Genomic DNA, 288,358 nt, shown 5'->3' with positions numbered 1-288,358 from the left:
CCAAATTGCTTTTCCTATTGTGCTTTTGGTTAGGATGGTTGTTTTTGGTTGGTTTCAACCTGGGATTCCTGTGTCCATATAATGAGCTCCCCATTCATGAGTCTACTCCCCTTTAATTTTGAGATGCAGAATATTGAATCTTGTGATCACTTTGGCATTTTGGGACTCGGAGCAATTGGATCTACATTATCTCATTCTGAGTGCTAATTGACACTACTGATTGGTTCCATTGCCCAGTGCCAATTGTCTTTCCCCAATCTCTGAATCATTTAAGCTTTTTACCTTGGGGTTTCCTGACTATATTCTGTTTTGTTTTGTTCTTTCTATCTTGTACCTGCAAATTCTGCCATATACTACCATCTACTGGTTACAAATATATGGTATGCTGAACCTTTAAGAAATGAAGCAGTTTAGAGCTGAAAAGGACACAAAAAGGTATTTTTGTACAAAGAAAGTGGTGTTGAAGGAAGATGTGCTCTTAACTGTCAAAGAATGCAAGATGTTATTACTGTTATAGATAAATATTTTGATATCTACAAAGAACAGGAAAATAACTTTTTTTTTAATCTTTTAATATATGGATAAAGAAATAGCTTTCAGTTAGCATTTGAGGAATTTTGGTCAGGAAATGAAGTGTGGTATAAATATAAAGGCACAAATCACTTAGTGAATGGTGTAAGTGATGAGGTCTAGAATTGGGGTACCTAAATGAAATTAGGGTTTAATTGAGGTCTAGTGGCAGGTTCGGGTACAGGAAGTCAAATAGAGCTCCCCTGCAACCCCTTTGAATTCAGCACTAGGAGAGGGAGTTAAATGAGGTCTAGTGGTGGCACAAGAGTTCCCTGTAAAGGAATTTAAAGACTGGAAAACTTGGATTGATAAAAGAGGTTTATTATGGGCTTTGGAAGTAAAGTTAAAGTCTAGTTAGTAACAGGTGTTAAGTAAAGAGACAAGGGCACCAGAAAGAGTGTTCCAGTGGGCAGAGATTCTGTGCCAGGCATGGGAATGGCATGTTTCGACCCTCTACAAAGAGAGGACTCCAGCTTGGCTCTTTTATAATGAGAGATTTAGCTAAAGGGGCCTGTGGGTGGAGTCCCAAGTTGACTCCTCCCTGGGTTTCCTCGCTAGAATTTGCTGGGTGGGGTTAGGAAATTTGAACAGATCATTAGAATGGAGGCTGGGAGAGCCTGGATCTCCTATTGAAATTCAAAGGGATGCTTTTGACCAGGATTTGTGAATGAAAGGTCTTGAATTGGTAATGCATCAGCTAGGAGGATTGGGAATCAGAAAGGAATAAATGAATCTGAAAGGACTAGTTTCTTAAAGGGACCACAACGCATCATAAGGTTATGCCTTTCTTTTGTATTAATATAGATAAAGAAAGAACTTTTTCTTTAAAAATTATCAAAAATCCTAGCATAAAGAAATAGTTTCATAGACATCAAATAAATGGGTGGACCATGTTAAAGATTTTAGGGTTACAAGGGACTGTGGTATCTCAGCTCATTTGTATTAACATTGTTTTCTGACTGAAGTAGATAAAACTAAAAAATGAAAACAAACATTTGGAAGTAGTTTGAAGTAGAATTTTTAGAATACTGTCAACCTGAAATTTGGGGAAATTTATGGAGTTATAACTTTTAGGTGAAAAGCAAGTCAGTGAGTGTCAGGAACCTTTCAATTAAAATATACAGGAAACTAATTTGGGAGACTAAGAAAAGAACTTGATCTAGAAATAGGGCTGACTTTGGCAATTCGAAGCAGTCAGCTGGTAGAAAGCTTCAGCTAAATAGTTAAGAAATTCAATAGCTGCTATTATCCATCAGCACCACCTAGAGATAGAAAGAAGAGAAGCAATTACTTTAATGACTACAGAACCATAGAGCCAAATGACTTAAGGGACCTTTAAAATAACAGAGACAACTTCCCTTTTGGTCTCTTATTTAACTCTCCTCTGTAATATTCTTCTGTAAAATGTAATCTTCTGTTGTTGGAGTTTTCTTGGGGTCTCTGGAGGCAGCCTTCCTTTCAGTTTAGTAATCCCCACAGGAGCAGCCAGGGTTTAAAATCCAAATCCTTTATTGTCTCTTTCCAAGTCTTGTCTCCTTTCCTGTAGCCTGGTTAGCTTTGTTATAGTCCAGATCCTTTATTATCTCCTTCCTGGGCAGCTTTCTGGAGAACCTTTCAATCTGGTCTTGGTTCTCAGAGCTTGAGTTCCCGCCTGCCTTCTCTGGCTTTTGAATCTCCCCAACTGAATCCTGGCTGAGGCTCCTAGCTTATATGCCCCACTCTGAGTACAAATCAATTATTATATTACTAGGAAACCATTATTTGTTGTAGGATTAAATCAATGCTAAACTAGATTTAACCATTGTCTCCTCAATTCCACTTGTTTCAAGTTCTGAACCATCTCCTTGTAGGATTAAATCAATCATACTGAATCTTGCTAAAATAGATAACTATTGTTTCTATTGATTGCCCTGATTTAGTACCTTGTAAGAATTCTTTTTAAGTCATCTTTGAAAATCTTCTCTGCAAATAATAGTATTTTTCCTATGTCTGATTTATAATCTCTAATAAGTAATATCTGCCCTTTTGAGGACATGATTCTACCTTTAGAAAACACTGGTAATGTGGTAAGTCACAACTTTTCTCAGTGCCCTAGACAACTTCCTATAGCTATTATTTGCAGAGAAGATTTTCAAAGATGAGTGTTTGCTAGAGAGGTCTCTAGCCCAACAAAATCACAGAAACAGTACCCATTCCTCTTTCTTTTCTTCCCCCTCAAAAATATCACTCAGGAAGTACAAAAGAATTTACTTCCATTTTAAATTTCCTATTTTGATATACAGTTGTATGCTTTGAATCTCTTTCAAGAGGAAAAGTTTGCAATGAAAAAGATGTGGCAAATTCTCAGTATGACACTTTCTTCCTGAACATTCTTCCAGAAGCCCACATGATAATGATAGTATACCAAAATCTGCTCATAAAAGGTATCTATACTCATTAAGTTGGTGAAACTCTCCAAATTCCTACACTTGTTGAGTAGATTGCATCTTGTCTATCAACTAAGTAGATACTTGAGCAAATAATAAAAATTTAGAAAAGATGTCAGCATTCTTGATCTGACTCCATGTAACTTTGCAGAATTCCCACACATCTAATTCTCAACAGTGCTAAGTAAACATTCTTCTTTAATTGTTTCATTTAAACCATAAATAGCATCTTATACTTAAATGTGAAGGTATGTTGGAGAAAAAGAGTGAGGGAAAGAGGGCAAAGGAGATATTGTCATTTCTTTGCCTTTTATCTCAGTTCTTTCATCACTATAAGATAGATAAAGGGTATGCCCTTGAGGAGGAAATGAACTATATAGGCTAAGGCCCCTTTGCGGTTTTATACTGAATATGCAGCCCATAACCCAAGGTCCACTAAGGACTTTTTATTGCTGTGTACCAGGCTCAATCCTGGGGTATTACCACTAAGAAGGCAATTTTCTTCCTTTGACACTTGGATACCACATTGAGTTACTCTAGGAAAACTCACAATATGCTTATATAGGTCCTATATTGGTTTTCCTCAAAGATGAATAAAATAATCCCCAACATTCATAAAAGATTTAAAGTAGTAAATACCGCTAGGAAAGCCTTTATTTTTCCTTACAGAAAATGCAAATGTAAAGAATGGAAAAAGAGAGAGAGAGAAAGAGACTGAAAGACAAAGAGAGCCACAGAGACAGGGACACAGAGACAGAGAGATAGAGAGACAGAGACAAAGAGACAAAGACAGACACAGGCACAGACACAGCAACACAGAGAGACAGAGACAACAGACAGACAGGGATACATATACAAAGATAGACAGATACAGAGACAAAGATATAGACAGGGACAGAGATAGATTCAGAAAGTTTTGTTAACTGTCTTGTTAATTGTTAGTTGTTAAGTTACTGATTTGCTCATCTCCAACTGAACCAACACTTGCAAATGCAGCTAAAACTTGAACCTCTGTACCTATATCTGCCTAAATCCAGTCTGTAGTCTTTGGGGAAGTTAATTTTTAGATCTCCTAACTCAGACTCCCACTCAGTTGATGGCTGTGTATGTACTGCGTATGTAGTCTGCTTAGCCCGTTGTATCTGATGCAGTACTAGTCTAGTGCATGAGACTATGCTAACCAACATCTGGTCCTATACTCAGACCATTTTATCATTACTTCTTCCACACCCTTTCCTCCTCCCAAGAACAAAACATTCCTCTCACATCACTATTTGCCTACATGTGTTATCTTTCCCTATTAAAATGTAAACTCTTTAAGGAAAAGGATCCATTTTAGGGGGACAAGAGATTAATATTTGCATTCTCAGAGCTTAGCAAAGTGTTTATTGTTTGGTTGCTATTCTTTGTTCTTGAAGAGGAACCAAAATGATATCACTATGTGAGAGTGAAGGTACAGTGTGTCCGATTATGACTGATTAGACCAATATAAACTTGGAATACTGTACCACAGGTCAGGTAGAAATAGTTCATATAAATATTTGGAGTAGAGATATCTTTAAATTTGTGCATTTTACATTTCTTTTGAGCTACTGCAATTTGCTTTTCTCCCAGAGTAAGTGCCTTTTTTGATATAGGCATATCATGCTGGGTAGTTCTTTGCTAATATCTCTCCTGTCACACAATCAATTCCAAAATTGTTCAGAAAGACATCGAGAATGTCCTTGTATTGCATCTTCTGACTAACATGTTAGTGCCTTCCTTATGTGAGTTCTCTGTAAACTCCAAATCTCTGAAAACTGTCTACTCCTTTTCTCTTCCACTGTTGCCAACTGTATACATGTTGCTCAGCTTTTCCTCCAAGTTAGCAACAAACTCTTTCCATTTAGAGAAGCACATCTGTTGAGGTGAAATCTTCTGGCAGTAGTATGCCTTGAAGCTGCTGCTTTTGGTTAATGTAAATATTTAGCTTGGAGACAATTAGTTTACGGTTAGTCCAACACTGGGTGCCATCTTCATCAGTCTCATATCTTGTCTATCTCTTCTCCTTACAATGATAGTCTATTAAATGCCAGTGTTTGCCACAAGGTACATCCATGAAGTTTTCTTGAGTTTAGATAAATAAACCAGAAGATCATTATACACTTCAACAATGATACTGTACGAGGATGTATGCTGATGGAAGTGGATTTCTTCAACATAGAGAAGAGCTAATCCAATTCCAATGGATTAATGATGGACAGAACCAGCTACATCCAGAAAAGGAACACTGGGAAATGAATGTAAATGGTTATTTTTACCTTCTGAATCCAATTCTTCCTGTGCAACAAAAAATTCGGTTCTACACACATATATTGTATCTAGAATATACTGTAATATATTTAACATATATAAGAGTGCTTGCCATCTGGGGGAGGGGGTTGGGGGAGGAAGGGAAAAAATCTGAATAGAAGTAAGTGCAAGGGATAATGTTGTAAAAAATTACCCATGCATATGTACTGTCAAAAAATGTTATAATTATAAAATAAAATAAAAATTTAAAAAAAAAAAGAGTTTAGATAAATAAAAGACAGATAATGAGAACATCATGAGATACACAAGTCTTCAGTAGTAAGCAACCATTGCTGTTGTTGTTTCTAACTCCATTCCCCACCTGAGAACTCCCTGCCATGTCTGGTAGTTTGTACCTATTCTTGTATTAATGTCACCCAGGATTATAAACTTGTCTTCTTTTGGCACATTGATGATGAGGGTCTCCAGATCTTCATAAAATTTTTCTTTGAGCTCATCAAGTTTGTCATGGTGGGAACATATACACTGTTGATGATGCTGTGATGCTTTCCTGCAAGTAGCAATCACATTGTAATTAGCTTTTTGGGATGCATACAAGCTTGTTAACTAGATTAGTTTTGATTGCAAAACCTAGGCCAATTTCACAGGAATCATTATAATCATCAGCGTTACTAAGTCTCAGGTGATTATATTTGACAGTATTGCTATTACTATGTAGATTCTTTTCATGGTTCTACTAACTTCATTTTTCAAAAATTTAAATAAATTTTCCCATGTTCTCCAAAACCATCTTTTTCTTAATTTTTACAGGATAATAGTTTTTCATCCCATTCATATACAATAACTTATTCAGCATTCCCCAATTTATAGGCATCCCCTTGGTTTGTAATTCTTTGTCTCCACAAAAAGAGTTGCTATAAATACATATATATGTATATAGATGTCATTTTCCTTTTTCTTTGAACTTATTATGTTATAGAACTAGTAGTGATATCACCGGGTCAAGAGATATGTGCAGTTTTATAGTTTGGCAAGAAGGGCACAATAGTTAAAAATTGTTCTCCAGAATGTTTGGAGTATTTCACTCTACTAACCCTACTAAAGTATTTACATATAAGTTAAAATGGTGGATTAAAATGTAGTCCATTTGGTACTTTTTAGAACTAGAATTTCATATATCTGGAAGTAATTTTCAAAGAGAATTAGCTGATTCCATGATGGATTAAAGAATAAAAAGGAACAGAGCCTGAGGTAGAAAAAAGATTACAAAATCTGCCCACTATAGGCCAGGGACATTTGATTTTAGAAGGAAATATAAGAAAATATGCATTTATCATAAAAATTTATATCAAAAATAGATCAAACCCAATTAATGTAATTTCTTTTTGTAACAAGATTATTGAGTTAATAATAGATGATGGAAAAAATATGATTATGGTCTTAGCCAACTAGATCTTAGCCAAGCTTTTCATAAAGTATCTCATATACTTGTGGAGAATATAGATATATGTACATCATATGATATATAATTGTATAATAGATATGATAACATAATATCTATGATGATAAAATTAGATAGAATAATATTTAGATTCAAAGAGTAGCTCTTATGATGTCCAAAGAGATCATACAAAAGGGAATAGGACATATGTATGTATATATATATATACATGCATATATATATATATAATATAATTTATATGTTTTTAAACTAGTCTTTTTTATTTTTGAATTATTTTCATTTTTAGCCTTTTATTTTCAAAATATATTCAGTTTTCAACATTCACCCATGTAAAACCTTGCATTCCAAATTTTTTCTCCCTTTCTTTCCCCTACCCCTTCCCTTAGACAGTAAATAATCCATTATATATTAATTATGTGCAATTCTTTTATACATATTTTCACAATTATTATGCTGCACAAAAAAAATCAGATCAAAAAGGGAAAAAAATGAAAGATAAAACAAAAAGCAAGCAAACAACAACAAAAAGATAAAAATACTAAATTGTAATCCATATTCATTCCCCACAATCCTTTTCCTGGTGACAGATGTCATTCTCTATCACAATTAGAATTGGACTGAATCACCTCATTGTTGAAAAGAGCTACATCCATCACAATTGATCATCAGATAATCTTGTTTTTGTTGTGTGCAATGTTCTCTTGGTTCTGCTCATTTCACTTAGCATCAATTCATGTAAGTCTCTTCAAACCTTTCTGAAGTCATCCCGCTGATCATTTCTTATAGAAGAATAATGTTCTATAATATTCATATACCATAATTTATTCACCCATTCTCCAACTGATGCACAGCTGCTCAGTTTCCAGTTCCTTGCCACTGCAAAAAGGGTTGTTACAAATATTTTTGCACATGTGAGTCATTTGAACAAAACTTATATTACAAAAATATTTATATTTGCTCTTTTTATAGTGGCAAAATGTTGGAAATTGACAGGTTGTCTATCATTTGGGAAATGGCTGAATATGTTGTGGTATATGAATATAACAGAATACTATAAGAAATGATGAGCAGGTAGATTTCAGAAACAACTGGAAAGATGTACATGAATAAAGTAGAATGAGCAGCAACAGAAGATCATTGTACACAGAAATGACAATACTGTGAAATAAGTATCTATGAATACACAGAAATAAAAAAAATTAAAACCATTTCTAAGCACAAAAAAATGCTCTAACCACTATTCATTAGAGAAATGCAAATTAAAACAACTCTAAGATATACTATACATCTCTCAGATTGGTTGAAATGACAGAAATGGATAATGATAAATGTTGTAGGGGATTGGGAAAACTGGGGACATTGTTGGTGGAGCTGTAAACTGATCAAATCATTCTGGAGAGTTATTTAGAACTATACTCAAAGAGCTATCAATTGTGCATTCCTTTTGATCCAGCAATGTCTATATTGGGTCTATATTACAAAGAAATTATAAAAAAGGGAAAAGGACTGGAACTTATATGAACTGATATTAAGTAAAGTAAGTAGACCCAAGGAACATTGTACACAGCGACAACAACAACAAAAACATTCACCCTTGCAAACATCTGTGTTCCAATTTTGTTGTTGTTGTTGTCTAGAGGATACAGTGGGGGAAGAGAGGGAGAAAAATTTGGAGTGTCGATAGCTATCTTTGCATATATTTTGAAAATTAAAGGCTATTATTTTTAAAAAGAGAAAAAAGAACTCTTGGACATATCTAATTGCTTGAAATCAGAGGGCTTGACCAAGTTATCAGAGTACTTTGTGGATCACTATCTATGTGCTACATCATTTTTATTTGCAGCAATAACAATAAAGATATTATCTAATGGCTTTGAGAAAGCCTTGGAAACATCATGTGTCAGCATAAATTTCTTATCTGAATCCAAGGATGATTTTTTTTAAAAGAACTGTGAGTTGTAAAGTTCTACTTAAAGAGACAGATGGACCCAGTGCTCTTGAAAGAAATATTTTTATTCACATTTTTCATTAAAATTATTTTTGTTTTCTGCCTGAATTAAGCTGTTTAAGCTCAGTTTTTAAAAAAATGCAACATTGAAATAACAAGAGTTTTTTGGTCCCTTATACTGCAAAGAAGGAAAAGTAAGGCAGCTTACTATGATACAAATACAAAAACAACATTCAAAAAGTAGCTGAAAAGCACTGGGAAATAGAAAATGTTGCCATCCAGAAAGTTAGAAGCAGAGCTATAGACAAATGATGGCTAATTGTCCTGGACTTTTCCCCAAAATGGCAGCCTCTTACACTAATATATTGTTAATTGAATTGTGAACAGGTCCAGCCATTCTGGAGAGTAATTTGGAACTATGCTCAAACTATGGAACTATGGAACTGTGCATACCCTTTGATCCAGCAGTGTTTCTACTGGGCTTATATCTCCAAGAAATCTTAAAGGAGGGAAAGGGACTCACATGTGCAAAAATGTTTGTGGCACTTCAGCAAGAAACTGGAAACTGAGTGGATGCCCATCAGTTGGAGAATGGCTGAATAAGTTATGATATATGAATGTTATGAAATATTATTGTTCTATAAGAAATAATCAGCAGGATGATTTTAGAGAGGCCTGGGGAGACTCACATGACCTGATACTAAGTGAAATGAGCAGAATCAGGAGATCATTATATATAGCAACAGCAATATTATATGATAATCAATTCTGATGGATGTGGCTCTTTCCAACAATGAGATGACTCAGATAAGTTCCAATAATCTTATGATCAAGAGAATCATCTATACCCAGAAAGAGGACTGTGGGAACTGAATGTGGACCACAACATAGCATTCTTACTTTTTCTGTTGTTGTTTGTTTGTATTTTGTTTTCTTTCTCAGTTTCTTTTTCCTTCTTGATCCGATTTTTCTTGTGCAGCAAGATAACTGTATAAATATGTATACATATATTGGATTTAACATATATTTTAACATATTTAACATGTATTGGATTACCTGCCATTTAGGGGAGGGGGAAGAGGAAGGAAGGGAAAATATAGAATGAAAGGTTTTGCAAGCATCAATATTGAAAAGTTACCCACGCATATATTTTGTAAATAATAAAAAAGAAGAAAACATAAAATTACTATAAAAAAATGGAAGCCTCTTAAAAAATTCACCAGGCAGAGAATGGGATCAATGTGGCAAGAGGATGTTCCAAGGTGAAGTGATTTCAGACTCTGAGGGAAGTTTCAAAATGATACCACAGCAGAAGCATAGTGCTGATATCCAAAAAATCAACCAGGAGAAGAATGAATATTGCTGAGTCTGAGCCCCTCTCCCTAATGGAGGTCCTAGGAGCAATTGACAGGAATGACTTATGTGATAATGACAGAAAAGGAAGATGTGATCGGCAAGTAGCAAGATCAAGGGTTGACAGATGAGTGGTCATTCAGCAATAGAAATCAAGGAGGGTTTCCTTGATTTACCACAACGAGGTGAATTTTTAGGAATATGTGGACTAGAGACACATAGAATTGGTATTCATGCATGTATTGAGATGTGTATCATCAGAAGGAATTCCCAAATCAGTATGATGCATTTGAATATATGGCAAAATACATTTAATATTATATTCATCTGATGTCAACAACCATTTATTTAGCATTTTCTGTATATAAGGCACTGTGGTAACAACCATTGAAAGGTAAAAAGAAAATTTTAATATACTGGGGTGGGGGAGGGGGGAGAAGTGAGTGGGAAAGGGGAATGAAACATATATATATATATATATATATATATATATATATATATATATATATATATACACATATATATATATATAAATAACAAAGAAAAGTGATTGTTATTGATATTATAAAAATGATAAAATATATTGGTGAAGTCAAATATATTGGTGAGGACACTGGATTTCAGCAAGATTTCCTGTTATAGTGATCATCTCTTCTAACTTTGTTCCAGGTATAAGACACTGCTAAGGTCTAAGTAGTTTATTGCTTACCATCAGAATCTGCCATATTACAGAGTTAGATTAGAAGGGAGCACTTATGTCTAGAGAGGCCATGAGAGAACTTGCTGTACACCATTCTATCCTACTTTGAAGCTTAACTCACTTCTCACTGATTTTCAATAAGACAAATGCTTCTTCAAGTAGATGCTGCTTTCTACGTCATTCCTTCACTAAGGTACTTATCAATCAATATCAATAAATCAATAAACATTTATTACATACCTACTATATGCCAGGTACTGTACTAAGCACTGGAGATATAAAAAGAAGAAAAGACATTTCCTGCCTTGTCCTAAGTTAACCTAAATTGACTTCACTTTATCTTTCCAAGTCTTAATTTCCTAATTTGTGATTTTCAGCAGGACAAATACTTCTTTAAGTATTTCTTTACTTTCTCTATCATTCTCTCACTAAGATGGTATCAATCAATATCAATCAAACAAACATTTATTAAATGCTTATTATATGGCAGATATTATATTAAGCACTGGGAATACAAAATGAGCAAAAAATATTCCCTTCCTGCTTACATGTCAATGGTAATCAGTTGATCTGGAGGTTGAACTTTCATACTTTGGATATTCAGGCTCTGGGTTTAATCCCTGATATTGCCAATTTCTAGAAAAGGAATATTATAATGAGAAGAACTTTGAACTGGATTTAGAATTGAGTTTCATTCACAGATTTGTCCTAATTAGATATTTGACTTATGGCAACTCACTTTATTTTTCTGAGCCTTAATTTCCTAATTTACAAAATGAGAGGCTTAATCAAAATTGGAATTCCTTCCTTTTTTTTTTTTTTTCCCCACTTCATTGTACTTCTCTGACAATTCAGATTCCTTCTGGACCAGGGACTCTATTGTAGAATGATGGGGTTTTTTGCTCATGTTCCACTAAATTTCAATGAGAGATTAATGAAAATAAAGGTGCTGTTTTTCCCCCTAGCTAAATGTATGGACATTATAAAATAAAGACCCTATGACAGTTTGTGGGCTCCAGGTGAAAAACTCCTGGGTTGGACAATCTCTAAAGTCCTTCTGGGTTTTAAAATTCTCACATAGTACTTTCCTTTGGAAGCTGTATTAAGTCTGATACCATTTAAAGTATTTCTGGCTTTAGTGTTCTCTCATTGTTGACTACGATATTTTATAGCCTGGAAGAATCTGGCAGATAATCTCAGAGAGAGAAACTTCCAAAGGTTTATAGAGCTAGTAACTCTTGGATTTGAACTCAGATTTCCAGATCTTAAAACCAGACCATTCTAATAGAGATAGCTCCCAGATAAGGAAATTCTCATTATCAAATAGGTTAGCCTATTTTCTGAAATGTATGGAAAGAGATAAAAATCCTAGAGAATTGCCTGAGAGATCAAGTAATTTGCTTGCATCTTATAACTAATGTGGGTTAGAGATGGGACTTGAATGCAGAGCTTTCTGATTTGAAGACCAACTCTTTGTCTACTTTATCATGTTGACTTCCAAGAACAAAAAAGAAGAAAAAGACAAAAATTCTTTGGGTTATATTTCTTTAATTTTTCTTATTTCATTTTTAATATATTTTGATATGAGCTATGTTGGGGAAGAAAAATAAGAACAAAAAAGAAAAACCACAAGAAAGAAAAAAAACAAAAATTCTGAAAATAGTATGCTTTGATCTGTATTCAGTTTCTCTCCAGTTCTCTCTCCAGATGCAGATGGCATTTTTTCATCCAAAGATATTGGAATTGCCTTAAATCACTGAATTACTAAAAGGAACTAAGATTATCATCATAGTTGATCATCACATAATCTTACTGTTAATGCATAAAATATTCTTCTGGTTCTGCTCAATTCACTAAGTATTAGTTCATGTGAATCTTTTCAAGTTTTACTGAAGTCAGCCTGCTCATTTATTATGGAACAATAATATTCCATTACATTTATATAATTATAACTTATTCCGCCATTTCCCAATTGATGGGCATTCACTCATTTTCTAATTCTTTGCCACCACAAAAAGAATTCCTACAAATATTTTTTGCTTATATAGGAATCTTTTAACTCTTTTATGAATTCTTTGGGGTACAGACTCAATAGAGACATGACTGGATCCAAGAGTATGCACAGTTTTGTTGCCTTCTGGGCATATTCCAAATTGCACTCCAGAGTTATTGGTTCAGTTCACAACTCTACCAACAATTCATTAATGTCTCAGTTTTCCCCACATCCCCTGCAACATTTATAATTTTTCTTTTTCTCTCATCTTAACTAACCCAGTAAGTATGAGTGATACCTCAAAGTTGTTTTAATGTGCATTTCTCTAATTGATAGTGATTTAGAGCATTTTTATATGACTATAGATGTCTTTAATTTTTTTATCTGAAAATTCATATCCTTTGACCATTTGTCATTTGGGGAATGACTTGTATTCTTTTAATTTTACTCAATTCTCCATATATTTTTAAAATGAGACCTTTATCAGAAACACTGGTTATAAAAATTGTTTCCCAACTTTCTGCTTCCCTTTTAGTCTTGGCCGCATTGGATTTGTTTGTACAAAACCTTTCTAATTTAATGTAATCAAAATTATCCATTTGTAATTCTTAATGTTCTCTATTTATTATTTGATCATAAATTCCTTCTTTTCCTAAGATTGGACAGGTAAAGTATCTCTTGCTCTTCTAATTTGTTTATAGTATCATCCTTTATGTCTAAATCATGTTGGTTAGATTTCTAAGAAGAAAAATAACAAGAGAAGAAATCAAATCACTTGACAGTAACTTCTTTCCTTCTTCCTTCCTTAATTATTCCTTTAAATATAATTGGCCTAGTATAATCTAGTGATTTATTTTCAGACAATTAATGAAAAGTCCACATTGAATAAGATAAGTTTCGTTAGCAAAAAATCTTCCATTAATAGTCCAAATTATTGTTTTACTGGAATTCTGTTGTGGTAATCATATCAGAGATTAGATTGAATATTTGGAATGTAATCAAGAGTTTGGAAAATATCTTTGTTATAAAGAACTGTTGTTATAATTGCACAATAATGTCTCAATGCATCAGAATGCTGAGAATTGTTATAATTTGTTTAGTTTTAAGATTAACAAAGTTCTCATTTGAAAACCCCACTCATTTTAAAATTCTTTATATAGTTTTTTAAAGCCTTATTCTTACTTAGTAAAACCAACATAATAATTCTGGAGATGATATCATGAAAGCAATTGAACTTTTCTTCATTGATTTGGAACTCTGTAAAGGAATCAGGCTCATAATTCCAAATATCCAAACATCACATATATAGTCACATAGACTATAGGTATATGACAGGCCTCTAGATTTTAAAAACTTTAAGGACTTTAAAAATAATGAAGACACAATTTAGGATGAATGTATACAGTCCCTAGGGCTCACATTTAACAATTTTTCTATATATAAACATATTCTTGAAAGTAGCTTAATCTGTCATTGGTATTTATCATATAAAAGAAAAAAAAGTTCTGGGGGGGCAGCTAAGGTGGCACAATGGATAGGACCCCCAGCCCTGAAGTCAAGAGGACCTGAGTTCAAATCTGACCTCAAACACTTCCTAGCTGTGTGACCCTGAACAAGTCACTTAACCCCAATTGCCTCAGCAAAAAATAAATAAATAAATAAATAAATAAAGACAAGAAAAGAAATTCTGATTGTTTAGTTTAAAATTTTTTATGTATTGAAAATGAAACATAAAAGTCTCCAGATATGGTATGAAGCATATAAAATTGTTACTTGCCTTGTAATGCTGGAGAAATTGAGGCAAGATAGAGATTAGAGAGAGTATTTAATAATTTATTTGAAAGGGAGAGATTTACTGGGACTAAATGGATTCATGGTTTGGTCCCAGGGCTGAATGAGACTATCATCTCCAAGAATCCAGCCAACAATGTGAGTTCTCAATGACATATATACACATGGCTCAGATTCAGGGGGTAGAGCCTGAGTGCAGAGAGCAGGAACAGGATTCTGACAAGATGGGGTGAGCCACCAGAGATGGGGGGAGGCATCTTGATAAGATAGTATCTGATATTCTGATAGCTTGGGATGGGGAGAGGCATTCTGATATTCTACAATATAAGATCTTTTATCTTTATCAAATATTTTGATAAAGAGGGAAGGGTAGTTTTGCAGGATTGAATAGAACAATTATAAACTGAGGCAGAACAATTAGGGAAACTGACTCAGGACAATAAAAGAGAACTGTGGCATAACAGACTAAGGTTTCATAATTAGTGAGTGTCAAAGACAGAATTTGAATACAATTTTTACCTATATCTTAGCACCACACAATTTCCATTTATACCATACTATTTCTCTTTTTGTACTACTAACAATGGAAATTGTTCTGAAAACAATAAGACCAACTTGTATCTAAAGAACAATACAATCTCTCCAGTTATGAATGGCATATTGAAAAATCTCTCACTCTTTTGTCTTGATGTTTATTGGTAAAGTTAGCAAATAATGATACTGTTTGGACTAACAACTAACTTCCTCTGGTCATGTAAGAACAAACAAATGAATCCAGTTAGAAGGCTAAAATCCAGTAATTTTCTATAAAATAATTTGTCTCCATTTCCTTTTGCTTCCTCCATAATTTGTGTTTTTCTCTGAGGGTCTGAAAAATTATTAATGTCATCATTCCTTATGGAACTATAGTACTGCATTGTATTACTGGGACAGTTTCTTTGACAATTAGGCATATTGGTTGTTTCCATATTTGGGCTCTTGTTATTATAGTTACAAACATTTCTATAAATGAAACTCCTTGAAGATCTTTGAGATCCTTTCCCCGTTATATCATTCAACATACATTGAATCCCATTATTAGAATGTGAGATCCTTGCCAGTAGGGAGTATCTTGCTTTTCTGTTTGTATCTCCAATGCTTGGTCAGAGAGTCAGGCAACAAGAATTTATTATGTGGTTACTATATTCCAGACACTCTGCCATGCATTTGGGACACACACACACACAACCTCCCCCCCTCCAACCACTCCTTTCATGGAGCTCACAGTGTACTGGGGAAGAAAACATATAAATAACTGTGTACATACAAGTTATGTACAAGATAAATTGGAGACCATCCAGAACTTTGGGACATTACAGGGAATTGGGAAAATTTTATTGTAGAAGGTAGGATTTTGGCTGGGATTTGAAGGAAAGGGAAGCCAGGACATAGTGATGAGAAAAGAGAATTCCAGGCATGGAAATGACTGGAGTCAGGAAATGGCATGTTTTGTGTAAAGAATAGCAAATAGGCCAATAATACTAGATTAACAATTGCACAGAAATTAAGCTTAATAAATGCTCTTTCTCCCCATAATCCATTAATGAAGTTTACATTAGATTATTGAAAGTCTATACCAATGGAAAATAAGTCCAATACACTGGAAAAGTAGTATGGATATGACAGTATATCAGTCTACAGAGAAATTGTACCACCATACCACCAAAGAGTAGTGAAAAATAATGAATTTATTTTAGTCTCAAAAATTGATGGGAGCCATTCATTAAAGTCTAGATAACTTAAAAATCCATGTGAGTGAAGTGAATTTCCATATTAATAAATTGTTTTCAGTCGTGTCTGACTCTTTATGATCCCATTTGGACTTTTCTTGGCAAAGAAACTGGAATAGTTTGCCATTTTCTTCTTCAGTTCATTTTACAGATGAGGAAATTGAGGTAAACAAGTGTTAAGTGTTAAGTGACTTGCCTAGATTTCACAGCTAGCAAGTGTCTGAAAGTATATTTTAACTCAGGAAGATGAGTCTTCCTGACTTCAGATCCAGTACTCTATCCACAATGCCACTTACCTGTCCCTAAATTTCTATATTAATGAATTAATAATGAATGAATTAATAGTCTACTGAAATAATTGCTTGTTTGCTTGTTTGAAAAATAGCGAGATAGGTGGTATAGCTAGGTGGTGCAGTGGATAGAGCACCAGCCCTGAAGTCAGGAAGACCCAAGTTCAAATCTGGTCTCAGACACTTAACACTTCCTAGCTGTGTAACTGGCAAGTTATTTAACCCAATTGTTTCAGCAAAAAAAAAAAAAAGTGAGGTTTTTGAGTCAATGATTATAGCTATTTTTGTGACTTAAAAAATACTTATATGTTGACAGTTAATAACTCAATCAACACTGAATCTTATTTTTATGAATTTACTGCTATCAATTAAACGAAAATCTCCCCTGAATTGTGGCACATGAATGCAATGAAATATTTTGTTGCAATAAGAAATGATGTGTGTGATGAATATAGAAAAGCAAGAAAAAATCTTTATGAAATTATCAGAGTGAAGTGAGTAGAACAAACAAAACAACATACACAGAAGACTACAATAATATAAATGGAAGAATAACAAAGTCAAAAAAAAGTAACAAAATTATGAAGATCAAGTGGGACTTGAGTGAAATATGAGATGCCTCCATCTCACCCCACAGATATTACACATTGTATAAGTTTTTAGATTTTTTTCAATATATGGATCAGTTAGTGGTGATTTTTTTTCCTCCCTAAAAAATACTATTTGTGATATCGGATGGCTCTCCCGGAGAGGGAGAGGGAGAGAAAGGGATACTTGGAATAATTTATAATAATATAATAAACAGAACACACCAATAAAAACTTATTTAAAAATAAATCTCCTGAAAAAAATTTAATGAGAAATGATTAAATCCATTTGTAAACACATTATGGTAGAAATGTTTCCAAATTACTTCACTTATGATTTTGCAACAAGTATTATCTGATAAAGGTCTTATTTTTCAAATATATAGAGAACTCAATCAAATTTATAAGAACACAAGCCATTCCCCAATTGATCAAAAGATATGAACATGTAGTTTTCATCCAAAGAAATCAAAGTAATCTATAATCATATGAAAAAATCTTCTAAATAATAATTGATGAGAAATACAGATTTAAACAACTCTGAATTCAAATCTATCAGATTGGCCAATATGATTTTTAAAAAGAGAAAAATGATAAATGTTGGAGGGGATGTGGGAAAACTGGGACATTAACACACTGTTGGTGTAATTATGAAATGATCTTTCCATTCTGGAAAGAAATTTGGAACTTTGCCCAAAAACCGTGCATCTCCTTTAATCTGGTAATACTGTTGCATTGATTCAAAGTGAAGTGAGCAAAACCAAGAGAAAAATATACCCAGTTAACAGCAATGTTGTGAGGATTTGGGGCAGAAGAGGGTCCTCCAGGTACAACCAGAGAAGATCTGAAGAATGACCCTAGGCCTGGGGATTAACCTCGTGAAGTTCAAACACCTCTGGGCAAGCTCCACAGAAACACCTAGTGGGGGGCCCTGGGTATGGTTGAGTCTCAGCAGGAACCACAGAAATTTTCACCTCCCAAACTGCTTGAGGATTTAGGCATTTGAGTCTTTGAAGACTGAGTGAACCTCAGATAATTAGGAATTCCAGGTCCAACTGTGTTGCAGAGATGTAGCCCTGGGTAGGATGGATTCTGCACCTGTAAATGAAGAGGCAGGGATACTGCTGGTAACAGGGCTTTGCTAGAAGATGGAGCTCTTGGTTTGGAGTTGCAGATCAGAGGTTCCAGATCAGCTGAAGTGAAGCTTGATGAGATACCATCCCTCCACCCCATAATTAGAAGTGCTTACACTTATACCTCTTACCAAAAAAAAAAAAAGAACCAGCAAAGAAGAAAGAACCCCACCATAGAAACAGGGAAAACTCTACAGGACTTAATCTGCAGACACAATTAAAGAATGTAGGTGCTTCTAATTTATAAGAAATCAAGCCATTCTCCAATTGATAAATGGTCAAAGGATATGAACAGATAATTTTCAGATGATGAAATTGAAATTATTTCCACTCATATGAAAGAGTGTTCCAAATCACTACTGATCAGAGAAATGCAAATTAAGACAACTCTGAAATACCACTACACACCTGTCAGATTGGCTAAGATGACAGGAAAAAAAAAATGATGAATATTGGAGGGGATGCGGGAAAAATGGGACACTAATACACTGTTGGTGGAGTTGTGAATGAATCCAATTTGTTCTGGAGAGCAATTTGGAATTATGCCCCAAAAGTTATCAGACTGTGCATACCCTTTGATCCAGCAGTGCTACTTCTGGGATTACATCTCAAAGAAATACTAAAGAAGGGAAAGGGACCTGTATTTGCCAAAATGTTTGTGGCAGTCCTTTTTATAGTGGCTAGAAACTGGAAAATGAATGGATGCACATCAATTGGAGAATGGTTGGGTAAATTATGGTATATGAATGTTATGGAATATTATTGTTCTGTAAGAAATGACCATCAGGATGAATACAGAGAGGCTTGGGAAGACTTACATGAACTAATGCTGAGTGAAATGAGCAGAACCAGCAGGTCATTATACACTTCAACAACAATACTGTATGAGGATATATTGTGATATCTTCAAAAAAGAGAAGATCTAATTCAGTTCCAACTGATCAATGATGGACAGAATCAGCTACACCCAGAGAAGGAACACTGGGAAATGAGTGTAAACTGTTTGCATTTTTGTTTTTCTTCCCAGGTTTTTTTTTATCTTCTGAATCCAATTCTTCCTGTGCAACAAGAGAACCATTTGGTTCTGCGCACATATATTGTATGTAGAATATACTATAACATAATTTAACATGTATGGGACTGCCTGCCATCTAGGGGAGGGAGTGGAGGGAGAGAAGAGAAAAATTGGAACAGAAGTGAGTGCAAGGGATAATGTTGTAAAAAATTACCCATGCAAATGTACTGTCAATAAAAAGTTATAATAAAAAAAAAAAGAAAAAAATGTAGATCCTGGAATCACATATACTGACAATCAAAAGAACTAGGCCTGCAGCCAAAAACATCATAACCAGCAAAATTATCTATAATATTGAATAAGAAAAAATGGATATTCAACAAACTTGCAGATTTTCAGAACTTTCTATCAACCAAACTGGAACTTAATAGAAAATTTTACACATAAGAGCCAATATCAAAGATCAGTTTCAATGAACTCAACATGGACAAACTGTTTTTGTTTTTTTTTTTAACATGGGAAATGTTCCAAATTCTCATCTTCCTGCCCCTTCACTGCCCCTTTAGAAGGCAAGCAATATGATATCAATTAGACATATGAAGTCATTTAAAATAAATTTCCATATAGGCATGGTGGAAACAGACACACAAAAACTCTCAAGGAAAATAAAGTGAAAAAAAATTATTCTTTAATCTTCACTCGGAGTTTCTTGTCCAGGACTTTCCACATTCTTCATAGAAGTTTTATTCAGTGTTCTGGAGATCTCTGATTTTTTTCATATTTTGTGACTATAATTCAGGCTGTTGCATGGTAATCCTCCTGTCTTGATGTATGACCAATTTACTTCCTTATCTAGTCATAGATGTTCATGATTATGCCCCTTATGCCACTTATGTGCAAATCATCATTGTTAATATTGCTAATGGTTGCTTATACCCATTCTATGTCTTTCCATCACCTGATTCTTATGAAAGAAGAAAGGGAGGGAGGGGAAAAAACCAATTAGTAAGCACTTACTATGTGTGCCAGCACTGTGGAAAGAGCTTTTTATTATCTCATTTTTTAAATATTGGAAATCATGGCATTCCTTGATTCACAGCATGTAGCAACCTTTACACAATATCCATTTTGTGGCACACTGGAAAAAAAACAGAATAAGTTAAAGTATGTATTGCTCAGATTCTTACAGACAGATTCTTACAAGTGAAAAAATGTATAGATGGTGCTAGAAATTCTTTGATATTTTATATGTGGGTTTCATAGATGAAACTCAATAATGATTCAGATCAGTGTCAACTCTACATGTTGTTTTTAAGAATGTTCTTTCTCTGCTGTCCATGGCCAGGTAGTTTCAGCAGACTATTTATAAACTGACTGAGAGTAGCTGTCAATACAAACTAAATGAAAGGAATATCTGAGAGCTGGCCCAATATATTTAATTGGTATGGATAGATAACTGTGAATGTGTATATTTCCAGAGCTTTTTTCTTTTGCAACTGAAATGTAGACCTTAAAGATCTGGGAAATCCATTTGAACTCTAAATGTGTGAAGCCATTCCTTATGCCTATTTGAAGTATTAATTTCTAAAAAAGATTCCTATATACACTTGACTATACAGAATTCATTGGGGATGTTATAGGAGCAAAATAAACAGCTAAAGGTAGCACTAGCCATATATATATTTAAACAAAAATATTTTCTCTTTTAACTTAAGAATTATACATTTGTCTGTGAAATTCAGTTTTAATCCTACCAAAGACACAGGAGAACAAGTGTGCTGAATATAGCAAGAAAAAATTGTTTAAAGATAAGCTGTCCTAAAAATGGACCTCTAAAGGATAAGAAAAAGTAAGAAAAATATTTCTTCTTTTTCCAAATAAAAGATAAAGATTGAGGATTTGAGGTTCTTATGCCTTTCTAAGGTAATAGGTGACCTTATGCCAGGTAGGATATTCTAGCTGAATATAGTAAAATGACAGGAATCAATTTTGGAAACTGAGTGACCAAAGTATTTGAAGCTTATCTGTTCCTTTCTTTCCTCATCTCCATCTCTTAGAATTCTAAAGTTTCCTTAAAAACTCAACCCAGATATCACTTCCTGATTACCTCACTGATAGTAACTTCCCACCAAAAGTATGCTTTATTTAATTTTTTATTTATTTATTTTAGGTATACACCTCTATATTTGTTTGTCTGAGTAGAAAGTAAACTCCTCAAGGCCAGAGACAGTTTGCTTTTGGTTCAATTATCGTATTCTAGAACTTTTCACGGTGTGTAGTATAAAGTAGTTACTAAATAAATTATTGATTGATTAACTGATTAATTGGTCAGGAGAACTAGGTTTATAGAGAAGCATAATGCTTCCTCTAAATAAGATGTTGCCTGGACCTTAGCCCTTTTCTACATAATTATATTCTTGTGGTGACAATTGGGAAGGGAATTCCTTTTCCCTTTTTTATTATTTCTTCGGGATACAGATCTAGTAGAGACATTGCTGGATCTAAGGGTAGGCACAATTTGATAGCCCTTTGGCCATAGTTCCAAATTGTTCTCCAGAATGACTGAATCAGATCATAACTCTATCAACAATGTGTTAGTGTCCCAGTTTTCCCACATCTCCTCCAACATTTATCATCTTTTCCTGTCATCTTAGCCAGCCTGAGAGGGGTGAAATATCTACCTCAGATCTTAAGTTTCAAAAGTATGTATGGGAGTGTGGATGTAGGAAAAGGGAATGGAAAAGAGAGAAGAAGAAGAGGTGATTGTGAGATGTCTGGAGAATAACAACATTGTGGGTCTGTGTCAGGCTAATTTGGCGAAGCTCAGGATGGGACTAGTCAAGTTTGAAGGTGGGAACTAGAGCACAAGAGCATATAGCATTAAAATGGCTCTTTCATGACTACTTATTTTTAAAGGGTTGCAAATTTTCCTAAGTGCTTAAATACATATGACCTTTGGTCTCTGCCTGACGGCAGCTGAGCTCCATGGCCTTAGTTTATTTTTTCTCTTACCTTCTATACTTATTAACTTCAGCTGACAACTATAGAGAACTTGAATCATCTCTGTTCCTGCTATTGTTGTTAGCTCCCATAATTTTACCCTAGTCTTCCTAATGCCTTTATTGACCCAAAGTCAATTTCACTGAAGTTCACCTCAGTATATATTGGACTCATGTGTTTGTCCCCACTGAGCTACCTTGGACCTTTGCATTGGACCAATGCAATTGCATTGGTTCCAATGCACAACAAACATAGTCAGGAAAAAAAACTGAATATGAGCTCTATTAAAGTTGTTTTATAATGTCTCATATTCTCATGAAATAACTTTCTTTCCTTTTTTATTTTATAATTGTAAAAAAATGCAAGGAAGGTGGTCTAATCATTACAGATCTCAGACTATTATGAAATGGTAATTATCAAAACAATCATATACTGGCTAAGAATTAGAGTGGTGGCTCAGTGGAATAGATTATGTGCACAATAAATTGTAATAAATTATCATTATAATATTTAATAAACACAAAGATCCAGGCTTTTGGAACAATAACTCATTATTTGACAAAAACTGGAAAACAACATGACAGAAACTAGACCAACTTCTCATACTGTATACCAAGATAATGGTCAAAATAAATGCATACCTTACACTTAAAAGGTGATACCATAAGCAAATTAGAAGAGCACGGGATAGTTTAGCTATAGATAAAGGAAGAATTTAGGATTAAACAAGATATAAAGAGCATTGCAAAAAGTAAAATATAACGTTGATTACATAAAAGCTTTTTCACAAACAAAATCAGTGTAACCAAAATTAGAAGGAAAGCAAAAACTGGGTGAGAGGGAATTGTAGCAAGTATCTCTGATAAAGTTCTCATTTCTTGGGGGAAGGGGTGGAATTCATATATATATATATATATATATATATATATATATATATATATATATAAGCACTGACCTCAAAATGACAAATTCAAAGTGTAACATTTTAAGAAATGAAATTTCTCTGCAAAAGTCTAATTCTAATGTTTCATCATGGCATGGATGTGATCCTGTGACCCTAAAGACCAAGCGAGGAGAGATTAACAGGACTTGGCTCTACCAAACCAAAGAACTTCTTTGGCAATAGGTCACATACACTGGCCCCCAAGGTGTCAGTATTTTCTGATTCTAGCAATTAAAGACCAGTAGTCAAGTGGTAAAAGTAATAATATATTCTCTTGTAAGAAGAACACACACCAACAAAAATTCTTCAAGTATTAAAGCATGATCTGAAATTTGTTACTCTGTGAAGACCAAAGGATCTTTAGACTCTTGGAAATTGTTAGCATCAAAGCATTAATGCTTAAAACTATTTATTTTATTCTGAACTTAAGCAATAAAAAGAGCATTTCCATAACATAGTAGAATAGAAAAAAAATGATGTGCATAAAACTGCAAATCTATTATATAATTTCCAAAAGAACTTCTATTCACTGTGCTTCCTGTTACCTCCATTTTTTTTTCTCTGCCTGAAAATAGATTCCACATGGCTTCCTATCTTATGAATTCTACCCCTTCCCCCAAGAAGTACATTTTTCAGTGACATTTTCCTTAGGAGAGAGAGTACTTCAGGATATTTTTCTATGTAGTAGTGACAAATTGTTACTTTTGTTACTCTCATTCTATTAAAATGTTTTAAAACAAGTTACATTGGAAAAACAGGTATTGATGATTAAATCAAGTAAATGTATATTTCTTTCTTAATCATTTCCCTCCATTTTTAAAGATCTGTAAAGTATTTATTCTATATATAAGTTACATTAGAACTAGAACTACATGATTTGAACATGTATATTAGATGAAATTTTCTATTTGCTTTTTAATAAGGCTTGAAGTTATATCTCACTGGGACATCTGTGATGACAAAGCATCATATGTTTTTGTGTGGCATAAGTCATTGAATGCTGCTGAGTTCTTCAAAGCATAAAACACATTCATATTAGTTATTATAAAACATGACTAATTTTCACTTCAAATCCAAATCAAATTCCATAGTTTCCAAAGAGTTTTAAATTACTTGTTATCCAAGATTATATATTATATATAATCACACAGATGATTAGTTGTAGAGTCAAGTATATAACTCACATCTCCTGATTTCAGGTTGAAATGGATGCTGTCCCTAACCTGCTTATGCACTCCTGAGACTGTGAGAACATTATGTTGATTTCAATTCTGTCTGCAGTCAGAACTATATTGCCAGCTCTTCACTCCCTGATGCAGGTGGTATTTTCTGTTTCCAATTGCAGGTACACACAGCCCCCAGATGTGCCACCTTAAGACCTTGACAACTTGACAAATATAAAAACTTAAAGAAATATTATCTCCTTGTTAACCCTTGCCACCTGTCTGGGAATGGAATTTTTAGTGTGATATCCTTTGCTGCCTGTCTGGGAATGGAATGTTTCAGAGCATTTTTTTTGCTGTGTTTTTTTCCTTTTTCCTTTAAATATGTGTCTCTGAAACTGCTCCAGGCTGACTTCCCTGTTCTGGTGGAATTCAGTTGCTAGCTAGCAATAAATGCTTTTAAATTTACATTATTTTGGCTGTCCTGTATTTTCTCTCACTTGGGTACTTCATTTGGAAGCCCCAGCGAGATAGCCTTTGGCCCTGTTTGATAGCCAGTACCTTTCCCTGGAGGGCGAAGGGGGTTAAGGTCTCTAGGGGGTGGCCACCAAGATGATGTTCCTCAGCCTTGGGCCTTGGTAATCCACTTTTGCAGACTGGGAGAATGAGACCTAAATTTGATTCAATTGGCTTTAAGCATTCTGGGAACCGGTTCAAATTCGGGTGAGTACTCTGGGATAGTAGGTAGCTAAGCTGGAGGAAGCATCAGTACCCCCTAGTGGCCTCCACAGGATGCCGTCAGAGTGCCCTGGTTGGACTGTCTGTCTTTTGTGTTCCAGAATTGTCTGTCTACTATCTCTTTGTGTTTAAATGTACTTGTGTCTATCTGGCACTGATTGTGCCAGTGGCACAACTCTGGTTCTGAGTGCCTTTTTGCACTATTTGGTTATATCTAGGCATTCTCTGTGAAAGCAGAGAAATGCCCCAAATAGGGGCTTGGAAGCCTAAAAAGCTTTGTTTGGATTCTGGGAGGGAAGACTCTTGAGCTCCAACAACTTATCTCAGGGCTATTCTAAGGTTTCCAGATAGCCCCTAGTTTCTATATGTTAAACATTTTGTTTAATGTTGTAATTGTGCCACCTATGTCTGTGTGATTTGTATTCTATGTTTATGACTTGTCAGGCAGATGGAAGAAAAACTTAAAAAAAACACCAAATTATTTGGTTGCTTCAGTTTGTTGCCTTCTGAAACATTGGGTAATTCGTTAACATTATAAGTTATGCTTTGCTGGACATGTGGGTTTTATGGAATTATTTAGCTATTCACTGTACTGTGAATTTTAAAACCTTTGAAAGGAAAAGGAAAGGAGAATGAGGGTGATTTATGAAAGATTAATTTGTAGGAGCAATTGTAGGGTTGAAAGGTTTTAGGAGTAAGGAAAAGAAGAAGTGGGGGAGGGAGAAATGGGAGAGGATCTTTTGTCTTCAAAGGTAAAGATTCAACTCACCCCCCCCCACACACACACTGCTTCTGCTACTTTATCAATGGAGCATGTAGTTGGAAGGGTTGTTAGAATTTCTTTTAAGTATGTAACTGAAGTAAAGAGAAGAGTTAAGTAGGAAGAGAAAAAGGAAAGTTTTTAATGGAAGGATTTCTGTCTGGAGAAACTTGAGTGGGGAACAGGAGGGAATCTTTTGTGCAAATTTAGCTTGCCTTCCCTTCCCTCTCCCCTCCCCCAGATAGGTGTGTTACAACCATTTTTTTTTTCTCAAATTTTAGCCTCTTGGTTCTTGGCTGAAAGGAGCAAACTGTAATTTTAAAGAGACAGGCCTATTTTAATTTGATTGACTGAAATATATATATATATATATATATATATATATATATATATATATATATATATATATATATATATATATATATATATATATTTGATACATAATGGTTTCATTGGTTAAGGAATATGGTCATAAATGTGATCTATAATTTTATAGAGTTATTTCTAAAATTTAATTATAAAGAGAGTAGTCAGAACTCCTTTTCAGTCCACTCAGCAAAATGAATTGTATGCAATCATGCTAGCTGTTACTCATTATCCAGGAGATGTAAATATAATATCTGTTTTGGCCTATTCAATAGATGTGGTACAAAGAATTGCCACAGCCCAAATAAAATTTTTAGCTTTTAATATATATCAGCTCTTTAAGGAACTTCAAGAACAAGTTAAAAAGCATCAAGGTAAGATTTATATCTTGCATATCCACTCTCATATTGGACTTCCAGGTCCTATTTTTTATGGAAATTTGAAGGCAGATTGCCTTCTAGCCATGTTAGCCAAATACTCCTTTATTTCAGGTAGCCCAAGAATCTCATTCTAAATATCATCAGGCTGCTAAAGCTTTACATTTGCAGTTTGGGATAATAAAAGAGGAAGCTAAGAGCATAGTAAAAAACTGTATACTTTGCCTTTCTTTCCATGCTCCTTTGCTCCCTCCAGGGAAGAACCCTCATGGTTTGAGACCAGTGACCATTTGGCACATGGATGTGACACATTATAAATCTTTTGGTCGTCTATCTTTTATCCATTTTGTGGTAGATACCTTTTTAGGATTTACTTTTGCAATACCAGCAGCAAAAGAGAAAGCCTGAGTGGTCACTGAATTCCTAATACAAGCATTTGCAATTGTGGGTGTGCCACAAGCAATAAAAACAGATAATGGACCTGCATATACTTCTAAACATTTTCACACTTTTGTGCACAGTATAAGATTTTACACATCACTGGCATATCCTTTAATCCTCAAGGATTAATAGTAGAGAAAAGAAACAGAGACATCAAGACACTCCTCCAAAAATAAAAGAAAGGGGGAGTCACAGGTAACCCAAGAGACCTTCTAAATTTAGCTCTTTATACAATTAACGTCTTGATTTTAGACAAAGATGCACTGGCTCTGGCAGATAGATTTTATAACCCACTGGAAGGCAGTGTCCAGTGCAGGCAGTCTACAATCTTTAGATAATCACCAGGTGATGTGGAGAGATCCAAAAAGTGGTGAATGGAAGAGGCCAGAGAGGTTAACTGCTTGGAGGAGAGGATTTGCTTGTATCTATACAGATAGAGAAGGAATCAGATGGGTGCCAATGGACCATATTTGCCCTGTCCATCAGAGAAGGATGGAGAAGATACTTGAAACAAAGGAAAAGACCCAAGAAACATTGCTTGGTTCCATTGCTGATTGTGCCCACCAATGAAAGAGCATGGTAGTTATGGCAATTGACTCATGAACATCAAAAATTGTCAATAAGATTGCTGCAGGACTTCAAAATCTGCAGGAATCATTGGATTCCATGACATATAAAGAAATGGACAATAGATTGGTTTTGGACTATCTTTTGGTTGCTGAAGGAAGTAAATGTGTGGTGGTTATTTATATACCCTCCTTTTAGGACTTATGGACATGTATAATTCCTCATGTTGATTCATGTTGTTTGTTACATCACTACTAACCTATATTATATTATTATGTGCTTATGTAATATCTCCGATGCTGATGAATTTATGTATACTTGTTTCAAGTAAGACCCTTCAGCCCAGAGGAAACTTGCTGACAATATCTGGTTTGACTCCCCATTTCCCTTTGGTGTTTTCATCTCCCTTATTGAGTGTAATATGCTTTCCTGGCAGTTACAATTACTAGCCTGTCCTAGGCCCAACAGAGTACCTTTGACCACTGACCTTTGCAGTATCAACTCTACCTGGCTCGCCTCCTCTGAGGACTTCAAAGGTCTCTGGCCACGATCTTTTGAATCTATAGTTTAATAACTGGTAGCGCACTCAAGAACAGCCACGTGTAATCTTAAAAGCCATCACATAATGCCCTGACTGATTCCCTGACTTGTTGGTTCCCTAGTGAACACCTGGTCAGAAGACCCACGTGTTCACAACCAAAATCCTTACCTCTCTGGGTTATCCATCCGCTTGGCTTAGGGAGCCACGTTAAAGAGTGCCAGGTTAAAGAGAGCTACTGCTGTCTGCAGTGGGCTTATAAAGGGCCTGTGAGGTCACACACACAGCCAATCAGGGAGAGAGTCACCCATTACGAAGCTATCTCAGTATGGCCAAGATCCCACCTACAAGGCAGTCCTAATATCCACAGAGATTACTTCCGGGCCTCAATCTCCCATTGCACTGTGTCCTCCCTTACAACTGAGAAGTCAGGGAAAGCAGGAGATGTAGAGGGCAGGAACTCTGGAAAAATATTCCTCAAAGACAGTAGAGTGCTTATAGTTAAGCACCTACTCAGAGTGATTAATGGGATAATGGTTCTCTAGTTAAACATAAACTTAAAGTGATGTAATGACATAATCCCTCTAGTTGGCATATACTTACTGTGATATGGTGGCAGTTGGCACATGCTCAGTTGCTGTAGTGATATAATCATACTGATTATTATTATTTAAGGGCTGAAAGGACTGGGATCTGAGAGTCTCAGACACAGACACAAGAGAAAAGACTTCAGACCCCAGACTGTGGACTCCATCTTTAATCAGCCTCATAGTGGCTCTCCTGTCTTCATCACTTCTCCACCTAAAGATCAAAGCCTGTCCAGAGAATCTCTAGAAAGTTAGCACAGACATTACAAAGGAATCCTACCAAAAAATTTTTATGACATAGATGTGATGCTGATACCTAAACCAGGTAGAGTGAAAAACAGAGAAAGAAAATTATAGACCAATTTCCTAATGAATATTGGATGCAAAAATCTTAAATAAAGTATTAGCAAAGGGATTACAGAAAATCATCCCCAGGATAACATACTATATTTCACTTTAAAAAAATTTTCAATTTCTTAAAATAAAAAGCAAAGTAAGAAAAGTAATAATAAACTATTTCTCCCATAAGCTAGAAGATATTCTTCCACAGATATATATAATCAGTGAGAAAAGTGATATACATAAATATCATTTCTGTTAATAACATATGAAGGACAAATACATAGGGACACATAGTCAGGCACACATATGAAGAGGCAAACATATAAGTAAATTCATGTAAATGGAGTGTATGTCTGTAGAAGCATGCACAGAAAGAGCCCTTTTAACCCAAAGATCCCAACTTTTGGAATAAGAATTCATTACTTTACAAAAACTGCTGGGAAAACTGGAAACTAGTATGGCAGAAATTAGGCATGGACCCACACTTAACACCACATACCAAGATAAGATCAAAATGGGTCCATGATTTAAGCAAAAAGAATGAGATCACAAATAAATTAGAGGAACAAAGGATAGTTTACCTCTCAGAGTTGTGGAGGAGGAAGGAATTTGTGACCAAAGGAGAACTAGAGGTCTTTATTGATCACAAAATAGAAAATTTTGATTACATCAAATTAAAAAGTTTTTGTACAAACAAAACTAATGCAAACAAGATTAGAAGGGAAGTAACACTTAAAGGTTCTGACAAAGGCCTCATTTCTAAAATAGAGAACTGACTCTAATTTATAAGAAATAAAACCATTCTCCAATTGATAAATGGTCAAGGGATATGAACAGACAATTTTCAGATGATGAAATTGAAACTATTTCCACTCATATGAAAGTGTTCCAAATCACTACGATCAGAGAAATGCAAATTAAGACAACTCTGAGATACCACTACACACCTGGCAGATTGGCTAAGATGACAGGAACAAATAATGATGAATGTTGGGGGGGATGTGGAAAAACTGGGACACTGATACATTGTTGGTGGAGTTGTGAAAGAATCCAGCCATTCTGGAGAGCAATTTGGAACTATGCTCAAAAAGTTATCAAACTGTGCATACCCTTTGATCCAGCAGTGCTACTACTGGGCTTACATCCCAAGGAAATACTAAAGAAGGGAAAGGGATCTGTATGTGCCAAAATGTTTGCGGCAGCCCTTTTTGTTGTAGCTAGAAACTGGAAAATGAATGGATGTCCATCAATTGGAGAATGGCTGAATAAGTTGTGGTATATGAATGTATGGAATATTATTGTTCTGTAAGAAATGACCAGCAGGATGAATATAGAAAGGCTTGGAGAGATTTACATGAACTGATGCTGAGTGAAATGAGGAGAATCAGAAGATCGCTGTACACTTCAACAACAATACTGTATGAAGATATATTCTGATTGGATATCTTCAACATAAAGAAGATCTAATTCACTTCCAGTTGATCAATGATGGACAGAAATAGCTACACCCAGAGAAGGAATACTGGGAATTGAATGTAAACTGTTAGCACTACTGTCTATCTACCCAGGTTACTTATACCTTCGGAATCCAATTCTTACCATGCAATAAGAAATTTGATTTTACACATATATATTGTATCTAGGTTATACTGTAACACATTTAATATATATGGGATTGCCTGTCATCTAGGGGAAGGAGAGGAAAATTTGGAAAAATGAATACAAGGGATAATGTTGTAAAAAGAAAAAAATTACTCATGCATATGTACTGTCAAAAAATTATAATTACAAAATCAATTTTAAAAATACTTAAAAAGTAAAATAAAAAAATTAGCCAATAGCAAATAACTTTGCTTATTTCTTATTTGTTTTGTGATCTGATATTACAAAGATCACTCTTTGTAATCTTTTACACTTAAAAGATTACTCTTCTACTCATTCTTACTTTTTTTTTTTTTTCATCATTATCTCATTTGAAGTTCTAGGCCTTTTTTTCCCCTCCAAATGAATTCTGTTACTATTTTATTGAGTTTTACAAAATCCTTTCCTTTGATAGTTTGATATCATAATAAATCAATAAATTAATTTAGATAGCATTATCATATTGGCTTGACTCACATATGAAAATAAGTATAGATATTGAAATTTTCCTTCATTTCTGTAAAGAGGGTTTTTTTTTTGTAAATTTTGCTATTATTTTGATGAGAATTTTTTTCAATATTTTTTTCTTAGGTTTTATTAGTAATATATTTTAAAAGAGATAATTTCTGTGCATTTTTTTATCCAGCTACTATACTGGAGTTATTATTTTGAATGATCCTTTATTGAATCTCTAGTGTGCACTAAACAAACAACTTCATTTTGTCTTATTTTTGTTTATTTATTTTTTACTTTTTAAAAATTTTATTTTTACTTTTAATTTATGGAATAAAACAGGGATTTCAATAACATAGTAAATATTTCATGCTTGCACATGTAACTGCAAGTCTGCCATGTAGTTTGCTATTCCTTTTAAATATATAATAAAATTATCATGTAAATTTCTTTTTTTCCTTTTTTCTTCCTCCTCCACCCTCACCCAACCTGTTAGATAAATATATATATATATATATATATATATATGTGACATTTTTCTATATATGCCTCTATTTATCTATTCTTTCTCTAGATGTAGATAGCACCTATCTTTATTTTTAATTTATATGTTTGTATATTCAGTATGACTTAATCACCCACGTAGAGTCATGTTATTGTATACAATGTTCTCTTGTGCTTCATTGTAATGTTCTTCTTTAAATTATAATCTTCTCTGAGAGCAGGTTTCTTGGGGGGCTTCTGAAGGCAGCCTTAGTTTCAGTTCAGTATAATTATCACCTCAAATGCAGCCAGGAGTGAAAGTCCAAATCCTTTATTTTCTCCTTCCTTGGGCCCAGTTAGCTTTCTTAGAGGCCTCTCTCCTTGGTTCTGAGAGTCTTGCCTAAGTTCTTTGTCTCTGCCAGCTTCTGCCTCTAGCTTCCTCCGAATGTCTCCATCCAGCACAAAGGTGGAAGTTGAAATGAATCTGGCTCCTCCCCTTGGAGTGGACTTGTGTCCTCTCTGACTTCTGAATGTCCCAGACTCAATCCTGGTTGAGGCTCCTCATATATGCTCTCTTAAAAGTGTGAATCTTGTAGAACTCTAATAAGTACTAAGTACATTACTGAACTGTTAAGTACCATGCTAAATGAGATAACTGACTTAGCACCTTGTAAGAATCCTAACATTTCATTCTTTTATACAAGTCTTTCAGTGCTTTCCTATGAACTCATTATTTTTTATAGCACAGTAATATTCCATCACAACTATACACCATAACTTGTCCCACTTTTCCATTTTCGGCCATTACACATGGGAGTTTTATAAGTAATGTGTTTGCATACAGACAATCCATCATTGGTTTTGATGAAGTTGATAAAGTTGGTATCAACCAAGATGTAGTAAAGGAATCTTAACTGTATATTACATTGGAAGAACAAATAAGATGGATGCTGAAGATCTTCTTTTTCTCTGAAAATACTGGGATCTTTCTTTTTTTGGTTTTAATTAATCTTTTTTCTTTTTATCTCTCATCTCATAAATTAAACATTCACTTTATGGTCACATATTCTTTCACTTTCTTTTGTTTCTTTATAACACTTTTATACTCTCTGACTTAGTTTTTTCAGATTTGGTACTGGAATCATTTTTATCTTATGTAATAAGTTTACAAAGATACCTTCTTTCTCACATTTGTAATCACCTGTAGCACTGCTCTTTTACATGCTTGATAATTGAAATATAATTGTTGATCAATTCCTCTTATATTTTTAATGTTGATGACATATAACACTTTAAAATAATTTTTACCTTTTTTATTGTAAATTCATCTCTAATTTTTTTGGGGAAATATAATTTGAGTGTTTTTTCAATTAAAAGTGTGTCTCTTTCATACAAAAAAATCAGCTGTTTCATTTATTGTTTCAGTGGTTTTGAATATATAGTTAGTTCTTCAACATAGTCTGAATACACTTAATAATGTATTCATACTATTAACATTAGTTATTAACTCCACATTTTCCCATATTTTATAGAAGTATAAGCTAATTTATCAAATACTTTGCTAAAATCAAGGGAAACTAGATATAACATTTCCTTAATTTATCAGCTTAACCATTCTCTAATTGATAAATGGTCAAAGGATATGAACAGACAATTTTCAGATGATGAAATTGAAACTATTTCTACCCATATGAAAAGGTGTTCCAAATCATTATTGATCAGAGAAATGCAAATTAAGACAACTCTGAGATACCACTACACACCTGTCAGATTGGCTAAGATGACAGGAAAAGATAATGATGAATATTGGAGGGGAAAGTGGGACCCTGATGCATTGTTGGTGGAGTTTTGAAAAGATCTAACCATTCTGGAGCCAATTTGGAATTATACTCAAAAAATTGTCAAACTTGCATACCCTTTGATCCAGCAGGGTTACTACTGGGCTTATATCCCAAAAAGATATTAAAGAAAGGAAAGGGACCTGTGTGTGCAAAAATGTTTGTGGCAGCCCTTTTTGTAGTGGTTAGAAACTGGAAATTGAATGGATGCCCATCATTTGGAGAATAGCTGAGTAAATTGAATGTTATGGAATATTATTGTTCTGTAAAAAATGACCAGCAAGATGAATACAGAGAGGCTTGGAGAGACTTACAAGAACTGAGGTTAAGTGAAATGAGCAGAACCAGAACACTTCAAAAACAATACTATATGAGGATCAATTCTGATGGAAATGGCTATCTTCAACAATGAGAGGATTCAAATCAGTTCCAATTGATCAGTAATGAACAAAATCATCTATACCCAGAGAGAGAACCATGGGAAATGAGTGTGGACCACAACATAGCATTTTTACTCTTCCTGTTATTGTTTGCTTGCATTTTTGTTTTTCTTCCCAGGTTATTTTTACCTTCTTTCTAAATCCGATTTTTCTTGTGTAGCAAGACAACTGTATAAATATGTATACATATATTGTATTTATCATGTTTAACATGTATGGGACTATCTGCCATCTAGGGGAGGGGTCGAGGGAAGGAGGGGAAAAGTTGGAACAGAAGGTTTTTGCAAGGGTCAATATTGAAAAATTACCCATGCATGTGTTTTGTCAATAAAAAGCTAAAGTAATAATAAAAACAAAACAAAACAAAATTTATCAGCTTAATAAATGCTGTCAAAAAAGACTTTGTGTCTTTAGCACTTAGCAAAATGCCTAGTACATAGTAGATCCTTAATAAATGATCAATAATTGGCTGACTGGAATTGAGCATGTTCAAAACTATGCATCATTTTCCATGTTGAATCTAACCCCTCTCTGTCAGGAAATGGGTCATAGGCTTTTTGTCTGTCTTCTGGAATCATGGCTGGTTACTGTACTGATTAGAGTTCTTAAGTCTCAAAGAACATATTTTTTAGAACAGAAGAGAAGCGAAAATGAAATACAAATTTAATAAAGTCTCTTTTCAAAGAATATAATTTTTTGAAAATCTCATTTATTTATTTGTTTTTTATAAACAAAGCCTATGACTACAAACAAAAATTAACTTCCAATATATTCTGTTTTAGGACACCCCCCACCTCCTACACTTTGTATTTCTGCTGAGGAAGCCCTTCCCTATATAGATCTTCTCCAAGTTTTGGTATCAGAAATTGATCTTACAGTCATCAGGACACATTACTTCTTTCTCTTAAATTTAATACACAGAATAAAGACATGGCATAGTAACTTCTCAGAAAGAGCACATAGTCAACACCCAACTCTTATAATTATTATATATTATATATATTATAAATATTATATATTATATAATAATAATTATTATAATTATTACCTGAATTAGAGTGTGGAATTTGGGTTCAGTACCTGGATTCAAATCCTGATCTTGTCACTTTATTACTTGTGTGATCTTGGACAAGTTACACTGCCTTTCTAGATCTCATCCTCATATGTCAAACAAAGGGATCGGTTTAGATGACTTTTGGGATCCTGTCCATCTCTAGGTTCATGTTTCCAGTTATTTCTTAAGTGTTCAATTCCATATTTATAAAATGAAAGGTTTGGATTGGATATCTTCTAAGACCTATTAAAGTTCTAAATTAATAATTCTATAATCCTGGGACAGCTAGGTGGCGCAGTAGACAGAGCACCAGCCTTGAATTCAGGAGGACCTGAGTTCAAATCTGGTCTCAGACACTTAACACTTCCTAGCTGTGTGATCCTGAGCAAGTCACTTAACCCCAGCCTCAGGGGAAAAAAAAAAATCCTATAATCCCTTCTGTAATGTTTGGGCTAGCTTTCTGGAGGTCCTCTGGACTGGCCTTAGTCTCAACAGGATAGTCACCACGAGAATGGACAGGAACAGAATGTAAAGTCTTTATTGTCTTCTTCACAGTCTGTATCTGTTACAGTCTGACCCAGTCTTGATCTTAGTGGAGGAGTGCAGGAGACAGGAGAGTCAAAGATGGAAAGTCTCATTTCCTGTCCTTTCAGCCCTTATATGCCCTACTACAATTACATCATTACAGCATACTGAATATGTGTGAACTAGAGAACTATTATATCACCATGCTAAGTACAAAGTATATGTATCCTAAAGAACTATCATCTCAACAATTCTACTGAGTTAATACCTTGTTGTAAGTATCCTTGTTTCAAGTATACTTCTCCAGAGTTCTGGCCCTCTACACCTGTCAGTAGCCAAAAATCTATCATTAAAACAATGAAAATATTTGACATTTAGAAAATACACATAGCCTTTGGTTTTTAAATGTTTCTTATTTTCAAATATTTCCGGCTTAAGAAATTCACATTTAATGAAATATAAGGTCATATTTTTTTTTATCTGGATAAAATTTTAGGAATATTTACTACATTTGACAATTTTTCCTTTCTAATTCATAGACATGAAACAGGAAGACATATGCATCCCAGAGATCACTAGTGCCACAAAGGATATTCTGTAATAAGTCCTAAGTAAAAGAGGTGCCTTTTTAATGAAAAAGTTTTTCAAATGCTCTTGGACATGCATGATGCCATGCTAATTGTACCAAGCCTAGGGAGACTATGAGGCCTCCTAAAGAACATCTACATTCACTCAAAATAGATTCAAATAGTCAACTATGTGGAAAAACAGATTATGACTGTAGTTGGATGGGCATATGCTGCCTTAGTTCAAATGTATGTATATCTTGGACAGACACTGCAGATGGATGATAAGGCCTAGAATTTAAGGGGAGGAAGAGATCCAGCTGGAATCTATTTGGATAGTTGTGTTGTACTTTCCATACTCCAATTATTGCTGCAAAAGCCTATTTTCTTAGTAACCCAATATTTTCCCTGTGATGCTGTATGCCTATGAGTCATGGAACATTGGAACCTCAGAAGCATCCAAATGAACATAAGTCAAAGAACAACAGAAAAATACTTTGTTGGAGAAAGTGCCAGCCCTAGGACCTGAATTCAAATCCAGCTTCAGACATTTATTATCTGTGTGACCCTGGGCATCCCTAGTTGCCTCAATTGTTCATCGCAAAAATGAGATGGAAAAGGAAATGCTAAACTACTACAAGTATCTTTGCCCAAAAAACCCCAAAATTCAAAAAATTTAAAACCCACTAACTGGGATAGAGTTAGTCATGACTAAAAATACTCAATAATGAGTGTCTACTATATAAAATTCATTGTGTTAGATATGAGGGAGATTTAAAAAGGAGGAAAAAAACAAGCAATAGGGTTTCTACACCCTAGGGGCTGTTAACTAGGCTTAGTAAAGGAAATAAAATTTGTTGTTTGTTCTTTGTTCTTGAAGAGGACTATGACATCAGAGAAGTGATACTATGACATGTAAGTGAATTGAATTTAACTAAAGAAAAACTCTACAAAGCCACCAGCTTCATTTTCTCCTCCATAGCCATGTCCAGTGGCAAAATAGATCTAGAAGACTGGAAATAGCCCTCATTAGTGTAATTTCTATCTCCTAGGCAACTAGGTGGCCTTCAGTAGATGGATTACAGAGCGACCATATTTAGGAAAACCTAAATTCAAATCCTTCCTCAAGTACTTATTAGTTGTATGATGCTAGACAAGTCACTTACCCCTTACTTGTAGTTTCTTCTTCTTACCTCCCAGGATTGTTACATGGCTAAAATGAGATCACATTTGTAAAGCATTTCACACACTATCTAGTACATAGCACTTTTTTGCCCTCCCTCTAGAAGCTTTCAGTCTAATAAGGAAAATGTATATAATGCATAATCACATAGTAAAATGGAATATCATGATTTGCACAAGAAAAATTCAAGGTATTATTTAAATTTGGAGGAAAATGTTAGCATTTCCAACTAAGGTAAGGTCTCTACAGACTTCTTGAAGGAGATTTAGGAGCTTGTCTTTGAAAGAGCCTTTTGTGCTCTCTCAACTAACCCTCTTCTGAACAATTTCTGTGAGACTGGTGACTATAGCAAGGGGTTAGCTTGTGGTCACAGAGTCAGACAAGGCTAATTGATCCAGATGACAGCACCCTAATTAGATAAAAGCAACTTACTCTTCATAATTCACAGCATTATTTAGAATAATTATAACATATGTAATTGTAAAACATATAAATGCATATTTATATTGAAAACAATCTTATACTGGTACCAGAATAGGAATTGAACAATTTAAAATAAAAAATAGTTAGAAGTAGAGCCATGATTGCAGAAAAAGAGGCAGGAATTTGCCTGAGTTCTCTTCAAAACCCCTCTGACCAACTTTAAATAATGCTTCAAAACAAATTCTTGAGTGGCAAAACCCATAAAAGGACAGAGTGAATTTTTCAGACCAAAACAACAATTTTGAAAGTTGTCAGGAAAGGTCGATTGCATCAGGATGAGAGTGGAGCATAGTCCAGATATGGCATGCAAATCAGCAATAAATTTTGGAAGTGACTGAATCAATGGCAGTATAATTGATAGACTCTTAGTCCACAAATGATAACAGGGTCAGAAGGACACCACAGGGACCCCCCCTTTGCTGATGCTGGGATCAGGACTCTGCTGCATTGCCTATGTTTGGATCTGGGTCAAGGGTCAGGAGGAGCATTAACACACTAGAACTTGTGGCTGCAGAGAAGCTGGGATCCTAGTAACAGTAAATTATCTGGCACGAAAAAGGCATGAAAGAGCTTTTACAGTGGAAGGAAAGATAGAGGAAGTTGCAGGGAGCATGTGAAACTTTTTCTCATTGAAGTTGGCTCAGAGAGAATTGTCTACCTCAAGCTGAATGGGTGGTTGAGAACAATTTGTTCTAATTACCATAAAGGTGGCTGAGGCAGGTACTGTGGAATACTTAGAGCTTGGTCAGACCCAAAACACCAAGGTCATTCAATGTATCCACTGTGTCCCTGACCATCTATTGTCATATTGACTTTTGTCTCACTTTGACTTTGGAAACTGGAAGAATGAGGATGACAACTTTGAGTAACTCTGCCCCACTTAAATATAATTCAGTCAAGAGTCAAGATTAGTAAAAACAAATGAACAACAATTAATTAGCAAAATTTTATGCTCATTGTCATGCTATGACAACCAATATTACATGTTATGACAAATAATATTACATTACAATATTCTAAGCATATATCAGAAAGGAGAAAAACTGTCTTACTAGATAAGAAATTTTCCTTGAGAGGAAAAGAAAATAGGAAGTAAAAGATTCTCAGTCAGAAATTTTATCAGCACAATGAAATAGATACTGATACAGACTTTCCTTTTTTTCCTATAGAAATTTAACTAATGTCAATAAATATAATACATAGTCCCAAATAGGCTAAAAACTGCTTCAGTCAACAAATACTTGATTTCTTTGCCAAAGATATAACAATTATATCCAATTTCAAATATGTACTAGTTTGCAAATTTTTATGAAAGAAGACTTTAAACTTTAATAATTAGTACTGGCATAAGAGAGTCAAAGACAAATTTGCAACAACAATAACAAAAAATGGTAAAAGATAATGACAAATCATTCCAGTAGCATTTAAGGATGAAACTGGAAGAATAATGACAATAATAACAACCTAACTAAAATTGGGAAAGATATATAAAAACTTTTACAACAAATGATTTGGTCCCTGAAGCAGATTGATGATACAGGATAGAGTGTGGGGTCTGAAGTCAGGAAGACATTTTCCTGAGTTCAAATTTGACCTCAGATACTTACTAGCTGTATGACACTGCATAGGTCATTTAATCCTGTTTGCCTCAATTTCCTTATCCCTAAATGAGATGGAAAAGAAAATGGCAAACCACTCTAGGTATCTCTGCCACGTGCATTCCAAATAGGGTCACAAAAAAAAAAAAAAAATCAGAGCCACCTGAGAAACAACTGAACAAGAGATAACAATTCTTTCCTTCAATGATGATGGAATTACTATATTTTGATGATCTAATAAAACAGACCTTGATATAATATGTGAAGAAATAGAACCTACATGTTTAATTGAAAAAAACACAATAACTTTTTGTTCTGATGATTTTTAAAATAATTTTTAAAAATTTTTACCCACTCTACATGCTAAAACAATATTTAAATATTTAAAAAAAAGTTTTGAATTTCAAATTCTAACCCTTCATGCTCCTTTCCTCCCCCCCTTTCAGAGATGGCAAGCAATCTCATTTTCTTCTCCAGCTCATTTAGGGATTAGGGTTTAGAATTGGGGTACCTAAATGAAATTAGGCTTATTTGAGGTCTAGTGGCAGATTTGGGTACAGGGAGTCAAATAGACCTCTCCTGCAACCCCTTTGGATCCAGAGCAATGATACAGAGTTAAATGAGGTCTAGTAGCGGCGCAAGAGTCCTCTGTAAAAGAATTTACAGACCTGAAAACCTAGATTGAAAAAAAAGGTTTATTATGGGGTTTGGAAGTAAAGTCTAGTTAGTACAGTTGAAGGTAGAGATAAAAGGGCACCAGAACCACGGTTCCAGTGGGAAGAGATCCTGGGCATGCCAAGAGTAAGGCTGCCATATTTGGGACCTCTGTAAAGAGAGGGCTCCAGCTTGGCTCTTTTATAATGAGAAAGGGGGCTGTGAATGAGTCCCAGGTTGGCTCCTGGCTAGGTTTCAGCCTGGGTTAGAATTTGAATTGAATTCAATGGGTTCCGGACTGAGCCAGATAACAAAGATGAAACTGTTTGTGCTTAGGGTGGAGTCCCCTCTCTGAGGCAGAGTCCAAGGAGGTTTTCTCCTTTAAGGATTTTTCAGAGTTTTGGGGTTTCCTCATCAATACATGTTCAGTTATATAAAACATTTCCATTATTAATCATTTTATACAAAAGGACTCAAAAAAAAAAAAAAAAAAAAAAGAGAGAGAGGAAGAGAATGATTAAATGTTAGAGACCAGCTCAAATGAATACCAAGAGTGTGAATGAATATCTGAGGCTGAAGGATCCCGGAAACTCTTAAAACTCCTTGAAGGAGAAAATCTTCAACTTAGCCTCAGTGAGGGATCCCGCCCAAGGGAAATAAGATAAACAGCTACATTCTCTTATCTAGGTGGGATTGGTTCAGTCCTGAACTAAAAGAATTCCAATCCTATTCAGTTAAAGACACTCATTCAATTTTACTTAAATTCCTGCTCAAACTGAAATCCAGATTGTAGATGAACCAACTTGGAACTCGACCACCTAGCCCCCTTCAGCTTGTAGCCAAAGCTCTTATTATAAAAGAGCCAATCTAAAATCCTCTCTTTGCAGAAGTTCCAAACATGCCATGCCATGCCAAGGAGGCCTCTCCACACTGGATAATAGTAGTCCCTGAATGAGATGAGGTGAGATCTTTCAAGACAGTTGTGAAAATCGAGTAAGGCTTCATCTACTTCAGAGTTGGAGTAGGCCTGAAGGACTCTGAAGTTGGAGCAAAGGGCATTGCCTTCCCCTCCTATGATATCATCTCCCTATTTCATCCAAATATGGGCAACTATGTACTTATTGGTCAAGTTCAATTTCATGGGTAGATCTCGCGTTTAGAATGTAAGACTCTCAGCCAATGAGGATGAGGGTCAGTAGTGGGAGGGGGCGTTTTGCATTAGGGATTAAAGGTGCTGTCCTGCCCACAGGAAGGGTGGGACTCCCTTCTCGCGAGAATGTACAATAAACTTTGCTTTTTTCTAGAGCTCTCTCCAGCTTTTTTATTAAATGGTGACCCCTCACCATTTCTGTACCACACATCCCTTTCCTGCTATCCTTCCATGACATCATTTTCTCCCTATTTTAGTCAAATATGGGCAACTATGTACTTATTGGTCAAGTTCAATTTCATGGGTAGATCTCGAGTTTAGAATGTAAGATCCTCAGCCAATGAGGATGAGGGTCAGTGCTGGGAGGGGGTATTTGCATTAGGGATTTGTCATCTCATCTCCAGTAGTTTACCCCACCTTGCCAGAGTCCTGTTCCCACTCTCAGTACCCTGACTCTGCCCTTGCCTCAATCTATTCCCTGCCTGTTCTGGAAGGGATTTAGAAGCCTCCTGATAAGGACTACTTAGAGGTCCTAGAGGAGCAGAAAGGAGTGAGTTTGATTTCCCTCTAGCAAATTTAAGCAACATCCTACAATACTATCTTAATTTAAGTTTTTTAGTTTTGAGATCTTTTAAGCCAAATTCATCTTTATTTTAAGAGACTCCCTTAGAGGTAGAGGCAAAATGTTCCGTTTTGCCACAAACCTTAGATTTTCCGAATCTAGAGTACCTTGTCCTTTTCTTAGGCATCCATAGAGAGGGAGAGATAACAACATACTCAGATTAAAAGGACTTTTTGTCAGAAAACATAGGAATTCCCATTTAGCCATCCCTGAGAGAATTCTTCTTGGGCATGGAGCTCCCACAACCCAAATTTTCCCTGGGAATTTTTGAATGTCCTAGAAAAATCTAGAAAAGATTTTACCTCAGCCAGTCTCTCTGGGATCCCCCTACCAGGCCACCAAATGATAAGGTGTGAGAATTGAGAGTAAGAGAATCCCTCTGGTTGATGTCACAGATTCCTTGTGAGAGGATTCACAAACCCCAATAAATAAATAGTCATCAGGTTCATGGCAAAAAAAGGGATTTATTTACACTAAGAAGACAACTTTCTTAGCAGGCAAACTCCTGATTAGGAATTTGGCAAAGGTAGGTTAATAAAACAGTAAGCTAAGAAGATAGCTTTTTTTATGGACAAATTCCTGACCAGGAATTTGGCAAGGGTGTGTTAACACCGAGAAGAAAATATCTTCATTAGTGAGCAAAATCCTGTTAGGACTTTGCAAAGATTTGAGGTTCAGAGTCACCTTAGCCTTCTGAGGCTTTATCAGGATTTGCTCAGTCCCCTGAGCTGGGAGCAGTTTTGGAGGTATATTAATCTCCAGTTCAATAGAGTGTGGTGATTATGTCCCTGGCCAAGACTTCAAATTAAATGAGATTACTTTCCCCCCCAAAGGGTAACACAGTTTACATCAGGGAGCACCCCAAAGGTTAAAGGGGACAAAATTTATATCAAAAGGATATGCACAGTTTTATAACCCATTGAACATAGTTCCAAATTGTTCTCCAAAATAGTTGGCGCAGCTAGTAACTTCATTAATGGTGTATTTGAATCTCAGTTTTCTGATATCCCTTTCAACATTTATCTTTTCCCTTTTTTTGTCATTTTAGCTAATCTGATAGGGTATGAGGTTTAGAGTTGTTTTGGATTTTTTTTTCTCAGTAGTATTTTACATGTATGCATGTAAAAATAGTTTTTAACATTCATTTGGACCCATTTTTTCTTTCTCCCTTATCTCCTCCTTTTTCTGTGGTTCAGAAATGGTGAGGGGGTCACCATTTCATAAAAAAGCTGGAGAGATCTCTAGAAGCAAAGCAAAGTTTATTATACATTCTCGAAAGAAGAGTGTCCCACTCTTATAGCAGACAATGGAAGGGAGGAAGCACCTTTTGAGGCAGGGTTAACACTTTTAATCCCTAACGCAAATACCCCCTCCCACCACTGACCCTCATCCTCATTGGCTGAGAGTCTTACATTCTAAACTCGGGAACTACCCAAGAAATTGAACTTGACCAATAAGTACACAGTTGCCCATATTTGACTGAAATAGGGAGAAAATGATGTCATGGGAGGATAGCAGGAAAGGGACTTAATTAAGTATGCCCTTGACTCAATCCTCAATACTTCAGGCCTACTCAAACTCTGAAGTAGATGAAGCCTTACTTGATTTTCACAACTGTCTTGAACGATCTCACCTCATCTGGTTCATTTCCAAGATAGCAAGTGATGTGATATAAGTTACAATGTATGATACTTTTAAAGGGAAAAAAAAAAAGCAAAGAAAAAAAACAGGTGAAAATAATATTCATATTCAGTCTCCATAATTCTCTCTCTGGATGTAGATGGCATTTTCCATCCAAAATCTATTGGAATTGGGGCAGCTAGGTGGCACGGTGGATAGAGCACCAGCCTTGAATTTAGGAGGACCGGAGTTCAAATTTGGTCTCAGACACTTAACACTTCCTAGCTATGTGACCCTGGGCAAGTCATTTAACCCCAGCCTCAGGGGGAAAAAAAATCTATTGGAATTGTATAGGATTGCTAAGAAGAACTAGTCTATCAGAGTTGATCATCACATCATCTTGCTATTAATATGTACAATATTCTCCTGATTCTGCTTACTTTACTCAGTATCAGTTCATGTAAGTCTAGGCTTTCCTGAAATCAGCCTGTTTATCATTTTATTTATTTATTTATTTATTATTTTTTATTATAGCTTTTTATTTATAAAACATATGCATGAGTTATATTCTTTCTGTTATTGTTTGCTTGCATTTTTGTTTTTCTTCCCAGGTTTTTTTTTAACCTTCTTTCTAGATCTGATTTTTCTTCTGTAGCAAGACAACTGTATAAATATGTATATTGTATGTAACATATACTTTAACATATTTAACATGTACGGGGCTACCTGCCATCTAGAGGAGAGGGTGAAGGAAAGGAGAGGAAAAGTTGGAAGAGAAGTTTTTTCAAGGGTCAATGTTAACAAATTATCCATGCATATGTTTTGTCAATAAAAAGCTATTAAAAAAAAAAAAAAGAAACAGTGACCCTTCAAAAAAACAAAACAAAAAAAATATATGCTAATGTTGTGGTCCACACTCATTTCTCATAGTCTTCTCTTTGGGTGTAGATGATTCTCTTCATTACTGAACAATTGAAACTGTTTTGAATCATTGTAATATTCTCCTCAAAATTGTGATGTTCTCTGGGAGCAGGTTTCTTGGGGGGCTCTGGAGGCAGCCTTCCTTTCAGTTCAGTAATCACCCCAAATGCAGCCAGGAGTTAAAGTCCAAATCCTTTATTGTCTCCTTCAAAGTCTTGTCTCTTTTCCTGGGGCCTGATTAGCTTTCTTAGAGGCCTATCTCTCTGCTTAGTTCCGAGAGCTCCTGTCGCAAGCCCTTTGCCTCTGCCAGCTTCTGCCTCTAGCTTCCTCCAAATGTCTCCAGATCCAGATACTTGAGCCTCCACCCACAACAAAGGTGGATGATGGAATGAATCTGTCTCAGCCTCAGAAAGCTTCTAGTGCATTTGTCTTTTCTGGCACTGAGAGCTCCTCCTTATATATCCCACACTGAGTATATACCAATCATTACATCACTAGGAAACCATTATTTATTGTAGGAGTAAATCAATGCTAAACTAGATTTAACCACTGTCTCCTCAATTCCACTTAGTACCTTGTTAGAGTCCTAACATCTCCCACTTTCTTTTGTTTTTAGAACATAGGTGGTCATGACCTCCCTGACTTTTCAAGGAGGTGAGAACCCCCCAAAAAGAGGTGATCACGCCCTCTCTGACTCCTCAAAAAAGGGAGTGAAAACACCAAAGGAAATGGGAAATCAAATCAGATTAGCAGGTTTCTGAAAGGGCTCACTCTTAAAATAGGTGTACATAAATCTATCAATATGGGAGGTATTACACATAATTATATAAATTACAAAAGTACTTAGCAATATAACATAGGCTAGTAGTGATGTAACAAATAACATAAATCAACATGAGGAATTATACATGTCCATAAGTCCTAGAAATAGTCCAAAAGGAATCAATTGTTGAAGAGAGCCATGTCCATCAGAATTGATCATCGTATAGCCTTGTTGCTATGTATAATGATCTCCTGGTTCTGCTCATTTCACTTAGCATTAGTTCATGTAAGTCTCTTCTGGTCTCTCTGAAATCATTCTGCTGGTCGTTTCTTACAGAACAATAATATTCCATAACATTCATATAAAATAATTTATTCATCCATTCTCCAATTGATGGCTCATTTTCCAGTTTCTGGCCACTACAAAGAGGGCTGCCACAAACATTCTTGCACATACAGGTCCCTTTCTCTCCTTTAAAATCTCTTTGGGCTATAAGCCCAGTAGTAAAGCTGCTGGGTCAAAGGGTATGCATAGTTTGGTAACTTTTTGAGCATAGTTCCGAATGGTTGAACTTGTTCACAACTCCACCAACAATGCATCAGTGCCCCAGTTGAGCTGAGAGAGATTAAGTGATTTTTTTAGATTCACACAGCTAGTGTTTGGGGTCAGATTTGAACTCAGGTCTTCACAATCTGAGACCAGTACTCTATGTATTATGTCATCTAGATGCTTTTTTACTTTCATATAAAATAAGGATTGTATTTCATTTGATTTCAAGGATTTTGATCTTTGCAGAACTTGTGAATCTCATTGAGAAAGAAGTAGAGTATAATGGAAAAAAGGACAGTGTGAACACCTAAAATACCTGAGGCATCATGAGGCATCAAATCCCGCCTCTGGCACATACTAGCTGAGTAACTTTTGATAAATACTTAACCTGTCTGTGCTCCAATCCCCAGGTAATCTTGAAAGACAAGAAGGTAGGAAGGAAGATAGACAGGCAAGAAGGCAGGAAGCAAGGAAGAAATACTTCAAGACAATATAAACAACAACAACAGCAACAACAATCCAGTAAAAGAGAAATGTAAAAGACAATGGAAACCCAATTAAATGAATGATATTATACATTTAATACATTTCTTAAAAACACAAATTCAAGACAACTTATTATAGTAAATGTAATAAAAGAAATAGATTGAACTCACAAATCACAACTAGGGAAATCCAAGCCAATTCTTTAAAAGAACTGATTATTTCATTGAAACTATATCCACTCATATGAAAGAGTGTTCCAAATCACTACTGATCAGAGAAATGCAAATTAAGACAACTCTGAGATACCAGTACATACCTGTCAGATTGGCTAAGATGACAGGAACAAATAATGATGAATGTTGGAGGGGATGTGGGAAAACTGGGACACTGATACATTGTTGGTGGAGTTGTGAAAGAATCCAGCCATTCTGGAGAGCAATATGGAACTATGCCCAAAAAGTTATCAAACTGTGCATACCCTTTGACCCAGCAGTGCTACTCCTGGGCTTATATCCCAAAGAAATACTAAAGAGCGGAAAGGGACCTGTATGTGCCAAAATGTTTGTGGCAGCTTTTTTTGTTGTAGCTAGAAACTGGAAGATGAATGGATGTTCATCAATTGGAGAATGGTTGGGTAAATTATGGTATATGAAGGTTATGGAATATTATTGCTCTGTAAGAAATGACCAGCAGGAGGAATACACAGAGAGGCTTGGAGAGACTTACATCAACTGATGCTGAGTGAAATGAGCAGAACCAGAAGATCACTGTACACTTCAACAACAATACTGTATGAGGATGTATTCTGATGGAAGTGGATATCTTCAACATAAAGAAGATCCAACTCACTTCCAGTTGATCAATGATGGACAGAGATAGCTACACCCAGAGAAGAAACACTGGGAAGTGAATGTAAATTGTTAGCACTACTATCTATCTACCCAGGTTACTTATACCTTCGGAATCTAATACTTAATGTGCAACAAGAAAATGGTATTTACACACATGTATTGTATCTAGGTTATATTGTAACACATGTAAAATGTATGGGATTGCCTGTCATGGGGGGAGGGAGTGGAAAGAGGGGGGGATAATTTGGAAAAATGAATACAAGGGATAATATCATAAAAAAAAAGAACTGATTATTTCAGAATATTAATGGCATGAGATGATGACAAGACTTGTCCCAAATTCTCTGTGTAATGGAATTTAAAATCACAATACTCTGATAACTTTCATGTGTATTATATGGAGGAAAAGTGTTAGGATTATTACTAGGTGCTAAGTCTATTGTCTGATACTTAACAATTCTCTAGTTCCGAGTTCACACCTTTAAAGGAAACAATACTTTTAAACATTTCCATATTTGTCCTGTTGTGCAAGAAAATCAAACGCAAAGGGTCAAAAATGAGGGGGAAAAAAAAAGCAAAGAAAAAAAAAAGGTGGTGTGAACTCTGAGCTAGAGAATTGTTAAGTATCAGACACCGACTTAACACCTATTAATAATCTTAACAGAAAAGAGCATCAAGTTTACTATTTCCCCCAATTATTCCTGCAGACAAGATAGAAAAGAAAGTTAGAAGTACATATTACCAAGAATTCTGAGGACATTATTTCAACTCCATTCAACAAACTCTCATTAAGCATTTTTGTAAAGTTATTTTTCCTTTTTTCAATATACAAAGACTTGATTTAGTGCTACAAATGAATTCAGGAACAAGAAAAAGCTAGAATACATTATAATTATCTTCCATTCTTTTCTTTGTACTAACTTCTAGCTTATAAATTGTTCTTTAAAGGAACTTAGTATAGAAGCAGGAGAAAAATAACTAAGGAAAAAGAAAAATGAAAATTAATCCTTTGCTGATTTTTTTTGTACTTTTTCCTGTATCCTAAGATCCCAAGAATGAATTTGCATTCAAATTCTTGAATGGTATCATTTCATTTTAATTAATTTAATTATGCAGGTGGCCCTGCATAGGTAGCTCCAATTGTCACTCACTCGACTTCCATCAATGAATCAGGACAACTATGGAAAAGTCTTGTTTAGCAGCCATAAGCTAACAGTACGTGTAGGGAATGCTGTTAGTGTTCCTCAACGTCTTCTATGTATTATCAGATTATCCAGAAGAAGAATAAAAATTTGATAAAAAAAATCACCTGTTTTCATTTTGGCTTCATTAATTTTCATTGCTCACTGAACCATGCTTGGGTGATTGAAGGAGTCATTTCTTTTACCTTGTTTTGGCGGATAGGGAGTGAAGGAAGGGTGTTATTTTGTACCCTTCCTTATTATGTTATTTTATTTTTTCTCTCTTCAGTGTTGATCATTCTTTACTACACCACCTACCTGACCCTGAGACTGGGAGATTTAATTTCTCATTCTGTCTGTATCACATCTAGCTGTATTGGCTTTGGGCTTTGGGCATATCCCTTTGCTTCTCTCATTTTCTTTCTCAGTAAAGTAAAAGGGTTGAACTCATTTTACCAATATGCATTAGTTACTGTGCTAGGTATAATGGAAAATGTGGAGTTTAGATGAACCTAGTTACTGTATGGAGTTTCAATCTAATAAAAAAGGGATAATTGTAAAAGGTGATAATATATAATAAGAATAATGTAAACAAGATACAAAACCAAGCATTGGGCTAGGTCCAAGGATATATACCTTATTATTAACAAGGGAGATCAAGGAAGATTTCTAGGAAGAGATGACATTTGAGTTGGACTTTAAAGGATGGTAAGAACTCAGTGGGTGGAGAGAGGGAGAAAGAACACTCCAGAATAGGAAAGAATGTGAAGTGCAGGGAATTGGGGTGGGGAAACGTAGGGTGTGTGTCAGGGAAAGATAATAGTCCAGTTCAAAGTAAGAAATAAAGATTAATAAAATAGATTGGATTATGGAGAGTCTTGAATGTCAGGTAAAGGAATTTGGACCTTATTGGTCGGGCAACCAGGAACTATTGAACAGGTAAAGGACATAACCAGACCTCAGGAGGATGGTGACTTGTCTGGTAGTGATATAAAATATGAATTGAACAGAAGAGAGGTTTGTTAAGTAGACATCTGGTAGGCAGCTAGGTGGCTCATTGCATTGGGCCTGGAGTCAGGAAGAATCAACTCTGGACTCAGATAAGTCACTGTGACCCTGGGAAAGAAAATGGCAAACCACTCCAATATCCCAAATCTCTATGGATAGCATTGACATGCTGTAGTCCATAGGATCAGAGTTGGACACAACTAAACAAGGCAGAAGGTACTGAGGTTCTGGATTAGGGTGGTGGCAATGGAAATCAGAATAGTATCAGAGATACAGTGGAAGTAGTGTGTTGAGACACTAGTGGTGTTGAGAGGAAAGGGGAAAGTAGATCTGGTGATCATGACAACATATATTTTTTACATATGAGGAAACTGGAAGTCAGAGAATTGTGTGATATGTCTAAAGTCACATAGCTAATAAGTGTCTGCATCTGGACCAGGATTTTGAATTTTATCTTATGATTATAGAATCTTACGATTCTATAAATGCAACATTCTTTCCATTGTCCCTATGACAACTTTCTGTAAGAGATCTTTTAAGATTTCTATCTTGTGATTCCTTTTAGCATTCAAGTAAAGCAAAGAATTTTTTGTCCCTTTCCTTTGCTTCTTTTTGTCTTTTTTCCCTTCCCCCATCCCACCACTCAGGGATCTAATCTTCCCCAATGAACTAATTTCTCATTGGTCCTATTTCAACAGATCTGAAATATGGTTACGTTAGTCAACCAATATTTATTAAAAGTGATTAATATGTGCGATTGTGGTGTTTACAAAAAAGACAAAAGCAGAATTCCAGCCCTCAAGAAACTTATAGTCTAAAGGATGGAGGGAAGACAACATTCAAGTAATTGAAAAAACAAGTTATAGACAAGATCAATTTTAGGGGAAAATTCAATAGATTTTAATAACACTTGAGTGAATGATTTCCAACATAACTTGCAGTTTCCTAGAATTGCAAAGGACCTCAGAGGCTGAACATTTTATAGGTGAGGAAACTTAGGTTTCATAGATAGTAAACATGGGATATTAGTTCTATTAGAACTGGGAGAAGAACTCAGAGGTCACCTAGTCCAACCCCACATTTAACAGATAAGGAAATGGAGACCCAAGGAAATTAAGTGACTTTTCCAAGATCACAAAAGTATCAGGCGTTGCATTCAGAGTTAATATTTTTTTTTCCAAATTATGACTGTCACCAGAATATAAGTGATTCCATGACATTAAATATATATATATTGTTTTGCTTTCAAAGTTTTGGAAAAAAAAGTGTTCTACTTTCTGAAATGCACATTCAAGAACATTTTACTCAGTAAAAAGCAAAATGGAAAATAATGGAATACTCTTGGAAGCAGAAGTTGAGTTTTTCTAAGGCATATTTTTTTTTTAACAGAAACACATTATTTCTCTTCTTCCTTCACTCACTCCTTCACCTCTCTCTCCTCCCTCTCTTTTTTCTCCTTCCCTCCTCTTTCTCTCTCTTTTCTCCTCTGATTTTTCTCAGTCTCCGTCTCTTCTCTCAGTCTCTTTGCTTCTTTTCCCTTCCTCCCTCCTTCTCCTCCCATTCCCGAACCAGCTGCTGACAGTCTCTTGGCAAGCAACTATCCCTCAGTTGCTGATAAGTCCAGCACGGCTTTAACTTTAACTCACTCCAGCAGGACTAGCAGTGGGAGGCATCCAGATTTGCTGTTTATGAGTAGTTTTTAACAATGCTTTTCGTTCTCAGACTTTGATGATTTCCTCCACCAGCTGAGTGGAGGATTTTTCTATCACTTTCTCCCTCGGTTTTTCAAAAGTCTTTCTAGGTGGATGTGTTTGCTTTAATGCGAATACTCATTAACTGAGTGGCCCATAGGAATGTGTGGGGAGAGGAAAATGGGCGGGCCAAAAAGGAGGTGGGGTAATAGAAAACGGAGACCGTCCGCCTAGAGTCGGTTTCCCAAATTGGGGGGGAGAAAAGGCAAGTGTGGCAAAGTCGCGAAATCTGGTATCTTTTTTCGTGGTTCATTCTTAACCTTGGAAACAAAAATGAGTCCTTTGGAATATGAGGATTCTAAGAGGTACTGTATAAGAACGAGGCATGTGGTCATTATCTGTGTTGCGGTGGTTGCTGTGGGATTAATAGTAGGACTTTCCGTGGGACTGACTTGCAAGACAGCTGAGGATTCTGGACTAGCTCCCACTAGCCCGGGCTCTTCAACGCCTCTCCCTCCACAAGAGGCCAGTCCTTGCCCTGCCAGTGCTGATGAAAGTGGTCAGTGGACAAATTTCCGACTGCCCGAATACATCAAACCTGTGCACTACGACCTGGAGGTGAAACCTGTGATGGAAGAGGATACTTACACAGGCACGGTCACCATCCATATCAATGTGACAGAACCCACCAAACACCTTTGGCTGCACATCCGGGAGACGTGGATCACCAACCCCTCTCCAGTGCTAAAGAAATCTTCAGGTGAGCAGGTCCCGGTGAAGCGGTGCTTTGAGTACAAGAAGCAAGAATATGTGGTGATTGAGGCTGAAGAAGAACTGCCTCCAAACGATGGAGGAAGCACCTATCTCCTGACCATGAACTTCAAAGGCTGGCTGAATGGCTCCCTTGTTGGGTTCTATCGGACCACCTACACAGAGAATGGAATAACCAAGTAAACATTCATTTTAATTAACTCTTCTACCCCACTCTAACTTACTTCTACTTTCCCTTCCCCCCCTCCTCTCCGTCTCTTTTCTGCTCTGTTTGCTATTGCTGATTTCTCACAATTGGTTTTAATTTTGCCCAATCATATGGAACACAAGAGCTCTCACACTGTCAGTACTAACAAAAACATTTCAGAGTACTGGGAGCACTGCAACAAGGGGGAAATGAGTGAGAATCTTTTATTGTATTTAGGGAAAACAACAGACAATATCTTGTCTTCAGTGTTATTCCAAACTGCCTTGGGTTTGGCAATTATTCTACATAATTTCCTAAGGTAGTAATAATGATGCTTTCTGGGGTGGATAAGAATGACTTAGATAAAATTTTCAAGTTTTTTTTTTTTTTTTTTTTTAAATAGGGTCTTGCTAAATTTGACAATACTTTGAGAAGTGTGGAGAAACAGATATAGAGAAGTTAAGTAATATCTAGGAAGGCTTATTGCCACTATCAATGTAACATCAGTGCCAGTGTCATAAATTGCTGAGAAGATGTTTTTTGGGTTAAGCCCAGGGCCCTGAATCTTTTCTTTCTATTTTTTGGTATACAAGAAATATTTATAGTACTATTATAATGAAGTCCAAAAAAGTACCCCACCTCCTTTCTTAGAGGGCAGAGCCAGATTATGTCTTGAGAAAAGAATAGAGTCAGGGTGTTATTATTATTTTCTTGCTGTTGTTGTTGTTTTTTGCTGCGTTGGAAACTCTTGGTTCAACCTTTCCCATCTCTTCTCCAATTCTCCCCGCCAACATATGACCTTTTAAAAGCAAAGCAGGGTTTGGAATTCCTTAGAACCACTATCATGGGTCTCCACTGTTCCGTTTCTTGATGGAGTTCTACAGTCACTTTCCAAACAGATTGTTTTTTCTTCTTTAGAATTAAGCTTAACTTTTTTTCTCCCAATAAAGAGAAATTTATTTCTCTTCCTCTCACATTTTCTCTCCATCAATGGAAAAAAAAGGAATAGCAAAACCCTTTTTAAAACTATGCTGTCAAGTAAAACAGATCCTACCTCACCCTTGTCTAAAAAAGTGTCTCATTTACACACTCATTTAGCATGATCTAATATTCACATATACTTAATCCTTTAGAACCCAGCTTCTTAAACTGTGGTTTGTGATCCCATATAGGGTCTCATAACAATGTGGGGGTCATGAAATTATGATTTATTATCAGTAAATGTTTAATTTGTATACTTATTTTCTGTACCTATAATAACTGGGGTCATGTAAAAATTTCTCAGACAAAAAGGGATCACAAGTGACAAAAGTTTAAGAAGCTCTGCTCTAGAAGAGTTATTGTGCTGGAACAGAGTTAAGAATTTTTAATTGATAAGGTCCTGGGGTCACTAGGAGGAGTAGGCTGAGAAAGCCCAAAATACTGATAAGATTACTCCCTGAGGGCAGCTGGGAAGGGCACTTATTTGGATCCGCTCCACCTTAAATTCTATCCCCTGTGGAGGTCTTGGATAATCCTATCTCTTTGCATCTAATCAGAACCCCTCTTTCCCCCAGGTTGTTTCCCTTGTTCTTGGTCTAGGCTATTTTTGCTAAATTCTTTTTGGGTTAGTTTGCTATGATAACTATGGTAGTGTTCTGTCTCTTACTTCTTTCCCCAAGCTCATAGATAACTAATTCTTTTAGGGTGCTAAATCCCTTTTAGAATTTAATCTGTATTCCCTTTCTTCTGATTAACTGAGAGTTCCAACCGAGAACTTGTCTTTTCCATTGTTAATTGTTAAAACCACTTTCCTTGCCAAATATATGCATTCACAAATCTATTTCATATTTACCACTACTGGTGCCTATTTTACCTCTTCATTTTGTTTATAAACTTCTTGTAAGTAAATTTACTTTTTGCCAAAGGAGAAAGGCCACTGTGAATTCGTCACAAGATGGAATCCCAACATTTGGTGTCTATATCAGACTCATCATTTGGTGCAAATTGCTCACCTCAATCTCATTAGAACATTTAAAACTGTTTGGTTTTAGCCTATTATTGTTATAGTATAAATTGTTCTTTTTCTGCTTATTTTTACTACATCAATTGATATGTCTTCTGAGACTTCACTGAAACCATTGTTTAGTGTGATCCTATTTTGTTAATTTATCATTTGTCATTGAAGAGGTAAGCAGTACCTTAGTAGCCAGTTCTTAGCTACTATAACAAGAGCTGCCAAACATTTGTGGTAAAGAAGCAATTTAGCCTGGGACCTCTTGTTGGACAATTTGAGTAAAGCTAGTAAAGCTGGGAACTAGAAACCCTCAAATGAAAGGCCAATGCAATGCTTTATGGAAGAAACCAGAAAGTGAAGAAGTACAGACTTCTTCATTGCTTCGTGATCTGGTTACCATACCTCTGGAGGAATGTCAACTGTAGAAGGTCAGAGTTGTAGAGTAAAAGATGATAAATGAAAGATGGTGGCCACTCCCATCCTAGCCTTTCTTAAGACTACTTTTGTGACAATTAGCTCTTCTGTAAAAAGTTTGCACATTCCTTGGCAAATATATCACTAACAGCTTAACAGCAGGGATTCTCAAAACCTTTTGGTCTTGGGACTCCTTCATATTCTTTAAAATTTCTTAAGGGCTCCAAAGAGTACTTATGTGTTTCTCATATGATGAATATCTATTTATTTCATCATATGAGAAACTGAAAGTGATAACAATTTAAATATTTACTAATTTAAAATGATACTTATTTTCCATAATAATAATAATAAAGTGAAGAGTAGTGTTGTTTATACATTTTCCCTAATCTCTTTGTTCTATTTAGTCATTTTTCAGTTGTATCTAACTCTTTATGACCCCATTTTGAGGTTTTCTTGTCAGAAATACTGGAGTGTTTTGCCATTTCTTTTTCCCGCTCATTTTACTGATGATTAAATCAAGGCCAATAAGGTTAAGTGACTTTTCTAGGATCACACAGCAAGGGAGTATCTGAAGCCAGATTTGAAGCCTAGAAATGAAGACTTTTAAACTCCATGTGGGACACTCTGTGCACTATGCTACCCAGCTGCCCCAGTTCTGTTTAATGTCTAGCTTAACAGAAGACAGCTGGATTCTCATATCTCTGTAGTCAAGATATTATGATACATTGGTTTGGTTTAATGAAAAGAAACAAATTTAGTCTCAGGCTAAAAAGTAGTTGGAAAAAAGAACAGAATTTTAATGATCAAATAATATCTTAGTATTATTATGAAAATAATTTTTGCCTTACCCCTCCCCCCTGCAAAAAAAAAAAAAGGGTCTTGGGGACTCTGAAGGGTCTACTGAACACAATTTGAGAACTGCCACAGAAGAATAAGTAAATAGTCACCATATTACATTGGACAAGGCTTTATTTAATTTTTTTCCTTTAATTTCTTATTTAAATATTAAATTTTGAGTCCCTAATTATTTTACCCTCCCAACCTTTTCCCACCTACAGAGGCAAGAAATATATTAATTATACATGTGAAATAATTCATAATAATTTTTATATTTGGTAATTTTTTTTTAATTGGAAAAGAAAGAAAATTATACTTCAATTTATACTTGGAGTTCATCAGTTTGTTCTCTGGAGGTGGATAACGGTTTTCATGATTTCTTTAGAATTTGTCTTGTATTGATCAGGTTATAAAGCCAGATCTTTCACAGTTCATTCTAACATTGATGTTACTGTGCACAATGATATCCCAATTCTTTTTAAGTCACTTAGCATCATTTCATAGCAGTCTTTCCATGGGCATGGCATTATTGATTGAAGGGAAGTAATAATCTGAAGAAACAATTCTTTTCTTTGTGTGTCATTTGGGATCTTCATTTTAATATCATAATTTCTGTGTGTCCATTATATGGAAACTCTATCTTAATATTACATTTAGAGGTGAAGACCTGATTCAAATCCCAGCTCTGTAACTCACTAATTGAGTGGTTTCAGTTTCAGTCATGAAATAGTCATTCTCAGTGACTCTATTTGGGACTTTTGGGGCAAAAATCCTGGAGTAGTTTGCCATTTCTTCCTCCAGGTCATTTTACAGAGGAGAACACTGAGGCAAGCAAAATTAGTGACTTGCCTGAAGTCACACAGCTAATAAGTGTCTGAGACCAAATTTGAACTCAGATTTTACTGATTCCAAGGCTGGTGCTGTATCCTTAACATTACCTAGCTACCCCTGCCCTCATTAGCATTAATCAAATCATTTCCTTTGTCTGAGACTTTTCTTAATCTGAAAAATGAGAATAATAATATTCACTTTGATCATCTCAGAGTTGTTTATAAGGATCAAATGAAATGATTCATGTAAAACATCCAATGAGTCATGAAGTTCTATCCCAATATCATCATCATCATCATCATCATCATCATCATCATCATCATCATCATCATCATCATCAAAATATTTCCATACTAAAGCATCTGTGTTTTCATCAATGAAGTACTCCCTTGAACATACATGAGAAGTCCTATTATTCCTTGAGAGATGGCCTTTTAAATTTGTAATGGCTAAAACAAATCATTTCAGAGACAACACTCTGAGGGGGAAAAACTTTTTCAAATTTGGCTAGACTGAACTTTCTATGACATAAATACCCAATTATGTAGTTCATGTTCAAAGCCATTCCAGCTTGGTGGTATCTTTCAGATCTTGTACTTCATTGACATTGATTTTGAGAACCTGACTTCAACTCCATAGCACAAGGAAAGAGAACACTTTAGAAAATTTAACAACAAAATAATATGTTTTGAAGAATTAGAGGAAACAATGTATAGACCTGAGCAGATTTTTTTGATAATCTTTTTTAAAATTTTCAATCATTTTTACATGTCTTTTCAGGGTGTGAAACCAATAAATATTTCATTGTGATGCAATCATTATGGCTCATTACAGAAAGAGTGTACTTCAGGAAGGGGAGTCAAAAATGGAACAAGGTCTATATCAGCTGTTGTTCAGAAATAGACTAAGACCTATATCATTAATTATAGTTATTTTAATTCCTTTTGCTGTGCTTGTTAAGAGTGACGTGATGCAGAAGAGTGCAAGAAGAGTAAAGAAGATGACCTAAGCTGTTAGGTTCCATTTTAAGACTGACAGATTCCAAAGTTTATCATGGGTCTAATTATTTATCAGGCAAGTGTTCTCATGTTACACAGTACAGTCTCAGTGCTTCCCTGGATATGTAGTTTTGAAAATCTGGAGCAAATTATAAAACCTGACTTGGACTGACCAGTCTTCTTTATTTTGTGGATTACAAGCCCTGAGAAACATCGAGGATTGATTTATAAGCTTCTGCACTTTCCAACTAGAGATTGGATTGCAGGGACAATAAAGGGGACAAAGTGTGTGGGTGGCCTATGAGGAAGTAATACATGAATGACTGCAATTAAAGCAGTATAATGATTTGATATAACAGCTGATTTCATAATTTATGGCATTCATTTAAAAGTTAAAGATCTTGTATCTTCAAATGTTCATCTTTATGATGCAATTTTAAAATAGAGTAGAAATTAACATGAATTTAGGATGAATTGATCTACAGGTTAGGATTGGACTTTGCTGTTAGGGTCACCAACCTGTTGATATTAGATCTGTTTGGCCAGTTGACATTCTCACTTTTCTCTCCTTTTCCCTCTTAACTCTACCTCCCTCTTTCCTTAGGATTGAAAACTCTTCTTTATTTATCCTTCTTTAGAGCTCTAAATCCTTCCTTCTCAATTTTGATTCTTCAATGCTTTATAGTAGCACTAGTAAAATATTGGCATTAAAAAGATTATTTCCATAAGAAAGCAGAAGTCAATAAAGGAACTTTGCAATTTCCCAAAAGGAATCCAGTCTGCTCTCTTCCAATTGTCCAATTTGCTGTCTATCTTCACTGTTTGTCACAGGTGTGTACATATTTATGGTTAAGGCTATCCATTCAAATGAATGTCTCAATCTGGGTAACAGACACTCTATCCACATAGTCTTTGCTGATCAGGTCAAATCCTTGTGAATGGTTACAAATCTCTTCCAGAGATTCTGTAATATTCTGCTATTATTCAGTTTTTTTCACTTGGGTATGACTCTTCATGATTCCATTTGGGTTTTAGAAAAAATACTGAAGTGGTTTGCCATTTCCTTCTCCAGATAATTTATTTTTTATTTTTTATTTTTTTATTTATACAAATGAGGAACTAAGGTAAAAAGTTAAATTTTGAGTTCAAGTCTGACTTCAGACACTTGTTAGCGATGAGACCTAGGGTAAGTCAATTAAATTTGTTTGCCTCTATCTCCTCATCTGTAAAATGAACTGGAGAAGGAAATGGCAAACCACTCCAGTATCTTTGGCAAGAAAACCCTGAATATGCATATGAAAAGTTGAATAGGATTGAAAGGACTCAATGATAACAACACTCTAGGAATTCATTTTGATCTTCCATGATCTTGGAACAAGTGGGATTCCATGAGTAAGATTTTGATAGTGGAGAAAGATAGAAAAGACTTTGTTATGAGAAAGTTATGAACAAAAACTGAGAGATTGAAGAAAAGTACATTTGTTTTAGGTATGGCAGATAAATCACTTTGAAGAGGGTTTGCACAAAGGAAGACTGAGACTATTGGGCTGGAAAAGAAAGATGAGAGTACACTGAAGGACTTTGAACACAGGCTATGGGGAGCCATTGAAGATTTTTACTCAAATATATGTCATGATAAAAGTGTTTTAGGAACATTAATCTGGAAGCATTATATAAAATGATTTGACATTGGGAGAAAATTAGAAATAAGGCAAATCAGAAAGCATTTGCAATAGAACAATTTTGAGATAGTAAGGGTCTGAGTAAGAGAGATGGCAATGAGAATTGGGAGAAAGGGATGGATTTCAAAAACAAAAGATTAACTGGAATTTATGTCTAATTGGATATGGGGACAAAGAGAACTGACTTTGAAGTTTCAGGTCTAACAGAATGTCATATTAGAAATAAGTAAGCTATTAGGAGGAGCTGGCTAATGAGGAGCAGGGAGAGAGTTTTAATTAAATTTAATTTAAGAAACGGTTGTACACAAAAATAGGCAGTCTGGTGTAATGAATAGAGAGAAGACCTTGGAGCCAGGAAGATATATATGTTTCCACCTTTGATACACTTTGACTATGAGACTCTAAAATGTCATTTAATTTCTCAACCTCCCAGGCAACTCTCATATGATGTTATAGAAAGATGTCAACTAGAGGAAGTTTTCTGCATCCTAAACTAGTAAAATCACAGGTGCAGTCCCTAGGACTGCTTTGTAAGCAAAATTCAGGCTAAATGTAGTGGCTAGAGTTGATCCCACACTAGTATAGTCTTCCTTTCTATGAGCAACTACAGAAGTTAAAAAAAAAAAATAGAATGTGAAGTTTACTGTCGGTTGTAATCATGTTATTTTTGGTTGGTATTGCTTAACTAACAATTTGGGGGGGGATATATTTTGTCAGTTTTTTTTTTTCTTCTTTTTCTGAGGCTGGGGTTAAGTGACTTGCCCAGGGTCACCCAGCTAGGAAGTAAGTGCTAAGTGTCTAAGATCAGATTTGAACTCGGGTCCTCCTGAATTCAAGACTGGTGCTCTATCCACTGTGCCACCTAGCTGCCCCTTATTTTGTCGGTTTATGAGATGCATGGATAAAGAAGTTTGGTTAAAACAGATATAAGTATATGAAAGTAATGTTAGAAAAAAATGATTTTTAAGATGATTGAAAAATGTCTATGTTCAATTGCAAAAGACTTATAATGGAAAAGACTACATAATTCAGAGAAAGAATTGATAGAGTATGAATGCAGATCCAAGCATACTGTTTTCACTTTCTTTATCTTTTTCATATATATATTTTTTCCTTTTGGAAATAATGTCTTCTCACAGCGTGATTAATAGGGAAATAAATCTTACATGATTGCTCATGTAGAACTCATTTAAACTTACTACCTTTTCAGGGTGAGAGGGAGAATAAGAGAGGGAAGGAAGAAATTTGGAACTCAATTCTTCAAATAGTTCTTTTTTTTTTTTTTTTTTTTTTTTTTTTTGAGGCTGGGGTTAAGTGACTTGCCCAGGGTCACACAGCTAGGAAGTGTTAAGTATCTGAGACCAAATTTGAACTCAGGTCCTCCTGAATTCAAGGCTGATGCTCTATCCACTGCGCCACCTAGCTGCCCCCTAGAACTCAATTCTTTTACATAAATCTTAAAAATTATCTTTGTATGGAATTGTTTGGCACCTGATCTCATAGATATAGCAGCCTAAAGACTCTTAAGAATCAATTAGATCTCCAGAGAGATAATGAAATGCAAAGCTCTTTGCATGTCAAAGGGTAGGCTCTTTGAGGTATAGAGGGAAAAGCCTGCTTCCAAATTTCCATTTAGTTGCATGCTCTCTATAGGACCTTGGATAAATTCAAATCCCTATACCTTGGCTTCCTCCAGTATAAAATGAGAACATCAGATTAATGATCTCTGAGATCCCTTAATTTTAAATAGTAATTTACTTTTCCAAATACATGTAGAGAGTTTTCAACATTCACCTTTACAAAATCTTGTGTTCCAAATTTTTCTCCTTCCCTCACCCTGCTCCTCAAGGCAGCAAGCAACCCAAACATGTGCAATCCTTCTAAACATATTTTCTGCACAAGAAAAATCAGATAAAAGGGGAAAAAACACAAAGGAAAAAAAAGAAAAAACCTAAGCAAATAACAAAAAAAGGTGAAAATACTAAGCTTTGATCCACATTCAGTCTCCATAGTTCTCTGTCTGAATGTGGATGACACTTTCCATCACAGGTCTATTGGAAGTACCTTAAATCATCTCATTGTTGAAAAGAGTCATGTCCAATACAGTTGCTCATCATATAGTCTTATAGCTGTGTACAATATTCTCTTTGGTTCTACTCACTTCACTCAGCATCAGTTCATGTAAGTCTTCCCAGGCTTTTCTGAAATGAACCTACTTATTATTTTTTATAGAACAATAATATTCTATTATATGAATATATCATAGTTTATTCAATCATTCCTCATCTGATGGGGATCTACTCAATTTCCAATTCCTTACCACTACAAAAATGGGCTGCTACAAGCATTTTTGCACATGTGGATCCTTTCCCTATTTTTATGATTTCTTTGGGATACAGACCCAATAGAGATACCGCTGAATCAAAGGGTATGCATAGTTCCAAATTGTTCTCCAGAATGGTTGGATTATTTCACAACTCCATGAACAATGCATTAGTGTTCCAATTTTCCCACATCTGCCTCAACATTTATTACTATATTTTTCTTAGCTAATCTAAGAGGTATGAAGTGGCATCTCAGAATTATCTTAATTTGTATTTTTCTAATCAATAGTGATTGTTCATATTCTGTGACCATTTTCTATGATTTTCTAGATGCAGAATCTGAATAAGTGTATGGAATTTAAGATTATGGCCAAAAAAAAAAAATAAATAAGCCTCCATATAAAACTAAAAGACAAGGTAAGGTTCCTCATGAAGCTCTCTTCAATCTTGAAGTATATAGATTGTGATTTTCACAACCGTGTTAAGGAGGTAGCTGAGTAGGTTAGAAAGATAGATATTATCCTCATTATATAGATGAAGTAATTTAACTTGAGAGAAATTAAATGAGATATTCATAGTCTCATAGAACCTAATTCTGAAATGAGATTAGCAACTTAGTCTTTTTTTTTTTTTTTTTTTTTTTAATTATAGCTTTTGATTTACCAGATATATACATGGGTAATTTTACAGCATTGACAATTGCCAAACCTTTTGTTCCAATTTTTTCCCCTCCTTCCCCCCACTCCCTCTCCCAGATGGCAGGTGGATCAATACATGTTAAATATGTTAAAGTAAAGACTAAATACAATATATGTATACATGTCCAAACAGTTATTTTGCTGTACAAAAAGATTTGGACTTTGAAATACTGTACAATTAGCCTGTGAAGGAAATCAAAAATGCAGGGGGACAAAATTAGAGGGATTGGGAATTCTATGTAGTGGTTCAAAGTCATCTCCCAGAGTTCTTTCTCTGGGTGTATCTGGCTCAGTTCATTACAGATCAATTGGAACTGTTTGGATCCTCTCATTGTTAAAGAGAGCCATGTCCATCAGAATTGATCTTCATGTAGTATTGTTGTTGAAGTATACAATGGTCTCCTGGTCCTGCTCATTTCACTCAGCATCAGTTCATGTCAGTCTCTCTAGGCCTTTCTGAAGTCATCCTGCTGGTCATTTCTTACAGAACAATAATATTCCATAATATTCATATACCACAATTTATTCAGCCATTCTCCAATTGATGGGCATCCACTCAGTTTCCAGTTTCTGGTCACTACAAAGAGGGCTGCCACAAACATTCTTGCACATACAGATTCCTTCCCCTTTAAAATCTCTTTGGGGTATAAACACAGTAGTAACACTGCTGGTTCAAAGGCCATGCACAGTTTGATAACTGTTTGAGCATAGTTCCTAATTGCTCTCCAGAATGGCAGGATGTATTCACAATTCCATCAACAATGTATCATTGTCCCTATTTTCCCACATCCCCTCCAACATTCTGCATTATCTTTCCCTGTCATTCTAGAGCAACTTAGTCTTTCTAACTTTCTGTGACTTTGGGGAAGTTGCTTTTCCTCTCTCTGCCTGAGTTTGCTCATCTCTGAAATGAAGGATTCAGACTCAGTGTTTTAAGGGATCTTCAAGCTTTATATTTGTGATTTTATGACTTCTGTTCACTAACTCACTATCCACTTCAGGACCCTAACTACTGAGATGAAATCAACAAAATTTGGCAAAGGATTAAAAATGAGATGCAGGAGGTAAGAGATAGGTTAAAAATCCAAAATGCTTCTGAGTCTCCAGATGAGGGAGACTGAAAGAGTTTTGGATTCAGTATATGAGGAAGTTGGAAGGAGAGGAAGATCAGGGAAGAGGAACAGAGGGATCAAGAGTTCAGTGGATTCCAATGGGATATCTCATGCTCCAAACTCAATGTATCTCTGTCTGTATACTATACTTATACTTACCCCAAGCATATCTATGTGTGTATGTGTATATGCATATATAGATGTACCACCACATTTTATATATATGCATGTGTATACATATTACCACATATACATATAATACATAATATATACAATTAAAAGTATACATATGTATGTATGTGTTTGTGTATGTATATGTATATATAGTGTGGATGATGAAAACAACCAATAAAGTGTTTTTAAAAGTTGCTTAATTAAATAAGGGTTATGCCATTTTATATACCCATGTATATGCATGTGTACAAATATTTATGTATTTATATCACATCCCAAGATAGCTCACTGGAACTCAAACTAAACAGATCTTCAACTGAACTTTTTTTTTTTAAATATAAAAAATGAACATTTATTTAACAGTAATGATGGTAAGCCTCTTTTTTTGCTGTTTGTTTATTCTTTTAGCCTACTTCTTGACTTGGGATTTTATGTTAGTGTTAAGCTTTTCTCATTTCTTTTTTTAAAATTTTTTTTTTTTTTTTTACAAAAATTTTATGCATAGGTAATTTTCCAGCATTGACAATTGCAAAACCTTTTGTTCCAACTTTCCCCTCCTTCCCCCCTCCCCTTCCCCCAGATAGCAGGTTGACCAATACATGTTAAATATGTGAAAGTGTAAATTAAATACAATATATTTATACATGTCCAAACAGTTATTTTGCTGTACAAAAAGAATTGGACTTTGAAACATTGTACAATTAGCCTGTGAAGGAAGTAAAAAATGTAGGCAGACAAAAATAGAGGGATTGGGAATTTTATGTAGTGGTTCATAGTCAACTCCCAGAGTGCTTTCGCTGGGTGTAGCTGGTTCATTCAATCCAACTTCCCCATTTTTGTTGCTCTTAGAACTGCTATATTTCATAGTCACATGCATAGACACGCACATACATACAAAAATACATATGTTAAGGACCATGCTTAAGTGAAGGGGCAGGTCAATTCTCAGAGAGCACAGCTGTGAATCAGGACACTTGAAGGAGTTGCAAAACAGCTACAAGGACACAAGTGTTCCTTGTGGATTGGGAATGAAATAAATTGGAGGCAAGAGGGAAGAGACGGGAGGAGAGAGGTCAGAGACCTGTTTAAGGGAGAGAGGGCTCATGATTTTTGTATGTGGGGTAGGTATCCATGTTAAGAAAATCACAAATTCCTTAATTATTGAAGCACATTATTTTGGGGGTTGGTGTTAAAACAGGAACTTTGAAAAAAAAATTTGAAAACTGAAAAGGAAAGGATTGTAAGTCAGAGTTACTTCCTTAAAGAAGTAGTACCCTACTGAGCTGCCCCAACTTAGATGGAAGATAATGTGATTCAGTTATTCAGTTATGACTCTGCTGTGTCTAGTCCTCAGTTTTTTAACCTAAAAAAATAAAGAATTGTGGACTAGAGCCTTTTCTGGCTTAAATCTTATAATTCTCTGATCTGATAAATCATCCAGGTTAGGGACTACCAAAGGAATCTTTCCATCTCCCGAAAAGTAGGTACAGGAAATGGGGAACTTGTTAAAAAGGTGAGGGAAGCATATTGTTGAATATATGGCCTCTGGTAAGAATAAGAATAATAAGTTACAAAGCATGCCTCTTTCTCCCTCCCACCTCTCGAAATTACATGAAGTAAATAGTATATGAATAAGGAAATTTAGGCTTAAAGAGATTAACTTTTGCTAGTCACATATGAAGATCTTGCAATGAACATTTTATGTTCAGAAAGGGGTTCTACAAATAGTCATGCTGACTTTGAACTGACAAGAACAGTGGGAAACAATTTGAAGAATCCAATTGGGAGAAAGGGGAAATCTGGAACCTGACCTGACCAAAAAAGCAGATATAGGAAGAGCTAAAAGTTTCTCTGACTACCAACTACCAAAGGACATGGCAGGAGATGGAAGGGGGTGGTCATAGCCATTACTCCAAAGCCAAGGAAGTCAACTTGGTATGTCCTAATGAAAACATTATCTGGACTTAAGACATGTCAAAAATAATTTGTTTTCATGTTCCCATGTAAAACAGTTTTTACATTTATAGTGGAGGCAGCGTGCTAAATAGATCCTAGTTGGATACAAAGATAATTTTTGATGGGACCAAAGGTGTAGAGTTGATTCTTACAATAATTCTGTGAGGTAGATGATATTATTACATTTTTACATAGTGTTGTAGCCAGCACAACACAAATGGGCCAGTGGTGGTTGCAAATAAAGAGATGGGGGTGCTGAGTGAATAATGTTAATGAGAGAAATCATGTTGCTTATATATCTTAAAACAATATATAACTATGAAAAACATTGTTCTGTAACCAACCCTGGATTCTGTTTTCTATGATTTAACTCTAAGAAGCATTTTTGTGATGTCTGGACTAGGTCTTTGAAGGATCCCGTTTATTCCACACTGCAGCATGCACTAACTATATTCTGAGCACGCAGGACCACATAAACAACTTGCTATTGTGTATAAATGTCTCTGCCACTTTATCATTCTGCTTTAATTGCAACACAAGTTGTCACCACTCCCTGATTTCTCAGGAAGGCCCAGAGCCCTTAGGGGGAGATGGGGAGCAGAACCAGACACTGTCAGCAGGTTTTTTTTTTTTTTTTTTTACTGGACTAAAGGGTCTTATACCTCGTCCAGTGTTCCCCATTATCTGTGACCCTCTACACATGTTGTTAGTTTCTAGGGATTCAATCTTATTTAAAGTTCACAATGCCTCAGTAATTGTGCCAGGACCTTATGTTTTCTCATGATTTTAAGCTTAAATGAACTCTTGATTAATCTTAGGAGGAGGGTAATACCCAAGTTACTGAAGTTTCTAGCTTTCTGGGAGTTCTCTACATCTCCCCCTTTTTTGTTTAATTAAGTGTTCTCAAATCTTGAAATCTGAGATCCTGTCTGCAGACATTCTCTGCAAACTTTTTAATTATGGTCAGAGAACAGCCTACCAGAGTAGGTCCACAGATACAGATACATATAAGCAAAATTACAGCAAATGCTATGAGTATAATTTCATGTCCAATGGCACTGAATGTTCCTTGTGCTCTCAATCCAATTAGCTATTGTTTGGGCAGTCTAGTCAGGTTCTAGACTTTCATGTGATTCTTTATCTAACAAATCAGTGATCTTTTGAAGATATTCAATATTCAATGTAACATTTGAATTTCCCCATAATCCATTAAGATGATTTCTAATTTTGTCCCATTATCCTATCTCTGACTCATATAATTCTTTATTAATCATTCAGAAACTAGCAAATTTGTAATCACACACCAATCTTTGTCTAATTCTCAAATATTCTACTTCTTGCCCTATTTCAAGGACATCCTCTCAATGCTTCATAAAACTCCTTATTAATTTTATTCTGTATAGCAAATCCTTTAGAGATGTTCAGAGTAAGTTCATGGAAATAATTAGCTTGAACCCCTTGATTTTGTACAGTGGTTACAGAGAGAGCAATCAAGACATCGGAAGCTAAAATAGAAATTAATGCAATTATACCAAAAATAACACACGAAATACACCTTTTTTTTTTTTTTTTTTTTTTTTCTGTTTTTGCTGTGTAAATGTTCTCTAAGGAATGGCTTGCTCAAGTGTGATACTAATTATCACTTTGTATAGGTAACATATTAAATGAAAGCTTCATAATAACAAGCACAATACTGGTATTAACCTTACTTCTTATGCATTCAGAAACCTTGCATTCCGTGAATGTAACATTATAAACACCTTCTACCTTTGTTATTGTCACTTGGCCAATTTCTCCCCACATGAAAGCATAATCATTCCCTAAACATGCCTGCACATGATACATTCTTATTTGTGTTCTGATAATATTCCTCTATAGGATGAACAGTAATGTAATTTTCCAAACCTGATCATTCCCTTTTTGATTAATTCTCCACCAATTCAGTTTGGGGTATCCCCCATGCAAATGGCAATTATGAGAGTCTTTATACCAAGACACAAGAGACAAAATCTCTGCTCTGTCCTGCAGTCCACAAAAGGAGGATCAGCTTCTTCAGAGTTCCACAGGTCCTGATCCAGATAGATCCAGATAGATATGCATTCTCCATCTGGGAGTTGTTGTTTCACAATTCTGTCACAATATACCCATAACAGTGGTTGTTATATTGAGGAAATGTATGTTTTGTGGCATTACAGACTTAAAGCCTTTTTTACGCATTTGGAGAATTGCAACTTTCCTACTAGCCAAAAGCTTGTGAAAAGAATCATCTATAATGAAAATGAATAGATTGTATTAGGCTACAGCTGTCAAAGCTAGCATTTGTAGTAACATGGGAAGGATCTTTATTAAGTCCAGTAAAATTTAATTATTGAACTATTTGACTCTCCTCCATGTTCATTAATACAAATTCCTTAATTAAATATTGAGATTCATTACCATACAATAGAATTTCAGGAATATATTCTTTCCATCCAACTATTCTCACCCAAGGTAGGCTTTGTATAACGCCCCAGAAGATTTTGGGTTTTCTTTTCCCAATTTAAGTTGTGCCAGCACTAGGGCCAGTCGCAGGAGCCATGTTGTTCAATTCCCCTGGCAGCATAGTAGGCCTCTGTGAGTCTTCTTTTCTTTTCATGCACTAGATCAATTTGGACAGCACAGCTACATCTTTCCAGGATCCATGTTTGTCCTTCATCTGCGGAAATACCAAGAAAACCTCAATCCCAAATTATTACCCTATCAAGGCCCCTCCATGTCCCACTGACATCCTTTCACATCACATACTATGATGGGAGGGCAGGATGGCAGAACTGACCCTTTGACCTTTTCTGTTCCTCTTTGTTTGAGGAAAAATGATGTAGTGAAGAAAAAAAAATAAGTCAGTTGGGGTGTGGGACATGTTATTCAATGTGAGATAATTAAATAGTATATAGTGCTTTAGAAGTCTGTTCTTGGAGGACTTCTCCCCTCTTTTTTGTTTATCAAGAGTGGTTTTCAAAGTGCTATTCTTATGCTCTACTATAGCCTGCCCTATAAGATTGTAAGAGATTCCGGTGACATGTGAAATACTCCAACAAGCACAGAATTTCTTAAACTGAGAAGAAATATAAGCAACTCCATTGTCACTTTTGACCTGTTGAGGGTTTTCTACTAAAAGGGTAAGACAAGATAATAAGTGGTCTATTACATGTTTTGTGGTTTCTCTTCCTAGAATAGAGTATAAATAAATCCTGAATATGTATCTACAATAACATGTACATATTTACATTTCCCAAACTCTAATATATGTGTAATATCCATTTGCCAAAGCTCATTAGGATAGCTTCTGGGTTTGGTCTAATTTAGGGGGGTGATAAATAACACACGTAGGACATCCTTTGACTATCAGGCCTGCCCTTTGGTAATTTGAAACATTTTTTTAGCATCCAAGCTTGATCTTCTATGTGATTTCCTTCAAATATAGGTTCTCCACTGTTAGTGTGGGAAGGATTATGATGAACCCTAACAATGTCTTGAAGATCTTGAAACTTACAAAATATCTTATTATTACTTCTTTTAATATTGGCTCTTTCTAGTCTAGATAATATTCCTATCGCATACTTAGAATCTGATCTAATATTAATAGGCTCTAGAAATATAACCAAGGCAATTATAATAGCTGCCAACTCATTTTTCTGAGTGGATAGAAAAGGTATTTTGATTTTAAGTAATCCATCCTCAGTGTGTCTATAGAGGCAGTAAACAGTAGCTTCGGTGAACAGCCTGAACTGGCTGTTCTGATATAACTTTCTGAAATATAAATTCATTTTCTGTTAAGAATTTAAAATTCCCTCTTGGATTTTCATATTTAATTGGCACAGCATAGATCTCAATTATAATCTGCCATCCAGCATTTTTTGGTATTAATTGTTGTATCTGATCCCCATTATAAGGGATATATATCACCTTGAGTTTGTTGCCACTTAATTGTATACACCTATTGATAAGTTCAGAAATTAATTTTGCTACTGTAACTGGGTATGTTTCTAAAGAAGTGGATGGCTGATGATTTTCTTGCCTTGTATGATTATGCCTGCAGTTATGTATCTCTAGGCCAGAATTGTAATCTGCAATCCTTTTTCTTTTATTCTATTAGTGTATCTTTCTGCAATAGCCTTTTCTATTATATTATTAGCCTTTTCTGCTTCTTTTGTTAATATCCTAGATGAATTTAATTTAAATTAAACTCTCTAAAGTTTGATACAATGGTGGCATTATTTCATTAGGAATCCCTAAACTTCTTCTAACCCAATTAATATCCCCAATTAGTTTTTGATTTTTCCATATCTTCTGTGCTTATATCACCTTCATTTACAAATTCTCTTCCCCTTTCCCTTTCCCAGAGTTATCTCTTGTAAAATAATTTTTTTTAACAATTTAATTTTACCCAAACTAACAATACATTAAACAAATCTAATATTGTTTATGCATGGTTCCATATTTATAATCCCTTGACTCTGCATATGTAGGAGATAGGTTCCTTTTTTTTTTTTTTTTCTTAAGATGTTTTCTTCAGGGTCAATTTAAGTTATAATAATAACACAACATTATCTTAATTTTGTTTTTTTCCACTTACATTTTTAGAGTCATTGGATGTACTATTTTCCTAGTTATGCTTTCTTTACCTCAGTTCCTCTGAGTTTCCTCTTGCTTATCTATATTTCTCATACTGAACATAACTTAGACATTTTATATCTCATTGCCTTTATATATACCTCAATTTATTTAGACATTCTGCAATCAATGAACATGCCCTTTGAATCAGATGATTTACTACTACCAAAAATGCTGCTTTAAATTTTTTTTGGTGTGTGTGTATATATATATAAAACTATTTATATAAACATACATATATATTACCTTTTTTTTTTTTTTTTTTTTCAATTTTTAGATTATTTGAGATATATTCTTAGCAGTGATATCTGTGTATCAGTGGATGTGTAGATATAGTTTCCCCTGGTTGAGGGGATGCAGATTACAAAGCTTGAATAAGTGTCAACTGTAATATGAAAGCATGTTTTTCCCATATGTGTAACATCCATTTGCCATATATAATTTGGCCTGTCACTTCTGGGCCTAATCCCCAGCTCTACCGGTCTTTGAGAATTATATGTTGATACTGAGAAAGCAGATTTATTCCTGTCCTCAGGGTGAAGTGGGATAGAGTAAAATCAATCCTTACTATTTATTTTCCATAAGGGCCATTCCCTGGGGATCACATTTGGGGATGGCAAACTTGCTTGTAAGGAATCCATGTCTTTCAAGATGGAGTTTACTTGTCTGAAATCTGTTAACAGTCTCCATTTACCAGATTTTTTTCTTCATAACAAATTCAGGGGAATTATATGGGCTATTTGTTTCTTCAATATGTCCTAATTCTAATTGTTCTTGTACTAATTGATGTAGAACGGCTGTTTTCTCTTTGGACAGGGTGCATTGCTCCATTCATCCTGGTGCGGTGGAAGCTTTAATAGCAATGACCCCTCCTAAAATTCTGTGGTAATATTTCATCCCTAAATTAATGTAATATATTCCTACCACGTAAGTTAATATGTAAGCCATCTATTATTATTATTATTTTATAGTTTTTATTTACCAGATATATGCATGGGTAAATTTTACAGCATTGACAGTTGCCAAACCTTTTGTTCTAATTTTTCCCCTCTTTCCCTGCCCCCTTCCCCCCCATGGCAGGTTGAACAATACATGTTAAATATGTTAAAGTATAAATTAACTACAATATATGTATACATGTCCAAGCAGTTGTTTTTCTGTATAAAAAGAATCGGACTTTGAAATAGTGTACAATTAGCCTGTGAAGGAAATAAAAAATGCAGGTGGACAAAATTAGAGTGATTGGGAATTATATGTAGTGATTCATAGTCATCTCCCAGAGTTTCACTGGGTGTAGCTGGTTCAATTCGATACTGCTCTATTGGAACTGATTTGGTTCATCTCATTGTTGAAGATAGCCACATCCATCAGAATTGATCATCGTAGAGTATTGTTGTTGAAGTATATAATGATCTCCTGGTCCTGCTCATTTCACTCAGCATCAGTTTATGTAAGTCTCTCCAGGCCTTTCTGAAATCATCCTGTTGGTCATTTCTTACAGAATAATATTCCATAATATTCATATACCACAATTTATTCAGCCATTCTCCAATTGATGGGCATCCACTTAGTTTCCAGTTTCTGGCCACTACAAAGAGGGCAGCCCACAAACATTCTTGCACACACTGGTCCCTTTCCCTCCTTTAAGATCTCTTTGGGATATAAGCCCAGTAATAACATTGCTGGGTTAAAGGGTATGCACAGTTTGATAAGTCATCTATTATTAAAGGAAAAATGGTTCCTGCCTTTCCATCTTTTTGCCAATTTACTGGTTCAGCAGACATCAAAGCCTCCTTATTGCCTCCTACCTCTGCCAAGGAGGCCATTGAGAAGCAGCCACCATAGTCCTGTCAGCTTCAGTGTCTATTAATCCTTCAAATGTTGGTTATTCAAAGTAAGGATTAGTATTAGCTGAATGAGTGTGATAGCCTTTGTAAAATATATTTGTACAATGGCCTTGAATTTGGATCCATCTGTGAGGCTAATTTGCAATTATTGTCTTCTGTTTTAATTATAAGTTCAGATGGAATGACTATTCCTTGTCCTTTGTTATGTTTCAATATTGTCAATGTTAATCATAGTTACAGATACAGGCACTTCCTCATATATTTGTATGATTGAGATAGCTAATGAATGCTGGGGTATTGGAGGATTTATAACAAGGATTTTTATTTGAAAACAAAGAGTAGGTTGATATGGTATAATATGTCCACAGTCTAATATATCTTCAGGAAAAAAGTGAACTGGAAACTTAAATTGAGACAGTTACCTGGAATTGAAACCATAACGACAAAAAAAACCAAAAATTGCTGTAGTTTTCTGATCTGGACAATTTAGATTGTTCAAATTTTCAGGATAATGAGTAGTTCTTCCCCCTTTTCCTGGTCCTGAGGCAGGAGTGCAAAGGTTGAGCAATCATGTGATGGAGCCCTCTGAGTATCTCTGTTCTAGTGCCAGTCTCGTCACTAATTATCAACCCTTTATCTCACAAAATTAGATAATAACAAAATTTCAGAGTTGGAAGTGAACATATAATTCATCCCATATCTGAAAAAAAAGAATCCTTAATATAATAATCATCCAGATTTTGCTTGAAGACTTCCAATGAAGGGAAATTCATCACCTTCAAAGGTAGCCCATTCTACTCTTGAATAAGTTTTCATTGATAGGAAAGATTCCCCACCTTTAGGTAAAACATAAATCTCTCTCTTACAATTTTCACTAGTTGCTCTTTGGTCCCCCTAGGGCCAAGTAGAAAAAAAATCAGAATCTTAAAGAATCAAGACACTCCAAGATGTCTACTACTTCTACAATTCTGTGTCATGTCCTGTGTTCTTTTCCATGGTTCTTAAAGCTATAGAGGAAGCTCTTTTTATAGCAACTTCCTGTTATTCAGCTGACCATATTGTTGATGTCTTTCTCTGGCTAACCACAGCATGAGGATCCTTCTTGCAGACAGTGTAAAGGATGACTTTTGAGATATGAAAGTTTCTTTTTTCTTTTTCTTTTTAACTAGCTCAGAATAAGTTATTCTGACTTGCTTCATTGGCATTCTCTCCTTTATAATTCTAAAATAAATGTTTTAATATATTTTAGAGCAGTTGGAAGGGGTATTTTCTTTCATTAACAAACTAATAAATTGCACAGCCTTGGTTAGAATCAATGGGTTGAGCAAATGATTTATTGCCATAGGGTAGGAGACTCTTCTGCTAGTCTGTCACCTCAGAAAATCTAGTGGCATCAGATTGCAGGCATACCAAGAAAACCACTTGAGCATATTGTGCTTTAAAAGGGATATTTTCCATGACTTTGCCTTACAGTGGATGTGAAAACATACTTTAAAATCGATTTTAAAACAAACAAAGCTCCTTAGAATTTGTTTTTCTGGGTGCTATTCATTTCATTTACCATGATGTCTAAGAGGTCCCTGGGCTTGTTTTCATAGAATTTGGAATCCTCTTTCCAGAAGCTACAGTAATAGCTTTGCTTTATGATCTTTAGAAAACTATATAGCTTCTCTGTGCCTCAGATTTTACCATCAAATACAAAGTTTCTGGTATTTGATATTTGGGGGTTATTGCATCAGTTTTCACATTGCATCAGTATTTCACAGTGGGTGATTGCCCTTAAGTAGCTTTTATACAACACTAAAATCTTTGAAGCTACATCTTTAACTCAACTTGTGATTTACTCTGATTTCTTAAAAGAGAGTGGTGGCCAACATGTTTTCAGTGTCTATATTTTTGGTAATGTCTATTTTATTACAATGAAATTTGATATTTAATGATTAATTTCAGAAAGGTTATGGATCTATTTACTATTTACTATCTATTTCTTAAAAGAAAATTAGACTTGTGAAATGGATTAAGCAGAATAAAAAGAATTAACAACTTTGGAATTCACTATCAAAATGTATTTTCAAAGAACAGATAGTGAACTTGCCTTCCAAATCTTAGAAGAGCAGTTTTAGATTATAGATACAGAAGGAGATAGGTCCAGTAGTTTTTTTTTTTTAAATTAATTATTGATATCTTTGATTTTTTTTTAAATGTGACCTTCATTTTTCAATATAGTCCTCTTTCCCCCTTCTATCCAGATGCAATCTCTTCTGATGAAGAAATTTTTTGAAAAAGAGAGAAGAGTTTAGCAAAAGAGCAATGGCATAAACTAATTCTGGCACTATATTCAGTATCCTACATCCATAGTTCCCATCTCTGCAAAGAAGAGAGAGACAGTTCCATTAAAATTTCTCTTCCTTGAGGCCAAGCTTGGGTTTTCAATTCCAAAACATTCTGTTTAAATTTGTTGTCTATTACTCTTTCTATTACATTGTGGTGAGAATTGTGCAGATTATTTCTTTCTGGTTTTGTTTTACTCTACTACAGTTATAAGACAGGTACCTCTCTATTCACTGTATAGTTTTTATTTCTTACATAACAGTGATTCTCCATCACATTCAGGTACCATAATCATGTACTCATAATGAACTTTTTATTAAGTATGAATAGTATAATTATTATTTAGTAATACATAAAATATATAAGTACAAATAAATCACAAATAGTATTAGTATAAATGTCACAAATAGTATTGTAATACATACAAATTATAAGTAATATAATAATGTGAATATTGGTAATATATAGAATATAAAACATGTAGGTATTAATAGATGTCACTCAAAGATTTATTATTGATAATATAAGTATTAATAATCTGTAATAAGTCTTAATAAAGTATTTATAAGTATTAGTAATATAATATTAATGATATGTTATATGAAATGTATAAGTTAATAAATCATGCATATATGTTTATTAATCGCTAGTAATATATGAATTAATAATACAAAAGTGTAACATAATAGATTCTACACATGTTTTAATAAATAAATCATTCATAAGTATTTGTTCAGTGTCTATTCTGTGCCAGGCTGAGAACAATAAATTTAGTGCTGGGGATGCAAAGAAAGACAAATGGAGAACTTCTTGGTCTAATGGGGGAGATAATATGCAAAAAACTTTGTATAAGTAAGATATATACAGGATGAATTGATCATCACAGAGGAAAAGCACTAAGGGCTGGAAAATGCTTCTTACAGTAGGAGAGAATTTGATTGAGATTGAAGGAAGTTAGGGAAGCCAGGAAATAAGGAGGAAGTAGAAGAGATTCAGGCATGGAGGACAAGGAACATTATATGTGAGGAGGCCAATCAGTAGGTATCCAATTCTTTAGAACCATAGACTGCCACTATGAATGCTTTGCTGTCTCCCTCCCTTCGAACCCCCCTCTCTTCCCTTACTCTTTCCTTCTTCCCTTCCTCCCTCTCTCCCTCCTTTTCTGCTTTCCTTTTTTTTTTTTTTGGTCTTTGCCCTCCTTGAGATACATGCCTAGCAATGGTTAATGTGTTGATGTGTTTTGTTTTATTGTACTTATTACTGAGGGGTGATGAGAGTAGTTTGGAAAGTTACAGAAATGTAAAACAAAAAAGGGACAACTAGATGAATAGTGCATTGGACTTGGAATTAGGTTAACTTTTTTTTTTTTCTTTCTATTAAAGCTTTTTATTTTCAAAACATATGCATGAATAACATTGACCCTTTTTTATCAACATTGATCCTTGCTTCAGTTTCCTCATCTGTTTGTTTTGTTGGAGGACCAATGACGTGAAAGATGAAAGTGATCATTTTGGTTTGGAACTGTGTCATTAGTGTTCTGGTGAGGAAACTCCCTCTACAAATGTATGTTGCTATCTGCTCTGCAATTTGTTCTCTTGAAAGGGTTGCCTGGGCCACTGAAATGTTCAGGGTTTTAACCAATGTCAAAGTATTGTGTTTTAAGGTGGTGACTTTATCTCAAGTTTTTCTGACTCTGAGGCCAGCTTATATATCTATACATATAACTAGCCTGGTTCTCCTCTTCCTCTTTCTCTTTCTCCTCCTCCTCCTTCTTTTAATGTTTATTTCTTTTTTTTTTTTATTAAAGCTTTTTATTTTCAAAACATGCATAGATAACTTTCAACATTCACCTCTACAAAACCCTGTGTTCCAGATTTTTCCCCTCTCTTTCTCCCACTCTTTCCGTTAGGTGTCAAATAATCCAATATATGCTAAACATGTACAATTCTTCTTGTACATATTTCCACAATTATTATAGAAAAATTATATCAAAAGGGAAAAAAATGACAAAGAAAAAAGTACTAGCAGATAACAACAAAAAGAAAAAATATTATGCTGTGATCAACATTCAGTCCCTACAGTCTTCTCTATGGGTATAGATAGCTCTGTTCATCATATGATCATAGGAACTGACCTGAATCATCTCATTGTTGAAAAGAACCAGGTCCATTAGAACTGATAATTATACAATCTTGCTGTTGCTGTGTATAATGATCTCCTGGTTCTGCTCAATTCTTGACTTTTAGTTTTTCCAAAAAACTTTTTTTTTTTTTCTAGCCCTATAAAATAATTTCTTGGGAGTTTGGTATGGCACTGAATAAATAGATTAACTTAGGTAGTATTGCCATTTTTATACATTAGCTTGTCCTACTTATGAGCTCTTGATATTTTTCCAATTTATTAGATCTGACTTTATTTGTGTGGAAAGTATTTTGTAATTGTGTTCATATAGTTCCTGCCTTTGCCTTGGTAGGTAGACTCCCAAATATATTCTCTACAGTTATTTTAAATGGAAGTTCTCTTTGTATGTCTTGCTCCTGGACTTTGTTGGTAATATAGAAAAATGCTGGTGATTTACGTGAATTTATTTTGTATACAACAATTTTGCTAAAATTGTTGATTGTTTCTAGTAGTTTTTTAGTTGATTCTCTAGGATTCTTTAAATATACTATCATATCATCTTCTGCAAAGAGTGATAATTTGGTTTCCTTATTAGCTATTCTAATTCCTTTAATTTCTTTTTCTTCTTATTGCGAAAGCTAACATTTCTAATACAATATCGAATAGTAATGGCAACCTTATGTCACCCCTGATCTTACTGGGAATGGTTCTAGTTTATCCCCATTACATATGATATTTTTCCAAATAGTTTGCATAGTGCTGGAATTAGCTTTAAATGTTTGATAGAATTCACATGTAAATCCATCTGGCCTTGGAGATTTTTTCTTAAGGAGTTGATTAATAGCTTGTTCAATTTCTTTTTTCCAAAATAGGACTATTTAAGTATTTTATTTCCTCTTCTGTTAATCTGCTCAATCTATATTTTTGTAAATATTCATCCATTTCATTTAGATTATCACATTTATATATAGTCTGATGCCAACTTCTTTTTCATTTTTTAAATTAATTTTATAATTATAATTAATTTTTTTTGACAGTACATATGCATGGGTACTTTTTTTTACATTATCCCTTGTATTCACTTTTCCAAATTTTCCCGTCCCTCCCTCTACTCCCTCCTCTAGATGACAGTATATCCTAGATACAATATATGTGTCCTACTTCTTTTTCAAAATAGAGCTGAGATCTTTTTCAGAATATGATAACTTCTCTTTTTTTTTTTTTTGTTTCATTTCATTGGTAAACTTTATTTTTAATGAGAAAATTTTATTTATTTTTCTTCTCACTTTCCCCTCACTGCCAGGAAAAAACAACAACAAACAAGATCTATACATCAGATACATAGTCAAACAAAATGAATTCTTTCATTTTCTATAACCTTGCCTTTGGGCCTTTTACATCTCTGAGATTGCTTACCCTTCGCAACTCTGCAGAGACAATCACCTCCATTTAGGCAGGTACCAACTTCAGTTCACTAGCAGAACTATTAGAAGTCACAAATAAAATCAGCAGATGCTGTGTCTGAAGGAAGGGTTGAAAAGAAAGAGACAGACAGTTCCCGTTTTATGAATGTTTATTATATCTGGGTCATAACTGAGAAAAGATTCTAAAACATCTTTTTTTTTTTTTTTTTTTTTTTTTTTTTTTTTTTTTTTTTAATCAGATTTGGTGTGGTCTCAGTGATGAAAATCTTACCACTAATGTAAAACAATATCTGATTGGCAATTTATAGTGTTAGAGACAAACAGGTGGATAGAGTGCCGGATTTGTAATTAAGACACATTTTCCTGAGTTCAAATCTGGTCTCAAATACTTGCTAATTGTGTGATCCTGAGCAAATCTCTTAACCCTGTTTGCTTCAGTTTCCTCATGTGTAAAATGAGCTGGAGAAGGAAATGGCAAACTACTTCAGTGTCTCTGCCAAGAAACCCCAAATGGGGTCATGAAGAGTCAGATGTAACAAAAAAAAAAAAAAAAGTCTTAAAGAACTAGGTTATAAGTTAAATGTGTGTCTTTATGTGTACACATGAATACATATATATAGCAGCATATATACTTTATATATCATATCATCTACAAAAAGTTGTAGTTTATTTCCTCATTGGCTATATTTATTCCTTCAATTTCTTTTTCTTGTCATTGCTATGACTAGAATTTTTATAAAATATTTAATAATGGTGATATATCTATGTATAGACAAGCATATTGCATATGTATTATCATACATGTACATATGTAAACATACATATGCAGATATATATGTATATCTTCTGACTCTGAGATGGGATGATATCTTTAAAAATATCAATCAAAACATTTATTAAACAACTATTAGACTCTAAGCACTGTGCTAAGCACTGGTGATAAAGCAAGAGGTAAAAGAAAGTCCCTCATACAGCTCAAAATCGATTGTGGGAATAATAAGCAAACAAATATTTAAAAACAAGCTGTATACAGAATAAATTAAAAATATTTTTTTTGAGAGAAGACACTAAATTTAAGAGGGGCTGGAATTTAGATGGAGTTAAAGAAAGCTAGGGAAACCAGTAGTCGGAGAAAGGAGAGCATTTCAGGCACACAGCATACAGGTAGTGCTGTGCTATCAAAACTGAATAATTTTTTTTTTTTTCAGTGCAAATATTTGCAATTAAATTCAACATGATTTTACTGTGTTTCTACTGGGAATCCAATATTCTGAAGAGTATGGCATAGCCTTTGCTTTAAGAATTGATTATAAAGTTAGGAAGAGAACATTTTCTTGTTCTTAATTCTTGTTCTTGTTCTGTTTACCATTCCTTAAGAAGGGACAAAGTGTTCTATAAGAAAAAATCATCAGTGTAAAGAAAAACAACTCTTCTTTGTCTCTTTTGCTTTTTTTTTTTTTAATGCTCCATTTTGTTTCCCTTTCATAGAATACAATTTTGAATATTTACTCAGGGGAAAATTTTTCCATTCTATTTTGTATGTAGTGTGGTATGTGTACATGTGTGTGTGTATATATGTTTAAGGTGTGTGTGTGTGTGTACATGTGTGTGTTGGCCTTAAACTGGGGTTTCATAAGTGAAGGGAGAGCCTGACCAAGAAATCTCTCTACCAATGTAAGCAGATTAGTATCTGCTCTGTAATTTATAAAGATTCTTCTGGGACACAGGTTAAATTATTTGCGTAGGGTTATACAGCTTGAAATATTAAATATTATATATTTTTTATATATATGCCAAAGGAGGCCAAAAAATCTGGCTGATGAATTTCACTTCATTATTTTGGCTTTAAAAAAAAAAAAAAAAAAAGCAAATGACTGAGAAGTAGGAGTGCTCCAAAACTCTGCCTTCTGCATAGAATGGACTCTGATTTTTGTCCTCTGCACTATGTAAAATGGAATACAGCATTTGGGAGAGGGGCTGAGATAATGGAATGCATTCCCATATGATGACAAAACACAGCTGTCCGGTCTTCCTAAGGAATGTTAGTGATAGCATCTCCCACTTCATTTCCTTTGGTATTCTTTACTTGTTTTTCAACCAGGTGACATCAATTGCTTATTCATTTTCTCATAGATTTAAGAACTAGAAAGGGTTTGTGAATCAGCCAGTCTAATCCTTTCATTTAAAATTATGATAACAAATTTCTAGAATGAGTGTTTTTCATTTAATTTCAGGTTCATGAACTTTAAAAAATGATCATTGTATTTCAATATACCTTATGTACTTTTGTTCCTATTGTATTTTATTTTATGCATTTAAAAAATATTTTGAGGAGGGATCCACTGGTTTCACCAAACTTCTAAAAGGGCCTTGTTCTGAACTATTCTAATCTAAAACAAAGCTTCTTAAACTGGGGTAGCAAAAAAAGTTGGCAATAATAAACAGTATCAAATATTCTTCCATGACTTAATTTTTTTGTAAAAACAAATAAGCCCACCCATCTCATTAGTATGCAAATTTTCTTTGCATATCAAAATAATTTATATATCAAAGAATTGTTTTAAAATTTCTTTATGATTTGTTATCAAATGTTTAGTTTGTATATGCATTTGTTATATATTAATATCTATTATCTGGTTCATATAAAAATTTCTCCGGTGAAAAGTAATCAACAGTGGAAAAAGTTTAAGAAATCCTGGTCTAGAGAATAAGTGGCTTGTCCAAAATCAGAGATTCAATAAATATCCAAACTGGAATTCAATCTCAAGTCTGTTAATTCCAAATCTAATGTTCTTTCCACTAAACAGAATCATAGTTCTATCCTTACTTCTCTCCCATGTTTTAGGATTTAGGAATTGAAAGGGATTATAAATATCATCTAAAGGAATATCTGAATTTTAACAATAAGAAAACTGAGGCCTAGAGAAATTATTTCATTTTCTCAATGTTACAGAAAATTTAAAGCCAGATTGTATGATTATAAGTCTATGCTCTCTCTACAATATGAATCATGCATCAGATTTTTTTTTCAAAGTTTTTGTTCTTTTGAGAAAATTTCAACTTAATCCAACTCATACATATTGAATACCCACTATGTATAAGTTGGGACCACTAGGTAGCACATAGTAGGTAAAACACTGGGCCTAGAGTCAGAAAGCCTGCTTTTGAGTTCAAATTTGATCCTAAACATTTACTAGCTATATGATGACCCTAGGCAAGTCACTTATTCCTTATTTGTAGCCATCATCAGTTTCTTCAGCTGAAAGATGAACAGGAGAAGGAAAAGGCAAACTACTTCAGTATCTTTCCCAAGAAAACCTCAAGTAAAGTCAGAGAAAACTGAAAAAATGACTCAGTGACATATGTAAGGTATATGTGACATAAAAGTACTTATTTTCATAAATATGGCAAAGATTTTACTCAGTAAATTTACCATCTACTAGGAGATATAAATAAAAATTACAAGTAGCTTGAATCCAAGCTGTGCTATTAGATATTAGAATACTACAAGAGTTTGGCAGTGGGATAGGTTTCACCTAGGGACCAGAAAAGGCTTAAAGTACAAGAGTGAAATTTTTGAATAAGACATTAAAATTTTGGTAGATTTTGACAGATCTAATAGGGAAATCCAGTCACAGGATGGGGCATAAGCAAATGGAAAGAAATGAGTAAGTGAAAGGGCACATTTATAGAGCAATAAGTAAGTCCAAACTGGGTGAGATATAGAGTTTACCAAAGAGGTTTTAAAAGATGGCTTGAGACAATTTTGTGGAGAGCCCTATTAAGAAATGAAGGTGCTTATGATTTATTTTATAAGAAATGGGAAACCATTAAAGATTTTTTGAGCAGAGGGTATCTTGAAGTGTAATAGTAGTGGGGATGGAAATTCAATCTCATCCAATAAACATTTATTAAGTGTCTATCATGTGTCCTATAGGCACTATATTAAGACTCAGGGAATATAATAAAAAGACAGTCCTTTCCCTCAAGGAGTTTACATTTTAAGGAGGAGAGAGTACATACAAAGGGAGACAGGAATGTGGAAAAGAGTAAAGGCTACTCAGGATGGGGATATGTTGTAGCACAAAGTTGAAATAAAAAATAGGCAGGGCTGCAGATGCTAAGTGGAATGGTCTAAAAGTCCAATTTCTGCTCTCTATGAAGGAAGGAGGAGTTTGATGCTGTATCCTACAGCTCTTGAAATATAATGCCGGAGAAACTGAGGCAAGACAGAGATTAGAGGGTTTTTAATATTTTAATAATGGAGAGTTTGGACTGGTGGCCTTACTAGCTATAGCCTCAGCCAGCCTGCTGGATGGGAACTCTTATCTTAAAGCATCCAACCACAAGCAAGGGATTCTAGAGGCTTCTGGAGGGCTTTTATAGGGCTTCTGAGATCAGGGAAACAAAGGTGGGGGTGGGAGGTGGGGAGCAGAGCAGAGCAGAGCACTGGTGAGTGTAAACTCCAGGAAGGACTTCAGTTCTGACAGGTTGGGGGTAAGGAAGGAAGGATCATAAATTCTGATAAGTTGGTAGTGAAGAAGCTAGGAGACTGAGCCAGAAACATGCCCAAACATTTGAGATAAGCCATCTGAAGTTTTATGACTTTGGAATGCTACAGTGGCTAGAGTTCTGCAGCCCTAATTATTTCAGTCCTGTTGGCCAGGAAGAGGAAGTTGCCACCAAGGAAACTGAGGCAGAATAATTCAGGAAACTGAGATATAACACAGAGTGCTCCTTTCTCTGAGGGGAGGCTGAGAAATGTGATGTCAGTTGGAATGGTGATGAGAATAGAGTCTAATTTGCAAGAATCAGCTTTTGTGGAGGTAACAAAACTAGTTTGGGCAATAGTACAGAGTAGAGTATTTTCAAATTAAATATATAGGATTTGGCAACTGTGAGACTATATAGTCAAAAATGAGGGGTTTGAGACTGAATGAGTAGGAGAGTAGCTGCCATTAATTGAAACAAGAAAGTCAAGAGGAGAATATATTTTGGGGAAATAGGAATAGAGATAATAAATCCATCTTTCGCCATGTTGAGTTTGAGATTTCAATAGAACATGTGAGTAGAAATGTATAGTATGCTATTGGAAATATGGGGCTAAAATTTGAAAGAAAGTTCAGGGTTGGTAGTTTGTAGGTTGGTATTTGGGCAGGATTGGGGACAATGAAATCTTTGGTTTCATTATTGTGGGAAAATCTCTGTGGGGGAAAAAAAAAACAACTCCCTGTCCATGGTCACAAATTTATTATGTAAAGGCTATTATAATTTGAACCCAGGTCTTCCTGTTTTCCAGATTTGTCCTCTGTCCAGTACACCAAGTCACCTGAGAATAAATTTGTCTTCGAGACAGGAACCACGCGATCTTGAGATGAGTCAACATATATTTTGTTTATTTGTTTCTTAGGAGCATAGCAGCTACAGATCATGAGCCAACAGATGCACGGAAATCATTTCCTTGTTTTGATGAGCCCAACAAAAAAGCAACTTATACAATATCTATCATTCATCCAAAAGAATATAGTGCACTTTCAAATATGCCAGTGGAGGTAAGTATGCAAAAAACAAAATAAAAACTACTCATAAAGAACAATCTGTGCATAAACCAAGAGGATTCTTTAACCTTGCCTGCTAGAGAAGAGAACACATAGGGCTTTTTTTTTTCCTTGTATGCATTTGTTTTACTTGCCTCTACTTATTTATTTTTTTAATATAGCTTTTTATTTACAAGATATATGCATGGGTAATTTTTCAGCATTGACTCTTGCAAAACTTCTCCCCACCCTCTCCCCGAGATGGCAGGTAGACCAATACATGTTAAATATGTTGAAGTATATGTTAAATACAATATATATATATATATATACACATATCCATAGTTATTTTGCTGCACAAGAAGAATTGGAATTTGAAATAATATAAAATTAACCTGAGAAGGAAATAAAAAATGCAAGCAGACAAAAAAAGAGTCATTGGAAATGCTATGTAAATGGTTCATACTCATTTCCCAGAGAGAACACATAGGGCTTTAAAATAACATTTCGGTGTATCCATAGTATTCCCTCCATTGGTATAGATCTTGAATGTAATAAACAAATACTCTGGAGATACAAATACGAAGGATTAATATTAAATTAATTAAAATATCAATATTTTACAAGAAAGACAAAACAGAGGGATTCTTAATTGGATAGTATAATTTCAATCTATTCTTACTAGGGTTTTAGCTTAGCTCAAGCCACAAATTTTTTGTTCCTCCCCCATGTGGGAGATATTCTTTGGAACCAATAGAATCTACTAAATCAGTGGTGTTTTTTGCTTTTTTTTTTTAATTTTATTTTTTTATTTGAAAAGATACTCTGCATTGGCTTATCAGAAAGTTAGCTGGCAATTAATTATGGAATTTCTAAAAAAATAAGATAACTTATCAATATTTGTGTTCTAAAAGGTTCTGAATAGTGGGTGTGTGGTTGAAAGAGAGAAACTAGAGCACTGATGAAATTATTCTCTGGGGCATTCAGGCAAAAGGCTCTGATAAAGATCAGTTTAACTCAGTGATCCCATCCTTTTTGAAAATCATTCAGTCAGAAATTCAAATATGTCAAATACCTGAGGCTCCCCCTCTATGGAGCTTGTGGGCAGTCCAGCTATGTCCTGTCAGAAATTCCAGTCATGTCCTTGAGGTTAAATTTCTCCTCTGGGTCTGTCTTCCTTGACACTCGGTCTTGTGGTATCTTGCCCCTCCCCCATGCCACAGTGTTTCTCCTAAACCCAGTATAACATGGTGTCTCTCTTCTCAAACCCCACTTCTTCTTATAGCTAACTAACTCTTTTAGGGTGCTAAATCCCTTTTAGGATTTAGCCTGCCAGCTAAAGGCATACCCCTAAATCAAGGATGTTTCTTTTTCTTTCTACTGAGTAATGGAGCGTTCCACTTGATGAGGTTTAGATTTAGGGAATCAAAATGAAATTAAGGTTTCTGGTGGTCAGAGAGTTAAATGATAAGGTCTAGAGAGGCAGGTTCAGGGTTCAGGGAACCAAATGGAGAGGTTTGACTCCCCTGTAATCCCTTGGGATTTGGTGCAAGGGTAGGGAGTTTTGGGGACTCCCTTTTGGCGGCACAGAGGTTCTCTGTAAAAGAATTTACAGACCTGAAAACCTAGATTGATAAAAGGATTTATTATGGGGATTGGAAGTAAGGTTAGAAATCCTGACTGAGAGGGATGAAGTCTGGTTAGGAAGTAGGTGAGGATAAAGAGAGAATGGCACTGGAAAGAGTATTCCTGTGGGCAGAGGCTCCTTGGGATGCCAAGCGAGGGAACCTCTGCAAAGAGAGGGTTTTAATTTGGCTCTTTTTATAATGAGAGCTTTGGCTATAAGCTGAAAGGGCTCGAGGGTGGTGTCCCAAGTTGGCTCTTGGCTGGGTTTCAGCTTGAGCTAGAGTTTTAATTGAATTCAATGACTTTCAGGACTGAGCTGATCCCACCCAAGGATGAAACTGTCCCTCGGGGAAGGGTCCCTTATTGAGGCGGAGTTGAAGGAGATTTTCTCCTTCAAGGATTTTCAGAGTTTGGGGGGAGGAGGGGCCCTCTTCATACTAACTTTCTTTTCCATTATTATTATATTCTCTCCCAGCTCTATTTCACATTTACCATTCTTGATATCTATCGCACCTCTTCATTTTGTCTATAATTTTTTCTCCTAAATAAATCTACCTTTTGCCAAAGAGAATGGCCATTGTGAATTCTTCACATGACCAAACCCCAGCATTTAGTGCTTCTACAGCACATCACCTGGTGTCATATCATTTGCTCCATCAGCCACACCAAAAGCAAATGATTGTTGATGGACCTTTAAAAAAAATTACAGATTAAACACACATAGAGTGAATTAATTCTTCATCTAAATGCATAAATACATAGGATTTAGTACTGAAAGGAACCTTAGAATTCTCTTTTAGCATTTATTATCAACTAGCATTTATTAAAAATTATTATGAGGCAAGCACTGAGCTGGAAATACAAAACAAGTAGAAAAAGTCTCTGTCATTGAGGAGCTTCCATTCCAATATCTATTACATTTGGTGTATCTTAGTATATCTAATATCCTCTGCATTTTATAAAGCAGTGATGCTGGGTTTTATACTTAGCTGGCAATTGATTGCCTCAAAGACAGGAAAATTCGATGGGAGATATAAAGCACTATTGGTAGGGGATTTTATTCCTGAGGCAATGATTTAAACATTTTTAAACAGAAAAAAAGTTTTAAGAATTCACCCTGAAAAAGCCATGTTTGTTTATAAATTATACCTCTACTCTTCTGTGTTATTCACATTTGGTGTCACCACCAAAAAAGGCGTGTGACAATGAGAAGAAGCTTTTACTCTCCATTGATACCATCTAAGGGGAGCTACTATAGTAATTTGGAGGGAAGACAATTAGCATCTGGGTTGTAGATCATGTGGAAAATGGAATTCCATCATCTCTCAGCATTCTTTATCCTGAAATAAAAGCTTGAAGGAGGGGGACATTTCAAAAGGATCAAAACTAAGGAAAGACATAGGCCCTAAACCACAGTTTGAGAGCCATGTTTTCCTAGAAATGTTTCTGCCTTCCCCCACTTCTGGGATTTTTCTTCCCATGGAAAATTTGTTCTTAAAAACTGCTTAAAATTTTTCTGAGGTGAAGAGGGTAGGGTGAAACTGGGACAAAAGTGTACCTGGAATGATTAAGTAAACTCTTATTCCTACTTAATATTTCTGCAGTCATGATGATGAGATTGAATATAGGCACCAAATGATTTTCTGTAGAAATATGAAGAACTTACAAGAGCTTTCTCCTTAGTCAAAAGGTACGTTAGGAGAAGAGGTTACAGACGAAATGAAGAGGTAAAATAAGCATCAGGAGGGGTAAATATGAAATAGATTTGGGAGCATATATAATTAATTAGTAAAGAAAGGTGTTTTAACAATGAAAAGAGAAGTTCCCCATTGGAATTCAAAAATCACCATGAGAAAGGGAATGCGCTAGGAAGTGTGAGTACACCATAGAGGAATGTAACAGACTAACCAGAGTTAGCTATAATAGGGAGAAAGATGCCATTAAAGGGAAGATACTATGTAGAGTTGAGAGTATTTTATTTAAGGCTTAATCCTGAAAGGGCCTTGGCAAAGATATTTATGATAAAAACATTTTTATAAGAGAAATATAAACTTAGAGGTTTCTCATGTAAAACTATCTAGGAAAAGTTGCCAGGATGAAAGTTTTAGCATTTCCTATAAAAGGGAGAGAATAAGTTGATTTCAGGATTCACATCAATAAGAGCCTGGAAGGACCCCTTCAATTTCGGATTTCAATAATATAGCTAAGAAAAGCCTGAACTAGGAATAAGGAAAACATACCATTGAGAGCTATGATCCTTTGCTCTGACAGTAAAAATGAAAAGTGTTAGAAAAAGCTGTCTTCAAATCTGGCTTTAAATACTTCCTAGCTGTTTAACCCTGCACAAATCATTTAACTGTTGGCCCCAGGTCTTCAACTATAAAATGAACTGGAGAAAGAAATGGCAAACCACTTCAGTATCTCTGCCAAGAAAATCTAAATAATAGATAAGGTTGTCTCTAAAGTTCATTCTAGCAGTAGAGAGCTGTGAATATATGAGATCTGGATTCTATTTGAGTCAGTGAATGAATGAGCCTTTCTCAGTGATCTTGAGCAAGGCATTTCTTTTCCTTGTGGTTTCTGTTGAAATCAAAAAAAGAAGTTGGACTACATGATCCTTAAAGACTATTACAGGGATACAGGACTAGCATATTTTCAGGGATTGGAATTGAGGGCTTGACTTCAATCCTTCTATTAGACACAAGTCTAATGCCAGCACCTGTTAGTTCAGGTTCTATGTTGGAATGAAATCAGGCTCTTATGAGTGATTGAAAAGTTTTTTGTTTTTTTTTAAAGGCTTAATTTGCCCTACCAAATTCAGAAAGGATATGCTACAAAGATATAATGACATATAGTTTCTATAGATTTGACCCTCTCCCCTCTTTTCCATATGGAAATGAGTATGGTCTGTAGGGCAGAGTATTGTGCTAGGAGAGTTTTTACATATCTATGAGTCAAAGACAGCATTGGATAGAAACTTTTTATGTCTTTCTAAGATTAATCCCTTTTGAGGAAAATAGGCAATCTTATTCCTATCACACATCCTTTTTCAGTCTTTTCTCCCCAAAATATCTGTTAGTAATAGGGGTGATCTGTATATCTTACCTTTCTAGTAATGAGGCTCTGAGAATCACATGTTGAAGGAACAAGTGGCCTAGTACCTAATTTATCAAAACAAATTAGTGCTTTTTAATCAAGTAAGTATTATAAAATTATAATAACCAAAATTGGTCCTGTGAGCATGTATGAAACTCTGAATATACTTTCAGATTAGACTGATACGTTGGTTTGTTTTATTGAGTTTATTTTTTCACTAAAATATTTTATTTTAATGGATGACTCTCTGAGAGGTGGAAGGGGGGAAATATATCGGGAAATGAAGATGATTTAAAAATGAAATATATCATTAACTTTAAAAGAAAGAATAATTTGTTACCCAATTCTTAGACGTAGATACCACCCCTCTCCCATTATTAGCCTTATGAGATCTCTAGCTCCTTCCCCAATCTGATGTCTCAGTGCTTTCTCATGCCATTTGCAGTTTGTAGCACTTGGCCCTGGTATAGAATATCTAGTTACTTGTTAGGTAATGGTGTTTCCTTTCTGGCTCCAAAGAATGAAAGAGGCAAGATAAACTTCATATTCAGCAAAATCATTATTGATTACCCTTCTACTAAAATACAATTGAATTTACAAATATGTATTGAAAGTCTACTTTGTATGAGTTACAAGGGAAGGCATAGTCTGTTTTTTGTATTATAATGACTGTGTCTGTGTCTGTGTGTGCTTGCACACCTGTGCTGGACCCCAGGAGTGTATCTGTAATTTCATTGATTTTGGGAAGCTCTCAAATAAAGACATTTTATTTACCAGTGCAAGTAGGCACTTTCTCACTTTTTTGCACTTTTTTAGTGCATTGAGTAGTAGAGACTTATCTAGTGTCAGAGCAAGTATATCCAGAGACAGAACCTGAACCCAGATCTTCCTAACTGCGTATACTGTGCCATGCTGTCTGCCTTTAGAAAGAAAATAAAACATTTGACACATTTGCATAGCTATCAAAATTTCACTTTTCCTCAAGAACCCATTGGAATAGTTCAATCCTTTGGCATCAAGTAGTGTTCACTCCATTTTTCTCCTATTTACTAGCATCCCCTCCACCCCCCAATTGCTTCTAAAGATCATTTTCAACATTAATTTTCATAAAATTTTGAGTTTCAAATATTTCTTTCTCCTTACCTTACTTCCTCCACTCAAGGCAGCAGGCAATCTGATATAGACTATACATGTACAGTCATGTTAAAAACATTTCCATATTACTCATGTTATCAAAGAAGAATCAGAACAAAAGAGAAAAACCATGAAAAAGAAAAGCTTTCCAGGACTAGATGGATTTGCAAATGAATTCTACCAAATATTTAAATTAATAAAATAAAATAAATTAATTAATTCATAAATTAATTAATTAATTGCAATATTATATAAACCATTGGGGAAAAATAGGCAAAGAAAACCTTTTTAAAAATTATTTTTAAATTTAATAGAAAATAGAAAAGAAAAACAAAACAAAACAAAATATTGTTATATGCCTGGCAGAATATCAAGGAGATTCTAAATATAACAATTTCCAGTTTAAGAAAGAATATATAATAGTAAAAGAAATTATATTCATGAATGTCCATCTTTATTGTAGGTTGTCCTTTTCTTCTTTGCTGTGAATTTTTTTTTTACTTTGTTCTTTTTCCTCCCTTACATCCTCCCCCAGAAAAAGTTTTTGATAAAATACAGTACCCATTTCTATTAACAACACTAGAGAGCATAGGAATAAAGGGAATGTTCCTTAAAATAATTAACAATATGTAAAACCATTATAAAGCATTATCACTACTATTCAATACAGTACTAGAAATGTTAGCATTAGCAATAAAGGAAGAAAAAGAAATTGAAGAAATTAGAATGGACAGTGAGGAAACAAATTTATCACTCTGCAGATGATATGATACACTTGGAGAATCAACTAAAAAATTGCTTGAAATAACTGCTTCAACAAACACAGGTATTATATGAACACAATTACAAGACAATTTCTATGAAAATAAAGTCAGATCTAAACAATTAGAAAAATGTCAATTGCTCATGGGTAATCAGCTAGTATAGTTGTTTTTTTTTTTTTAATTTCTCGGATAAGAACTCAGCATTTGTCAAAATTGTTGGGAAAACTGGAAATTCTATGGTGGAAACTAGGCATAGACCAACTTCTCACATCATATCAAGATAAATTCTAAATGTTTGTGTAAAAGGTGATACTATAACCAAATTAAGAGAGCATCTTCTGTCAGATCTTTGGAGAAAGGGATATTTATTTTTGATATGACACATTTGCAAAGAAATCTAATTCCTTATGATCTTGTATTTGTTACATGTGTTGTTCCTTAAACTTGGGTTAGGAATTTCTCATTAGAGATATAAGTAAATGGGCAAATATTGGTCTGCTCTAAACATAAATGATAATGACACTAACAAATAAAATATGATTTTTCATTTTTCAAAGAGAAAAGAAGATGTGGATGACAAATGGAGAAAAACAATTTTCAGGAAGTCTGTTCCAATGAGCACATACTTGGTATGCTTTGCTGTACATCAATTTACAAGTGTGAATAGAACTTCAGCTAGTGGAATTCCTGTAAGTTATATTTTTAAACTTTTAATAACTTATCACATATGCTTTGGGGAACAGAATTTCTTAACTTTTAGCTTTTTTTCATGCCTTTCTTTCCTTGAAAGTTAGCTTTGCACTGTCAAGAAATTTAGCTACTCAATAGTGTCTATATGTTTGCTGCTATGACACACACACTTCAAAGTCTAAGTCATAGTCCATGACTCTTAAGTATCATCAAATCAAGTCAACAATCATTTATTAAAATGTTTACCATGTACTAGGCACTGTGATAAGTGACAAGTAGAGAGGAAGATAATCTCTGTCCTAAAAAGAAGTTTTATTGTAATGGTGGAAGTAAAAGGACACTGAAAAGTAGAATTGTTTGGGAGGGAAGGAGAAGAGAAGGACACAATAGAGAAAGTTGAGAATCAAGAGTGGACTTGAAAGAGGAATAAAGATATGATTGACCTTGGTATTTTTCCTAAAATGGAGAACATCTGGAAAAAACGGCTAGTAACACGAAGGTACCTGAGGCAGAATATACTTCTAGTGTATTGAAGAAGTCCGGGAGTAGGATCTCCATATAGCAACAAATAATCAACCATTAGCAAACATTTCTTAAGGCCTACACATGCCAGTCAGTGTCCTAGTAAATAGTGATGCAAAGACAAAAAAGAAATAAATATAGTCTTTTAGCAATTTGTAGATGTGTGATATAACAGACAAATAAACATATACTTAGAAAAATAATGTTAAAAATTCATTGATAATCAATTAGCTTCAAAAATACCATAGAGTTCAAATAAAATGCCTTCATATAAATCATTATAATCCTTTTCCTTATTCCTCTAAACTTTTATAGCACTGTTTATATATCTCTTTTGAAATTATTAGGTTCTAGGGGCAGCTAGGTGGCACAGTGGATAGAGCACCAGCCTTGAATTCTGGAGGACCCGAGTTCAAATGTGATCTCAGACACTTAACACTTCCTAGCTGTGTGACCCTGGGCAAGTCAATTAACCACAGCCTCAGAAAAAAAAAAAAAAAAAAAGAAAGAAATTAGGTTCTGCTTTGAATGAATGAAAAGCCAGGCACTTAACATATTCAAGTCACTGTACCACAGATACTTGTTTACTTGACTTTCTTGATTAGATTCAGAATTTCTCAAAGGAAGAATTTTTCCAGAACATTAAATACAAAAAATGCTTAATAAATATTTGTTGAATAAGGCAGTGAGTCCTCTTAGAACTGAGCATTCTGAAATTTGGACATAGGATACGAGTATCTCTTGCCACTACTGAGGGGAAAGAAAGGATATTTCCTACTCTTTGTGAATCTGACTCATAGATAACATAGATAAGACACATAGTCATGTTATAGTTATATATTTCCCTAATTCTTGTCATCTGCTCCTTACTTCTTATACTTGAAAGTCATAGTAAAATCTATTTAGTGGTTCCGTAGCATGCATTAAGAGTACTCCAGTGTGGATATTAGCCATAAGCAAATGTCGCTACTCAGGTTGGTATTCAGTCAAATCTTAACTCTTTGTAACTCAGTGGACTATACTGTCCATAGAGCTTTTTCAGCTAAGAAAACCAATGATTTGAGGCAGAAATAAGTGATTTACCCAGTGATTTGCACAGTATTATTGTTGTTCAATCATTTTTGACTCTGTGTGACCTCATTTGGGTTTCTTGGCAAAGATATTGGATCTGCATGTCATTCTCAAGCTCATTTTATATATATAAAAGGACTCTGAAGCAGAGTCAGTCATCTAGTAAGTATTCAAGACCAGATTTGGACTCAGGAAGATAAGTCTTCTTGACTCCAGGCCCAGCACTTACTCCAGAGTGCCATCTAAATGCTAATAAGTGTCTGAAGCTGGATTTAAACTCAGATCTTTTTGATTCCAAGCCCAGTATTCTATCCAATGAGTTCCATAGCTGTTTTTTTCACAGTTGACTTTCCCATGAGGAGGTATCTCTGTTAAAGTTACAATACTTATACTGGTAGAAAGGGCTACTTTGACATGACCTTCACTCACAGTAAAGGACACTCCTAATAATTATCAGTGTGAGGTGTGAAAATAATACCACAGGGAAAAACAAGACCTTTTCTACCTTGTGTTGGTCATGCATATGATTGCCAAGGAGCTTTTTCTTTTCTTTTTATAGCAATGAGAACTTTAACATTGTTCTTGGCTTTTAGTACCCAACAGTGTAGTCTCTTCTAGCTAGCTCTTTTCTTCTCTAATTCCATTGTGTCTGCATACATTACCTATTGATTTATGATGACATGGTCTCTTAAATTATTTACAGTTTCCATTGAAAACTTTATTTTGGGAATCTATTTTTCTTACTTAAAACCTAAATTTGTCTCAAATTTTCACTGATTGCTCCTAATTCTGTCATTTGGGGTAAAGTTTATTTTCCCAATGGCAACCTTTTAGACACTATTATTAATTTCCTTAAGGCCTATCTTCAGATTTAATAGCCCTAGTTTCTTCTATTGATCTTGTTTAACAGTTTCCCTTTCCTTCACCATCTTGATTCCTCTTTTGGACCTATTCCAATTTGTCAACGTTTTTCCTAAAATCTAGTGCCTCAGGAGATTATGACTAAAATGGCCCACAATGGAAAAAATGGAGTCAGTTAATATGTCTATGTCAATCAGTTGAGGATTGCTAAATTTCCACATTAGGCAAGATAATAAAACCCAAACTAAAAATAAATAAAATAAAATCTAGTGCCCAGAACTAAACACAATGTATCTAAACACAAAGTATCGTTTGACTATGGCAGGACTATTATCTTCTTTGTTTTGGATATTGTATCTCTCTTAATACTACCTAAAATTGTTATCTTTTTTTCTATATTGTCCCTGCTGTCCATTGAAATTCCCAGATCTTTTTTCCCACCAAAGTAAAACCAAATGAATGAAGTTATAATTTCCTTACAAATTTGCCCATTTTAAATGTCATTTCCAAGGTCACACATTTTATAAATATGATTATATAATCTATTATAAATGCTAATTTCATAGTGGACTGGGCTACCTTAGCAGCAATGTTCCTTTTCATTAAAGATATTCAAGTAGAGGCAGAATGGTCATTTTAAAGATCTTACAGAGAACATTACAATGTAGATATGGATTAGAAGACCCCTTTCAATGATGAGGTTTTTTTTTTTTAATGATGCTACTATATTCTAATACATGTGTGTGTGTGTGTGTGTGTGTGTGTGTGTGTGTGTGTGTGTGTGTATGTGTGTGTTATATTTGTGAATGTTACTGCACCAAAAGAAAGGATGTTATGTATTATTTCAGAGAGAAACTTGTATGGGAAAACTTGTATGAACTAATGCAGAGGGAAATAAGCAGAATCTGAAAAATACCATATAATACCTATACATTATGAATATAAACACTTTGAAATATAAACACTTAAGAAGTCTAATCCATTAATAAGCAACCATAATTCCAGAAAACTCATGAGAAATTATGCTTCCAGATAGGGAAAGATGCAGAATGAAAATTTTTTTTTTTAAATGATTGACATTTTATTTGTTGCAAGAGTTTTGTTTTTCTTCTTTTCCAATTTTTGGAGGACAGGTGAGGAAAGGGAATAAATCAAAAAGTAAACATTAAAAAAAATCTTCATTGAATTAATAAATGTGAAGAAGGCTTAGACTAGGGTAGTGACAGCAAAAATGGAAAGAAGGGATTGCATACTATTGTTTGTCCTTTGTTTTTGAAAAATATCAGGGAGCTGATGCCATGACATGCAAGCGAATTGGATTTAAGTGAGGGATGACTGTGCCTAGACTTACTGTGAAGGAAGAATTTATTATGTGGTAGACACTGTTAGGCTCAGGTGATAAAAATAACAAAAATGAGGCAGTCTCTGCCCTCAAGTAACTTATTCTATTTTGAAACACCACTTATTCATAGATAAATTTAAAGTGTAGCTATGCTGTTTTTTAAAATTTTATTTAAAATTTTATTTTTCCCCAATTACCTATAAAAACAAAGTTAGCATTATTTTTTTCAAACTTTGAATTCCAAATTCTTGTCCCTTCTCCCCTTACCTTGTAAGAAGGCAATTTGACATAGGTTATACATATGTAATCATTCAGAATACATTTCTAGGAAGTTATTAAGGAGAAAAATAAAGAAAGTAAAGAAAAAGTATATTTTATTTGCATTTGAGGTTCTTTTTTTTTTTTTTTTTTTTTGAGGTTTCTTTTTCTGGAAGTGGATACACTTCCCATCATAAATCCTACAAAATTGTCTTGAATCATTGTATTACTGAGAATAGTTAGGTTATTCATAGATAGATAATAAAATTGCTGTTACTGTGTACAATGTTCTCTTTGTTCCACTCATTTCATTTTGTTTCACGTCATGTAAGTCTTTTCAGGTTTTTCTGAGAGCATGTTGCTCATCATTTTTTAATCAAGTAAATAACTTGTTCAACCATTCTCTGATTCTCCCTCAATTTTTCATTCTTTGCTACCACTAAAAGAACCACTATAAATGTTTTCATACACATAGGTCACTTTTCTTTTTTATCTTGTCTTTTTAGAATATAGACCTAGTAGTGGTATTGCTTGGTCAAAAGAGTATGCATTATTTTATCTCTCTTTGGGCATAGTTCCAACTTATTCTTCAGGATGGTTGAATCAGTCTATAACTTTGCCAATAGTATATGAGTGTTTAATTTTCCCACACTCCCTTCAACATTTATCATTTTCCTTTTCCATCCTAATAACCATTTGGACAAGTGTGCAATAGTAGCTCAGAGTTGCTTTAATTTGCATTTCTTTCATTTATAATGTTTTAGACCATTTTTTACATGACTATAGATAGCTTTGATTACTTTATTTGAAAACTTGATAAGTATTTGACCACTTATCAATTATGGAATGGCTCTTATCTCTATAAATTTGACTCAGTTTTCTATTTGTCTGAGAAATGAAATCTTTATCACTGTAAAAAAAAAAATTCCCTCCAGTAATGATTATCAACTACATATTTCTTTCTTGTCATTATAGCAACATCCTATGGTGTTTTTCTGTTCTTTGCTCATTTTTCCAGCCTATTTCTTGATTTTTAACTCTATGCTAAAGTGGGACTCTGCTTCCCAAGTAGAAGGGACACTGTTCCAACATTCAAAGATTTTGTACAGCTGTTTCTAGAAACAATTTTGGGGACCTGTAAATTTTTTGTTGTTTCAAGGTGGCATGCTCTTAGAAGAGTTATGTTTACTGCTCTTTGTACATTTTGTGGTTTATAAGTAATCACAAGCACTTTTTTTCAACCCTGGAACAATAAATCTTCTGAACTATTGTCCAACCCTCTTACACTCATGTGCTGTGAGATCCGGAAACGGCCACCGATGCCCCTCATACAGTCACTCTGAGGCCTGCTTCTGGTTTATTCAGGCCTGGTGCAAAGCCTATAATCTTCTCTTAGACTGTTGCAACAGAATTCTCTTGCCAACTTTTCAAATTGTCTTGGGTTAGAAAATTGTTTTACTTCATCTTTTTGTGGGTTCTGCCACAAATTTGTTAAGATTTATTTGTTTAGATTGATTACTTAAAGATATTTGGAAGGGTTTGGAGGAGAGCTCATCTTGCCATCTTGGCTCCACCTCAGGTATATTGTTTTAAAAGTCTTTCATATTAGGAGAATAGGCATGGAAATCTAACAATTTGGGGAAATTAGGAGACTGCTCTTGAAGGAGATGGGAATTTAAATCTTCAAATGGAAGAATTCACATTTTCTCCTAAAAGAAATAGATTTGAAGTTTGTGAGTGCAGTGACAAAATAAGACAGCTAATTTAAGAATATTACTTTGGGGGCTGTGTAAAATATGGCTTGTAGTGGCAAGAACCTGTGATTAGGGACTTCATTTAGATGTCACTGCAATAGTTGAGGTGAGGAATTATCAGGATTTGAACTAGGACAGGCAGTGTAAGCAGAGATTAGTTGTGCATGTGAGAGATATTGTGGATATAGAATTGGTGGGGGTTATCTTTTGGCTCTTTTTGTTTCTCTAGTGCTTAGCATAGTGCCTGGCACATAATAGGCAATAAGTAAATGGTTATTGATAAACAATTCTCAGCATCTGATTGGATGGTGGGGACAAGGAAATGAATGAGAGTGTGAACTTGAGGACACGTCTTCAGATGGTAAAGAATAATAATGAACATTTATATAATGCTTGTTATGTCCAAATGCTTTACAAATATTATCTCATCTGATTCTCATAAATAACTGTGTGAGGTGAGCAATTATCATATAAATTTATAGCAGAGCAAATTGAGGCAAAACTTTTTATTTAGTTGGTTGAAATCACACACTTAAGATTTGAACTCATGTCTTCCTGATTCCATGTCTAATACTCTATCCACTGTGCTACATGTTGTCTATTTATCTGAGTAATTGGAAGAATGATAGTGTCTCTCAGAAATATAAGTATTTTTATCTTTTTTCCCTGAGGCTGGGGTTAAGTGACTTACCCAGGGTCACACAGCTAGGAAGTGTTAAGTGTCTGAGACTCAAATTTGAACTCAGGTCCTCCTGAATTCAAGGCTGGTGCTCTATCCACTGAGCCACCTAGCTGCCCCAGAAATATGAGTGTTAAAAGAAAGTGGATTTATGAAAAATGATTACAAATTCCATTTCATGCATATTGAATTTGGGTTCCTGAGGGAGTACAAATAGTTGTCCAGCATGCATTTGGAGATGAAGATGGTACATGTAGTGTCACTGTGGGATAAGATTTGACAATTGAGGCAATGTCAATCTGTTTAAATGTTATTAGGTAGACAGAAGTGAATCACTGAAGATTGTGAAGGGAAATGAGTTGGGTCTTAAAAGATGAAAAACAGAAGTCTCAGCATAGACTTAGAAAATCATAAAAAAAGAGTTGAATAAAACAGTCAATCTAGAAGTCCAGAATATCTTGTCTAGTAGGTTTGCCTCAATAAAAGATATCATAATTTAAGTTGAACAGTGTTTAAATGAATATATTCACTCTCTGCAGAATGTTTTGGTGCCTACAGCCTGGAATGTTCTGTTGCTAAATAAATATAGACAGAATGGATTTCCAAACGACAGGCATTGTGGTAATAGGGGGAAAAGTGTATTCTAAAAAGAAGCAGATTCAAATGATATACAAAAGTATGGCTATATATTTAATAGGCTGTAAATCACACAGCCATGGGTGGGGCCAGGCTAGTTCAGACTGCAGTGGTCATTAAAATTAATCTGAAGTTTATCTGACATGTAGGGGAAGAATGGGCTAGTGTCTAGAGAAAATTCCAGAGGGTGTGAAAAATGAGATGGAAGATAATTTTACTTTGAGCAGATCTGCTGATAGAAATTCACTAACCATCATTTCCAGTAGTACAGGCTTACTGCTGCAGAATAATAATCATAGCTAACATTGATAAAGCATTTTAAGGTTTGCAGATTGTCTTCCAAATAATATTTAATTTGATCCTCACAACTCTAGAAAGTGAGATAGTATTCCCATTTTACAAATGAGGAAACTAATGCATGCAGAAGTCACACAACCAATAAGCATTTGAGGCAGGATTTGAAGTCTTTATGAGGTTCTATCCATTGTATCATCACTTAGCTGCCTAAAAGATGAAATGGTTAAATTCTACCATCTTTACGATAGACTGACATATAAGAATCTGCAGGAGAAGGAGAAAATATTAGTAAGAAAGGCATCAGAAGGACTAAGGAAGTTTAGTAGAAGTAAGTTTATTTTTGATGAGAATAATAATACAATGATAATAAAAACTAGCATTTACATGACATTTTAAGGTTTAAAAAGAGCTTTATATTAATTTTTCATTGCATGATTGCAGCTAAATTCTAGTTCCAATTACCAATTGATATTGACATGATGATTTTGACCCTGATGTCACTCTGACTTTGTTCTTTAAAATTAAACCATTAAAGCAAATAGTTTCTCCCTTGACCACTTCCCACAAATCTCACCTACGCCTTTTAAAGCAAAGATGTGAAATGTTCAGCTGAGTTGGACCTCTAAGAGAACTATTGGTAGGAATGTATCATAAAGAAAATAGATTAGGATTCAAGTGGCCTATTGATGGAAAAATTAACATACCTGTTAGCATATGAGGCCAATCATGGCATTAAGCCCTTATAATATAATTATCTTTGCCTTGTTTGCAAAACACAAGGTGCTGATCTGATTTGAGTCATTGGGAAATCATATGCCCTCATTCACAAGGTCAACTGAGTGAGAGAGTATATAGGGCTCAGCACAAAGCTGTATCACCACTTTGGAAAAACAGAATGATGCTCTGATGATCTCAGTAGTATTCTCTTTGAATATGAAGAACAGCGAGTTTTCATATGCAGTCAAAGAATAGAGAAAAATATTCAGTTTTCTGGCAGATTGGAAATGGAAAACCAAGAGAATTTAAGGGAAACTATTTTTAGCAGCACTAAAAAGTTAATGAAGCATCCTAGGATACTTCACTTATTTCCAAAAGGGTGACACTGAGGGAAAGCAGCTTAGGATGTATAGATAGCATGAAAGCTAAAATTAACGATGCACATCTGGGAGCAAAAAAGGGAAAATTCCAGGTTTTAATAAGTGTAGAGCCTGGCTACAAAGTTTATGACCATTGTTTAATGAATAAGAAATTGATGGTGTACAAATTATTATGATATTACTATGCTATAAAAACCACAGGAATACCTATGGGTACTGATGCAGAGTGGTTATGAGCCTGTGCAACTCTCTCTTGTTTTTCTAAATCCTCATCATCATCACTAATATCATTACTTCCATGTGTGATGTATCTTTTAGACAAGGAAAAAAGGAAACTATTATTTTCACAAATTCAAAATAAATCATGTAATGATATATAATTGCATATATGATTTAACAAATCATGTTGAATCTGAAAGACCCCTTAAAGATTGTCTTGTCCAGATCCTTCATTTTACAAATGAGGAAACTTCAAATGTAGGATTTTGTGTGTGTATTTTATTTTTTCTTTTTTCTTTTTTTTTTTTTTAATTTAATAAACTATTTATTCATTTATTTAATAATTTAATTATACTTTAATAGTGAAAATGATATTAAAGATGATTCATTATCATCTACTTTGCAACTGCTCCCAAAGGACTACAAAACCTTTGCAAATGACTCTGAAACCTCAGATACATATTCCATTAGAATTAACTCCCTGAAAGTAGGAACAATTTTAACTTTCTGTTTCCTCAGTGCTTAGATGGGACTACAATCACCAAAGTTTTTTTTTTTCCATTCATTCAATGATTTATTTCTAGGATTTGAATATCTCAAATATTCATTTGCTTTTGTGTGTGTGTGTTTTATTTTTTAATTTAGCTACTTCATCATAGTAACTGATTTCATAGCATGAACACATACTTCTTTCTACTATTAAAAATGAAATAACTTAATATTTCTAAACTTCTACTCCTCTAAAGAATACCTTGAATGGGTATCTCTAATTCTTTTTTTTTTTTTTTTTAATTTTTAAATTGTATTTTATTTTTTCAAAGTAACAATAACCTTATTGTATCTTTTTTAATTAGCTCAAAATCTATGTCCAGCCACTTCAAAGAGATACAGCGGAATATGCTGCAAACATCACCAAAATTGTATTTGACTATTTTGAAGATTATTTTGCAATGAATTATTCCCTTCCAAAATTAGGTGAGTTCAGTTTCACATTTCCTTGCTTCAGAATAATTTGCTGTCATATGAAATTAACTTTCTTTAGTTAACATCATCATTTATCAATGAAATAACTAGCAAGTATTGTTCAGGGCATAATATTGTTCTAGGTTCTGTTCTAATGAATAATAGGTTTTTCCCAGTATATATATGTCTCTACATAATTCTTCCATTACTCTGATTTTAAAATAAAAATTAAATAACTTCTGGAAGATTTAATGGCTAAATTCTAAGATCTTGATTGATAGGTCATATCAATGCAAATAGAACCATAATTCACAATTCTAGAGGACTGATGGTGAAGTGTGTTCCTACCTCCCACAAAGAGGAGATTGACTCAAGGGGCAGTAAAATGTGTGTGTATCTATAGCTATGTTGTTTATATACATATTTCTTTGTACATGGAGCAGCTTGGTAGTGGAGGGGATAAAATGCTAAGTGTGGAGTAGGATGATTCATTTTTGTGAGTTCAAAGCTGACATCAGGTACTTACTGTGATCTTGGACAAGTCACTTAACCCTGTTTTTCTCCATTCCTCACCTGAAATTGAACTAGAGAAGGAAATGGCAATTTGCTCCTGTATCTCTGCCAAGAAACCCCTAAACTCACAGAGAGTTGAACACAACTGAAAAATAACATAATAACAACAACAATGTATATACACACATATATTTCATAACATTTTAAAATAAGAATAAATATATAAGCCAAATGCAACCAATTTAGGGATTTGTTTTGCTTTATTATTCATATTATAAGATTTTTGTTTTTCTTTTTCTGATGGAAAGATAGGAAAGAGAAAAAAACAATTTTTTTTGTTTTAAAAAATAAAATTTAATTTAAAACTCCCCCAAAATGTAAATAATAGTGTTATAATTATGATATATATATGATAGAGGTCATTTATTCCAACTCCCCTCATTTTATACTTGAGAAAACTGAGACCCAGAGAGTGAAGTAATTTGTCCCAAGATTATACCAACCCAAAGACACAGGGATTTAAATTCAAGGTCTTTTGATTACTAAACTTACTAAATTTACTAAAGTTGAAACACAGAATTGCTCTTTTCATGATTAGGACCTCAAACTTCTTGGCTGTAAATAAGTCAAAATATATTTTTCCACAATAAACTTTTGAAATTAAAAATTGAAGCTAACCATAAGAATATTTCAAAGAGATTTTGTGAAGACCAGATATGTTGCTAAATTTCTGTGTTATTTCAAAGACCCAAGATCTACTTGTTCTTGGAATTAGGAAGACTAAGATTTAATTCTTGTCATTGATATATGCTGGCAGACACCAATGTAAGTAACTCTAATATACTACCTAAATGTGAACTATTTTAAACATAATTTATTATTATTATATTATAGTTCTTATATTTTTATATTGTATTGTTATGTAATATTATATATTACTCTTTCTAATACACCACAATGACTTCTAACTGTCCTTTGACTTCCCACACTAACACATGGCCACCAGTCTAGTTGCTGTCTTCCTCTATTAAAATACAAACTCCTTTTAAAAAAAAAAAGGAAGGTAAAGGCCTTCTAATTTTTGATATTAGTATCCTTAGCACTTAATACAGTGGTGAGTGTATGATAAATGTTTTTTCATTAATTAATTAATCTTTAATCAAGCCATTCTCCAATTGATAAATGGTCAAAAGATATGAACAGACAATTTTCAGATGAAGAAATTGAAACTACTTCTAGTCATATGAAAGGTGCTCCAAATCATTATTGATCAGAGAAATGCAAATTAAGACCACTACAGACCTCTCAGATTGGCTAAGGAAAAGATAATGATGGATGTTGGTAGGGATGTGGGAAAATTGGGAGACACTGACACATTGTTGGTGGAATTGTGAATGGATCTAACCATTCTGGAGAGTAATTTGGGTATGCTCAAAAAGTTATCAAACTGATGACATGATGGTATACTTAGAGAACCCCAAAGACTCTGCTAAAAAGCTATTAGAAATAATTCAGAATTTTAGCAAAGTCGCAGGATACAAAATAAATCCACATAAATCCTCAGGATTTTTATACATTACCATTTTATACATTACCAACACAATCCAACAGCAAGAGATACAAAGAGAAATTCCATTCAAAATAACAGTCGATAGTATCAAATATTTGGGAATATATCTACCAAAGGAGAGTCAGGAATTATATGAGCAAAATTACAAAACACTTGCCACAAAAATAAAGTCAGATTTAAATAATTGGAAAGACATTCAATGTTCTTGGATAGGCCGAGCGAATATAATAAAGATGACAATACTCCCCATACTAATCTATTTATTTAGTGCTATACCAATCAGACTCCCAAGAAACTATTTTAATGACCTAGAAAAAATAACAACAAAATTCATATGGAAGAATAAAAGGTCGAGAATTGCAAGGGAACTAATGAAAAAAAAGTCAGAGGAAGGTGGTCTAAGTGTACCTGATTTAAAGCTATATTATAAAGCAACAGTCACCAAAACCATTTGGTATTGGCTAAGAAATAGACTAGTTGATCAGTGGCATAGGTTAGGTTCACAGGACAAGATAGTGAATAAAAATAGCAATCTAATCTTTGACAAACCCAAAGATCCCAAATTTTGGGATAAGAATTCATTATTTGACAAAAACTGCTGGGAAAACTGGAAATTAGTATGGCAGAAACTAGGCATGGACCCACATTTAACACCACATACTAAGATTAGATCAAAATTTAGGCATAAAGAACGAAATCATAAATAAATTGGAGGAACATGGGATGGTTTACCTCTCAGACTTGTGGAGGAGGAAGGAGTTTGTGTCCAAGGGAGAACTAGAGACCATTATTGATCACAAAATAGAACATTTTGATTACACCAAATTAAAAAGTTTCTGCACAAACAAAACTAATGCAAACAAGATTAGAAGGGAAGTAACAAATTGGGAAAAAATTTTTACAGTTAAAGGTTGTGATAAAGGCCTCATCTTCAAAATATACAGAGAATTGACTTTAATTTATAAGAAATCAAGCCATTCTCCAATTGATAAATGGTCAAAGGATATGAACAGACAATTTTCAGATGATGAAATTAAAACTATTTCCACTCATATGAAAGAGTGTTCCAAATCACTATTGATCAGAGAAATGCAAATTAAGACAACTCTGAGGTATCATTACACACCTGTCAGATTGGCTAAGATGACAGGAACAAATAACGATGAATGTTGGAGGGGCTGTGGGAAAACTGGGACACTGATGCATTGTTGGTGGAGTTGTGAAAGAATCCAACCATTCTGGAGAGCAATCTGGAATTATGCCCAAAAAGTTATCAAAATGTGCATACCCTTTGACCCAGCCATACTACTACTGGGCTTATACCCCAAGGAACTTCTAGAGAAGGGAAAGGGTCCTGTATGTGCCAAAATGTTTGTGGCAGCCCTTTTCATAGTGGCTAGAAGCTGGAAGATGAATGGATGTCCATCAATTGGAGAATGGTTGGGTAAACTATGGTATATGAATGTTATGGAATATTATTGTTCTATAAGAAATGACCAACAGGAGAAATACAGAGAGGCTTGGAGAGACTTACATCAACTGATGCTGAGTGAAACGAGCAGAACCAGAAGATCATTATACACTTCAACAATGATACTGTACGAGGATGTATGATGATGGAAGTGGATTTCTTCAACATAGAGAAGAACTAATCCAATTCCAATTGATTAATGATGGACAGAACCAGCTACATCCAGAAAAGGAACACTGGGAAATGAATGTAAACTGTTATTTTTACCTTCTGAATCCAATTCTTCCTGTGCAACAAAAAATTCGGTTCTACACACATATATTGTATCTAAATTATACTGTAATATATTTAACATATATAAGACTGCTTGCCATCTGGGGGAGGGGGTTGGGGGAGGAAGGGAAAAAATCTGAATAGAAGTAAGTGCAAGGGATAATGTTGTAAAAAATTACCCATGCATATGTACTGTCAAAAAATGTTATAATTATAAAATAAAATAAAAAATTTAAAAAAAAAAAAAAAAAAAAAAAAAAAGTTATCAAACTGAGCATACCCTTTGACCCAGCAGTGTTACTACTTAAAGAATGTATGTGCAAAAATGTTTGTGGCAGCCCTTTTTATAGTGTTTAGAAACTAGAAATTGAATGGATGCCCATAAATTGGAGAATGGCTGAATAAATTATGGTATATGAATGTTATAGAAAATTATTGTTCTATAAGAAATGACTGGCAGGATGATTTCAGAGGGGCCTGGAAAGACTTACATGAACTGGTGCTAAGCAAAATGAGCAGAACCAGGAGATCATTGTATACTTCAACAACAATACTATATGATGATCAATTCTGCTTGATGTGGCTCTCTTCAACACTGAGATGATCCAAACCAGTTCCAATTGTTCAGTAACAAAGAGAATCAGTTACACCCAGAGAGAGAATTATGGTAAATGAGTGTGGACCACAGCATAGCATTTCTATTCTTTCTGTAATTGTTTGCTTGCATTTTTGTTTTCCTTCTCAGGTTTTTTTACTTTTTTTTCTAGATCTGATCTTTCTTGAGCAGCAAGATAACTGTATAACCTTGTATACATATATTGTATTTAACATATATTTTAACATATTTAACATGCATTGGACTACCTGCTATCTAGGGGAGGAGGTGAGGAGAAGGAGGAGAAAAGTTGGAACAGAAGGTTTTGCGAAAGTCAGTGTTGAAAAATTACCCATGTATATGTTTTATAAATAAAAAGTTATAATAAAAAAAAAATTAATCTTCAGTGGCCTGCATGACAAAGAGGTTCATTAGAAAATACACTGAATTTGGAGGCAGAGAATCTGTGTTCAAATGCTAATTTTTGCCAGTTATTTATCTATATGACCTCAGTAAAACAGTTTGACCTATATGGCTCACCTATAACGTGAGAGAATTGGAATGTCGTTCTGTCATTCAATTGTGTATAACTCTTCTATGATCCCATGAATCACAACACACCAAATTCTTCCATCTTCAATAATTTCTTAAAGTGTGTCCAAGTTCTTGTTCTTTGTTTAATGTTTGTTTAATCCTTTTGCCTTCAATGTTTTCCAATGAGTCTTATCTTCTCATTATGCAGCCAAAGTATTTAAGCTTCTGTATTTGACTTTCCAATGAATAATCTGAATTAAATTGTTTAAGTATTAGAACAGATAATCTATTAGGCCCCTTCTATCTCTAAACCTATGATCACATGCTCTCAAGATAGAGATTGTATGATGCTATGAGGAAAAAAAAAGACAAAATTTAGTCATTTGACCTCTTAAATCCTCAGGTTTCCTTTTTTTTTTTTTCCCTGAGGCTGTCGTTAAGTGACTTACCCAGGGTCACACAGCTAGGAAGTGTTTAATGTCTGAGATTAGATTTGAACTCGGGTCCTCCTGAATTCAAGGCTGGTGCTCTATCCACTGTGCCATCTAGCTGCCCCCAGGTTTCCTTTTCTGTAAAATGGATAACATGATTTTTGAAGTTTCTTCTAGCTCAAAATCAGTGATGTTCTGTATTTCTTTCCATCAACACTTTGGACTAACTCATAGTCATTCCAATTATGAAGTCAAAATGTCATTCTGTTTCCACAAAATTTTTTTCCAAATTGCTAAGCTTTACAGAAGCAAAACCAAGAGGAAGTGCTAGGTGAGGATAAGACATGAATGATGGCTAAAAACAATAAAAATGAGGATAGCAAGAAAAAAACAATTACATTTCTAATTTTCCACTTATACAAAATGATTCCTTACATAGAGTAAAAGTCAGTGGAGATGAGCCATGTATATAGCTAGTTCTAATTTCTAGGTGCCAAGCTTCTTTTTGCCAGTTACATTTCTAGGTTGAGTAGCAGTTGTGAGGGGAACAGAGACAGCTTTCACCAGAATCAGTAAACTCTTTAACAAAACATGGAATCTACGATAGAACAACTTACCACTCTCACTATCCCTTCTCATAGTATTTAGTTTGTCCTCCCCACTAAAACCTTACAAATGGAAGCTCTATAATGGATCTTTTTGTTTAGTTGTTCCAGTCATGTCTGACTCTCCATGACCACTTTTGGGGTTTTTGTGGCAAAGATACTGGAGGCTGAAGATGGTAACAAATGAAATTTTAAGTAACTTGCCCAGGGCCACACATTAGAAAGCGTCTGAGGGTAAAATTCGAACTCAGGTCTTCCTGACTCCAAGTTCTATCTACTTCATCCCCTACCCTAATAGAGTACCTTTCTTTAAGCTAAATATTTCTTTGTCTTCTGAACAGATATCTAGGATAGATTATAATGAAAACATTCTTTGAGAAGAATTATTTGTCATACTCTAAAAATAATGTTGGAAATAATTATAATAATAAATACAATAGAGTTGAAATTAGAGGAAGGGAGGAAATAATCACTTATTAAGTGCTTTCTAAGTGGCAAGCAGGGAGTTATATTGTGCACTGAACAGAATTCTGGGCTTACCGTCAGGAAGACCTGAGACCCTGGACAAGTCACATAAGCCTGCTGCCATTTCTTAATCTGTAAAATAAACTGGCAAAGAAAATGGCAAACTACTCCAGTATTTTTGCAAAGAAAACCCCAACATGGGTCATAAAGAGTTAGACATAACTGAAAATGGTTAAATTACATATCCCAGGCCTATGTATTTTGTTCTTTTTTATTTATTTTTCATTATTATTTATATAGCTTTTTATTTACAAGATATATGCATGGGTAATTTTTTTCAGTATTGACAATTGCCAAATCTTTTGTTCCAATTTTTCCTCCCCTTCCCCTCCCCCCTCCCCCAAGTGGCATGTAGACCAATATATGTTAAATATGTTAAAGTACATGTTAAACACAATATATGTATACATATCCATACAGTTATTTTGCTGCACAAGAAGAATCAGACTTTGAAATAATGTACAATTAACCTGTGAAGGAAATCAAAAATGCAAGCAGACAAAAACAGAGGAATTGGAAATGCTATGTAGTGGTTCACACTCATTTTCCAGAGTTTTTTTCTCTGGGTATAGCTGGTTCTATTCATTATTGAACAAATGAAACTGATTTGGTTCATTTTATAGTTGAAGAGGATCAAATCCATCAGAATTGATCCTCATATAGTATTGTTGTTGAAGTATATAATGATCTCCTGGTCCTGCTTATTTCACTCAGCATCAGTTCATGTAAGTCTCTCCAGGCCTTTCTGAAATCATCCTGTTGGTCATTTCTTACAGAACGATAATATTCCATAATATTCATATACCCCAATTTATTCAGCCATTCTCCTATTGATGGGCATCCACTCAGTTTCCAGTTTCTGGCCACTGCAAAGAGGGCTGCCACAAACATTCTTGCACATACAGGTCCTTTTCCCTCCTTTAAGATCTCTTTGGGATATAAACCCAGCAGTAACACTGCTGGATCAAAGGGTATGCACAGTTTGATAGCTTTTTGACTATGCATTTGTTCTTTACAAATATTCTCTCATTTGATATTCAAAAGAACCTTTGAAGGTAAGTTACTATTATCACCCTCCTTTTTCAGTTAAGGAAACTGAAGCACATGGGGTAAAGTGACTTACCCAGAGTCATACAGCTATTAATTATCTGAGGACAAACTTGAACTCAGGTCTGTTCTTGACTTCAGACCCAGTCTATGTATTGTACCACCGTGCTAAGAATTATATTTTGATCATTTGGAGGTTTATTTTTTCTAGAGGCAGCATGGTATGGTTGGATAAGCCCTGGGTTCAAATCCTGTCTCTGTCACATACTGGTTATGTGATTCTAGACAAGTCTCTTAACCTCTCAATGTTCTAGGCACGTTCCAAAAGACTAGATGTTGCTTTAAAAATGTTGTCATGCAATGGGAGGAGGAGTTTCCTCATGTTGGAATTCCTTCTTCCAATTAAATTAGTGACTTAGGCCCTATCCTTTTTGGTATCCCACATATTTGTCACTAATTGTATATATAAGATAAGAAGAAAAAGAAACTTCATGCAATCTGTAAAATTTGTAAGAGACAATTGATTTTTATTTAATTTTATATTCCACTCCACTCTGATTCTTTATTTTAACCAAAAGGAAAATTAGGCTATGACTCATGGAATGAAAATTCATTAGATTCCATGCATCTTCTTTAAATTTCTAAGTGTAATGATTACTAAGTACAAATTAATTAGTTCATTAAATGGGAAAGCTGTGCTAGATCAGCTAATCTGTCTGTCGGTATCAGAGATGAATCTGACCACTGTATCACACTGTCTCCCATGGACAGATTTAATCAACAAGGGTTTAATATAGAAAAAAAATTGAAATTGGAATTGTAGAAGATCAGAGCTAGTACTTGCCTGAGTGCTCCTTTGACCTGACTTTTCCTTTTTTAATGATATTAGTAGTCCATTGAGAGGAAGTGGTCTGTCCTGGATAGAAGGCTCCTTCTATAAGGAAGAAAATGCTGGCTCCTCCTTTATGATAGATGTGAGATTGGGCAAGTTAGTCTATAAATGCAAATTAAAAATGAGCTAGTTGATTGGGGGAATTGTTTCCACACCATTCCACCACACAGATAAATTCATAGATCAAGAACAAGAGAAACAAATGCCAGAATATCAAGTGGAATGATAAGGCTTAGGAAAATAGGAAACCAAGATGCTAAAGAAATATAAAGGCTGAGAAAAGATGATTCTCAAGGTACAACAGTTTTTATCTGTTAGGGCTTTCTCTTGGGAAAACTATTCTCCTGGCCTTGACAACTTATGCAAAGACTACAATATATAATGTAAATGAAGATCATATTTTGAAAAGTTACTCAAAATGAAGGGCAATACTTTTGGTGAGCCTGTAGAGTAGTCCAACTGATCTGGAGAACATTTTGAAACTATATCCTTTGGCTCAGCAATACTTCTATTAGATCTCTATTAAGAGATTTAAAAAAAGGAAAAAGGAGTGACATCAAATATTTATAGCAGCTCTTTTTATGATGGCAAAGAATTGGAAACTGAGAGAATATCCATAAATGAACGTTATGGTATAAAAATGTGATATTGTGTTGTAAGAAATGATAAAGGGAGTGATTCTAGAAAAATCTGGGATGTGAGCAGATCTAAAGTGAAGTGAGCAGAACCAGAAAAACAATTTACAAAATAACAACAATGTTGTAAAGATAATCAACTGTGAAAGACTTTTTAATATAATTTTAATCCTGGTTAATACAATTATCCACCACAATAAAAAGGACTTATGCTATAAAGTCTTCCAAAGAAAGAACTGATTGTTTTACAGTGAAGAATGAAGTGTACTATTTTTCTTTTCTTTTTTTTTCCTAGTTTAATTTTTTTGGGGGGGGCTATGGTTAATACAGAAATATGCTTTATATGATTTAATTTGTATAATTGGTGTCATATTGCCTTCTCAATGGATGAGAGAAGGGTTCAGGGAAAAGAACTGGAACTGAAAATTTTAAAAGGATTTAAAATGTAGGGCAGAAAAAACCAAAATAAAGCCATTTTATTCTTGAGATTTTTAACTGCCCAAGTATCCTGTCAAAGTGCACTAATATTTTTGTAGGTAATGGGAAAAGTCTTATGGAAATTTTGAATGTAAAGAAATTGAAATGATTGTTATTTAAAAATTAGTGATAGATGGATTTTTATCCCCCAAATCTAGGATAATAATTTTATTTCTAAAGTCAGAGAAAAAATATTATGCCCAGACAAGAGGCATATACTTCTCACATTAAAAAAAAAAAAAAGCTAAAAACCTATGTTCTCTTTTTTTTTTCACACCTTAGATAAAATAGCCATTCCAGATTTTGGCACTGGTGCTATGGAAAATTGGGGTCTTATTACATACAGAGAAACCAATTTACTTTATGATCCTCAGGAATCAGCCTCTTCAAATAAACAGAGAGTGGCTACTGTCGTGGCTCATGAACTTGTTCACCAGGTAATGATACCCTAAATGGTAGGGCAGTAGGGAAATAGAAATGGTTAAAAATCCCAGGAACTAGCAGAATAAATAAAAAATAACAAAACAACAATTTTTTTTTTATGTGTGTGCTCTATTAAAAATCTCAGTGATAATGAAGATTTTTTTTTTTTTTAACCAGATCTGTGATTTCATGAGTGTAAAGTAAGGATCTCCCTCTACTAATCAAGACTAGCACAATCTTTGCAATTTATAATCTCAGCAAGTTGTCTGAGAATAAATGATTTGCCTAGAGTCACAGTACTAGAAGACATCTGAGGCTGAATTTGAATTACAAAAGTTTAGTGAGTAAAGTTCAGAACTTGAATCCAGTATTTGAAGATCTGACTTCAAATCCTACCTCAAACTTTTAGTGTCTGCGTGACAATGGGCAAATTCCTAAACTTGTCTTAACCCGAGTTTCCTTAACTATAAAATGGTGATAATAATAGCTACTGAATCACAGGATTGTTGTGAAGATCAAATGAGAAAACATATGCAAAGTATTTTGCAATAATTAAAGTGCTAAACTACTATTATTGTGAGAAATTTGCTTTTTACCTAGATTTTCAAGGATATTTTCTTATAGTTTTATAATCTCCACATATTGCATGAAAAAAGGTTTTTAAAACACATCTTTAAGCCAATTACAAAATTAAAACAAAACCAAAATATTAAGAAAATATTGATAGTTAAAATATTGTCACCTCATTGAGGTTTTGGATGGTAAAATATCTTATCTGATATCAATGACTGAACTTAGATAGAAACATATATGAAAGTTTGCTGACCTCTAGTGTGCTTTTTTTTTTTTACTAGTATCTTGACCTTTTCTCATCTATTTTATCATTTCAGTGGTTTGGCAATACTGTGACCATGGATTGGTGGGAAGACTTGTGGCTAAATGAAGGATTTGCTTCTTTCTTTGAATACTTGGGAGTAGATGCTGCAGAAAAAGATTGGCAAATGGTAAGTATGTTTCTGTGTTAGAAACTATCCTGGAGGTTGGGAAGTGAAACAATCCCAATTCTGAAAAGTCATTTAAAGCTCATATTTCAAGTTTATAAAACACTTCTTCAATTTAACTTAATTCACATCCACATTCATATATATATGGTACCTTTGGGCATACCAACTCATCAGAGGATGAGTTCAGAGGAGGACTTAACACAGCAAATCTGGAAATCTTCATGGGAGAATAGAGACTTGGGATAGAGGATTGAGCCACCAGACAAACAATTTACCCAGAATCCCAAATTTTAGAGTCTGCCTTGACTTTTTTTTTTTTTTTTTTTAATATGTGCAATCCTTTTAAACATATTTCCTTATTTGTCAAGAACTTTGTTCAAGAAAAACCAGACCAAAAAGGGGGGGAGGGGAGGAATCATGAGAAAGAAAACAAGCAAACAAAAAGTGTGAAAATATTATGATTTGATTCACGTTCAGTCTCCATAGTTCTCTCTCTGAATACAATTGGCATTTTCCATCCCGTCTATTAGAATTGCCTTAAATCACCTCATTTTTGAAAAGAACCAAGTCCATCACAGCTGTTCATCACATAATCTTCTTGTTGCTGTGTACAGTGTTCTCCTGGTTCTGCTTATTTCACTCAGTATCAATATATGCAAGTCTTTTCTGAAATCAGCCTGCTCATCATTTCTTAGAGAACAATAATATTCCATTACATTCATATACTATAACTTATTCAGCCATTCCCCAACTGATGGGCATCCACTCAGTTTCTAGTTCCTTACCATTACAAAAAAAGCTGCCACAAACATTTTTACACATATAGGTCTTTTCCCCCTTTTTATGATCTCTTTGGGATTTAGACCCAGTAATGAGATGACTGGATCAAATGGTATGCACAGTTTGATAGCCCTTTGGGCATAGTTCCAAATTGTTCTTCAGAATGATTGGATCATTTCACAACTCCACCAACATTATCATCTTCCAACATTTATCTTGTTATCTTAGCCAATCTGAGAGGTATGAGATGGTTTCTCAGTTATCTTAATTTATATTTCTTTTATCAGTAGTGATTTAAAACATTTTTTCATATGACTAGAAATTTCTTTATCTGAAAGTTCATATTCTGCTTACATCCTTTGATCATTTAGCGATTGAAGAATGACTTGTATTCTTATAAATTTAAATCAGTTTTCTATGTATTTTAAAAATGAGGCCTTTTTCAGAAATATTTTCCCCCCTAGCTTTCTGCTTCCCTTCTAATATTGGCTGCATTGGTTTTATTTGTCCAAAACCTTTTAAATGTAATGTGACCAAAATTATCCATTTTGTATTTCATAATGTTCTTTAGCTCTTCTTTATCTGTCTTGACTTTGATATTTGAAGGGCCTTGTCGGAAAGAAAAACTAGAGACATGAAAGAGAAAAATTCCATGGAGAAAATCCCTAGTCTCTCTGTTCCTTACCCAAAGCAAGTTATATTGATCAAGAACATACTGTCTGCCAGGCACTGTGTTATTCAATAGGGATTTGTTTTTATTTTTAAGTTGTTTCATTCGTGTCTGGCTTTCTTGACCATATTGAGGGTTATCTTGACAAAATTACAGGAATAGTTTGCATTTCCTTCATCAATCATTTAATTGAAGGATTGAGTGACTTGCCCAGGATCACACACTTAAAGTGTCAAAGATGAGACTGAACTCAGGTCCTCTTGATTCCAGGACTGATTCTTACCTAGCTGCCCTTTGCCTCTAGGGATACAAAGTCAAAAATGAAATAGTCCCTAATATTTAAGGAACTTAGAGCATGTTCAATTTATGCATTTATTTAGGAATTTATCCATTCCTTTATCCATTTATCTGTTGCCTCCTATGTATGTGCAAAGAAATACACTAGGAATTGGGATATAAAGTGATACAAGACAAAAGACCTTTATTCTCAAAGTTGTACATGAGAATGATTGGTTAGCTGGTGGTATGGGCACTACAGTATTGATTCAAGTTAGAACTTGAAAGCTAGGGAAATCAGAAGATTAGTTCAGAGGAGGACTTTTCAGAGCAAATCTGGAGAAGAATTTCTGTTTTACAGCTGAGGAAATTGAGATTTAGTAATGTGAACTGATTTGTGTATAGTCAGAGTCAATATAGATTGGAACCCAGGTCTTTTGACTCCAATATTCTGCCCCAATATACTCCACTCCGTTACCTCTTGGTCAGTGATTAGGAAATATAGAAAATGTCATGTGTGTAAGAGAAGGAAAAAAGTAAAAAGTATGTAAGGAGAGGTAAGAAAAATGAGAGTAGCCCATATTCTGCTTTAGTCCTGAATGTTCCTCCCAAATATATCTATGTAGATATATCTATGTCAATGTATCTATTTATCTATCAATTATCTATTTATCTCATTCAAAGCAGCTTGGAGACTATGCTAACTTTATATTCCAGAAAAAGCCTCTAAAACAGGAAGTCAGGAACTAGCTATCAAGGGTTATTTTGTGGATGATCTTATATCAATTTACATTAGATATGGTATTTGACATTTTTTTTCCCTTAGAGCTGGGAGGTAGGAAGGTAGTGTATGAGAAGTAGAGGATGTTCTACTTTAAACAACATTAGCTTTGTGACCTTGAATAAATCCCCTTCCCTCCTGAGCCTAAATTTTCTCAATAGTAAAGTGATAGGGTTGGACTTGATTTATATGGTCCTTCAACTTCTAAAGTCAAGGATTCTTCGTGTTTATCACTAGTGTCAATAAAAATACAACAATATTTTATGGTTTCAACAATAGTAGCAGCAACAGCAAGAACAACAACTGTTAACAGTCAATGTTCCTATTTATATGTAATAATAGTGGTGTAAAGATAAAGACATGGGAATCATAGAAATTTCAGTGGTTTGTGTAGCCATTGCCCTCTAATGGACAAAACCAAAAAAATGAATTAGACTGAGAAATTTCCCATAGTGTTTAGGGTTTTTATAATATATTTTTCATAAAGTCTGAAAAGAAGGATTTGGAGGGGAAATGTATAAGTGTTGGTAAAAACAAAATCCTTTACCACATATTGATCCATATTCAAATATTTCCAGTAAAACAGACAGTTTATAGGTGAAAATTTACTTTTCAAGATCAAATTATTTTGCCTCTTATTCCTTTGCTGGCTAATAATAGGGTTAAAAAGCACTATTCTCTAAGATAAATAAATATCCCACTTATTTCAAAAGTAACCCATTTTAACCAATAAAGACATAATGAACATTAGCACTATTTCTACATGTTGGAGATGGGGTAGAATGAATGAGGAAGTCAATTTATATTTCTCCTAATGTATATCATTTAAAGTTTTTTTTTAATTGTTCTTTTTAAAGTTATGAACACAATAGTCATCAGCAAACATAAATATTCCAACATACAAAGAAAAAGAGGATTGTCTATAAGACTGAATTTGGTTTTTTACAAGGCATGCTAAATTTAACAAGGTAGTGTCAAAATTGTGTTTTCTTTGTGTTTCCTTTTGAATTTCCTTTTTCAGTTTATTTTAAAAGTTTTATTGATGTCCTTTTCTTCTTATTTTCATTTATCGGGTATCTTTATCATTTCCCACTTATTCCCACCCAGTGGCCTTCCCCATAATAAATAAATGATTGTTTTTACGGCTTTGAATTATCACCTCTCTTCCAAGAAGCAGACATTCATCATCATCAGTCTTCTGAAATCATGATGGAATTATTTACTATTGGTAAATGCTTGTGTCTCCTAAACTAGTTATATGAATAAAAGCAGGAGAAACAAAGAGTTAAGAAGGAAGGATTATTGGTTTATATATGCATGCATTTTTTTTTTTTTTTTTTTTTTTTTTTTTTTTTGGTGAGACAATTGGGACTAAGTGACTTGCCCAGGTTACACAGCTAAGAAGTCTGATCCTAGATTTGAACTCAGGTCTTCCTGACTTCAAGTTCAGGGTGGATGCTCTATCCACTACGCTATTTACACTATTACCTGGGATTAATTAATTAATTAATTAGTGTGTGAAAGGCCACTGCAAATTTTTCCCTCCACATGGAATTTATTTATTTATGGGCCTAAATTTTTCTTCTTCCCCCCAAAAAGGAAAGCTACTTGGAAGGATTAAAAAAAAAAAGTTATTTTTGTTTGTATATGTAATTTAGATATATATTATGAATATATATATTATGAGTATGTATATCATAGTTCTAATTTGTAGATATAAATTATAACATATGAAATAGTTAAATGACCCCCAAATTTTCTGTACCATGAAGTCAGTCACCTTCCTTTATACTTTTGTATAAGCTATCTTGATCATTTGGAGTGCTCTGGATCTCCTACAACCCTAGCTCCTAGAACCTCAAGGCTTCACTCAGGAGTTATTACTTTCCTGATCTTTCCTGATTCCCCTAGATGTTTATGCTCTCTGCCTCTCCAAATGAAATTCACTTTCTCTGTTTAATGGTATATTTTCACCTAGTAGTTCTTTAGTAGGCTCACAAGATTGTAGATTTAAAACTGGTCCATTTTACAGATGAGAAAACTGGGGTCCAGGGAAGTTAAGAGATTTGTAGGTAGGAAGAGGCAATTGCAGGACCTGAACCTCAGTAGCTGATGCTTACTTCATTGCCCTTTCCATTGCTGGAGAATTATTTCATATCCTTCTCTTGTATCTCTTGCGCCTAGAATAGTGTCTTGAATATCTCAAGTATAAGGAGGAAATCAATTTTTCTCAGATTAGGCACTTCTTGTTTCAGGAACTGATCGCCACCAAGACAGATTCTACCTAATTGGGCTCTGACTTAGTAGATAAGTCCTAAGGAATTGTCTGAAGCACATATGTGCCTTAAATCCAAGGTTATCCAGTTAGACTCCAAGCTAATCTGGCCTCCATCCTACTAGGACCTTATTTATTAAATGTTTGGTGATTTAGACTATTGTAAAAATAATTGTTTTACATATTTGCTTTATTTTATTTTCCAGCGTGACCAGATGTTACTTGAAGATGTTTTGCCTGTGCAAGAAGAGGACTCCTTGATATCTTCTCATCCAATTGTTGTTAATGTGACAACTCCTGCTGAAATAACCTCTGTATTTGATGGAATATCCTATAGTAAGGTACAAGAAACATTGCTTGGCTTTGAAGTATTTTAATTTTGGTTACTTGACATGCTTTGATTAGTAGTCTTCAGCTGAACTGTACAATACAAATTCATCTCATTGTACTTACAAGCAAAAGTTATTAAAAATTTTTTTCTTCCTCTAAACAGAATTTTATTTTTTCAATTACATGTAAAGATAGGTTTCAACATTCACTTTTCCAAAATTTTGTCCCTCTATCTCCTTCCTCTTCCCCAACACTGAAAACAATCTATTACACATGTATAATCATATTTATACATCAGTTATTTTGTGAAAGAATAATCAGAAGAAAAAGGAAATAATTTTTTTTTGTTTCTATTTTTCCGATATATGATTATTTGGGTTTTATGGGTTTAAAACTATTTTTCTCTGGTTTGTTTAAAAGTAGAAAAGAATGGCCTTTTCTGGCATATAGACAATAATAGGTTCTGCAATGGAATGGATCTTAACCTTAGTAAGCATCAAAGGGTGCTTCAAATTGACTTTTAAATCTATTTTCATCTAAAAAGAATATATACAGAATTGCTAGGGAAACTGAGGGATCACCCATCTACCATTCCTGCATGCATTACAAAGATGGGAGTATTCTCCATCTGTTTTAAGTCCTTGGAAAATGCTTAATAATTCAGAGCTCCATTTTTTCTTTCCTATTTGAGCACTATCAGCAAGAAAAATGATTAGGAGTTTCATTCCCTTCCATCTCAGCCACTAGCTGATTCAGTTATTACATTGACAGATTACTGACTCTTTAAAAAATTACAGCTAACAGAAATGTATCCACATGGTTGAGCCCAGTACTTTTATTTAGGCCTAAAATAATAATTTTAGTGTAAGGGAAAAGCTTTCTTCATGCGATAGAATTAGAAATATGCAGGCTCATCCTTATCTAACTTCCCTTTTGAAATGCAAGATGGCTCTCTGTATAGCTGAAATTACCTCAGCTTTCATCTAGTGAGACCATCTCCATAGTTTTAAGGTTCTCCTTTGCTATCAAACTTTTCCTACTTCTAGCCTTTTGCTTCTGGTATATATAATAACCTAAAAAAAAAAGGCTGATCTAACATCCATGCTTATGAATCTCACACACACACAAACACACACAGAGACACACACACACACAAAAACCTCGAACCATTTCTTTTTCATTAGGAGGGCTCCATCTTCTGGTTTATTGAAAGAAATGCAATGGCTTTCTATGTAAAATCCCCAAGTTTAAAAAAAAAAGTTTCAATAATTTCTTTATGGCATTGATCAAACTTTCTTTTGTTTGTTCTAGAAATTTTAATATAGTAGTGTTAAATAATTAATTTACAATTGTGTTCAATGATTAATGAAAGAATAAGAGTATTTTGGAAGCTGTTAATTGGTAAACTTATTTTCTAACATTTGAAATCAACAAATGTTCCTTAAAAGAAACTAAATCTCTTTTAAGTTTTAATCACAGCAAAATGTTTTTTATTCTTTGGTCTTATATGACAGACTAATAAACTGTAGTCATCCTTTCAAAAAGTAACTTTTCTCTCTCTTTTTTTTCTTTCAGGGAGCCTCCATTCTTAGAATGCTTGAAGACTGGATAACCCCAAAGAACTTTCAACTTGGATGTCAAGTATGATTTGTTATTTCTGATAGTGTAAGCATTGATGTGAGACTGATTGTGAATAGGAGGAAACTTAAATGGAACAGAAAGAGAAGCTCTGTCTAATAATGCATGAATTTTTTCTCCTACATTTCTGCCATGAAGTCATTAAACCTCTGTCTATCTGAACATCTAGTGGCCAGTAGCATAGCATTCTCAGGAAGTCACACATTTTTTATTTTCAAACAGCTCTCATTGTTAGGCATATATAATATCCTATACTGAGCAAAACTCTGTCTCTCTACTAGAGATAGCTCTCCTCTCTGGAATCAAACATAATAAATTGAACAGTTCCCCAAATATTCTTATAGGTCTGACCATGTTTCTGCCTCATTTATAAATCTGTACCTCCTTCCTATTTTCTTGAGGACAGGCTTTTTTTTTTTTTTTTTTTTTTTTGGTCTGAGGCTGGGGGTTAAGTGACTTGCCCAGGGTCACATTGCTAGGAATCACATTGCTAGGAAGTGTTAAGTGTCTGAGACCAGATTTGAACTCGGATCCTCCTGAATTCAAGGCTGGTGCTCTATCCACTGCGCCACCTAGCTTCCCCCCAGAGGACAGGCTTTCTTAACTTGGGATGTATGAGCTTCCTTTTCTTCTTCTTCTTTTTTTTTTTTTTTTTAAAGGAAATGGTTTGATAATCAATACAATTTTTGCAGTCCTATATATTTTGTGTATTTAAAAACATTATTTGGAGAAAGGGTCCAAACATTCACCAGAATGCCAAAAGATCCATGATACAAAAATGGTTCTGCCTACAATAAAATATGGACTCCTCAATGGGATATTTAAAGTCTTCCACCGTTTGATTTAGCTTTCATTTCACAAAGTATATGCTCCAATCAGACTCTATTATTTAGACTCTTTATTGAACTTCATTTCCTTCCTGCATTCATTCCCAAAAGCTGTCCCTCCAAATCCAGGATATACTCCATCTTCATTTCAGTATGTCAAAATCTTTCTCTGTTGCCTCATGAAGTCTTCTCAGATTCTGAAAATGATCTCTATTTCTTTGAGTTTTCCTAAAGTTCTTATTTGTGCATATGCCAATTCAACACAATTCAACAAATATTTATTTATAGTTGTTTAGCAACTTTTGATCCTGCCCAACTCTTTGTGACACATGGGCAGGGGTGGGAGGCAAAATGATCAGGATCTGTAATTGAATTAGTATAGATAGCTTTCTAAGCCCTAATATAGACTAATACTCCACAGTTATGATGGCGTTATAGTGTGGATGCCTAGAGAGATTAAATTTCTGGGACTGGACTTAAAGTTGTCCTCTAGAATGTGAGGACAGCTAAAATCCACTAACAAATACAAAAGCAGTGTGTGCCCTGAGAGAGGCAGAGGGTAAGGGAAAAACACCTGAATAAAGAAAATTCAAAGTACATAGAAAATAAATCAAATAATTCCAAGAAGGAAGGAACATGGATGATTAGGTCCTTGTGAAGGAGATAGGACCTCAACTAGGCTTGAAAGCAAGTTAGGAATTCTATGAGATGAGGGAAGTAGGGAGATGGGAATTTCAAACTTGGGAGATCTACCTGTTCAAAGGTACTAGTACATGAGATGGAACATCAGGCACAAGAACAAATTAGTGGGACAGTTTTTTTGGAATAGACAAATATGTGATCAAAACCCATATAAAATAAGTGGAAAGTGAGATAAGTAACTAGACTATAGAGGATTTTTAATTATATAGTGATTATTTTATACTTAATCCTAGAGGCATTAAGGAGTCACTCAAGATTTTTTTTTAATTGGGGGACTGAAATGACCATATCTACTTTTTGAGAACATCCGTCTAGCTACTGTGTAGCTACTAAGTTGGAGGAGAAAGAGACTGGAAACAGGGAGACCAATTAAAAGGCTATTTTAGTAATCAAGGCAAGAAACAATGCTGAGTTCCTACACTAGTGTAGAGGCTGTGTGAGAGGAGGGATGTATGTGACAGGTGGTGTCAAGGTAGAGTGGAAAAGATCTGGAAATGGAATGGTTATATGAGAGGGGAAGAGACAGGGAAGGGGAAAGAATGACTCTGACATTGAGAAACTAGATGATTGGATATATTTCATATTGTTTCCTTTTATTATCTTCTTTTTTTTTTTTTCCTGAGGCTGGGATTAAGTGACTTGCCCAGGTCACACAGCTAGGAAGTGTTAAGTGTCTGAGACCAGATTTGAACTCCGGTCCTCCTGAATTCAAGGCTGGTGCTCTATTCACTGCGCCACCTAGCTGTCCCCTCCTTTTATTATCTCCCCCCAACTTTGTGATAAATTGTAATATCCTCAGGTAAGAGTTTTGTCATTTTTGGCTGAGCCAATTGGGATTAAATGACTTGCCCAGGGTCACACAGCTAGGAAGTATTAAGTGTCTGAGGGCAGATTTGAACTCAGGTCCTCCTGACTTCAGAGCCAGTGCTCTATCCACTGTGTCATCTAACTGCCTAGTTTATGTCATTTTTAATCATTGTTTTCAATGCTTTGAACATAGTGTGTATTAGATTGAATTTCACATGCCAGTTCTTTGAATATTCTAAGACAAAGTCCTATTTAATAGAAAGAGGACTTTTTTTTCCTTTCTTTTTTCCATCGGGACACAAATCCAGAAAACAAAGAGGAAGAATACTATACTAATAAGTATCAACTTTATAGTGCCCTTTTCTACAAAGCTCTAGGATCATAGATTTAGAACTAAAATCAGTCAGCATGCATAGTAATCAATTTATTACAATCCCAAATGTTGGAGAATCTTAGAAGTTATCTCATTTTACCCTTGAGGAAATTGTGACTCAAATAACTGGTCCAAGAACACATGTAGTAAAGTCAAGATTTAAATTCAAGCCTCCTAACTAAATCCATTCATCTATCTCTGTTTTGTAACTTACAGCCTCCCTTGCAAAAAGCATAATATAGTTCATAAGCACTACTATTTATTATTATTGGTGTTATTCGTAACTTAAAAATATTTATTCAAAAATTGGTTAATGAACACAAAAATTATTAAGCACTTGCTTTATGATAAACATGAGGCCAAACCTGGGGTATAAATATGAAAGTAACAGTTTCTGCCCTTAAGGATCTTGAATTCTAATAAGGCAGGTCTTTTTACCCTGGATCCTTGGATAGTTTCAGATTGTTCAAGAACACAAATGGGGGAAAAATACATTTCACTGACTACTAATAGAAGTTTACGTTTCCCTCAATTATGGATATAAGCCACAAACAATATTTTGAAAATGGGTTTTACCAGACTGCCAAAAATTTCCCTGACGACATCCATAAAAAAGGTAAGAATCTCTGTAATAAGTGAATACAATATCTATGAGGGAATAGTGGCCAGGAAAGAGTATAATCATGGGGGGAGTTGATTGATGTATCCATTCTGGTTAAAATTGCATTATTGATTTCATTATAGGTTTTTGAGTGAGACAGAAAAAGTTAAGAGTAAACTGCCAGCAAAGCAGGAGTAGATGGCAAGAGAATGGCCCAGGTAAAATGTTAAGCCTGGCTGAGGGTCATTCCTAATGCTAATTCAAGAATCCTTTCTCTCATTACAGACTTAAGCTATTTGTGAAGTGATTAGGATATATACTTAGCACACGGTAATCGGGGAATAAATAAGGCCTGCTTCCTTTCTGAAGCAGACCTGACTGAAAACTATGAAAAGAAATTCAGCACATATAGATTCTGATAATGGGCGTCTCATTTTCTCTTAGCTTTTTAGTGCTGGCCCCAAGCCAAATCTCTTAGGGCCTTCCATTTTTAGCATATCCTACAAAATGTCTTGTACAGTGCCCCAACCTGCAGGCTGGCCCCATTCCAACTACAAATGGAATATTCCTTTTCTTTCCCTTTCCCCCTAGACTTCCCAATTATGATACCCCAGGTATCTAAGACTGAACCCTCCTGATGGCATTTTAGCCCACAGGGTATGAAACATGTTACAGCATTCTCCTACTCTCCCACCACATTGATGCAGTATTTTTCTTCTTCTTCTTTTTTTTTTTTTTTTTTTTTTTTGGATATGATTCTCCAGGGTACTGCATGCTAGCACTAGAATGTGCTTGCTAATGCTGCCAGGATTTTGATCCCTGTCTAACTGTCCTTTTCTGTATCCTCTGAATGTTTTCAGCAATGTCTCCTCTCCTACTTTATGCTAACATTTCTAGATGGTTGACAAAGAAGGCTACTGAACAGTGAGAGATAGCAATAATGCTAGCTCTCAGTTTTTCCCCTTTATGTGAGGATGGCTACATCAGTGTTGGTTCTTTGGGTCTGTGTGTGATATATGAAAACAAATTTTAGGCAATATTTAAGAAGTCATTTTCCCTCAAACTTCCCCATTCCTTCTCATTATCTACCATCATGGTAAGAATGATAAAAAAAAACAAAACAAAACTATAATTAGTTAGTAAAGTATCTTTGTCTATGCCATTGATTCATAGGCTCTTATTGTTGGTTGGGAACTCGGCTATTGCTACCCATACCTGACTTTACCTGGAAGGATTCAAATGAGGAGAGATCTATCTTGTTTAGTAGCTCCTTTCATTCTTAGTTAAGTCTAGTTGGTAGAAAAAGCTTCATATTAAGCCCAAATCTTCCTCTCAACAAGTTTCTAATCATTGCTTCTATTTTTTCTTACATGACAATTTAATTTCTCAAAAATAAATTTGTCCCACATTCTATTGATTAGCAATATCAGTTGTGGTATAACCCTGGAAGACAGGATACTTAAAAGGGTTAGAAAGTATGACCTGTACAGAGTTTAAGTAGAATGTTGTTGTTTTCAGTTGTTTGACCCCATTTGAAGTTTTCTTGGCAAAAATACTAGAGTGGTTTGCTATTTTCTTGTCCAGTTCATTTTACAGATGAGGAAACTGAGGCAAACAGAGTTATAGGACTTGTTCAAGATCAGGTAGTTAGGAAGGTAGTATCTGAGCCCGTTTTTGAATTCAGGTCTTCTTGACTACAGGCCCCTTGCCATCTAGTTAATCTAGTTTTAAACCTATTGTCCTTTCAACTTTCTGTTTTCAACTTTCAACTTTCTGTGTCAACTATTTACCATTCTTTGGCCTATTGAAAGAATCAGGGCAGAGATTAACTAACAACAATATTTAAAAGAAGCAAAAAAAAAAAGCATTTGGAGTATTGGGATAAATTCTCAGTGCTAGTTTTGTAGATGGTTTAGTGACGAGCACAGACACTGGATATGGGAACAAATACTACTCTTGATACTCACATCCTGTGTGGTCTTCCTGACCCTCACTTTCCTCATGTATAAAATCAAAGGTCAGATAGCATTTGAGTTTCTTTCATGACTTTATGAGACAATAAAAAATCTCATGACATGAAATGGTATTGATGGAATACCTAAAATCCTTGAGGCCCAAAAAGTATCTTCATACAAACAAGTAAACACAAGCCTTTTCTACCATTCTGGAATGGCTATTATTTCTTCTTCTTCTTCTTCTTCTTCTTCTTCTTCTTCTTCTTCTTCTTCTTCTTCTTCTTCTTCTTCTTCTTCTTCTTCTTCTTCTTCTTCTTCTTCTTCTTCTTCTTCCTCTTCCTCTTCCTCTTCCTCTTCCTCTTCCTCCTCCTCCTCTTCTTCTTCCTCTTCTTCTTCTTCTTCCTCTTCCTCCTCCTCCTCCTCCTCTTCTTCTTCTTCTTCTTCTTCTTCTTCTTCTTCTTCTTCTTCTTCTTCTTCTTCTTCTTCTTCTTCTTCTTCTTCTTCTTCTTTCTTTTCTTCTTTTTTTTTAATAGCTTTTTATTGACAAAATATATGCAAGGGTAATTTTTCAACTTTGACCCTTGAAAAAACTTCTGTTCCAACTTTTCCCTTCCTTCCCTTCACCTCCTCTCCTAGATGGCAGGTAGTTCCATACATGTTAAATATATTAAAGTGTATATTAAATACAATATATGTATGCATATTTATACAGTTGTCCTGCTACACAAGAAAAATTGGATTTAGAAAGAAGGTAAAAATAACCTGGGAAGAAAAATAAAAATGTAAACAAACAATAACAGAAATAGTAAAAATGCTATGTTGTGGTCCACACTCATTTCCCATGGTTCTCTCTCTGGGGGTAGCTGATTTTGTTCATTACTGATCAATTGGAACATTGTTGAAGATAGCCACTTCCATCTGAATTGATCCTCCTACAGCATTGTTTTTGAAGTGTATAATGATCTTCTGGTCCTGCTCATTTCACTTAGCATCAGTTGATGTTAGTCTCTCCAAGCCTTTCTGTATTCCTCCTGCTGGTCATTTCTTACAGAACAATAATATTCCATAACATTCATATACCATAATTTACCCAACCATTCTCCAACTGATGGACACCCATTCATCTTCTAGCTTCTAGCCACTATGAAAAGGGCTGCCACAAACATTTTGTCACATACACGTCCCTTTCCCTTCTTTAGTATTTCCTTGGGATATAAGCCCAGTAGTAGCACTGTTGGGTCAAAGGGTATGCACATTTTGATAACTTTTTGGGCATAGTTCCAGATTGCTCTCCAGAATGACTGGATCCATTCACAACTCCACCAACAATGAATCAGTGTCCCAGTTGGAATGGCTATTATTTCAAAATGAACCTTACAGATGTTTTATACAGCCAGAAGCTTCTCAAAGCAAATTTGTTATTCACTCATTTCAATCTTGTCCTTTGTGACCCCATTTGGGATTTTCTTGCTAAAGATATTGTAGTGGTTTGTACCTTTTACTTCTCTAGCTCATTTTACAGATGAAAGAATTGAGATCAATATGGTTAAGTGATTTGTCCAGGGTCACATAGCTAATAAGTTTGCTCTAAGCAAATTCACACTTTGTAACTTTGTCTTGCATGTAGATTCATGGAGGAGGAAACTTGTTTGCCTTTGTAATTAGCAGCTCAAGATCAAAACCTCCCTTGCGTCTCTTAGTGAAGTGGAAAAGCACCCCAAACTGGACCATGAGAAACATAATCTTGAATCTCTGTAGTTAGAAGTTTATTAATAGTTCTTCACTCCCTAATTCAGATGGTATTTTTACACCCCCAGATGTGCTGTCCTGAAAGATCTGAGACCTTGACAACCTGATAAGCATAAAGAAATACTGCTTATTGCTGTCTGGGAATGACCTCCTTAGGGTGATAACTTTTTGCCTCCTATTTAGAATAGAAATTCCTTTTATTATGACAAATGTATCAAGAAACATTTTATGTCTCTCTCTTATTTCTATAAATATGTGGCCCTGAGACCACTCATTCGCTGACTCTCCTGCTCTGGTGGGGTTCAGTCTAGCTAGCAATAAATGCTCTTAAATTTTCATTATTTTGGCTGCCCTGTGTTTTCTCTCACCTGGGTACTTCATTTGGAGGCCCCATGAGATCTTTGGCTCTGTTTCAACAGCCAGTCCCTTTCCCTGGAGGGCAAAGAGGGTTACTGTCTCTAGAGAGTAGCCAATGAGAGACGTTCCTCGGCCTCAGACCTAGATAATCCGGGAGAGGAGACATAAATTTGACTCAATTGGCTTTAAACCTTCACAGGACGCTGTTGGAGTGCCCTGGATTGATTTGGTTGTCTGTTGTGTTCTGTAATTATTTGTATACTTTCTCTTTGTGTTTATCTGGTTCTGTGTGCCTTTTTGCACTATCTGGTTCTCTGGGCATTCTCTGGTAGAGAAATGAATCCAACAAGGGCTTGGATTCCTAAAAAGCCTCTATAATGGATTCTGGGAGGGAAGACTCTTGTGCTGCAACAACTTCCTTCAAGGCTATTCTAAGGTTTCTGAATAGCCCCTAGGCTGTATATGCTAAATGTTTTAGTTGGGGGGGGGGTTCCTTTAACACTAGAGTCTTCTGTGGAAATAGACGTTCTTCCTTCCATATTGTTCTATTAGCAATCCCAAAATCAGTTAGCATTCTCTTTGTTCCAAAAGGGATTCAAAAAGGATGGAAAGAACATTTTAATGAACTGTGACCACTCTTGAACAAGTATCTAAAAGCATCTGAGGATTAGTATTGTTACTTACAAAGGACTATATGTTACTATTAGAAGGTATGGTACGTTATTTTTTCTCTTGGGTTATATCTGTATGTGTATTAGAGGTTTCCATATAATAGAAGTGATGATCCGAATAACTCATATTTATACAGGTTTTAGGATTACAAAATGATTTCCTTAAAATACCCCTCTAAGATAAATAGTAAAAAACAAAATTTATTTTAGATATGAGCAAAATATTTTGAGATGAGTCTCAAAAAGATCAGGCTATTTGTCAATGGTCATATAGATACAGAAATCTCCTGGTTCTGTTTACTTCAATCTAATCTAATCTTTACTTCATATAAGTCTTCCTTAGTTTCCCCGAACTCTCATCATTTCTTTCATCCCAGTAGCATTCTATCACAGTCTAGTACTGTAATTTGTTCATTCATTCTTCTCCAATTGATGGGCCCCCTTAGTTTTCAGTTCTTTGCCTCAATTAAAAGACCTCCTGTAAGTATTTTTATACATTTATACATTTGGGGCAGTTCTTATTAACTCTAAGTGCTTTATTTGTGACCAAAACAAAACTCTGGAAACAGTAAATGGAACTGTTCAATTTTTAAAACTCTTTTTGTGTGCCCTCTGGTGGTAGTGTTGAGAAATAAATTGGCCAAAAGAATTAAGGGGGAAAGTTTATGGGAGGTCTGATAGCTTTAGTTGTTACTTCCAGTCTGTAACAGTCTGTAATTGGGTAGCTTCTACTTTTTTTATTTCTCAATTCCAGGAAAGAATTGGGAGTGTGACCTGGGCAGGGAGCACTTGAAACCATAGCAGATTGGGGAAAGAGTCTATCTAATGATAAATACACTGATTATTTTCTTTGAGCCTATCTGATTTATTTTGTCCTTAATCCAGGGATTCTTAGCCTGAGGTCTGTGGACCCCTGAGGGATAGATCATCTATGAATTTGCATGAGAAAAAAAAAAAGAAACTGAATTTTAATCTCAATAGAATAAGTTTCTTTCACACACACATATATATATATAAAATATGCATTTTAATTTCATGAAGGTGTCCATAGATTTTATCAGACTGCCAAAGAGGTCTATGAAACACAAAAAGCATAAGAGCCCTTAGTACCTAAGAAGATGATCATATTGGGTCCTGGGCTATTCTGGATAGCCCAGGAAATGCAATTAGTGATATGGAAACTGCTAGTGAAGATAAAGGACTAGTTTTAGAGTTAGAAGAATACCTGTATTTTCCTGTTAAGGTGATTTTCATTTTCTATAATTGACATGTTCTAGAAAAAGATGTATATAAACAGAAGTTTGTAAATAAGATTATAATTAAATGTACTGTAAGAACCTGCTATTTAAAAGAATTACAAGGTAAATCCTTTTGTATAAGAAAAAAATCTTTTTATAATTATTGTCTTCAACAATATATCATTTTTGTAACTGTAGATTTTCAAACATTCAGTTTGGTTAGTGTCCATTACTTCTATTTTATTTGTGCAAACTATAATCCTGTTTCACCTTGCCTGCCCTAGTATCTCAAACTGAAATCATATGGGTTAGTAAAGGAAGAGCGCTGAACGTGACTGAAATGAGTTAATGAGCTTGGATAGGAGAAAAATTGTATCTTTCATTTTGCAGACCTCTAATTGAAATTTATCCTTTCCTACAATTATTTAAAAATATGATTCTGAGAATCATTAAATGCTTTGCTGAAGGGGTCCATGAACAAAAATTCATGGCCACTCTAGAGCTATGATCTAAAAACCTTTAAGGTTCTCTGCTCTAAACCTTTGCTTCTACATAGGATTACCTAGAGAAGAGCAAAGTTGAATGCTTTGTTTAATAATTCTTCTCTTTTATACACAGAAATACTTGAACAAATATAAGTTTGGAAATGCAAAAACAGATGATTTTTGGAAGGCGCTGGAAGAGGTATGAAAGAGAAAGACTTATCCAATTATTAATTACTTTTACTTAGCATTTCTTTGGCACTTAATATTTGTAACAAAGAATTCAATTTTTTTGGTTTAATCCCTACTTTTCATCCTTAGGCAAGTAATAAACCAGTGAAAGAAGTAATGGACACATGGACTAGGCAGATGGGTTATCCTGTTTTGAATGTAATAAATAATCATATTCTAGAACAGAAACGTTTCCTGTTGGACCCCAAAGCAAATCCTTTGCAGCCACCTTCTACTCTTGGGTAAGCATGATCATGTATGACTACAGTTAATTGGGTAATATTGAGTTGACTCAAGAAAGTCATCTCTGGCTGTGCCATCCTATGGCAACCAGACCACAAATCAGTGGTGAGTCGATGCTTATTGTGGACCTGTGTTTTATAGGTAATGACATAAAAGTCAGTGTTTTGTTTTGTTTTATTTTATGGAACATGATAATTTCAGAATGTGTTCTTTCAATTCAATAGAATTTCAATACTTTCTGTGTACTGAGCTCTGTGCTAGGCAATATAGTATTTCCTATGAGATTTATGAAAGCAAGATGTGTTTATTGAAAAATATCAAATTGACAATCTTTGAGTTAGAAAACAGTTGCAAGAACTTTTCCCATTGACTTCCATAGAAGTGAATTGGACAGCCTTTGGGGAGAGTTTATTAATGGATACAGCTAGGCGGTTCAGTGTCACGCCTGGTGTCAGGAAGACACCAAATCTGTGTTCAAATTGGACCTCAGAAAAGCAAACCATTTCAGGATCTGTGCAAAGAATACCCCATTGGGATCAGAAAGGTTCAGGTAAGACTAAACAACAAACTGTTACTTTGATAAATGGCCCCCTGGGAATCTCCCTATTCACTGATATATTTTATTAAAGAAGCCAGAGTAGGACTGTCTTGCAGATGGACCCTTTTGGGACTAACTCAACAACAACAAAAAAACAAAAACTATGCCCCAGCTAGCTGGGACTGAGCTCAGATCTATCACAATTATTTATTGTATAATCTTGTTACTGCTCACTTCATTCACCAGTTCTTGTAAGATTTTCCAGGCTTTTCGGAAATCAGCCCTATCATCATTTCTTGTAGAATAATAATCCAATCAATAATTCATCAAACTCATATACCATAACTTATTAGACATTCCCCTATTTAGGGGCGTCTACTAAATTTTCATTCCTTGCTAGTACAAAAAGATCTGTTACAGACTGTTTGGCATAAATTGGTCATTTTCTCTCGTTTGTGATCTCTGTGGGCTACAGATCCAGTAGTGACACTGCTGGATTAAACGGTATGCACAGTTTTATAGACCTTTGGATGTGGTTTCAAATTGCTCTCCAGAATGGCTGGATCATTTCACAGCTTCACTAACAATTTTGCTCTTTAAACATTGGTTCGGGAGACCAGAAGCAATAAGGAATGGTGTTGAATGAACTGTGCTTTAATATTAAAACTGAAGATATTTTTAGCTCCAAAATATTTCTCTAAAAAGTCCACATGAATTCTAATTGCATCTAGGAAAAATAAGAAGTTGACAAAGAGTTTTCATTTCTTTGATATTTGCTTGCTCTCCTGAACAGTCAACAAGCTAAGTAGGACCATAGATTCAGAACAGGAAAAGATCGCAGAATGTATCCAGTCTAATCTCTTTATTTTAATACATGAGGAAACTGAGGTCAGTTTAAGTTACCTAGCCCACATTCATATAGAAAGTGACAAAGTCTCATTTTGACCTTAGGTCCTCCAGATCCAGAACTTCTCGTGAGATGTTTAAAGAAAGTGTCTGGGTTCCTCAGGAAAGTTGACAAAATAAATTAAAGTCCTATCAAAATAAACACATTAGCATTACCAAAAAGTCTTTGGATTTCTAAAATTTCATAAATCCTGTTGGGATAGTAAGAGTGTGAAAGGGAGCTGAAACCCAGCAATTTCACAATATAATATAATTCCAGTGAAATACATAGATTAGTTTTCCCATTCAGATAAAAATAAAAGGGAAAACCAAAATAATTAGGTTACAATAAATAGAATTATGTGAGCTTCTTTTCTAAAATAGGAAATAGTTTTGGTGATGTTACTTTCTGTCAAACTTTCTGGATTTAACATTTGCTAGGCTTTGGCTTCCTCCATTTTCAAGATCAGCACAAAGTATTTGGGTAACAAACTTAGGTGTATGATGACTGCTTACTCATGTCCATTCATCTCATATTTTTCATGGATTATTATTTTACTCTAACAGTCAACTGGAACATAAATAATTCCAAGGGAATTTGAATACATAAAGTCCTAGAAAATAATTTCACTTGAAAAAGATTTACTTGAATAGGGGCATACGTGTTGAGTTCCTTTCCCCAAAGAATTAAAAGTTTCTTTATGGGGATTATTAAGATGCCTTACGTGGGAGAAGGAGAATAAAAGTATAGGCATCCTATTTCTAGCTCTCAATTGATTGTTCAAGAAAGTAGATCACACAAGCAATATAGAACTCAATTTGAAACCATAATTACTAGCAAGATTCACTGCTATGTGGTTTCAAGATGGCAAGAAAAACAAATATACAATTATGAAATCTATTCTTCCTAGAGGCACCTAATAAGTATCTTTCTATGGAATTTTAATAACTAGATATTGGCTCTTTGAGGGCACTGTTTTATTTGCACTTACAGTTGCCAGCATATAGTAGGCACTTCATAAAAACTTGTCTACAGTGTTCTTCTTAGTGATAATGAAGTGGCAGCCTAGCCCACATCTCAAATAATGTAAAGTTGTTTGGAGTCTTGAACAGAAAGCTAGACTGAAAGCCAGAATGACCTAGATTCAAGTTTTCTGACACCTATAAGCTGTGTGGTAATAGACAAGTCACATAAACTGCCTGAGCTTTAGGTTCCTCATTTGTAAAATGATGAGGTTAGACAGTAATGACCAAGGATTCCCCATTTGGCTCTAAATCTATGATTGTCCAATGCAGGAAAATCTCATAGTAACGACTTGCTGAAGTCTAACTGACAGTATTATTTTAATTTTAGAAAATTGGCAGTTCATTCTAATATAATGAAGGGAACATATAACTCAGGGTTTACTAATGTATAATTATGCCTAATCTTGGTTTTTTTTCCCTTTTGGAAAAAAGCAGGTGTGGCAGGAAAGTTAATTTTTTTTTTTCCTTCTGATTATATATATGCTATAATATAAACATGGGTCTGACTTACTTTTAAGTGACAATTCAACTTTCTATTCATGTATCTATCAACAGTAAAACAGCATAACTATGTCAATGATTTATTTGATTCCCTTGTCAACATTTGTAATTCCTGTTTCATGCTCACAAAAATTAGCTTGTCCATATTATAGATTGCCAGAGTACTTTGTATAGTTAGTACCTAACGTTGATTTTTTTCCCCTCATAAACATCATCATAGGACTAGTTCCTTGTTATTTTTCATTGCTTCCATGTCATTAATGTTAAACCTTTTCCTAATATAGATGCAATGAAGAAATCATATAATCTTTTAGCCAGCATGATTCTTCTAAAAATATAAAACCTGGAAAGGACTTTTCATAATAAATAACAAATAACAACACCACTAATAACAATAATGAGGATGCCGATGATAGTTTTTTCATTACTATTTCCAAAGGAATCTAATTGGTAGCTTCTATTGGATAATACTTTTTATAGCATTTATATAGTGCTTTAAGGTTTGAAAAGTACTTTATAAATATTATCTCATTTGCTCATTACAATAATCATAAAAAGTAAGTGCTACTATTATCCCCATTTTACCACTGAGAAAACTAAGGCAGACAGTGGCTAAGTGATTTGTCCAGGATCACACAGTTAGAAAATATCTGCGGCAGGATTAGAACTCTGATCATCCCAACTCCAGGTCTAGTGTTCTATATATTAGTCTATCCAATAGCATCTTTTGAGGTCATCTGTTTAAATCCCCTCATTTTGCAGGCGATGAAGCCAAGATTCAGAGAAGTTACATGAATTGATTTTTGTCCAAGATTATAGAGCCAATTAATACCCTAGTCTGCATTCTCAAGCTAGAGCACTTTGCAGTTTAATCACAGCTGCTCTCCTGTCGTCTGCCTTTCCCAAGTCCCAGAACTAGATCTGGAGATTGCATTCAGTTCTTTTGCTGTTCTCACCATTTGAATCTCTCTCAAGTATTCTTACACACAGATCACACACTTACACACACTCCATGGACTTCTATTTGGTTCTAAGTTTCTATACGACAATGAATTTTCATTATTCACTGAATTCATTATTTTATACCATCACATCTATAACTAATCTATCCTTCAAAGGACTCTCTAATCAATTTTTGTTTTATCAAGGTTTAGAATATGGAATCGTGTCAACATTTACATTTTTCTCTAACATCTGCTTTTAATTGCTAACATTCATACATTGTTTTTATTTTCTTTAGACTGTTTCAGGGGCATATGTCACTTCAATCAGCACTTATCAGCAAAGTCAATACTTGTTATGCCTAGAAATCTGATGCGAACCATCACTACTATTTTCCAGCTTATTTTTTTCACTGGAAAATACATTGGCATTGGTTTCCAACCAAAATCAGTGAGCTCACACATAATCTAGAGAGTTAAGCTTTTCTGCACATCCATTTTCCCCCATTCAGAAGGTCAACTATAGATTTTCAACAAAGAATTCTTTCTTTTCCTAATTTCATCAAATACATTAGAGCAATCTGTGCTTGACTATCTTATGATATATACTTCACCATGATAAAAAGTCCTATTGCTATCTTTGTCATTCAGTTCCAGAATGATTTTTGACTTAATATACATTACTGGGTTGTGAATGAGGATGTTATATGTGGAAAGTATCTCAGAGATTATCTTTTTGTAAAAAGAGAAAGTAAAGTCCTACGCTTATCCTAATAACTTTAAATTTATTATTTATCTTATTTGATGAAAATATGCGACATTTGAATGGGTAAATTATTCCCATTGAATATAAATTCCTTAAGAGCAGTGATTTTTTTTTTTTTTTTTTAAATTGTCTTTATCCTCAAAGTTTAGCACAGTGCCTGGAGCTGAGTAAGTGCTTAATAAGTATTTGTTGATTGATTGAATGACATTAAAACTTCCACTAAAATGATATCCTAATACTTTGTGACATGGAGGTGATCCTATATTCTTAAAGATCATGCCTATGAAATGGAAATTCTAGGTGGCACTACCAAATTGAAAAGGCTTTGAGCATCTTGTGATAGATTTAATGAATGTCTATTGTCTGGGGACCATCCCAGGAAGTTCAAAGAGCCCACACACATACACACACATTTTAGGCATGGGGAGATGAATTTATCAAGCACGGCAATTTCCAAAGACCATCTACTAAGCTGTATAATTGCAAATTTCACCTTAGATACCATATAGGGAAACTACAAGTTACAGATCCTCTAAACCAGTAAAATGTAACATGAAAAGATCTTAACTTTCATTGTATCACTAAAGTGCTGTAACAAAAAAACAAAAATACTATTATTAAAAATAATTTTTTTCCAAATTTAATACTCTTTTAGATATCAGTGAAATTTTTGAACATTCATAATAAATAATCAACCATACTGATGAACAAAGTGTCTGTGTTGACACTTTAAGCCTTGAACAAATAGCTTACTTAACTGATAGCTTTTGCCTTCTTCAGAAGTTGCTAATATATTAACAGATGGTGGAAGTTGGAGAAATGATCAGCTATGTTCTAGTTTTGGAGAGCTAGGTGGTGCAATAGTTAGATTGCTGAGCCTGGAATTAGGAAGACTTATCTTCCTGAGACAAAATCGGCCTTGGACACTCACTAGCTGTATAACCCTGGGGAAATCATTTAGCCCTGTTTGTCTCAGGTGAGCTAGAGAAGGAAATGGAAAATAACTCTGATTTCTCTTCTGTTCCCCATTGGGTCATTTTCATATATTTTCAATCAATGTCTGCTTAATTAATTGCTATCACTAATATTAGCAAAGAATTAACAAAGAAACATAGATGACACAAACATTGGTAACAATATTTTCAATCAATGTCTGCTTATTTAATTGCCATCACTAATATTAGCAAAGAATTAACAAAGAAACATAGATGAAACAAACATTGGTAATATCTGAAGTGGAAAGGAAAAGTTAATTCATTAGTTCATAATTTTTAATATGCAGTTTTGAGTTCCAACTTGTAATTTGATTGGCAAGGAACCCCAGATGAGGAAACTCCCTTTACCATATACTCTGCAACACAGAGCTGGAAAGTATCTTGGAGGTTTTTCTAAGTCCCTGCTAAAATTTTACCTTATAGAAAGCCTTTCTCAAATCCTCTTAAATCCAGTTCCTACCCTCTGTTCATTATTTCCTGTTTTTCCTGGACATAGCTTGTTTGGTATTGTTTGTACCTTATTTTCACTGTTAGTTATATTATGAACTCCTTGAGATCAGGGCCTATTTTTTTACCTCTCTTAACCCCAATACTTAGGACTGTGTCTGTACATAGTAGCTATTTAATAAATTCTTGTTGATTGATTGACCATCAAATCTAATCACCATATTTTATCAATGAAGGAATTCAGGCTAAGAGATTTTTCTAGAGTCACCCAGCTAGTAGATATCTCAGGCAAAATTTGAATTCACTCACCCACTGGGCCACATAGCTGACTCTTATTATTATTATTATTATTTTATTTTTTTTTTTTATTTTTTTATTTTTTTATTTTTTTTTTATTATATATATATATATATTTTATAATATTATCCCTTGTATTCATTTTTCCAATTTACCCCCCCTCCCTCTATTCCCTCCCCCCGACGACAGGCAATACCATACATTATACATGTGTTACAATATAGTCTAGGTACAATACATGTGTGCGAATATCACTTTCTTGTTGCACAAAAAACATTAGAATCCGAAGGTACATGCAACCTGGGCAGACAGATATTAGTGCTAACAATTTTCATTCCCCTCCCAGTGTTTCTTCTCTGGGTGCAGCTACCTCTGTCCATCATTGATCAACTGGAAGTGAGTTGGATCTTCTTTATGTTGAAGATTTCCACTTCCATCAGAATACATCCTCATACAGCGTTGTTGTTGAAGTGTACAGTGATCTTCTGGTTCTGCTCATTTCACTCAGCATCAGTTGATTTAAGTCTCTCTAGGCCTCTCTATATTCCTCCTGCTGGTCATTTCTTACCGAGCAATAATATTCCATAACCTTCATATACCACAATTTACCCAACCATTCTCCAACTGATGGACATCCATTCATCCTCCAGTTTCTAGCTACAACAAAAAGGGCTGCCACAAACATTTTGGCACATATATGTCTCTTTCCGCTCTTTAGTATTTCTTTGGGATATAAGCCCAGTAGTAGCGCTGCTGGGTCAAAGGGTATGCACAGTTTGATAACTTTTTGGGCATAATTCCAGATTGCTCTCCAGAATGGCTGGATTCTTTCACAACTCCACCAGCAATGTATTAGTGTCCCAGTTTTCCCACATCCCCTCCAACATTTGTCATTATTTGTTCCTGTCATCTTAGCCAATCTGACAGGTGTGTAGTGGTATCTCAGAGTGGTCTTAATTTGCATTTCTCTGATCAGTAGTGATTTGGAACACTCTTTCATGTGAGTGGATATAGTTTCAATTTCTTCCTCTGAGAATTGTCTGTTCATATCCTTTGACCATTTATCAATTGGAGAATGGTTCGGTTTCTTATAAATTTGGGTCAGTTCTCTATATATTTTGGAAATGAGACCTTTGTCAGAACCTTTGTTTTTAAAAATATTTTCCCAATTTGTTACTTCCCTTCTAATCTTGTTTGCATTAGTATTATTTGTACAGAAACTTTTTAGTTTGATGTAATCAAAATCTTCTATTTTGTGATCAATAATGATCTCTAGTTCTCCTCTGGTCATAAATTCCTTCCTCCTCCACAAGTCTGAGAGGTAGATTATCCTCTGTTCCTCTAATCTATTTATTATCTCCCTCTTTATGCCTAAATCATGGACCCATTTTGATCTTATCTTGGTATATGGTGTTAAGTGTGGATCCATATCTAATTTCTGCCATACTAATTTCCAGTTTTCCCAACAGTTTTTTCCGAATAATGAATTTTTATCCCTAATGTTGGAATCTTTGGGTTTGTCAAAGATTAGATTGCTATAGATGTATCCTTTTTTGTCCTTTGTATCTAATCTGTTCCACTGATCTACCGGTCTATTTCGTAGCCAATACCAAATGGTTTTGGTGACTGCTGCTATATAATATAGCTTTAGATCAGGTACACTTAGACCACCTTCCTCTGAGTTTTTTTTCATTAGTTCCCTTGCAATTCTTGACCTTTTATTCTTCCATATGAATTTTGTTGTTATTTTTTCTAGGTCATTAAAATAGTTTCTTGGGAGTCTGATTGGTATAGCACTAAATAAATAGATTAGTTTGGGGAGTATTGTCATCTTTATTATATTCGCTCGGCCTATCCAAGAGCACTGAATGTCTTTCCAATTATTTAAATCTGACTTTATTTTTGTGGCAAGTGTTTTGTAATTTTTCTCATATAATTCCTGACTTTTCTTTGGTAGATGGATTCCCAAATATTTTATACTCTCAACATTTGTTTGGAATGGAATTTCTCTTTGTATCTCTTGCTGTTGCATTTTGTTAGTGATATATAAAAATGCCGAGGATTTATGTGGATTTATTTTGTATCCTGCCACTTTGCTGAAATTTTGAATTATTTCTAGTAGCTTTTTAGCAGAGTCTTTGGGGTTCTCTAAGTATACCATCATGTCATCTGCAAAAAGTGATAGTTTGATTTCCTCATTTCCTACTCTAATTCCTTGAATCTCTTTCTCGGCTCTTATTGCCGAGGCTAGCGTTTCTAGTACTATATTGAATAGTAATGGTGATAGTGGGCAACCTTGTTTCACTCCTGATCTTACTGGGAAAGGTTGCAGTTTATTTCTATTGCATATTATGCTTACTGACGGTCTTAAATATATACTCCTGATTATTCTAAGGAATAATCCATTTATTCCTATACTCTCAAGAGTTTTTAGTAGGAATGGATGTTGGATTTTGTCAAATGCTTTTTCTGCATCTATTGAGATGATCATATGGTTCTTATTAATTTGATTATTAATATGGTCAATTATATTAATAGTTTTCCTAATATTAAACCAGCCCTGCATTCCTGGAATAAATCCTACTTGATCATAGTGTATTATCTTGGAGATGATTTTCTGAAGTCTTTTTGCTAATATCTTATTTAAGATTTTAGCATCAATATTCATTAAGGAGATTGGTCTATAATTTTCTTTCTCAGTTTTCGATCTACCAGGTTTAGGTATCAGTACCATGTCTGTGTCATAAAAGGAGTTTGGTAGGACTCCTTCATCCCCTATTTTTTCAAATAATTTATATAACATTGGGGCTAATTGTTCTTTAAATGTTTGGTAGAATTCACATGTGAATCCATCTGGCCCTGGGGATTTTTTCCTGGGGAGTTGATTAATAGCTTGTTCTATTTCTTTTTCTGAAATGGGACTATTTAAGCAATTTATCTCCTCCTCTGTTAATCTAGGGAGCCTATATTTTTGGAGAAAGTCATCCATTTCACTTAAGTTATCAAATTTATTGGCATAAAGTTGGGCAAAGTAACTCCTTATTATTTCTCTAATTTCCTCTTCATTGGTGGAAAGATCCCCCTTTTCATTTGTAAGACTATCAATTTGATTTTCCTCTTTCTTTTTTTTGATCAAATTTACCAAAGGTTTATCTATTTTATTGGCTTTTTCATAAAACCAACTCTTGGTTTTATTTATTAATTCAATAGTTTTTTTACTTTCAATTTTATTGATTTCTCCTTTTAATTTTTGTATTTCGAGTTTAATTTTTGGTTGGGGGTATTATTATTATTTTTAAAGACAGTTACTTAAAACCATGAGATTAAGTTAGCATGAGTACTATGGAAAAAGCTGGTCTTAGAGTTAGGAATACCTCAAGTCAAATCTACTCTCTGACATTTATGGGCTGTGGGACTTAGACAAATATCTTAACCTCTCAGTATTTCAAGCACCTCTCTAAGGTAATGACTTGATGAAGGAAATTTCAACTAGCAATTGCCTTTCTCAATGAAGTCGCAGGTCTTGTCTTGATCATATCTCAAAAACAGAATATATAAATAAAGTATATACATCTGTGTGTATGTAATTTAAATTTTTTTAATTTAATATTTTCTCCAGTTACATGTAAAACAATTGATTATTTATTAAAGCTTTTTATTTTCAAAACATATGCATGGATAATTTTTCAACATTAATCCTTGCAAAATCTTTTGTTATAATTTCCCCTTCTCGTCCCCTACCCCTCCCTTAGATGCAAGTATTTCAACATATATCAACATATATGGTAAAAATAAATGTTAAATCCAATATATGCATATGTATTAATACAATTATCTTGTTGCACAAGAAAAATCTAATCAAAAAGGAATAAAATGAGAAAGAAAACAAAATTTAAGCAAACCACAACAAAAAGAGTTAAAATGCTAAGTTGTGATCTACTCTCAGTTCCCACAGTCCTCTCTTTGGGTGTAGATCACAAGATCATTGGAAATGGCCTAAATCATCTCATTGTAAAACAATTTTTTTTTAACATTTATTTTTGAAACTTTGAATTCTAGATTCTCTCCTTTCCTCCTTTTCTTCTCTTCCATTGAGAAGTTTTACAATACGACTTTCATGGAAATGTTTTGTATAAGAAAACATAGATCTCTTTCTTGCCCTTCCCTCAAAAACCACCCTCAAGGAAAAAAAGATTTTCAAAAGTATGCTTCAATCTATATTCAGATACAATTAATTCTTTCTCTGGATATGGATAGCATTTTTCATCATAAGTTCTTTAGAGTAGCCTTGAATCATTGTATTACTGATCATCCTATAACATTATTATTTTATATACAGTGTATTTCACTTTGCATGAATTCATGGAGTACTTTTGAGATTTTTCTTAGAGCATCCTGCTCATCATTTCTTATAGAGCAATAGTATTCTATCATAATCACATACCACACAATTCAGTCATTCCCCAATTCATGGGTATCATCTCAATTTATAATTCTTGGCCCCAAGAAAACAACTATAAATATTTTTGTACATATAGGTTTTTACTTCTTAAAAAAAAAACAACAAAATAACTTTTGGGATATATAGCTAGTAATAGTATTGTTAGATCAAAGGATATGCATGATTTTTATAGCTCTTTTAGCATAATCCCAAATTGCTCTATAGGATAGTTGAATCAATTCATCAACAATACATTAATTTATAATACATTAATGCGTACATATGTTCATTGCACAGTTGGTATAAGAAAAACTTGTACCAAAAATCACAAATCGTTTCCTGTCTTGTGCTAGTCATTAAGCTCCCTAATTGATTTCTAGTGCCTTCTCTCTGAGAAGTGCTTTGGTACATAGCAGACAGTTAATAAATGTTTGTTGATTAATTAGTTTAGATTACTTCCCATTAATACTTTATATCTTGTATGTATGCAGCTGTGTGAATGTTATTTCCCCCATTAGAATGTAGTACCCAGAGGGTTCTGATTGTATTCTTGTCTTTCCTTGTAACCTCTCTACTTAGCAGGGTACCTGCCATATAGTAGATATTTGTGGATTGACTGATATATGCAATAAAAAAAAAAAAAATTAGCCCACCATCTGCTGGGCAATTTCTATTTTGTTTTTTTCTTATTTTGCATTTAAGTTTTAAATAAATGAAAAAAGTAGGGCCACCATGTATACTTTTCTAATAAGTGAGAAATAGTCTTCCATTTATTGTTCCCAGCTATTAATTAATTTCTTCAGTCCAAAATAATCTTGGATGACAGAGAATATGTTCAACCATAGGTCTAATTATTCTTCAAGAAGTACACATGAGGTGACAAGAGAACAATGCATCAATCACAATTATTTTTAATCCCCTTTTTAGAATGCCAAGGTTTTTTGCTGTGATTTTGAGAACCCTGGCTATTTTAGAAGTAATACAGTCAAATCATGTATGGGGCACTGGTGATAAAACAAGCTATGTGTCCTGTTTTTCTGTGAAAAATGATTATTTTTCTTTTTCACTAAGGCAATTGGGGTTAAGTAACTTTCCAGGGTCACACAACTAAGAAGTATTAATTAAGTGTCTGAGGTCAAATTTGAACTCAGGTCTTCCTGACTCCAGGGCTAGTGCTCTATCCACACCGCCACCTAGCTACCCCATGATTTTGCTTCTTGAAAGGGACCATGTGAATCCTTAGGGAAAACTTGTTCACCCATGAAGCTAGAGAAGCAGTGGTCCAAGTTTATGCTCCAGAATTTTGTCCCTTCTCCTCAATGAAAGATAATTATCTCAAAAATGTGTTTGTGTTTCATCTAGGTAGTAGATTATACAACCACTGAAAGATCATTTGAAATTGCATTTTTAAAATTTTACATAATTTTTCTCTATGTTAACATTAGAAAGAAATCAAATGATTATATTTACATTATAGACTCAATTCTCATCTATCTTGTTGAGTTGTGAGGATCAAGTGAGAGAATATTTGTAAAGTAATTAGCATAGTGCTTAACATGTAATAATTAGTCATCATGTAAATATTTATTGCTTTTTCCTCAATCCATAGAACATTAATCTGAATACATATCAAAGGATACAATTTTTACTTTCTTCATTTGCTTTTATTTTATTTTATTTTATTTTTTATTTTTTATTTTATTATCCTTTTATTTTTTTTTTTTTTACAACATGGATAATATGGGATTTTTTGCATGATTTTATATGTATGATTTTACATTTCTTACCATCTTAATGTGGATAGGGCAAGGGCAAGGTGGGAGGGAAGGAGACAATTTGGAATAAAAACTTTTTAAAAAGTGAATGTTATTAATAAATTTATTTTAAGAAAAAATAAGAATAATTGCTAGATACAACTAATATAATTTTTATTTAAACTCTACCAAACAAATGAATAATTTTCTTTAATAATGACTATATAACAATAACCAAAACAATTTGAATAAGACATATCAAAGAATTGTTTACAAAAGTGGAGAGTTCTATGAGATCAATATAGGGTCTTTTCATTCATAAACTATAGAAACAATAAACTATATATAACTATAGAAAACCCATTATTAAAGACTTATTAATCAAGGCAGACTTGTCAAGGAAATAATAGAAACCATGCAGCATATCATTGAATATTGTAGAAACTCAGCACCTTCTGACTATCTAAAATTACACAATTAAGTGGCAAGTTAACATATCAGAGGATTGTTATTCTCTCTGATGTATGAAAAATCTCTATTACCCCAAATACAAACTTCAAAAGATCCTTGAGAATTCAACAACAAAAATTTATAGTAGAACTAAAACATTGTCACAGATAAAAATTAGTGTTCCTCATCACTGGGATAGAACATTGACCCTCTAAAATTTTAAAAATAAATGGATGGATGTTGCCAGACCAAACACATATAGCATTCAGACACGTGTAATAAAAAGTTTTGAAAATATAGAGAAATGATCAAAAACTTCAAAGGCACATGGAACCAGGAAAAAGTACATCTCATTCTCATTTTGATGAGATTTTCAGCGAATGTGAAAGATTCTGAACATGAACCTGTCAGTCCTTAATAACAGTCATTGAGTACACAAATTTTATCCATCTGCACAGTAGTTCACTGAGCACAATTCATAAAAGAACCATAACAGAGTTATGATTTGTCTAGGGAATATTTTCACCAGATTTTCATCAAATATAAAGATGGGAAGAATGAAATAAAATTACAATGACAATCAGACTAATGATGATAACTAAAATAAGGAATATTCAGAATTATCAAGTACTTTATATACATTGGGCTAATAAAAACTGCCCATAGACAAATCTATTGAAAATGTTTTCACAACTTTTTAAAGAAAGATCACATTCTAGCAGAAGGTAACAAAAAAATCATTGCCCTCTTAATTGTATAACTTTTCTAATGCTTTTTTTCTGCTAGCTAGGAAAGGATGAAAATTGCTCCTTTCTACTCTTTTAGAAAGTACATTACACACACACAAATAAACACACACACACACACACACACCAGAAAATAAAGCAAAATTTTGGTTAGATTTTGAATCAGTCTAAGAATCCTCTTTAAATGTCTATTTTTGACTCTGTAAAAATGCAGAGAATAAGGGAAATTGATAGCCCCAAATGGTAAATATCTAAAATAACCAATTTTTATTTTTTAATACCTTCTATAATGACTTCACTAATTCATTAGGCAACTAAGTGACAGTTGATAAGATCTTGGGGCCTAGAATCAGGAAGTTCTGAATACCCAGATATTCAATTACTAGTTAGATCAAATAAGGTAATTTTTATAAAATAAAAATTTCATAATCAAGAGACAGGCAATACCATGGATTCAGGATCTCAGACCTTTTATTTTTATGTTTTCAATTATAAATAACTAACTTTGTCTAAACTAGACCAGCTGGGATGACTAGTTTCACTAAAAAACAAACAATTGCACAATTCCTGGTACATAATAATCACTTAATAAACATTTATTCTCTCATTTTCATTTAAAAAAAATATTTCTGTGCAATCCAAGCTTTACCTAACTTTAATCACATACTATAATTTAAAATATTTGTCTATTTAAAATTTTTTCTTTTCTAATTTTGATGAATTTAATATTCAACAAATATTTCAATATAAAAGAGATAAAAAAGATGTTTACATGTGAAAATATGACCTGATAGTATATAGTTTTAGCTTTTGGTGTGTGTATTATTTCTGTATATTAAGTTTAATAAGATAGCCACAAAATTGCTCAGTTTTTTCCTCCCTTTGAACCTTTTTTTCCCCCTTTTGTATATTTTTAATTGTTTTCTTGTTAGTCTTTTCTTTGCTTACATAAGCCTGTTAGACTCCTATATGGGAACCAAAGTTTTATCAAGCTGAGATTATGGAGTATGAAATTTTAGGCTTTAATTTTATTTTTTGTAGAATGTTTTTATTTCCTCATGGAATTCCATGAGGTCAATGAATAGATTTTTCTAAAGCATCTTGAAGTCTTTGAATGATATAATAACTTTTACAAATATATATCTGCATGTAAATATCTATTTCTTTTACCTAAAATTGTATCTTTCTTCCAAAAGTACAGAGTGTTTTATTCAAACCTTCCTAGCAATCTTTACTTTTGTTTTTTATTTCTGTGGCAAATGTTATTCTCATTCTAGATGGAGATATGAAACAATGAAATGATTTGTCCTCAATCAGGTCACATGCAACAAAACAGAATTGTAAAGAAAATTTTATATCCATGCTTATGTCTGTCTTTTCTAAAGATATGAACTACAAGGCAAGGAGGTTTTGAATGTGATTTTTAAAGTTTTTAATCTTAATTTCTAAAACTTTTTGATTCTTTGAAATGACAACTCAAGATTTCCCTTTTTTTCCATTTTTAGTTACAAATGGAATATTCCGGTTAAATGGTCTGAAGAAAATAACTATAATTTTACATTCTATAATATGTCAGAGAAAGGAGGTAAATATTATTTAATGATTTGATTGTATAAAAAGAGTGTGGATGTGTGAATTTTTGGTTGTATAAAAGTGGGAAGAGGGTGGATGAGTGAATTAATTATTTCTGGTTCTTTAAGCAAATATGTGTTAAGCTCCCTAAGGGATTTGTTGATTATTTTAAATATTTTCTTGAATAAAAGAAACCTTTCAACTTTGGACACTCCATTCTGATATGTACATGATATATGGTACATAATATATGGTTTATATTGTTAACCAAATGTGTGGTCCATAAAACAGTGAAACAATTAATCCAAAGCATTTTCTAAAGAACTTCCTTAGTTATCATTTTTGATAATTTTTATGTCACTTGATACCATTATTCTTGGTGGGTTTTTTGGTCACCAATATGAACAAAAAACATTGTATTTTTGCCTAAATTTATAATTTGCATCTAATATCTAGTTTTATAATTTATGTAACAGGAAGAAGTGAGTTCTACTATCTATGCTTAATATTTAAAACTATCATAAAATCATATAAACAAGATGAAATGTATAATACAAGGGCTATCTGTTAGTACTTGAAATTTTCATCTTTTGATCCAAAGTATAACTACGGAAAACTTGTAATGATCCACTTTGTTTTTCTTTCATCTTCATAGAAATATAGAAATTGTCCTATTAGGTCAGATTCCTTCCTGGTCCATCCAGTCCAATGTTCTGTTGCCCTCATTATATCCAGATATGTGACACTTCAGAATGTGATTGTTCTCTCTAACATGAACTTTAAAGAATTAGATTTATACCAGTTTCCCTAAGTAGCCATTTGGTTTCTACCATTCATAAATTTATGGAAGTTCTTTGGAATCTCCTTGTATTTCATACTAGTATCATGCTTTGGAGTAAAGCATTTCATGAGAAGTAAAGTATTTCTTCTAAGTTCTATATGTAAAAATCATGTAATACTAGTCTTAGATGGTTGCCTGGGGACAATGAGAGGTTAAATCAGATAGTCACTAAGCCTTTATTAACTATCTCCTGTATGTCAGGCAATATTCTAAGATTTGAGATACAAATTAAAGTAAAAGAAAGTCCCTGTCTTCAAAGAGCTCACAGTTTAATGTGGGAGACAACTCTGTATAGGCACGTTGTATATAAGATAAATAGAAACTAATTAACAAAGAGAACTCACTAGAATTAAGAGAGCTTAAAAATACTTTCTGTACAAGGTAAGATTTTAGGTGGAGATTGAAGGAAGCCAGGGATTCAAGGAGACAGAGAATTTCTGGCATGGGATGGAGCCAGAGAAAATGACTGAAGTTGGCGAGTATCTTCTTCAATGAATAGCAAAGAGGCCAATGCTACTGGATCACATGGCATGATAGGGTTTTGGGATAGTGGTATGAAAGCCTAGAAAGGTAAAGATATGATTTAGGTTTTGAATAACTTTGACAGATAAATAAAGACACTTTTCTATACTTGTTCCTCTACACTTTTTCTCTGGTGATCTCATAAACTCCTAATTATCATGACTATACAGATGACTCCCTCATTAACATATCCCTATGCTCCAATTGCCAATTGTGGAAGGACACCATGACTCTATTGATTGTTTATTGGAAAGACAAATAATAAAGCTGAAGCATAACTACTTTGGCCATACAATGAGGAGGCAGGATTCATTGGAAAAAGACCTTGATGTTGGGAACAATTGAAAGGAAAAGGAAAAGAGGATGGCAGAAGAAGAGATGGGTAGTAGTAATGCTGTCACGGAAGTAACAAATATGAGCTTGAACAAACTTCAGGAGACAGTGAAGGATAGAAAGACCTGGCATGCTATGGTCCCTGGGGTCATGAAGAGTTGAACACAACTGAATAACAAAAAAAAAGTCCTATGGCCAAAAAGTAGGCTAGAATAGCTCACAAGAGTTGCTTGATAAGTTTTCAATGTAAGCATTTTCAACTTAGAAATGAGCAGATGCTACAATTAAAGGCTTGATTTATTATTTTGTTGACTTAAAAGAGTGATGGAGACAATGTTAATAATGGACATTTAAGTTAAAAGAGTTTTGTGAGAAAACTTTTCCCCCCTAGAGAGCCAATTATTCAATAGTTAGCAGAATTCCTACAATTCTTCCAGAACTTCTACTCATATTTGCAACCTGAAGGTCATCATCAAAAATTAACTCTCACTCATTTCTTCATATTTAATCAATTACCAAATCATAGTCCTTCCACCTCCTCAACATTCACTCCCTTCTCTCTACTCATACACAGCTCCCCTAGTCAGGGGTGAGCAATTATCAAATTTTCAATGTGAGAGTTAGATTTTGAAATCTATACAAATCAGGACGATTGTTTTTATTGCCTAAACTTTATAAAATAGGAGAAAATGTTAATAAGGCAGATCAAACTTTAAAATGTGTCATGCAAACATTTTTACGTGGTTGTTAACTATTTACCAGCACACTCCTGTCCCTGGCCCAGGCTATCTCACTAAGGTTATTGCAAAAGCCTCCTACTTGATCTCTACTATCTATCTCCCACATGATTGACAAATTGTTGTTCCTACAGTACATTTTTGACTATGTTATTCCCCTGCTCAAGAAACTATAATAATTACCCATTACCATTTAGGATAAAATATAAATCTCTTTGCTTGGTTGAAAGGGATTGAAAGCCCTTCATTTCTGATTCCATTTTATTTTTTTCTGACTAATTTCACATTCATTCTTCTTACATACTGACAATGAGTATACAATTGGACAGCAAGTCAGTCTACTTTCAGTATCATAATTTGAACCTGGCATCAGCAGGGTTATTTTTTTGCAAAACCTGTTTGGTAAAAGGAACCCATGTTATTTTTTCTGGGGAAAAAAAAAGTTGAACAATTATCAATAGTATCTGGCAGTTGCCTGATAATAATAGAATATAGTTTTATATACTCTATATTCAAGGTCCTCTATAATTACTGAAATAAGCCTTACTAAAGTTACTGTGATTTTTTTCACTTTATATATCAAATCAGGGAGTAGCTAAAATGTTACTACCTGCTTCTATTAACTTTCAGCATGATTGTCCATGGTAGAATGCTTTAAGTAGCTTACAGGAATCATGTCATGAAGGATAATATCCTTTCAGATAACTTAAGATGACCTTGAGTTCCTTCTTCCTCTTCTCCTAATTTTTTTTCTTCTTATAATAGAAAAATACATAATTTCAAGACTTGGAATCTTTCAAGATGACATCCCTCATTTTCAGATGTTGTTAGTTTTATTTTTGTTTCCTATTAACTCTAGGCATAGAATTAGTGAAATGTTCTATTGTCAAAAGGATCTAATTCCAAAGGTTCCCATTTTTCTGAAATATGTAAAGTTAACTGGGAACTACTTGAAAAGAATCCAATTTTTCCCTTGGAAAAGATGTTTCAAAGTGGAGAACAACATTTTCATAGGGGAAGGTACTTGTAAGCAAAAGAGCAGGTAGGTGATTTGTGAATAGTGTTAGAATCTTGTGGATAAAGTTCAAGTCCTGATTATGACTGATCAAGGCTTTTTCTTAACAATGTCAGATAATTACCATTTTCTTTTATTTAGGTCCAAATGTATTTCTACTATGTATACAGAGCAACTGTAACACTCAGGAATACACTTATTCTATATTACCAATTATTCTATATTACCAGTTAAAACCATTTTTAAGGAATATAATGGGACAAATAAGCATGGATATTTTGAAATCAGAATTATTGTAAATCTCAGTATGATTTCAGGTTTCCTTGATTAAATTTTAGATGTAATGCTGATTCTCAAAAGCTTATTCTCCTTAACAAAAACCCTTTCCCACCAATTTGAATATGGATTTTAGTAAATACAATGTTTTTAAATTTATGTCTACGCTCTGAGCCTATGAGGCTGTTACACTGAACACACACATACACACACACACAATTTGTCCATTTCATTATGACTAGAACTAAGTGGATTGCCCCCCCCCCCCCCGAAGGCACAAGTTCTACCATCCACCCTTTTAAAAAGTATTTCTACTATCAGGAAGCAAAAGCCATATATTACAGAGTACCTATGTACATTAGACATTTCTTTTTCAACTCACACCCTCAAATAACATTCTCTAGTTAGACAGTTAAGTAAGAATTAGGCTTTAGATCAAAATCAGAATTCACTCTTTGATCTAAAGTTAGTTTGCATTACAGACTTATTTTTTTTCCTCCTCTTTTCTTTCCTTCTGTTTCCTTCTCATCTTTCTCATATTCTCCCTATTCCTTCCTTCTTTCCGTCCTTCCTTCCATCTTTCCTTTTTTCCTTCCTTCCTGCCTTTTTCATTTTTTCTTTTCCTCTGCACTGGATCTAATTTCTAAGCATTTATAATATATAATTAATATGTTATATATATTATAATATATATGCAAACATTTTTCTCATTAATTTTTATTTATCACTCCAGGAATAACTTTGAACTCTAATGGAAAGGTTTTTCTGAAAATAAACCCAGATCATATTGGATTTTATCGTGTAAATTATAACGTGTCATCTTGGAACATGATAGCTATAAATCTTTCCAGCAACCACTTGGTGAGTTATTGAAATTGATGAATTCTTTTAGTTTTCTTTGATGAGAGTTTAAATACTTCCCCTCTCTCTCTCTTCGCCCCCCCTCCCCTTCCCCCCATCTAAGCTTATATTCCTTACTTTTTCTTCTTTCCCTTTCAGGCATTTTCTTCAGGTGATCGGGCAAGTTTTTTTGATGATGCCTTTGCTTTGTCAAGGTAGGTTTGTTTATTTGAAAAAAACAACAACAACAATTAGATGATTCAAGATATTTCATAATAATGTTTATTTTCCCAATAATTTCGATGAAAAGACATAAAAATATTTTAGTTACTCAATAAATTCTATGTATTTTAGCTTAAATCAACCAAATATATGATCATAATTTATTATTTCCCCCCCAAACTTCAAATTCTTTGTCTTCTTTAAGTTTATATGATTATAATAGTCTGTAGTAGTATAGATTCACTTCAAATAATTTAGAGCTGGAGGAGACCTTCAAGGTCATCTCATCCAATTCTTTATTACCATAGATAAAAAAGGTTTCATGTGTGGTCTATCCAATGAATCCACATTATAATGAAGCAGATATGTCAATGTAATTAAGCAAGTTTGTTATCGTGGGGCCAAAAAACTAGAAGGAAGTATAAACCCTGGCCTCTTATCTAGGTGATTGAAAAATACCTCATAAATGCCTAGATTTTGCTTATTACTCCATTGTGGTCTTACACTAGCAGCACTAAGTTTCCAGTGCTTCAGGTAATCACTATATACTCACATAAAAATTTGCCCAGAATTCCAAAGGTAATATTATCAAGAGAAAATATACTTCACCTTTTTACTCCTTAGCTTTTGAGCCCTTATCAAACAAATATATTCCAAAGATCCAAAGATTATAAAGAGATCTTAAGCAACATGAACAAAGGCCTTTGGGATATTTTGTATTTTTCTATAAATCTAAATAGTTACCCTTTGTATAACAAGAAAAAAAATTAGAAATAACAATATATTAAAGCAAATACACAAATAATAAAACATTACAATATACTATAAAAATCTGGATCACATTTCCAACAATGCACTCAATAGCAATTATGAAGAGGAGGCACATATTTATAGGAACATGAGGACGGAAAATTCATGTTTTTAAGGCAATAGCTCTAAACTGCAGGTTTCAATGTTTCTACCTTACTCAAAAACATAAACCATGTTAAACTACTGTTCTTTACTTGAATATTGCTTCTTACTATTAGGAAAATTATCTTTCTTTCTCTAATGAAAAGTAGCCTTTACAAGCTCTTTCAGTTAAATTAACCCTTATCTTTAAAAGGATATATAGAAAGTGTTAGTTCTTAATATAAAGAGCAAATCTTCTTAAACCAAAAATTGCTGAACTCCTTAAACTATCTGTACAAAACAATCCGGCTAATTCTCCACACCCTGGATTTTATGTTGTTCAATCAGAATAAAACTCACAGCAGCATAGTACCATTTTCCAAGGTACCAAGGATAAATCCTTATGAGAAGTTTTTCTTTTTTTTTTCTAACTCTAGATGGTGCTGAAAGGCTATAGCTGTCAAGGAGATCTTAAATATAATGATGCCAATTTTCTTTGACCAATCAGAAATCATTCAGCTGAAGCCTTCTTTCATCTGATTGCTTTTAGTGCCATAGCTTCAAAAGAGCAATATTTCATCCCTTTCTATTGTTCTATTGTCTCTCCTTCTCTTTTTGTTTCTCTTTCATTGTTTGTTTTTTTGTTTTTTTTGTTCTCAACCATTTCCTTGATATTATTTCAGTGTTTATTGGTTTTATTAGAGCTTCCTGATTCTCCATGACTCATTTTTTTACTTAGAAAGTTAAGTTTCTCCTATCAGATCAATAATCTTATTTCAATCATATCTTGGCTTCCAAATGTTTAAGATTTCTCATTTTCTTAGATCTAATCTCTGTAGTCATAAAACATGTATATACAAATAAAGGTAGATGCCATTCATTCCAGTTCTCCAAGGCAACCTGCCTCTTTAGTGCCCATGAAATGATTTGTTTACACTGAAATTTCTCTAGTTTAATAAAATATTTTTTAAAATCTCTTTACAATATTAAAATTATTTCCATATAAGGATTCCCTCCATAATTCTTTTCCTCTCTAAAATGGTTGATAAATTCCTTCTAAAAGTTCTTTCTTCATACACACAATCACACAAATCTTTTTTTTAATTCACATTAGGTATCAAAATATTCATAATAGGGATACTTTTTATCCTTTAACAATTAATCTAAATCTCTCTCTCTCTTTTTTTTTTTTTTTTCTTTTTCTGAGGCTTGGGTTAAGTGACTTGCCCAGTCTAAATCTCTTTATAGAAAAACATTTTTTCAGTTCTTTTCAACATTAAAGAAACAATATGCCTAATATCTTCATTTATGGTGTGATGCAACTCAGAGGCAAAAAGAAAAAGGTCCAAAGTCATATTATTAACTAATGACAGAACCAAGAGCTTGACACAGGTCTCCTAATTTCTGGTTCAGTATTTATTCCATGCTCTTTTTATAATACTGGTTTTGATTGAGTCATAGACTCATGAAAAACAATAAGGTCAACATATATCAGACCTCTCATTTCAGAGAAATTACCACACATTAAGGAAAAAAATATTTTTTTCAAAGATACTTTTTCTTCCTTAGGTCTAAATTAATACTCAAATGAGAGTGTAAGGTAGAGGTAAGGCTTGATCAAGAGCAAAAATTTCTTGAGACTGTCAAAGTTCAAGAGGTTAAGGAAAAACAGGAAGTTGGAACTGAAACCAGGAGTTTCAAGCCACTGAGTTCTGCCGGAATATCAGAAATCATGCAACCATGGACATTGGCAAAGTGTTGCCAACACAATAGGTTTCCCTGAGGCTTCTCCTTATTTAAGACAGTGTCATGAATTCCTTGCCTCCACTTTGCTTTGACATGTTATGGCAGCCATGGACTAGCAGATATTGGTTTGTCCTTGACTCCCAGACATGGAGCTATGACCTTTGGAAGCAGTGTTACAAAAAAGGAACATCTTTATAATGTAATATAATAGGAATACTATGCTTTTTGTGTTCAGTTAGCACTTGAATCTCCCAATTTCCTTCGTTCAATGAATTGGGAGAACTGGGTCCGTATTGGGGCAACTTAATCAGCCTGAGCTACCTTAGAGATTAACTGGGCATTTCTTTCATCATCTGTGTTGTAGCTTTCATCCCTCTTCATAGTTAGAAGGGAACATGAATGACTTATTACCCTTGGCAATTTTGCCTGAGGATATAACATGATGTAGCCTAACTTTAGATTTCTGTATCTGATCTTGGGGAAATGTTAGTCTCTCAGACATCAGGACATTACTTAGTACCAACCTGCTCAAGATTACTTCCCAAATAGCATTTCCTTATGGCAACTTCCTGTCTAGTCCAAGTCTTTCCAAAGTTTCCTGATTTACAGTCAATCTAGCAATCAACCCCCAAGCACTAAGACAAAAAAAAAAAAAAAAAAAAAAATGAAGGCATAAACATATTCTATTAGGGGAAGGAGCATAGATAGAAAGTTTTGTGTTTTTTTTTTTTTTTTAAGAAATTTCATAGAAAACAAATATAAGGTAACAAGGCGAGGGAAGTGGTTAAGAAAGGTGGTACATAGAGATGGAATGAACTCATGGAAACTAGGGACTATAAAAGGTGGAGATGTGGAGGGAGTTTATTCCTGTCATGTAAAGGTTATGCATGAGGAACAATTAAGAATAAGAGGCACAGATATGGAGATATGGGTTATGCCATAGACTTAGGATATAATTATTCAGTCTTAGTGGGCAACTAAGTGACAGAGTGGACAGATAGTCCACCTAGGAGTCAGAAAGATTTATATTTTTGAATTCCAATCTGTCCTCAGACACTTACTAGATGTGTCTCTAATCAAATCACTTAATCCTGTTCACCTCAGTTTCCTCATTCATACAATGAAATGGTGGGGGGGGGGAAAGGCAAATTACTCTATTATCTCTACAAAAAAAACCCTCTAAAAGGAGTCATGAAGAGTCAGACAAGACTGAAATGCCTCTGACTCTAATTTAGTTCCACCATAAAGGAATAGGAAAATTCTGCATCTTTCATCCCCAGCACATGTTTTAAGTATGCAGTAAAATGCTTTTCTTTGGAAAGCATCCCCTGGGTTTCTGTGATAACCTTTTTGAAACTTTATTATCTTGACTGTTTGAAATAACAGAGTATTATAATAACCTCAGCACTTTAATTCCCATTTATAGCATATGTCAGACAATTCTTTTTGCTTCAGAATGAAACTGAAGGGCCCTTGTGATTCTCTCAGTGAGTTACTATGTATAAAAAAATGACTCAGACAACTGGAAATATCTCTTTCATTTACACAATTTCTTGGCAATAGTCTCATAAATGTTGAAATATTGGGGAGGTAAAAGGAATTCAGAAAAAAACTGATGAAACATGAACCTTTCATGTTTCTCATGAGAGAATTGGTTTACAGTGGTTCAATGACTTGCTCAAGATTATCTAGTAAATAAAAATAAGGAACAGAACTAGGGTCCTAAATTGTCATGATTTTCAGGTCAGTGTCCTTTCTCTTACACTATACAGATATTGAAGATGAGTTGGTAATGCCAGATTAAATGTATGTCAAGAAGATATGAAATTCTTCAGAATAATAACTTGAGTATCTACTTCATAAAACTGTTATAAACATCAAAGAAATAATGGAGGCAAAGCAAATGCTATATAGAATGCTATATAAATGTAATTATTTTTTAAAAAATTTTCCAAACTTGTCAGTCTACTTCACCTTCAGTCTACTGCTTAATCTGTCCTGACATGTATGATCTCCAGATCAACAGTCATTGTTCCCAGCTAATCAGAGATAGAAAGCTTATGAAATGTATCCTTTTATGTTTTTTATAAATTCTGTCTGTGCTTCATAATACTCAATTACTGAGCAGGCAGGTAGAACTATTTAAAGTCTAATTTGTTTCATTGACTAACAGATTTTTTTAAATATAGTATTTGAGGGGAATAAGTGGGTAAAGTGTTGCAACTGTTGCATATGATGAGCTTTTTTGCTAAGGGCTCATAGTCAAAGGAGAAAGTTATTGATTTATATAAAATTCCCAGAACAAAGAGAATAATAATGCTTTGAACATTACATTGACTCTATCACAATGGGAAGCTAACTTGCTGCCACTTTCAGAAATTCATTGTTATTCATCCCAGTTCAAAAAAAAAACAAAAAACCCCAAAAAACAAAAACAACAATTTCCTTAGAGAGGAGGGGAATGAAGGAATATTGAGAAAGAGAGAAAAACCAGCCTTAAAGGAATAATAATTTTGACCCCACAAAGATGAGAAGAGAATATAACAGGGAAGGTTATACGAATTTATATAGTACCTACTATATGTCAATCATTGTAATAAACACTTATTACAACCTCACAACCATGCAAGATAGATGCTATTATTTTATTTAGTTTTAGGAAAATGAGGCAGACAGAGGTTAAATGACTTTTACAAGATTACATAGCTAGTAAGTGTCTGAGGCCAGATTTGAACTCAGGAAGATGAGTTTTTCTGATAATAGGTCCATAATTCTATCCACTGCACCTATTAAATAGAAACACACATACAGAAACATGAAGACTTTCTAACTTCCTGCTCCCCAAACCTTGGACTTACATGTTTAGATTCATTCATCACAATTATGTCATTGTATAAAAAGATCCTTATTAAAATGACAGTGTATTACTCAGAAGAAATTAGACTATAAGATTACTTACTCCCCTTGAAAAAGAATTCCTTCTCTATCTGTCTCTCTATCTCTTTCTCACATATATATACACACACACATACACACACATATATACATATGTATATAAATTTCCTTGATTCCTTTATATTATCTATCATCCATTATGTAGAAATAATACATACACATACTACCTTTTCATAGATAGTATTTCATAAGTAATTGTAATGCCAGAGAAACTGAGCAAAATAAGAAATTACAGAGTATTCAATACAGAATTTATTAAATGAGAGATTTACTGGGACCAATGGATCCACAGCTAGGGCCAGGGCTGAACGAGACTTTCATCTCAAAGAATCCAGCACTGAATATCGCATATAGGATTTTTTAATAGGTTAACAAGAACAATGACATAATGGGGGAGGCACCTAGGATAATTTGATGGAGGGAGGTACTGGAGAGGCTCCTGATATTCTAATGATGTCTAAAATGGATAAAGACCTTTATCCCATCAAACATTAAGAGGGAATAAGTATAGCCTAAGGTCTTAGATATAAGACCTTTATCCTAACTTTAAGAGGGAATGGTTATAAGCTGAGGCAGAGTAACTGAATAGGACTATTAGGGAAACTGGATCAGAACATTAAAAGAGAACTGTGGCACAACAAAATTAAGTTCAAAGAATATGAAGCTATCTTGGATGACCAAGCATAAGTACAATGTCATAGTATAGGGTTGGAAAGAAAAAAAGGAGAGGGGTCTCTAGCATGATGGTATTGGGAACCTAGAAGAAGTGAGAGACTATAGAGTTAGATCTGAGGTCAGAATGACCTAAGTTTAAAACTGATCTTAGGCACTTTCTAGCAATATGGCCATATATAAGTCACTTAACCTGTATTTTGCCTTAATTTTCTTATCTATTAGCAACCGAAGGTGGAGGAATTAGCTGAATTGAATCCTTATCTATATTTGGTCCTTGCTAGGGTCCTGACTGACTCTGAATGAATGTAAATAGTAGTCATTTCTGCTTTGGCCAAAAACACTGAGGGTCTTCCCCTCCCAAATTCATTCATTCATTTAGAGTTTGGCAGGGGCCTGGGGATAGGTGAAAGAGGAGACTTTCTAGGGAAATAATAAAAACTGTCAACAAAAGTGAATGTGGCAATGTCAAACCTCAAGCTTTTCTGCAAAGTGGTATTTCTCAAAAACAATTTGATAAGGGTCAAAAAAGAGAGAGCTCATCAAGAGAATAGATTTAGTGCACAACATTGAGAAGGGAACAAACAAACTTTGTGTTCAGAAATCACAAAAGACTCCAGCTACTGGGATAAGGAATAACTATTGAACAAAAATTATTGGGAAAATTAGACGACTGTATGAAAGAAATCATGTAGATATTACCTCCCACCTATCAAGATAATCTCTAATTGGATATATGACCAAAAGACAAAAGTTTACATCTTTTAAAAAAAATTAGAGCAATATAAAATTATGGACATATATGAAGAAAGATACTATCTGCATTCAGAGAAAGAACTATTAAAAAGAATTATGTTGTTTTACCATGTTGTAGAAACACCTCAAACTATAGAGGGCATAGGAAGAAAGGTGCTATCAACATCATAATTTTCTCTGTAAATATCCGTTTGTAACTAATGATAACCATCTCTGGGTGGCAGAGAATAGGAAAGGAAAAGCCTATATGATAATTTTGTTGTATTTTTGAATGGATAGCAAGTTGTGCATAGTAGATTTGCAGTTTCATGTGCAATTATTTCTAATTGTATTATAGTTTGGAAATGTTTGTTTTATAACATAAACTAAAAATAAAATAAAAGAAACTGAAAAAATACCTATTAGATCTATGAACAGGAGAAAATTTTATAACCAAATGAGGAACAGAAAGACTCACAAGAGATAAAATGCATTATTTTAAATAGTGGAAAGGGCTTTGTAGTTAGAACAAATCAAATTCTGCTTTTGAAATTTGCAGTCTGTATAAATATCAGCAAGTCTTTTAATTCTCTAAGCCTCAGTTCCTTCATATGTAAAATGAGGACATTTAGTATTTTTAGGATCATGATATAATGGAAAGAAGATTGGATTTGAATTTGGAGGAGCTATGTTCAAATTCTGCCTCTGATGTTTAATGCCAGTATGATCTCTATCAATCATACACTAAACATACATTAAGCATATGCCAGCTTGGCACTAGAGATTCAAGCCAAAAATAAAACCCTTGAAGAACTTACATTCTATTAAGAGGGACAACAAATCACTCAGTATTATTTGGGGTCTTTGTTTTCTCACTTGTAAAGTAAACTTCTAGACTAGATGGCCTAACTCTACATCCATGGCTATGTGAACTAAGTGGGACACTTTGCAAATCTTAGAGCTTTTATTTATAATGGAACTTATTGTTATTAAAATGCTAATAAAGCTGAGAGTTATGTGACATGTCTAGAAAACATACTCTTCATGTGATTAGTATAATCAAAGACAAGTCAAAATCAAATTGACCTCAATCACTCAAAACATGAATTTCCCCATTTGGGTCTTTCTTACCTTATGTGCTTTACAGCCTTTTTAAGTCAATCTTCTTTCTACAAGTTGGCTCTGTTTGGCCACGATAAGGAGCAGCCGTGAGAAAAATGCCAATTGCTGAATTTGAATTGGTATCCAAAATCATATGAGCCATCTGCTAACTGAATAGTCTATAGATGAAGACCAGAAGACCTATAGAAGGGAACTGGTCCCAGTTAATATTAAATTAAATGAGGATTTTTTTTCATCAGAATGTCACAGGTTCCGAATAGAACAGCAGCAACAAAAACAATCCAGTTAAAATATAGGGTTTCTCAGTGAGTACATTTTAGTTTTATAAAAACATAAAACACCTCTGCCAAGAAACATTCACTTTCAATATCCTTTATCTTTCATATGGAATTGAATTAAATTTAAACTTTCTGCGTTGTAGGACATATTCACCAAAACACTGCATTCTGTTGTTGACATTAGAATCTTAAGTGGAGATTTGCCATCCATTCTATAAATTTGATCAACCAGCAGAGACTCAAGTTTAATAAGGTTCCCTTTGGATGGATTGGCTATCTAAAGTAATGGAATTAGAGTTAGGTTTCAGATCTCCATTTTAAGTAGAATATTGATTTCATTGGAATTATCTATAAAAGTGGGTCCTCAATTATATAACCTAGAAATCATTTTATTTTTTAAAAATAAATTTCACTGATGTCTTTTGTTTTTAAATGAATTTTCCTCTGGTCTCTCTGTGTCCCTTTTCTATTTAGTCAAGTTTTTTTCTCATTCTTTCTTTTTTCTTTTTTTTAAAGAGGAAGAACATATTTTTAAAAATCAACAAAACTTATCAATACATAAAATTTGAAAATATGTGGAACATTCCACACTCATTGACTTCGTACCTCTGCAAAAAAAGAGGGAGAAGGTATCTTCTCATAATTTTTCTTAGTGGTTATGCTCATTCTTTGTAATTTTCATCATTCATTTTTAATTATGTCATAATTCTTTCCCCTTCCATTTATCTTAATATTTAGGCATTGTGTTTATTGTTTTCTTGGCTCTCATACTTCAATTTATATTAATTCATGTGTTTCCATATTCTTTGTATTCAGCATATTCATCATTTCTTATAGAGTGGTAATATTCCATTTCATTTATGTTTCTTCATTTGTTTAATCATCCATGGACATTTACTTTGTTTCCAGATCTTTATTATCACCAAAAAAATGTTGCTACGAATACTGGATGTATGTAGGAACTTTCTTATTAATACTATCCTTAGGGTATATGCTTAATACACAAACATTTTCAAATCTCAATTATTTTAGAGGACAGGAAAGTCCTCACCTACACAGATGGGTGTCTATCTATTTCATGAGATTTCTAGGATCTTTGATGATTTGAGGATATAAAAACCTATGCTGGTATAAAGTGTCTGCTCTGACCCTACTCAGGATTAATCTACAGACTATATTTCCCCTTAGAATTTCAACTGACTTCTTTCCTCTGCTACCATACTCACTATTTGTTAGGGAGACCAGTAAATAAATAGCACTCCAGTTCCATTTAACCAATTAACTTAACAGAGTAGCTTTTTTATATCTCTCTTAACCAAAGAATGAAATACAATGGGGTCAGTTTCAGTGGTTATCAGGAAATTCAAACCAGTCCATCATAAGCATTTATTAAGTATTATAGTGCTATGTGTCAAGCATTGTACTAAACATTGGAGACACAAAGAAAGGTAAAAGGCAATTCCTGTTTTAAAGGTGCTCACAGTCTGTTGGAGGAGAAAACATGCAAACAAACATGTACCATCTATAGACTGAAAATAATTAGAAAAAAATCAGTGGAGAGAACATACTAGGAGAATGATCAGAGAAATTTAGCTGGGATATTAAGGAATCCAGGAGGTAAGAGATGTGAAGCATTCTAGATATGGAGGACAGACTGACAATGCTTATAATTGGGAAGTGGAATGTCTTATTTAAAGAACAACAAGGAAGCTAGTGTCAATACAAAGAACAGGAAGATAGGAATAATCCTAGGGTGAATAAGAAAGATGAGGATCATAAATTAGAGCTTTAAGGGATGTATGATCTTATCTTGTTCGGCTACATCATTTCACAGATGATGAAACAGACCTATAGAGGTTAAGTGTCTTGTCTAAGATCAAACAAATAGTAAAGGAAAAAGAACCCTAGATCTCTATTTCCATTGTTCCATATTGGTTGAGTAAGGATCTCATAAAAATGTGTAAATTCAGGCTACTGACAAAATAATAATTGATTTAGTGTGCTAAACAGCAGTCAGCATACAATCCAGGATAGCCTTTCAATAGTGACCTATACGCTTGATCATGCTCCTTTTTCATTTTTTAATGGGTTAGCTCTATTTTAAGTTAGTCTCAGGAAACAGTCTTTACATACTAATCATAGTAGTACTATGTAATAGATATAATTATAATTATGGTAGGACTCAATAAATGTCAATGATATAACTTCAAAGTTAAAACATTTTACATTTATACTTTAAAAAATGTTGAACATACATTTCATTTTCATCTAAGAGTCTTTGCTTGTCTAAAATTTAGATTGTATGTGGTTGGAAATGGGGAAAAGGAGAGGGAAGTAAAATTCAAAATTTTTACAATCATTGTTTTCTAAAATCCCATATTCTAGAAGTATCTACAAAATAATCAGGATTTTCTTTCTTTCTTTCTTTCTTTCTTTCTTTCTTTCTTTCTTTCTTTCTTTCTTTCTTTCTTTCTTTCTTTCTTTCTTTCTTTCTTTCTTTCTTTCCTTCTTTCTTTCCTTCTTTCTTTCTTTTTCTTTTTTTTTCTACAAGAAAATCATTGGGAAATATAAGGCAAAACAAATTTACCTAGGAGAAAAACTTAAGAAAGATAGTTTTCCACTCAATATTTTTTGAATACACAGACTAATGAACTAGCATTATTTAATGTTTCCCCTTTAAAAAAAAATGAAAGCAATTTCACTGAACTTTTTTTATGGCAGATTCATTATCACTAAGTGTAACAATTATATTATTCTTCTGAACATATTTTAATTTTTATAATTGGTGCTATACATACAACACTGTGGTTTCTGTTTGTCTTTGAATTTAGTTCTTTTAAAATGCATATGCTGCTTTTTGCTATCTTGTTCTTCATTGAGACTACATAATAAAGGTAATAGATCATTGCTAACATAACAGCATCTGACACGCATCCTGGCTAGGCAGGAGGCTCCAAGCTGCTCTCAATAAAGTACGTTTGATGGAAGAATTATTGAGGAACAAGAAGCCTAATTAGATTTAATGGTAGCTTGCTTTTCATTGGAGCTTTCTGCTAAACAAGAATTGAAATTTGAATTAATTGTATTGCATTTCCTTCTTTAGGGCCAATCTTCTAAGGTATAGTGTTTCTCTGAACCTGACTAAGTATCTGAAAAATGAAACTGACTACTTACCATGGCAGAGAGTTATATCGGCACTATCTTATGTGTCCAGTATGCTTGAAGATGATACAGAGTTGTATCCTTTGTTTAAGGTAATGTGAATAATATCATTGGGGAACTAAATAATAACTTTTGGTAAAGTAAGCTGTGAGTGTCAGAGTAGGTCCATATCTCCACTGCCAAAATTAAATGGAGATGAAGATATAAGAACATCCTTTGGAGATGAACATTCCTCTTCCAGCTGTGGCCCATAGGAAAAAAAACTTGCAAATTAATAGTCATGTTGTCAGAAGGAGATTTCATTAAGGATAAGAAAGAGCAACAAAAATTCTTGGAACCTAAGGTCTCATAAGAAACCTTAGTCTTAGTTTTTTCTTTTTTAAAAATGAGGATAATAATGGCACCTATCTCACATAGTAGTTTTGAGGATTTTTACAGTATAACAAACAGTTACAACATACATACATATATATATATATATATAACAACTTATAAATCTTGTGTATACCTTAAAAAAACACACACACCAAATCATTAAGTGTATTGAATGGGATCATTGATATTTAAGCACTATTTCATAAAAGTTCTACAATCAAAATATAAGTCTTTCCTTGGTTACTCTCTCAATTGCCAATTTCACTCTAATAGTGAATGATGTTTTAAGAGAAACTTTTTCCATTAGGAAAGTTTCCTCATAAGGAAATTATAATGTGTATAGACCCACATTGCATCTATGTTTACACCATCTTTATATAGACCAAGCTTTGTGCTATTATTATCCCCATTTTTGAAAGGAGAAAACTAAAACTAGGAGCATCCCAATACTTCTAACTTTGATAGACAAGGTAATTAGGATAAAGAGAAGAAAGTCGATATGTCCATTACCTAATAAGTAAAGCAATACTAGGTCAAGATGGATCCAGATTAGTTAAGTAATGATGCCAACTCTATTCTGTAAACAAAAACTTGGGTTCTCAGAGGTAAACATAGAAGGATTTTTACTCAGTGGTTCACTGATTTCTATAGGATGGAATGTTGATAAGACAGTGAAGAATACTCATTTTTAATGGTTCTTTTATTTTAGGAATACCTCCGCAAACGGGTGAAGCCTTTGGCAGATTCTCTGGGTTGGAAAGATGAAGGAGACCATCTTGAAAAGTTATTTCTTATTTATTTTTCAGTGATATGAACATTTGCTGATTTAATTTTTCAAAAAAACAGTTAAAACAATGACATTTGGTTTTTCTCTCCTTTTCATAGGTTACTTCGTGCCTCAATCCTGGGGCTAGCATGCAAGATGGGGGATACAGATGCTTTGAACAAGGCTTCTGAATTATTTAAGAAGTGGCAAAATGGAGAGAGGTGATTATTTATAATATTCAATTTGCCTTATCTGTTACTTTATTTTACATGAATTGCATTTAATTGAATGCACTACCTTGAAAGAATGTCTTGTGCATTAGAGGAGATAAGAAGAAATTGCATATTTACATAGTGGTTAGAATATTGAGCCCAGAGTCTGGAAGGTGAGTTCAAATCTTACCTCAGGCACTCATTTAGGTATTGACCCTGGGAAGTCATATAAGCTCTATTTTCCTCAGTTTCTTCTCCTATAAAATGGAGATAATAATAGTATTTACCCCCCAACATTGTTATAAGGATCAAATGAGATAATACTTGTAAAGTACCTATTATAGATAATGATAGCTAGCATTTATATGTAGCTCCTACTATGTGCTAGCCACATATAAATGTTAGCTATTATTTTTGCAGTCTAATGGGCAAGTTGATATATGTATACAGATTGTAATGCTGGAGAAACTGAGTAAGATAGAGATTATAGTGTATTTAATAGTTTATTAAATGGAGAGATATACTGGGATCAAATTGGATCCATGGTTTGGTCCCAGGACTGAATGAGACTCTTGTCTCCAAGAATCCAGCAGTGAATGCCAAGATACAAGATTCTTTTATAGGGTAAGAAGAACAGATGACATAATGGGGGAGGTACCTGGATGGGGATTACCTAATGGGGGGAGGCACCTAGGATGACATAATGGGAGGTAGTGGATAGGCTCCTAATATTCTAATGAAATCAAAAATGGATAAAGACCTTTATCCTATCTAAAAGAGGGAATGGTTATAACCTGAGGCAGAGTAACTAAATAGGATAATTAGGGAAACTGGTTAGGACATTAAAAGGGAGCTGTGACACCACAAGGGAAATATAATGCAAATCATTTAATTGATACCAAGCCACAAGAATTTACTAAGTCTCTGTTTTGTACTAAGTACTAAGATAAGCATTGAGGTTACAAAAAACAAAACAAAACAAAACCCAAAACAATTGTTAGAATACAATTGCATTAAAAAAAAAAGTATATAGAAGGGAAAAAAAAGAGGGTTTCATGGAGAAGGTGATGTTTGAGCTGAGCCTTAAAGAAGAGGTAGAATAGTGGAAACAGGGAGAGAGACTACCTCATCCTCAGGGAACATAATGAAAGAATGAGCAAAGGCATGGACTTGGGAGATGACAGGATAAGGATTATCTACAGGTCACTGAGTCTGTCAGACAGTGAGTAGTCCAATTTGGCCAAAATAAAGCATAAGAATATTGAGTCAGGCTGTTATGGCTGGAAACTGCTCTCTTTCCTGGAGGCTCTGGAAAAAAAAAATCCAGGGGGACCGACCTCTCCAGGCCAAGAATTCAGATCCATAGCCATCCTGATGTCCAAGGGGGAGACCCAAAAGTCTCTTATCTCTTATCCTCCTCATTTTCTAACATCTAGCTGGGGAGCCTCCAAAATGTAATGCCAGAGAAACTGAGCAAGATAGAGATCAGAGAGTATTTAATAATTTATTAAATGGGAGAGATTTACTGGGACCAAATGGAGCCATGGTTTGTGTAATGTTCTGTTGTTTGGTTCCTAAGTTTGGTCCTAGGGCTGAATGAGACTATCATCTCCAAGAATCTAGAGCGAATCTGGAGAGCCTAAAATGTCAGATTAAGGAATTTAGTATTTATTTAATGAGCAGAGAGGAATAATTGCAGATTTGGGGGGAATGGAATGATGTGAAGAACAATCTTCAGTGGAGGAAGTGGAATGAAAAGAGAAGAAACTAGAGGTGAGAAGAATTGTTATGAGGCTACCATGGTATAAATCAGGAAACTGAGGTCACACAACTAGTAAGTGTCTGAGGTAGGGAACTTAAACTCCCTCAGTGGAAGCCCATTATTCTATGTACTACATAGATACACGGGTTAAAAAAGAGGGAGCAGTCAAAGATGCTGCTGAGGTTACAGGCATTTGCTCATGCTAGGTGTTGATTAGTGTGATGCCATTGAAGAAGAAGAAGAAGAAGAAGAATAGTTGATATTTATATGGTACTTACTATGCACAACTATGCAGGTTTTATACCAAAATGCTTCACACTCTAGGAGCTTAAGCACTATTTATCTCCATTTTGCAGTTGAGAAAATTGAAACAACCAGAAATTAAGGTTGCTCAGTCTCACAATTCCACATTTGAACTTGGGTCTTCTTGAGTCCAGGCCCAGTGCTCCAACTACTGTATTACCTAGCTGCCTATAGAAAGATGTCTGTAAAAGGGTACATTTAAAAATTGGCTCACTCATTTTATAAATGTCGAATATGAGGTGTGTGTTACTGGAACATCCAAGTGGAAATTTCCAGTAGATCATTGGAAACACTAATCTGTCATCTAAAAAAGAGGTCAAGGCTACTGAAGTAAATTGGGGAGTTATTTTTATTGAGTTTGTTGCCATGAAACTGACTGAAATGATGATAGGATAAGGGGAAGAGAGAGACTGAGAAACAGAACAGAAAATTTGAAGACAGCAAGGAGTGAAGAATGAGAGGAGCCAGTGAAGGAAACTGAGCAAGAGCAAATAGAAATATAGAAAGAAAACCCTGAAAAAGTTATGAAGTCTTTTGATAAATAAAACAAACACTTGCACAAATGAAATACTATCTCTTCTAGTCAACCTGTGAATCTCCGACTTCTGGTATACCGATATGGAATGCAGAACTCAGGTGATGAAGCTTCATGGAACTATACTCTCTCACAGTACCAGAAGACCACTCTAGCGCAAGAAAAAGAAAAATTACTTTATGGATTAGCATCTGTGAACAACGTAACTCTTTTATCAAGGTTATTTATGACTTTTCTTAATTCCCTAAAAGAAGTATTTCTTCCTTAATTAAAATATTTTTTAACCTGAAATATATATGTTATATTTCACACAAGAATCTAATAATACAATGTAACCGTTTGAAATGGTTTTAATAGGAAATGCATTATTTAGTGGCTTTCCCAGTGCTGATAAGGGAAAATGTCCCATTCCATCCACATTCTATTCCCAGCTCTTTCTGCCACCTATCCTACCTTGTAACCAACATTCCTGAAATGGTTAACTGGGATCATTAAGGTTATATTGAATGAGATCATGGAAGAAAGTTAAAGTAATTGGTTCATGGAGATAGTCAATTCAATATTCTACAGATAACTGAGTTAAATAATGTTATGTTAGCATATTATTAAAATGAAATCAGAAATGAGCCAAATGCATTTAATTGTAAATCTGCATGAGATATGAATATTCCTTGCATTCCTTCTCTAGAAAATATTGTCTTAACAGAATCCTGCCTGATAGAGGAGGGCAGAAAAACATGAGGAAGTGTGGTTAAAAGCCATTTACAAACAAAAACTCTTGGACAACATGCATTGAGTTTCAAGATTCATATTATATGAACAACGTATAATTTATTTAATGCCTCTATATAACCTCAAAAATGAGTTCTTGAATGTTTTGATAACTTAGGTGTTTTTTTTTTTTTTGTTTGTTTGTTTGTTTGTTTTTTGAGCTTTTAGAATCATTGATTGGTTTTTGGCAGTGGCACAAAAGATTAAATAATTAAACACGCTTTTCATCATTTGTCCCATCCAATTAATTGTGTCAGCTGGTGCCTCAATAATTGGATTGCTGGTATATTATTGGATGAAATTTGGCTAAGGGTGAACATTAATTTTTTTTTTTAAACTCTTTTTCCATTTGCCTTTTCTTAGGTATCTAGATCTTCTCAAGGACTCCAATATCATTAAATCCCAGGATGTGTTTACTGTTATCCGATATATTTCATATAATAACTATGGCAAGTACATGACCTGGGATTGGATACGATTCAACTGGGAGTATTTAGTTAACAGGTATGCTGTCCTCTGATTGGGTTTTGTTTTCTTTGTTTATGACTACCAAGGTTTTATTCTTGAGGTAACTATCTCTATTTTCAGTAAGTGCCATTGACTCAAGTGGTATGTGATTAGAGTTCACATTTATTTTTCCTTTAAAAGGAGCAAGACCCAAATTAGCTTCATGTCACCTTCTTTTGAATGAATGAATTCTAACAGATCAGTGGCAGATTGGGGTCTAAAAGGATTTGATGCAGGTTGTGATAAAATATGTGTATATATAATTGAATGTGTATAGATAATTGAATATTAGGATATTAGAATTCCTAGAATTAACTTCAAAATAAAAAAGAAACAACATAATATTGGGAGCACAGAATCTTAAGTTGTGTGTTTGTGGGATTGTTGTTGTTCAGTCATTTCAATTGTGTCCAATGCTTTATGATTCCATTTTCTTGGCAAAGATACTAGTTTGCCTTTTCCATTTCCAGCTTATTTTACAGATGAAGAAACTAAGTCAGAGTTAAGTGACTTTTCCTTGGTCATACAGCTAGTAAATGTCTGAGGCCATAATGAACTCAGATAATGATTCAGAATTTGATTCCAGGCCCACTGCACAACCTAACTGCCCTAGATTTAAAGTTAGAAGGGATCTTAAAAAAATCACTGAGTCCAATGCCTTCATTTTGCAAATGAAGAAACTAAGAGCCAGAGGAATTAAATGATTTGCTTGAAGAAATTATACATTTATAATAGTGTTTAGCACAGAGAATGGCACTTAATAATGATGCTTAATAAATGTTTGATATCTTTTCCTTCCCTTCTTTTGCCAAGGATCACAGAGCTAATAAGCATCTGAGGCAGATTTTGAACATAGGTCTTCTAAACCTCTGTTGTGGTGCTCTATTCATTATGCCAGGCTATTCAAATCTCAGCTCAGTACTACTTATATTACATTTTGGGGCCTGTTTCCTCATCTCTTAAGATGTAAAACTAGACAGTAACTAAATTACTTTACAATTCTACATCTCTGATCTCTCTGGGTCTCATCTGTAAAAGTGAGGGTTTGAACTAAATAGCAGCTTTCTCACTCTGTCCATGATTCTTTGATCATATGACCAACCTCTCTGGATCTTAATTCCTCAGCTGTGAAATGAGCAATTGAACTTAATGGCAATGTTAATTTCATAATTTCTTCCTTTACTAATATAAGCCACATCTCTAGGCTTTCTTTTGACTTAAGAATACTAGCAGTAGCAGTAGTAATATTCTTTTCACTTAATAACTATCTTCCATGTATTCGAACAGTACATGTTGAAAGAGTTATTCTATTCTGTAACACTTTTCATAAAGAAGGAAACACTTCAGGAGAAAGTCTTAGTAAGAAAGACAGGGGAAGTGCTTTTCTAACCTTCTCCCTTCCCTCTCTGCTCTCTCTAAAAAAAAATCTCTTCTACGTGTAGAAGAATCATACCTTTTCCTTAATGACAGGCTTATTCGGCAAAGGCATTTCTTCTAGAAGTTGGTAATAGTTGGCTCGATATATATTATCAAAATTGACCATTGGACCTTATCTCTTTGCCATCCTCAACTTGGGAAATTTGGCATCATGGGGAAAACATCAGAATAGAAATTAAGAGACCTAGATTAAAATGTAACTGTTACTATGGCTGAGCAAGTCACTTAATTTTCTGGTTCTCAATTTTTCTCTTCTGTATATTGGAGTTAATGCTAGTTGTATTGTCCATTTCAAAATTCTGTTGTAAGGAAAGAATTTTGTAAACAGAATTTTATACCACTGGAAGTAATTGTAACAGGCAACATCAAAGGCATTTAATTCTATCATTGCTTCCCTTCCCCACCTCTTTACCCTTTCCTTGCATCCTACCTAAATGACTGTAAATAATACCAATACTAGAAGGAACACCAGAAACAAGGAACAACTACTACAGTGATATGCTATTTTGTTATTTTGTTTTTTCTACCTTTTGAAGTTCATTAGGGCAAAATTCTCCATTTTATCACTTTTCTCACCATGAACCAAATTATAATTGTATTTCTTACTTCACTATGTTGGTCCAACTCCTTTAATATTTCTTCATTGTCTGATGACTATAATACATGTGATATTTGAAATGGTTTGATATATGAAATTATATGACAACCATAGGCTCAATATAAAAAACAAATAATAAAACAAAACAAAACAACTAGGAAGGGGGAACAACCTAATTACAACTAGTTTGCATAAATGTTAATTTCTCAATGAGAACTTTTTTTCTCCTGGGCCTCTATCATTTCACTCAAACTTCAAAATAGCTTTTTTTAGTAGCATCTATCTAGATACAATTAATTGTCAGCTTGTTTGGCTTTCATGATGCACCTTGAAGGACATCTGATGACATATTAAGAACATACTTGCTAGCTTGAGACTCAGCCACAAAACCCCAGATTGCTGGAGGTTTATTGCTTCCTTTTTGTTTCTCCCACAAAATGTTGGGATGAAACCTTAGAGTTCAATGAACCCAATTGATGAGAGTTAGGAAAGGAAGAACCCCTTTTTGGGCTCCTGCAAAGAGTGGCCTCAAAGAGTTTCCCTTTTTATAATCTTGAAGGTGGGTGGAGTCCCAGGCTCCTGGCAGGTTTTCAGCCAGGGTCAGAATTGAATAGAATTCCATGAGTTTTTAGGTAAGGAAGAAACTGTTTGTGGGGGTTGGGGAAACCTGAGCAGATAGTGGGGACTGAGAAAACCCAAGCCAGCTCAGATCCGCTAGGGGTTGGGGAAAGCCCAGATATCATTGGAATTCAAAAGGGTGCTTTTTTGGCCAGGATTTGTGAATCAAAGGTCAGCATGGAGGTTGGGGAATCAGAAAGGAATCTTAAAGGGACCTCAATCCCCATCACAATAACACAAAGGGTTAAAACTTGAGGTTTCTCTTTTAATTTTAGTTATGACAAATTCATTCAAAGGGACATAAACTTAAACAACTTCAGCAGTACCTTCTAAGGGAATAGACTTGATGTTCTGCTCCTTGAAAATTTTTCTTTGCATGGTCTTAGTAATATTGTAATGGTAAGGGCCTTAGGGAAATATGATCATCACTTTACAAAAATGACTACAATATTAGTAGCAATATTAGCATTGCATAGATATAGTAATTATATATACTAATTATATAGTATCCTAAATACTTTACAAATATTATTTTCATTTTATCCTTACTATTCCCCTAGGTGTTAGGTACTATTTTTTATCCCCAATTTGTTGTTATTCAGTTGTTTTTCAGTTCTTTCCAACTTTTCATGATCCCATTTGAGTTTTTTTGGAAAAAGATACTAGAGTGGTTTTCGTTCTCTTAGATCATTTTACAGATGAGAAATCCCCCACCCCACCCCCCTGTGGCTGGGGTTAAGTGACTTGCCCAGGGTCATACAGGGCAATAAGCATCTGAGGCTAGATTTGAATTCAGGTTATCTTGAATCCAAGGCCAGCCCTCTCTCCATTGTACCATCTAGTACCTTCTAGCTGCCTCAGAAGTTAAAAAAAAAAAGACAGTGACAAAATCACTTTTATAATCTTCAAGATATTATTATGTCCTCATGTCAAGTCATACAAATAAAGAAAAAGATGAGAAGGAGGAAGAGAAAGAAAGGGGAATTATAGTCTAATCTCTACTTTTCCTGCCTATGAAGATTCAATCCAGCATTGTGACCTTTTCAGTATTAACACTGCACATTTAAAAAAAAAATTCTCTTTTACTTCCTAGTTGTAAAATGATTGGCATTTTCCTTCCTTGTTATCGGTAAGCATGAAGGCAGATGTATCAGTTTAGCCATATTAGTTCATATAACACTGTTTTAACACTACCCCAAAGATTGGCCACAGAAAGGAAAAATTCAGTGAAGAATAAAGAAAGAAAATTTGGAATTAGCTAGTATTCTTTTGGTTCTGAGAGAGAGAGAAAAAAATTAACAATTAAAAAAAAAAATCTATCCTCTTCATCCCCAATTTCATTATTTGCTAAGGTACATGAAGCTTTGGCAATTTTTAACAATATATTGACCTCTGTGTTTTAGGACATAGTGTCTTCACTCCCCACTCTCCACCAAATGTAGCTTGCCTAATGTCTTCAAGACTGACTGTACCAAAAAATTTCATCAACCTGTACCAGTATATAATCTATTTTTCTTCTAGCTAGGCTCTGTTACTGTGACCTTGGGCAAACTACTTACCTCCTCTTGGCCTCAGTTTCCTCAAGTGTAAAATTAAAGGATTAGACTCTGTGGCCTCTAAAATCCTTTCCAACTCTAAATCTTGTGTCTCTGACTGGAGGATGATAGCAATATACTCCACCACCTAGCCTGCTTGTGATCTCCCCTGATATCCTTCTCTACTGCCTCATTGAAACATGGGGATGACCCTTGTTTCTCCAACTCTGTGTTAGGACAACAATAGTCCTTTGAAATTGAGTCCCTTCTTAAGTGCATAAAATAAAATACACAGGAAAACAAGGGGAATTAATTGTATTGAAATATGGTAGTAATAATAATAATAATAATAATAATAACAAAGTTTATAGACTAAAGCTTAAGAATATCTATTTGAGAAGGAAAAAATCAGGAGTACCTTTCTTCCTGTCAGCATATAAACTGGCCTGATTTGTCTTGGAAAGGGCATTCCCTGAGCTTAATACTTTTTTTCCTTTTAGTAATTATTTGTGTAAAAAATGTTAGGTGCCCTTAACTGCTCCCTGATTTCATCCTGGTCTGTTTATCTTTGTATCTGATAAGTGGTAGAAGCTTACTATATGTGTATTAAACTGAATTGAATATGAAGCAAATTTTAGACAGGCTATAAGTATTCACTAATTGTATGCTGAATGGACAGCTTAATAACGCCTTTCCCAAGTAGGAGAATTTTTTTTCCCCCTGAGGCTGGGGTTAAGTGACTTGCCCAGGGTCACACAGCTAGGAAGTGTTAAGTGTCTGAGACCAGATTTAAACTCGGGTCCTCCTGAATTCAGGGCTGGTGCTCTATCCACTTCGCCACCTAGCTGCTACCTAGCTGCCCCCTAGGAGAATGTTCTTGAAGAATTTTTTGGGAATTCTACTGTTGAGGCATGAGACACCCTAACAATGTTTGGGGATCCCCAGGCTAGTGTCACAGGTTTTGTGAAAGAATTTGAAGTCCCAGTGTCCAAGTTAAGATTGTCAAAAGAGGGTTTATTGGCTTTGAGGGGTCTCGATGGGCTAAGATCCTGATTAGGAAAGTAGCAGGGAATTAAGAGACAGAGTTCAATTTTATTTAGTCTTCTGTAGCCGGAGCTAGGGATCAATATATGGATGAATTAAGGGTGGAGGATGGCAGTCTAGAAAATAATTTCCAGATGAATTAAGAGTGGAGGATAGTGACCTGAAGAGTAATCAATCTCCTGGTGAATTAAGGGTGGTGATTACTTTAGGAGTTTTCCCGAGGCTGGAAACTAAAGAGTGATCTTCAGGTGAATTAAGGGTGGGAGGTGGGGAATGGTCCAAAGCCAGAAGATTCAGGGTTTTCTGACTCAGGTTCCCCACAAAGATAAGGGGACTATATCACTACCATCCTTCCCAGTCTCAGGTCTTTGATTCATAAAAGAGAATTCACAACAGTCTTGAATTTTCTCCTAAGAAAGAGAAATTATCAAATGGCATAAAAGTATAACTTTCTTATAATTTCTTTACTTTTTACTGAGGTCACTGGATTGAGAGTCAGGAGCCCTAGGTTTTCATCTCAGTTCTGTCATTAATGAAGCAGTCTTTTTTTTATCTCTATAGGACTCTTTTCTTACCTGTATAAGAGGAGTGCAGCCAGTAGAAAGTAGGGTTCTTCGTCATCTGAGAGTGGCCTAGAGTCAGGAAGACCTGAGTGAAAATATAACCTCAAAACATTTACTAGCTGTGTGGCCTTATGCACATTATTTCAACTCAGTCTGTCCCATTTCCCTCAATTGCAAAATGAGGTTAATCTAGCACTTAGTTCATAGAACTGTGAAGATTAAAGGAGATAATGTATGTAAAGTGCTGAGCAAGTGGCTGGTATAGTTAGTTGTTTTTTGTCATGTAACCTTTGGAGTTTTCTTAGCAAAGATATAGGAGGGGTATGCTATTTCCTTTTAAAGCTCATTTTATAGTTGAGGAACTGAAGCAAACAGGGTTAAGTGCCTTGCTCTCAGGATTACATTTACTAGCTATTAACTCTCTTGAGTCCAGATGTGATCTCGAGAAGATGAGTCTTCCTGACTTCAGGGTAGCACTTTTGTCTATTGCACCACCTAGCTGGTTCTAGTAGGTGCTTAATAAATGTCCTTGCCTTCCCTCTCCCTTGAGAAAGCAAGATTTATTTTCACTTAGTGTAGTGCCTTGTACATAGTAGGTACACTATAAAAGTTTGGTGGACTGGGCTGGATTATACTAGACGGTTTCTAAAGCCCTATATGGTTCTAGTTATCATCTATCTCACAGGGCTGTTGGGATGATTAAATAAGTGCTTAGCAGTAGCATTAGAGACAACTTCAAGAGTTCTGTCTCTAAAACATGATAATTTTATGATTTCCTAGTAATTTGGCAGTTACTTCAGGAACTAAATCTCTTCCCCCCTCCAAAAAAAAAAAAAATGGTGGGATACCTTCTTAATCTAAATAAATAATTCAGAGTTCTATGCCCTTAATGCTATCTTTTACTCTCATGAATTTCCTTCCAGATTCACTCTCAACGACCGAAACCTTGGCAGAATTGTGACTATAGCAGACTCTTTCAACACTGAGCTCCAGCTCTGGCAGGTATGAATTTAAAATATTTCCCAACATTCCTCTTTTTCAAAGATAGCCTGATCTAATCTTCTGTTAAATTCCTCCATGCAATGCTTTAGAGTGAGAAAAATAGATAGTGAGATCTTAGAAAAGATAGATCCTTTTTTTTTTTTTTTTCCTATTTGGAAATACCACGAGGCAATAATACCATAAGGTATTTGGCAATACCACAAAGCAAAAATCTAAGGTCTCAGAGCTCTTAAGATAGCTCTATGAAGCTGTTTAGGTTGCCAAGGAATCAAGGTTACTCTTTTTGCTCTGGGAGATATGACCTTTTTGCTCTAGAGTGATTTGCTAAGATTAGATTCCATTCAGACTTCGTGTTTAGTGTTTCAAAATTAAAGGTTTAAATCTCTTTTCTTCTTATAAGTAACTCTTTCTTTATCCCTCTCTCCCTCTCTCCCTCTCTTCCTCCTCCCTTCCTTCTTTCCTTTTTCCTTTCTCTGTCTCTCTCTGTCATTTTGTCTCTATCTGCTCCCTCTCCCTTTCTCTTAAGGAAAAGATTTTGAGATTGTTTACTTTAAAAAATAAAATTGTTTTATATAGTTATTGGAATTAGACTCATATGTTTTATTATTAGGTTGAGGATTATAGTCACTGTGGTTCCAGGGATAGACTCTTTGTGTGTTTGGGGAACAAATTAAGAACATGCCTATAAGGGGATTAGAAATTTGACTGATCATTTTAAAATGCTATTAGTCCCTTAAATAAGAAATCCTCAAAACAGAGAATAAAACACTGGACAGGGATATAATGGAATGAACATTAATTCTGGAATTAAAGACTCTAGCTTCAAATCCTGCCTCTGATAGATACTACCTCTGTATTTATCGAGGCAGGTTACTTAACACCAGTAGGCCTCATCTTGCCTATCTGTAAAATGTGTATGTATATATGCTTGTGAAGGTGTTTCATAACCTTGAAAATCTTAACAATGTAAGATGACTATAAAAGTAGATGACCATGAAAATCTTTTTTTATCTAGCATCCTTAGAAGTGAAAATCCAGTTGATCTGGGTTTGAATTATGACTGCTACTTACTATTTCTATGATTTGGGGCAAATAATTTAATCTCCATGGAGCTTCTGACAGCTCTTCCAATTCCAATTCTAGATTTATGTCTTATTCTATAAATTTATCAGGTAACCTAGACAAGGGAGAGAAATAAAGGATCTGAATACATACACTCAGATTTCAGCAGCCAAATAGAAACTAGATATAGGCATGCTGACCAATGAGATGCAAGGTACCATCATATATACTCTAGGTTTGGGTCAAATGAGTTGCTTAGGGGTTGGAAGACTTGGGAAGTATTGACCTAAAAGTTTGGACTATGTATGGTGGGCACCAGAGTCACCATCTCATTATAGTCACTGAAAAGCTAGAAAGTAAATTAATTAGCAATCTGTTTTTAAATATTTTTTTCTCTCTTTTCTAGATGGAGACTTTTTTTAAGACATACCCTGAAGCAGGAGCAGGAGCAGCTCCTCGACAGAAAGTTCTGGAAACAGTGAGGAATAACATTGAATGGTTGAAACTTCATAGAGAAGACATCAAAGGGTGGCTGCTTGATTCTATCCCTTGAAAGGACTAAGGAAATTTAAAATATATTTTAATTTGATAAATTTATCATTGAATGAATTAATGAAAAACACAAAAAATGATGCTTGCTAGAAGATTTGTGTGTGTGTGTGTGCGCATGCATGTGCACTCACATGTGTGTGTGTACATGCCTGCTTCTAACAGTTTTTCAAAGCTTTAAAAAAAAAAAAAAGACCCTTTGTTTATGAAGGAAGATACTAACAGAATATTGTATGAACTCAGGGATTTCTTCCGAATGTATTTTATAGGAGATCCTTTACACCCTGAAGAGATTTGAATAGTCATTTAATGTCTTTAAGGATCATTCTTTACATCCTGTGGAGGGAAAGTCTTAGCTTTTACATTCTTAGGACCAAAGAAACACCACTTAATCTTCTCTCCTGATTGATTTTTAAAGTTTAAATACTGGCACTTGAGGGACCAATATCACCATCTTAATCTTTATTTTATTATTCAGAATCCTAAGACCTAATTTCATTTTATTCACATTTGTCTTACTACTTTAAATCCTGTCAAAGTAACTAGAGCTTAAGTCAGACTCAATGAGTGCATGAATTAACCAGAGGAGTAGAGAGACAGTTGCCTTCATTTTTCACAAAATCAACAAGAGAACTCTACATTCCTTTTCAAATAAAGAAGAAAATTTGCCTCAAAAAATTTAAAATATCATTTTTACTCTTGACTAAGTGGTTGCTTAGACAAATTTAACACTTGGTAAATAGATAAAGTCAAATGCCTACCCACTTCACAAACGAAAAGACATTTTACTCACTTAGAAACATAGATAATGAGCTGAAAGGGAAGCTCCAAGGCCATATCTTTCAATCTCCTCATTCTATAGGAAAGAAATAGAAGTACCTTGCCCAAGATCATTCATGTAGTAATAGAGGCAGGATTTGAATTCAGATCTTCTGATTGCAGAATACATTTTCTTCCTGTACTCTTCTTTAAGAGCAATATGGTGTTAGAAGAAATTTTACAATTTGTCTTGCAATATGCAGCTTGATAGGAAAGTCTTGGGGCATATCAGATTCTCAAAGTTTAACAAGGTATTTGTTTCTACACTTTATGAAATTTTACTATCATTGTCCAGTCTTTTTTTTTTTCCAATTGTGTCCAGCTTCTCCTGGCCCATTGGAGATTTTCCTGGCTAAGATGCTGGAGTGGTTTGTTATTTCTTTCTCTAACTCATTTTGCAAATGAGGAACTGAGGCAAACAGGGTTAAATGTTTTGCCCATTGTGACATAGCTGTATTGGCTGAGGCTATTCTTAAAATCAGATCCTCCTGACTCCAGGCCTTGTGCTCTTTCTACTTTGCCATATAACCATCAAAAAATTGCACATCTATAATTTCATTTTAATCACACAACCTTATGAGGGAGGTGGTACAGATATTATTTCCATTTTGCACATGAAGAAAGGGAGAGGTTAAGTGATTTGCTTATGCTTATGCAGTCAATAAATATTAGAGGTAGATTTTTGAATTCCAATGTTGTAGCTCCTGTGTGAAGGGCAGAAACTGGAGAAATATACTTAAGGCTCGGTATTATTGATTTAATACACAACAAGGTGTTACTTAATGGAATTAAGATAATGCTTCTCTAATTTACATGTATTTAGTATTTAGTATAGTTCTACAGGTTGACACCTATTCTACAAGATTGACACCTATGATGATATACTTATAATATTTAAACTAAGGACACATAGTCAGCCACAGAGATTCCATCTTTGACCAGCCTCCTGGTGGCTCTCTTGCCTCCTGAATTCCTCCACTGAAGCCAAGGCCCATCTGAAGGTCCTCCAGAAAGCTAGCCAGGCCCTAGGTGAAGGAGACAATAAAGAGTTTGGATTCTATTCTTGATGATTCTCATGGTTATTCTGCTGAGACCAAGGCTGGTCCCAAGACCTCCAGGAAGCTAATTAGAACTTATACTCAAGAGTTGTATATTCTATATCTAGTTTATCATATTCTCTTTTTAGGAATATGTGATGAGAAAGAAATAGGAATATTTCTGTAATTTGAAAAGATTTAGATAGCATGAATGCATTTATAATAGCTTTTGGCAGGTGAGATGACACATTTCAAATTCAGCTGAATGAAAAGCAGAACCTACAGAACTAATTTCATTTTATTCATATTTGTCTTACTACTTTAAGAGATTCAATAAGGGCATGAACGACCAGAGCAGTAAGCCCTCACTTTCCAAAATTTTCAAAATACTGCATACAAGCACTATAAAATCAGCCCAAAGCAAGAGTCACATAACCTGTGAAATACATACATGGTCATTTAGTTTCTGCTTGAATACCTACTATGACAGGTAATCAACCTGATACAAGCCCATTCCATATTTGAGTAATGCTAATTGTATCTATGGGCAGCCAAGTAGTACAGTGGATAGAACACTGGGTCTGCAGTCAGGAAGACCTGAATTCAGACACTAGATGTGTGACTCTGGGCAAGTCACTTAATTTTTCTGTGAATCACTTCCTTCATTTGTTTAATAAGGCTAATAAAAACATCTATCTCACAGGGTTGGGGTAAGGATCAGATAGAAATATGTAAAGCACCTTGTAAATTTTAAGGTTAGCTATGTAAATGCTATTTTATTACCATTAATGATTAATATTACTTAAAACTAATAATCACATCATAGGCACTTAGGATATACCCCAGTTTAACAATATCCTCCTTAAAATGTGGTGCATGCTGCCTAAGACAATCCAGCATTAATTTCCTGGATTTGTCCTTTTCCTCCTCATGCTTATTATATAACCTAGAACCATGTATTCTTCATCATTGCTCTCTAGCAAACAATTTCCTAACAGAGATGACGACTCAAAGGCAGGCAAGGTACCAAAAATACTCTTAGCTTATAATTTCAAATCAAGATTAGAGAAAGGATGAAAAGTTTGGCAGAACAATTTTCTATTTTTAAAAAGAAAACATCAGGAATTGTGGAGGGCAGGAACTGAAAAGGCATACTTAAGGCTCAGTATGATTGATTTAATCCTACAACAAGATGTTAACTCAGTGGAATTGAGATAATGATTCTCTAGTTTACATGTATGTAGTACTTAGTATAGTTCTACAAGTTGACCCCCTATTCTACAAGATTGACACCTATGATGATGTACTTCGAGTATATAAGAGGTAAGAGATCTTGAAGGAAGACTGGAGGCTGGAGAACAAAGTCGAAGACAAAGACCCTCGTGGTGGAAGGCCTGGCCTCCCTCACTTCTCCACTAAGACCAAGGCCTATCTGAAGGTCCCCCAGAAAGCTAGCCTGGCCCCAGATGAAGGAAACAGACTGTGAAGGAGACAACAAAGATTTTGGACTTTATTCCTATTCTTGTGGTGATTATTCTGCTGAAATCAAGACCCATTTGGAGGACCTCCAGAAAACTAGCCAGAATGATACAAGGAATCATAAAATGCTAGATGATGTCCAAAGTTGACAGATTGACCCTGATCATTAATGAGGATTAAAGTCTCAACTTCAAATTCTAACCACAAAGAGAACCAGAGTTTCAAGTTCTTGTGTTGGTTCATTGGGACAAATAAAGAAATGGGAAGGTTTATCCTAGCTATTTACTTGGAGAAGAAGAAATTAGTGAGCTGGCTTCCAGCCTTCCTAAAATGAAGTGGTAGGAAACTTTGTCTTAGTTCTCTTTAGGGCACACTGAAACTGGAAAAGCATTCTTTGGGGGTCATTGTAGTCCTCATTAATCAGAATGACAAAAAGCTGTGCGAACTTTTGACAAATTTGCATAACTGCCACTCTCTGGGTGAGCAGAAAAGGAAAGACATTGTAAGGTAAGGGACCAATAGCCAGAGCTACAGCCAATAGATACTTCAGAAGCTCTGGTTTTATGTTCATGCTCAGGGGGAAAAATCATGCAATGTTTCATTTTCAAAAGTAATAAAGCTATTCACAAATTAAAACTATGAACTTCAAGATTAAACTGAAATGAGGGCTCAGTGATATGGTGAATGAGTTGCCTTTCAAAATGGAATTTGTGTTCTTATAGCAAAAATGATCTTGTTCTTCCCAGGGAATTAACTATAGAATTCTAAATCACTGGCATGGTATCAAAATGACATGGAGCAGAGGGTTAGAAATTAGCAAAAAAGAACCTTAAAGATAGATAGAAGCAGATGTTATGAATATGATGGAGTACATGCATGAGATACCCCTTCTCACATGTAGGGCACTCCAGAAAAGTCTCAAATTCAAGATACTATGTAGGTCTGCATTTGCTCAAAACCACTGCTTATAAGTCCCCATGGAAGTCTTATACTAATCAAAGGACACAGTTCAAAACAAGACATTTGAAAAAATTGTATAAGGAGTACGAAAAGAGACACATACCATCAATAGTAAGAACTGACGCACCTAGAGTATCTTCACTGAGGGACACATGCATAGAGAACATGTATAATCAGGGTTTATGCATGAAGGAGCAACTCAAATCTGACATGGCAAGACTACCAATATCTTTGGGTTATTTAATTGTTCTATTACTGGTCTTGCTCTCTGATTGGGTTTGCATGGCTTATCTTGTCTGCCAGGCATGTAGTCTCAACCAGGTGTCACTCAGCTGGTCTCTGCCATTCATTTCCAAGGACTGATCTCATTACCACTGATTAGCTATTCCATTACTCATATGATTATAGTTGTCTCTACTTCCATCTTCTCACTACAGCTAGAGAGTTGGGATTTTTTTTTTTAGGTTGCCACCTATTTCTTCTAGAATGAGGAGTGGAGTCTATCATTTCTACTTTAGTTTAGAGCCCAGAGACTTAAGCTTCAGCTTTTTAAGGATAAAGGCAGAATGCTTCCTACACAGACATCAGAATAGGAAAAAAATTCTTAGTTGCTTTTATCCCCATATGGAAGGTGTGTCAAATCCCAGAGCCCTAGCCATCTGGAGCATTTCATTGTGGAAGGAGAATTCCCATCTCTAGAAGTCAAGTTCTTTTGAAATATTCATTCCACAAGTATTTATTAAATACTATCTATGTATTAGACATAGTGTTAGTCACTGGAGATAGACAAAATATTCCCTTGTCCTTAGGGAGCTAATATTCAGTTTTAAGAAAATAGCATGCACACAGATAAATAAGTACAAAGCAATTCTGGGAGAGAACTAACATTTCTAGGAGAGGGGTAGATCATGACAAGAAGAAAAAGAGTTATGTGAATGAATCATGAAAGAAGTTAGAAACTCTTAGAGACAAAGGTGAGGAAGGAGTGTAAACTTGTTATAAAGCAACAACCTATAAACAGAAAATAGGAAATGGAAAGTCATTATAAAGAATAAGGAAGTCATTTTGATTGGAACTGGAAGTTTCAGGTAGAGTCCATAAGCATTTATCTGTTTTTCTTCCTTTTTGTTTTTTGCCTTGACTAAATCCCTATCCTTTGCTTCAAACATCTGACTTATGGTTAGATACTCTCAAGACCCTTTGGTTTAGCAAGAAAATGAAAAGGGGAGTAGCAAGAATAAAAGTCCCTTAGATGCATTTACCAAAGTATTGTTCTTCAGATAATAATAGACTTATTAAGTATCTATTAGGTTGCAGGCACTGTGCTAAGTGCTTTATAAATGTCTCATTTGACCTTTACAGTAACCATGAAAGGTAGATGTTGTTATACCCATTTTATAAATGAGAAAACTGAGGAAAATAAAGGTTATAATATTTCCTCAGAATCACACAATGTGTCTGATTCCAACTCAGGCCTTTCTAACTCCAGGCCATTCTGGTTCAAAACAATTAGGCAATCTTTGACACAGCTGACCATGTTTCACCATTAGGTGGTACTACTAAATCAATAACCTGATGCTATTCCAAGGAAGAATCAAGAAATGATACTATAATAAATTCACTCTGCTAATTGTGACAGCATACTTTGCTAATGGGGATGTTAGAAAGGTGCAGATTTTTCTATAGTTAATGGTCCTTAATTCAGCTCCATTTCTATCTAGGTGATCATTTTCACTTTTTCCTTTGTATTCCTGAGCATTTTTACATGGTGCTTACCAAGTAGCAGGTACTTGATAAAGGTTTATTATCTGATTAATTGATGGCTTGCCCATCAGTCATAAATCAGAATAGTGTAGCTGTTCTCCAAACACCCCCAGATGTTCCATTTAAGGGATGGTGAAATGGATGATAGTAGAGAACAGACCTTCTTTAGAGAAATCACCTGGAGCACCAAATCTTTAAGGATCACAGAAGGTGATTTTTATGGATTGTGATGGGAAGTCAGATTCTAGTCCTGAGCATAAAGCTGTGGATGATAATACTAAGGGTGCAGAAGGAACTGATGGAGTAAAAAAAAGAAAAAGAAAACCATATAGACCAGGTATTGGCGACTTCATGGTACGCCACATTGTAGTTGCTTACTCTGATAAAAATTAGAGCAATTTGAAATAACACTTTGCCTCATCAAGAAATAAATTTTAAAAAATTAAATTAGCTAAAAGGAAATTTGATTGATTTAAAGAAAATCATGGATTGTATTTTTATATCTTTAAATGTGCAAGTTGTCTTATAAGTTTCCTTTTTAAGGGCAGCTAGGTAGTAAAGTGGAAGTCAGGAAGATCTGATTCAAATCTGGTCTCAGACACTTAACACTTTCTAGCTGGGTGACTCTAGGCAAGTCACTTAACCCCAATTGCTTCAGGGGAAAAAAGTTTCCTTTTTATATTATTGCATCAACAGAGTGACAACATGCCCAATAAATTTAAAGAAAACAGACAGATGTCAAGGAATTTACTTCAAATTCACACTAATTCAATTTCCTTTGTTCTATCCCTTTATGACATAATTTAAAATAAAAATTTTCCTTTGATTGCAAATAACCTAGCAACATAGTGAACAGCTAAAAAATAAGGAAGTGGGTATTTCTCAAGTAGGATTGCCTTCTCCCATTCCCTAAATAAAAGTCACTTTGGAGAAAATTATCAGTTAAAATTGAGTCAGATAGGTATACATTATAACCTCAAAATGTGTAAAAGCTCTCTAATTCCTTGATCCTGAATAAGTTATTTATTAAGGAAAAGATTTATGTCATTCTTTTCATCCATATGTTACGAGACTATTTAACATAGGACCTTTTTGCTATCATATTCAACAAATTAACAATCTAGTCTGATTTTTAGTTTAGGGAAATATTTTTGCCTGTCAGCTGAGTTTCTTTTCTTTTCTTTTTATTAGAGCTTTTTATTTACAAGATATATGCATGGGTAATTTTTCAGCAGTGACAATTGCAAAATCTTTTGCTCCAACTTTTCCCCTCCTTCCCCTTATCCTTTCCCCCAGATGGCAGGTTAACCAATACATGTTAAATATGTCAAAGTATAAGTTAAATACAATATATGTATACATGTTCAAACAGTTATTTTGCTGTACAAAAAGAATCGAACTTTGGAATAGTATACAATTAGCCTGTGAAGGAAATCAAAAATTCAGGTGGACAAAAATAAAGGAATTCATAATTCTATGTAGTGGTTCATAGTTATCTCCCAGAGTTCTTTCGCTGGGTGTAGCTAGTTCAGTTCATTACTGCTCTATTGAAACTGATCTGGTTCATCTCATTGAAAATGGCCATATCCATCAGAATTGATTATCATATAGTATTGTTGAAATATATAATGGTCTCTTGGTCCTCCTCATTTCACTCAGCATTAGATCATGTAAGTCTCTCCAGGACTTTCTGAAATCATCTTGCTGGTCATTTCTTATAGAACAATAATATTCCATAATATTAATATACCACAATTTATTCAGCCATTCTCCAATTCATGGGCATCCCTTCAGTTTCCAGTTTCTGGCCATAAAGTATCCTTTTGACAATCTGATTGATATAGCACAAATATGTAGACTTTTAGATGTAACACTAAAATTTTAGAACTATCTTCTTTATTATATTGATGTGTCCACAGTTATGGACATATGGAGACTTTGGTGATTCAAGACAATTCCATTAGACTTGGGATGGAAAATTCCAAACACAACTAGAGAGAAACTGTGGAGACTGAATGTGGATCAAATCACAGTATTTTCACTTTTTTGTTTGCTTTTTTCTTTCTCGTGGTTTTTATTTTTTCTTTTGGTCTGATTTTTCTTGCACAACATGACAAATAGTGAAATATGTTTAAATGGATGGCACATATTTAACCTATATTAGATTGCTTGCTGTGTTGGGGAGGGAGAAGGTAGGGAAGGGAGGGAGAAAAATTTAGAACATAAAGTTTTATAAAAATGTATGTTGAAGGGGCAGCTAGGTGGTTCAGTGGATAGAACACCCCCTAAAGTCAGGAGTACCTGAGTTCAAATTTGACCTCAGAAACCTAACACTTCTAGCTGTGTGACCCTGGGTGAGTCACTTAACCTCAATTGTCTCAGCCAAAAAAAAAGTATGTTGAAAACTATTTTTACATGTATTTGGAAAAATAAAATACTATTTTAAAAAAGATTTGAGTTTATTGGAAAGAACTGATGCAAAGTGAAGTTTGCAGAACTAAGAGAACATTGTACATAGCAACGGCAAACTCTTGTTTTGTTGTGAATGACTTTAGTTATTCTCAGCAATATAATAATCTAAGATAAATTCCAAAGGATTTATGATGAAAAATGCTATGTACTTCCAGAGAAAGAACTGATGAACTCTGCATGCAGATTGAAGTATACTGCTTTTCACTTTCTGTAATTTTTTTCCTTTTTTTTTCCTTTGGGTCTATGTGTTCCTTTACAATATGACTAATATGGCATTATGTTTTACGCAACTGAACAAATGTAACCTATAACAAATTGTTTACTGTCTCAAGGAGGGAAGGAGAGTGAAAATTTTGAATTCAAAAAATTGTTTTAAATGAATGTTAAAAATTGTATTTATGTGTAATTAGAGAAAAACTTTAAGAAGTTATTATTTTTTTTAAAATATCTGAGTTCAAGTCCTTCCTATAAACTTCATCTCAAAAATTCAGTATAACTGGAGTTATAATAATTAAGATGTTTTGTAGGTTGTAAAAGGGCTTTGTAAATGTGAACTAGTGATTATTATTTTACTGCTCCTTCCAAACTCAAAAATATTCAGTGGCTCTCTTATCTTTAATGACTAAAAGCCAGATTAACATTTGAGGCCTCAATTTTCATTTCTACCATTTTCCCTCCCCTCAAAAGAACTCTTTTACCAATAGTAGGGAAATTCAGAAGATGAAATTGGGGTGTAAGATAAGGATTCTTCTTCAGAAATGTTTAGTTTAAGATGTCTACTAGTCATTTACTAGTCTGAGATGTCCAATAGGCAGTTAGAGATGTGATACCTGGAGGTCAGCATATGCATAAAGGCTTAAAAAAAAGATCTGAGATTAATTCATATAGAGTTATTATTAATCCATAGATACTAATTCATAGAAGTTAATGTAATCACCAGGAGAAATAGTATAAAGGGACAAGAGAAGAAGGAAACACACATAGTTAGTGAGTTATTGTTGGTCCTTTGTTCTCAGGGAAGCTCATGAAATCAGGGAGGTGATGCCATAACCTGCAAGTGAATTGGATTTAAGTGAGAGAGGGCTGTGCAAGGTTACCTGCCTCGATTTTCCCTCTAGAGCTACCTGGATTCAGTGACAAGATATAGTTCAAGATGACTGGAAATGGCTCTAGATGAAATGGGAGACCGTGGTCCTTTTAAGGTAACATCTTCAATAGGACTTAGTTCGACTGAAGTTGCACCCATTCAGTGATTAAAATTCAGTAGCAATTTATGCCTAGAATAATAATCCAGTAAATGAGACTGAGTAGTAGTGTGAACAAGAAAGAGGAAAATCAGGAGGAGATGGTGACAATGTTAAAAGCTAATGAAAGGCTAAAAGGGTAAGAACTGATAAAAAGTTATTTGATTTGTCAATTTAAGAGATCACTGGTAACTCTAGAGAGAGCAGTTTCAGTCAGGCTACAAACGACTAAGAAAAAAGTTAGGAGAGAAAATGGAATTAACACCTGTAAATGGTTTTCTCGTGGAGTTTAGTTATGAAACAGAGGAGAATTATAAGGTAATAACTAACAGGGATAGATAGGTCAAATGGCAGTGTTTTAAGGAAGTGGTGCCTGTAGGTACATAGACATTATCTATTTCAAAAAACAAAACAAAACAAAACCAACTTGCTCTTATTTTGAACTTCCCTGTTTTTTCAAATGGGCAGGCAAAGGCAGCTGGATATTATGATGGATACAGTGGAGTCAGCTAGGAGTCAGGAAGACTAAGTTCAAATTTGGCTTCAAACACTTACTAGCTGTGTGAACCTGGGAAGTCATTTAACCCCATTTGTCTCAGTTTCCTCATCTGGAAAAGGCAATGATAAACTACTCTAGTATTTTTACCAAGAAAACCCAAATAGAGTCATGAAGAATTAAAGAAGAAATAACCGAACAACAATGACAACAAATCAAAATTGTGGCCATTTTCCTATTCAGCCAGACTCTCAATTTCAGTGTCAAATTCAATTCCTCATCTTTACTTAGCTCCCATATATAATCTTTCATCAAGTCTTATGGTTTCTTCCTTCACAGCATCTCTCTCAGATAATTCATCCTCTTCTTTTGACTCACATAGCAACTATTCTGACACATCTCCTCATCACCTTATTTCTTGGACTATTGCAATAGCCTTCTGGTTAGTTTACTGCTCAGATTTATCCCCAGTATAGTCCATCTGTGAAACAAAAAAAACTCAATAGATGGAGAAAGATTGAAAATTAATAAAAACACTGAGTTGATAGAGCAGGTAGTCTCCTAGAAAAGAATGGGTGGGATGAGGTCAAGAAAGCATGTAGAGGGATACACTTTGCCATGAAAAAAAGATCATTTCTTCATGTGAGATAAGGGTGAAGGAATAAATATTTCAAAGGAAGAAATACGAACTATCAACAATCATTTTTTAAAAATGCTCTAAATGACTGATAAAATATGCAAATAGAAATAATTCTGAGGTTCCACTTCACACATCAGATTAGCAAGGAGGAGAAAAAAAAAGGAAAATAGCAATTATTAAAATTGTCATAGGAAAGTAGGGATATAAATGGATTGGTAAAGCTGTGAACTGGCCCAGCCATTCTGAAAATCAATTTGGAATTATGCCCCCAAAGTCACTAACCTGTGAGAGTTCTTCAATCTACCATGGAGAATTTAAGCTAATAAGATAAAAGAAAGAAAAAGAGAAATCCATCCATAGTATGTATACACACACACACACATATACATACACAGAGATACATAAATATATACATACACACTTATGTGAATATTATATATATATATAGATCCATCCATAATATATACATATATATATATACATGTATACATACAGAGGCCCACAAATATATACATATATACATACACACATATATGTGTATATATAGAGAAAGAGAAAGAGAGAGAGAGAGAGAGAGAGGAGAGAGAGAGAGAGAGAGAGAGAGAGAGAGAGAGAGAGAGAGAGAGAGAGAGAGAGAGAGAGAGGAGAGAGAGAGAGGAGAGAGAGAGAGAGAGAAAGAGAGAGAGAGAGAGAAAGAGAAGGAGGGAGGAAGAGAGGGAGAGAGAGAGAGAGAGAAAGAGAAAGAGAGAGAGAGAGAGAGAGAGAGAGAGAGAGAGAGAGAGAGAGAGAGAGAGAGAGAGAGAGAGAGAGAGAGAGAGAGAGAGAGGAGAGAGAGAGAGAGAGAGAGAGAGAGAGAGAGAGAGAGAGAGAGAGAGAGAGAGAGAGAGAGAGAGAGAGAGAGAGAGAATGCATTATCCTGGAATTATCAAAGTATTTTCTATATCCAGTTCTAAAAGAAAACTTGTACAAAAATATCTCCTAAAACAATCCCCAAATTTAAAAAATCCTAACTATGATTGGATGCAATAAAAATACCATTCATGTCTTTCAAAATTCTTTTGGATATCAACAGATTATAATTTTGTCAGAGATTCTCATTTTATAATGCTGGACCTGGAATTTAAATCTTGCCTCAGACACTTTGTTGTGGACATGCACACAAACAACAGTAAAAAAGAGGACATAGTTGAGGAGTTCAAGAAACACAAAGATCTACAAATCATTTATACCAAACAAATTACAAGCCTGACATGGAGTCATGATATAGATGGAACAGGGGATGTCAGTTATTTAGTTATCTATGAAATCTGCTAGTTATCTCTGCCAAAAGCAGAATAGCTTATAAATTATTAATTTCTCTTGATGATAAATTTCTTATCATCAATGGAAAGGCTAGAAGAATTAATTAATTCAAATAAGATGAAGTATTTATAGACACAAATGGAAAGTCTGAACACATGGGTTGTTCTAAACATCAATTCTATAAGCACAGGATGAAAGGATGTGATAACTCATAAGAAGAAAGATTCTGAGATTTTAATGGAATAATAGCTAAACATGTAAACATGATCTGAAAGCCAAGAAAAACTAGAAATGATCTTAAACTTCATCGAAAAAAAGCACATAAAATTACAAGTTAAAACAACTTTGAGTTTCTACCTCATGTCCTTTAGATTGGCAAATGTGATTTTAAAAAGGGAAAATTATATTTTAAAGGGGTTTCAGAAAAACAGGTATGCCAATGAGCTGTTCATAGGGTTAAAAATTGATCTAATTATTTTAGAAATTAATTTTGAGAACTATACCTTAAAGGACACTAAACTGTATGCTCATGTTATTACTATGACTATTCACTCAGAAAGAAGATTAAAGAAATAGAAAAGAGACAAAATATAAAAATTATTTATAGCAGCAGAGAACTGAAAACTCATGAGATGAACCTAAAAGGGATACCCATCCATTGGGGAATGGTTTGAACAAGAAATGTTAAATAAATGAAGTTAGTACATTGTAAAAAAAAATAATGAAATGTATGGTTTCTGAAAAGCTTGGAAATATTCCTTTGAATTGATGCAGAATGAAATAAACAGAAAGAACCAAAGGAAAAAAATACAATAACATTATAAAGAAAAAACAATTTTGAAAGACTTTGAACTTGAATCAATGCATTTCTCAATTACACTTCTAGAAGATTTACAATGAAGTATACAGAGGGTAGATGTAGAATACGTTATCTCTGGAAATTTGTTTTTCTTAACTATGCATACTTGTTAAAATTGTTTTGTTTTCCTTTTTCTTTTCCAAAGAAGAAGGGAGTATGAGAAAGTCATGATAGAGTAGGTCACCAAAAGAGAAAATAAATGAAAAAGGAAAGGAAAGAGGAAAAGAAAGACACAAAAGAAAGAATAAGGTAATTGAAAAATTGATTTTAAAAATTGCCTTTCAACTTTGACCTTCTGTGAAAACATATATAAAATATTTAGGAATACCTCAGAGAACCTATTTGCAGGTAAAAGTTCTAGGGGTGTGTGTGTGTGTGTGTGTGTGTGTGTGTGTGTGTGTGTGTGTGTGGCCTGCATACACAGGCCAAGATTTTAAAGAATATTCCCCAAAAAGCTTTGTGTCAAAGTCTGAATTTTCAAAAGATAATATCTTGCACAGAATAGAAACAGAAATAGGTTCAGACTTGGGAAAACAAAATGTAAGGCTTTGGGAAATTTATTCAACTGAGCAGCGTCATGTATAACACATTACTATAATATAATTATTTTACTTTTAGATACAGATTTTGTTGTCCAAAATATTTTCCCTTTATTTAACATTTATGAATAACTTTATCATATTGCATATGGTCTTGGCACTCAATGTTATCTTTTTTCTTATTGCTTTCATAATATGTTCCCTTCTTACTTTTTTCTCTTATGATCCCCTTAGAAATGGATATTATCATTCCTTCAAAATTCTGCTCATGTTCCACATTCTTCCTCAACTTCCTGGCTTCTAGTGCTCTTCTACTCACCTCACAAATATATCTTTTGTTTTTTCAAATATATTTTACCTAGACTTATTTATGTGCATGTTGTCTCTGCCAATATGATGCATGGTTAGGATGGTTAGGGCTTCATTTTTTGTCTTTGTTTTCAGCACCTAGCTCAGTGCCTAGCACACACTAACCTCTTAGTATATATTACTTGAGTAATTTTTATTTGTAAGATTACAGATTACAAATACATAACATTTTAAAATGCTTATATGTTAATTTAAGTATGGGATATTAGTAGTCCTTTACATCAAAAGTCTCCATAGGCTCTTTCAAAGCTTGTCATCAATTACTTTTCAAACATTCTGCTAAATGCAATGGCCAACCATGGAACCATGATTCCACAGTACTGATAAATAATGTTATCCATCTCCTGAAAGAGAAGGAATGGTTCAAGATGCTGAATGACATGTACTTTTTCAGATACAGTTAATGTATCATTTTATTTTTCTGGACCATGCATATTTGTTTTTTTTAATTATTATTATAGCTTTTTATTTACAAAATATATGCATAGGTAATTTTTCAGCACTGACAATTGCAAAACCTTTTATTCCAACTTTTCCCCTCCTTCTCCCCACCCCTTCTCCCAGATGGCAGGTTGACTAATACATGTTAAATATGTCAAAGTATGAGTTAAATACAATATATGTATACATGTCCAAATAGTTATTTTGCTATACAGAAATAATTGGACTTTGGAATAGTGTACAATTAGCCTGTGAAGGCGGACAAAAATAGAGGGATTGGGAATTCTATGTAGTGGTTCATAGTCATCTCCCAGAGTGCTTTCGCTGGGTGTAGCTGGTTCAGTTCATTACTGCTCTATTGGAACTGATTTGGTTCATCTTAATGTTGAAGAGGACCAGGACCATGCATATTTGTAATAGGGATTTTCTTTCTTTTATTTTTTTCTCAATTGGAATTGTAGAATAAAAAATGGAAGGAGGACCAATGATTTCTACCCCTTCCTTCAGAAAAGAAGGTCATTGAGATATTTTTTGAACTGCATAGAGGAAAGGCCAAAAGGAAACACAAAGAAGTAGGAAAGCTTTGAAAGTTTCACACTGAATTCATTATGTGCTTAGAAGGAAAAATGAGTTATATGTATTAGAGATAATATAGTTTTATGTACATTGTTATTTTTCTATTTTGTTTTGTAAATGGAAATGCTTGCTTTATATGAGGTTTGTTATGTTCAGAATAAAAGCAAATTAAAAAACAATTTAAAAAGTTTAAAAAATGTAAACATCTGATATACCTATTTCCCAATGTTTCAGCTAGAGGTTCAATAGGAAACAAAATTAATACCTAATGAGAAGCCTCTAAAAACAGTTCTAAATAATATTAATGTTTAGAAATGTTACTTAGTATTATATAAGGAGGTTTGGTAACATAGTTAGGTAGCACAGTAGATAAATTACAAGTCATAAAATCAGGAAGATCTTAGAAATTAGTTGTATGTGAAATTCCTTCATTTCCTCATCTGTAAAATGGAACAATAATAACCCCTAGCTCATAAGGTTTTCATAAGGACAAAATGAGATAATATTTACAAAGAGTTTTGTAGACCTTAAAAAGCTATATAAATACTAGTTATGTTTTTTATTAGCACCATTTTATCTCCCAGGGATTTATTTTGTTATTTCTTGTTAAGGACTACACCTAAATGTAAAACCCAATAAGCCTGTAAAGGGTTAAAGAGGACTTCACCATTAAGGGTTGGATAGTTCTATGAAAGCCTACACAGCCATGAATCATAACACACTTTACTGAAGCAGATGTTGCTTGTGAATTGGGAACGAAATAAATGGGAGGCAAGAGGGAAGAGGAGAGAGGTCAGAGAATACAACCATCTCTCAGTCTCCTTGCATTGTTATCATCCTCTTACATGAAAGGATCTATTTTGCTTGTCAGAATTAGATCCCCAGCAGCCACTAGCAGGTGGCTCCCATAATAATTTCTGGTAAATAACAATATTATTATCATTCAGCTAGCTATCTTTTCAAAGCAAAATGGTGTTTATGCTCTATGCCAGCACTATTTATATGTAATCTTTTCATCATTTTCTTCATTGAACTCCTTGTCTTCCACTTTCCTAACCTTTCAAGGATCTGTGGAAGAAAAATTTTCTAGCTCAAAAGGCTAAAAATTAATCTTTTTAAAATTATTTTATGTACTAATTGGCCTTTGAGTTGAACTTGGAAGATCCTCAAGTGACATATGTCCATGTTAGAGATGAGGAAATAGGGATTGAACTTATGGTTTTAGCAATTTAGGGAACTCCTAGATGAGGAAACTCCCACTACTAATATTAATAACATTTTTTCCCTCTGAATTAATGAGAAGCCAATATTACCATGTTGTGTAGAAGATTATTTGCTTCGTTCTATCTAATGAGATATCAACTCAGAAAGCCTATTATATGTAGTCAAAGCTTTATTAATCTTTCTAGAAATGATGGTACGTGCCTGTAATTTCTACTGGTGGGGAAGCTTGCATTTGAAAGTTCTAATCTGCAGAAGGGCTAAAGCCAATCAGATAATCCAAACTAAACCTAGAACTAATATTGTGAGCCCTAAAGAGCAGGAGACAATCAGCTTTTCAAAAGAGGAAGAACCAGAAAAAAGAGCAAATTAAAGCTTCTGTGCTGATAAGCATTGGAATTGGGCCAAGGAGTGGCTTTTGCATTTCCAGATAGGGAGAGCTAGTCTTTTTCTCCTCTCTCTCTCTGTCTCTGTATATACACTATAAAAATAATTATATATGTAGACATTCATACATAATGTTTTATTTTATTTTTTGCTAATGTTAAAGTCCTAAATGATTTGGGATATCCTTTTAAAATTCTTCGTAGAATATGCACTGAATATAAAACTACTTAGATCTCCTGTAATATTGTGATAGATGCCATGTGTCCACCCAGATGTGATGATAAATCATACATAGATGAAAAGCACCTCTCTATAAATATTAGTTTTATGTACATATAACTCTTTCCATAACCATATACATGTATAAGTTCCTTTTTTTATTAAAGCTTTTTATTTTTCAAAACATATGCGTGGATAATTCTTCAACATTAGCTCTTGCAAAACTGTGTTCCAATTTTCTCCCCTCCCCCCACACCCTTCCCTAGATGGCAAGTAGTCCAATATAAGTTAAACATGGTAGAAATATACATTAAATCCAATATATGCATATATATATTTATATAATTATCATGCTGCACAAAAGAGTGAAACAAAATAAAATGAAAGCAAACAACAAAAAGAGTAAAAATGCTGTGTTGTGAACCACACTCAGTTCTCACAGTCCTCTCTGGGTGTAGATGGCTCTCTTCATCACTGAACAATTGAAACTGATTTGAATCATCTCATTGTTGAAGAGAGCCACGTCCATCAGAAGTGATCATCATATAATCTTATTGTTGCTGTGTATAATCTCCTGGTTCTGCTCATTTCACTTAACATCAGTTTCTGTAAGTCTCTCCAGGACTCTCTGAAATCATCCTGTTGGTTTTTTCTTACAGAACAATAATATTCCATAACATTCATATACCATAATTTATTCCAAATTTTTCAAATATTTCTAATATTTCTACAAATATTTTACAAATGATGGGCATCCATTCAGTTTCCAGTTTCTGGCCACTACAAAAAGAGCTGCCACAAACATTTTTGCACATGTGGTTCCCTTTCCCTCCTTTAAGACCACTTTGGGTTAAAAGCCCAGTAAAAACACTGCTGGAACAAAGGGTATGAAGAGTTTGATAACTTTTTGAGCATAGTTCCAAATTGTTCTCCAGAATGGTTGGATCTATTCACAGCTCCACCAACAATGTATTAGTGTCCCAGTTTTCCAACATCCTCGCCACCATCTATCATTATCTTTTCCTGTCATTTTACCCAATCTGAGAGGTTGTAGTGGTATCTCAGAGTTGTCTTAATTTGCATTTCTCCAATCAATAGTGATTTAGAGTGATTTATGTTTAACTTGATTTTTCCACACAATCAAGAGACCCAAAAGGAAGAAGACCATTCTGTCAAATAGTAGTAGAAAAAGGTTCTGGAATTCAAATCATGGATTCAAGGAAGATCCAAGTTCAAATCCCACTATAATCGCTGACCACTAGTGTGGTTTGGGCAAATCACTTAAACTCTTTAAGCTTCAATTTCAAATGTTCACTTGAATTATCAGTGTCTGACCTGTGACACAGCCTTTTGAGCTCATATTGATCTGATCAGCCACAGCACTGTACCTTGACTGACCCCAATATAATAAGGTCATTTGCTCCTCTTCAAGAACCAAGGATATCAATCACCAGATTTAAATCCCATTACATAAACTATCTAAACCTCAATTTCTACATTTATAAAAGGAGGGGATTGGATTAGACTCAATGGTCTCTTCCAGCACTAAATTCATAAACCTATCATGCCAAGTATTAGATTATTACATTAGAGCTGCCAAATGAAATAAAAAACAGCTGACTATGCATAATTTGAGTATGCACACTTGAAAACTCTCAAAGATATGCAGGCAATACTGTGAGGGTACCCTGCATATTTCTTTTAGACACTTGCTCTCTGTTCTATTCTAGTGTCTAACACAATTGCCTAATGCATAGTGATGTTTAAAAAAAATCTGTTAAATTCAATTGACTTTCTCTTTCCAGAATATACCCTAAACTACCTGACTTTCAAAGTTACCCTATAGGTGCAATGGATACAATAGTTTGTCATCTTATGGAATTATGTCTGTGAGTTATATATACATGTATTTATTTGAAGTCATTCTTCCTTCTGCAAGGAAAGAAATAACTTTGAATAAAATACTCTAATTGTCCATAGTTACTTTACTTGTGCAATCTTTATCTGTTTATATAGACTGAGAATGATTTGTCCTTCTACTCAGGCAAGAAGGGATTATTCAAACAGTTACAGTAATTTTTACCCCACCATCAGGGGGACCTATGGTGTCTAAGCTCTCTGCACATAGTTCAAGGCCCAAGTGATGATACTCCCTAAGTAGGGTTAAATCCCTACATCCAACTTCCATTTAATCATTGAGTTAGATTAGTTTTGCAAAGAAATACTTATTTCAAAAGGCATAATCTCAGATATAGACACATTCCCCAGCATGTGAGAGGTACAATGTTCCTTACTCCTTATGCCATCTGAGGCTTTGGGGAAGGGAGGGGATTGGACTCATAGCTTAGTTCAGTTCCTATAGAGTATAACTGTCCCACATCCAAGTCAAAAATTCAACTAGAACTCCAGTTCTAAACAATGGTTTCTCAGGGCTTGCCTGGCTAAAGGCAAACCATCCTGATTATAATTTTGGCTCCAATGTCACCCTGTCTTGAACTTTGAGGGTTCAGTAAGGGTTCATCACCACCTAAAACTGAGAAAGACAGATGAAACAGAACAGAAGCAAATACCCTCAGGCCAATTTCTCAGAAGTAGAGTAAAAAAGAGGGCAGAGAAAAGTTAACTCAGGTTCTGGATCAATTCATGATTATGTGTGAACAGTGTACTTTACCCTCAGGACACAGCAGGAAAGAGCTTACAGAAAAAGAGAAATTGTCTCAGTATGGCCAGCTTTAAACCAAAGCCTATTCCTACTTTGTAGTCAATGAAAGAAACACCGAATGCAGGGTACCTCACTGTTAGGTAATATATGAACATGTTCAGGGCAAGCCCTTACACCAAAATTGAAATTTAAAAACACTTCTTCAGGTTGCCCTTTTCCCCTACTCCCTGCCCCCCCAAATGATATAAAAGGCCTTCCTTTCTTTTCATTTGTGATGGATCTGTACATATATAATAGTCCAATGTATTTTTGATTTGTTTTGCTTAGGTGCTCCTTTTTTTTGTTATCAAGAATGACTGAGTGAGGAAAGGGGAAAAGGCATTATGTTGGGAAATGAATTGATATAAAAAACAGCAAATATGAACTTTAAAAAACTTTCTGAAGGAGGGAAAAAAAACAAAATGAAAGAAAAAAGTAAGAGTATTTGTTTTACATATTCATTTCTTCAGGAGGTAGGGAAATTATTTTTTCTCTGTCTCTGTCTCTCTTTATCTCTCTCTGTCTCTCTGTCTCTGTCTCTCTCCATGTGGAGTAGGGTGGCACAGCTCTAAACCTGATATGTTAGGGAATTTTCAAGAAGACTATTTTTGGAACCCAAGAAAGATTCATCTGTTTTCTATACTACTGTTGGATGATATGGAAAATGAACTTCTAGTAGGTAGTTGTAGGTATAGAATCATGCTTATACTGTCAAATTCAATGTGTTAGATGATTCTTCTAAATTTTTTTTATCACAATTTCTTTTTAATTAAAGCTTTTTATTTTCAAAAATATGCATAAATAATTTTCAACATACCCCCTTGCCAAACCTTGTATTACAATTTTTTTCCTCTCTTCCCTCCAACCCTTCCCCTAGATGACAAGTAATCCCATGTCTAATTCCTCTATACATATTTCTACAATCATCATGCTGCACTGCACAAGAAAAATCAGGTCAAAAAGGGACAAAAATGAGAAAGAAAACAAAATGCAAGCAAACAACAATAAAAAGAGGAAAATACTATGTTGTGATCCCCATAGTCTTAGTCCCCATAGTCTTAGTCCCCATAGTCTTCTCTTTGGGTGCAGATGGCTCTCTTTTAATCACAAAACCATTGGAACTGGCCTGATCATCTCATTGTTGAAAAGAGCCACGTCCATCAGAATTGATCATCACATAATCTTGCTATTGATGTGTATAATGATCTCTTGGTTCTACTCAGTTCACTTAGCATCAGTTCATGTAAGTCTCTCCATTTATTATTGAACAATAATATTTCATAATATTCATATACCATAACTTATTCAGTCATTCTCCAATTGATAGGCATCCATTCAGTTTCCAGTTCCTTGCCATTACCAAAAGGGCTGCCACAAACACTTTTGCATATGTGGGTCTCTTTATCTCCTTTATGATCTCTTTAGCATACAGGACCAGTAGAGATGGTGCTGAATCAGAAAGTAAGACAATTTGATAGCCATTTAGACATAGTTCCAAATTGCTCTCAAAATTGTTGAATCAGTTCACAACTTCACCAACAATGTATCAGTGTCCCAGTTTTCCCACATCCCCTCCAACATTCATCATTATCTCTTCTTGTCATTTTAATCAATCTGGGAGGTCTATAATGGTACCTCCAACTTGTCTTAATTTGCATTTCTCTGATCAATAGTGATTTAGAGCACCTTTTCATATAACTAGAAATGGTGTCAATTTCTTCTTCTGAAAATTGTGTGTTCATATCCTTTGACCATTTATCAACTAGAAAATGGCTTGAATTCTTATAAATTTGAGTTAATTCTCTATATATTTTAGAAATGAGGCTTTGGATATAAATTTTTCCCCAGTTTATTGCTTCCCCTCTAACCTTGTCTGCATTGGTTTTGTTTGTACAAAAACTTAATTTAATATCAAAATTATCCATTTTGCATTCCATAATGTACTCCAGTTCTTCTTTGGCCAGAAATTCCTTCCTTCTCTACAAATCTGAGAAGCAGACTATCCTTTGTCCTTTTAATTTGCTTATAATATCATTCTTTATATTTAAACCATGAACCCATTTTGACCCTATCTTAGTATAGGGTGTTTGGTGTAGGTCAATGCTTAGTTTCTGCCATACTAATTTTCAATTTTCTCATCAAATTTTTTCAAATAGTGAGTTCTTATTCCAGAATCTGGAGTCTTTGAGATTATCATATACCAGATTATTATAGTCATTGACATTGTATCTTGTGAACATTGATCACAATTACTCTATTTCTTAGCCAGTACCAAATAGTACTGCTGCTTTATAATATAGTTTTAGACCTGGTACAACTTCATTTGCCTTATTCCCTTGAAATTCTTAACCTTTTTGCTCTTCCAAATGAACTTTGCTATTATTTTTTTCTAGCTCTGTAAAATAATTTCTTGGGAGTTGGGTATAGCAGTGAACAAATAGATTAATTTAGGTAGTATTGTCATTTTTATTATATTAACTTGGCTTACATAAGCACTTGGTCTTTTTCCAGTTGTTCAGATCTGACTTTATTTGTGTGGAAAGTGTTTTGTAATTGTTTTTGTACAGTTCCTGACATTGCCTTGGCAGATATACTCCCAAATATTTTACATTATACACAGCTATTTTAAATAGAATTTCTTGCTGCTGGACTTTGTTGGTAACATTTTAAAATGCTGATGATTTATGTGGATTTATTTTGTATTCACTAAATTGCTTTTTTCCTCTACTTTTGAAATGCATAGGAATAAATAGAATGAATCATAGGATACAGGAAAAAGGAATAAAAATTCAGAAATGAAAGCACTATAAAAACAAAACATATCAAAAATGTGCAAATAAAGAAAGACAACTGCTAGAAATGTTGGAAAGAGAGGAACAAGATGGGTATAATTGCCATCAGCATATATTTAATAGGAAAACAGGAGTTGGTGGGAAAATTAGTAATTTTATCCAAGTCACATAGTTTAATAATAAAGTTAATCATTGATATTTTTCTATCTTATAGGATAATAGATCTGTCTCTATAATAGATGAAGACAATGGAAGCCCAGGATGGTTAATTAATTTGTTTAACATGGTTGTGTGGGAAGTGGGATTTGAACCTAGATCTCCTGATTCCAGGGTCAGAACTCTTATGTTCTATATCACAATGCCATTCCTAGAAAGTGAAAGCAATTCCCATCATTTGGGGAATGGCTGAATAAATGGTGATATAGAGATGTAATGGAATACTGTTGTGTTTTAAGAAATTATGAAGAGAATAGTTTCAGAGAAGCCTGAAATTACTCAAATGAACAGATGCAGAAGGAAGTGAACAGAATCAAGAAAATAATTTTTGATAGTAGCAATAATGTGATAAAAATAAAGTTTGATAGCTTTAGAAGCTCTGATTAACATAATGACTAATTACAATTCCAAAAGATTCAGTATGAAATATGTTATCTGTTTCCTAACAGAGAGGTGTTGGACTCAGTGTTGATTGAGATGTATGTTTTGGGCATGATCAATATGGGAATTTTTTTGCTTGACCATACATATAGAATTTTCTTTCTTTCTTTCTTAGTTGAATGAAAATATTTGGAAAGGAAAAAAGGACAGATTTTCATTCTTTGGAAACAATAATTAAAAAAAATATTGTTGACACATTAAATAAAGTCAATTAATTAATGTAACTTTTAAGATGACATAGAGGATTTTTTTTGTGGCATTTTTAAAACTTTAAACTTGAATACAAAATGACAAAAGAAAACAAATTACTACATACACAGAATAAGTCCAAGTTGGTTACCATGTTTTTCCAAACCAGTTTATCATCTTAGACCATGGCAATATTCCAACCCAATAATGTCCTGAGAGATTATCTATGATAAAGTTCACTCTCCCCCCCATTTCAGTATTCCTTGTATTCTTGGTTACATAGGCTTTATTCATATAAGAAAATTTTAATTTAAAATAAATCAAAATTATCCTTTTTAAACTTCAATAATCTTTTCACCTTCTAATATAGTTGAAGGTCTGATACTGCTGAATCTACTTCCTTTTTTTTTCTTTTTTATTAATTTTATAATTATAACTTTTTTTGACAGTACATATGCATAGGTAATTTTTTACAACATTATCTTGCACTCACATCTATTCCGAATTTTCCCTCCTTCCCTCCACCTCCTCCCTTAGATGGCAGGCATTCTCATACATATTTAAATATGCTATAGTATATCCTAGGTACAATATATATGTGTAGAACCGAATTTCTTATTGCACAGAAAGAATTGGTGAATCTACTTCATTTACATCATTTTTCCTTTGAAGTTTTATGAACTTTGATATTTTTCCTAATTCAGTAAAATAATTTTTAACAATTTAATCGTGATAACATTGTATAAATAGATCACTTAGGTAAAATTGTCATTTAAAAAATTATATTAGTTTTACCTACACATGGATGATAAATGTTACTTTAATCATTTATATATGAGTTTATTTGTATAAAATGTGTTTTATTCACATAGTTCCTATATCTGCCTTGACAGCTCAGGTATTTTATATTATCCAGGTATTTTAAATGGTCAAAAATAATATTGAATAACATTGCTGATCATGCAGTTTCTCTATTTTTCACTTTTGATTAAGTTTATTTTGACTTTAACTTTGAGATCATGATTACTATCCTAGCTTTTTTTTTTTGGACATACTAAATTCTACTCTTGCTCTTTATTTTATCTTTGTGTGTCTCTCATTTTTATAATGTTTCCTGAAAGTAACATATTGTTGACATCAAAAGTTCAATCTGCTATCCATTTCCATTTTATGGGTTAATTTATTCCATTCAAATTCTAAATGATAATTACTTGTGTATTTACCTATTTTTCCTCACTATCCTTCTCAGCCTCTTTGCCCTATGCCTTCTTACTCTTCTGCTTCATTTCTACACGCTCCCTTGTCCACTTAATTTTTTTTTAACTTAACTTTAACTTTAACCTCCCCAAATCTTTCCCTTATCCTCTCCTCCACTCTTTCTCTTTGCGCTCATTTCTTTCTGAATTTAGATGACATTTAATCTTTCTAGATATATATATGTTGTTTCCCCTTATCTCCTTACCATGAGAATAAGGTTCCAGCATTACTTGTCCTTCCTTCCTCCTAGCTTCTTTTGTATAAATCTTTCTTTTTATGCTTCATCTGTATGAGATAATTACTCTTTTTTATTTCTCCATATACAGTTTTATTTTTTCTTTTAGAATTGCCCCATCATACTTAGCTAAGCCAATGACATTTTTTCAAACTATCCAAATAATGATGACAACTATAAGAAAACTGCTAATAGTTTCACATATATGAAGTAAACAATTTGACCCTATTAGAGTCTTTATAATTAGTCTTTAATGTTTACGTTATATTTCTCCCGGATGTTATATGTTAAATGGCTTGGTTTAAAACAAACAACAACAAGATCCCTTAAACCAAGTAGCTCAGGAATGGGTGTGGAGGGGGAAAGCTGAGTTATATAAAAGGAAAAAGAACACAGATAATGAACATAGCCTAAAGGAAATTAATTTGATCATTTAGCTATGTATCATATTAAATTATGTATCAAGAAAATTTATATTCCTAAGGTGTGTTTTAATTTATATGACAGGTACTTTTTTCATTTATGATATTTCATTTTTCTTGAGAAGCAAAATATTCATGAGCTGCAAAGCTTGGCACTCTATCCTCGCCCTTTTCTGGAATGTACATACTGGACTAGGTAAGAGAACAGAATAATACAATATTCGAAGATAGATACTAGAAGATAGCAAGATGGACATGAGTTTTATGGAACTCTGTTATGTAGTTTTCTTATTTTGTTTACTGAACTTCAAAAACCTGGCATACCACCACAACAGAAGAGTCTTCAAAACTTGAACTTAAGTTTCCTAGTCCCACATTCTCCACATGTATCCAATTTAATAGGAAAAAGAACTATAAAAAGCGATTCTGTGATGCAAGTCATCCTTTTCTTCAACCAATTCAAAGTTCATTCTATTCTGTATTACATTTCTAATTAGCATAATTACAATTAAGGAAGGAAAACCAATCAAAGATTTCTTTGTTGTATCCTACTGAAGTTATAACATTTCAGGTATTAAGACTGACAAAATCAGATGATATAAAAATATCTTTTTTTGGATGCTTTTCAGAGTTAAATATTTGAAAAGATTTTAATAACTACTTTTGTTAGCACATTGCCTAGATTTTCTCATTGTCCTTTTATCCTCTTTGCAAAGTGCAATCCCTTATAATAAAGCATTTTTTACAAATCTGAGTTCTGCCTCTTATATTTTTTTAACCTTAATAGTATTAAATTTTTTCAATTACATGTAAAGATAGTCTTCAACATTGATTTTTGTAAGAATTTAAGCTCCAAAATTTTCTCCCTCCCTCTCCTTCCCTTTTTCTTCTCAAAACAGCAAGAAATTTGATATCGGTTATACATATACAGTCACGTTAAAAATATTTCCACTTTAGTCATTTTATGAAAGAAGACTCAAAACCAAAGGAGAAAATTACAAGAAAGAAAAAGACAAAAAAAAAAAAAGTGAAAATAGTATGTTTTGATCAGCTTTAGACTTTAAAATTCTTTCTCTGGTTGTGATCAGCATTTTCTATCATTAAGCATTTGAATTGTCTTTGTAAAGTCCCTTTACATTTCTGAGAAGAATTAAATCTATCACAGCTGATTATTGCACAATATTACTATTACAGTGTCAGTGTAAATGTTCTGGTTCTGCTCACTTCACTGAGTATCAGTTTATATAAATCTCTCCAGGTTTTTCTGAAATCTGCTTGCTCACCATTTCTGATAGAACATTACCTTCACATACAGAACTTGTTCAATCATTCCCCAATTGATGGGCATCTCCTCAATTTCTTCAATTTCCAGTGTATTGCCACCATTTAAAGATCTGCTAAAAATATTTTTGTACATGTAGGTTCTTTTCCCTTTTTAAATAATCCTTTTGGAATACAAATCTAGTAGTAGTATTGCTGTATCACCTAGTTTTATGCATAATCCATTGAGCACAGTCCTGCTTGCTCTACAGAAGGACCAGATTAAGTTCACAATTCTACCAACAATGCATTAGTGTTCCATTTTTCCCATATCTTCTCCAATATTTATCATTTTCCTTTTCTGTCATATTAGTCAATCTGATAGGTATGAGGTGGTACTTCAGAACTATTGTAATTTACATTTCTCTAATCAATAGTGATTTATAATTTTTTCCATTTGACTATAGAGAGCTTTAATTTCTTCTTTTGAAAGTTGCCTGTTCATAGCCTTTAACCACTTATCAATTGAGGAATGACTTGTATTCATATAAATTTGATTCAATTCTCTGTTTTTAGAAATGAGGCCTTTATCAAAAATACTGGCTGTAAAAATTGTGTCTTAGCTTTCTTCTTTCCTTCCAATCTTGGTTACATTGGTTTTATTTGTGCAAAATGTTTAAAAATTTAAATTTTAAAAAAAATTTAATTTAATTAAAATTATCCACTTCACATTTTATAATGTTCTCTATCTCTTTTAATTTGATTCATTATTGCTTTGTCTGAGATCAGGATTGTTATCCCTTCTATGCTTCAGTTGAAGCATAATATATTATACACCAGCAAAATATTTGCTCCTTTACTCTGTGTTTCACTCTGTTTCAATGTGTTCCTTGTAAAGAAAATATTGTAGGAGGTCTGGTTTTTATAACAAAGATTTTTTTAAAAAGAAATACAGAAAAAAGAGAAGAGAAACTGAGTAAAACTGATTAATACATTGAAAAAAATCTGACATTATGGACAACATTCTATACCGTGGTCAAGAGGTAGGGGAAAGGGAGGTATCTTCTCATATTTTTTTCTTTAGGTCATATTTATTCTTTAGAATTTTACAACATTGATTTTCAAAGTCTTTTGTTGTTCTTTCCATTTACATTATTGTAATCATTGTGTGTAGTGTTCTTGGATCTGTTTACTTTATTTTGTAACAATTCATATAATTCTCTATATCCATTATATTTGTTGTTTCTTACAAAACAATAAAATGCTTTTACATTCAAGTATCACAGTTTTTCAGCTAATCCCTAATTGATAAGAATCTATTCTCTTTCAATTCTTTGATTGATACAGCAATAGGATGGATGTTTTAGTGTACCTGGAGTCTTTTTTTTTTTTTTTTAATTTTTATTAGATACTTTCTTGGCATATATGCCTAGAAATGGAATCTCTGGACCAATGGGTACAGACATTTTAGTAACTTTATTTGCATAATTCCAGATTACTTTCTAGAATGATTGTTCTAATTTGTAGCTGCATCAATATGCATTAATGTAACTGTCTTTGTATTTATAAATATTAATGACATTTTCTGACAGCCACAGGTTTGGCTTTTTAAAAAAAAATTTTATAGGTTAGTAATTGAAATGTTAATTCAATGTAACAAATATTGATCAATGTATGTGATGTATATATAAAACATCAATGTCAAAACCATGTCTCATCAGAATACATGTATTTCATTAGAATATGAATTATGGAAATTTGACATAGGGAAACCAACTTTACAACAGAATCTTCTTGGTATGGTAGTAGCTTAACAGATATGACTGATAGATTTTGTTTTATGACTTATTTTGCTCAAAAAAAAGTCTGTTTTAATGACTAATTTTCAGGGGTTCCTTTTTTTTGGTATAGTACTCACTCAAATTATCTTCTGTTACATAACAAATTTAAAGTTGCTTAATAAAATATTTAAAATTTGATAATATACAAAATAACTGATGTCTCCCTTATAGAATATTAAGATAATATATTCATATGATATGATGATGATTTATGATAATTATGCATTCTAGGAAATTTGTTTTTATTTCATTTTACTAAGCAATAATTAATTGTAGTTGGGAAATTGCTTATTTAAAATCACAGAGAAGTCCAAACTACAAATCAATTAAGATAATTATCATACCTTATTCCAAAAATATCTAATTGTCACAGACTTTCCAATAACTGCAAAATAAATAAATTCAAATAGCATATAATTACACATTTAAAAATGAAAAATGATACATTTTAGCATGTACATTCCCAAATTTTAATTTTTCTAGGAACATAAGGATTACTAAAACACCCTAAATATGCTATCAAAAATAGCACCCAGACTCCAAGCAAATTGGAAAATTAAATCAATTATCCATTGTATTCAGGGACTATATTTTATGCACTAGGATTTTGATGCATTGGTAGGATTATTTTACTTTAATAATATTGTACTTTCCTTAATTCTCCACTTTATTTACATATCTAAGACAGTTACAAATGTAGGGAGAAAATAAATATGTTAGACAAAATGAATTGTTGTTGAGTCATTTTTCAATTGTGTCCGACTCTTTGTGACTTCATTTGGTGTTTTCTTGGCAAAGATACTGAGTTTGCTATTTTCTTTTCCAGCTTATTTTTCAGAGGGGAAAACTGAAGCAAATAGGTTTAAGTAACTTGCCTGGAATTACACAGCTAGTAAGGGTCTGAGATCAGGTTTGAACTCAGGAAGATTAGTCTTTCTGACTCCAGGTATTCTAATCACTGCACCACCTGAGAAAATGAATAATTAATGGATATTTCAAAAGAAAGAGTATTAGATGCCATGTAGTCCAAACCCTTCTTTTTATAGATGAGGAACTATGGCTTGCCTAATTTAAATGATTTGCTTTTGATCATTTCATCAGAAATCATCAGAGGTAAGATTTGAATGTTATTACTCTAAGTTCAACATTCCATCTACTACACCACACATTTTCTTCAGGATTTAAGGATTCTGTTTCAAAATATCAGTAGTTATATATTCTCTATCCTTGTAATTATCTGTAATACATATTCTTTGTGATGTGTCTCCCTAGAGACAAAATACATACATATCTCATATTTTTAGTCCCTTTAAATCCTATGACCCATTGCTTCTTTCTACCTGAGCTATACATAAGGTTGGTTATACACAGGATCTCACCATTACCTACATGTTTCAGTTTCCTAGTTAGACTGACATTCTCTTATCTGTCCACAACCCAGTTCCCAACTAAGTAGAAAATAATCTTACATATGGGCATATCAATCTTACATGATCATAACATACTATAGTCCATCTGTCCTATTGACTCTTCCCCATCCCCAACGCTTTTCCCTCATGGAGACCTGCAATTTCTTTACCCCTCAGGATTTTCTCCCTAATTTTACTTTCTTCCCTCGACTCTGTAATTCATTAATTAAATTCTGTATTGTCTTCCATGCTCAAATTCTTGCCCCCTTGTCATATCCTCCCTCATCATTCAACAAAATTTACCCTTAGATTGCTCCTCTTCTTCCACTATTACTTGTTGTTGAATAGAGTCAAGGTCATACAATCATGATGATTGAATATATTACAAATTAATGTTTTCCAATATCAATTGGAGTCTCAGTGCACTAGAGAGATTCTCTTATTTCTCCCTAATTAATTCTCTTTCTCATTCCTCCCAAAAGTCAATCTTCTTGAGTCTTCAAACCTTCCATAGTTCCCTCTTCTTCCTCTCTATAAGCTGAGGAACTCTCCTATTTTACTGAGAAAACTGGGTCCTTGAAAAGGTCCTTATGAGGTCCTATTTTCCTCCTCTTCATCTGAAAATACTTTGACATTATCCTTTATTCTCTTTCTCTTTCCCTTTCCTCCAATCTCTGACACTGTGGTAGGACATTCCTTATCAAGATCAACTTCTTTACATGAGTTCTCAATCTTATCCCCTACTGTCTTTTCTGTCTGTTCGATTCTATCATCTTCTATCCCTTCTCTCCAAGATTTTGGATCTACCCACATCTCTTGATAACTGAATTTGTTGCTTTATCTTGCTGCAGCCCAGACATCCACGTAACTTCCTTAACATGACCCAGAATCCTTCTCTACCAGAATGTAACCTCCTTGAGGGTGGGACTGTCTTATTTGCTAATATTTAAATCCTCAACACAGTGCCCTCCCCTTCCTTCTCCTCCTCTCTCCTCCCCTCTCCTCTTCTCTCCTCTCTTTTCCTCTCCTCTACTCATTTCTTCCCCCTACTGACTTTAAACTTGTTCAAGATTCCCGTTCTTATTGAGCGGAAAAGAAACTGTAGACCTTACTATCCCTTCAAAAATTCGATCTAATATCTTCTCCTTTTCTCGAACTTTTAGGAAAAGCTATCTTCACATACTAACTCATACTTTATCTCCTCTCACCCACCCTTCAAACCTTTGCATTTTGGCTTTTGACTTTATTTGTTCAGTTGAAACTGCTTCCTAGAAAGTTCCCTGAGTCAATTAATTGCCTTATCTTATGGTCTTCTTTTTTTTTAATGTCATCCTTATCAGCTTTCAAGATGCATTTGATATTATTAACTAGCCATTGCTAGCTAGGAGTCATTTCTTCTCTTGGGGTTATCATGGTTCTACTATCTGTCTAATGGTTCCTTTTCAAAATCCATATCATTCTCCTTTATTGTGGATGTTTCCTAAGACTCTGTCTGAGGTCCCTTACTTTTCTTTCTCTTGATATTCTTCATCAGCTCTTATGAACCCATTATTATCTCTGTGTAAATGACTCAAAGCTTTACAGAAAATTGAGGCAGATAGAGGTTAAGTGACTAGTGGAGAATAACACACATGGTAAATATCTGAAGTTGGATTTGAACTGAGATCTTCCTGACTCCACATTCTGTGCTACCACCATATAGTCTACTTACCTTTAATTTAGATGATTGCAACAGCTTGCTACTTGATCCCTCTAATCCAAATTTCTTCTCATATCAGTCCATCCTCACAAGGATGCCAAAGTGATTTTTTTTTTATATATCAAAGATCTAAATAAGTCATTCCCCTACTCAACTCCAATGTTTTCCCCCCTTTAAGATCAAATATAAATTCCTCTAACTTTTGAAGGCCTTCACAACCTTGCCTTAGCCTATTTTTCCAGCTTCACAAGACATTGTTTATCCTAACCTGGGAAATTCAAACAAACTGGCTTTTCCTTATACAAAATACTTCACGTCCAATCTCTGTGTCATACCACTGATTGTGCCTCATGCCTAGAATGTATTTCCTCCTTATCTATACCTAAAAGAACACAAACAGCACTTTTGCACTAATCCTTTCCTGATTCCCCCTAGTGTGCTCCCTCTCTGTCTTATAATTAACTTTGCATTTATTTATGTTTATTCTATTTTTTTTGGTTTAAAGTTATATAGTTATTTCCCTCATTAAAATGTAGACTCCTTATGTGTAGGAATTATTTCATTCATTGTACTTCTATCCTGAGTACCCAGCCCAATACCTAGTACACAGTAAAATTTAATAAATACATATTTATTAGTTAAGGCATCAGTTCCATAAGGGGAAGGATTCCATGATCTATTCCTTTTGATACCTCTTGATGATTACTATTGTGTTTTATATACAACAGAATTATACAAGTTGAATGAATGAATGTCTGCATGAATATTCCCAGATGATTGCGAAGCTATTTTAAAACAAAAATGTAAAAAAAATTCTGGTGCTTAAAGTTTAAAGTTTCACTTATTTAATTTTCCTGTATATTGCATCCTTTTACAGAGGCTTAAATAAGTTTATTTTCTAGCACCACAGATGCTATCATGATTACCTATCAAAAATGAATGAAAAAAAAATAACTGGAGTTATATAATTTTACAGTATGTAAACTTTGAACATCTCCAAAATCTTCATTTCTATTATTCAAAGACACAACTATGTCTGACTCTTCATGATCCCATTTGGGAATTTCTTGGCAAAGATATTGATATTTCCTCTCCAGCTTCCTAGAATGAATCTTCCTGACTTCAGACCTGGTTTTTAACCCAATTCTCTAGCCAGTTGCCTCCTCACTTTACAGATCTGAAAACAGCTTGTTTAAGGTTACATGAAAACACAGAAAAGAAAAATAACTGGAAAGTCTTTATTCTTCTTTAATCTTGGACAGCTCTGAGAAATCTTTAGTCTTCTGACATCATTATTATTACAGAGGATGTGAATCATCATTATAGAGGATGGATGAAGAATATCACACACCTCTCAAGAAAGAGGATGAAAAATGAGACATAATTTTGGATGTGGCTAATTCAGGAATTGATTTTGTTGATTAAGAGTATTAATAAATAAAACAAGAGCAACAATAAGAGAGTTTCCTTTTTCCATTGGGGGAAGGTAGGAGAATATTTTTGTTAATTAAAAAAATAAAAATTTAAAATTCTATTAGTTATCCTCAAAAATGCTTGATATAGTGTGTATAAAAACACCCACATATGATGGTTATTCTGAATGTAAGAGAAACTTTATTTGCAATTAAGATATTCATGAAGATCATACAATATGAATATCCCATGCTTTCATGGATTGGAGTACTTACTGATATGATTACTGCATGAACAGGTGCACATCCAGTGTATCCATATGCCTTTTCATCTTCTGAGATGCTTGTTCATGTTTTTCCAAGCTCTATAAAGAGCTTATCCAAAGAACAAAAGATCTTTCTCTGGTTCTTTTCATATTTTATAGATAACAGTATAGTATTCAGCCTGTCCATCTTGTTACTCCTCTTTCATACAAGAATGAAAATAATTCTGTGAAAACAGATATATGAAAATGTGTCCCTCACCAAAATGCAATTTTTTTTTTTGTAATCCTGACAGTTGGGGAGGACCCATCATTAGAGATAAGAGACTGGCTTTTCATTTACTTATTTATTCACTCATCCATCCACCCATTCATCCATCCCCATCCTTCCATCCATCCATCTATCCATTCATTCATTCATTTTTTTTCACTTGGGTTGGTAAAATATGTCAAGAGCAGCCTCTAGTGGTAGGTCAAAGCTTTTACATGACACTACAGGGTCAATTTGATTAGCAAACATAATTGCTTTTTTTTCTTTTTCTGGATTACTTCCCTTTTATTTTTTAAAAGTTTTTTTATACTTTATTTTTTATTAATTTTATAAACATAACTTTTTTTTGACAGTATATACACATGGGTAATTTTTTACAACATTATCCCTTGCACTCACTTCTATTCCGAATTTTCCCCTCCTTCCCTCCACCCCCTCCCCTAGATGGCAGGCAGTCCCATACATGTTAAATGTATTATAGTATATCCTAGATACACTATATGTGTGCAGAACCAAATTTCTTGTTGCACAGGAAGAATTGGATTCAGAAGGTAAAAATAACCTGGGAAGAAAAACAAAAATGCAAACAGTTTACACTCATCTCCCAGTGTTCCTTCTCTGAGTGTAGCTGATTGTCTATCATTGATCAATTGGAACTGAATTAGATCTTCTCTTTGTTGAAGATATCCACTTCCATCAGAACACATCTTCATACAGTATCGTTGTTGAAGTATATAATGATCTCCTAGTTCTGCTCATTTCATTCAGCATCAGTTCATGTAAGTCTCTCCAGGCCTTTCTGAAATCCTCTTGTTGGTCATTTCTTACAGAACGATAATATTCCATAATATTCATATATCACAATTTATTCAATCATTCTCCGATTGATGGTCATCCATTCGTTCTCCAGTTTCTAGCCACTACAAAAAGGGCTGCCACAAACATTTTGCCACATACAGGTCCCTTTCCCTTCTTTAATATCTCTTTGGGATATAAGCCCAGTAGTAGCACTGCTGGATCAAAGGGTAAGCACAGTTTGATAACTTTTTGGGCATAATTCCAGATTGCTCTCCAGAATGGTTGGATTCTTTCACAACTCCACCAACAATGCATCAGTGTCCCAGTTTTCCCACAGCCCCTCCAACATTCATTATTATTTTTTCCTGTCATCTTAGCCAATCTGACATGTGTGTAGTGGTATCTCAGAGTTGTCTTAATTTGCATTTTTCTGATCAATAGTGATTTGGAACACTCTTTCATATGAGTGGAAATAGTTTCAATTTCATCATCTGAAAATTGTCTGTTCATATCCTTTGACCATTCATCAATTGGAGAATGGCTTGATTTCTTATAAATTAGAGTCAGTTCTCTATATATTTTGGAAATGAGGCCTTTATCAGAACCTTTAACTGTAAAAATATTTTCCCAGTTTGTTACTTCCCTTCTAATCTTATTTGCATTAGTTTTGTTTAGCAAACATAATTTCTTCATTTGTCCTGTGCTTTGAATGAAAACTTTATTTTATGGCATATGCTGTATACTCTAAAAAGATATCCTAGCAAACTGAATTCTGGAACTATTTTATTTTAACATGGAAACCTAAAGGTTATATCTAAACTTTTGTTTTAAATACCTATTAAGGGGGCAGCTAGGTGGCGCAGTGGATAGAGCAGCAGCCTTGAATTCAGGAGGACCTGAGTTCAAATCAGATCTCAGACACTTAACACTTCCTAGCTGTGTGACCCTGGGCAAGTCACTTAATCCCAACCTCAGGAGGGGAAAAAATTAAATCCCTATTAAGTATTAAGAAATAAATATAGAATTAGTGAGAAAACTAAAAAATCTCTTCTGAGAAACAAAGAACATGTCTGAAGTCCAACCCAAGTCTTCACTAAGATTAAAATAAGAAGCATGAATTTAGGTCTACTTCTTGCTATACTGTTTAGTTTCAAATTTCCTTCTTGCTTCTTTCCTGGTGTCATAGGAACACATTTATATTGCATATAGTAATAGACCATAATTTTAGAGCTGGAGAAAGCTCAGGGCCACCTAGACCAATTCCACTCATTTTACACATAAGTAAACTGAAGTTCACGGTATATAAATGATTTGCCTAAGTAGAACAGTTAGAATTTGAACTCAGATCTACTTGTTGAATAATGAATGGATGGATTAAATTCATTAGTATTTAACTAATTCAGTATTTGGTTACTAAGCAGTCTGGTTTAGTAGAAAGTGGTTTAGTGGAAAGAGTATTGGATTTGGAATGAACAGAAGCTGAGTCCAAATATTAATTAAGCCATCTAAGCTATTACAATATGCCTTCTCCCAGTCTATTCATAAATAAAATAAGGGAGTTAAGGTATTCTGAGGTGTCTTCCAGTTTTAAGCATCTCACTTCTTTTTAGCACAGTGCCCTGCACTTAGCTGGTGCTCAATTAATATTTCTTAAGTTGATTCAAACTTATTAAGGTAGTGAACCTATAATTCTTACTATGTATCAGACATTATGCAACAGGCTTTATACAAATATCTTTTTTTTTTTTACAATATCTTACAATATTGAAATCATCGTTGCAATATTACAGTATCTTACAACTATCTTAATATGATCATTATAACAATACTATAAGATAGGTACTATTAATGCCTTCATTTGACAGTTAAGAAATCAAGGTAAACAAAGATTAAGTGGAGGGTCACAGAGTTATTAAACTGTGTATGAGACACTGTTATGTGTCTAAGGCCGCATTTGAATTCGTCTTTTTGATTGCAGGCCTAATGCTCTACTCTGTGCTCTCTGCTCCCTATAAAGGAACTCCTATCATATAGTTGCTACACAGCTTCTTTTCAGAGGTAAATCTTTCTAAATGATATTGAAGTATTAGAAAGTTCTACTTAGATGGCTGATCCATGATGATAAATCACACATACTACTTAAGTTTTATAGAAGCTTTTAAATAAAAGACCAAAAGTATTAACTTAGTGGTGGAAAATGGCCTAGATTCATGGAGCAAAACCAGGCAGGACCACTGGCTGTCCCAGAGGAAACAGGCTCCCGGAGGAGTTCAGCGTTCACATTACCATCTTCTTTTCCGTTTAACTTTTTACCTTATTATTGGAAACAAGCAAGGAATTTTCGAAATCCCGCAGGCCGTTTGTGCAGCTTGCGGCTTGCCAGCCTCTTCGAGACTTCTTTCTCCTCATTTTAGCACGATCTATTAGAAGAAGCAGCCCAGTGGGTGCCGACTGAAAGCTGCGAGGAGGCAGGGCAGTGGAAAGAAGTGAGTGCTAGCTCCTTAGCAGCAAGCAAATAGGGGTCCAAATAGCCCTTTCCCAGAGCCAGCATCAATGGGGCCATCGCCAAGGCACACCTATGACGCACAGCTGCTGGGGCAGGACAATTCAGGGACAGAGGCCAGTGTGAGTTCAAGTAGCTGCAGAACAGAGAGCGCCCAGGGGAAAGGGCCGAGTGCCTCTGAGGCCTAGACTCGAGCTTGTGTAAGTGGGCTCTCGTCTCCCAACTCCATGACAGAAAACTTGGGTTACGCTTCCTAGGAGAGAAAGACGGCAGCTTGTCCAAGCTCCCGCACGCAGAAAATTTGCGCCGCATATGTCGGTCAAATCTCTTGAAGAGTCTCTACACCCCTTAACACTGGTCCGGGTAGTGTTGCCCCGTCGCGCCCCGAACAGTCCTGAACTCCACGAGTGCATTGGCGCTCGGTAAGATGCCTTGGCTTTCCCTTCTCGTCCTCAATTCCTACCAGTCTCCTCCTTCCCTGAACTTCGCTCACTCATTGTTTCCCTATCTGTATTCCTTGTTCTTTGAGCCCTATCTCTTCTCTTAGTGGTCTCCTGGGATCTGTTCTCTTATTTTCCAAAGGTTTCTTCACCCCCAGCCCCTGGAGAAAGGCAGTAGCGGGAGACGGTAGTTTCAGAAAATCTTCAAAGTAGGGATGCTTTAGAATTACCTAGGCTAATAGATTCTTAATTGGATGTAGTGGGGAAGGGCATTTTGGTGGAGGTAGAATCCCACTCAAGCAAATAGAGAGGCTATAACTGGGCCATACTGGCGCCGACCCCGCGGCCCTCTGCCTTTGATCACAGTTAATAATAAGGATTCGAGTCACTAGAAGGCTGCCACCTTGGCAGTAACATTGAAGATTTGGCCCAAGTCTTTCTTCAAGCCAGAGTGACATTTAGTGCAGTCCCAGAGGCAGCATTGGGGGCCCTTGGCTGATTGTGCTGGTCAAAGGAAGGAAGAGGCGGGTCTGGGAAGTTCTGGGGCTGGGGTTGTATCTCATTGGAACTGTCTTAGACCTTTGAAAAAGACGCACACACGTTTGGCACGTTCTTAAACTGGAGAACTCCTGGGCTTTTCCATATTCGAAATTTTACTTCAAAGGAAAAATGAAACTATAAAAATTATATTTGCTTCTTTCCTAAAATTAATATAATCATTTAATTTGGTATTATTTCTCTCTGCCTTCCTCTTGTGCTTTCAAGTAAATAATTCAAGATTAGGTTTTTTATTATATTTAATTTATTAATATTGCCCACCTCCTTGTAGGGTGTTTCAAGGATGAATTAATATTTGCAAAGCAATTGGAAGATGAAATCTTATGTAAGACTTCATAGAATTATCATATTATTGTTATTATCATTAGAAGGGAAACAATAAATGGATGGAGCCCTTATCTGCTGCCATCTGCTTTGTTAACAGCAACTTTGAAAAACAAAGCAAAAAGACTGTCTATAGAGTATGGAGGATTCAGACTGAGTTGAAAAGAGTCTTATCCAACTCCCTCACTTTACAAATAAGGAAATTGAAGCCAAGAGGGATTAATTGGTTTGTCCAACTTCTTTTTTTAGCTAAAGTATAAAAGATAGGATTTGAGCTCAGGATTCCTGAGTCCTACTGCCTCAAATGGATTGCTGTAGTAATTCATCTAGAATTCATATATCCTCATTAAAAGAACATTCTACATTGAAAGAAAAAGGGAGGACAAGGGGAACCACAAACTATCTATCTTTATAGAAACAGAGTTGGCCCCATCTCACCACCACCGAGAAATTTACAAATGAGGAAACTGACATAGCAAGGATGCAACAACCAGTATGTGCCAGCGGTACTTTGAACTCAGGTGTCTCTGATTCCAAGATCAGCTCTTTTTTTTTTTTTAAATTATAGCTTTTTATATACAAAGCATATGCATGGGTAGTTTTTCAACATTGACTCTGGCAAAAACTTCTGTTTCAACTTTTCTCCTCCTTCTTCCCTCCACCCCCTCCCCTAGTTGGCAGGTAGTCCCATACATGTTAAATATGTTAAAGTATATGCTAAATACAGTATATGTATACATATTTATACAGTTACAAGATAAACTCTTTTATACTTGGTGGTCTCTCCTTAATTAAATTATATGGTTCTTCATTTTCATTTTACATTCATAGAGCCTTAAATGATGTCTTTCTAAGAGTAGTTTTTTTTTTCTTTGCCAGCACCCCACTGTTTAACTTGAATATGCAGGTAATTTTGTTTTAAACAGGATCTTTCTTCTGAAAATCATACACTCCCATATCACCAGCTTCAGGGTAATCTTGAAAAATAAAGAGAGATAAGTATGATTATGACTATTTTACGTATGATTTGACCATAACCTCATTTTATGCTTCAAAATAAATTTTCTAAAAAAAAAATAAATTTTCTGAAAGTTTTTGAGTGAACTACCTGAATTTTTGTTGTTTTTTTTCATAAAGGACTTTTTAGCTTTACAGATCTCAATAGCACAAAGAGAAAATAGCAGTAATTTTTATAAAATTTCTCTCTTTCTAATACACAGAAGGAATTTAATGTGCCAGAAATGCTATCATGACATTAGACCTGTATATTGTTTAAAAAAATAAAATGCCTTAGTATACAGTTCTGTCAAGATATTCAAGTTCACATCCTCTAGGTGACCATACTACTCTGACTTCACTAGAGGGCACAATTCATTTTGAAATATTAGTATTATCTTAAAAATTAGAGGTTTAAGAAGTCCAGTAATAAGATTAAGAATCTAGTAAAATTTAGATGTAAAAATAAACATAATCCAACAGAAAGATCCAAATTATAAAATTTATTCTAAATAATTTAAAAGTTAGCATTTTGAATTACAAAAGAAAGCTACACAATGCAGACTAATTCTAAGCACAAAGTAATTCTCTTTAAGTAAACATCAAAAAGTATTCCATTATAAGCTTTCATTTTCATGTTCCTTATAGTTAGGAAGTAATTGCTACCCACTGAAACTTGCCACAAAGATCAATCTCCTAAATCTCCAAAACCAACCAGAGTAACAACAATTAGTTTCTGATTGTCTGCCACAAATGCAAATAAATTCCAAAATATCATTACAATAAACAATGATATTGGTGATATACTCCAAAGTCTGTTTGTCAGCTTTTCCAGCATAAATGCATAGTTTTTAGTTGTATATCATTCAACTTTGAACTTTTATTCATTTATTCTTATTTATCTTATATAACTATGCTTCAGAATTTTTGAACAAGTGTGATTTCTCTTTTACAAATGAAAACCCTTCCAAAAGTGAGTAATTTAAATTTTTGTGCTTATTTTTAAAAATAAAATTTTAAAATTTCTTCTCTCAGAGTACTCAAAACTTTTTCCAGTATATTTCAAAGAATATGCTTTATTTCTTAAAATAATAGAAAGTTTGAGTCATTAATACATGTTCTTTAGTCTATTAAAGCAATTAAACAAATTATCAATTAAATTATTAAACAAACTGTCATAATTTCAGATGATGTTTAACAGAAATAATTAATTTTATTACATTTTTAATATAATAGAAACTGTATAGCTATTAGAATAACTTCAAGGAGTTTTACAATAGGTCTCTCTCTCTCTCTCTCTCTCTCTCTCTCTCTCTCTCTCTCTCTCTCTCTCTCTCTCTCTGGGTTAAGTGACTTGCCCAGGGTCCCACAACTAGGAAGTGTTAAATGTCTGAGATCAGATTTGAACTGAGTCCCTCCTGACTTCAGAGCTGATGCTCTCTCCACTGCGCCACCTAGCCTGCCCCTAGGTCTCTTTAAAATGTGATGTATTTAAATCTTTTTATTACCAGGATACCATGAAATAATGTCCCAGAGAAACACATTTCAAGGAGATGTTTCATAGTCTTCTAGTGTACAAAAGGCCCTTGGAATGAAATTAAATTAAAAAAAATATGGCAGCCCCAATTATCATTCAACTATGTCCTACAATGGTTGTGACTTGTATATTTATAGACCAGAAGTTCCGGAAAACTGCTTACTAAACTCATTGTTTCAGGCTCATAAAACTCTAAATGTCTGCTTTTTTCATTTATTTTATCTGCAAAACTGTGAAAAGTTTGTGGCTAATCATGAGGCAGAAGTAACATATCCAAGGTTTACACAGGGAGCCAAACTCAAATGTGAATGTAAAAGTTTCCCACACAATCTGTTCTTCTTTCTATAATTCAAGGCATTTAATCTAAAATCATACTTGTTCTAGAGTTGACACACAAATAACCATGAAAATATATGAATAATTACATAACACTTCATAGATAATAGTGTGGAACAGTGAAAAGTATGTTGATTTTGAAATCAAGGGTAATGAATTCATATACATGCTTATGTGATTATTATTGTTCAGTCATTTCAATCTCTTCATGACTTCATTTGGGATTTTATGACAAAGATACTGGAGTGATTTGCTATTTCCTTTTCCAGTTCATTTTATAGATGAGGAATAAAGGCAAATAAGTTTAAGTGACTTTCCCAGAATCATACAGGTATCCAGCTAGTTTTGAATTATCTTAAAAACTATCTTCTTGTCTCCAGGTTTGGTATTCTGTTCACTATGCCACCTAGCTATCCTTGTTTATGTCATATTTGATATTATTATGTAACTTCAGCCAAGTAATTTTAACCCCTTTGTTTTGGTAAAAATAAGGAGTCTAGATTATATGGTTTTCAAAAGTAATTTCTAGGTTCAAACTCTATACTATTTCAGATATTTGGGGTATTTGGCTTTTGGTCTTCTAGCTCTATCTTTATAGAAGCATATCTGTGATGACCTATACCATTAGCAATTTTAAAAGTAAGGGACTAAGTCAAAACAAGAAAATATAACTGATTAGCAGAAGGCTAATTAGGCATGGGGTAGGGGGACCGTAGGGAGGAGAGGAAATGTTTAACTTAGTTTAACAAGATGTTTAATTAACCTTAATATATGAAAATCCCACACTAGCTATTTGACCTAGGGAGGAAGGGAAGTTGGACTTTTACCTTTCCCTGTTATATGTGCTTATGTACCAGAACTATTCTTTGAATTGAAGAAAATCAGTCAAGCAAACAGTGTAATTTAATATTTACTTACCCTTAAAATTTTAGTTAGTTTCCATAATGCAAAGTTTATAATTACATAAAATTATAAAATAAAACATTCTATATTTAAAGAACAGAGAAAATGATGGTTTTCTTACATTTTTATTAACCCTTAAGTAAACATATTTGATCCTCTAAAAGCAGAATGTATCTCTCAAATTGATCAGTTCAACAGAGGATTTTTTTTTTTACAAAGTACTTTGCCCTACTTGGAAAGTAGGTTGAAATTTGCTTAATTAATTCTTTCAGTTAATTTGGAATATTTGATGTTCTGCACAAATTGCCCAATGAAAAACTTGGCTAGAGAAGTTTGAAATACAAGCATCTAAGAGAAATAAGCAAATAGTTATTTATCAAATATTTATTAAGGGTATACTTTCCTTCAAACCATTCAGATTTCAATCTCAAACTTTGTTGCATTATTGGAAACATGCCAAGCTTAGTACTACTTCATTTTTTGAATAGACAGTAAAATAATAAAAGGAAGGAAGGAAACAAGGAAAGAGGGAAGGAGAGAAAGGAAGAAAGAAAAAGAAAAAAGGAAAGAAAGAAAAAGAAAAAGAAGGGAGGGAGGGAGAAGAAAGACAGAAAGGAAGGAAGAAAAGATGGAAGGATGGAGGGAGGAAAGAATGAAGAAAGGGGGGGAGGAAAGAATGAAGAAAGGGAGGGAGGAAAGAATGAAGAAAGGGAGGGAGGAAAGAATGAAAAAAGGGAGGGAGGAGGGAGAGAGGGAAGAAGAAAGAGGGGAAAAGGAAAGAATTTACCTGATTAAAAAGCCCTTGGCCCATGGCTCTTAGTGTGTTTGCAGTTTACAAATGTTAATCCCAGTCAATCCCAGAGACTGGGGGAAGAACCACAGCCCAGAAAGATGTTTTCCAAGGAGTTCAGAAACAGACATTCCTCTCCAGTTATAAAGCAAAGAGCTTAAGAATTTTGTTTGAACAACTGTCTAAAATCTGAGCATGCTGCCTACGTTTTGCTCATGTTAATATGCTGAAGTTCTTCTAAATATATCTGCATATATCCTTCTATTTAACCAGTACTGGCAATAACAAATGCATACAATAACAAGAGAAAAACAACATAGTAAATTGGCTAAAAAGATAAAGAAAATGAAAAAAAGATTCTGAATATGTATATTTTCTTAGACAGAAATGATAGTGTGGTCTTTTATACGATTATTTTGGCTAGGAAAAGTGCTAAATACATTTAGAATATTGTGCCTTTATGCTTTGCATTTATCTTTAACATTATGTCTTAAAGTAACTACAATAAAGTTTTTATACAATCTTGTGGTAAAGTTGCTATTTTTTAGAAGTCATTTCTAAATTTGAATTTTTGTTATAGAAAGCTTAGAGATTCATCTTTTGAAATTGCATATGAAAGGAAAATTTTAGACCTCCTACAACAGCCTAAAGCTGTAACTATTGCACTGGGGAGAGAATCAGTAGACTTCATTTGGTGTTTCAATCATTTAATTTCTATGTTTTGCAGTAAAATTTCATAATTTTTTTTTAGCAATGAGATGAAAAATTGACTTCAGCCCTTGGACATGGCTTTTAATGAATTCTGTAGGCAAACTTCACAAGCAAATACTGAGAAGATACCCAGCATAGAACATAGACACTAGAGAAAATGATTTACATACCTCTACTTTGTACTTTGTGGTGTGCATAGTTAATTTTAAACCTTATAAATTATAGTGATCCACTATCTTTAAGACTAAGAGGAAACTCCATATGTAGGTTTCAGCTTTAGAAAAGAAATATCAACCTTCCTAGAAAGGCCATTTTAAATATTAAACAAATAAGAGATTCAGTTATCCTGGAAAGCAAAGTGTTCTACCAAAAAAAAAAAAGCACCATTTATGGTGCAATCTCAAATATTAAGACAACTAAAAACAACAACAAAAAATGATTTTAACATAGTGAAGAATTGTAATCTATTTTGTACACCAAGTGCCAAATGCCAAATGTTGGACTTTGGTGTAATGCCTAGAGAGCTAGTCAGGAAGATCTAGTCTCAGATATCTTCTTTGACCCATATTGGCTGTGTGATCCTAGGCAAAGTTCCGTAAACTTCCAATTCTCTTATAACTGTAAGCTATTAAAAGGGGGAGTTCCGTTCCTAGGTGTTTACTTTACCCATGAAATCATTGGTTCGATTCCTGTTCCTATACCAAATATTGTTGTTTGTCCTTTGTTCTCGAAGAGGACTGTGATATCAAGGAGGTGATGCCATGATATGAAAGTGAAATTTTAAGTGAGGGAGGACTGTGCAAGGTTGCCTGCTTTACTTTCCTCTCCAGAACCATCTGGGTCTAGTGGCAAAATATAGATCAAGATGAATGGAGATGGTCCAAGATGAAATGAGAGACCTTAGCCTTTTTGAGTTTAGATCTTCAACAGGTCTCAGTTTAACTGAGGCCACATCCATTCAGTGAGTTAGGTAGCAATTGAGGCAAAGAATCTCCTCTTTTACCAATTCTCCCATCCAAATCTAAATGAATTAATGAATGAATTTGGGAGGGGAAGATCTTTAGGGTTTCTGGCCAAAGTAGAAATGATTGCTATTTACATTCAATCTGAGTCAATCAGGACTCAAGCAATGACCAAATATAAATAAGAATTCAATTCAGCTGTGATTCCTCCACTTTCTGTTGCTATGTGAGGACATCAGTACTTTCCTAAAGGAAATTCAGATATTTTATAAGCCTTAATTGATTTATCTATATAATCTATTTTTGGAGAACCATTAATAATGATTTTTAAATTGTCATCATTTTTTAAAATTGGGAGCTTAAGAGGGCATTATAATGAGAATTAGCATTTAAGCCCTTTGATATGAATGACTATTTTTGTCTTTCTTTGCATTCCTAGCACTTGGTCAAGAGTTTGGCCCATGTAAGCTTTTGATAATGGTTGTTAATTGACTGATGAAAAACTTTCTTGCCAAGGTTGTACATAGGATCATCCCTAGGTAAAATTGGAAAGCAGGCAAAACTTGTCTTTGCTACTATCTTCTCTCCCTTTTCAGTTTCTCTCCATCTTGTAAGCTTGAGAGTAAGAGCTTGTCATCTGTGTTACTGCTTCTTCTCCACACAGCTCTGTGTATCCAAGCACTCAATAATTGGATGGTTAATTGATTAATAATAATAGTAGTTAACATTTATGTAGTACTTGCTATGTGCCAGGTGATATGCTAAGTGATTTATAATGCTTATTATTATTATTATTTTTTGATCTTGACATTAACCCTGGGATGCAGGTTTTATTGTTTTTTCCATTTTACAGCTGAGAAAATTAAGGCTAAATAAATACAGGTTAAGTGACAGTCACAGCCATACTGCTAGAAAGTGTCTCGGATTAGATTTATTCATATACCATAATTTACCCAACCATTCTCCAGTTGATGGACATCCATTAATCTTCCAGCTTCTAGCCACTATGAAAAGGGCTGCCACAAACATTTTGGCACATACAGGTCCCTTTCCCTTCTTTAGTATTTCCTTGGGATATAAGCCCAGTAGTAGTATGGCTGGGTCAAAGGGTATGCACATTTTGATAACTTTTTGGGCATAATTCCAGATTGCTCTCCAGAATGGTTGGATTCTTTCACAACTCCACCAACAATGCATCAGTGTCCCAGTTTTCCCACAGCCCCTCCAACATTCATCATTATTTGTTCCTGTCATCTTAACCAATCTGACAGGTGTGTAATGATATCTCAGAGTTGTCTTAATCTGCATTTCTCTGATCAATAGTGATTTGGAACACTTTTTCATATGAGTGGAAATAGTTTTAATTTCATCATCTGAAAATTGTCTGTTCATATCCTTTGACCATTTATCAATTGGAGAATGGCTTGATTTCTTATAAATTAAAGTCAATTCTCTGTATATTTTGGAGATGAGGCCTTTATCAGAACCTTTAACTGTAAAAATTTTTTCCCAATTTGTTACTTCCCTTCTAATCTTGTTTGCATTAGTTTTGTTTGTGCAGAAACTTTTTAATTTGGTGTAATCAAAATGTTCTATTTTGTGATCAATAATGGTCTCTAGTTCTCCCTTGGACACAAACTCCTTCCTCCTCCACAAGTCTGAGAGGTAAACCATCCCCTGTTCCTCCAATTTATTTATGATTTCGTTCTTTATGCCTAAATCTTGGACCCATTTTGATCTAATCTTAGTATGTGGTGTTAAATGTGGGTCCATGCCTAGTTTCTGCCATACTAATTTCCAGTTTTCCCAGCAGTTTTTGTCAAATAATGAATTCTTATCCCAAAATTTGGGATCTTTGGGTTTGTCAAACACTAGATTGCTATTTTTATTCACTATCTTGCCCTGTGAACCTAACCTATGCCACTGATCAACTAGTCTATTTCTTAGCCAATACCAAATGGTTTTGGTGACTGTTGCTTTATAATACAGTTCTAGATCAGGTACAGCTAGACCACCTTCACTTAATTTTTTTTTTCATTACTTCCCTTGAAATTCTCGACCTTTTGTTGTTCCATATGAATTCTGTTGTTATTTTTTCTAGGTCATTAAAATAGTTTCTTGGGAGTCTGATTGGTATAGCACTAAATAAATAGATTAGTTTGGGGAGTATTGTCATCTTGATTATATTCGCACGGCCTATCCAAGAGCACTGAATGTCTTTCCAATTATTTAAATCTGACTTTATTTTTGTGGCAAGTGTTTTGTAATTTTGCTCATATAATTCCTGACTCTCCTTTGGCAGATATATTCCCAAATATTTTATACTATCCACCATTATTTTGAATGGAATTTCTCTTTGTATCTCTTGCTGTTTGATTGTGTTGGTAATGTATAAAAATGCTGAGGATTTATGTGGGTTTATTTTGTATCCTGCGACTTTGCTAAAATTCTGAATTATTTCTAATAGTTTTTAGCAGAGTCTTTGGGGTTCTCTAAGTATACCATCATGTCATCTGCAAAGAGTGATAATTTGATTTCCTCATTTCCTACTCTAATTCCTTGAATCTCTTTCTCAGCTCTTATTGCTGAGGCTAGAGTTTCTAGTACTATATTGAAAAGTAATGGTGATAGTGGGCAACCTTGTTTCACTCCTGATCTTACAGGGAAAGGTTCTAGTTTATCGCCATTACATATGATGTTTACTGAAGGTTTTAAATATATGCTCCTTATTATTTTAAGGAATAGTCCATTTATTCCTATACTCTCAAGCGTTTTTAGTAGGAATGGATGTTGGATTTTATCAAATGCTTTTTCTGCATCTATTGAGATGATCATATGGTTTTTATTAATTTGATTATTAATATGGTCAATTATACTAATAGTTTTCCTAATATTAAACCAGCCCTGCATTCCTGTCGGATTAGATTTAAACTTAGGTCATTCTGTCTTCAGATCTGACCCTCTAGTTTCTCACTTCTAGGTTACCAATGCCATCATGCTAACGATCTCTTCTCTTTTTTTCTTACCAGGATTTTATACTATGGCATTGTACTTATGTTTGGTCATCCAAGACAGTTTGACATTCTTTGAACTTAATTCTCCGAGCCTCCTTATGTAAAGGTAGTATGGTATGTATATGTGTGTATTATTTCTATATAGATAGATGATAGATAATATAAAAGAATCAAGGAAATTTACATACAGAAGTATATATATTGTGTTTTTGTATATATGTGAGAGAGAGACACACAGAGACAGACACGAAGAGATAGAGAGGGAATTCTTTTTCAAGGGAGAGGAACTTATAGTCTCATTTCTTCTGTGTAATACACTGTCATTTTAACAGAGACCTTCCTACACAATGACTTAATTCTGATGAATGAATCTAAACATGTAAGTCCAAGGTTTGGGGAGCAGAAAGCTAGAAAGTCTTCATGTTCTTGTATGTGTGTTCCCATTTAATAGGTTGCCTCTCTGGTAGCTAGGATAGTGGAGCAAGTGAAAGATATGTATTCTATCAACTAGCCAACACTCTACCCTTTTCTTATTTTTCAGTCTAAGTACCTCTTAATCATTATTTATTTTTGTTAGCTTTAGCCTATATCTACTCATCACTTCTATTCCTTACAGATAAAGCATTTCATTTTAGTAATTTAAATTTCAGAATTGCAGTTAAGCAATAAGTTTAATTAAGGAAAATACATCAGCAACAAATATATTCATCATATTTGACACAAACAAATCATATCATCTAATTTTAATGTCCTAAACAGGCATAAAAGGTTATGACTCTATATCCTCCATGTCATTTCAGCCCAGCAGGGGGTCTGAAACAAACAGAGAGGAAACAGTAATTTAAACAAAATCCACAAAAACACCAACTTTTCAAGAATATTTCAATGTAACTATCTCCAAACTTAACTAAATCCAGTAATTCTATCTGCCTTAGAGTCTGGAAGAATGGAAATACCAATTTGTAAGCTAGGCTTTAGTTGGAGTGATGAATTCTCCTCTTGATGCAACAGTATGACTACATTTAATGTTTTGAAAGGAGTGGATTCCTAAAGGAAACTCTAGAACAGGCTTTTAAATGCTGCCCAAAAGGTCATTACCCATTCTAACTATGATTAAAGATAATCAAAATCCAGCATATCAATAGGAGAATTTGAAAATGGCAATATATTCCCCACACCACTAATTAAATGGCTGATGTTCACAATATTATTTCATTAGACCAGAATCTTATCCATCTACCAAAGTGAATTTGAAATAAAAGAAAGTTATTTCTCAGAGAGGAAGAGAGAGAAGAAAGAGAGAGAGGGAAAGAGACAGGAGGAGGAGGAAAAGAAGGACAGGGAAGAGGAGGAGAAGGAAGAGGAAGAGGAAAAGGAGGAGGAGGAAGAGGAGGAAGAAGAGGAAGAGGAGAAAGAGGAAGAGGAAGAGGAGGAGGGGGAGAAAGAGAAGAAGGAGGAGAAGGAGGAGAAGGAGAGGAAGAAGAAGAATGAGAAGAAGGAGGAGGAGGAAAAAGCACTTTTCACAAGCATGATGATTAAGGGTAGAAATCCTAATGAAATAAGGATTTGAGAAAATTATAAAAGGCAAAATCAATCATTTTGACTATGTATACATTTAAAAATTTTTGTATGATAAATAAGACAGAGTTAGAAAATAAAAGAAGAAATGCAAAATTTTTTTCATTAAACATCACCAATAAAATTTTAATATTCAAAACCTGGGAGGAATTATAAACATATAAAACTAAGAACCATTTTCAAATAGGTAAGTGTTATGAAAAAGTTTTTTAAAGCTTTGTGAACTAAGAATGACCACAGGAAAAAGTGCTCCAAATAATTAATACTAGGAAAAATGTAAATTAAACTAGCTCTGAAGTTTTATGTGCCTCCATACAAATTGACAATGATGAAAAAAGATAGGCATAAATAATGTTGGAAATGCTATGGTAAGGCAGGAACATATATAACCTGGTGATGGAGCTGCGAAGCCCACAGTGCTGACTATAAATGTAGAATTTAGCAAGTGTAACAGCATGCTAAAGACCAATGTCCTCTGGTACATAAGGAATCCTCAATTCTCTCTCTTTCGTATGCTGAGGGGGCTGCCATGATCATTGTGATTGTTTAAGATCAGACTTTGGTTGACAAACTAGCTCTCCAATTCCAAGGTAAAAAAGGGACATTCCTGGGACAGCCCATGAACAAAAATGGAAACAAGAGACAAGGACAAGAGGAGGTACCCTGGAAAGGAATTCAAGAAGCAGAACAGTAGCACATTAGGAGAACAACAGTGGCACAAATCAATAACCAAAGAAGCAAGAGCGAATCTGAAACAATGAAGTTGCTATCATAGGACTTTCTGACTACAATGAATGTTTTGGTGGATTCTATTTTTTTGAACTTGTGCTTAGAGCCAGACTCAAAGCTGGCAATTTCTTCCTTTCTCTTCTCAGAAGAGTCTATCTCTACCCAAGAAATCTATTGCTGTGCTTTAAAGTTTATTTTGCTTTCCTATTCACTGTGTCTTTAAAGTCTTATTTTTTAAAGCAAAAATATGGTTAACCACTATATTTCTAACCTGTGTTTCAGTACTCAAATACAGTTGGAAGAGAAAACAAATGACTGAGTAGAAATTGGTAGAAAGGAAAAGAAATAGATTGTTAAATTGTGATATATAGTCACTGAGGCAAATTTTCTTAGTTGGGGGCTCAGAGCTATAAATGATAGAATTATTGATTCAATTTTACAACTCCCCAGAACAAAGAAAGGAAACTAAATCTTGGATATTTCAATGGGAAGGCTGGAATGATTTGAAACAGGTAGTTAGGGCTTGGTGACTTCCTTTTCCCATTGCTTATTTCTATTGACTGACTTGAAAGAAAACTAAATCATGCCAGAGGGGTAGCACTAAGAGAGGGACGGCAGAAAAAAAGTCATGCCTAAGAGAGCAATTAGGAAGAAAAAGCCCTAGCCACAAAAATGGGGCCCGGAAGGAAAATAACAATTCCTATTTACATTATAGCACCAAACTGTCCATAGGTTACTAAAATGTGGCTAAATTTTCCATATTCATTGACTCAGCAATTCCATTACTGAATATATATGTGGGAAAGTTGAACACGGAAACTAAAGTGTACTTAGCATAGAAGCATTCTTTATCATAGCAAAGTGTGCTCACTGGTTGGAGAATGGCTGAAAAAAACCTTAACCCTATTGTTATATGAAAGTAATGGAATGTCCATGTATAGTAAAAAAGGATGAATATGAGTAATTTTGAGAAGTGTGGAGAAATACACACTAAATTGATAGCAGAATGCAAGAATCAGAACCAAGAACAACAATACAATGACAAAAGATACAAATTAAAAAAAAACATTTTTAAAAAGTTGACTAATAATAAAAGCAGTGGAGGTCTTGGAAAAGAATTTAATAAAATATAACTCCTTACAATGAAGAAGTAGGGGATTACCAAAATAAAATATTATGTTTTTAATTAATTCTTTTTCTTTATCACAGGAGAGGGTTTTGTCTGGAGGGTAATAGGAAATGACTAATGTAAAGACAAAGGCTATTATTAATAAAACATTTTAAAATAAATATATGTTTTTGTATTTTCCAATCTGATTCTCTCAAATATAGACTTTTCTATCACTGTAAAAAAAAGTTCTTCCTTTGTATAACATCTTGGGATGTTACAAACCTTGGGATGACATTTAACTTCTCTTCCTTCTTTATCTTTCACCAAGTTCAACTGCATCTCACTCCAAATTCTTTTGAATCTATCATTCCCTTTCCATTTCCATTGTCAGTATTCTAAGTCATGCCCTCTCCCTCTTTCCTGAAGAACTTAATTGGATTCCCAATTTTGAATCACCTAGTACTACAATAGACTTCATATGCTACTGTCAAATTAATTTTCTTAAAATGCAATTCTGACAATAATGACATTTGAATTGTGATGTTTTACAGTTATAGAATGCTTTATATACATTGTATAAGTCCCAGCATGTTAAATGAACTTTTTATGGAAGTTCTATGAGAGGACATGGACAAGACCAACTTATAAAAAGCATGAACAAATGGGGATCTGTTTCACTGGAAAGAATAACAACATATTATTTTCATTTTGCAGATAATTAAACTGTTGCTCAGAGAATTGAAGTAGGATGCCTAGAGTAACAAGACTTAGTGATGAGCAAAACCAAGACTGGAGCTAAGGTCTTGCAGATCTTCCAAATTTACTTTTTCTTTTCACTATTTTATGCTGTCTCTCCAAACACATCATTCTCTGTTTTTAAAACTTTCTGTGGTTGCTCAATGCCTAAAGAATAAAGTCTAAATTTCACCTGACACTGGTTACATAGTGCCAGACTATAAGTTCTTTGAGGACAAAAACAGCATTTTTAATTTAAGTTTTGTTCCTCACAACATGTACAAAGCTACCTTGCCTATATACTCAGTAACTAACAAAAAAAAAAAAGGAAAGGAAAGGAATGAGAGTGCAGAAAAGCAACTTTTTACATTTACATGTTCCTGTAGATTTAGAAATTAAGAAGATATCAAGTATTGGGATAAAGAGAAGAAAAGAAAGTCAACAATGAATAGTCAAGGAAAGTAGAATCACTAATCATAATTAAATAATATAAAATAATAGTAATAAAGCATAATCAATAAGAAATTAGGATTGATTTTTTCTTTGTACATTTTATATATAAATGTTCAAATTTTTTTCTATAGAATATGCTCAGTATTCCTTCAAATTTTCTAACATGAAAAATCCAAAGATGCTCATTATTAAACATGAGTCTATATTTCTTGTGAATACATCTTAAATTACACAGAAGAAAATCTTTTAAATATTTCAGCTTAAGGGAGGACCAAGCAGACTCTCCATATAGCCTCATCCACTGGGTAAGTCTGTGCTGGACCACCCACTGGGAAAGTAAAAAGTTAGTACCTATACTACTGCAAAACTTTATTTATTTATTTTAAAGAAGAGCTCCCAATTGCTATAACTGTTCCTCATGCAGGAAGACCCAAAGCCATGTGAAAATCAGTGGCCAACACATTTTGATCAAGTGTTGAAATATAAATTGGTCCTTAACACCCCACTTTATTCCATTTACATTCACGTGGACTGACTCGTTTCATTTATGCTTATCTGAGGGACACAGTCATTAAAGTGGCATGAATAAATCTAGAATTTCAAAGCAAGTCATGTTATTCATTTACAGTTTCACATAATGAAGGAATGATTGAGTTTACATAGTACGTGACTCAAAGCTTGATAGAATATATGTGTATGTATGCAATATATATTCAATAAGATATGTTAAAAAGCATTTAGTATGCTTTTTTGGGGAAATCTTTCTATTACACTATTTGCAATAAGATTTTATCTTGAGAGTGAAAATTAAAGAACATTTTCTCAAAAGCTAAGGGAGAGATAGGGAGAAAAGTAGGGGAGAAAACTTCTAAACCATATAGTGTATGATTTTAATTCCAGTGAACAGGTAATAAAACACACCTCTTTCTCTCCAATGAGAAGTGGGAGGTAATGTATATGAAATGTTGCCTATAATGCCAAGCAAATTTATTTTGTTCAATTTTGCTCAACAATTTCTTTGTGACAAAGGAGAATTTAATGGTGAGGAAGTATGAGAATAACTGAGGTATAAAGATGAATTTTTTCAATGCGTCGTTTTCAAAGTTCTATAAGAATGCCCACACAAAGATTAACTATCACAATTTTCTTATATGTGCTAAAACTACAATTTTTAGTATATGGAAAGCCAGAGAACCTGGCTTCATTTTCTTCCTCTGAAACTACTTTATGTGATTTAAAAATAATCAGTTAATCTCTCAGTTTGCTCATCTGTAAAATGAGGGTTAATGGGAGTAGGTGAATAAGATTCCTTCCACTTCTGGAATTATGATCTATTGACAATCCTCTATATTATTAAACTAATAATAGTAGCTGGAGTTTATAGGGAATTTTACACATGTTAACTCATTTGATCCTCACTACAAATCTGTGATGGAGATACTATCATGATGCCCAATTTACAGATGAAGAAGCTATCTATATCAGTGAGACTTAAGTATTTTTTTCAAAGTTATATAACCTGAAGCATAGTTTAAACTTAGGTCTTTCTGACTTCAAGTCTCATGCTTTATCTATTCACAGTGTCAGCTAACTGTCTTGATTAACTGGACCAGTTATAGGTTTCTAAAATAGAAGTGTATAGGGGAAGTTTGACAAATTTGTGGGAATTAGTGTTATAAAATTTCAATCCTCCTTCTTTCCCTCCTACTAGTCCTCTGTCAGTGTTGCTATATGATTAGTAGGGCAGATTCTCCCCTCAGTAATATGTGATTCAGAGTAACCAAATAGATGTCTCATGTTGTGTTCACTATACTGGTTTACTTGAGATGAGGCTTTGCAATGAATAACAGCATAAAACAATATTATTGGAATACGAGTAAATGAACAAAAGAGAACAAAAGAGAAGACAATCAAATTGAAAAATGTTTTTAAAACATTCTTTCAAATACTGTTGTTGATCAAAAAGTACATTTCCTTAAAGGAGGAAGAAGTAGATGAAAACTTTTGTGGAAATTCAGAAGGGAACATTTGGGTATTTTCAAGAGCTTTGGAAATTGATGGAACTAGTTCTTGTCAAAGACCTATAATGCTTTTCCATTTCCTTGAAATAGGATATATCATTAATACTCATCATGATAGCATGGAACATGATAGCATGATATTATGATATAAACCATATATTTAGGGGAAAAATTACTGAAGAGATGGATCAAGAAAAAGGAAAAGTTTGTTTTAAATTAATTAGGAAATGTATGAGTGTGAGTGTGAGTGAGGAGGTTAAAATAAGTGTGTATATATAAGAAAGGACATTCATGAGTTGAAATTGAGAAATTAGTCATATGAGGAAAAAAGAAAAGATTGTCATAGGAGAATGTTATAGGAAAATCTTTGTTTTGCAGACAGTAGATATGCCTAAGTTTTGTATATTTAATTGAATTTGTATTGCATGATGGTGAAAAGGGAGATATCAGTGAAATGATTTTTTTGATCAGATAATGCCTCTTGTCAAACAATAGGTGACAAAGGAATAAAATTTCTACACTTTTTTTCTTTGGAATTCTTATCTACCCTTTAAAAACCAAATCAATTGAACTCCTCTACACAAATATATGGAATTTTAAACACCCCCCCCCACACAAGTCAAAAGTTTCAGAAATGAAAAGAACTTCAGAATTCATGGAATCTAAACTATAACTGAGTAGAAATCTTCTCTATGACACCAGCAGTAAATATTCATCCAATGACCTCTTCTGATTTCGCCTGTTCTACTTTGCATGGCTTTAATTTTTAGCTCAAATCTTCCTTTGAGCTCAAATCTGTCTTTCTGCAACTTCTCCCCATTATTGGGAAGAACTTTCATTCCTTCTCTTCTACAGATTAAAATACCCCAGTTCCTACAACCATGTCATGATTATTCATGGTCATAGCTTTTTCAATTGACAAGTCACACTATAGGTCTTACCTGACCAACATCACAAATGTGTTTTTTTCCAAAACCCACACAATGTTGAACTTACAATACATTATGACTCCAGGATATTGACATTTGCTTACAGAGTATTTTCTAGTAATGATTTCCTCCCTCTAGTTACATCAGTTATTTTTTAAGCCAAGTATATAGTAGGTCACAGAATTTATCTTTATGATATTTCATCTTATTAGACAATTCTAGCTTGGAAAAGTCTTAACTCTAGCTCTATTATGCAAAATAGTTGATAGCCTATCTTTGGACCAGCTACATATTTAAAAGACATACCATCTAGGCCTTCATTAATATTGTTTAAAATTATCCAAAGAGTCCAGCTCAGATTCTGAAGGTACTCCAGTAGAGGTCTTCTTACTAGTTTATATCAACTCATTAGTTGTGGGATTCTATACAAGTTGTTTAACTTTTAATCTCTAAAATTATAAATTATGAAAGGTGAGGGGAAAGAATGAGCATTTATTAAATACCTACTATGCACCAGATATTGAACTAAGAGATTTATTACTATGTTATTTGGTCTTTAGATCACCCCTGGGGGTATTATTACTATTTCAATGTTACAAAAGAGGAAACTAAAGCAAAAAGAAATTAAGTGACTTGTTCAGTCATAAAACTAGTCAGAGTCAGATTTGAAGTAGGTATTTAAACTCAAATCTTTTCTGACCCACACTCAAAGCTACCTAGCTGAAGGTACTGCCTGCAATGGCAAAGGAAATTCTGTACCAGGATTTTATATCAATGAAATCATGTCTTGTAAAAACAAACAAACAAAAATGAAACAGCTTTGGCTTTCTGTGGAGAATTTTAGGTCATAAGATACTATTTATTCTTGATTTGTACTCTTACACATTCAGTATTCCTAACATGGAATGGCTACTTCTCCACGTAACTCAATAATTTGTACTTCAAACAATCAACTGTTCCCTTTTATCCAGAATCAAGTCAAAGATACAAGTCAAGAATTTAACTATTGCTCTGCCATAGAGAGAACACTAGCACAAGACTGGATTACTGAGCTCCCACATCACTGATATATTGGATGCTGTTTGTATTCTCTCATCTATCCTTCCTTTTTTCCCCCCTCTACTAATCCTCACCCACATGTGGCCTTCCATTTTGCCTCAAGGCACAAGCAATTATTTCTCAACAACTTACATAGTATTTTGTTTTACTATACTTAGTTTCAATTGCTATATAATGTATTAGAGTTACTTGTATTTCTTTCCTTGACAGCTAAGTGGTGCAGAGGTCAGAGCACCAGACTTGGAGTCAGAAAGACTCATCTTCCTGAGTTTAAATCTGATCTCAGACATTTACTAGCTGGGTAAGCCTGGACAAATCACTTAATTTTGTTTTCCTCAGTTTCCTCATCTATAAAGTTATCAAGAGAATTAAAAGGCCAACCACTCCAGTATCTTTGCAAAGACAGCCTCAAACAGGGTCATGAAGAGTTGAACATTAGTAAAAAATGATTTCTTTAGTACAATATATTGTAGTACACTACAATATAGTACTGTATAGTATTTAGTATAGTAGGCTTTATAGACTTGAAGACTAGACTTTGTTGACTTGAAGTTCTAATGATAGGATGTTGAATATTATCTGATTGCTAAAGCTCTACCATTTCCTATCCCAGTGCACACATGTGCATGTGGGAGCACAAACATACACACACACACATAAACACACTGCTTAATAATGATTTTTTATTTAGCTAATTAACTAAATACCAGCAGAAAACAGTTTGATTACAATTTTGAAAAGTAGGATCAAGCTAGGAAGGAAAGAAAAGGAAATCATATGCAATAACATCATTTGAGTTTATTGGATATTCATATACAGAGTTTCCCCAAAGTCTTACTGATGTTTTAAACTATCAAAACTTAATTTCTCTAAATAAGCTTTGGGGTATTATAGAGTTTGATGCATTTAGTCCTGTAGGATCTACAACATGAGCAATTCAAAAGAAGGAAATAAGCACATTTTCCCCATTATATCTTATATGGTCAGATTGTCCATGGAGACAAAACTGAGTTTAGGTTTTGCCTTTTTCTTAAGCACAAGTTTCAACAATGAGAAAGTGTTACCTCCCAGCTGCTCACCTCAGCGGTGGTCAACTTGGTTTCTCACCTTCACCAAGTCTTTGGACTTCTCCAGCTCTGATTATCTCAATCAGAGACCTACCTCTTTAGAGGTTCCACCGCAGAACACCCAAGACACTCAAGTATGCAGCAACAGGTCTTTATTCTAACTCTTTACATAGTATTCCCTAACGTTCCCTCTAGCCTTCCTTCTAGAGTTTCCATCTTTCTTCCTTGGTGTTCCCTCCAGTTCCCACTGAGTTCCCTCCAGTTCCCTGGGAGTTCCCTTGGCGTTCCCTTGAGTCCCTTCCCCCACCTTCTGCAACCTCCTTCTTATAGTCCCCTGGTCACATGACTGAGAGTGCACAGTTTGAGCATGATCAGCAAGAGTGAGGAGGCTTTTCCTCGTTAATGAAGCTTACTCAATACCTTTATGCTCAGTTTATTAGGCTCAGGCAGAATAAGCCTCCAAGTGCCTCTTATACTCTGCCCTTGAAATCTGCCCCTGACCATAACAAGAAAGAAGGGAAATAAGTATTTATAAGCACCTGTATTTGTATATAGGCTAAGCCCTATATACAAATATTACTTGGTTTAACAAGGAAGATCTCATGGTCAATTTAAAAGTCCTGTTGATCCACCTCTTTTTAAAAATCATTGTTGTTGTATGAGTAAAATCTTCTGATTGGGGAAACAGATTAAAGACAAAGGTCAGCATATCTTTAGCAGAAGCATCACATCAATCTGTCTTCCCAACCTCTTATCTTCTTGAAGCCTAGAATCTTCATTAATGAAATCACTGTCTAATCCAGCTACCATAAAATCTACCGATGAGTTCTGCCTAAATTATTGGAATGAACTAGAGCAATGTTTTTCAAAATAAAGTTTTTTTTTTGTTTGTTTGTTTTTTTAACCACTGAGTATCCTTTCAGTGGAGATGTTTTATCAAAAGCAGCACTATTTTCCCATTCCTCCCCATTCATTCTGATGCAGTTTATGGTGGCAGATAGCAAATAAAAGAATATAGAGTAGATGGCTTAGAAGTACTTTATTATACTGCAACTAAATGTTCTATAGAACAAAAAAACCTAAGAAGTATTAGACTAGAGCAATCGGTAGAATGTGATTGGAGAAATGCTATAAAATTTTAAATGAATGAATGGATGGATGGATAGAATATTTATTAAGCTTAGCATAAGTAAGACACTGTGTCTTTAAGTGCTTTAAGATCTCAGATTGGCTAAGATGACAGGAAAATAATAATGATAAATGTTGGAGGGTGTGTGTGAAAACATTGTTGGTGGAGTTGTGAACTGATCCAACTATTCTGGAACAACTTGAAATTATGCCCCAAAGGCTACCAAATTGTGAATAACCTTTGATCCATCAGTGTCTCTATTGGCTCTGCATTCCAAAGAGATCATAAAAAAATGGAAAAGGACTCATATGTGCAAAAATGTTTGTAGTTGCTATTTTTGTAGTGTCAAGGAACTGGGAATGAAGTGGAGGACCATCAGTTGAGGAAATAATTGAAGGAGTTGTGGTATATGAATGTTATGGAATATTATCGTTATATAAGAAACAATCAGCAGGTTGATTTCAGAAAGGTCTAGAGAGACTTACATGAACTGATGTTAAGTGGAGAAGAACCAAGAAAACACTGTACATAGCAACAAGATTATGTGATGATCAATTCTGATGAGCACTGTTCTTTTCAACCATGGGGTAATTCAGACCAATTCTATTAGATTTGTGAACGGGAGAACCATTTGCATCCAGAAAGAAGGCTATGGGGACCAAATATGGATTACAACATAGTATTTTTATCTTTTTGTTACTTGCTTTTTATTTTATTTCTTTTTTCCCCTTTTTTGGCCTGATTTTTCTTATGCAGCATGATAAATGTGGAAATATGTATAGAAGAATTATACATGTTTAATATATATTGGACTGCTTGCTGTATGGGGGTTTGGAGAAAAGGGAGACAGAAAATTTGGAACACAAGGTTTTGCAAAGGTGAATGCTGAAAAGTATCTTTGCATGCATTTTGAAAATAAAAAGGCTATTATTAAAAAAAAAAAGAAAAGAAAAGTAAGGCCTCTAACCTCAAGGAGCTCAAACTCTAATGGTGAGACAAAACATATGGTAGATTTCAGTTGCAAGGCAAATAGAAAGGTCTCGTGCTGAGGAAGAGCAGGTTGTAATGCCTCTTCTTTAAGTCATTTCCAGAGAAAAAATTAGATCAGTTTATTATGTTCAAACTGGTCTAGAAGCATCGCTATTCTAAAGACTTGAGTTCAGGTCTTAGGTTATTTCCAGATTCATCAGATCTGAAGAGAGATGATGGTCAAGATAGTGGTTGAACCTGTCTGAGGCACACCCATCTCTCTTTCAGAGTGATTTGCTGCTTTGGTTAGGCTGGCTTGCTTTCCCTGTGGGAGCTAGTATATTGGGATCCTAACTGGTCCATAGAAGCTGCTTCACTCAACAATGGCTGTGAAAGCCACTGGTTTGGGAAGAGTTGTGACCCTCCCCTTATCTCATCTACACCTGCATTTATCTTTCCATCAGTGGCAGTTGGGAAGATACCTACTTTGAAGTAGATAAATTATTGATATCATGCATGTAAGGTTCAAAGGTGAGTAAACTATACTTGAAAGGAGTAATGATTGTAAATCTAAAGCAAGATAGGTCTTATTTTTCTAAAAAGTAAATGGGTAAAAATTCTTTATTTGGCAATGGCCCCAAAGTGATTTAGTCCCCAAATTCCCTACTTCCTATAATAATGTTTCTAAAAAATCTTGTTATAATTGCATCATACATGTAGATTTTTAAATAATTATAACTTTTTTTTGACAGTACATATGCATGGGTAATTTTTTTTACAACATTATCCCTTGCACTCAGTTCTGTTCTGATTTTTCCCTTTCCTCCCTCCACCCCCTCCCCTAGATGGCAAGCAGTCTTATACAATACATATAGAGTTTTAATGTGTTTCATAAAGAATGAAATTGAAATTTTCAAGTAATGATAGAAATTATGTAGTATAAACCTGACTTTAAAAACCCCAATTAATCCTAGAATGTAAAAATTATAGAACTGGAATGTTTATTTTAATCAATTCAGCTATTTTCACATATTAAATAGCCAGAAAGATAACTTTCTTCCATTGCATTTAGAAAAATGATTTTTTCTAAAGAAAGAGTCTGATAGCCTCACAACCTTGTTAAATGTCTTAATATTGCTTTAGTGTGGATAAGGTTGTAAGGGAGAAGAAGAAGGTGGAAGAAAAGAAGAAGGAAAAGGAAAAGAAGCAGGAGAAACTTGGTAATTTTACTTGATTTCTGGTTTTGCTCTTTATTTTTATTATTGTCTCATCATGATGCAGTGGAAAGAGCACTGAATGTAGAGCTATAAGAACTAGGCCCTAGTGAGTGTTTTGTTCTACCACTAACTTTGGGAAAATCATTTGACTTTGTTGCCTCAGTTCCCTCACCTGTAGAATACTGAGAATAATACTTACCTAATTAATACTCCTTTGTGCATTAGGAAGAAGGAAGGAAGAAAGGCAGGAAAGAAGAAACTAGGGAGGAAGGGATCAACAACAGAAATTGGGTACACAGAAATTTTATCCTTAAACCAAGTTCTTTTTACAAAATAATATTTTATTTTTAAAATTACATTTAAAAATAATTTTAAATATTCATTAAATTTTTTCTCTCTCCCTCCCATTTCCCTTCCTAAAAAAGACAAGAATTTTATATAGGTTATTTTTACATTAGTTGTTCTGTGAAAAAAGAAACAGATTAAAAGGAGACCCCCCCCAAAATAAAAATATTAAGAAAGTAAAAATATGCATTGCTCTGTATTTAGACTTCATTAGTTCCTTCTTTGTTTGTAGATAACATTTTCCTTCATTATTCCTTTGGAGTTGTCTTCAATCATTGTATTGCTGAGAGGAGCTCTTATTCATAGTTGATAATGGGAACAATGTAGCTGGTACTGTAAACAATATTTTCATTCTGCTAATTTCCCTTTCCATCAGTTTATGTAAGTCTTTAAATCAAATTCAAGTCAGAACTGTGGTTAATAGAACTTTCTAAAAGATGAAGACAAATGGAGATACAGGGAGTTCAGGAAATAAGTCCCATAAAGGATTTTTCTTGGTTGAATTTTCCTTGAAATATATCAGATAACAAATATGCATAGTTTCACATCCTTGGACAAAACTGATATGATCAAAAAATTGTTGTCTTACCTATCCAAAATTAATCATCATCTGATAATCAACCTTTTTCTTAGAACTTAGCTTAAGTTTGATTCTTAAACAACAGACGATTATTTGAAGCTTCTCCAGCTTGGTAAGAGTGTCAGAGCTTATACTCTGCTGAAATAACTTTAGAACAGGAGTTCTTTACCTTTATCTTGTCATGGACCCACCGGTAGTCTGGTGAAGCTTACAGATCCCTTTTCAGAATAATCTTTTAAAGTGCATAAAGTAAAATGCATAAGATTATAAAAGAAAGCAATTATGCTGAAATATAATTATCAAAATATTTTAAAAATATTATAGGACCCAAGTTAAGAATCCCCTACTTTAATTCAGGGTCACCTATATATATATCAGTATGAAGATTCTGGTTTAGTACTTTAGAGGAGTATTCTATTAAAATAACGACTGATTTAAAAGGATGAGTTCTTAGGCTGCTTCTGTCCCCAACACCTATGTCTCCACACATGCTTCTTTGTAAAAACATTAGGCATACTCAGTTGTTCCTATTCTCCTTTATGAGGAATGACTGAGTTCCATTCACAGAAAAGACTTACTTTCCTATGTTGTTTTCTCCAAGTATTGGAATTGACATGCCATCTGTTTTTAATATCAACACCGAATGATATGTGTGAATGATTCACAGGTAGCTAACTTTTTGACTCCTGAATGCCTACCAAAGACACATGTGTGGAAAATAATATACATAAAACAAATCTGAAATCTTAATTCTAAAGGAAGATTAAGAATCAGGGAGATTTTGAGTTGAGTTAAAGATGTTAAAAGAGCATAAAAACATGCAGGTGGGGCAGAGTGTTGAAGAAGGAAGTAAGCAAGAAGAAAAGAAAGAAAAAAATAGTTGAAGCAGGAGAGGAGTAGAAAAAAGGAAATGGAGATGTAAAGAGACAGATGAGTTGTTCTCTTACATGAGGCTATGTTGATAGTTAATCTCAGTCCTAGGTCTTTAAACTGAAAATTTAGTGAATGGTACAGTGTTTGGTGCAAATTCTGGAGAAATCTAGAGTCACTTTGAGCCTCTTACAATAAGACTATGCCAGCTGGCTCCCTCTCCCATTTTTGAGTCCTGATAGTACTCCACCCAGATTCCTTTCTTGTCAAACTTGTTTCTAGTCGCCAGAAGACTCCTGAGCTCTTGAGTCTGTGACCTCTTGGTTGAATTGTCAGTTACCCTGGACACAAATAGACAGAGGGTGTCAGATAACATGGTAATTTGCCTGAAAGAGGACTGCTTAAATCAAATCTGTTGTATCCCCACCCCTTCCCCAGCACCCATTCTATCCCTATGCCCACTCTCTTTTTCCTTCAAAATTTCACTGGCCCAATTATGGAACTAAGAGAGATACAATCTGGGTGAGTCACACCTCCTGTTTATCTCTTTGTTCTGATGTTCAAATTATCCCTCTGGAGCCAGACTGCTATAATGACATTTCAGTAAATTTACTTTTTGGGGGGGGGTTGATATGGGAATTGGGGGTAGATAATTTTTTCATATTTTAAGGATCTTGGGAATGTGTGTGCATATATTTGTTTGCTAAATTCATAATCAAAGAATTAAAAACTTACAATATTGATGTCAGATAAAGCAGCACCAACTAAGAAACCCTACCTTAAAATCAAAACATTTATCTTGAGGGTGATGACCAAATCCATTTCTGATTCTTACCACACATTTAGGGATTCTCTCACAGATAACACTTAGATGGTGCCTCTTTCTTGCCCCCTGTCATCTGTAAACTACAAAGACAAGAATACACAATATATGGACACACTGCCTAAGAAACAGATACTTATTGGGAAACCTCAAGTCATTTAAGTATCTTGAAAAATGATCGTTACCATTTATGGAGTGTACAGACAAATTTGGAGTTGTAGACATTGAGCAGATCTAAGATCAAGCCATAACACATACCCAAGAAAAAGAGAGTGTAACACAACTATGCCTATTACACAAAACTACAGATTCAAAGTTCTGGTTCTTAATCCCTCTGGTCTGTATTCCTTAGATATCCTAAGACAACAATCATTTATAAAGTGTTTAATGTGCCAAGCCTTGTGCTAACTACTGGAGATATAAAGAAAAGTAAAAATATAGTTCCTTCCCTCAACGAACTCTCATTCTAATGGCTTCTACCTGTACCCTTAATAAGGAGAGGTTGACTAATTCATAATGGCCAAATTCTTGGAAAGAGGAGTGCTAGTTTTTTTAAATACAAAATGTTTATGTGCTGAAATAAAATCAGACTCTTTAATGGACAGTGAAAAGTGCCTTGACTCTGAATTAGAGTATCTTGAATTCAGATCCCAATTCTCACACATATTTGGAGAAGTCACCCTCTTTGAGAGTTAATTTCCTTATCTGTGAAATTAGGGGACTGGACAAGATAGTTTCTGAGGCTCCTTCCAGTTTTCAGACTATTGATCTTTTGTTTGAAGCTGGGTTTGCTGTTTCTGGATGTTGGATGAATTTGTGGAAGACTGATGATAAACATTATTCTCTGGATCTCAGCACCCTCAAGTCTCGAATGAAGAGGTTGAACTAGATGATCTCTAAGACCCATTTCAGTTCTAATACTTTATTTATAAAGTCTTTAAATGAAGGGCTATGGAGAGATATATCTTTGGCATGTACCCACTGCATCTTCACAAAATTAACTTGAAAAGAAAAAGGAGACCTCACCTCCAAGAGAAGATTTTTTTTTTTTTTAGATTCAGAGAGAAATGGATAAAAATGAGAGGTATGCTTTAAAAAAAAATTTCAGAGTTTACTCAAGAGTTAGATCTTTCTCATTTTTAATCTAAAAGACAGTGCCTTGAATTTTCTTTTTTTCTGTTCTTTCACGTATACCTACACGTGTATGTTCTTGAAGACATACATATGAAAGCACTCCATTTCCTTTTAAAATTATTATTTCTTGTTAAAGAACAATAATGTCAGAGTTTATATGTTAAAAATCAAAGAACTGCTCAGTTAGGGAAGCTTGTATTCATGAAGGCCTTGTCACAAAACTATGAGGTTTTTTTGTTTGTTTGTTTGTTTTTAGAACCTTAAGTAGGGTGATTGGAATTAATTCTGTTCCCACCCTAGGGGAAAATTATTGCCTTGCCCAAGCCCACAGATTTCCCCAAAACCCACCAAGATTGATACAACATAACTCTGCACTCATCTCATCTCATCTCATTTCATTTCACCTTACCTCACCTATTTCTTTCACTTCCCCATTCCTTCCCATCCCATCTTCCCCAATAAACATTTTATACACAAATGTAGACACACACACACACGCACACACAGTTGTTCTTTGTGTTTTTTAGTTTTAGTAGCTACCTCTTTCTTAGGTTTCTACCACCTGTGATGTCCTTCTCTTATAACAAGTGGACTCCTTTCATTCAGTCTCTGATCCTCAGAAGTGGCAATGCTTCCATTTCCGTGGTTTTAGAAATGGTTATTGTTTTAAGTCTCGACTTTCTTTTGCTTTTCTCATTTTTAGCCCTTCAAAGAATGTCTACTAATAGCATTTACCCATTCCTTCCAACACTCACACTTTTTCTTTCCTTATTGTCCTTTTCTCCACCCAACCACCAACCAAAGACAACTACAATTCATTGCTAAGAAGATTATTCAAATCTTCACAGAGGAAAAACTTCATAGGCAAAAACGAGTGATTGGCTAATTGACCCACTTCCTTTAAAGTCTTCAACTCTTATTTGCAAAGGGGTAAGCCAGTAATAGCCCTATATTGGGGGAGGAAATTAGGTGGGCCTGGGTTCAGAACATCCCTAAATTATAGATTCATTTCACAAGATTCTGATAGATGATTCATTTTTATATGTAACGTTTTACCCTACACTATAGTTCTGAGAAGTTAATGTTCAACTGCGCAGACACTTGGGAGTAAGACAGGCAGGAGAGGCTGAGGGGAATGATATTCAAGATATATGCATTAATATGTGTGTCGGCTGGGCGGTGGAAGGGGGAAGCAGAAGGGGAGAGAGTGAATGAAGATAAATGGGGACTGAATTGCCCCCATGAAACTGATTTTAAGCTTATCTACTGGGTTTCTCTTTAATAGTTTGGTACGCTTTTCTGCCTTTTCTGATCAGGGTTGAATACGCCGGAAGAGGAGAGAAGGAAGAGCTCTGTTTGGGTGCGACTGAGTTCCCTGTGCAAGCTCCCTCCGGGTCAGCAGGGCCCGTATAGGACCCCAAGGTTGTATCTGGCCTCTGAGCAGCTAAGCGCTCCCACGAAACAGAAGATGGAGAAGCAAGAGCCCCAGGAACCCGAAGCCAAGCCCTCTGGAGCCCTGAAAAACTACTGAAGCTGCCGCAGCAGCGCTGGCGCATCAGGAGTAGCAAAGACCGCCCACGAAGCGCCAAAGTTCACCGCGCCAGCAAGGGACCGTGCGCAGCGGCCAGCTTGTCTGGCGAGCCGAGCTATCCTCTGCTGAGTTGCCGCGGCTCCGGGAGCCCAGCACGTGCGACCAGGGCCGAAGGCGTGGCTGGGAATGCGTATGCGTGGAGGGCGCTTTGCCGGAGGAGACACAAAAACCTTAAGAGCAATCTGGGAAGTGATGCCAGTCAAGATTGCCAGGCTGTGGACTACGGGTTGGAGAAAGGAGAAGGGATAGGAAAGGCAAGGAGAGTGGCATAGGGGCGTCCCCTTCCATATGATTTTATGTGCAATTTTATATATAGCAATCCACAAATTAAGAAGTGGGAGTACACCGGATATTCCCGGACTAGTCATTAAACACATAGGGGTCCCTTTCTGGCTTTTCTTTGGAAGTACAGTCTGAGGGAATGGATTCTCTAATTCAGCGCCCCCACCCCTTCCCCCCCAACAACAACAACAACAAAAATTACTCCCCTGGAAAGAGGGGGGAGGAAGAGGAAGTTCTATACAAGGAACCTCGGGTTCCTGTTTCACTCTCTCCTTTGTGAAGAGGACACTGGATTAGTCAAGGCAATCTGAATTTAAATCCTACCTCATTCACTTGCTAGCCGTGTGACTGTGGGCAAATTCTTTAACTTTCTCTGTAAGCCAATTTCTTCATTTGTATAAAGAGAGAGTTGGATTTGATGGCTTCCATGGCCCCTTCCAGATCTTACCGTTAGCAGTTAAATGAGATGTGGTCAGGTAAAGAAGTCATCTGCTTGTGTACTTTTAACGCTGCGGGCTCTGGGTCCGAAGCGTTCCTAATCCCCCTGTTCACTCCTTCCACGAGACGTAGGGGATTGAGTTGGAAGGGGGAGCTCCCTGACTCAAAGTCAAGCCAAACATTTACAAGGGGATTGTTTCTGGAGAAGCAGATAAACCAGACTTTGCCTTATCAGATCAAAGCATCCCCCTTGATTTAACTCTGATGCTGCTCATCTCCCAGCCTCCTTCCAGTCCTAGTTCTCCCAGTCCCCTCTACCCTTCACTCCCGCACCTTCTCCAAGTCAGCAGCTAAAAATACTCGGGGTAGTCTACATTGAGAGCAGCCAAGAGAATGGAGTCCGGCTATCTTTGAAGGAGTCATTCTTGCGACGAAGATGGTCTCTTTTCTGGGAGGGAATGGGAGCCAGAAAACTATGAAAAAACTGGTATCAAATGGACAGGCCCTGAGACTTGACTTAAATGCCAAAATCAAAACTTGGCTTGCTGAGACAATATAAATAAAACAGAGACAAAATTCAAAAACTTCTTGCTCCCTCTCTCTTCTGTATTTGGTGACTAAGATGCGGCCATCAATTTATCGGGCTCTGGAAAAACTTTGATCCTGGCTGTGAACAGAGAATGAGCATTGCACTGAGGAGGCACAGGCCCTTCCTTTCAGTTTCCTAAAGCTAGGTGAATAGAAGGATTTTATTCTAAAGATTTTCTTTCTTTCTTTCTTTCTTTCTTTCTTTCTTTCTTTCTTTCTTTCTTTCTTTCTTTCTTTTTCTTTTTCTTTTTCTTTTTTTTTTTTTTTTTTTGTTTTGTTTGTTTGTTTGGTGATGGGGCAACAGAATGAAGTATTAAAAAGGATTAGGAAAGTGTAGTGCCCTTTACTATTTCTACGACCTTAGAAAAATCACTTAAGAAAAACTCTCCAGGTCTTGCTTATTCTGTTGGCAAAAGAAGAGTAGGCGGGTTGGACTTTACTCTCCCTGGGTCTCAGTTTCTTTTTCTGTAAAATGATTCTTGCTCTTCTAGTTCTTCTGGTTCAAATTCTATGTCCCGTTGTCCAGAAGCTGGTCCTTTCTTACTGTAAATCCTACATATTTAGGATTCCCTCTTCCCCAAAGTGATCATCCTTAATGTATGCCCATTACATGCTTAAAAGAACACATAAATCTTCTTCTGGACAGTCCCATAAAGAGCTATAACATCATCTAACTCCTCTTTAACTACAGCTGCCATTTTGTAAGGCCAAATGCCCAAATTATCATGGCAGAAGTCATAGTGTAGGGAAAAAAAAACAACAAAAACCACAACAAAGCAGAGTAATAACCAACTATCTCCTCCCATGGAAAATTTCCTTTCTTCCTTGCTGTCTGAAATCTTCCAACTGAATCTAAAATAAATATTTAAATGAAACACGTAATATACTTAGAACAAAGGTGAGTTGAAGTTAGTTTTTCCAAACACAATGCCTTCTGAATTCTATCTTTTACTGATAGGAGAACAACAATAAGGGGTCTGTGTTTATTTGGGAAAAGGAGTGGGGAGGATAAATAAACCTCTCTGATTTTTGGATATTTTCTTCCTGGAGTCATTGAGCACATGTCCTATCCTCCACCTCCAAGTCCCTTTTATTCTTAAAAAAGTAAATTCATTCAGTGCTTATAAACGTGTTTCAACTTAAACTACCTTTTAAAAGCCTGTCTTGAATTACCATTTAGTCTGTTAAACTATAATTGCCAGACCTGACATTATAGAGGAACACAGAACTTTTAAAAAAATCTCATACAGAATTGCTAGTAGAAACCCTCTTCCCTTTGTATTTTATCCTTTTGTTATCCTCTTTTCTTACTTACAGTTGTGTATTAGATGAAGCTTCCCGATTGTTTAAGTCAATCAATAGTAGTTTATATTCATAAATGTCACTGATGTAATTACAGGAATAATTTTTCTGATCCCCTTAAAAAAACCCGAATGTTCCAGAAAGCCGGAGCAATCCTACCTGCACTACAAAGTGAATCCCCAGATTTCCTCTCCCGGAGAGAGAGCAGGGGGACCGAGAGTGTGCGGGTGGATTAGGATGTGTATTGGCAGCCAGACAGCACTGTTTATTCACATTCGGGGGGCCCTTTGGGGCCAGCCTGTAAGATCGTGCTGCTTTTAATAGACCCATCTCAAAAAAAAAAAAAAAAAAAAAAAAAAAAAAAAGGTCAGTTGAACTTCAGGGCGTTAAATTGATGAGGGTTTTGTTAAGAACCGAGATTTAAAACACTTTCTTTTTCCCTATTAGTTTTTTTTTTTTCCCACCCTTATCCCTTCATACTTCTTGAAGGGTTCCCAGATTTAACTGGGAGTCTGAGCCGGAGGAGGAGGTGGTGGTAAAGGCAAGAAAGACCGAATCAGTGAATTAGACTCGTAATCTAAAAAGATCTTGGATCCAGAGACTCTTTTAAAAAATCGTGACCTAGCAAGACTTTCTAACGTGGGTTTCCAGGGGTGGAGGTATGTGTGTTTAATCATCTCACAAGCAAGCTGAAATCTGTACTATTTGGTAAGCAAATCAGACATAAAAGTGGGTAATATTCCACCTCTAATTTGGAAAATTCAAGTAGAGTAAATATAAGGGATTTTGTTTTGTTTGTGTTTTAAAGCAAAAGAAGACAAAAAGTTGGGCGAAAGATCTTGGGAAAACTTTGATCCTTTGACAGGTTAGAGAGACTGAGTACTATTCTCTTTCCGAAAAGTTGTAAAGAGAAGGAACTGCACAGATTAGGACTAGAGGCGGCGAGGGGTGGAGGAGAGGCCGAGGTGAATGAGTAAGAATTTAGCTATCTGGCGCCTGGGCTTGCCTGCCATCTTTGAACCCAGGTAGAGGAGGAGGCTGACTTTCATGCTATAGATCATTTAAGCACTTTAATACACAACTAGCTCAGAAATCATTAAGAGACTTAGAGAGGGAGAGAAAATACCCTTACACTCACCGGTAATAAGTGTCGACATGCAGCAAAAATCGATTGAGTGGAACCGAGATGGTGGCAGTGGTCACGGCTGGAGAGAGGACCAGAGGTGTGTGGAAGGGGAGGTGGTGGGGAGAGGGAGGTGGTGGGGAGAGGGAGAAGCTGGAATCCCACAATACCGTAACCCAACTTTTCTTTCTCTCCTTGCAGTAGAGAAGTGGACGTAAAGGCAGGGCAGGGGGAGGGAATAGGGTTCTTTTGGAGGACCGCTACAAAAAAAGGGTACTCATATGAGGAAAGGGGATTCCAAGCTTCAGATAGTCCCTACCCTTCAATCCACGACAATCTAGAAAAGAACGTTACAACTTTCTGTCAACTCCAGCTTCCACTGGGTATGTTCAATCTTGCAGATTAGTAGACGTTTGTCAAATGAGCAAATGAAATGCCAGTTCCTCTGATAAGCTACCATATTCTATTCTACACCTTCTTCCCAAGCTTTTATGATCAGCTTCCACTCCCCTACTCGCGGACCCCCTATAGCCATCTCTTCCCATCCCTTTAAAACGTATTCCCTTCCAAACCATTCCTGCCATTAAAGAGGTGTAAAGGTCCCTGTTTTCTTCCCTTCTCCCCCCCTCCCCCATTGATCATGGATACCAAAGCAGCTTCTCAGGGAGGCCCAGATAAATAGCCCAGCGGCTGCAGATGTCAAAGTCCGCCCGTGTGGACTTTTCCTTTCCACTCCTTTTCCTTTTCCTCTCCACTGCTCTCAAGAGAACAACAAGAAAGGAGGTGACCCCATGTCCGAAGGGCCTCTACTTGCCCCCAGCACCGCGTGATTTAGGATGTAGATTGATTGCAGCTCAGAGAGAGAGAAGAGAGAATAATACTAATCATAATCACAAGAAAGAGGAGGAGGAGGAAGAGAATGAAGGAGAGAAAGAGAAGGAGGGAGGGAGGGAGAGAGGGAGGGAGGGAGGGAGGGAGGGAGAGAGAGAGAGAGAGAGAGAGAGAGAGAGAGAGAGAGAGAGAGAGAGAGAGAGAGAGAGAGAGAGAGAGAGAGAGAGAGAGAGAGAGAGAGTGTTAATGAACATCGAGCGTTGATCAGAACAGAACAGAAAAGAAAAAGAAAAAAGAACTTTTTCTTTAAGTGGCAGAGAAATTCGACACAGAGCGAAGCCTTAGTGTCAGTCATCCAGGGAACCAATAGGTAGTTTCAAACAGATAAAAGCAATCCAAATATAAAAATTTAGTTTTTCCTCGATACAAAAAAACAGGCAGAGACCGGGGTTTGTTTTCCTCACTTCCCAGCCAGAAAGCTGATCTTCAAACTACTTACTCCTTTGGAGCTGAAAAGACAAGAGAAGCAAAAACCCAAACCCAACGAAATTCCCGCCGCCCAATAAAGCCAACTTTCCATTGATGATCGTCAAATTTTTCGGAATGAATTATATTTGTTATGAAATTACATTGTATATTAAAAGAAAAAAAAAAGTGTCTGAGTCCAGTCTAGATGCTTTGAAAAAACAGGTTGAAACAACAGAACTCTCTATTCAGATGTCAGACGAGGAGAGGACCATAGGTGTAATTCATCTTGATTTGCTTCATTGTCTTGGAACTTGCAAACTATAATCCTGTATAATTTCACGAACAAGCAGGTTTAGAATTACTGGGTTAATATTACTTAAAACAAAACACAGGGATCGTGACCTTTCCTTCAACGACTTATTGCTCTACAAGATTCAGGAAACTTCAATCTAACTTCTCAACCTCCTGACTTTTTTTAGAAACTGAAGAGCTGCGGTTATTTGAAATGGTCTATGTTTCTTTTAATGTCTACAAAAGATTTAGAAATGAAGGATTTCTCTACTTAAGCCTGAAACATAAACTCAGGGAACTAAATATTTTGAACAGGAGGTGTTTCTTTGTAAATCTATACATCTATATAAAGTCAAGAAACACATACATATGATATATACACACCCTATCTATCTATAGACTAGATGTGTATATACACACAATTTTTTCTCCAGAGAAAATTCCCCTTCTTCCTTTTTTTTTTTCTCAAGAATTTAACATGATAGTCATACAAAATTATATTTGTTTCCTTCCTTCTTTCTTTTCTTCCTTCCTCCTGTCACTATCCTTTTTCACGTTTCTTCCTTCGTTTATTAGAAATAATTAGATTCTATGCGTTTAAACCAAAGCATAATGGAGAAGACTCAAGAGAAGACTGGGTTCATTGGCTTGTTCACTGTGTGACTGATGGTTTGAATATCTCCCCCGCCCCTAAGGTAAATAATGATTTGTTTGTATCCTATCAAGAAAAGAAAATACTGTGCTCTCTATGGAAACAGGCAAAGAGATGAAATTAGAAGTCATTCTTTGAAGCACTTGCTGCTGTTCAGATGAAGAGAAAAATAATCCAGACCAATATGTATGCGGTATATTTTACTCCCATGAAATAAAACACATTTTTTCCATGTTTACTGAAAAGTAAAACAATAATATAGTAAGAAATGTTATACACAGGGCAGGTTTTACATCGCAGTTTTCAGAAATATCGTTGCATCCACCAGAGGAACTATTCTAAAACTGATATTCACACAATTTTTTTTCATAATAATGTTAGAAACATACAGTGTCGCATTTAGTATATACATTCCTTTGCTCGCAAGCGAAAAATCCTAATCGCTTCTGTATAACATGCTTTATTTTAAAGCCTAATCTTTAAAAACACTGTTGTGATATTACTAACAACTGCTTTTATAAAATTAATTTGACATTTCCATATATATATACATCCTTTCAACCATTTTTAATGTTAACAAGCTAAACTTAAAAAATAACAAGCTTATAGTAACATTAAAATGTCATATCCAGTCAAACATTTGTCCATATATATTTATATATATATATATATGTCCTTGTTACTGTTGGAAATACTTTCAGTGAAAGATGTCGGAAACTGAGGAAATTCCTTTGAAAACAAAAGAGCGCTTTTTATTTCAATGGTTTCCTAGTCTTTCTCTCTTTTCGATCCCTCTCTCTTTTGTGCTCATTACTTTCTAGTAGAATTCTCAGTTTTTCCAGGAAGGGATTTTCCCATTCGGTATTTAAAAATCTGTGTTTCCCCCACAACCCCCCTAGCCGCCCTCCCGCCAGCTTTCTGGATAGGAGCTTTGGTGGCTCTGGGGTTCACACTGGTCTGTCTACCGCGTACTGACAGGCGCTCAGATTGGACGCCGTATTCTGCACGCTAGCGTACCCGAAGCTGGAGTGTTGCTTCGCTTTCAGTCTCAGGCTGGCCAAGCTAGAGTTACATGTGTCCCTGTAAACGTACGGAGGGGTCGGCGGCGCATAAGGGCAAGCGGGCGTTGGCACAGCCGAGTTCAGCGATGGGCTGCTCAGGTTGTTCAAGTTATTCAGGCTGTTGAGGCTGGAGCCGGGGACGCCAGTCACCGCCGAGGGCACCATGCTGGACGACATGCTCATGGACGAGATGGAGTTAGGCGGGGAGAACATGCTCTGTGAGGATAGCGGGTTGACATTCATCGAGTTGAAGAAGGGGAAGCTCTTAGTAGATAGAGAGGCCGAGGTGAGGCCCTTGGCAGCCCAGTTGTTGTAGGAGTAGCCCGGGTACATGTCGTCGTAGGGTTGCATGAGGCCGTTGAACTGGGGCCCGAAGCCGTTCTTGCATAGCTCGGCCTGTTGGTTCCTCTCTCTCTTTCTCCACTTGGCCCGGCGATTCTTGAACCAAACCTGAAAGGAAATGAGGCGGGAAGGAGGCCGAGAGAGGAGGGGACAAGAGCACAGATTAGCGAGGCCTCAGAAAGCGTGACCGAAAGTCGTTCGTTTTCTCTGTCTCCCCTCCCCTTTCATTAGCCCCTGGTTGCCTTTAATTACCAGCTAGCTTCCTAGCCTATACCTCTACTTGCAGGTGGCCTCACCTCAACAACTCTCTGTGTCTCTGTCTCTGTCTCTGTGTCTTTGTCTCTGTCTCTGTCTCTCTTTCTCTCCTTTATTACCCACCCCACCCCCTAGATTGGAGGGTGCAATGGAGGAGCACAAATCCTTGTTCGGAGATCGGCCAGGCTAGACACAATTCTCAGGCTGAATTTCCTGCATACTGATGTCTAGGGCCCTAATTCAATCCTCTTCTGGCTGTGGAATTACTGACTCTAGATAAAATGCGTGGACAGCTGTCTTTTTAGCGTGCCCTCCCCCGTTCTGTACTTTAAAAACTCAATCTTCTTTCACTAAGATCTCTCTCTCTCTCCCCTTCTCCTTCCTTCCTTTCCCTTTCCCATTCAAAAATCACCCCCGAAAAAAAAAAGGAAAAAAAAAAGAGAAGATATAGCTCAAGCAGCGCTTCTCTGCCTCTTCACCCCAATTCTCCATTCATCTCCTGAGCACTCCCAACTCGGAGTCACAAGGGTAACCTGGTTCAGTAGCACCGTAAGCAATACACGTCCCCTTAAACCGACCAGCAAAACAAGCAAATAAAAAGCCCAAGGCCGGCAGCGTCGACCGCTCTTTAAATTCCAAGATCTTTGAACGTAGATCTTTCATAACAGAGCGGATCGTTCTGCAACACACTCTCCCATACCCTTCCCCCATCCTCAGTCTTTTCCCCTTTTTAGCTTTTTCTCTCCTCCTCCCCCCCTTCACCCCCTTGCACAATCCACGCTCCCCTTTCTCTGTGATTCAAACTTCCGACCCTCCGCTGCCTAGCCGCGCAGGCATTCCCTCAAACTAGGGGCCCTCGCAGACGGCGGCCCCCACTCATGGCCCCTACACAACCCCGCTCCCAATCCACATCTGACTAAGTCCATCAGCCACCCACCAGCCAGTTTTGTGGATTGAAGGGAGGCCTAGGCTCTGGGAACTCATTTCTGACACCGGTGATGTTTTACATTACAGATCTCCACTGGGCCAGCCTCTTTAATCCTCTTTTTCTTTTTTTCTAGCATCCAAGGTTTTCTTTTCATTCCCTTTCCTCTTTGCTCCCGACTGCTATAAAAACCTCTTTCTGCTCTCTCGGCTCATCGAAAAGCTAGCCTGGGGAAGCAGGGAAGTATTTGCAAAAGGCGTTGAAAAAGACAGCTCGGGACTCTAGTCTAATGCGGGAGAAGTGTGTACTCAGTCAAAGGGCGTTGAGGTGGGGATAGAGAAAATAAAAGATAACAAGTTTTTAGAATTTCACTGAAACCCCAAGGCCGCAGTAGTCGTTCCCACTCCAGGCCAGCTAAACTTTGCCCGGGCAGAAGTACATGCTAGGCAGTTGGCCCTTTGCAAACGCGGGCTAATGAAAGACTGACCTTCCCTTAAAACAATGGAGCAATAACTAAAGTTCTCGGCTCCTCGCGGTTAAACTAAAACAGTTTTCAACCTCATTCAGGTTATTTTACTAAGAAACACACATCTACGCATATTTAAACAGGACCACACAAATAGAGATCGAGTTTTATTTTTTACCTGGCGTTTCTGGAGTTGTTGGATCGTTCCCCCCTCCCCCTTTTGTATAAAAACATTAATACTTCAATTCCTATTAATGATTAGTGGTTCATCTTCAGTTTCACAACCTATATTATATTTTTAATAATTTTTTTCAGTTCTCGGTGTATATATTTTAATATTTATTTTGGACACTTTTTTTTTTTTTTTTTTTTTTTTTTTTTGCTGATCAGTTTAAATATGAACTTTTCGAAGGGGAAATATGTGTTTGAATTCACTTTAAGTCATTAAAAGGCCGACCCTGCCTCACATTTAAGGTAAGTCCTGTAATTTATATTAATTATCATTTTGGGGGGGTTTGGAGATCCAATTCCAAAGGATGCCCCCTATTTACGGAAATTTAAATAAACCAAAATAAAAAAAAAAAAGCCAAGATATTTCTCATCTGGCTCTTAAACGAGAACAAGCATGATACTAACTGCATTTAAATTTTGTAAGCAAAAATCTTAAAACATAGGGTGTGGAAATCGAGAGATACTTGAGCAGTTGTTAAAAAACAAACAACAAAACAATCCTAATTCACACCCCCCCCCTCCATAGGGGAAGTGGTTGAGAGGGAGAGAGAAAAAAACGAGCCACAGAAGAGAAAATGAGAAAAAGGAGAGAGAATAATACAGGGTAGGGCAGCAGCGAATATTTCTGAAAGTAGTACCAGCCCTCATGTATTTTTACAGCTTTTTTTTTTTTTTTTTCCTAGTTAAAGCCAGCACAGGTTTGAGCCTGTTCTGAACTCTTTCCTTGGTTGTTAGCATATCGTTTCACGTCAAAGAAACATAATGCAAAGCGGAAAAGAGAAACGGGGGCGAAGCCCTTCTACATACAAGGTAGAGGAAGGGGTCTAGCTGCGCGTGTTGCACACGTTCATACACGCATAGCAGACTGCCTTTCCACTGCAACTAAAGAGAAAAAGGCAAGGCACCAAAGTTTCCCGACTTTTCTTCCACACTCTTTTGTACTGTTCTTCCATTCCCATCTCCTAGACCAACGCAAGTCCCATTCCCCTTCTGTTCACTCTTATTCTCAAACCCTCTTAGACTAATAGCCATGCCTACCCTCACTCTGGCTTCCGTGAGGTTGGTCCATACGGCTATCTCTTCTCGGGTGGACATGTCGGGGTAGCGGTTCCTCTGGAAGGTAGCTTCTAATTCCTGCAGCTGTTGGCTGGTGAAGTGGGTACGCTGCCTCCGCTGCCGCTTCTTCTTGGATGGGTCCTCAGTCCCGGCGTCCTCATTCTTGTTCTGCTGGCTTTTATCTTTTTCTGGGAAGACAAGACAGAAAGGAATCCCGTCATTGTCACTCTTAACTAGCTAAAAACAACAATTAAATCCCCAGCCAAGAAATTCCGCTTCTATGGATGCCGCCCTGGAAGAAGGAGCTGGGCTGTTTTTTTTGTTTTTTGTTTTTTTCTTTTTTTTTTCTGGGTGGGTGTTCTCTGAAGATTACTGTAGTTTCTGTGTGTTTATGTGTGTGCGCGCGAGAGTGTTTCTTTTCTCTCTCTCTCTCTCTCCCCCCCTTCCCCCCCCGCCAAGGCGCGCTATTTACATGTTTGTTTTAGTTTGTTTTTTTTTTTTTGAGCACGTGTCTGCATATTTATCTGTTTACACAACAGTCACACACATACAGTCCTCGAAACAACACGGGTCGTTCAGACCCCCGGATAGAAAAAAGCAGGTTTCACCTGGGTAAGCAGGGCTATATCAATCTGGGCTCTATTCTGCACTGAAGTCCCACAGCCCTACAGCTAATCTGGTCTGTCACCTTCCCAAGGAGTTTCAAGGAGAACTGCTTGCCTTTTTAACCACAGCCCTCTCGAACTCCTTGGAAGGTTGAAGTTGGAAGGAGAAGACACACAGGAAGCTGAGAGAACTCAGTGTCATCGTCCTTTACTAAACTGCAGTGTAGGATTTTGCACCCCAAGATACGGAAGGGAAAACAAGGATTTAGGGACGGGCGGGTAGTAATTTTCTAAAATAGGCGGAGGACAAAAGAGTTCTTGCCTATGCCAACCCAGTTAGTTCTATCCAGGAGAAGAAAGGACGAAGAGGTAGGGAAGAGTGGCTCGGACAGGTTGGGAGGAGTCCCTGGGGTTAACTGCTGACGCCCCCAATCAGGGGTTCGGATGCAAGGCAGATAGACTTCCCTGGAAGCTATAGGGGGCGACGTAGGACTTAGCAATGGGGGTGGGGTGGATGTGTGAGCTGAGCAGAAGCAGGGCTGTCCCGTTCCCTTACCTGCGGCCTCGGGACTGGAAGTGTCTGAGATGGTGTGCACCTCCAGCCGGTGCTTGGAGGAGTCCAGCGAGCGTGGCTGCCCTGGAGCCAGAACCGAAGCCATGGCCGGTGGAGATTGGTGATGTAGTTTGGTGATTGGAGAGTAGAAGGAGGAAGAAGAGGAAGAGGAGAAGGAGGAAGACAGCTTAGTCCCTGCGGCTCGATGCTCCAAATGGAACGGGGTTTTCATGCAGTTCATTGACCAAAGGAAGCACTACGCCAAGCGTCTTGCTGCAAGTCTTCGGAAAACACCCTTATGCCCTCCACCCCCCTACCCCCAAGTCCGGTGACCGCAGCCGCTAGCTCCGGCTTTTCAAGTTCGCTGTCCCGGGCCACAGCCGCTGCCGCCTCTGCCTTCCAAGCGCTCGGAAACACAAACAGTAGAGGCAATGGCAAGAGCCGGGTTGAAGAAACCACTGAAGTTTGTCTACAGAAAAAGCTCTTCTAGATGTTTCAGTGGGAGAACCCTGCCGGACCCCACTAAGCGTTCTAGTCCCAAAGAAAAGAGAGGCATAGGGTTTGAGGGGCGTGGGAGTGGGGTGGGAAAGAGAGCACAGCTTAGCGGAATTCTTCTGAAGAGAGCTCCCACGTCAAAAGGAATAAAAAGTAGGGGAGAAAGAGACCTCCGATGAGTAAGCCTAATAATCACCCGAAAAAGCTCGACTGCCGCCCGAACTCTTTGCAAAGCAGCACTGACAGAGAAGTGTCAAGAGTGACAGGGACAGGTAGATGAAATCATATCCAAAGAGGCTGCGGCAGCAACAGTGAGGAGAGTCCTCCCCTCAAAACACACACACACACACACACACACACACACACACACACACACACACACACACACACACACACGCACACACACACACACACACACTCACAGACAAAAGCACTTACACTGGTACGACCCCATGTAACCCGCTTTCCCTAAATCTGTCTCACACTCAGATTCGTTCACAGCACCCAAGCAAGCAGCGGACCGGAGCAGCGGCTCAGCCCCTTCCCATCTGGCCTAACATCTTAAAACCAGAGGCGGTCTTCCTCTGGCACAAACGTCATTTGGCCCCTTCCTTCCTCAGCCCTTCTCCACCTCCACCTCCTCCCCTGGAACCGCCTCTCAGGGCAAGAATGACGTCGCTTCCCACCAATCAGGAGACTTCAGTGTTGAGGAAGGGAGACTCTAAAGACCAGAACCTAACTGAGGAGTAGGGTTGGACTAAATAATCCCGTGAAGCCACACTATCTACTTCTATCCGAACAACTAGAGATTTGTCTTTTGGAAAGGGAAGGCAAATGGGAATCTCAGAACGCAGAGGGAGCGTGGAAAGGGAAGCTTGAAGACAGTAGATAGTCTTGGTCGATACCTTTCTTCAGTGTCAATCTAGACAATTTGTTACATTAAAGTATGTATTATTGCTTCCCATCAGGAAAAAAACATCACACCCCCAAATCTTAAAATGTCCTCCAAATTTTTTGTCAGGCAAATGCTACCTTAATCTATATTTAATTTCAAAAAATCCCTCCGTCCCTCAAAAAAGACTACCGTTAAGTAAAAACAGATGGAGCCACTGTCACACAAAAATTATCTTGACTAGAAATGAATTTATTATTCGCACTAGATCTTTTTATACAAAATATACCATCAATTCACTTTCTCAAAAATTGTTCGCTTTAAGACTACCCACCCACTTCAATCATAACAGTAAGACAGAGAGTTCAAATTAGCTTTGCCAAATAGCTGAAGGCTTATCCTTTCTACTTAACATTCATTGAGACACATATCCTATATCTTTTAAATTCCTTGTACCCTGTATTAAGCTCATTCTCACTGAAACCCTGCTTTAAATCTGACGCGTTTGTTTACTTTGTTATCAATTTGCTTCAAACCCACTTTGGGCTAATTACATATAAGATATGCTTTAAAGAACGTTCCACAATTAAAAACGCTTCCAAATTTCTCATTTCAAAGTCAATAAAAAAAAATCCTTAATTATATTTTTTCTGGTTATATTCCTCCCCCCCCCCCACCTTCTCCCTCCCCAATCTATAAGCGCAAAAGTCCAGAGGTTAAGGAAAGGTATCACAGAGGGTGGAAAGTTTGGAGTGAGATCTGAGCTAGATAATGTAAAAACTTACAGATTTATAAAGCCAAAAGAAAATGCAACCCTTTGAGACATAGAACACTCGCCTCTAATTGAATAACCTATTCCGTTTATATATTATTTTCTAAAGGAAATCTAAGTAATAGAAAAAGTACAAAATAGAAAACAACTTTGTCCTTTCATAGGTCACATAGAGATCGCAAACTAATCTCTCCTTGGGTTTCTGCTTTTGTGATTGTTTTATTGTGGAGTTAGTGTTATCGTCACCGACTGTGCATTTGTTTGACGTTACTGTCAATGATTTGCAGCATCAATGCTGGGTATCTTCAGAAATTCTATCTCTTTGGCCTTGTTCACATGATTTGGAAACTTATTTCAGTGTGGAAAAGGGCAGAACTATCAGACTGCAAATATATTTGAAACCTGTGTGTCTTTCCTTTGTACTGCCGAAAACAAGGTCTTTCTACACTTCTTCCCTCACACTTTTAAGCAACCCTAGAGGAATTAGTTTAGAAAAGTAAATGAGTGTTTGCCTTTCTTTCTGAACTGTTATGTTCAAACTTTTACGAAAATTTAGCTAGAGTGCATATTCTCATTTTAGTTGTCTCCTTCATCTACCATTCCCTCCTCCCCTCTCCACAGAATACACACCTGCTAAGATCTCTTATCCCCCTTCTTAAAATAGGTTCCCCATAGCTGATGCTCATACGCGCCTCCATATTATAACATAACAATCTTGTCACTAAATTATGCATATTATTTCGGCAGCCTGTTGGTAAAGAAGGTTAAATTAATTTACATTCTCCTCATTATCTGGTGCTTAAATGACGTATTTTATCCCTCAGATTTGGCAAAGAATCTCCTTTTCAGACCTCACAGCGTTTCCAAGAAGACAATGCTCTTACATTTGTAGTGGCTTTTAATCTGATAAGACTCTAATTTGCTTAAATCTTTTAAATAGGGTTTTAAATGATTCTGGACGTTTTATTGAATTTCCTCTAATTCCCCCAAGATCATAAAGTATATGTGTAAAGTAAATATTTCCTCCCATTGCACCGCCAGCCGATGACCTATAACTAAGTCAATATGAATTCAGCTCCATTCTGCACATCGTATTTACTAATCATATTCCCGACTTTTTAAATCTCTGCATAGCTGCAGTCCCCCCCAAGCCTCACTTCCCCCAAAGCTCTCTCTAAGGAATGAACTTCATCAAGGGATGAAAAAATATACCATCCCTAGTCGCCTGTTTTCCTTTCTCCTTTAAGACTGAAACCCCAAGTTTGCTTTGGTTGGGAGCAAGGAGGGAGACCATAAGTGAAAAAAAAAAATCTATCATATTGGAAAGTTGACTCCCTCAACTGTTTCCTAATTTAGTTCACTGAGCAGCTCTCAACCTCCAGCCCTTATTAAAATAGAGAATTGGTTTACTTATGGGCAGTAGGTCTATATAGACAATAGCTTTTTCATCAAGACAAATAGAGGCGAAATGATTACTTTTTTTCATCTGTAAAATGACTATATTGAGTTAGAGAAGATTTTTAGGGAAGAACTTTGCTTTTCGTGCTTTTCTTTCATCTCCAACATTTTACAATGATTCTATATGATCTTCCCAAAAAGAAGGAAGGGAGGAGAGGAAAATGGAAAAGAACGACAATTTTAGTTTATTATGGACATCTCCAAGTCTATTCATTTAGAATGATTTAATTCAATTACAGGATAAATAATAAATATTTATCAATCTCATAGTTTATTCCGGGAGTAGTGCTAGACTGGCGATACAAAAACAAAAACCGAAACAATACCTGTCCTCAAGAAGCTTGCACTGAAGTTCTTTGATTAAAAGCAGGGGAAAGAAAAATAGAGTTTACTTGTTTCTCTACTATGTAAAAAAGAAAGATTTTAAGTTGTCCTACATATGCAGAATAAAAAAGAGAGAGGAACAAATTATTGAGAGTCTACGGATTAAAAGAAACTTTTCTAAATAAGCCAGATAAATGAGCTAGATATGTACTTTCTTTGCATTATATTTCTTTTACATAAAAAAGCAAACAAACAAACAAACAAACAAACACATTAGGCAATCACCTCCCTTTCCATTTAGACACTTCTACCTTACTGAACATTACTACCGAGTTCAACAGCATAGAAGTGGATACTAAATTTCCACTTGGACAAAGAGTGTTAGGAAAATAGATGGGGACTGGAGATAATAAGCCCTTTTCATTAACCAAACCAAACTGGGATTATTAATTTCAAATTTATAATGAAAGGAGGCAGCTAGTTGGTGTAGTGAATAGAGCACCAGCTCTGAAGTCAGGAGGACCTGAGTTCAAATCTGACCTCAGACATTTAATATTTCCTAGCTGTGTGACCCTGGGCAAGTCATTTAACCCCAATTTGCCTCAGGGGAAAATTACAATGAAGGAAAGGCCTAGAAAAAGAGGTGTGACTGTATTTGCATGCATGTATACATGTGTGTATGTATATATATATATATATATATATATATATATATATATATATATATATATATATATATATATATATATACATATATATATGTACTGGATTAGGATGGGGGAGTTTAGGTTTAATAAGACTTGGATTGGAAGCTGATTTGTCTGGTTGTACAAATTATCTTGATCTCTAACACAGAAATTGCGACCAAGAAAAATCAGTATCTGACATAGCAAGCAGTGAGATGCTAGTCTTGATCATTGGGGATGGGAATGGTTGGTAGTGGGAATGAAATCGAGCAAAAGAGTTCAACTCCCAGAAACATTAGAAAGCATTCTCTGTTGGATTTCTCTTAATTCTTCCAAAAAATATTGTTAGAGAAGTGGAATATCTGACATGAGATCAGACATGTTTTGAACTTATATTTAGCTAAAAAAAATTGTCTTACTTAATTTCCCACTAGTTAGTATTTGTTGCTCTTACCCTCCCCTTGCAATTAAAGTAATGAGCTCAGAGAGGCAGGGTGCAAACACTGATTAAGCTTTCTCCAAAATGGGCTTCAGTCTCTGAACTTTATGGGGGAAATAGGCAGTGGGACAGACAAACTAAAAATAAGGCTATCAAAATAAAGAATGGTCTTCACTCCAAATGAAGTTACCTGTCAACAGTTACTCTTGGGGAGTTCTTCCCTAAAAATCAACAAATGGCAGGACAGAGTATTGAAGAAGAAATATTATATACATCTCTCTAGGAAGAACACAGATTTATATTTCAAACATTGAGAATTTCTGGATTTCAAACCTCAGAGCCACGTGATTCAAAGGGAATGTCAAGATCGGGTAAAACACCAAGAGGTCATACTTTTTGCTTGCTCTCTATCTGTCTGCATATCATGTCTTTGGCAATTTCATCCATTTGCTAGAGTGAGAACTAAGTCTCAGAATACAATGAAAATTATTGGGCCTTGAAGAAGCAAATATTGTGTCAGCCTGGCCTTTAGAAATTCATTGAAGTGACATGTCCCTCCTACATAAAACAGTAAATGCTTGGAATATATTTTTCTTTTTAAAAAACACTGCAAATGTAGGATCATAACAATTATTCCCTACCATGTTTAAGAAAAGAAGAAAAAGAAGTCAAGGAATGTAAAAAGTTTTTAAGAAAGTAAAATTTGGGGACTATTTTTGATGCCTAGGTTCAGTTTCCCCTAATAGCCAAAAGAGCTTTTATTTCCCTCTTCAGAAAATGGGCTAGAGAGTTTACATTTTCTGGAAATCATCTTGCTCCCTACTGAAAGCATCTCTAATAGAGGCAGAAGAGACAGCAAAATCTGAACGGACAGAAACAAACTTAGTGAATGTAATTTCTAACCTAAATTCTCTCTAGGTCAGATCAAGTTAGGCTTCATATTTAGGTGGGGGTTAACTTATCCAAAGGACAGAAAGAGAAAGGGGAGAAATAGACAGCCAGACACAAAGAGGGAGGAAGGAATGGGTTGCATGTGTGAGAGGGAGGTAGGGGAGAGAGAGAGACAGAGAGACAGAGAGAAAAGAGAGCTCTTATTTGAAAGAGATATTTGCATTTAAGGAAGAGAAGAAAACAAATATTTATTTACAATACTTTTATTAAAACTCCCCTGTCTCTCTGTTTTCCTCATTCTCTCCACTATTCTCTTTTCTTCCTTACCCTTATCATTTGTTGGTTCTTCTTTTTTCTTTTTGTCCCTCTTTCCCTGTGCTAGACATGAGAATAGCTAACATTCAGCATTAGTTGTCATGGTGACCATAAATCACATAAATCCAAAAATACCCACCTATAATCTGAGATGAAGCTTTTATTTCCCTAGTGAAATAATATTTTAAAAGCTGTCAGCTGACAAAAAAGCAACCTCATTGTAGTAACCCAAGTAATATATTACTTCTAAAGGTTTAAATTAAAATATCAAAGTGTTAAAAAAAAAAAAAAAACATGCTGGTAGAATCTTTGGCACTTGAGGGTTTAGATCCTCATAATAAAGTTACTCCATTACTGCTGATCTCTTATACACACACACACACACACACACACACACACACACACACACACACACACACACACACACACTTCACCCAATGGATCATGTGAGCACTCCCCTCCCTCCCCCCCTCTGTATTTTTACCTCCCCTCCAACAATAGGCTTAGAACATAGTATTTATGAGGGTACTAGGTTGCAAAGAAAATCACCCTTCTTATAAGTTACATCTCATCTTTTAGGTTATTTGGCAAATAGTTTTATGTTGGTATAGTGAAGTTGCTGGCCCTGGTAATCTCTTTCTTAGGCTAAGGTACTTCAAATTGATGCTTTATAGCAAAAGTGTTGATTATATATGCTGACACTTGAAAGATTAGCAATTTCCTCGGTGTGAGTTCTCTTTCTCAAAAAGTAGATTGCAACCCTTCCAGGTTTTCATAAATCATTTTGAGACAAAAAAAAAAAAAAAAAAAAAAAAAAAGCAATTGGTGGCCAGTGTTTTTGTTTTGATGAATCTTTGGATTTAGCTAGATTGATCCTCAAGCAACAGCTGTACAATAGGCCACCCTGTTCTTCCCCCAAAGTCTTTTAGCTTTTAAAACTTTTTGATTTGTTAGCAAAGCCACACAACCACAATTCAGATGTCAGAGAAGGTCTGTAGTAAAGATACATTACCTAACTGCTACCAGAGAAAGAAAAATAGGACAAATGAATGAAGAAGAAAGATATATGGAGAAGAAAGAGAAAAAGACAAAAAGGGAGAAGAGGGGGGAGAAAGACAGAGAGAGAGAGAAAGACAGAGAGACAGACACAGAGACAGAGACACAGAGAGAGGCTCACACACACAGAGAAAGACAGAGACAGACAGAGACAGAGACAGAAAGAGACAGTGACAGGAAGGGGGAAAGAGAGACAGGAAGAGAGGGAGGAGAGAGACAGAAAAAGAGAGACAAAGACAGAGAGAGAGAGAGAGAGAGAGAGAGAGAGAGAGAGAGAGAGAGAGAGAGAGGAGAGAGAGAGAGAGAGAGAGAGAGAGAGAGAGAGAGAGAGAGAGAGAGAGAGAGAGAGAGAGAGAGAGAGAGAGAGAGAGAGAGAGAGAGAGAGAGAGAGAGAGAGAGAGAGAGAACACTTTTGGCTAGGTACTGGTGCAGAAGTGTAGGTATATAGTTTCTCACTTTTGACTTTGTCTACTATAACATCATTGTTTCCGGGCATAATAATTTCCTAAATGGATAAATTGATGCTTATGTGAAGCTAGTCCAGTTGTCTTTTACCTTTGGCTTGTTTTCTTTCTCCTATCTTGGATTACTGGATATTCTACTAGATGAAGAGCCATTAATTACCCATTCAGTCAATATTAGGAAGACGACAAAGCTTTTTACATAGGATTAAGAAGACATCAGATTGTTCCATTAGTATATTCCTGCTCACGAATAAGCTTTCGTTATACATTTAGTTTTCCCTGGAGTCAGTCTGACAACTCTTGCATATATTAACAATAGGCTATGCAAAATAATAACCTAACAAGAAAAAAACAACTTTTAATTTCCATCTTTTTTTTTCTCTTTGTTGGAAAAAACATTTGAATAGTAGTCCTCATAATCATTTTGTATTGTTAGAGATAACCTAAAATTGCACCAATAAGCAAAAAACATTGACCAATAGAACAAAGATTTTGGAAAAAAAAAAGAAAAAAAGAAAACTCCCCATAAAAATCTCTTTTGCCTCTATAACAATATGAATTGGTCTGGTCCTAGGCACCCATTTCCCCATGCATGTCTTTCTTCTCTCTCTTCCTAAGTACTTTTACTTTTAGATATTCCCTTCTCTTCTCTTGATAGGATTAAAAAGCTCTCTACTCTAAAGGTCTTCTGCTATTCACCATTTTCCTTCTGTATATTAGTAAGATTCAGGGCAGTTTTTCCCCCAAGTCTACTTAAGAAAGGCATATATGTTTAGTTTCTACTTCATTTTTAGCAAAAAGAAAAAAAAATTCTAAATAATTAGGAAACTTAGATCACAGAGATTAAATAATCACCAATTTCAAAGTTAGAAATTAAAATAATTTCCTATTTTTGAGACTAAGGGATATTAAAGAGACTTTGGTGGATCTTGGATCTGGACTCAAAAGAAAGGGTAGGATATCAAAAACAAAAGGTCACATTCTGTTTAAGGTTTATAGAGAGTGAAGGAACTATATAGGAAATTTCTCTGCTAGATGGATTCAATGATCCTTCAAGGTGCAACAGGAAAGGACATGAGAAAAAATTCTTAGTTGAAACTTCAGAGAACATTATTGGTTAGATCTTATTCCAAAGTGAGCTATAATAAATTATAGTGGCACTTTTTGGGGTTATTAGTGGAAAGATGCCTTTTTGTTTGTTTGTTTGTTTATTTTAAGTGGATTTTTGGCAGAAACATTACTTCTAATCAGGTTTGCAATACTAATTTCCTAGAAGAATCACTATTCCCAATCTAGATAAAGGTCTAACAGCACAAGGAGACTATTGGCATTGCAGTTGAAAAGATAGGATGGCTAAACAGTTCTCTGGTTGCCTCAGGAGTTCTTGGAGCCACTGGAGATTGTTGGAAATTTCAGTTCTTGTGGTACCTTGCCTGGTGATGATGAATGATGGTTGGAATTTTGCACTGGAAACATTTTAAAGTCATAGAGTCTTAAAAATGGAAGGGATTCAGATATAATCAAGTCCACCTGCTCATTTTTAAAAAAATTAACAAACATAAGTGATGTTACTTGCCCAAAGTCACCCAGGTGGAAGAGTTAGGAATTAGAATCCATAGCTCCTAATCCAATTTTTTCATATCCTTTACATGCTTGCATTTATCAGTTTTTCTTTTGAATCCTATTGCTTTCTTTTCTTTAGAAGTCTCTCAAAAGGCCTTTCCAAGCTATTCGATTTTTATAACTGCACTCCTGTAATTTCATATATAGATGGATATGGGCCAGGGAAGCTGATCCATTCATATCCTCATCAATCAGTCTTAATATTTTACTGAACTTGAAAATTATTGTAGGATAGTAGAAGAAGAGAGGAGAGAAGAGGAGAAGAGAAAGAGGAGAGGAGAGAAAGAGAGAGAGAGACAGAGACACAGAGAGAGACAAAGACAGACAGACAGAGGCAGATAGAGACAAAGTCACACATATACACAGACAGACAGACAGACACACACACAGACTTAGAATCCTTTCAATTTTGACTTGTTCTTCAAGACAAGTTATTGAAGAGGTAATTACTCTGTGTGGAGTAATCAGGATACTTGAGAGTATGATGACTTTATAATTTTTGATGTTTAGTTGTCTGAGGAGAACTTTCAAAAACCTTAGTAGAAGAACAAATTTTGCTAAAAGTGAAATATTTCATTTCATCACATGCATTGAAAATAAGCTAAAGTGAGCAATGGCTTCTGTTCCTTTTCTCTTAAAAAGGGATCCTAATGTGTGAAGACACTCCAGAAATTATTTATTCTCAGTAAAGGGCCTGTGGAAAGCTAGGATAACTGAAACCATGGCATATAGTCAGTTGTTCAGTCAAATATTTGTTAAGCACCTATTATGTGTTAGACACTGGGCTAACTGCTAAACAAGGAAATAATTCCCCAGAATCCAATGAAAATAAACAACTAAAGGTTTTCAGATGTTTCCAATAACATGCCTCTTTTAAATTAATAAGAGTAAATACATTTGGTTAACAATTTCTCTCCTTTGTCTAAAAAACGAGATTCAAATTAAAATCCTATCCTAGCCTCTTAATTAATGGCTACCTTTAACTCCCATTAGTTTCTTTACAAAGAAAGTAAACTGTTAGCATATCAGGTGTTATGCATGCGTATTAACTTTATGAATATTAGAATATTATAGGTTTGGAAAAGCTCACAAAATTTATTTCTCCTGGGAAGGGGCGGTCTCACTTAGCAGGGTTCCTATTTTCTTTAAGTTGTGATGAAGACCACCTGCTCTTAGAAACCATTTAGCTAAAGTGGGAAGGCGATGGTAGTGGAGGAAGAGAAAGCTTTATTGTCTTTTAATCACAAGGACAGGGAGAAATGTAATTCAGTGACCCCCTTCTCCAATATTTCTATGGTTAGTTTTTGGTAGAGCGTCCTCTCTACAAACGTGCTAGTCAAAGCACAGTTGAAGTTGTGACATATTTCTGATCGGACAAAAAAAGTGGGTCAGTTCACCTCAGAAACACACACACTTTTCATGGAGAAAGATCTCTGTTCTTGATTTTTTTTAAACCATATCCCAAACACACTTTGGTCTAATAATTTATTTTTATGACCGATTATCAAACAGAAGAAGAATTTAACACAATCTTAATGACAGAAATCACTCCTTGTTATCTTTGCATTGCCCCTATTTAACCCAATGGGGTTAAGCCTATACACTTTGCAAGTCAGTGTTTAACTGACCGTGTGGAAGATACATTGTTTCAGCTTAAAGTCCCTTCTTCATTCCACAATGTGCCGCCTTGCTTATATTTGCAGTATTTTAAAATTAAACTTTCCTTGGATTAAATAGAACCCTGGAAAATGTGACTTTTGCCTTCATTTGGAAAATACTGTTTATTTTCACTCTTCTCTCCACTCCCATCTCCAGAATATCCACAGATTTAAACTTTAATCCGGAAAGAGGGAATTAGGGGGACCGAAGTGGCTCGGCTTCTATCTTCTCATACTATCAAAGGAGCATAATTTAGGGTGGCGCCTGGAAAATCCAAAGAATAGAACACAACTAACTAGGTTTTGGTTCTTAACCTTTACATCGAAGGAGAGGATTTTCCTTCCCTCAGGACAATTTTCAATTTAGAATTTTTTTTTTTTTTAAATGGGTGGAGACGTTTTCTTTCTTTCTTTTCTTTTTTTTTTCTTTCGCACACACACACCTGACAGCTTTTCAAATGAAATACACTGTCGACTCCCCAGAATTCATGCGGGAGAGAGTTTCCAGCCAGCTCCCAAGGAAAAAAAAATCCTAACCACTTCTAGGATTGGCCAAATCACCCACATAGTTTATTTCTGATCCCCAGGCTGAGATCCATCCCACACTGAGCTGGTACCAGCACCCGCCACTTTTCCAACCAGAGTACACCCATCATCGACATCACTATCATTATAAGAAAAGTGACGCATTTTAAACATGCACACTCAATAAATTCGACCGCAACAAAAATCAGTCATATTGGGCAAAAGTTCAAAAGTTATTTGGCCTTCCAGGCTTTAAAAGAGTTGCCTGTTCAGGCTTTTGTGGATGAATAGATGTAGTAAAGTCTCTTGAGCGGCAGAGGTCGCTATTGGACCATTTTGTTGCCCCATTGCTTTATAAGGTAGCCAAGAAAGGTGAAGATGTTCATGGTAGAAATAGAAAATTCTAGGAAGGTAAGGGGGAGGAGAGAAGAAGAGAGTAGAGGACAAGAAGAGTGGTGGGGAGAGAAGGGGAGGGAGGGAGGGAGACACACACACAGACAGAAACAGAGAGAAAGAGACAGAGAAAGAGAGAGACAGAGAGAGAGAGAGAGGGGAATTTTGGGGAAAATTATTATTCTCATGCAACCATATATGCGTTAATCTAAATTTTTACAAAAAAAGCTTTTTTGCCCTCCTAGTCCCACCATGCTATATTCTATGTGACAAAGGAATCAAGGGGCAGATGCAACATCCTAACCTAGTCTCCCGGACTTGGAGGTAGACGCCCGGGGGCTGGGTCTATTAGGACCGCTCAGGAGGCCTGGCCAGCTTTAGCTTTGCCTGCTCCTAGGGCTTACCGTTGGCATTGGGGTGCTGCCTGGTGAAGAGCTTGCTGGTTGCCACTTCTTTCCGGTTCTCGGGGGAATCATTGAATTCGACTTTTTTGATTTCTGAGTCTTTGGAGAAAAGGCATTCAACGGCCGACGGCTGTACGCCTGGGGCATACACACATAGACACAAACGAGCAGGGGCGCACATACAATGATGCACGGAAATATAGACGGAGAGGGCAGCAGGGAAGGAAAAGGCAAGGTAGAATAAGGAGAGAAGACAGAGAAAGGGACAGAAATCAGATTCTAGTTAGAGGAAGCAGCCGCCGGCAATCATCACCTTGCTCTCAGGATAAGGGGAGAAATTTAGACACTCGAACCGTTGTGGCGCAATTCCTATTCCTTATCCTAGAATTTACATGACCAATTTTAGGCCCATTCAGCCCACCTTGAGGACACGGCATTCTGAAAGGAGATGAGTCCTTTCACATCCTATTCTTCCTTCTCTATTCAAACCGTGAAAAGATGAAGGGGAGATCACCAAGTTTCTCATTGCTTTGTGCTGCTCCCTAGAAAGTGAAACTCGTAGGGGTTCTTCTTTTACCTCTTCTCAACCCCTCTCCCCACTATTCCTCTCGCCGCAGATCGAGTGACCCCCTCTTACCTAATTGCACACAAGCCGAAACGAGTTTGCGGCAGTTGGTCTCCATCACCCGTTATCTGAAAACAAGAATAAGAGGAAAGGTGATAAGTGTTCTGGGACCCAGATCTGCCGAGGAACAGACAACTGTCTAGGGAGATTTGGGGCCTAGCTACTCCGGGTAAGCAGGCATCAAACAAGCTTCTTGCTTTCGTGGATCGGGTTTAAGGTCTTTGGAGTTCAAGATCCCAGAACTTTCTTGGATACTCTGCACCGCACAGGCAGCGTCTGGCTCCTTCCCTATAGGTACTTCCACCGCCCACGCGTACAGAACGAGAGTCCTACGAACTCAGGGTCATTGCAAGGTCTGGCTACCGTCTAAAAATGGTCACTCGTTTGCAGAAAGAAACTAATGACAGAATCCGAAAAAGTCACTCTCCCGAAGAAGCCGACTAAAAGACGCCTTTAACGACAAATCTAACCTGTAACATTTATTTACAAGACTGCATTTAGTTCCCCCAGAACTGTCTCCCCCCTCCCCCTCCTCTGAATTTCTTCTGACACATAAAGGAACCCTGGTACTTACACCAAGGGCTTTGGATGCTCAAGTAACTTGTGGACTCTGGCTTCTTAATCCATCGGTATTAACTTTTCCATATTTAGCCATGCCTTACTCAGAAGATATTCACCCAGTCATTCATTTACCTTATAGCATAATTTAAGAGCTTAGAGGAGGGAGAAGGCGGTGCAAGATGGGAGTGGAGTGAAAGAACTGCGTTTGGAATTGGAGTAAATTTCTTGGGCGTGTTTATTGCTTTCGAAGTACTTGAAAAGAACCTCGTTAGAGATCTTCTTCTGCTCCCCCCAACTCCCACGTCGGAAATTCAGGTAGTCCCTTAAATCTCCAGCCACTCTGTAGAGCCAACAGAAAATTGACCGAGGCCGTTGGAGGGCCTTTTGACACACTACAGACGGGAAAAGTACAGAGACGGCGAGCTATAGAGCTCTGGGTGGGTTACAGAAAAAACTTTCTGTCTTTGTTACAAAGGAAAAGCTAGAAGAAAAGAAGATTAAAGCAACACATTTCTTGGGCTCTTTGGGTTTCTGCCGATTGAAGGGGGAAGGGACAGACACAGACACAGACACAGAGAGATACACACAAAGACAGAGAGACAGAGACAGACATACAGAAAGAGACAGAAAGAGACTGACAAGAGATAGAGACAGAACGAGCCAGGCAGCCAGAGAGATCCTGGATTCGGTATTTCAGTTCATTTTATTTTATTTTTCCAATTCAGCTCCGTAGTGGGAAGACACGCCGGTGAAATTTGAAGGATCGAGTACAATCTGGGCTAAGTACGAACGGGGAAACAAGGCAACTCATCAGCTACAGTACTGTGGCGTCTTCCTCCTTTTCTACAGTTACTCTTATTCCTCTTATCTTCTTATTAAAAACCCACTGCTCAGCCAGCAGTAGGGTCCCGTGGTTAATTTCACTGCCCACAGGAATCTCTCTCTCTTCCTTACTCTCTCCCTCCTTTCTCTGTCTCTGTCTTTCTGTCTCTGTGTCTCTGTCTCTCTCTCAGGATCGGGGATAGATTAAGAAGATCACCAGCCTAATGGGAAAGTTGGTTACTCGCTGGGTAGGCAAAGATTAAGGAGGGAGGCAGTAAGCCAGGCATGCTTGCAGGCAAGGGTACTGTTTTCCTTTGCTTTGCCCGGGATGTCCGGGAGCAGCAGTTTGGCGCCTCCAGATTTAGTGATTCTGGAGTAAAATCACAGGATTAGTCCCTGATTGAGATGTCTGTTCATGAGATATTACAAAATTCATTATCACAGCTCTCTACTAACTCGATATGAAGTAACACAGATGGGATTTTATTAGTCCAGACTTCAAATGTTTACTTATGATAATTTCAGAGGAAATTTGCATGTCATCATCATTTCTGTAATTTTTTTTTTTAAATGTCTGAACTGGCTACATTATTAGCGGGTGGCCAAAGTACTAAGGGGTACAACTGCAGAGATTCGTTGGTTTTTGTAGCTTAAAAAAAATTAAAACTATATGCATAAGAAATATGCAGAAGTCAGCTAAGAACCACACTTTCCCAAAAGTGCCCCAATGTTTAAAACAAAAAACAAAACAGAGAGGCGATAACCAAACCTACAGCCCTCAAAGGTCTCAGCTCTATGGACTGAAAAGGAGGTCAGGGCATGTTTCTTAGCCCAGGACATAGCTAGTGTTCTTATGGTCCGAAGATTTATTTTCAAAAGAGAGTGGAATCTACATTTATGCCTCACTTAATAATAGGGCCTAATAACCAAGTTATGATTAAATAATTTGCGCGATATATATGTATTTTTTGATATATGTATGTGTGTGTGTGTGTGTGTGTGTGTGTGTGTGTGTGTATGTTTATTTAAAGGTACCCTCAGATCATGATTCTGCCGTCCCTGAAACTTGTCCTGTCAAGGCAAATCTTTCATAACAAATTCACTTGCTCTATTTTACTGCTGGCTCGGGTGGCAAAATTATCTTACAAATTGACATGGGCAACTTTTTGTTTTTTGGAAGAGAAGTTGCTCTCCACCTCCAAAGTTCATGCCTGCACACTCTCAAAAAAAGACATTTACTTTCTTTTGTGCCCAGACTGTTCACCAAATCTCAGTTTTGTCTATTTCCGTTTCAGGAGTCCCTGAAAATTGTAACACTGTTTACTCCACTTATGATCATATTAGCTAACACAGATACACATGCCAAAAGAAACAAGTCAAAAAAAAAAAAAACACAGAAAAGATTTTTCTCAATTGAAAAAAATAGCATGTTATAAAAAACATTAATTGAAATATAAATGAATACTCTCACTATATTCTTTCGAATTGTTATTACCTGTTAACGAGATTACAATGAAAGATTTAAACATTAAAAACCTAGAATGGGAACTCCAAATATCAAATGAATGAGTAAGCTTTCAGATTACTTAATGATGGATATTATTTCGATATTAAAATCTCTGGTTGTTACCCTATTTTTAAACTTAAAAGTATTTTTCAAAAGCTATTCACATCATCCTGTTGTGAATGTTTTAGAATCAAGGATCTGAACATGAAGGAAAAAAAAGACTATTGAAAGACAAATGAAAATTATTTTCCAGAGGAAAAACCTACTCATTTCGTAAATGAGATTATTTTATTTATATTGAAAACCAAATATTTTAATGTTGGAAGATTGTTGCATAATCGAGTCAATGCATAATCTTTACTCTCTTACATCTCTGTCTTCCTTTATTTCCTTCTTGCTACAATCATGTGAATTTTCTAGGAAATACTATTTTACTTGATGACATTTTAATTTCTGGTAAGCAATAAATATTATTTGATGACAAGGAGATCTTTAGAAATTAGGTAAGCATCACTAAGAAATTTTCCAGGATTTTTGAATTTTGCTATTTTCATTTCATTATTTTGACCCTGTCTTTGTCTAACAAGCACATTATATCATTGTGGCTTGATTTAGAAGTCATTTTGAAAGACTGAAAAAATACTTCGATGAAATGGAATGAAAATAGGGAACTATTCCCCCCACCCCAAAATTGCACAATCAACAATTTTGCTCATTGGAAAAAAAAAAAAAGTATTGCAGTGGTTGAAACTTTATTTACGGAAGTGCACGATTTTAGTTGCATAGAAGGGGAGGGAGTATATCAGTAGAATTGAGATAATTTGTAACTCAAAGAAAACTGCACTGCCTGGCAAGAGGTTCTGTGTCCGGTAAAACTGCTAGTTAGGCCTGCTATCTAAATCATTAATTGCTAGTTAAAAGAATTTTTTTTTTTCAAAGTGCAGCAGCCAGTTAAGTGGTCATTTATTCTTTTAAACTCTGAAACTTTTCGTCTATCCCCTTTATCTCTAGAATGCTAATCCGGTTGCCTCAGGATTTATTAACATCAGGGTTACTGTTTTGAGGAAGATGCATCAGTGTAAATACCATCGCTGACCTACACTGAAGTTGTCCTCTAAACTCCTCGGAAAAGAGGAGTCTTTTTGCTTAGTTAAAGGGCTTTGAAAAATCTGTTGAGAGAGAAAGAGAGAGACAGAGAGACAGAGAGAGAGAGATAGGGAAACAGAGAGACGATGACAGACACACAGAGAGAGACAGAGAGAAAGAGATGCAGAGAGAGACAGGGAAAGACACTGAGAGGGAGACACAGACACAGACAGACACACACACACACACACACACACACACACACACACACACAGAGAGAGAGAGAGAGAGAGAGAGAGAGAGAGAGAGAGAGAGAGAGAGAGAGAGAGAGAGAGAGAGAGAGAGAGATGCTACAAATCACCACAGTGTATGATTCTCCGGAGTGGAACAAATTCGCGAGCTCGCATTATCTCACATCCCTGCAGGAGGGATGGCCTCCACTTACCGGCTCCAAGTTGAGCTCTCTACCAAGTCCTTTGCCTTCCACTGCACTGCTTGAGCAATCCGAGCTACTGGCTTCCTTGTAAACACCAGAAACCTGGAACCAGGAGAAATAAAAGGATCCCAAATAGAGTACAAAGTTCCGAGGGAGTTGGGACTTTTCTCTCTGGAACCTGAAGATCTCCCAGCTGCTGGCTCCCTCTTTCTGCTCCTCTACAGCTTTCTCTGTTTCTCTCTCTCTCTCTCCCCTTCTCTTCCCCTTTCTCAGTCTGTATTGGGAATGACGTGACGTCAGCAGAGATTCCACCAAACTAAAACTCCACAGAAGAGCCGAGAGAGTCGAACCGAGCCGAAAGAAGCAGAGAAAGCAGAGCAGACAGAGTGAGGGAGGAAGGGGGGGGGGAGGAAGGGGGAGAAAGAGGGAGGGAGGAGAGAAAAGGAGGAGGAAGAACTAGGAGAGACTGACAGAACTGAGGAAATAAAACAAGCAAAGGGAGAGTCAGACAGGACACACGCCAACGCACACAGAGCACAGAACAGAGAGCAAAGAAGATAGAAGGACGGAAAAAAGAGGCGGAGAGAGGGACAATAAATTAGATTAGAAAGCCCCATACAGAAGAAAGACTATAGGAGAAATGACCAAATAAAGCAGATAGATAATAACTGTCTTTTATTTTTTTTAAATTTTATGTCAGCTCAAGGAGATAAAACTTACGGGATAAGTGAATAGAGTCAGAAAAACTAGAAAAGGTAAAACAAAAGAAAATGTGTCTGAGTGTTTGGTTTGGGTTGAGGAGAAGCGGGGGTGGGGATGGGGTGGAGTGGGGTGGGTTAGTGAGATATGAAACCTGACTGCGAATATTCATCCAGAAGAGAAAACCAAGGCAGCGAGCAGAACTAAAGATGCAGCCTAGGATGGTGAAGAGAGAGTTAACGGAGTAGATGGTACAGCAATGTAGAAGAAAAATGAGGGATGATAGGTGAGAGGAGGAAAGAGAAAGGGAGAGGCGGAGGAAAAGAACAAGAGAGAAAGGGAGAGACACTCCTACTTTCTGGATCCGCCAAAGCAGAGAGAGAGAGAGAGAGAGAGAGAGAGAGAGAGAGAGAGAGAGAGAGAGAGAGAGAGAGAGAGAGAGAGAGAGAGAGAGAGAGAGAGAAGACAGAGACAGAGACAGAGACGGAGACATAGTGTTAAGGAGACAAGAGAGGGCCGTGTCACTTTGCCCAATGCAATACTGTTAACTCCTCTCTAGTTCAAAGTCACTCGGACTAGAATAGAAAATGTTTTTCACTTCTCACTGGGTAGCTTCTGCAGTGCGTGCGTAAGTGTTCCGTGTGTGTGTGTGTGTGTGTGTGTGTGTGTGTGTGTGTGTGTTGGGGGGGTGGAGACGAAGGGGGGTGGCCTCGCTACTTTTAATGAAGGGATTTCGAAGGACAAAACTCAGAAGTTCATTTAAGTCTAGAATTTCCTTTGCTGTATGTACACTCAGCAAGTTCACCCGAGGTCACTGATACCTTATTATTAATTTTTTTTAATGACGAAATTAGGATTCACGAGAATGAAATAATATTAAATGGCAACACCGGGCTTCTCTTGAAACATATATTTGTTCCTAAAACAAACAAACAAACAAACAAAAAATAATAAAATAAAACAACCCCTCCCCGCAACGAAACAAACAAAAAAATATACCGGACTAGCATTATAAAGATAGAAAAGAACATTTTCCAGGGTGGTGGGATGGGAAAACAAGGCATTTGGTGACTTTTTGTCTTCTAGCTAAAAACACTGACTGTATCCTTTCTTGACATTTATTCTGCAAATCTAGACGAAGACTAAATTTAGGTGTAAAATTTTCATTCGATCCTAGGATTCAATAGTTTTCCCATTTTTGAGGGAATGCCGTTCATTTATATTTTTGAGACAGGCAGTGTGAGAGTCCTTGGGAATGTTTCATTTCTCCAACAGGTGCTTCCTGGGCACAACACCCTTACTCTCTGAATCCCCCAAAGCAGAAGATGCTCTCCATTTCAACCCTGTTCAATAGAATTCTCACCTCCTTACAACAGTTTTATTCTTCCCCACTCGTTTCAAGCGTTCATTATTAGTCCTTTGGAATAAACTTCGTCAGATTTATATGGTTTCAAACAGATATATTGCATTGAGATACTAGATTTTTTCCTTTGAGCTAGGTCGCGCATTTTCTGGAATTACCTCGTATTTTAAATACATTTCAGTAGTGAAAACACGAACAAACTTGCTCAATTTGTTCTGAGTATTTTCTTTGAAATTACTAACAGTCGACAGATGGGCTAATTTTATGGAAAGGGTTATCCTCTTTTGCCACGAAGGCAACTGATCTGAGATCTAAATTGCTAAGCCACGGCTAACCCACACATAACATCCATGAAAACGCAAACTTTCTTTCCTTCTAGGGGTGGAAACTCAAGGCAAATGATGGTCTTATTTAGGAAGAGAAATGGGGGAAAATGCCCAAATACTGCTTTAACTTTAATGTTCCTCTCCCCCCCCCCATTGTCTAGTACCGACTCTAATTCCTGGAAGTTTATGGACTCCCAGAAAATTAATTTCTCAATCCCACCCCACCACCAAGTCAGGCAGCCGCAAAAGACCTGAAAACCCATCAAATTTAAAGAGAAATCGTGTAGCCTTAAATGGATATTTGGGTTTCTGCTTATTACTCTTACAAAGTGAAATTTTCTCTGTCTTCTTCCCTCCTTCCAATACTTCGGGAAATTTGTTCACGCTTCTGTTTTGACTTCCCCCCTCCACTTTTTTTCCCACTTTTGTAGAGATTAAAATAGTCAGCGATGATGGGCCTCACTATGAATTTGGAAGAATATAAGAACCCTTCCTAGGAAAAGGTAGGAACTTTAGGCTTGCTAAGACACATACAGAACAGGAGAAACAGAAAAAGGGAGGAGTTGTTGGAGAGACCCACGGATATGCTCGTGCAAATCCCCCACTTTCATGATTCAGTGGGTTGCAGACCCTACGACTAGGGGCTGAAATGAAGGGGTTTATCGGCACTCTCGTTATCTTGTCTCTCCTCTCGTTTTTCTGTTTGGAGTCTGTCCAGTAAAGTCGCTGGCTCACCTCAAATGGGGGCTGGAGCAGGCTCCTGAAATGAGCCTGTGGGTGCTCGGTTGCCCCAGCACCCGAGCAGCTGAAGTGAGCAGCTGGTGGGAAATGCAAATGGCTCCTAGAGAAATATAAGATACAGAATGATTTTCATTCCCTCCTTGAGTGTGTGGAAGGAGCTGGACATACGCTTCACGCTCCTAATCCTTCTTTTACATTTTTAGTCATACTCCTATTAAACAACTAATTAATGCCCAGAATCACCAGGGAATATATTAGATGTGCTGCTGAGGAACAGGGGTTCTAGGGTGTCTGGAAACTATGGAGCTAATTTAATACATGGATTTCATCCTTCTCCACCCCAAACCCTCCGCAGTAAATATTAGAGTGGGCCGTGGCGATTTTATTTAGATTTTCATTTCTTACCCCCTCTTTTTCTCCCTCACCACCCGCCCCAGTTTAGCAAACGTAATCAATCCACCGCCTTGTAAACAAGATTTCAGCATCAAAGGTACCAGTAACACAGCTAGCAGATCTCATGGTCTGGGATTCTGAGGTTAGACACTGACATAATCTAATCCTGAATTTCAAGGATGTTACATTTTAACATAAACAAGTTGGTCCCGGATACTACTGTTATTCAGGATGAGAATCCCAGCCCCACAGCACTGTAAAAACCTGCTTAAACACATGTACTTTTTGCTTTCCCAAGATTTGGAAATGTCCAAAGTTAATTTCCAATAAACCAGTATGCTGGAAAGTTTTCTTCTCCTCCACTCCTCGAATTATCTGGGATAAAGTTGAATGTGTGTGTGTGTGTGTGTGTGTGTGTGTGTGTGTGTGTGAAACATTATAGTCCCAAAGTATATTAATAATTTCATGAATGTTTTGCGTATGTTCGTGTTGGCTAAGGGCATTCGGGGCTTTGAGAATGATTATTGCTGGACCTACGATTATTAACAACAAAAATCTTTTGAGATAAAGGAGGGAACTCGTTCGAACGAGAATCCAAATGCCTGAAGAACAAATAGAGAACTCTCTGGGCAAGTCTCTGGACTAGTGTCTGTTGTTCAGTGCCACAGTCCCATTGCTCAATAGCCAAGATTAGGGAAAGGTACAGTAATTTATTTTATTTATTTTTTTTTTTTTTGAGACACGCGGGGGTCTGGTGCTTCACTACCATTTACTTTCTTCGTATCTGGATTATGATTTGAAACCTTGCAAGCAATTTCCCCAGCTCTGACAACAAACGAGTATGTAAATACCAATGGCTAGCGGTGTTTAAACGCTTCGAACAGTATTGATTTGTTGGCTGCTCTAAATTTACCTTCCTGTCCAAATCTTGTTGCAGACTCTCCAATTCAGGCGTTTGATCCATGTCTATGACACTACAATACAATAATTGTTAACACTCCCCCCCCCAAAAAAAAAAGCAGCATTGAAAGTGAACCAATTGATTTGCATATAAATTAAAATCACAATGCATCGCTTATTCCAGTGTTTTATAATCATTTCGAAATTAGTACTTAACCACTTGAGCTAAAAGAATATATAAATGTCTGTATTGATTTGCTAATGAATTACCTAATTAAAATGTCCCGGGAACGATGGTCCTAGGAAAGATTGTTAGGACACATTAGGGTGTGTCGGGGCGGGTGGGTGGGGGGGCAATCTGAATCACAACTGAACAGTAGTTACTATTTATTTCTTCCATTTATTTTGGGGTCCCTCTAGTTCCTTAGGTCTTTTGCTATGAAGGCTCTAAATTCCTCCATTCCTTTCCCCACTTCGATAGTTTCTTTCTTTCTAAATGGGAGAGAATGAAGCTCAGTGTTCTTCCAGAGATTTTTTGTAGTATCTGCGCTCTCCAGGATCCACGCGCCCTTACCCTCAGGCTCACAACTGTGGTCAGAGTAGATGAGCTTCCAAATTGGGATGGCCTGGGGTAAGCTGCTCAGCCGAAGTTTCTCTTTACCCTTCCAGAGCAGAGCCGGCAGTAAGAGCGTAGAGTCCGGGACTACCGGAGCATAGCCGAGTTGGGTTCTAGCAAGCTAGGACAACCCCACACATTTAATACATATGCTAACTGAGCACTTACCTTCGTCTTGAGAATAGGAATAAAAGGTAGCCCTTCTAAAAAGAGGCACTGCAAAGGCATGATAAGAGTTCAGAAAAAGCCAGGCTGCGGGAAAATCTGTAGCCTGGGGGCTAGTCAGCATCCCCTTTCATTTCAAGTACTTATTGATTTACTGTTGTCATAGTTGGCGACGCAGAAGGACACTTGAAAGAATTTCTGATGGGGCTCTGATCTGAGAAAGGAGGTGACCTGGCCAGGCTCTCACCAAATTCTTAATTACCACATCAACTGCTTTTTTAATTCTTTCCTTGCCCTCCTCCCTCTATTCCTCGACCCTTCCCTCATGGCAACTGAGTTTACTTATTCTTAACTTTTTAATTATTCAGCAACTCCTTTTTTTCTCGGTGGCTTTACTTTAGCAGCAGTTTTCTATTCAAGTTCTTCTTTCCATCCGTAGGCCTGCTTATTGAAACCTCTGACCTTTGGTGCATATATCCCCTTTAGAAATCTTTCAATCTTTTTATACTTAGTCATGGAAAGGGGCACCCTCCTGATTATTCTCATACAATAGGAAATATGAAGACATACTTTCTCTGCCCTGAAACCTAGAGGATTTTATAGGTACCCCTTTCCACTTTTTGCATTGAAAATTTTGATGGCTGCTTGGCCTCAGCTTGGAGAGGCTCTCTTTCTTATGCCTTTAAAAATAGAGTGTGAACATATATGGAAATGCCCTCAACATCTCTAGGACATTCTTTTTCCAACCACAAAGAGACAGGGGATGGCATATATACTATATTGGTGACCAGAACCCGCAAGTCCATGAGTCAAACAACTCTGGCTCTCATCTGTATTATTGAAAGTCCAATGTAGGGAGTGGGGCGAGAGGGCAAAAGGTACATTTAGTTAAAAAAAGAACAATCAAAACTAGAAGGTGTTATTAATTAGACCCACTAGAACACACATTTCATTTTTAGATGTAGATATAGAAATATTTTATTACAGGAGAATTAAGCAGGAAAGACAATTGTGTTCATAAGTATACGATACATGTATACTTATGAACACAATTGTCTTTCCTGCTTAAGTGAGAGCAAAATAGGTTTTTGCCTGCACAATTGTCTTATTGGATAACATCAAATATTAATACAGTACCAACTGCTTCGGGTATTCTGTTTTGGGTGCCCAATCAGAGTATTCCTTGAAATTAGTTGTAGGAGATTTCCTCTACAGCAGGCTCCAGAGATCCAGATAGCAAGATATGGAGTGGCAAAATCTTGGTCACTTGATTGTTTCTGGGTCCTAAGGAAAGCCAGAAAGAGTGAAGTTCCTGAGGTGGCACAAAGCTTAGCTTTGTGATATATTTTTTTGTTTGTTTGTTAAGCTTTCCATTTCTGGATTATCTTTTGTTAAGTTAGGACTGTTAGGGCAAGACTACTCCCAACCAGGTTGATATAAGCCTATATCTTGAGTGGATTCTTTTGGTTGATAGTCTTTTCCATTCACATATTATATTTTTGTAAATGTGATAGAATGTTATAAACTGAGTATTCTAACCATCATTTGAACACATATTTGTTTCAAGCACTGATTGTATGTATTCCTCTACCCCTACTCCTTAGCTTTCTTTGTCAAGTCTAAGAGACACTAGATTACTTTACAAGCCAAGGCTTCCAAACTCCTAAGAGAATCAGGGGACATCATAGGAAGAGTTTCACTTGAAGTCAGCAGATAAATATACTGGTAGTACAGTCTTCTTATTGTGTGCTTTTTCAACCTCTTTTCTCTGAACTTAAATTTGACAGTTGTCACTAACCTCAGAGGACTGTTAGTGAGAAATCATTTTGTAAACTTTGATATGCTTTGTCCTCCTTTTTTTTAGTGCCAAGTTCTATCCATTTCTCCAGCTTGCCTCCCCTATGTGCTTTATCAACATGAATCAACATTACACTTAATAGTTCAGTAGAACAAGAACTGGAAGTCACCATTTCTTAATGGGTGACAATGGGTAAATCTCTTGGGTTCTAATTCTGTTTCTTTATATGTAAAATATGGAGAATGTTGCTTGAGATAACCATCTTCTTGGATTGTTATGAGGTTAATGTGCCCTAGAGAACCTAAAGCATTATGTGAGGGAGATAATGATACTATGTAATATGAGCACATATTTGAAAATATGATTCTGAATTAACATATAAAAGAGGGCAAAGAGCTACACATTGCTGATTCTTCAAGTCTGTATATCATAGGTACTTTTAAGTAGAGATTTGGAAGGAACTGGATGTTGACAATATTCTAACAAGCAGACTTGTGTGAACCATTCCAGAACTAGCTGCCTGTAATTATAGCATTAGCAGGTTAGGATGAAGTTAGGAAGAAGTTCAAATCTAGCCTCAGACACTTATTAGTTATGTGACCCTGGATTAATCACTTAATACTGTTTGTCTCAATTTTCTCATTTGTAAAACGAGCTGGAGAAATAATGGAAACCATTTCAGTATCTTTGTTAAGAAAACCCCAAATGGAGTCAGGAAGAGTTGGATTCAATTGATAGAGTTGAACAATGATAGGAGATTTATTCCAAATTATTGGAACCAGTTCTTTCCTCTGAAAATATAGGAAACATAAAAACAAAGACATTTCCTGATCATCAACATTTATTTTTGAATAAAATTTTTTATTTTGATTCTCATTGTCAAGCACATTTGTTCAAATTCAAGATTTCCTAAAATTCTCAGTACAGTTTTAAGCTTAAAAAATCATTATATAAGTTTCTAATTTAAAACTGTAGTGACTTTTACAACATTTTTGCATATAGGAAACAACATAAGACATAATTTTGAAAATCAATCAAATGGAAAAAATTGTAAATGATTGTATATATGCTTGTAAATTTCCATTACTTACCAATTTTTACCCAAATTTATAGACTATATATATTTTGACTTTAAGCCTTGTCCAAAACACCTTTATTCATAATTTTTAAGAATGTTAATAAAACAAGTATCACAATGATCATGCCAAAAGAACCCAGAAACTATTCAAGTTTACAAACAGCTGAGGGAGAAGCATAATAGACAAATTAATCTCAAATTTAAAATGCAAGTTCATTTTCAAAACATTATGGAGGAGGATAGAAAACAAGTAATACATCTAGGAAAAACAAAATTCTAAATGGATGAATAATCTAAATTGACCAAACTATGACATATATTTGGATTGACAGCTTATTGATTTAATCTATCAGAGCAATAATCAAATGATAGATACTATAAAATGGGCCATGAATTGAGTTTAGGGTTCAGAAGCCACTGGGGATGAATGAAATGATTTTATATTGAGTAGTCATTGAGGATGGAACTGGATTTTACTTGGGATATTGTGGAATACTTTCAGCATTCCCAGGTTGCCTCTTAAAAAACAAAACAAAACAACAACCACTTTTTTCTGGTGAAACTATGTAGTTGGAAATCCATGGAAATCCATGCTTTCAGGATTACACAATTAAGCTGAAACATATATTCAATAATAACTTGCTTGAAAGTGGTATAAAGAATTTCATTAAGTAAATGGGTTTTTTGTTTGTTTGTTTTTTTGTTTTATTTTGACTGGACTTGTGATTTTATCTATGAAGAGACATCCTCTGCCAACACAGTTTGGCATCTGCTTAGCAACTTAGTTTTAGAAATTTGCTTGGCTTGTGGAGAGATCAAGTGACCTGTCTAGGGTAACACTGTCAGAGGCAAAAATCAAAGCCCAGATCTTCTGAATTCTGAAATCAGTTCTTTAACCATTATATCATATTGCTAAAGTATGGCCAGGAAAGGGAAGGGGAAAAAAAGACCCAATTCCACAGTGAGAGTAAGGAATAAAAGAGAGTTAACCTAGATATTTTCCTGATATCATATACATTAAATGAAACAGAAGATGTATAAAACTTCAGTGGAAAGGTTATCAAACAAAATGTGTAGGAATCACATGAATCAATCACATGGAGAAATGATGGTATCCAATTAAGGCCAAGAGAGATGGCAGGATCTATATTATCAGAGATCAGGATGGGAAATAGTCATATTTTGTTTGGGAGAATGGAGACAAAGAAAACATGAAGGCACATTGAAGTAATGATCAGAATGAGTTCTGGAAGATCATTCTCTTTGAGAAAGTGTTTACTGTTAAAAGGAAATATAGAAGTTAAAAAAAAGAAATTGTTCAACAAGTATGAGGAAACTGGAAAATCAGAAGAAATAGAGAGACAGCTTTGGTGACTTTTGGAAGATAAGCATGTCTTTAAGGTCAGATTATAGGAAAAGTTTGAGTGGGCAAGAACAAAGAAAATTCTCTTGACTGTTTATGTATCTCAGATAGTTTACATTATAAAAAAAAAGAAGAGTTCAGGAATATTTCTGTCAATCAGGAGGCCAGTGAAATATGAGAATTTTATTTTTTAAAAATTTTTTAGCATTTATTTTATTATTATTATAGCTTTTTATTTACAAGATATATGCATGTGTAATTTTTCAGCATTGACAACTGCAAAACCTTTTGTTCCAACTTTTTCCCTCCTTCCCCCTACTCCTTCTCCCAGATGGCAGGTTGACCAATACATGTTAAATATGTTAAAGTATAAGTTAAATATGAAATATTAGAATTTTAAATCTTTTTGGAACTAGCTGGAATATTAGAGTAAAAGCCAAAGAACCTGCAGAGGAAAAAAAACTTACTTCCTTTGCTACTCATATAAGAAAAGAAACACTGGATCAGAATTTGGGTGAAAGTGGCAATTTTGACCATCAATGGTGGACCTAAGAGTCATTAAGAAAAGGTTGACTCAGTGATTGAATTTTAAAGGAATAGATCACATAACCTTTGGAGAAGTGCTTCACTATTACCTGGATTATGTCACTATAAAATTACTTGTTGGCAGAACTATGAGCAGGCTTCTCTTTCTCCCCTACTTATTGCAACAGATAAAGTACAGTGTCTGGTGGTCATTGTCAGTGAACTAGCAGAGTAATAGTTTGTTAAAAGCTTGGTAATTAAATTAAACTGTGCCAAGTTAAAGCGAATAATGCAATTCAATTTGTAATGTCATATACTTATATTCTCTGTGCTCTTCACCATAACAAAGGGTAATTTTGTATTTTAAACAACTGACAGTATGTCTTGGTAAAAAGAATATGATGGCAATGGGAAAGAAGTCTGGTAGAAGCAAAAAGCAAAGTTTATGATTCCAAGTACCTCATGGTGGAGATGAAAGTTACTTTGTTGCAAAAATCTGTATCATCTCAATGGGTCAAGAACAGCACCTTATGGACATTGTTGGTGGACTCTTGAGTGATATGAAAATATGTCATATATTATCAGCATAACTTTGAGAGCTCAATTTTTGTGTCCTGCAAGGAGGGAGTAGGACACATATAAGGGTGTCATTCTCTAGTTTACTATAAGTTAAGAAAATTAGGAACTCCTTTCCTAATACTTTTCTTTCTATAACATGGTAAACTAATATCATTATGCCTTTGTTGCAATTAGATTGCATTGGACCTAAACCCATGAATACAATTCTACTTCAGAGTGTGACTCAGATAGAGAAAAAATTGGAAATCCAGCTATTCACTTAAAGATAAAATCAGTCCATTGCTGTGAAGCCTGACAAAAGAAGCCTCAGCTTTTTTTTTTTTTTTCAGATTTTTCTCATTCAGCAATACCCAGTCCTGGATGGAAATAAATATTCTGGGCATGTAGAATATCTCATCTGCCATCTGGATTCAGCAGTGCTCATAACTAGCTTTTTCCACAATGGTGAAAGTAGATTTTTCACACATTGGATCAAAGAGTTGAAAAGAACTAAGAAAAGTCATCAGACCCAACCTTATGTCTATACTTAAATCATCCCAGAAAATCATCAACTGCCCCTTTAAGAAAAGGAGAGTTCATAAGCTCCTTGGTAATGAAATCTGATTCTTTATAAATGAACATATATACAGTACATTTGTCTATTGATTCAGTTCTAATTGCTGAGGAAAATTGTTATGTCATACAGTTTATTAAAAGGTAAAAAGTACAAATAATAACAAAACAGTACTATTCAATGAACCAGTCACACTTCTTCCAAGGACTTTAAAATATTTCATCTTTCTTTCACCTTCAGAAAAAAAATCCCTATAGAAATATTGTCATCCTCATTTATCAGATGGAAACTTAGGAACAGAGAGATAAGACCTATCCCAGATCATCTATCTTTACCATAACAGAGCTGGATTTAGAACAGAATCAAATGCTTCCCAGTCCATAGTGTCTCTCAGTAGACATGTGATTTCTCTATATACTATTTTTAAAAATCTCTATTCAGTTTCAATTTGTATTTACTTATGCCTATGAGTGACATTGTAATAGAATGGATAGAGAACTTAGTAAATGAAGAACTGACCTGGAAGTCAGTAACAATTGAGTTCAAATTCTTTTCTTATTGTTTATGTGACGTTGAACAAGTCACTTAACCTCTCAATATCCCAAAATAGTTCTCTAAATATAAGAGATAGAACAGTTTCCATTTTTCAATGATAGAAGGAATACTTCACCTGGAGGCTCCTTTGTGGGTGAAATCACAGGTTCATCGTTATTGTCCTCATCATATTTGTCCATTTGTTCAATCTGTTTGTCATTTATCATTTAATCCATCAGTTTATTTGCCCTTTCCATTTCTGAATGCACAATAAGTTGTTCAATATTGAAAACATTTCACTTTTTCAGAAAATAATACTTGGGAAAATTGAAATTAACAATATCCTAGTTAAGCATTATAATTTACAAAGCTGACTATTTTTTAAATTCAGAAATTATACATTTATCATTCTTTTCATCTGTCAACAAGGAATCATCTCCTGTTATGAACATATATAGATTTTGTTCTTTCTTGAGAGAATAGTGAAAATTTTGGATTTAAGTCATCTGTGAGACTGGAATAATTCTTATAATTTGTAAATGTTCTCTATGTTTTGTATCACTGCTGCATTTCTTTTAAATTTCTCAAAGTCCAATTTTAAGATGCTAATGACCTAAAAATACTAATATTTCTTAAAAGAAAAAAAAACACAATTACATACTTTAGGAACAATTACAAGTTTCCAAACTTTGTCTCTGCCTCTATTCACCTTATTTTTACATTTCCTTGGTGAGTTTTTCAAATTCACAGATTTATAATAGAGTAAATAACAATGAATCCGAAAATTTTGTATAACTTGTTTTTAATGAAGAGCATTTTTATTTCTTGGGGAAAAACCAAAAAAAAGCTTTCTTTCCACTACCCCTCTCTTTTTTTGTGTGTATGCTTTCTCTTTCTCCCTTTTAAATCTGGCCTTCTGTATCCCATTTAATACATTGTTTCAAACAGATTCCTCCATTATAGGGAATTATATAATTAAACTGAAGTATAGTTCTTATTCAAGAGGTGCCTTTGGGAAACTGGAAAAGCACACTATTTCCAGGCCTCTCCCAAAGTAATTTCATTAGAAGGCTGTAATCCAGACATTTCTTCTGCTTACAAAAGGGAAAAAAATTAGTGGAAAGGAATAAGGGTGAGATATATAGTTGTTAGGTGACTTGGGGGTAAGGGGAAGGTAAAGTTTGGGGGAGAATCAATATTTTCCCATTAAGTTGTTTTTAACTACTCCAAAATAGGAACTGGATTTTCCAAACTGGCTGAGATTCACTAATTTATTTTCATCAATCCATCTTCACCATTTTCTCTATGGAAGTAACAAAAGATCTAATTAATACTCTTGAGAGTGGTGAATTTTGAATGAACTGAGAGAGGTGAATTGAGAGTGGTAAATTGTTTAAGTTTAAAAAAGTTTAAATGAATTGAAAAATGAGTTTAAAGCCATGAAGCTTAATGTAAGTCATTGATATGCATTTAAAAATGATTTCTTTTAGTTCAGACTATTTCAAAAATAGTAGCTTAAAATAACATTTTTCAAGATATGTATCCGTGTATGTATGTATGTATATATATATATATATATATATATATATATATATATATATATATATATATATACACACACTCAAATAAGACAGAGAAATCCTATATAAAGCAATACATTTTCAACATTTTATTTATTTATTTTTGTTTCCAATCAATGACATTTTATTTTTTCCAATTACACATAAAGACAGCTTTCAACATTTACTTTAATAAGATTTTTGAATTCCTATTTTTCTCTCTTCTTTTCCTCCCCACTCCTCAAGATAGCAAACAATCTAATGTAGATTATACATATACAGGCATGTATATTAGTTATGCTGTGAAAGAAGATTCAGATCAAAAATGAAAATTATTAGAAAGAAAAAGACAAAAAACAAAAAAGGGTGAAAAATAGTGTGCTTCAGTCTACATTCAGATTCCATAATTCTTTTTTCTGGATGTGGATAGCATTTTCTTTCATGAATCTTTTAGAATTGTTTTGGATGATTGTATTACTGAGAAGAGCTAAGGCTATCATAGTTGATCATCACACATTGTTGCTGTTATTGCTCTTTCATTCTGCTCACTTCACTCAGTATCAGTTCATATAAGTCTTTCTAGGTTTTTCCAAAATATGCTTGTTCATCATTTCTCATGGCACAACAGTATCCCATTCATATACCACAACTTATTCAGTCATTTCCCAGTTGATGAATATCACCTCAATTTGCAATTCTTTGCCACAAAAATTTCTATCAATATTTTTATATATGTGAATTCTTTCCCCCTTTTCATGATTTCTTTGGGATAAAGATCTAGCAGTGGTATTGCTGGATCAAATTGTGTGCACATAGCCCCTTGAGCACTCTCCAGAATGGTTGGATCAGCTCAGAGCTCCACCATTAATGCATTAATGTCCCTGTTTTCCCATATTTTCCAGATTTATTATTTCCCTTTTTATATAGGCCAATCTTAAAGTTATGAATTGTTTTAATTTGCATTTCTCGAATGAATTACTGAGTTCAGAGCAATCCCCTCCTCCCATATGATTATAGATAGCTTTAAATTCTTCATCTGAAAACTGCTTGTTTACATTCTTTGATAATTTATTAATTGAGGAATGAGTTGAATTCTTAAACATTTGATTCAGTTCTCTATATATTTGACAAATATGAGAAATACTGGCTGCAAAAATTGCTTCCATTTTTTGTAAAGTAATACATTTTAAAATTATCCATCTATGGTGAATATATTTTTAAAAATACTTTTTTCATAGTAGTTTTTTCCCAAGTATATATCATAAATATGGTAATATGAGATTATTAAATGTTTAATGAAATTACATTTCTTTTTGCCTTTAAGCATATAAGAAAAGCAATTCTGAAGAAAGCACCTTGAGCCATCAAAGATCAGTACATGAATTACAGAATCTGAGCTGGAAGCAAACTTAGAAACTACTGAATCCTACTTCCTTGTTTTTTCAGATGTGAAAATGGAGGCCCAATGAGGTTAAGAAACTTGCCCTAAATCATACATCTAGCAAGTGATTGATAGAAGAAAGTTTTAAAATTAGGTCTTTTGACTCCCTATCTGGCATTCTTCCAACAGTACCATATTGCCTTTCTCTTTATTTGCTCAGATTTCTCTCTTTTATTTGCTTCTTCAAAGATGACTTATGAACTGTCCTTTCATTAAATGAAACTTCTTTCTTTTTTTCTCATTTAATTTATAATGGGAATATCTAGATTTATCCAATTAATTTTTTCCAGTAGTATATAAACTCACATTAAGAATAGTGGATAATAATCAAGTTAAGGTTTATAGACATTCTAAAACCTATGTGAATTTTGCCATATTCTGCCCTCCCTTTCTATTATTTTTATAGCACTACTACAGAAGTGGAAGGATGGGTGGTTATGTAAACTAACATGTTCTTCTCTTCAAGTTAGTCTAGTTTTTCCCTAAAAGATATTGAGGGGCAGCTAGGTGGCACAGTGGATAGAGCGCCAGCCTTGAATTCAGGAGGACCCAAGTTCAAATGTGGTCTTAGACACTTAACACTTCCTAGCTGTGTGACCCTGGGCAAGTCACTTAACCCCAGCCTCAGGGAAAAAAAATAAAATAGAAGATATTGATATCATCCTTGGGACTTAATTGATTAAAGGACCAAAGGCCAAGTCATTTCAATCAAATACATTAAAAAAAACCCAAATCTGATATATGCATAATCTACTCTTTCTGCAAAAAAGTGGGGAGGTGCTTTCTCAAATTTTTCTTTGGGGCCAAATTGGACATTATAATTTCCCAGACTTCAATTTGCTTTTTTCTATTGTTCTCAGTTATGTTATTGTTATCATTTATTAATTCATTTACTCACTCAGTCAATTAGTCTACAAGTATTTATTATGTGCCTGCTGTATGCCAGACAGTATATTAGGTGCTGAGAATATAAATATAATTAATGAATTAATCAACATAGTCAAGTCCCCATTAGAATGGGGAAGCAATAACTTTTATGCATAAGAATATAGAAAATAAATATAAACAGATTAAATGCAAAGTTTAAAATACAAGGTAGCTTAAGAAAGAGGGCATTGTCAATTTTGGAGAAGGGAAAAACCTCTATGAAGAATATGATACCTGAACTATGTCTAGAAAGAAGAGAGGTACTCTTTGTGGTAGAGGTAAACAGAAAATATATTCTATTGAAGGGGTGCCATTCAGTAAAAAGTCATGGAAATGTTAGATATAGTGAGATAGAAAGAGAAGACCAGTTTGATGAGATCACAAGGTTCAAGAAAGGGAGTAATTGACAGTGAAGCCCAAAAGGAAGGTTGGTACAAAATTGTGAAGACCTTTAAAACTTGAATAGGAGATATGATCTTATAAGCATTATGGAACTACTGAAATTGATTGAAGGGGGGGCATAACATGATTTGCACTTAAGTAAAATCATTTGGGCAAGAGTGTGGAGGATGGATGAAAGTAAAAAGAAATTTGAATCAATGAGATCAAATAGAAGATCATTAAAATAAAATAGGTGGGAATTGATGAAGGCCTCCCAAATTAAAATGATAGCTATGTGAGTAGAGAGAAGAGGATACATGCTTGGGAGATTGTGGAGGTAGAACAGCAAGACTTGGAAACTGATTGGATAGGAGCTATTCCCCAATTGTTAAATGGTCAAAGGCTATCAGCAGTTAATTTTCCAATGAAGAGCTCAAAACAATTTATAGTAATATAAAAATATCTAAATCACCATTGATTAGAGAAATGAAATTTAAAATATCCTCAAGACATTATTTTTTACTTCCCACATTGGCTAAAATTATTGGAGAGAAAAGCAACAAATATTGGAGGGGAAATGGAAAAATTGAGACACTAATTCATTATTGATGGAATTACTGATTTAACAATTTTTAAGGTTTCTTTTAAAATTTTTTATTATTAAAGCTTTTTATTTTCAAAACATATACGTAGATAATTTTCAACATTCACTCTTGCAAAACCTTGTGTTCCAAAATTTTTTCCCCTCCCTTTCCTCCACCCCTCCTTTAGATGGCAAGTAATATAATATATGTTAACATGTGCAATTCTTCTATACATATTTCCACAATTATCATGCTGCACAAGAAAAATCAAATCAAAAAAGAAAAAAATGAGAAAGAAAACAAAATGCAAGCAAACAACAACAAAAAATGAAAATATTATGTTGTGATTCACACTCTGGGTACAGATGTGATCCAACAATTTTGGAGAACAATCTGGAATAGTGGAATAACACATACATAAAAACACCTCTCTCTGTACACACACACACACACACACACACATACACACACACACATTTGTATTTTTGGAAGAAGAAGGACTTTGGGGAGATAAAACGAGTTACATTTTGGACATATTGATTTCAGTTATTAATTTTATAATTATAACTTTTTTTTTGACAGTACATAGGCATAGGTAATTTTTTTTACAACATTGTCCCTTACATTCACATCTATTCTGAATTTTCCCTCTTTCCCTCCACTCCCTCCCCTAGATGACAGGCAGTCTCATATATGTTAAATGTGTGATAGTATATCCTAGATACAATATATGTGTGTAGAACTGAATTTCTTGTTGTACAGGAAGAATTGGATTCAGAAGGTAGAAATAACCTGGGAAGAAAAACAAAAGTGCAAACAGTTTACATTCATTTCCCAGCCTTCCTTCTCTGGGTGTAGCTGAGTCTGTACATCAATTGGAACTGAATTAGATCTTCTCTTTGTTGAAGATATCTACTTCCATCAGAACACATCTTCATACAGTATCATTGTTGAAGTGTATAATGATCTCCTGATTCTGCTCATTTCACTTAACATCAGTTCATGTAAGTCTCTCCAAGCCTCTCTGTATTCATCCTGCTGGTCATTTTTTACAGAGCAATAATATTCCATAACATTCATATGCCATAATTTATCCAACCATTCTCCAATTGATGGACATCCATTCATTTTCCAGTTTCTAGCCACTACAAAAAGGGCTGCCACAAACATTTTGGCACATACAGGTCCCTTTCCCTGTAAGGGTCCATAGAAAAGTCAGGCAAGGGCAATTGAGATGTAAGTGGACCAATGGTCTTTATCCCTGTATGTACTTAAGAGTTGAGTACTTAAGGACTTCTTTCTTGGGTGGGACCTCCACCCATGGCGGGAACCTAGATCTCGCTCTGAAGTCTGGGTCGTTTGGGATGTAAACTACATCGGTAATTGGCTTGTGTCTGTGACCTCATTGACCCTATTTAAGCTCTGGACAAGAAGAGCTCTCCCCTTTTTTTCTTTTTCTTTTTCTCCCTCTCTTACCACCTGGAGACTGGACTGGGAGGTCACTACTAAGGTATGTGCAGGAAGTCATAGAGTAGATGTGATTTACAGGAATAAAGTTTAAGGTTCTTCATTTAAAGTCCTCGGGTGCTCTGTTATGCTTCAACTGCTTTCTATGAGATAATAGTTGGAGGATTCTGAGGACCTCAAAACAGAGATAAGACTGATGATATTATATTTGCCAGTTTTTCTCTAATAGGCCTAGGAATAAGGACCGATTAGCATTAGTTAGGGAGAGTAAAAAACCCTAACATTTCCCTTCTTTAGTATTTCTTTGGGATATAATCCCAGTAGTAGCACTCCTGGATCAAAGGGTATGCATAGTTTGATAACTTTTTGGGCATAATTCCAGATTGCTCTCCAGAATGGTTGGATTGTTTCACAACTCCACCAACAATGCATCAGTGTCCCAGTTTTCCCACAGCCCCTCCAACATTCATCATTATTTTTTCCTGTCATCTTAGTCAATCTGACGGATGTGTAGTGTAGTGTAGTGTAGTTGTCTTAATTTGCATTTCTCTGATCAGTAGTGATTTGGAAGCTCTTTCATATGAGTGGAAATAGTTTCAATTTCATCATCTGAAAATTGTCTATTCCTTTGACCATTTATCAATTGGAGAATGGCTTGATTTCTAACAAATTAGTCAGTTCTCTATATATTTTGGAAATGAGGCCTTTATCAGAACCTTTAACTGTAAAAATATTTTCCCAGTTTGTTACTTCCCTTCTAATCTTGTTTGCATTAGTTTTGTTTGTACAAAAGCTTTTCAATTTGATGTAATCAAATTTTTCTATTTTGTGATCAATAATGATCTCTAGTTCTCCTTTGTTCACAAATTCCTTCCTCCTCCACAAGTCTGAGAGATAAACTATCCTATGTTCTAATTTATTTATGATCTCGTTCTTTATGCCTAAATCATGGATCCATTTTGATCTTATCTTGGTATGTGGTGTTAAGTGTGGGTCCATGCCTAATTTCTGCCATACTAACATCCAGTTTTCCCAGCAGTTTTTGTCAAATAATGAATTCTTATCCCAAAAGTTGGAATCTTTGGATTTGTCAAATACTAGATTGCTACAGTTGTTTCTTATTTTGTCCTGTGAACCTAACCTATGCCACTGATCAACTAGTCTATTTTTTAGCTAATACCAAATGGTGTTTTTTGGGTTGTTAAATTTGTTGTTATTTTTTTTAGGTCATTAAAATAATTTCTTGGAAGTCTGATTGGTATAGCACTAAATAAATAGATTAGTTTAGGGAGTATTGTCATCTTTATTATATTTGCTCAGCCTATCCAAGAGCACTTAATGTCTTTCCAATTATTTAAATCTGACTTTATTTTTGTGGCAAGTGTTTTGTAATTTTGTTCATATAATTTCTGACTTTCCTTTGGTAGATAGATTCCCAAATATTTTATACTATCAATAGTTATTTTGAATGGAATTTCTCTTTGTATTTCTTGCTGTTGGATTTTGTTGGTGATGTATAAAAATACTTAGGATTTATGTGGATTTATTTTGTATCCTGCAACTTTGCTAAAGTTGTGGATTATTTCTAATACCTTCTTATTAGAATCTCTGGGGTTCTCTAAGCATACCATCATATCATCTGCAAAGAGTGATAGTTTGGTTTCCTCATTACCTACTCTAATTCCTTTAATCTCTTTCTCGGCTCTTACTGCAGAGGCTAGCATTTCTATACAATATTAAATAGTAATGATGATAATGGGCAACCTTGTTTCACTCCTTTTCTTACTGGAAAAGGTTCCAGTTTATCCCTATTACATATGATACTTACTGATGGTTTTCAATATATGCTCCTGACTATTTTAAGGAATAGTCCATTTATTCCTATACTCTCAAGTGTTTTTAGTAGGAATGGACATTGGATTTTATCAAATGTTTTTTCTGCATCTATTGAGATGATCATATGGTTCTTATTAATTTGATTATTAATATGGTCAATTATAATAGTTTTCCTAATATTAAACCAGCCCTGCATGGACATGTTGATTTTAAGATGTTTTGGGGGCCATTGATTTTCAATGTAAAAATGTGCTGGGGCTGAGTATTGCTCTATTCTCAATAGATTTTTAAGTCACTGGCATAGGAATGAGTATTAAACCCATGATTGCTGATGGAAGGAGCTCTATGATGGACCTGAGAAAAGAAAAGGGATGGTTCAAGGAAAAAAAGGTAGGGGGTAACAGAGAGAAAAAGAGAGAAGGGGGGAGGGAGAGGGAGATGGAGAAATAGAGGCAGAGAGATAGAAATAGAAAGACAGAGATAGAGACAGAGGCAGATGCACAGAGAAAGACAGAAAATTTAAAAACAAAGACAAAGGAGTAGACAGACAGACAAAGACATAGAGAATAAGGAAATAGACACTCTTTGGTAACAGCAACTGTTAGGGGGCACAGTATAAATGATAAACTAGCAAAGGACACTCAGAAGTAACAAGGAGAAAGCAGAGAGTAGTGTCACAAAAGTTCAGAGGTTTAGAGAGGAGCAGAAGGTGGCTAACAGTATCAAATCCAAAATAGTTTGAAAAAAAGACCATTAGATTTGGCAGTTAAGAAATCATTGCAGTGGCCAATCAAAGTTCAAAAAGACTGATGATGAAGTATACCAGATTGTAAAAGACTGGGAAGTGAGAAGGGAGAATGTGTGAAGAGTGGATCTAGATAGATTTTTCTAAAAGTTGGCTGAAACAAGTAGGGGAGATGTAAGACAATAGCTTGAAAGACTAGTGGGATCTACTAAGATTTGATCTTTTTCTTTTCCTTTTTTGATGGGAGAGACTTGGCCATATTTTTATTGCATGCAGTAGGAAAGAAACCAATAAAAAG

The 288,358-nt window shown here is 35.0% G+C and overlaps 2 protein-coding genes and 1 long non-coding RNA gene across 13 annotated transcripts; 2 read left to right on the top strand and 1 right to left on the bottom strand.

The window, feature by feature from the left end:
* Nucleotides 1-51,128: 51,128 nt before the first annotated feature.
* On the top strand, nucleotides 51,129-173,820 carry ENPEP (glutamyl aminopeptidase). Its single transcript, XM_074275568.1, has 20 exons — nucleotides 51,129-51,861; nucleotides 82,681-82,822; nucleotides 89,985-90,116; nucleotides 99,708-99,828; nucleotides 109,667-109,821; nucleotides 110,698-110,811; nucleotides 115,800-115,934; nucleotides 117,499-117,564; nucleotides 127,460-127,525; nucleotides 127,645-127,796; nucleotides 143,090-143,169; nucleotides 147,614-147,741; nucleotides 147,880-147,935; nucleotides 159,445-159,595; nucleotides 160,588-160,661; nucleotides 160,764-160,865; nucleotides 163,505-163,675; nucleotides 164,591-164,731; nucleotides 171,453-171,531; nucleotides 173,000-173,820. The coding sequence occupies exons 1-20, from the start codon at nucleotides 51,245-51,247 to the stop codon at nucleotides 173,144-173,146; spliced, it is 2,829 nt and encodes a 942-aa protein (XP_074131669.1). The 5' UTR covers nucleotides 51,129-51,244; the 3' UTR covers nucleotides 173,147-173,820.
* A 35,929-nt stretch (nucleotides 173,821-209,749) lies between these two features.
* LOC141546419 (uncharacterized) lies at nucleotides 209,750-239,890 on the top strand. The gene is made up of 3 exons (XR_012483299.1): nucleotides 209,750-210,097; nucleotides 220,262-220,360; nucleotides 238,312-239,890. It is a non-coding gene; the product is annotated as an uncharacterized LOC141546419 (long non-coding RNA).
* A 4,856-nt stretch (nucleotides 239,891-244,746) lies between these two features.
* On the bottom strand, nucleotides 244,747-267,835 carry PITX2 (paired like homeodomain 2). 11 transcript variants are annotated; one of them, XM_074276329.1, is made up of 7 exons: nucleotides 267,497-267,835; nucleotides 263,769-263,976; nucleotides 263,088-263,143; nucleotides 262,451-262,588; nucleotides 250,059-250,139; nucleotides 248,880-249,085; nucleotides 244,747-246,072 (listed from the first exon to the last, which is right to left on the bottom strand). In XM_074276329.1, the coding sequence occupies exons 3-7, from the start codon at nucleotides 263,131-263,133 to the stop codon at nucleotides 245,509-245,511; spliced, it is 1,035 nt and encodes a 344-aa protein (XP_074132430.1). In that variant the 5' UTR covers nucleotides 263,134-263,143; nucleotides 263,769-263,976; nucleotides 267,497-267,835; the 3' UTR covers nucleotides 244,747-245,508. The 11 variants fall into 11 exon arrangements, with proteins under 11 accessions (XP_074132430.1, XP_074132428.1, XP_074132429.1 ...); XM_074276327.1 differs by lacking the exon at nucleotides 263,769-263,976 and having other exon boundaries at nucleotides 267,497-267,834; XM_074276328.1 differs by lacking the exons at nucleotides 263,769-263,976; nucleotides 267,497-267,835 and adding an exon at nucleotides 263,650-263,746.
* Nucleotides 267,836-288,358: the final 20,523 nt, after the last annotated feature.

Source organism: Sminthopsis crassicaudata, chromosome 6, assembly GCF_048593235.1.
Source record: "Sminthopsis crassicaudata isolate SCR6 chromosome 6, ASM4859323v1, whole genome shotgun sequence".
In the NCBI taxonomy this organism is placed as follows: domain Eukaryota; kingdom Metazoa; phylum Chordata; class Mammalia; order Dasyuromorphia; family Dasyuridae; genus Sminthopsis; species Sminthopsis crassicaudata.
This window is presented reverse-complemented; position numbering and strand designations above follow the sequence as displayed.

Excerpts from the sequence above, each read along its gene's own strand:
- ENPEP (XM_074275568.1), top strand. The coding sequence starts at position 51,245 with ATGAGTCCTTTGGAATATGAGGATTCTAAGAGGTACTGTATAAGAACG. Across the intron at positions 99,829-109,666 it reads TTATTCCCTTCCAAAATTAG|ATAAAATAGCCATTCCAGAT; the intron begins GTGAGTTCAGTT and ends TTCACACCTTAG. Across the intron at positions 171,532-172,999 it reads CTGAGCTCCAGCTCTGGCAG|ATGGAGACTTTTTTTAAGAC; the intron begins GTATGAATTTAA and ends TCTCTTTTCTAG.
- PITX2 (XM_074276329.1), bottom strand. The coding sequence starts at position 263,133 with ATGGAGACCAACTGCCGCAAACTCGTTTCGGCTTGTGTGCAATTAG. Across the intron at positions 250,140-262,450 it reads GCAGCACCCCAATGCCAACG|GGCAGCCACGCTCGCTGGAC; the intron begins GTAAGCCCTAGG and ends TTCTGGCTCCAG. Across the intron at positions 246,073-248,879 it reads TCACGGAAGCCAGAGTGAGG|GTTTGGTTCAAGAATCGCCG; the intron begins GTAGGCATGGCT and ends ATTTCCTTTCAG.